Genomic DNA, 235,013 nt, shown 5'->3' with positions numbered 1-235,013 from the left:
GGAAAATGAGTAGAGCCAGGGGAGGGGACAGATTACGGCATGAAATAGGGCAGTCGGGATGGCCTCACTAGAAAAGACACGTCTAGCTAATCACCTAAAGGAGGTCAGAGGAAGGGAGTCCCTGGTGAGAGGCAGGGGCCTGCGGGTGAGAGTCACCCAGCGTGTTAAAGGGCAAGTGAGGGGGCCAGTGGCCGGAGCCGACTCAGTGAGGTCAGAGGAGTAGGCGAGGTCGGAAAGGTCACGAGAGGGGAGGGGCGAAGGTCATGGAGAAAGTGCTAGGCCACAGAAGGACTCTGGTTCTCGCTGTGAGTGAGATGGGGGCCCTGGGAGTTTGGAACAGAGGAGCGGCGTGCACTGACTCACATTTCTAAAGGAGTGCTTGGCTCCTGTGTTGAGAGCAGACTCCTGGGCAAGGGAGGGGCATGGAGGCTTGTTCAGGGGAGAGGTGGTGGGGGCAGCGTGGAGGCAGTGAGGATGTCCCAGACTCTGGATATGCTTCGAAGGTGGCGTGAATCAGGGCTGGTGATGGAAGGAAGAGCGAGGAGTCAGGATTAGTCCAGAGTTTCTGGCCTGAGCGGTGGAGGGGGAGTTGACTTTTGCTGTGAGACGGGACACCTGCAGGTGGGAGGGGGTTTGTGGGGAGGGACAGGCTTCAGGACTGGCCGTATTAATTCTGAGATGTCTGAGTGAAGGTGTGCAAGTAAGCAGCTGGACGTTTGAATCTGGAACTTAGAGGTCTGTATCAAAGATATACTTTAGAAAATCACTGGCGTGTAACAGTAGATGATATTTAAAGCCAGCACCAAGGGAGTGAGATGCTCTAGAGAAGGGATCTGAGCACTGAGCCCCGAGGTCCAGGAGATGTGAGTACTGGGTGAAGGCAAGTTCCACAGAGCCATGCACTGTAGACGCAAATCGGGCTTTCCTGGGGAAACTTAGAAGCGGAGGGCCAGCCGCTGAATGAAGCTTTGGGTCGTCCATCCCGTCTCCCATCGTCATTGTCATCGTGTGGAGAGAGGTGCAGGGGTCGGGGCATGGCCCGAAACATCCTGGGGTGTGCTCCAGAAGAGGGACTCACGACTCTCCTTTTCTAAAGGAAAATGTCAGGACACATAAGGCAAGTGTGAGGTCAGCCTTGCAAGGTAAGAAAAACTGGTCTGAGCTCAGGCACCGGGGAACTGCTTGCAGTGCTGAGGGCACCTGGAGACCCGGGAAGTGGAGACCATGTGCAATCATTTCTGCTTTGGGGAGGGGAGCCCGCTTTGGAGCCCACCTGCTGTCTCACGGCTAAAACCTGGACTGAGCCCCCAGGGTCATCCGATAGAATACAAATAGTTTTTCCAAGATACGTCCCCTGACCTAGGGGCTCATCAAACATCAACAGAGAGACAATAAACAATAGGGGTAGGAATCAACGGGGCTTATAGTGGGATTTCCAGTGGTTGTGGGCAATGCCAGAGGAGACACTGTAGAAGGAGGGAGGCCTGGAGTAATAGTACAAAGCCCATGATGGAGGCCCGAGCATCTGGCCATGGAGGCCATGCCCAGCCTGAGGAAAGAGCCTGAGGTTCAGACAGAGGAGTGGCCTGGAACCATGGGGCTTGCTCCTGCAGTAGCTGCGTGGGCTTCTGGACTCGGCCAAAGGTGTTAACCTGGAAGCAGCAGGGGATATTGTCCAGTGTGGCTACTCCCCTGGCTGGCCAGCAAGTAGTCCAAAGCTAAGTGGTTATCCAGCATAACCTGAGCTCGGGAGTCACGATAATCTTCTTGGCAGTGAGAACCCGGGCTGTCCCCATGGGAACTTCCTTCAGGATAGCTGAGCAGTTGTGGATCATGGTTCTACCATCTGTGGGAGGAAAACCTGCATAAAATGGTATTAAGTACAAGGAATGTCTTGTCAATGGCACCAGAGGCTGGGGCTGGGAATACTGCCCAATAGAACCCACACGTCCTGGGTTATTGTGAGGGCTCGTACGCAGGCAGCACTATGTCCAAGAAGAAAGCAAGGAAGGACCTACATCCAGAGCACAAAACAGCCGTGGGATGCAAAGGGCACTGCTCAATATTCTGCCAGCGGGCCTCAACGTCATCCATGCAGGGGCTGGGAACAAGCTTGTGGAGGTCCAAGATACAGCAGTTGGTGGCTGTGGCCAGCTAGGAGCAATGCCCTTGCCATTGTCAGAGAGTGAGTCACTGATAAGGTCTCCCGTAACCGGGTACAGTGGGCAGGGGTGGGGGTGATGGTACATTCAGTACTGTGATATGTTCCTGCCATGGGCCCTGGTTGGGCAACTGTTAGAGGCTGTTCTGCATTGCCTGTCCAGATCCAGAGGAGGAGGGGAGGGGTTCTTTACCCCTCCACCCCGGTCTGTTTCCTGAGATTACTTGCATATGTACTTGCTAGAGCAGCTGGGGCCTGTCATGCGCCTGGGGTGAGCCAGATGATCTGTCCTTTCTTAGAGCATCGACCTCCAGAGGAGCCCAGGAGTCACCATTCTCCTGACACACAGGTGTCCCCTCCCCCTCATAGGTGCCCGGAAGATGATGGGGGAGCGGCTGATGTAGCTGCTCCTTGACCCAGCCATACCAAGGCTTAATTGTAGGTGGCAAATGTGGAAGAACAAGCGAATTCCATGTTGACAGGGCCCACAGCTGGGGAACAACAGCTGTAAACAGAGCTCCATCGTCAGCTTGTATCATATCAGGAAATTCTAGCATGTGACAAAGGTGCTCATGAGAGCCCCGAGTCCAGGTGAAACCCTCTTGGTGGAAGAAAACAGCCACCCCACAGCCTAAACCAGGTCCACGGTGGTCAGAATCCACTGCAACCAATTTGCCAATTGTGAACCGGTCAGATCCCCAGGCCAACATTTCTGGCAAGTAATACGTATTCCCTGAGCACCAGTGACTTCCTAGGTCAAACGGATCTTCATTGGGCCACCTCAGATCTCCATGATGGCTTTGCTATTGCAGCAGGTCCAGGCATGGATCTAGGGCACCAGAGTGCATGTGACAGCCACAGGGTCTTGATCAGCTTTCTGCATCCTGATGCTCTCTTCAGGATGCAGTGCCTTATTGTGGGCTTGTTCATGTCACATGCGGATTGAGTTTGTGGCTGAATTGCTGTGTCTGTTTCCACAGCAGGGGTTACAATATGGGTATTCTCCTAATGGTCCAGTTCTAGGTGGTCCAAGGACCTCACCATTCAGCAAGACCATTAGCAATGGCCTGTGAAGCTGGGTAAAAGGGCCTATCTGTCAAGGTGTCAGCAGGATATAGGGAACCCACAAAGATAGTGCAGTACCCCTGGCTGGTAAGTGAGAGGATGCTACCAGCCCTGGGCCCAAAGGGAAACTGGAAGAAGAAAGTCTTGTAGAGAGAGGCTCCCTGGGAGCAAGAGTGACCTTCTGTGAAGGGACCCAGCCAGCCCTAAGCCAGCCTGAGGCAACCCCACAGAAGACAGCTGGGAGAATAAGTACCTCAACCTCCTCCTTCCCTCTGACCTCTGCCAGGGATCCCCATTGGCCAAACCCAACTGGAAGCCACAGGGCAAAGGAAGCTAACGATACAGCCCATGCAGGTTGGACCCATGGCAGAAAAGGCAGGAGAAGGATGGAAAGTGGACCTGGACGGGCAAAGAGCAGGTATCTAACACACAAGGAGGGTTGTGATTTTTAAATATGGAGGTCACGGGAGTCCTCACTAAGAAGAAACGTTTGAGCACAGACCTGAGGGCGTGTCGTACTTCATCTAACCCTCACAACAGTCGGGGAAGCTGGTGGTGTTATTCTCCCTGTTTTACAGTGGAGGAAACTGAGATGCAGCAAGAATAAACAACTTTGAGTTGTCCAAGTTCACACAGCTGGGAGTTCATCGACGTGGGGTTTAACCCCAGGCTGTTAGGCTCCAGAGATCCTACTCTTAAACGAGAGAGGATATAGGAGAGTCATCATAAAATGAGAAGGCCGAGAAAATGTCAGGACACATAAGGCTGTGATCAACAATCATCCATGTTATTTATTGAGCACCGACTGTATACCAGCCGCTGTGTTGGGTGCCATGGGGGATATACAGATGAAGATGAGGCTGTGCTTGACTTTAAAGAGCTTATAATCTAGTTAGAGGGTGGGGAGGAACATAGAAATGTGTACAAATCAAATCCAGCAGACTGTGATACATTCTACTGTAGAAATACAGAAAAAATGCTGGGAGAGCCCTAAGGAAAGAGATGCCTCACAGCTGGCTGGAGGGGAGCTTCCTGGAGGTGGTGACTTTGGACGAGGTGAGTCACCCGGGGTCCCACAGTGAGGTACCGATTTCCTTCCCACCGCTCCTGATGGGGGAAAGTCTCAGATTGGTGCTGGCAGATCTTTCAAACTCTAACACTTGCTAATCTCCTTTTTTAAGCCAAAATTCAGGCTCAGATCCTTCCGTGGGCAACCAAGCTCTAGCTGGAACTTAATAACATTGTTTTGTTTTCATTGTCTTTTTTTTTTGACAGTTATGATCTATTTCAGACAAGTGATACTTTTCTTAATTTACAGATAAATTATTTATTTTATTATTATTTTCCTTTACAGATAAATTTATTTAAGGAAAAAAATCATGGATTTAAAGGGAAAATATAGAGTTAAGCTTTCAGGTGGTTCATGGCTATGGCCAAAATTTACAAGGGTGGTGGTGCACCAATGACAGATGTTTAGGATACTCTGGCATAGGGTATAAAGCATGTGAGAGGGCAAAATCGGGGGGAAAGGCTGGAAAGGTGGTCAGATCATGGAAGGCCTGATCAACACAGTAAGGAGTGTGGCTTTTATTCTGTTAACCATGGCGAGGTGTTTGGTCAAGAACAGGCAGAGAGGATGCCCAGAGCCGTGCCGGGCTGGGCTTGCCCTGGCCTCTGAGTGCTGGGTGACGGGGAGTCTAGGGGCTGGGACAGCACTGGGGAGGTTGCTGTAAGAGTCAAGGTGAACAGGTATAGGGCCGTGGACCAGGGTCAAGGTGGCCCAACTGAAAGAGAGGGAGGGCTGGGTTCTAGAGCCCACCAGGTGTGTCATAGGGTGCCCATCTTCCTCTACTTTATATGTGGGATGCCTGCCACAGCATGGCTTGACGAGCAGCACATAGATCTGCGCCCGGGATCTGAACCGGTGAACCCCAGGCCGCCGAAGCAGAACGTGCAGACTTAACCACTGCACCACCGGGCCGGCCCCAGGACAGACTTCTTTTCCAGAGGCGACGGACCTTACAGCCTCCAATCCTCCTCTCCAGCGTCATTTACTAAGAAAATTCAATAGTCTCTGAGTGGGTTTTACTGAGTAAAGGTAACATCAGAAGAGGCCAACCCACGCCCGTCTCTCCGGCCTCGTTAGGGGGAATTGGAAGTGCAATCAGAGACGATGGAGAAAATGGACTTGTGCCTCTTTATCCTGTATTTCCCCATGGGAAAAGTCCGCTGTCGGCCTGATCTCTTGTGGTGATCCAGTTTATTCCATACAATGAACATCTGGTTTTCTAAGACCTTCAGCTTCATTTCACTGAACATAAGCCGTTCGAGGATCTTGTCCTGGAGGGCAAAGCATGCATGCAGTCTCTCCATTTCTTTTGTGTTCATGAAGTTGCTGTTGGGCTTGGCTTCGGGCATCTGTGACTTCTCTGCCTTTTCCTAAACTCCCCACCACCACGAAAAGAGGAAAAGTTGGTTAATAATGATAGTCCCTTCCCAGGCCAGGTGATTTATAAATGTCAACTTAAAAGAGTCTCACAACCAGCCTGCAAGGAGAGCATCTTTGCCACGTCTTGTGGACGAGACAACTGGGCCCACTGAGGGAGGGTCCCTTTCTCAGCATCACCCAGCCTTTGTGGGAGCCCCAAACCCCCAGGACCCACAGTTGCCTTTGGTTCATAGGAATAAATGAAATGGCCCGCTAATCTGTTGTCACGGAGGATACAAAACCCTCAACCCAAACATGCCTGTATGTGGAGCTTGCACTTTTCCCAGTGTGCCTCTCTGGGAGTTTGGTCAGGCCTCGTAAAATCTCCAAATGCCGTGTCTTGGTGGTCTCGTGACATGCTCTAATCTCCACAATCCTCAGCCACCTCTCACACATTTAATAGCAACACTTAATTTTTTTCTTTTTGGATTCAGTGGCAAAATCCTGGTCTTTAAAATCATCTAAATATTAAATATTTCAGACATCTGAAGAAGGTAAATATTGCAACAAATCTCCATGTTCCCACACCAGCTTAAGAAATAAAATATCACAAATGTAATTGAAGACTCCTGTGGATACCTCTCCTAGAGTGTTCCCCTGAAACAGAGAACTAAGGAGTTAAAAAATCTTCCCTAGGGGCCGGCCTGGTGGCACGGGCAGTTAAGTTTGCACGTTCCAGTAGCTGGAGGTTCGCTGGTTCAGATCCCGGGTGCGGACATACACACTGCTTGTCAAGCCATGCTGTGGCAGGCATCCCACATATAAAAAAAAGCAGAGGAAGATGGGCATGGATGTTAGCTCAGGGCCAGTCTTCCTCAGCAAAAAAAAGAGAAAAATCTTCCCAAGAGCAAAAACTTTGAGATAAGATTTGCTGGCTGCAGCTACACATACTCAACATAATCAACTGTTATTCAAAACTAACCAGGTCTTTCTGTCCCTCCTTAGTATATGAGTGAGCTGTCTTTCTCAGAAAGTCAAGGTCCAGACATCAAGATTCAGCCTTACAAGGCCAAATACAGGCTGAAGATGAAAACCAATCAGAACACTGGGGCCAGCCCAGTGGCATAGTGGTTAAGTTCTGCATACTCTGCTTTGGTGGCCCAGGTTCTTGGGTTCAGCTCTCTGGTGTGGAACTACACCACTTGTCAGCTATGCTGTGGCAGCATCCCACATACAAAATAGAGGAAGATTGGCACAGATGTTAGCTCAGGGTGAATCTTCCTCACCAAAAAGAAAAAAGAAAAGTCCAGATAACCAAGGACCCACACCTGCAGGTTCCCTTATTGCCCCCTCTCTCCACATAATCACATTCCTCACAACCTTTAAACCCCCTTGCCTCCCGTCTTTCGGGGAGACAAATTTGAGTGCTTCCTCTCATCTCCCAGCTGATGTCATCCAAGATAATAACCCCCTTTCCCTGCCACAAGCCTGGTGTTTCAGAGTTTTTCTCTTTATTGGCCTTCCTGTGCGATGGATAAGTGAACCTGTGTTTGTGTTCGGTAACACCCCACCCTCCCTGAACCTCCTCTCAACTGCAATCCCGAATTTCGTATTTATTTTTTCTAGGCATTTCTCTATACCAGTAGTTCTCAATGAGAGGCTATTTTGCCCTCCCCAGGGGACATTTGGCAATGTCGGGAGACATTTTGGTTGCCACAAAAGGGGTGAGGGGTGCTATTGGCATCTTGTGGGCAGAGGCCAGGGATGCTGCTAAACATCCTACAATGCACAGGACAGTCCCCACAATAAAGAATTATCTGACTCAAAATGTCAATCTTGTGGAGGTTGAGAAATCCTGCCTTAATCTGCTTTCACTATACATATGCATCCATAAACAAGGCAGGGCATTGTTTTGTATGTTTTTAAACTTTATATAAAAAAAGATGTCAAAATCTAGGTACATTTCTGCTATCTTGATCATTCTGTTTCACAGATGTATCTACGTCTATGTTCTACGTGTATCTTTAGTTCATCCATTTTAATGTTTTCCACTTTACAGTAGTTGTTAGTGTTGCCAAAGCATGTTGACATCAAACATGAAGCAGGAGGGAGAGTCCGAGATGGTCTCTGTTTGACAGCGGAGGCAACTGAAGCCATGTGAAATGCCCTTCATCATCCAAGAGGGGGCTGCAGGGCTGGGACTTAGACCAGAGTCATGGATTCCTCAGTCTTGCCCCATTATCCTGACCCCTACCCTGTCCCTCCACCCTCCCATCTAGCTGGAAATAGCCCATCCCCCTCAGCTGAAGCTAAGGCCCCTCTCGCTCACCTGCTGGGGCTCTGCGGGGGTAAGCTTGAGCTCATACTTGACCAGCCAGTTGCTGAGCAACAGCAGAAGGAATAGGAAGCCAAACAAGGCTGGCTTATAGCTGATCAGCCAAGCCACCAACGCTCCTATGGTGCCTGAAGAAGCAAGCATTCCGTGGAGAGTTCTGAAAAGAGACATCAGTTCCCCCAGCATTATGGCTTAGAGGCACCCAGGCCCCGAGACCCTGCCTCAGTGCCCCTTCTGGGACAGTTGCCCTCCATGACAAGAGTCACGGCCACCCCCTCCTCTGAGTTATAACCAGCTCGCCTCCCCCAGCTGCCGCATAACAATATTAGCCACTCCTATGTCTTAAGCGGCCACTATGTGCCAGACTTTGACAGTTTGCAAGCATCGCCTCATGACGTCCTCACAAGAGCCAGCTGATGTAGGCCTTAGTGACACTTCATTCATTCAACAGTACTGCTGGGCCTAGCCACTGGGAGTAAAACAGCCAGCAATACAAAGCCACTACTCTCATAGGGAGGGAGACTGCAAATAAAAATTATCCAAAATTTGAAAATAAGGCCAAAAGATTACTGCGAGCTCATTCACAGTCACACCAGAATGTTGTCGAACTGGCCCACCTGTTGGTCACCTGATGCTTTAGGGGAAGGGAACTTTGACTCACTCTTTAATATTGATTAGCATTCTGACTCTGTAAAGTCAGGTGTTAGCTTTTTAAAAACATAAGTTGCTGTAGCAATCCCAATTCTGGGTACACATCCAAAAGAATTGGATGCAGGGTTTTGAAGAGATATTTGCACTCCCATGTTCATAGCAGCATTATTCACGATAGCCAAAAGGCAGAAGGAACCCAAATGTCCATCAGTGGATGAATGGATAAACAGAACTTTGTACATACATACAATGGGAATTATTCAGCCTTTAAAAAGGAAGGGAATTCTGACACATGCTACAACATGGATGAACTTTGAGGAAAGCATGGTAAGTGAAATAAGCCAGAGACATAAAGACAAAAGCTGTTTGATTCCACTTACATGAGATATCTAGAGTGGTCAAATTCATGGAGACAGAAAGTAGGATGGTGGTTGCCAGGGGCTGGGGGCAGAGGGGAATGAGTTGTAGTTTCATGGGTGTAGTTTTATGAGATGAAAGAGTTCTGGAATTGTTTGTACAATCATATGAACGTACTTAACACTAATGAACTGCACATTTAAAAATAGTTAAGATGGTAAATTTTATGTTATGTGTATTTTACTGCAATTTAAAAAATTCAAATGAATTACTTATTTCTGGGGAAAAAATGGGTAAGTTGCAAATGATTTTTTTTTTTTTGGCAAATACATGCAAATAAGTTTTGTTGGATAGAAAAGATAACCCCCAAATTTACAGCTTTATGGACTTAGAGGACATTAACCGTTTTTTTCTTATTTAACTTTGCAATCTTATTCCAGCATTCTGTTTTCCACTGACTAGTGACTATACATGTTTCTCATATTTTCTTTTGAACCAGCTTTATCGCTTACGGGTTCTCTCAATAATGAGTTAAATAAATCTTTGATATAGGCTCACTATTTTGTATGGGAATTCTTTATGTTCAAATGTCAATTTCAGTGGCTATGATATTCTAATATATTCAATTAACTGCCACTTGTTGGGCCTTTAGGTTAGTTCTCCTTTATTGTTATTATATATAATCCGAGATAAATACCACTGAGGTTAAATCTTTGTACACGTACTTAAATATTTCCCTAGGATGTTTTCCTGAAGGGGAATTGCTGGGTCAAAGGATACATATATTTTAAAAATCTAATTTTAAATTTTATCAAATTATTAAGTGTGCAAACAAGTTAGATAGAACGACAGAGTTTAAAACAAACAAGCTTTGATCACCTGTGTCCCCCTGTCACTCCCTCACATTCTGCAACTCAGACAACCAATTCCAGCCCTTTTAGCTGTTTCTTCTGATACCTACCTTCCTACATCTAAATAGTATGCTTACACCGTTATTTCTGGATTTCTCAATTTTGACATTATCTATTATCTTTTTATGATGGAAGATGAGGATTTAGCTCCCAGGTGGAACCTCTCCCATTCCCACTTCATCCCCCCTCCCACAAACCCTCTCACCCCTCTCCTCCACATACTTTCTCTTTTTTCCATTCTCTCAATTTAATTCTATCATTTTGGTTAAAATAATATTCATTGCTTATGTTATTACAGCCACGTAGTTCACAGCCGAGCCATATGTTATACTATGATAACTCTTTCTTGCACAGCTTCTAGTTTTCCTGGACTTAATTGCCTCTTTTTTTCTGTTTGCCTAGATAAAAAAAAAATAATTCAACTTCATCAAAGTACAATTGACATAAAATATACTTATTTTACCTGTATAGTTCAAGAATTTTTTCACTAATGTATACACCACCCCAATCAAGATACGAAATATTTCCATCACCCCCAGCGCGTTCTCTCCTGCTCTCTCGCAGTCAACCCGGACCCTCATCCCAGCAACCACCGGTGGGATTCTATCACTAGAGAGTAGCTTTACCAGTTCTCGAACTTCATATAAATGGAATCATTTTTTGAAAATTATACTTTGAAGAGACAGACAAGTGAAAAAGCAATTATGGTCCTGTGACCTAAGTGGAAATAAGCTTGAAGAACACGGGCGAGTTCCAGCCTTGGGTCAGTGAAGGATTCGCGGAAGAATTAAAAGTATTCCACCACCACCATCAGAATCATTAGAAAGAATTAACCTGCAATAGAAAGAGAGGTTCTATATGTGGGGGTGGGGAGCACAGGGATTGGGAGGAGGTGCCAGCGAGGAAGTGAGAACGGGGAAGGGGTCCAGGCGGAAGGAAGAGCTTGAACAAGCCTTGGAGGCAACAGCAATCCCGTTGGACCCGTTTGGATTTCTTTGCTTCTGTCCATTTTATTACCACCAAACTCATTTGCTCTCCAAGGTTTCCCCAGTCCAAGCAGGACGATATGAATATAAGTAAGATGATCTACCAGGTCCAGATCAGTGTTTACCCCTCACGAGACTGTATAACTCTTCTTTAAAAATTTTTGAAATTTATTTATTTATTTATTTATTTTTTGCTGAGGAAGACTGGCTCTGAGTTAACATCCATGCCCATCTTCCTCTACTTTATATGTGGGAGGCCTACCACAGCATGGCTTTTGCCAAGCGGTGCCCACATGTCCGCACCCGGGATCCAGGTCGGCCAACCCCGGGCCGCTGAGAAGCGGACCGCGAGCACTTAACCGCTGGGCCACCGGCCCAGCCCCTGTAAGCTCTTTGAAAGCAAAAACTTCATAATTAAACGCTTGTCGCATGGTAAGCATTAAGAAGTTTTGGTTGAATTGACGGATGGGTAGGTGGATGAATGAAGGAATGAATGAAATTATGAATGCGTGGAAGTCCCTGGAGGAGACGGTGGCCCTCGGAGATGCGGTCCGGCCCAGAAGCCCTAGGATCCGGACACCGCTGGGGCAGTCTCGGAGGCCAAGGAGACGCTCTAGGAAAGCAGCGCGCTCTCTGCCGCGGCGCCGCTCTAGCCGCGAGGACGCCGCTCTATGGCGGCGGGGGAGGGCGGGCAGCGGGCGCCTCGGCCTTTTTGTCCCGACGCCGCGGGAGCGCGCTCGGCGCGTGCGTGCGCGGCGGCGGTTGGCGGCGCGCGGACTGCGTGAGGCGAGGCGACGCGGCCCCGGCCCCACGGACCGACGGACCGAGCGGCCCCTGCGGCCGTCGGCGGCCAGGCGGCCCGAGATGTTGTCTGGGAAGAAGGCGGCGGCGGCGGCGGCGGCGGCAGCGGCGGCGGCGGCGGCCGGGGCGGAGGCCGGCTCCGGGGCCGCGGGCGGCGCGGAGAACGGCTCGGAGGTGGCCGCGCCGCCCGCGGGCCTGTCGGGCCCTGCCGAGGGCGGGCCGGGGGCGGCCGGGGAGCGCACGCCCCGCAAGAAGGAGCCTCCGCGGGCCTCGCCGCCTGGGGGCCTGGCCGAGCCGCCGGGATCCGCCGGGCCGCAAGCCGGGCCTACCGTGGTGCCTGGATCTGCGACCCCCATGGAAACGGGCATCGCGGAGACTCCGGAGGGGCGGCGCACCAGCCGGCGCAAGCGGGCGAAGGTGAGCCCGACCCCCGCCCTCCAACCGCAGCCCCGGGGCCCCGCTTCCCCGGGTTGTCCAGCCCGGCCGGCCCCCGGGACCCCGCTCGTGGTCCCCCGCCCACCCGGACCTCCCATTGGCTGGCTGGGGGCGGGGTTGGGGTAGGGGGGGCTCTCCGCCTGCGGTCCCCGCAGCCTTTGTGCGGGGCCCGGGCCGCCCTGGGCAGGGGGACGGATGGGCGGGGCGTGTTATTCCTCTCGCCCTGTGCCCCTCTTCGTCGTCTTGTCTGGGAAAGATGGCTCCCCGACGTGGAGTCACGGCTGGCGTTGTCGGAGACAGCCCTTGTGCCGCCCCAGCTGTGTCTGGACGCGTTTCCGCTGGGAGCACCTCGGGGCTGCGGGGTGATGCTCAAGACGCGGCCTTAGCCGAGGACACCGGAAAGGAAGGGACGTTTTATCTTGCGCCCTTGCTGTGTACTAGGAGTTCTGCCCTTTTCCCCAGCGATCTTTGGGCGTAGGTTTTTACAGGTGAGGAAGCCGATTAAGAGGGCTCGTATTCATTAGTCAAGGTGCAAATATAAGGCGAGGAGAGGATTTATCACAGAACAGTGTGTGCAGACAGTAGCTGCCTCGCGTCTCTGGGCGCCAAATGCCGTGTTCACAGTGTCACCAACGTCTTATTTTTGCTAAACACGGACGGGCAGCTGTTGTTAGCCCCATTTTAGGGGTGAGTAAACTGAGGCACACAGTTTAAGCAGCTTCCCCAAAGTCACACAGCTAGGTAAGTGGTGGAACTGGAATGTAAGCCCTACAGTTAGGCTGGGATAGGTGGCACCAGCCTGTGAAACAAAGGACCACATGGGACACCAACAGTGCGGGGCGCCAGGGCAGCACGAGGGCACAGACCTTAGACTTGGGCCTTTTCTGGAGATTTCATGGTCCAGTTGAAAAAACTGGAAATATATATACATGTGATTTTTAAATAAGTATTTTAAATCGTGCAGTTTGTGTAATTTATGGATAGAATGAGTTTTCTACCTATATATAGTTTTTAAGTGGGGATGCCGAGTCAGTGTGTATGAGGAGCTTCTTGAGATGAGCATTACCCAGACTGAGCACCTTCAGATTGAGCTGCCCACTTGAGAGATTTCTCTCCGAGAATCAATACGCTGTGCTGAGTAAAAGGAGGAAAGGTTTGGGGGCCTTTTACGGAAGCATGGGTTAGAGCAGAGATTGGTGATTCCCCTACCCTCGGAAATGAAATAGAGGGCAGAAGCCCAGGAGGGTTTTTATTTTACTGTTTCAATAGAAGATGTGGCCAGAAGCCATGTGATAGTTTGTAAAAACAGGTTTATAAAGATAATTCACGTACTATAAAATTTATCATTTTTTAGTGTACAATTCAGTGGTTTTTAGCATATTCACATAGTTGTGGCAACCAGCACCACAGTTAATTTTAGGGCATTTTTCATCACTCCCAAAAGACTTGGCAGTCACTCCGCATTCCCCGTTACCCCCAGCCACTGGCAGCCACTAATTTACTTTGTGTCTCTGGATCTGCCTATTCTGGACATTTTATATAAATGGGATCATATACTATGTGGCCTTTGTGTCTGGCTTTAGCATGTTTTCAAGGTTCCTCCATGTTGTAGTACTTCCATTTACTACTTGATAACTATGGCCAAATGATATCCCATTCTATGGATATACCGCATTTTGTTTATCCATGCATCATTTGATGGACATGTGGGTTGTTTCTACTTTTTGGCTATTATGAAGAAAGCTGCTGTGAATATTTGTGTACAGTTTTTTGTGTGAACATATGCTTTCATTTCTCTTGGATATATACCTGGGAGTGGAATTGTTGGGTCGTATGGTATCTCTGTGTTTAACTTTTTGAGGAACTGCCAGTTTCCCACAGCAGCAACACCATTTTACATTCCCACCAGCAGTGTATGAGGATTCCAATTTCTCCCTGTCCTTATCGACACTTGATAATGTCTGTCTTTTTATTATAGCCATCCTAGTGGATGTGAAGTGGTATCATTGTGGCTTTGATGTGTATTACCCTAATGATGTTGAGCATCTTTTCTTGTGCTTATTTACCATTCGTATATCTTTGGTGAAATGTCTGTTCAAATCCTGGGCTCATTTTTAAATTGGGTTGTCTTTTTTATTATTGAGTAGAGTTCTTTATATATGTGATTACAGAAGTTTTAAATTTTGATGTCCAGTTTATGTGGTTTTTTTCTTTTGTCTGTTTCGCTTCTGGTATTATATCTAAGAAACCACTGCCTAAGCCAGTGTCATGGAGATTTACTCCTGTGTTTTCTACTAAGAGTTTTATAGGTTCAGGTCTATGATCATTTTGGAGTTAATTTTTGCATATGGTATGAGGTAGGGGGTCAGCTTCATTCTTTTGCGTGTTGATATCCACCTGTCCCAGCACAATTTGTTGAAAACTCTTCTCTTCCACTTTGAATGGTTGGTTCCCTGTTGATTGACCATAAATGTAAGGGTTTATTTTTGAACTCTTGGTTCTATCCCATTGACATATACTTCTGTCCTTATGTACCACACTGACCGGATTACTGTTGCTTTGCAGTTAAGTTTTGAAATCAGAAAGTGTGAGCTCTCCAACTTTGTTCTTTTTCAAGATTGTTTTGGCTATTTGGTGTCCCTTGCATTTCCATGTGAATTTTAGGATCAGTTTATCAGTTTCTGCAAAAAAGGTAGCTGAGATTCTGGTTGGGATTGTGTTGAATCTGTTGATCAATTTGGGGTATGCTATAAGATTTCTGTCTTTGTAATTCTCCTGTTTATTTTAATTCCTGTTATCCTGTTTTTCCATTGAGATTAGCTCTGAAACTCTCAAAAGAGAAATGGGTTATATGTTTATTTTGGGCAGCAACTGGAAAGTAAGGAACTAGAGAAACTGACCTATTCATGGCCGGTCTTAAGAGCCAGAGGAAACAGACCTCAAGGGAGTAAAAAGCAAGCTGAGTCCAGCATAGACAGGCCTTGCTTTAGGAAGTTCTGAGGTGTATACAGGGGATATATCTATATTTTATGGCCTGGGAGCTTATTCAGTTTTGGGACTCCTTTTTAAAAAATTGTATGTGGGGACTGGCCCCGTGGCCGAGTGGTTAAGTTTACACGCTCCGCTTCGGCGGCCCCAGGTTTTGCCAGTTCGGATGTTGGGCGGGGACATGGCACCGCTCGTCAGGCCATGCTGAGGCGGCGTCCCATATAGCACAACCAGAGGCACTCACAACTAGGACATGCATCTGTGTACTGGAGGGCTTTGGGGAGAAGAAGGAGGAAAAAAAGATTGGCAACAGATGTTAGCTCAAGTGCCAATCTTTAAAAAAAAAATTGTGTGTGTGTGTGTGTGTGTGTCTGATTACTTATGTAATCAAAATTAGGTTCAGGGTATTGGGAGTCAATGCACTTGAGGGTCCCTGAAGCTTAAGTTTCATTGGATTCAGAATAAATTCACCTCTCTGTGTGCTAACATGGCAGAATACTTAAGGTGTGAAATTGATAAATTGGGTTGGGACTTTAGGAATGCCACACAGCTTCAGGAATGGCAGCTTTGAGCTGGGCCTTGAAAAAGGGTAGAATTTAGAAAAGTTTTCTGGAAAACGATGGACTTTTGGAGTTATTCTTCCTGTGATTCGTTTTCCTCAGGAAAATAAACCCTACCTTGTAAGGTTATTAGGTTTAGATATAATGTAAACAAAATGCTTATTGCAGTGTCTGGCATATAGTAAGTAGGTGCCCAGTAATTAAGTACTACCGGTGGAGAAAAGGAAATGAAAAATGCTTGGACTATAATACAAAGTGGTTTGAGAAGCAACAGGGAGTCCAGAGTGGACAAGTGAACATTGAGCACAGTGAGCAAGTGAATTTAATTGGAAGTGAGGTTTTTCTAGGAGCATGATAAATTGGAGGGATCAGTAGTGTTCGGGTTGTAAAGCTGTATCTAGGTTGCAGAGAGCCGAACACTACGTCTGTGCTGTCCAGTGTGGTAGCCGCTAGCCACATAAGGCTTTAGAGCACTTACTGTGTGGCTAGTATGACTGAGGAAACTGAATTTTTTTTTTTTTAAAGATTTTATTTATTTCCTTTTTCTCCCCAAAGCCCCCCGGTACATAGTTATATATTTCAGCTGTGGGTCCTTCTAGTTGTGGCATGTGGGATGCCCCCTCAGCGTGGCTTGATGAGTGGTGCCATGTCCGTGCATAGGATCCGAACCGGCAAAACCCTGGGCCGCCGAAGCAGAGCGCGCAAAGTTAACCACTCGGCCACGGGGCTGGCCCCATAGCAAACGGAATTTTTAAGTTTAATTTAAACTTAAATAGCCACATGTAGCTAGGGCTACCTTGTTGGAAGCACAGATGCCGAACATTTCCATTATCACAGAAAATTCTGAGACAGCGCTGCACAAGACTATGAAGTGCAGACCGTGAGTGCACTGAGAATTCAGAGAAAGGAAAGATAGGTTTATGGATTTGGAATCGTCAGGGAATAATTTGTGGAGGAGGTGGGCCTTGACTTTTCGGCAGTGGATTACCGGAGAAAGCGGGGAGTAGCTTCTGGCGAGTTGAGGGATGGGGAGAACAGCAGCAGTGAGGAGTTTTGTTGTTGTTGTTGTTGTTTTTGCTTGCTTTTTTTAAAGATTTTGTTTTTCCTTTTTCTCCCAAAGCCCCTGGTACATAGTTCTGTATTTTAATTGTGGGTCCTTCTAGTTGTGGCATGTGGGACGCCGCCTCAGCGTGGCCTGACGAGCGGTGCCATGTCCGCGCCCAGGACTCGAACCGGCGAAACCCAAGTGGAGTGCGTGAACTTAACCACTCCACGGACCGGCCCCGCATTGAGGATTTTTTTTTTTTTTTTTTTAAAGATTTTATTTTTTCCTTTTTCTCCCCAAAGCCCCCCGGTACATAGTTGTGTATTTTTCGTTGTGGGTTCCTCTAGTTGTGGCATGTGGGACGCTGCCTCAGCGTGGTCTGACGAGCAGTGCCATGTCCGCGCCCAGGATTCGAACCGACGAAACACTGGGCCGCCTGCAGCGGAGAGCGCGAACTTAACCACTCGGCCACGGGGCCAGCCCCGCATTGAGGATTTTTTGACTAGCGTGTTAGAAAATGATTAGAGGTAAATTTGCGTAGTTAAAGCCAGAGAGTTTGTATGCTAGTTTGAAAGATTTGCATTCATCAGTTAAGCTATCTGAAAATACGTATTTAGAAAATGAATCTGGCATTTGTGCCCTAGGTGAATTAAAAGGAAGAAAGATTAAAACAAAAAAGACTGGAGCTTTAAGGTTTTTGGGAAGAGAATGAATCATTGTAGCAAGGGTGTGGGAGAGAAGGGAGAAGCTAGAGATGTAAGTTTGAGAGCCTCTGTAAAGGGAAGAGTGATGACCCTGCTGACTCAGCTCTGCCTGTTGGTACATCTCTTGTCCTTGATTGTAAGTGGTTGTAGAGCCTCTGAAGTCTTTGAGGATTTTACCGAGGAATGAGAGATTCCTAATCCTCTGTGTTCGAAGTATCTGTTCCTTTTCTTCGGGGAATAGTTTTTACTTTTTAGACTTTGTATGATTCTTTTAGATGTTTTTTTAACTTTTTTCTTAAGCGGAGGAACTTTTTTACAAAATAAAACTTTATGCAAAATCCCCAAATAAAATACTTGCCTGTTTCATATTAAGAAGCTTAAATTTATAACATTTATTTTAGTTCTCAGTCTTTGAGAAAATGAGATTATTTTGATAGAGCCAAATTTGAGAATGGAGATTAAGCAAAATAGTTGTGGTATTGTTTCAGCCTCAGAATCCTCTTTTATTTCTGTATTTTGTTTATGAAATATTGTGAAGATCCAGTACTGATTGATAAGCAATGCAAAAGGTTGGGGTTTTTTTTTTTGTTTGTTTTTGTCTTTTAGCTTGCCTTGTCATCTCAGGACACTCTCTCACTTGAGCAGAGATGGCAGAATAACTTTCATTCTTAGGTTTACCCAAAATTGAGTTACCCAAACAGTACAAGTTCATGTGTTGGTCGTCTCTAAAGGATTATGGTTTGATTTAACGCATACGCATGTGTATTTATTCCTTTTAAAAATACATTTAAAAATTAATAAATGAAATCCCAAAGAATCCTAGGGTTCTGTGGAACACAATTTTTTTGTTGTTGTTTTTAAATATTAGCTTTAGATATTCTTATTCCTACCTCTAGGTATTTTTCTAATTTTTTTTTTTCCTGAAAACTAAAAACACTCAGGACCAGCCTTTTCCAAGTGTATTCCTTGTTAGTAGTTATTACTTCATCAAAACATTGGATTAAACAATGTTAAAAAGATTGTTTTTGCTGCCAGACTTCCTCAGGACCTCTAATGTGCATTGTGACTCTCCTAGAGGGGGCCTGTAAAGAATGTGGTGTTTCCCAGATTTGATCTTGGATTCCTTTTTCCTCCAGAGAGCACAGTGTCTTATGGAACATCCTTTGGGAAAAGCTGAACTGCTGCAGTAGAAAGGGTCTTACTGTTTTCGCTGGTCTCAGAATTTGCACATTGCCCAGTTCCATAGTAGACACTTGTTAAGTCATTATTGATTGAAAGGATAAGGTTGATGAGCAGGGGATTAAAGTGCTGAATCTTTGGGGTAGGAAGGTGTCACGCACTGCTGAGGGGTAAAAAGAAAAGCAACTGCATACTATAAACATATGTTACATTTTCTGACCCTTCTCCCTCTTTGAAAATTTTTCCCTCCTAGCTGCTTTTTTACCAGCTGTCCTGAGGTCTATTCCTACAGTCTATCTCAGGCAAGTAGGGTGAGGTTTAGTATGTACATTTCTGGAGATTTTCTTGTGAAGTCTCTCTATGAGATGGTCACCTGATCTTTTGTTTGCAGCTGATGTTTCAGTTTACTGTGGGCAGGGAGCTTCATTCATAATCATTTTCTCCAGTGTCCCATATACTCAGTGTTCAGTATTTCATAGATGAATATAATTATTCACATGTTAAATGAGATTCTTAGAGCATGGGTCAGAACTGTTCCATTTATCCTTAATTTTTGTTTCCATTTTCTTTTTTTAAGATTGGCACCTGAGCTAACATCTGTTGCCAATCCTTCTTTTTTTTCCCCCTTTCTTCTTCTCCCCAAAGCCCCCCAGCACATAGTTAGATATTCTAGTTGTAGGTCCTTCTAGTTGTGCTGTGTGGGACGCCACCTCAACATGGCCTGAAGAGTGGTGCCATGTTCGCACCCAGGATCCAAACCGGTGAGACCCTGGGCCGCCAAAGCAGAGTGCTTGAACTTAACCACTCGGCCACGGGGTGGCCCCCTCTACTTTTTTTTTTTTGGTGTGAGGAAGATTGGCCCTGACTGTTGCCAGTCTTCCTCTTTTCGCTTGAGGAATGTTGTTGCTGAGCTCACGTCTGTGCCTATCTTCCTCTGTTTTTGCGGGCTGCTGCCACAGTGTGGCTTGATGAGCAGTGCTAGGTCTGCGCCAGGGATCTGAACCTGCGAACTGTGCGCTGCTGAAGCAGAGTGCACAGACTTAACCACGATGCCACCGGGCTGGCCCATTTCCATTTTCTAAGCGAATCCATGTTTGCAGTAAAACTCTTACCTCCCCTGGCCACTCATTCCCTGTCCCCCAAATCCTGTGGTCATGTCGTTTAAAAAAAAAGAAGTAGAAAAAGACAAATATAAAAGCAACTAGCAATCTGGAGCTATTTCAAAGATATTTCAAAAGTTACAGTAGATTACATTCATTGTAATCCACAGGACTACTCATTTCAGAAATCTAGTAAATCAGGTTTACGTGGAAGCCATGTTGTCTTTGCTCTCTCCCCACATCTAATAAATTGTTTTTATTTCTTTCATTTTATCTTTTCATTGAATCTGAAATAATCGGAGAGTTGTTTCTGTGGCTTCCTTGAATCTTTAGTAGGGTGGGAGTCACATTAACAATTTGACAGTGTTCCAAGCTTGATGACTATTTGTAATACCATATTACACGTTTGGCAAACCGGCCCACAGTAATCTTCCATATCTTAAGTTGCTTGCCCCCCCACCTCCCCGTGAAGCATTCGCTAAGACTGCTTCCTCTTTGTACTTATCACCTGGCTCTCTCCTTTCATAACTAGAGTGAATTAATTTTAAGTCTCGTAGCCTCCCTTTCCACGTCACTTACTCCTTAATATGTTGTAGTAAGGCTTCTTTGCTCTCATCATTCAGCTCTCTTAGATCACCGGTCATTGTATAAGCAAGTGTACCTTTTCATAACTTCAGTTTGACTTTTGCCATTCGCAGCTTTTATTCCCTGTCCCCACCGTCTCCCTGTTTGGTTTCTGGAATTCCTTTGCTGTTTTCCCATGGAGTAGTGATTAGAAGTACAGGCTTGGCACTGGACAGACTTGTTATTCTAGTTAACTGTCTTTTTGCCCAACTGAGGATTATTTTAGTCTTCTATTGAAACTTCCGGTATGTGGACAAGATGTATGCACACATACCTATATATACACACATACACATACATGTACACACACACATTTTTAAAAGAATTTAGAAGTTATAGAGAGCCTCAGAATCATTGATCTGAATGTCAGTACTATCATGTAAAAGTTACAGATTGGGCTAAATCTGAACTGACACAAGATTGTTTCATGAGAGATTTTGTTTTTAATTATTATTATAAACTAGCTTGTTCCGTGTTTTTTGCTTATTTCCCTTAAAATTTGAAGTTAAAAAGCAATTCACATTCACTGGTGGTTCCAAATTGAGCCCTTGATTTTCGATGTTCACTGTATTTAGCTTTCCCTGGTATAATCTCCATATAGGTAGAGTACAGAGAGATGGATGAAAGCTTGGCGAACCTCTCAGAAGATGAATATTATTCCGAAGAAGAGAGAAATGCTAAAGCAGAGAAGGAAAAGAAGCTTCCCCCACCACCCCCTCAAGCCCCACCTGAGGAAGAAAATGAAAGTGAGCCTGAAGAACCATCTGGTGAGTTGTAGTAACCAATCACAGTTCTGGATTTATTCCTATTATGTCTTTATCTGGTTTATATTCTGATACTGGCCATGTGTGTCTTAGTGTGTGTATGTAGGCATATGTACACACACACACATATACAAACATACATGCATAGTGGCACTGATAGTCTTTGTGTGTGTCTGTACATATATGGGAGGAGAGTAAAGAATGGGAGTGAAAGGATGGTAGCAGCATAAGGCAGTCGGAAAGTTGGAGAAAATAAACAATTAGAGAAAACACACAAAAAGACAAATCCAAAGAACCAAACGTCTCAGTGGTAACTTTGATTCAGAATTTAGAGATAGAATGGTTCAGAAATTATTCTGGCTAAATTTTGCATTTACCACATGGTTAGGTACTTTCTGGTAAAACCTTCACAGTGTGGGGTCAGTTTTGAGAAGGGTCTTTTCCTGGTGAACAAATACATTCTGAGGTCAAAGAGGAAAGGCCTAGGTGCCTCTTGTTTAGTTGTTGAACCCTCTGATCAAAGGAATGGTACAAGAAAAGGCTGTGAAGAGACTCTAAGCTCACACAGTCTTTCTTATGACGTGGAAGGATTATTGCAGTCTGTAGTCTTGGTTTCAGAGCTTCAAGCATCTTTAAAGAATTCTCCTTAACACCCCCCTGCCCGAGTCCTGCTGTGTTTACCTGACGAATCAGGGATGCCCTTCTGTTTTGGAGAGACCAAACAAAAGTAGAATCTTAGTTAATTTTTCATATCTTCTGTCCTTAATGGTATTTTACTAACTCTTCTTGGCTTTGAGTTTTTGCCAGGTTCGTCTCCTTAAAATGCTTTTTATATTTCCAATTGCTTCAGGCCTATTCACCTTACCAACTCTTTTAGTCATGCGCCTTTTAAAAACAAAATGCTTGTTTCAAACCCCGTTTGCTGTATCTTGCGTGACTATCATAGGTGCATATTTCATTTGAGAAGTTTTATCTTTTGTTTTAGCCTTTTTTTAAAGGTTTTTTCTCTTGTGTGATATTATAAAAATCAACAGAAGTTAATTTTATTTTTGAAAAAAGGATTATTACTGATGTATCACTTGAGAGGATTTCAAGTCAGGTGTTAATTTAAACTTAGATTTGGAACTTATGAAACATCTGGCTAAAACTCTCAAAAATAAAAATTTGTAATTTACAGTAATTGTAATAAAGTCTAATAAAAGACTACAGTTTGAGAACATTTGGAAAAGGTAGATTAGATTCCAGATTCAATTCATCTCAAGAATTGGGCTTTCTAAGAACGATTTTCCTAAAACTTTCTTAAAATGACTTCTTGGACGACTCCGTGTTGGTAGTAGTGTATCACCTTTGGGACTGATGTCCTTGAGGCCAGTGTGGCTTCTCTGTGCGTCAGCGACATCTCTCTGTTGGTGTTGGGTTTTGCCTCCTGTTTGTAGTCTTTTACGTTTGGTCTCTTTCCTTCTTTCTGTCCTCACCTCCAGCTCTTCCCTTGACTCTTCTGTGTATCTTCTCTGTGCCTTTCTCTTCTTCTGCCTTTGCTGTAGACTAGCTAATGAGATGCGTGGGAATAATCCTTTTGATAGTTGTCGTAGCTCAAGAGGCTGCTCCTGTCTTAGTTCAGGAGCTCCAGGTGTTATTCAGTAGATGATCTCGTATCTCACATGCTGCCTCTGCCTCTTTTTTGTGTGGTTGTCAGTGTTTCCAGTAAATAACTGATTTACCATAGATAGGTACCGAGCTGATACACACTTTCTTTGTCCTCTGAAAATTTTATTTAATTAATTAATTTTTTTAAAGATTGGCGTCTGAGCTAACATCTGTTGCCAATCTTTTTATTTTTCTTCTTCTCCCCTAGGCCCCCCAAGTACACAGTTGTGTATTCTAGTTGTAGGTCCTTCTGGTTGTGCTATGTGGGACACCTCCTCAGCGTGGCCTGATGAGCGGTGCCGTGTCTGAACCCAGGATCTGAACCTGGGCCGCCAAAGCGGAGCGTGCGAACTTAACCACTCGGCCATGGGGTCAGCTCCCTGTCCTCTGAAAATTTTAAACCAAATCTTAGTTTGTTTTCTTTCTCATGAAGAGGTTTTTAGTTTTTCTTTTTCTGTGAATGTCAGGCACTGTTAGCACAAAATGTACATATCTTAGCAAAGGGCCCTAGGATTTGGGGGAATGTCTTTATACTGTTACGTTCTAGTTAATTTTAATCCAGTGGTTTAATTTAAGTGTTATCTTAGTATTTTTGGAGAAAGTTAAAGTTTTGTTTCTTAAGTTTAGGATATATTCAATGCTCAGAGATGTGTTGATAACAGCCAAAACTTTCCAATATATTATTTGTACTTATGAAAATAAAGTTATTTTTCTTTTAAAGCAACTTAAAATTTTAAAAAATTCCAGGGCGAGTTAGGGAAGTACTTTTCCCAGAAAAGTAGTGGCAATTTATCGGCCTATGTAATTTAGAAATAGGTTGGGCCCTGATGGTGAATCATAAAATATTATCAGGTGAGTTCACATGTTTAGAAACTGTCCAGAGTTTCCAAATCTCTTGTCTTAAAACCAGTTCTTTGTTGTTTTTTTTTTTGAGAAAGATTAGCCCTGAGCTAACATCTGCTGCTAATCCTCCTCTTTTTTGCTGAGGAAGACTGGCCCTGAGGTAACATCCGTGCCTGTCTTCCTCTACTTTATATGTGAGACGCCTTCCACAGCATGGCTTGCCGAGCGGTGCCATGTCCACACCCGGGATCCCAAACCCTGGGCCGGCAAAGTGGAATGTGTGTGCTTCACAGCTATGCCACTGGGCTGGCCCCAGAACCAGTTCTTAGACTTGAGTTTTCACTTAAAAATTGAATGGAAGCATCGCCATGTGGATATCTTAAAATGCTGAGAGAAGATGTGGGTCTGGTTCTTTACCACATCTTTTCTTCATCTCAATCATTTCAGTTAATAACAAGAAATTAACTTAAAATATATTTCTATAAGAAATTAACTTAAAATATATATCTTAAAATATATTTGAATACATTTGGTTCTTACCAACTTTTAAATTTGTTAGAAAATTTTGCTTTGCTTTCGGCAGTGTAAACCTTAAGAAGAGTAAAATATTTTTGTTAATTATGAAAGCACAGGGTCTTCTGAAGTCAGTGGGTCAAACGATTTGACTGGCGAAGATTCCTCTGGGAGAGTTCTGGGAGGAGGCCAGAAAGGAAGGTGGGAGCCTTGGTTACCAGGCTAAGGAATTGGAACTCGATGTCCTTTGAGCACTGGGAGGGTGTGGTCATGGGTAGCACTGAGACTTTTTGAGTGAGGGACGTACCAAAATACATGTTTTGGAGAAATCAATCTGCTGTGCTGTGTGAGGGTGAGCTAGAGGGATGAGGAGACGGGGATGGGAGAGGGGACAGGCTGTTGGTAATCGAGTTTAGTGGATTTTGGTGAATGGAAAAATGTTCTCAAAACAAAGTTGAATTTTTATGGGAGTAAGAGTTTTGGGGGGGTTTTTTGGTTTGAATTTATTGGGAAGAAGTTCTCTGTTCTGGCTTAAACATTGTTTTTAGATTTGTCAGTTTTTGATGATAACAGTGTGACATGTAATCCTGTGGTAGTCACGTGGGTAAATAATGTTTTTTTCATACTAAGTATTGCTGCTTTTATTTAAAATCTAGCTAATTTGTTTTCTTAAGCATTTCCGTCTTTTTATATTTACTATACGCTTTGAATATATTCGTTTTAACAAATGATGGTTTTCTTTGGTTTCCTAGTACGTTTTTTATCAAGGCGAAAGTGTTCTTTAGGTCATGACGACTGAACCTGAACAGGTTGTCTCTGTAATTGAATGTTTGGTTATTAGTCGAGTCCCACGATAGTGGAGCGCCTGCAAAATACAGTAAAATCTCGGTTGGACTTGGCTGGTTTACAATAATTGCCCCTCTGTTAAAGTGTCCTTCTGCTGGGGGAAAAGGCATCTTTCCTTTCTTGGCTCAGCTGTTACCTCACGTACCTTAGATTATTCCTCAGAGAGATTTTCCTATATTAACTGATTTGCTAAGCACTTTGCTTTTTTATTTTCATACAAAAACACAATTTTTTTGCCTCCACTGCCTTTTAGCAGTTGAAATTTTCCATAAAAATCTTACTAGTAGTTCCTGGTTTTAAATTTTGTGTTGGATAACTGTTTAGGAACTCTAGTTTGGGAAGATATATTTCATTTGTGTTAGGAGTAACTTAGTGTTGTATAGCCTAAGACTTTTATGTAAACTTATCCTAAAATAAAATGAAGTTTGAAATGGGCTATTAAGATACCTTTCTCAAGATTTCTTCAAGTTAATGGATTTCCCAATGGAGACATCAAAAGTATGTTTAAATAAATAAATGTATATGTGTGTGTGTAAATACATATGCATGTATCTGTATGTATACCATTTTTTCCAGGCTCAGTGATGTGCTAATACTCTGTAATTAAGCTCAAAGGCATCTGTTAAACCATTGGTTAGCTCTTCAAATCAATTTTGTTAGATATAGTTATTAGATATGGTTAGCTGATCAGTGACAGCTCTGTATTATGATCTATTCTGTTGAATGACTGTGGGAAGAATCTCTTTATCTGCCTGTTTATATTCTTATAAGAATTCTTATAAGAATGTGAACAAAGGAAAATGCCTGCTGTCTTCCCTATTGTGCATGGTAATTTTGGATGTGTGTGTGGTGTGTGTTTGAAAGAGATATAGGCTGTTAAATTACAAAAATCATTGATGTGAGGAAGTGGTATGACAAAAAAATTGTGTGTGGTTTTAATAATTGGGGGCCCTGTTTATGTAGTAGTCATACTATAGGTTGAAAGTATTTTTAAAAAATCACATAAAAGGAGATGCAACCTCAATTATTAAAAAACTGAATTATAGAAAATATACAAAATATATGTGTATGAGTAGAAGAATTTAGCTTTAAATTCAATGAAATTTGATCACAAATACTATTATAATGAAAATACCCATATGACAAAAGATTGATGACCAAACATTTAATGAAGTGCTTATTCAATATAGGAAAAAATCTAAAAGACAGAATCTTTTGGACTATCATTTAGAACTTGGTATAATAGAATTTGAGCAGAGAAGAGTTGAAGATGGATTTCCTTACTTTAAAAGAAAGAATTAGGGGCCGGCCTGGTGGTGCACTGGTCAAGTTTGCACGTTCTGCTTCGGCGCCTCGGGAGTTCGCTGGTTCGGATCCTGGGTGCGGACCTATGCACCGCATGTTGAGCCATGCTGTGGCAGGGACATCCCACATATAAAGTAGAGGAAGATGAGCACACATGTTAGCTCAGGGCCAGTCTCCCTCAGCAAAAAGAGGAGGATTGACAGCAGATGTTAGCTCAAGGCCAGCTTTCCTCAGCAAAAGAAAGAAAGAAAGAAAGAAATAGTGGTCCTGATATTTGTATAGTGTTTTCATAGTTCTTTGTTTATAAGGTGCCTTGATCTTCCCTGTGAGGTGGTCGTACTGATTGCTGTAGCAAAAGGGCTGGGTTTGGCAGCATAGATAGTTATGGCCAGAGTCCAGGTGAATAATTTTGTTTCTTATGCTGTAACTATTCTCAAATGGCTTATCTCAGGCTTTTCTCTCTGATTTCTCTCTCTGTGCCTACAAGTGCAGTCAGAGAGCAGGAGTTGCTTTAAGGTTTGGTGAGGATTGACTCAGATTATAGAATTCTTTCACACAGGAAAGATCATAGAATTCTGTTGCACTCCTATACCCAGCAGGAGACCCTCTTTTGTAGATTTACTCGAAGTTGCTGGGAAATTCATTCTTGACAGAGTTGTTTATGTTACCCTTTTGGCCTGCTAGTGTCAAATAAGTGCCTGAAACCATTTGAGTTCTCATTATGTGAAGTATGATGCCTACATTTAGAAACAAACCTAGGATTAATTTCCTTGCCTTTTTTTTTTTTTTTTTGGTGTAGCATTGTTTCAGTATTCTGATTTGGAACTGTGCTCCAGAATAACTTACTGGAGGGCTGGGGAAAAAAGGTCACAGGCTGAAAGGGTAATCCAGATCAATTCAACAAAATTTTTATATTTTTGAGAGTTAACTAAAAATGGACCAAGGTACATATTACTGTACAGTACACGGTCCCCACTCTCAGATAATTTATAGCCTAGTATGAGACACAAATATATACATAAATGTGTAATAGAAAGCAAAATACTCTTAAATATTACATTTGATTATAAAAATTTGGAGACTTGGAGGCAGAAAGAGTGGGAGGGAAGTAAGTCTTCCCAAATCCTTCTTGGTTTACTGGAAGAATAAAAAAAGGTAGGATATTGGTAGTGTGGAAGGGAAAATTCTTTTTAAAATAAAACAGACATTTGTACACAAAATAAGATTTCCCCCAAATGTGACAGTTCCTTATTGACTTTATTCTATACACATTGATTGTAAAACTCCAGCGCTTTGTTGTGGGCATGGTGCTGGATTCTGAGGGTTCAAAGCTGAAAACTGGGTCCTCCCGCAAAGAATTCACAGACTCAGTTTAGGGTTACAGATATTAATAATTTGCTACAGTGAAGAAACAATACCAAAAAAGTGTATTCAATATATGGGAAGAACTCAGAAGTCGTTTTTAAATGTTTTTCCCAAAATTGGATTTTGGAAATTTTACATAGACATGAAGGAATGAAATTGGACTTTTAGGAAGCAGTCTGAGATCCTTGATTTTTGACTGTTCACTGCTTGTGGCTTATAAGAGTGCTTGGATCAGATGCTACCAGTTGAGTTGGTCTTTGAGAAATTGAGCTGCTTTTCTTAATGATTTCATTTCATTGATTATTTTGTTTTATTTTTTACTAAGACAATAGTAATTTGTAATAGTAATAGCAACTTTATTTTTATAGTTTCCCTGATTTGTCTTTGCCACCGTCCTTCATTTGGTCTGCTCATGGTGTAATAGCAGGACAGGATGCTTTGTCTGTGGAGCTTTTCTCCTCTGCAAAGTGGGGCTTGATATGAAGATCGAATGAGAGAATGAGAACTCCAGCTTTGTGTGCAGACATCTTGTGTTTATTAAACACAGAGTTGAACTAGGAATAAGGTGAATTGATGTTTTTTTCAGAAAATATCAGCTTAGGTTGTGGACTAGGTCGACATACATGTATACTCCATCACTTTTAAACTGGAAAAGGTTGGTAGTAGCCCATTTTTAATACCGTGTCACTTAAAAAATAGGTCATTCTTTAAGCTTTTATATGTTAAATCATAGGAGGAGTGGCAAATCTTGGTACTTCTAATATAGATTTTCTCTCCTCAGAGAATAACATAATCGAAATCCATTATCGACGTATTGAGATATAACAAATGTTAACATTTTGCCATATTTACTGATCACAGAAATTTTAAACATATGAGGATATGGTTGTGTTTTTGTTTTTTGCATCTTCGATTTGAAGATTAGAAGAGCACATATGGTTAATTAATGCCCAGGAAATTTTGTTTTCTTCATCGCAGGGCAGACTCAAATCCCATTTAAGATGGAAGAAGTCTCTAATCATGGTCCAGGAAGATGTAGATAGAGTTCTGAGAGACTGTTGCTTGAGCAGGAGAAGGAAAAGGATTCTCTCGTGGGGAAATTTACTCAAAGTTATCAGTTGTGAGATGTTATAGTGGTTCTTTTAATAGCAGGTCCAGAATAAAGTTCAGTTTGGGCCTTTTTAAAAACAGGTGAATAACTAGAAAATAAACTTTGTTGTTTACTCAGACACACGTTAAGTACTTGAGCAATGTAATATAGCATCTGAATGTTCTTTGGAACATTTTGAAAAGTGAGCTACAAACCAAGACTTTGCAACAAAATAAGTAAGGAAAATCCCTACTATGGAACGTGGAGGGAAACAGCATGTGAAAAAGTCTGTTCTTCCCATTGGCTTCTGAAAACTTTGCTTTCCTCCCTAACTTTTAGGATTTTTACTTTCTGTGGTATAGGATCCCTTCTGCTGAGCTGCTCGCTTCTGCCCCAGCCGCAAGCCTTCAGGCGCCATTCAGCAGTGCTGCTGCCCTTCCAGTGCTACACTGGGAAATTCCAGGCAGGCTCCTACCCCAAGCAGCACCATTTTCTTGCTTTCTAGACCTTAGTAAGGCTATCTGTTTTATTTTAGTATTTTAAATGACAGTGTAACCCTGGAATTGCTGCTCCACTTGGAACCCATAGATTTCATTTTGGATAATTTTGTTGGAGAGTATTGCTCAGTGTTAGCTGTGTTAAAATGCCTCTAATGTGCTCCAAAGGAACCCCTGAGGCTTTTCCTTCAGACTAATTTAGTCTACCTCTGTGAGCCTAATTTACTTTCCTTTACATTTCTTCGAACTGCTATAGATCATGTATTCTTCTGTCAAGAATCATAGTCAAAAGTTAGCAGGAAAGAGCTGCATCCACTGGTAGGCTTGAAGGTGTTTTTAAAGCTACTCTCAGTAGAGAGGATGGGGGCAGCACAAGGTGATGATGATCACCAATAACTCACTACCTTTCTCAATTTTTTTTTTAACTTTTCCCAGTCATTTATGATGATCAGTTCCTCTTTGAAACTGTGACTTTCCTTATGATATTAATCATACATGTACAACTGCTTCAAACTCTGAGCGTCTTACCTCCATGCTATTTTAAAAAGTCTTTTAGCCTCATTCTTACTTGTGAGTTCTAGTCTTTAATTTCCAACCATCTTTAGAGTATTTCCATTTAATTTTACTACCCTGCCTCCCAAATTTCCCATTTTGTCCGTTGCATTACCACTCTTTCTGAACTTAAAAAAAACAACTTGGAATCATCTTGAAAGTCTCTCATCCCTTTTATCAAGCATGTTGTAAAGTCACGTATCTTTCTGTGCACGGCCTCTTTGATTTGTTACACCTTACCCATTTTCACTGTCACCTTTTTATTCTAGTGGATTTCACTACATGTCTAAATTATTTCAGTAGCCTTTTGATTGGATCTCCTTGGTCTACGTTACCTTTTCCCTCTAATCCATCTGGTCCAAAGTGACCAGATTAGTTTAAATAAAGTGTCGCTTGTTTTACTGCTTTCCTGCTGGAGATCATTCACTTCCTTCTCATTACTCTTAAGGTCGGTTTAGGTCTTGACGCTGAAGGTCGCCCATTTTGTCTGTCCTGCTTTATCTCCCACTGCTCTTGGAGATCATCTCCTTCATTAAGCAGGGTTCTCTGTGGTTTTTCTGCACTTGCCGTGGCTGTGCTTTTCTCCTTGCTTTTGTAAATGTTCTGGACCATGCTGGTGGTTTCACTGCCTCCCATCTACCTGATCTCTCTGGATTTGCTCAGAAAAGCTTCCCTATTTCCCCAAGTCGCTGTTAGCTTGCTGTTTCCTAAAAAAAAAAAAAAAAAAAAATCTTTCTGTATACTTTTCATTTTTCCCCAGTTAGACTATAAGCCCTTTGAAAATAGGGACTCGCCCTATTCTACTTTTGTATTGGTGCTTGGCAGTTTTTGGATGGGTATTCAGAAAACATTTAGTTAGTGAGATTATTAAATAAGAAATTCAACTAGTGTGTTAATATAGTGGACGTTTCTGGTTCAAAGATGATTTTAGCTTTTGAGGTGTTTGTTTCCTCTGCCAGTTTGTTGAGTTTAATTGAAATCAGTAGCTTGATGGTGACTTTTTTTCTGTAAATTTGGTAAAATTTTGATAAGTTGATTTTCTGTCTAAAAATCCTTATTTCCTAGAAGATTAGGAGTTTCTCACAATATTTGCAAAAGTTATCAATTTGAATGTGATTCCAGGAAACTAAATAGTCAAAATATGAATCTATTGGTCAGTATGTTCCTGGGAACAACAAACCAAGATTCTCACCTGCATGCTTGCCTGATAGAAGTGTTTGAAAGTCTCCGTAGACGCCTTTTAAGATGTTGGAAGGGTGGTCTCTCGAGAATTTGAATCAAAATGAGAGAACATCCAGTAGTATGACTGTAACTAAAATACTGCAGTCATCTTAAGAATAATTTCACAGATCTGCAGACGGTTCATTAGAGGAGAAATGAAAGGCTCCTATATAAGATAAAACAAAAAGATTGTATTTTCAGTTTGGAGAAGATATGCACAAATAACCTGTATTAAGGGTCTCTACTTCAAACTTGAGGATTTTGTGTGGTGGTGCACATGAAAACAAAAGGAGGTCTCCTGCGCAGGGTGCCAAAATCAAGGTGATGTTAAAAAATTGCTTTTGTATATTTTCATTTTCTGTTTTGAATTTGAGCTCATGGAAGATAACAACCGTACTTGCCTGCTGTTCTGTCTTTGTGCCACTGTCAGAAGCAGGGGCCTAGGCCAGAATGACCCAAAGAGCAAATGAATATGGCATTTTGTGTGTTCTAATCAAGACACAACCTGGATGGAAAGTTAGCTGAAAACATTTGTTTGTGTGTTTTTAAGAAAATGATGAACAATTGGTCTAGAATACCACTAATAAAGATGATGCTGTTTTCAGCTGTCTTTGGAGACGTAGACATCTTCAGAATACTCATGAGTGTATTGTGGTTAGAGAGAAAATAGCAACCTCATCTTTACTTCCAAACATGGTATAAACCTTCACCTAGTCAAGAGATAAATATATTGTTCCTTTACTTAATCTTAAGCACTTTCTGTTTTGTTTTCCATCATTTCTTAAATGTTTATATCACCTTGCTTGGTTTTCTCCTCTTTCTCTGCTGAAATGATCCTTTGGAGTTTCATTTCTTTCTTGACTTTCTGCTGTTAGCAGGGAGCTCTTTGAAAAGTCTTCCCAGGGTACTGAATATTTTCCATATTTCCTGCATATTTTTATCGAAGAAGAGTACCTTTATGAGAGTTTTGTTAGTTCCTTTTTTCAAAAGCAGAAGACAAAAAAGACTGTCCTACTTTGTTGTACAGGAGCAACCTTGTTAACCTGTTGAGCACGTAAGTCATGGGTAGGAGAGCCATATTTCTGTTAAGTACTATTGACAGAAAAAAGTCAGTCAAGAGAGCTACCTGTAGTTTAAAATAAGCTAATTCATATATTGTGTATCATGTAGGGGGAGAAGGAAAATGATAGAAAGAGGAAGAATAAAATAATTCAGACTTAATAGCTAGCTTACAAGTGTTTTTTGTTTGTTCATTTTAGAAGTAGTGAAATGCCTTTATGACAAAAGACTGTTGCTTTCATTCTTTGCCAAGCCAGGAACGTAATTTGAGAGAGGAGCTATATTATTCCTAATGCCTAAATGTTATGCTTGGCAACTGTATTTATTTCATTGTTCTGAGCCCCTCTCCATGCCTTTTTAAATACAATTCAATCTTCTCATCTAGCTTGGTTCTATTTAGAATCAGACAAAACAATGACAACAATTTTTTTTAACTCTAAAAGATTTTTTATGATTAAATCTAGACGTTATTAAGAATGAACATTTTTGATTCAATCTTCAGAAGTAAAAATTAAAAGGTAAGGCCTGCGTTTTCAAGATAAGTTTGTAGATTGGGTTTCATAATTGGAGTCATCTCTTCATCATTCTCTGCCCTTTTCCAAAGGCTGTAAACAACAAGTCATATACTTTGTGCCTTGTCTGAGAAGCGTAACCTAGAACCTAAAGGTCCCTTTAGACAAGAGCGTAATAAAATAATTTTAGAATGAGATTCTATTCTACCTTGTAAGAAGAGGATATACCTTCTAGCAACAAATTCTAATATTGTCAAAAATCATTTATATCTAAACACTTTCGTGTACTGAAAGATGAGATGTCATCTTAAGTCTCACAGACCTGGGAGCATTCTTACAGTAAGGGGGCTGTGTTAGTTTCACTTTCCTGCTCTCTTTTAACTCAAATGGTGGAATAATCAGTCTGCTTTCTAGTCGAGAGTCTTTTGAAATAAACTGTTTAATGAAGCTTATGCAGTTTTAGATCATTGAGCAGTCGTGTCTTCATATCTTCTAGAGATCTCACTGTAGTTTTCCCATGGTATATGAGGTGGCTAGAAGCTTAAGAGGTTCGTAGCATCTGTCTTGGTGATAGATTTTGGAAGAGTCTGAAAGATGATCTGTCTTGACTTCCTCAGATTGAACTTTCAAGCTGATACTTGAAGTTGCTCTATACATTAATCAATGAATAAAATGTCTTAGCAAGCTTATTGTGTAGTGTGAGATAGACGCTCCCCCAAGATTTTGCCTGCACTAGCCCTCCCCCCGCCGTGTGTGTGTCTATCTACAGTGCTTGGCATGTGACTGCAGGTTGTCGTATGGTGTTTTAAAGTTTACTGAGGAAGCACTGGCATATTCAGATCTAGCACTGTCTAGTATGTATAGTAAATGAAACTTCTTTTGGAACTGAATCTTTTAGTTATAGTCCTTGCTTTAAAGTCAAGGGGAGAATTTTTCTTTAAAAATATGTGTTTTGCTTGTTGTCTTATATATTCTTTTTAGATAGAAAAGTAAAGCTAAAGAGATTAAGCAGACGCTGAATTGTTGCCACTCTAGATCCCAGCGCTGATGTCACACCCACTCTTAGTCTAGCAGTGAGTAGTGAGAGACATTTGGAATCCATTTTTCCCCCCATCCAACCTTGACTATTAAATAAGACTGACAGCAAAGATTTAGGGATTAGAAATACTGTGTACTTTGTTCTGCTACGTTTCAACAAGAATCAGCATGTAAAGTTGAAATTTCCTGACCAGAATTTGGAAGCCTATGATGTGATTCTCTGGGCCTTGATGCCAGAAGGAGCTCTCTGAATATGGGTTTTCTAGTTGGTGGTGAATTCGTGAGTCGCCAACTATTAGGCCTTTATGTCCAGATATTATCTCAATTTATGGAGTAAGGTCCCTGAGTTCTCCTCTTTCCTTCCACAGGGCAAGCAGGAGGACTTCAAGACGACAGTTCTGGAGGGTATGGAGACGGCCAAGCATCAGGTGAGGGTGGCATTAGATGCTTGCCACTTAGTAGCAAGAGCCGCCAAGTCAGGGATTGATGCTTGCAAGTGTTTTTGGCTGTGGTATCCACATTTTAGCCAGAAGCGCAGGGAAAATTGAGCCCACAGGACAGAGTAGTATGATAAGAGAGGTGTAGCGAGAACAAAGGCAAGCAAAACCTTTTGAAGTCCTCAGGCCGATCTCAGCCCTCCACTCTTCTTCGTGTTTTTGAGGAGATGGCGGGTACTTTTCTCCCCAGCAGCCTTTGTAGTTAACAGTAAACCTAATATAAAACATAGATTTAGGAATTGTGGGACCTTTAAAAAGAAATAGAGCTGTATACACAGAGTGGAGAAGCCGTAGGCTGAAAGCGTTCCCGAAAAATAGGCCTGAAAGGCATTGTAGGACTAGTTAGAGGAATTATGCAGGCAAGTACCTCTTTAGAAATGTGGTTACATGGTGACGGGTACGTTTATGTTCAGTTAACATTGCATAGTTAATCATTTTGAAGTTTAAGCAGTTTGTTTCTTACATGAATATTAATCTTTAAAAAAAAAAAACCTGCTCAGAATGCTCTTACTTTTCCAACCAAACTATGAGATTTTTTTACTTTTAGGAAAAGGTAAAGGGTTAAATGATTTATAGGGGTCCATCTGGAACAGTTAAAATTTGTTCCAGGAATCCAAAGTAGTATGTCTGGATTTCATCCATTGCCTCTTTTAAAGGATGTTTTTGTGTGTTCCAGTGCTCAAAGCTGGTTATGTATACATTTGGATAGAATTGGAATAGATATTACTTCACTTTTGTAGTTTGTCACTTTTCAACTGTTAGGTCTCCTTTAAAATTATTTATCTGTTGTTAGTGTATAGCAGGTCCAGGGTATATTTGTATTGTACTCTCTTGGATCAAAGATAGTTCATTGCTAACACAGAGGTTAGTATTTAGGGGATCCAGAAGGTTAGAAGTAGACTTCTGTAAATGCTGTGTCAAGGATTGGCGGTTGATAATCAGTGCATGGTCATTGTGGAGTGATAGTCCTCATCCAGAGTCTGTATCTGTCAGATAAACCTTCAAGAATGCTTTTCACTGAGTGATGCACAGCTGGGTCTTCCGTGGAACTGTTGAGGATCAGGAGCAGCCTTTAGAGCTTTAATCTTGAAGACGTGCATTTTCTTGTTGGTTTTTGTTTTGTTTTTACGTGAATAAATTTACTCTTTTGCTTAAGTAAACAATACGGTGTATTGCTGAAAGTAAAAGTGGACTTTCATGTAAAACTGTGGTGCTACTGACGTAATGTTAGCAGAACTTGAGTTGTGAGTGTTTCCAGGAGCGGTGGTGACTGTTCTGAACTCTTCAAGATCTCTCTTCAGACCTTTGGTCATGTTCAGAAGCATGCACTTGTGGGATGATCAATCAAAGGTAGCACCATGCTTATAAGTGATCAGAGTTCTTCTCTTGATAAAGCCAGATGACCCTCATGAGTATCTTGGGACCAGGATCATATCTTGACTTTTTAAAATCCACATCAAGTTGGCCTATACATCCTAAATCTTAAAAGTAAGAAGGGAACTTGAGGTCATGATGTCTAGCTTCCTGCCTTCAAACAAATAGTACTGTATAACCCCTATTTTATGGATTAGCACCTGAACACAAAGTCAATGACTGGACCAGGGGCACACCAGCAGTTGGAGTGAGAACCCAGAGGTCTTGTTTCTTACACATGGACTATTCCTTCCACTCTCCCTCATAGAATCATTTAATGTGTGTGTCAACCCTAAAAATAAAAAATCTAAAGCATAAGAAATCGTGATTTTCCTTTTTTTCTTTTTCTCTCCTCTCCCCCTATTCTTTATTCTTCTTAAACTATTATAGGACTGGATATGGTGCATCTCTAGTTTACTGATTTTAAGTAGTCCTTTATATGTAGATCCTATCAGGCTTTTGTTTTCACTCTTCAGCTAGAAATCTAGTTGTAGTTAATTTATCTACTTTATGAGAGAAAAAAGGCAGGTAACTCATGGAGACCTCCTTTTCTTTCCTGTAATTTTAATATCTCTGTTACCTTACTCCCTGTATCATATTAGAATCAGGGAGGAAATGATTTCATGGACTAGACGGCCTGTATCCTCCTCACGTCTCCCCTCCTCTTTTCTGCCTAATTGCTCTGTATGGAAAGGCCTAAATTATTCCCTTATTTAACTTCTTTTACTGTGTTTTCAAGTGTGAGTGAGTCAGACCATTAGAAAGGGCAGTTCTGCTTTAGCATGACTGCATTTTGAAAGATGATGCTGGAATTTCCGGTGTGAAGTGGTGAGAAAGAGGAGTTGAACAGAGGGCAGGATTGGTATGTAGGCAGCCTTGGGGCTTTTAGAAAATTAGGATGGCATCTTTGAAACGTTCTGAATTTCCAGAATACCAGATTCTGTTAAAGTGTAAAACAAACACCAGAGTATAAGACTGTGTTCCAGAGCCAAGTCTAAATTACTTCTGAGTTATATATACTACTGCTACTTCCTTTTAATAAGGGTGTTATTAGAGTCAGTTGTTGTATTCTTTAAGGTTTTTCCCTCTAAAGGAGATACTTATGAGTTAGATTATCCAGAGTGGTCTGTTAGTTCATTTTGGAAATATCCTATAAAAAGGATGTTTTGATTTAGCTTCTGAACGTTTTAGGTTCCAAATTAACATTTTTTGTTTCTTTGAAAAAAGGTTTAGATTTTTATCTTGCACACTTTTCACCTTGATTTTGATAATGGTCTTTCTTCCTTTTCACCTTGATTTTGGTGATGGTCTTTCTTCCTTGAGATAATTCTTCATCTGTAAAAACCAAAGGAAGGAAATAATTACTGAGAGTTTTTAGAGACCATTTTTCATTTTAAAAAATTGATAAAGTATTTAAGAATAACCAGGGTTTTTTAAATATCTTATGTACAAGATAGAGATGGAGAAGAATGTTATTTCACGCATACATTAATGTCACAACTTTTGGCTTCTTTAATTCCTTTTTTTAAACTTTTGATGTTTGATTTAAAGATGCTGTAAAACTGCCACATGACTTATATAAGTAAAATTTCTTAATTGTTACATATTTTCAAGATTCCCAAAGTTAGCCAACTATATTAGAATGATTTTTGATGATAAGAACACATGGAATGAGAAGCCAAGTGTAATATAAAATTTAGTGGGTTTTTCTACACGGTTTTCCTGACTGTCATTGACAGTAGTATTTTGCAGTAGGATTGATGTTCAGTGACCGCTTATTAAACATAGAAGATAATATAGCTAAGAAAGAAAACTATCCCTATTTTTGAGAGGGAGAAATAGAGTTTATAGAGTTCATTGGTTTTCATGTTAATACTATACACTCATGAAATATACCAAGAAGTAACCAATTAAGGGATATTTGGTCTCAATACTCTGGATTATTGTGTAGGTAATGCTCTTTACAATGTGACGTGTTTCGGGTCTTGGTTTTGTTTTTTGTTTGTTTAGTTTGCTGTGATTTGGGGATAGGGGACTGGGGACGTCAAAGCTGTGTAGTTTAGAAAATTTCACATTACCAAAATAACTTATACCCCTGATAGTCAGCATTTCTTTTTTTCTTAATTTCATGCTCCACCCTCAATAGTATGGCTTTTACTGATTATTATTTTTCCTTTAGGAATAATGAATTGTCCTGACAGTCTTTAATTTTAGGGTGAGGATCATTAAATGTGAGGATTGTTGATTTAGTAATGGGAACACAGTATTTGTACCCTTGTTATCTACTGTGGATGGATAGATTTTTCTCCTTGTCTCCGAGAACAGTGTTTCTTAATGTGCAGCCCTTATTAGCATTAGGCATTTTTGCTTGACCTCTTTTGAACCATTTTTTTTCCCTAGGTAGTGTGTGAATGTCTTTGTGGAAACAGTACCTTAATAGCTTAGCTATAATTTTCTGTTACTTCTTTACCTGCCTTGATCTTGTTATTTTCCTAGTCTTACTAATGCCTTTCCTTTAATTTAGCTTCCATTATCAGTGCTTCCAACTTCTTGTTTTAGTGCTTTAAAATGATTAAATATAGATATCTGGTACCTATTTTGTTACTCATATATAATTACTTCAATGATATTGAATTTTAAAACTCTTTAAATTGTGTCCTGATATTTTCATAAGCTGGTGGTTGGCTATATCTTTACAAGGTGATCTTAGAAGTACAAATAAAATATATGTAAAGTATTTCTGAGGACATCTCATAAAGATATACTTAACTACCAGCTTATAGAGTAATAATACCTAAGTTTAAGAGTTTCAAAATAACATATATTTTACTTGTAGTATATAGGGTATGTCTACACTATATGCATATGTACTATATGCAGTAGCATATTTTACTTATAATTTGTACTAAAGCATTTCTAATGTTTCCTCCAGAAAAGGTAACTGGCTTGCTCTCTTCCGTCTCCTTGTTGTAGTCTGCTTGCTCTCTCACTGTTTGCCAACCTTGAATTGTGAGAGCTGATGGGTGGTACCCTGGCGAGGCCGTGCATTTTGTACTGGTCCTTATGAAGCCTCAGAGTCCTCTCCTGTTCTACTGTAATCCTAAAAGAAGGCGTGGGACTGTGTTTTTCTCTCCATAGCCTCCTTTGCTTTCCTGTTGTGTTTTCCTTTATTCTGGTTCTCTAGTTTTAAAATTTATTGTACACTATCAATGATGCTAATTTTAATTAGAGTATCTAATATTAAGTTATTTTGAGGATAAAGAAAATATTCTAAATGTCTTGTTATGTCTTATAAGGTATATTGTTTCATTCATCAGTAAACTGCAATTTTTGGAATGTTAAGCTCAAAAGAGTGACTAAATTTTAAGGATGTTTTAGCTTTTGTGCAAATTGAAAGTTTTTTCTAAAAAAAGGAGGTGAGCTCAGTCTGAATGAGGCAAAGCTGTACAGAGGTTCTTCTGGCAAAAAGAGTTTGAAGGCATGATCGTTAGGCCTGGTTTTGTATTCACTTGCGCTTTTCCCAGAAGTCCTTTGCTTTCTTTGCTAGGTGTGGAGGGTGCAGCTTTCCAGAGTAGACTTCCTCACGACCGGATGACATCTCAGGAAGCAGCCTGTTTCCCAGACATCATCAGTGGCCCACAGCAGACCCAGAAGGTTTTTCTGTTCATTAGAAACCGCACAGTGAGTTTCTGTGTCAGCTTTTTTCCACCTGGATTATAAAGAGTGCATGTTACTTTTACAGAGAATATGGGGAAAAATAGAGAGGAAAGAATTTTAAAATTATCTATAATCTATTATCCAGAGATACCCATTGTTAACAATTAGTTGTTTCTTTTCCTTCAGATATTTTAAAAAACATATGTTTAATTTTTGTTTTCACAAAATTGAGATCCTACTTCCATGCCTTCTTTGGATCCTTTTCATTCCTCATAACCTCATAAACACACAGTAAGAATCTTTATTTAAACATTTCTTTAAAATATACTTTTAAAATAATCACTTTGGGGGCCAGCCCAGTGGCATAGTAGTTAAGTTCACATGCTCTGCTTCCGTGGCCCCTGGTTCACAGGTTCAGATCCTGGGCACCGACCTAGCGCCATGCGATGCTGCGGCAGCATACCACATAAAATAGAGCAGGATTGGCACAGATGTTAGCTTAGTGACAATCTTCCTCACAAAAAAAATAATTAAAAAATAATAATATTAATCAGTTTTCCTTCCCAGGATAAGAAAGACCTTTATTCTGTTCTTCTCGTCTGGTTCAACCTCCACCTCTGGCTAAATGATTGATTTTAATATCTGCATAATATTTTGTCCAACAGTCGGTCGCACATTAGCTGTTGGGCATTTAATTTATTAAATATTAATATTTAATCTATTATTAAATATTAAAATTTAATTTATTAAATGTTAATACATATTTTAAATTTTTTTGTTTTATTAAGCTCTGAACAGCTTTATACATTCTTGACTCTATCTCTGGTTATTATTTCGTATGATAGATTTCTAGGGGGAAAACAACCTTGTCAAAAAGTATGAACAGTTTTTAAGTTTTGATTCATGTTGTCAGATTGCTTCCCGGAAAGGCTGAACCAGTTGACAGCCCCCATTGCTCTGTTCCTGTTTTTGGTGTTAAAACAATGATAATTGGTGCTGCTATAATAATAGACCAAAACCATTTCATTATTTTCCATTTCTTTGATTACTTTGACTGCTTTTTCACATTTATTAGTCACTTGTATGTGTTCTGTGAATTTTTCTTGCGTGTCCTTTATTCATGAGAGATTCTGTAGCCGTAGAGTAGAGGAGGGCAAGCCTCTATCAGAACATACCCATTGTCCTCTAGGGTGACGCAGAGAAGAAGGAGTTTATGTTGTGCTTTCAGCTGTTCTGAATGTAGTTCAGAGGTGTCATTTCAGCATGTCTGCTTTGTGGTCACCACTAACTTCTTTATGTTGGCTAGTAGACTGCAAAGACGCTACTAAATTTGGATTGTTAAATGGCATTTAACTAGAGCGATTGGTAGGTCGTACTGGGTTTTTGTAGAACAGAATAAAGGTTCTCTTTTGTGAGGAGAAAACAGGGTGATTTTTTTAAAAAAAGAATGGAAAAATTCTTAATGTGTATTTCTGAGGCCAATCTGTCTTATAATTGAATCAGCTTCTGTGTATAGCATATCAACATTTGATCTAAGTGGATATTTTAGACAAAATCGTGATTTTTTTTTTTCATCTGAGGGGAGTTTTCGCTTTTTACTTGAATTCCAGTGGTGTAGTTACAGTGATCTCTGTTTTCGCTAATTCATTTCCTGTGATCAGAAGTCCAGATTTGGGGAAGGACTAGCTCAGGTTAGAGTTGTCATTTCTGGCTGTAAAACAGAACATGAGTCATTCTCTCCTGTAAGAATTCTATCAGTTCTCTCATCTTAAACTACGTCTTTTGCTTCCAGATCTTAAAAGCACAACTTTAGGATTATTAAACTAGAACTATGACCTGAGCTAGAACTATGACCTGAGCTTTATTTTGTAGGATGGAAGGAGGAAGAAGGCTTGTATTGAGGGGTGAGGACCTTGGGTCCAGTGTGTACTTCAGGAATTCCGCTTTCCCTTGCTAGTGGCCACAGAGAAAAGTAGAGGATGCATGTGGATTTGGTCATATCTCTTTGTAATTGGGTTTATTTACACATAACCAAATTAACTCCTTCATTGAAACTTGTCTATGGAGCAGTCTTTATTAATTTTTAGCTGACTTAAATATGATGGTATTTGGTTGGTCTTGCATTTTGCAGATGTATATTCAATTTCAAGAGAATTCACGTTAGAGTCCATTGTTTGTACCATAATATTTTAATTCCCCATCTTACTGCTTTTTCAACTGTATTTGAAGTAATTACCACTCCTTTCTTAAACATACAGCTCTCTTAGCTTAACACAGTATTCTGGCTTTTCTCCTGCCTCCCTGGTTATTGTCTTCTCTGACTGCTTTGTAGGGATATCCTTAACAACAGGCCATTATGTGAACTGGCATAAGTTCCTTAAGGCTGCTTAAGGTTCTCTCCTCTCTCCCCTGTTTTTCCCCCAGGAGTCCTCTTCTGCACATTTGGCTTGAATTATCACCTGGAAGCAAATGTCTCCAGATCTTAACTCTCCTCTGAGCCCCAGATCTTATATCTAGATGCCAATCTTATACCTCCTTCTGGTTGTCTTGAAACTAAACTCATTATCTCTTTTTTCAGTGACCCTTGTTTAGAGAGTGGCATACCAACTCACTTAGTTTTGCAAGCCAATAACTGAGGTGTTATCCTTGGCACTTCTTTCCCCCCTGCCTCTGCATATCTAATCACTCATTTGTTTTTGTGGATTTGATCTACTCACTGTCTCTGGAGTCATGCAACCCAGGTTTCAATCCTTGTTCCTCCCTCCCACCTGTGTGATCTCGGCAAATTACTAGGTATTTTTCTTTTTCAGGCTAAATATCTTCCAGCTTCTTTAATAATTCGCTCATTTGACGTGGTTTTGTGTTTTGTCAGTTCTTTGTCAAGAGTGTAACCCTCAATGTTTCAATGAATGGAAAGCCCATATTTAGGGCCTTAAAAAAGTATATTTTAAAGTGGTCAAGTGGTGTTTGTCTGTGTGTAATACAATTTCTATCATTTAAATACAGTTGCAGTTGTGGTTGGATAATCCAAAGATTCAGCTGACATTTGAGGCTACTCTCCAGCAATTAGAAGCACCTTATAACAGTAAGTAGTGTGTTGAGTAGGACTAGTTTTGGACTGGATTGTGAAAATTGGTATTTCCTTCCAGGAGGCTCATGGTTCCTTGATAATGAATTTTTTCATTCATATTTCCATCTTATCTCACCTTGTGTTATGCAAAAATGAGCCTTGGAGAAAAACTATTTTGCATTATTTGTAATTGTTTTTCTGGTTTTGAAATTGTGTTGACAGGTGAGTGGTTTCAAGAGATTCCTAATAATTTCCCCAGACCTATGTTCCAACTTTAATCCATGGAGTACTTGTGGACTGCAATTGGCTGGCTCTCTGAATTTCTCATTTCCCACTTGGTACCAACAAAGTCTTGTAAAGTTTTGCCAAAGTAAACGAGCATAATATCACTTTAAAAAAGGTTTGTTTTGTCCTTCATTTTATCTATAATGGAATGCCATTCTTAAAAATTCCAAATTATGTGATATGCATTTTGGACTACCTCACAGACTGGTTGTTCTGAGAATCACTTTTCTAAAGGAGTCACATGATCTGAAGCTCATGGAAAAGATGTATGGAATGACTGCGTGATGGAGAAGTAGAATGATTAAAGAGTTTCCTATTTAAACTGCTAAAAATATAAACATGTTTTTAAATTTATTTATTCTGTAGGTGATACTGTACTTGTCCACCGAGTTCACAGTTATTTAGAGCGTCATGGTCTTATCAACTTCGGCATCTATAAGAGGATAAAACCCCTCCCAAGTAAGGATGTGGCCAATGAATTTCCTGGTTTTAAGTTATGATTCTAGGAGTCTATTTTATCTTTTTTTTTTTAAAGATTGGCACCTGAGCTAACAACCATTGCCAACTTAACCACTCAGCCACGGGGCCAGCCCCTATTTTATCATTTTATTTCCAGGAGACTTCTGGTATTATATTTAGTATCTATATTTGGAGCCAAAATATTCCCAAGTTTATCTTATAAGTCAAATTTAAAGTAAAATCTTTTTATCCATGTGCATTACCTGTAATTTCTGGTTTAATAAGTACTTTGTAAAAGATACTGAATTTCCAATTTAAGAAAAATCAGTTTAAAAATTTTGTTAAAAATGAACCAAGTCAGTTATGAAAGCAGGAAGTTTGAGATTTTTCTCTCATTGACCTTCTTTATACTGCTCAAGGTTGCATTTCTTTTCTTTTCTTTTGCTGAGGAAGATTCACCCTGCCAGTCCTCTATTTTGTATGTGGGACACCACCACAACATGGCTTGATGAGTGGTGTGTAGGTACACCATCAAGCTGCCCCCACATTTCTAGTTTTTAAATACTACTTATTTTTAGAATTAATACATTTATTTGCTTATTTATAATACATTTATTTTTGATGCTTTAGTAATTCTTTATAAAGGAATACTAAAGACTACAGGAGTAGAGCTTAAAGAAAATAGTTTTAAGAACAAATAAGTTGACTGCTCAAATTATCCTAGTATAATTGTAAGGTAAATGAAGTAGATTATTCATAATAAGTTGACCAAGGGTCACAGATACTGAAGCATGTGACTGAGGTAAGATAATTTCAATTATTAATTTTCAACATTGAATTAAAGTTTATAAGTTTCAGCTATTTGCTACTTTGTATTCAGATAGTTTCCGTATTTTGAAAATAACTCTCTGAATTGTTTTCTTTGTAAGACATCATGACATGTTAAGAACCTAGAAGTTTTTATGATATAAAAAAATGATAAATACAAACTCTCAAACCTATAATAAAATATTCTAATTTTTGTTCATTTTTTATTTTTAGCTAAAAAGACAGGAAAGGTAATTATTATAGGCTCTGGTGTCTCAGGCTTGGCAGCAGCTCGTCAGTTACAGAGTTTTGGAATGGATGTCACACTTCTAGAAGCCAGGGTAAGAATTTTATTTCGGGTTTCGAAGCCTTAGCTAATGAAAATGTGGTAAAGAAATTATCTGTTGCAAATTAAGGAATCATACAACTTGAATTAAACCAAACTGATTTGTATAACACTCAAAGTATTTTGAATAGTGTTATTTATATTGGTTAAAGTGCTTTTGATAGTACAACTTTGAAAAGTGCTCAGTGAGTATTTAGACTTTGTAAATGATGTTTATAGCCTTTAGGTGGATATTTTCAGGTCCTTGTTTCTTGCAGTTAACTTTCAAATTTGGGGCCTTCATGGACATATCCTTTGCATGAGGCAGTTATTTTTAGTGGTGGAACAGAGTGAGTTGTAGTCCCTGTTTGCTAGTAAAGGAGAAGAAGTTGCTTCTCAGGCAGCAGCCATCTTTTAGGGCCTGCTGGAACCAAGATATTGCTTCCCTTGTCACTGGTCCTAGAGTGGGAAATGGAAACTGAAAGAGGAAAGGGGTGATGGCACAGAAAGGAAAAAGGAACATCACGTTAGGATGCTACTGTTTGAATTATTTTTGTGAGTTATTTTTGATATTTAATTATCTTCTAGTGGCTTGAAAGGCCTCCCTAGATTCCCAGAGTTAAAAAAAAAAAACCTCAGGTAACCAAAAAAATCTGAAATTCTATAAAAGCTTTCAGAATGTTTTGTGCAGTGCAATCCTAATTGTTTTTTATAAATTGCTAATTTTTTAAAATATTCTTTTCAAATAGAATATAGGGAAATAAATAATTCCTGTATAGTCCTACTAAAAATAGTACTTTATTCGTTAATTCAGATAACGTTTTTGTGCCCTCTGTGTCCTGGGTACTAAGAATACAGTAAAGAACAATGAGATCATTGTGATTCTTACCCACAGAGAGTCTTAATCTGGTTTACTGGGTTTTGTTTTGCTTTTTTGTTGGTTGGTTTAGAGTTTACAGAGTACTCCATGTTATCCATGATTGCAGTATCCCTACAGCTCAGTAAGGTTTCCCCAGACTGGAAAATCCCTAGTCAGCAGAGAGAAACCTGGGCCTATTTAGGAGCGAGAGACACTGTCAACAGTTCATGCTCAGAAGACACTCTGCCCCCAGGGGCTGTGGTGGAGAACCATTTGCCAGAGAAGTCATCTGCCACATCAGTCACAGCTGACTTTGGGGACTGCGGGGCAAGAGTTGGAACACGATGGTAGAAAAATGGCATTTAGTTTTGGAATTTGTGAGCAAGTATTTTCTGTGTCGGTGGCTCTTGCTCAGCCCGTACACTAAGTGGTATCAGAGACAGCTGGCTATAGAGATAATAGCACCTATAACTAGGTATGTCTTCTGGCTGTCAAATTGTTTCCTACATCACATCATTTAATTCTATATCTTTTGTATTGTCTACTACTCCCTCAAATAGTTAAACTTCATTTGCTTCCTGTGCCTGCATTGCACTCCATGTAAACTCTAAGCTACACCTTTCTTTACAGAGGCCTGGGATGGTACCATGCCAGGTCCTTATGGTAAAAATAGAATTGATGATTTTAGCCATTTAATTTCTGAAAAACAGGATCGTGTGGGTGGACGAGTTGCTACCTTTCGCAAAGGAAACTACGTAGCTGATCTTGGAGCCATGGTAGTAACAGGTCTTGGTAAGTAATTCTTAGTTTTGTACTGTAATACAAGATCTGAGACTCAAAAGATTGTTAAAGCTTGTATTTTAAAGCCATAGATGCAATTTTAAAATATATTGATTTAGGATACTATTATTAGTGTTAGTGAGAGGTAAATTGACCAAGTAGTCTTCCTAAAAAGATACATCAGTGTGTATAAAATCTAAATTGTACGTACATGTTGACCTAGCAGATTTAGTTCTAGGAAATTATACAAGTAAATAGATAAGTGGACTATGTTGTGTTTGGAATATTTTTTACCGTGGCATAGCAGAACATTAGAAACCACAGATTGGAAGATCAAGTTATTATACAATGAGAACTAACAGCCACTAAAAATTAAGCTCTGTAATAACATAAAGTGATGTCCACAATTTATTACTAAGTTGAAAAAAGATTATAAAACAAAATATATGTTATCCTTTTGCGTGTGTATGTCTGTAATTTTATGCACATGAAGTCTAGAAACGTTTGTAATAAAATGTTAACTTTGTGGGATTATAGGCAATTTGCTTTCTTCTTTATGCTTATTTTACATTTATTTTACTTTGGGCATTTTTTTGATTTATAATTCACATACTTTAAGCTTTGAGTAATTTAAATTTTGAGGAAAAATGTTTTTGCTTTAGAGTTTTTGTCATCTTATCATAGGTGTGTTGAATTTAATGGTTTGAGTTTTTTCTAGGAGGGAATCCCATGGCTGTGGTCAGCAAACAAGTAAATATGGAACTGGCCAAGATCAAGCAGAAATGCCCACTTTATGAAGCAAATGGACAAGCTGTAAGTGGAGGACTGGCAGAACTTTTCGAAATTTCTTTGGTTCAGTTGAAAACAATTTTGGGGAAATGTGTGGATGAGTATGCAGTCATATAAAAATGAACTGGGTGGAAATGGATGTGATGTTCTTCTGATTGTTCCTTAATTCTGAGCTATGTAGGAAGGAATTATTATTGCGTATATGCAAATCACATGCCTGTTTAGGCATTTATCATTAGACATTTAATGAAGGCTAGCTAGACAGTTAATCTTTTTACTTGGCTGTGGCCACCTACTCCAAGAGACCTGTGGAATTAACACCTAATTCTTCATTTCTCTGTATTGTGCCTCTCATCATGTGCTTTAGCTCCATGTGCTCTTTATGATTTCAGGTTTGTGTTTGTAGGCTCAAGTTTTTGATGGGCTAATAGCCAAATGCTGGTACTTACCCACATGCTAAGGGAGGTTAAAGTAGTTGTTGACCAGAGGCTAGGAGCTTTATGTACTTAGTCTGGCAGTGGCATGGAAGTGGCGTTCAGATGAGAGTAGTTTAACGACTGTGTGATAGGCTTAGACTATGTAAGTCAGTCCTGATTTTTAAGAGTGAGTGAAATTCACAAGTTTGTATTCAGTAGGAGTTTTACCAACTTCCCTGTCAGGATTGAGAGAGTCCACAAGTCTCAGGATATAAGCACATTATCATCTTTATATTTTGAGGAAGAGAAGATTTGCTATGTTTATGGCAGTTTAGCTATTGTTACTAAAAATGGTAAGATCTCGACTCTTGAATTTTGTGTGGTAGGTCCCAGGGGATATCCTCACCAATTTCTGTCTTCCTTTGGGCTTTATAGGGTTCGTATCAGAGAAAGATAGACTTTCAGGGAATGCTTTGGTTCCCATCCCCTCCATTCTTGATCCAGATTTCCTGCCAGGGCTCTTTTTGGAGCGAGGTTGGCCTTCTGGCAGAACAAACAAAATGGAAGAAGAGAGAGAAAAAGGACGAAGTAGAGATTAACTCAGCAATTCAATAAACTTGCATTCTGTTACTCTGCAAAGATCTGCCAAGGATACAGAGGTGAATAAGATAGTTCCTGTCATATAAGACCCCACAGTCTAGTGGGACTTGTACACAAATAATTATTTTTTCCCAACTTTTTATTATGGAATTTTTCAAACATATACAAAAGTAGAAAGAGTGTGATTATGGACTCTCACGTTTTTCGGAACTTGTTTCATCTATCTAGTCCTTTTTTTTTTTTTTTGTCTGGAGTGTTTTAAAGCAAATCAAAGTCAAGTCAACAAGTATTCATTGAACATTTGCCAAAATCTAGGCACTGTTCTAAGCTCTGAAGATATATTTTCTGCCCTTAAGGGGCTTAAATCCTAGTGACTCCAAGAACCTAAAAGCATCAAGAACAATAGGTGTCATTAAAATTTGTGTTTAAAAAAAAAAACAGCCACAAACATATTACTCACACATATACCAGTAACACAAAGTCAAGGCAGATTTGCCAAGGGTTAGATAGAAGAATAAATTACTATGGAAGAGCCAAGGGGGAGAGAAAGAGTATCTCTGGAGGTGGGAGGACAGACTTGGAGGGAAGGAGCACATTTATGAAGGTGGCTCAGGACTTCAACACGTGGTTGTGGAGGGAAGGGCATTAGAGGCAGAAGAAGGTTTGAGTCTAAGGAAGGTCTCTGAAGGAGGAGAGGATTATACTGGTGAGGGTGAGATGATACACAGCTGAAGTTGAGAGTGGAGGATGTTGCTGCTAGGCTGACTTATAGGTTGGAACTTTAGAGGGTCAAGAGCAGGGGAAGTGGCATGACCAGATGGGTATTTAGGTAGATAGGCAGTAATGTAGAGAATTGAATTGAGGAGGCAAGCCTCTGAAGTGAATATTACTTTAGTCCTCAAGAAGTAATGGAGTCCAAGGCAAAGATTATCATTGATCATTGAGACGCAGTCTTTTTCTTTAGATTTTCCTAAATGTAGAGCAGATTCATTTAGTCTAACAGTAAAAAGAGAGTTTTCTTTGTAGTAAAGATATCCAGAGAAATTGCTTTCTTGGTATTAGATGGACTTTAACACATTTTTTGAAAAACATTTGTTTCCACATAGTATACCAGTATTCCCCTCAAGGGTGGCCTGCAACCTGTGAACTAACTTGGTTACCAGTATGTGATGAGATAAATAGCTTGCACAGGAATGTAAATAAACGACATCATTAACCACACTCTTAGTTCAGATGATGACTTTTTTTGTGTGGTTTGTTGGTAGCAAGACTTTCTTAATGAAGGAAGTGGTGTGTTCCTTTGTGTTGTGGCACACGCTCTTGATCTCACCAGGACCAGCCCTTTGAGTAGCAGTGTAGTAAGAAGCTGTTACATTGGTATGTGGTTTTCAGCATTTTGTATGCAGGGATGTTTTTCCAAGTGAAATTTGTAGTTGTCATTCAAATCTGATCTTTATAGGGTTTTTCTGAGTTGATTTGTTTGTATTTGGTGCAATAGCCAAGTAGTAAGGAGGGTTCTTTAAGCTTTCTCAGATTTGGGGAAAAATTCTTTTTGCAGCTTAGAGTTCCACTTGCTGTAAATTAATCAAACACAAGAAGGCCTGCTAATGTTTCTGTATCTTGCTGTTCCCAGTAGTCCAGCTCAGAGTAGGAATAGACAGCTGTTGATCAGTAGACTGGCTTGTGGCTTACAGGACAAGTGCTAAGAGCCTATAACCCCATTGGTTTATGCTTATAATTACAAAATACGTTTCCTGGCTTTAGACATCTGGGGAGTGAGTAGGGCAGTTGCTCATTCCCTCATTTTGCAGAGGAAGAATCTAAAGCTCAGACATGTGTTTGTCTAAGGTGATTATAGTCAGTAAGTTGTAGAGCCAGGACCCGTTGCCTAGCGTTCCAGCTCAAATTCCCATACCTGTTCTGTTATGCCTGGCTGATATTTCAGGGAGGGTAGAGGTAAGGGGAAGTGTCAGCAACGTGACTACCTGTGTGACTGCCTCAGCTGAGTCTCCTCCTCAAAGAGCTTTCTTTTAATAAGTTACTCTAAGGAGGCAGCGAGGCCCACCTAGAGTGGACATTCACTCAGCCATCGATTTTTCTCTAGTAAACTGTCGAATGAATGAGATTGTGTTCCTCCATTCTTTGTGGACAGCCTCAGGGGAAAAGAGGGTGATTTGATGGTTCTGTTGTTAGTACACAGAAACTAATTCTCTCATCCTATACAAGGCCAGCAGTTAACTCAGAGTTGCAAATATCCCTTGTAACATTGTCTTAAGGACATATCGCCATACCCAGCCATTTTGCTGCTACAAGAAGAAACCACATAGGAAGTGGTTCTTGTTCTGTTCCCTTGTTCTTGTCTTAATCATCATCACAAGAATCCCTGGAAGAGCTTGCTTCTCTGTGCTCTCCGGTCCTACATGGGCAGCTAGAACGCTCAGGGGAGCTTATTGTATGGCTCTGGATAACTAGAACAAGGGCTGCCCTGTTTGGTTCTGATTCAAGAGGTCCCTGTCAATAGAAGTGTCTTCCACGCCTGTAGAAACAGTCAGCGCTAATATAGCAGCTGCCCTCAGACTGACTGGTGATGGAGCTCTGCCTGAACTGTGCTGTAATCAGCTTTAACTGGACTTGGAGAAGGTTGGGAAATAGAGGACTTCATGTGTCAGGAACATTTGGGGGAGGCACCAGTGAGGGGACTGAAAACATGGCTTGGTGGGGGACACAGGGGAAATGACTGAATGTTTCTGCATCTCCTGTACACCAGCTAGTAACTCGGGGCCTTTAGAGTCTAGCCTTGTCCTTGGCTTCTTTTGAGTAATGAAAAGGGATGTTAATCAGATTCCCGCAGTGCTGGAGCGTTCTGCTTTACAGGGTCCCTTGTCTTTTGAGAGAGAGAGAGTTTGTTGTTACCAAGTAAGATCCAAAGACTCAGTAAGTACATGGAGAAACAGATTTTAATTTTCTTCTTGAGAATGGCTCAGCAGTTATGAGGAAGAAAGAGAACACCTGAAAGGTAGCGGATGTGCCAGTTCGCTTACGAAGACCGTTAACTGGATATACTTAGTGCCCATCGTAACTGAGCAAGTTCCCACTTGTGTTCATAGAGAGGTGCTTAGGTTACTATACTTTGATATAGGCCTGTTGGCCTTTTCAGTTTTTATCTTCCTTTGCAGAAACATCTTTGGTATTTTTAAGGCAGTCTTTCTCTACCCTTTAAAATCATGGCTTTTTATAAATGTCATGCTTTTTATAAATGTAAAAATCTCATGCTTTCCTTTAATTTCCCTGAAGTTGCAAAATAGTTATTTTCCCCTCAAGTATAGTTATAATACTGACTTTGCTTTTCCAAATTATATTAATTTATCCATTTAACGAGAATTTACTGAGTGCCTCTACTGTGTGCTAGAACGTGCTAGAGTAAACTCCTTAGACGTGTGTGTGCCTTCTCCACACAGCTTAGTCGCTGCATTAAAGAAGTCAGTTATTCACATCCCCTGAAAGATTCCTTCCGAGGTAGAAGAGGGTGAGGAAGGCAGCAGTCTCCATTTATAGAACCACCTTGAATTTTATTTGGATTGAGGATATGCCTGTTGTCTTTATTCTCCCTCTGCGGATAATAGCTGTATCTCATTCCCCTGAGCTCCTTAGGAATCTGAATTAGAGACTCTTCAGATCTAAATTTCTGCTTCTAGGTTTTACCAAAGGAATTAATCTTAATCTTTTGTTTTATCACAATTCTAGAAGTACATGGGGAGGGGAGAGATGGAGATTGACTGTAGCCTGTGTTTGCCAGGTTTGGCCATTACAGCTTTTTTTTAACTTATTATTCTTCCTGAGGATTTCTGTGGCTAAATCTCAGAACTTTATGTACCCAGAACCTAGCATCACTTAACTCCATTCTGCTCTGCTGCTAGAGAACTTATGGAGACTGGAAGTAAGATAGGTGGATAGTGTTTTTGAAGACCTAAAGAGCTTATGATGATGGAGTGCAGCCAGAGGTAGAACTAAGGAGAGCTGTCCTTACTCCTTTGAGATGACTTCTTGCAGGATCAAGCACCTTGTCCAGAAAGTTGGTCGGCTTTCCCTCAATTTATTCTGCATAGGCTAGACCCACAAGCTGCCCCTCCCCAGCCATGTTCAGGGATGTTCCATATAATCTACAAGACCGAAATAATCAGGATTATACCCATTTAGAGTAGTAAGAGTCACCAAATTGTTAGTCTTAGAGGAAGTGTTTATTTGGAACATTTCATAGAGAAATAAATGGTTTTGGAAAGTCTTGAAATCTTTCAAGTGATGTCGTTTTTGTTTGAGCCTTTGCTAGAAAACTGTATCAAAGGTCCTTTCCCAAAAAACTGCTTCTTAGTTTGCTGTTATGTGTTCTTGCTCTATTGTAACGTAGAAATCCAGTTGCCATCAAACATGGTGCTTAACCCTTTGTGATCATTTGCTGAGTCCCTTTCTCAGGATGCAATTTAAGAACCTAGAGTAGAATGGTCAGGTAAAACTAAAATGATTGCTTCTTGTGTTTAGAGATTGCCAGCATTTCACCTCCTTTCCGTAATTAATTGTGGAACTAACAGAATCCAAGCATTCTCACCAAGGGCAAAGAAATGACTTGAAACAGGTATTTAGGGGTTACTTAGGGTAGTCAGTTGCTAAAGTTCTTTTCATTGTCTAAGTATGTCAAATAGAACATATTTAACTACCTTAATTAGAGAGACAGATTCAAGATTTAAATATATTAAAAACACATTTTCTTTTTCTCCCAGTCAGTGTTTGTTTCCTAATGGAAAGTAATTTATTTACTATTTTCCAAATACTCCTTTGTTTTCAAAGTGGAATTTGAAAGTTAATGGGAAAAAATCCAGGTTTCAAAGCCATCCCTGGTCTCACTCTGAACATTCCTGTAATTGCTGAACGAGGCAGAAAAGAGGTGGGGCCTGACTGCTGGCTGTTTCTCGTGGTCTCGTAAGTGGAGCCTCGAGTTAGAATGGTGTACCGGAGATGCAGTCCGTGTCATCCTGGTGTCAGTCACACGTGCAGTAGTCGTTTGGTTTGGGGTTTGTTTGTTGTTTTCCTTGTTACTGTTCTCTGTATTTCCTTTTCTCTTTTGTTAAACGTTTTGCTTTCTCACTGCTTTCTGACACCATCTCCCTTTACCACCACCACCACCCCCAAACTGCCTTTCTTTTGCCCATTTCTCTGCCTTGACTTTCCCGTTTTGGTCTCTGTACAGTTTGTTCCTTATTTCTCTGGTGGTTGCAGCTTCTGAGCTAACAGAATGCTTCTGTCATGCTGTGTGTTTAAAGCCTTAATTTAACTGCTGTCGTACAAAACTAAACTTGACGTGGCTGTTGGGCTGTTATTTACAGTTTATTTCTCTCTCTGCTGCACTGGTTAAAAGGACACTGTCAAGGTATTTTTTTTTTCATAATTTTTCAAATCATTTTCCTCACTGTTTATAACAACCCATTGAAAGCTTGAAACTTAAATCTTTCCCTTTCAAAGTTCCTCTCCATCATACATTCACACTGGTTTGTTGTTGTAGAGTTGCACCTGTATGTTGGGCTGGTGCCATTTGAGTTTTTGTCATTGAAAGCGCATGTAAAACGTCAGGTTTTTTGGGGGTGGTGGTGTGGGTGGACTCAAGGGGAAAGTGTAATGAATCAAGTGGGCTGCTTAGCAAATGGAAGAAACAAAAGGTCAAATTTGGTTCCTCTAACCTTGACAGTGTCCCTTTAAATACTTCTCTACCACACACCCTGGACCCCAGTTGCTGAGCCTGAGTGCTGCGTACTTTTTTAGTATGAACTTCCCTATGTGACTGTCACCCTAGCTGCAAAGATTAAAACTTGTCTGGAGCAAGCCATTCACTTGACACTGGACGAGCTTTAATCTGTACCATTTGCACACTTGTGTATTGGCACATTCTGCCCTATTGTAGAGGCACACGTGATCTGGTCCCTCCTGCTGGTATAGCGTCCTCTTGCTGGGCGTTTTAGAAGCCATGCATGGAAATACCACCATGTACTCTAGGAAAAGCAGTCATGCACATTGCATCTTTGATCAGTTAAGATCTCATAACTATGTAGATTTCATGTTGAAAATGTAATTGTTTCCTTTTTTTAAAGGAACACCAAATTTAGAGTTTCTGGAACCATCTTTTATAACATCATTGCAGAAATTACACCGAGCAGAATTTCAGCATTGCTTTGAGCTGCTCTGTATGTGACCATCACATCAGTGAGGGAAAACAACCGATGAGAAAGTAAAGGAAATTGCTGACAAGAGAGTCTCTTCCATCAGCTCTGAGAGCTGGGTAATCAGAACAAGTAGGGAGGTCACCAGGTGCTCCGTTCTTTGGCCGTGGAGTTGAACGGGTAGATCAGATGTGTTTGATCCACGAAGTCCTAGGTACCACCCTGATGTATAAATGACACCAGGGATCCAAAGCCTGACTCTCTGCCTTATTTCTCAACGTGAACCAGAAGATTCTCAGGGATTTATATTTCTTAGACTAAGGAAGATTCTCTAATTCATAAAGATTTCCTGATCTCTCCCATGTGTGGTCTTTTGGAACTTGATGCTTTAAAATCTGATTTTGATTGAATCAGTTCCGGTGTCTATCATATTTCTAGTTCCAAAGGAGAGTTGCAGTCCTTTTCCCTCCCTTTTTTTGGGGCACTTTGTACTTCTTGGCATATTCTTTTTGCCACAGCACAGCTCACCTCGTAGAGTCACTTGTGTGATACATCAGTGAAGGGGCAGAGGCTAAGGCTTCAAAATTGTCCATTTTATTGGGAAGGGCAAACACTAAGGCATTTCAAATGAGAGGGAGAGTCTTACTGTGCTGATCCTGTCCGCAGTCAGTTAACTCTGATTGTAAAGGATCACTCCTCCTTGGCCTTAGTGTTTATTAGAACTTACTTTAATGTTTTGTTTTCTTGTTACTAATTTTAGGTTGGCTGTAAAGTGAAATTCCATTATTTTGAATCCTATTTCCCAGCTGATGCTCGGTTTATTATGGCAAGAGATGCTTGCCTTAGACCTGCTTTTCCCTTCTCTCTGTTGCTGCCGTGACTTCAGTGATAGAATTGCAGATACGGTTCACTTTGGGGCTGAATTAAACAGTAGCAGGGGGATTTGTGTCGACTGATGAATGGTACCAGTGGGCAGGGACGCAGCCGGGATTCAGAGTGTGATCTTGCAGTGTGATGGTCTGCTGTGCAGTCTTCTCTGCCTCCACAAGTGTGAGCCAGTCCTGGGACCTGTCATTCAGAGTCTAAGAGCTTTGGACATTCAGCTCTGAAGTTAATTGGTGCCATAAAACACTACTAATCTGCAAAAGAACTAAGGTGCCATTGTGTTCTATTTAATAGCCATGAATTTCACTTCTCTCTTCCCTACTCCCACCTGAAGTTCTGTCATCTTTGAGGGGAAGCAGATAGCTTGGGCTTCTTGTTTTTCCCTCCTGCCTTTATTCTGGGAGGTCCTCAGGTGTGTTGACATAGTTTTTGTTCTCTGGGACTTTTCCGGTGTGTTGCTTGCATGTCAGCCCAGCTTATCTCAGTGCATGTCAGCTCCAGGGCACCTGTGCTCCACATAATTTCAGTTAGCACCAGTGTGAGTCCTGTGGCTGTTAATAGAGGCGGAGTCCCAGCTGTGAGAGGAAAACTGGGAGAATAGGAAGGTATCATGGCCAAAACATTTCATATCTCATTTAATGGAATTGACCACTTCATGGAAAACAGAGTTTGAATCATTGTCCTCAAAGGTTTCAAACCCCCTTTGAGATTTTGACCTTTTAAACTGTAGAGCATTTGTGTTTTCATGGATGGTTATGTTTAGTGTTATAAGGACCAATTCTGCTACACTTCGGATTTTCAGGTTCCTAAAGAGAAAGATGAAATGGTAGAGCAAGAGTTTAACCGGCTGCTAGAAGCTACATCTTACCTTAGCCATCAACTAGACTTCAATGTCCTCAATAATAAGCCTGTGTCCCTTGGCCAGGCATTAGAAGTCGTCATTCAGTAAGTACTTTGATACTGCTTATTATATAGTGAATTCCACGTACAGATTTGCTGTTTGTGTTTTAAGTTTTTCAGCACGTATTACTTGAGCTCATTTTTATGTGAAATAATTAAATGCAAAGTAAGACCAAGGACCAGCCCCATGGCATAGTGGTTAAGTTCCTGCACTCTGCTTTGGCAGCCAAGGGTTCGCCAGTTTGGGTCCTGGGTGTGGACCTACACACCACTCATCAAGGCATGCTGTGGTGGCCTTCCACATAGAAGAACTAGAAGGATTCACAACTAGGATGTACAACTAGGTACTGGGGCTTTGGGGAGAAGAAGAAAAAGAGGAAGATTGGCAACAGATGTTAGCTCAGGGCCAATCTTCCTCACCAAAAAGAGGAGAAAACTACAGGAAAAAAAGAAGAGGAAATTTCAGTGGGCCTGGATGCCCTTGAATGTTTTTGGTGGTCACCTGTCTTGTGCTGCAAAGCTGGCTCTGTGGCCAGGGCACACGTATTGTCTCTCTTAGGTTACAAGAAAAGCACGTCAAAGATGAGCAGATTGAACATTGGAAGAAGATAGTGAAAACTCAGGAGGAATTGAAAGAACTTCTTAATAAGGTGAAAGTCTGTATTTTCTTCAGAGCTGAAAATGCATCATTGGAGGAAAAAAGGCCTTTAATTTAGAAATCTTAGAAGCATTTCTGGTTTTTTCCCTCCACGGGAGAGACGGTCTGCGCATCTGGGACTCTTTATTCTTAAGAAAATAACGACTAGCAAAAGGCACTGTTTTATCTGTCAGTCTTGGGTGTGGCATTATTAGTAAACTGTTGCCAGAGGAAGCACATCTTTCCTGTGTCAGCTTCCCTTTGGCCGTTGCAAAGCTGGCCCAGTGTCCTCTGGTGATGAGAGGATGAGAAGGAGATCAGCTGTGCTGGGGTCGAGTTCCCACTGATGAGACAGCAGGTCAGCAGGCAGGACCGTAATCCATTACCATAGTTATTTCACTTGAAGTGTCAATATGGGGACATTCCCCAGTGGTATGTCTGTTGAAGACCCCTTCCAGAGCCTTGGCTCTAGACTGGGAAACCATCTATTTCTCCTCCTCCTGCCAGCTGCAAACATAACACCAGTTTAAGGAGAACACATGAAGTGGGACAGCCTCTCCCTGCCTCCCCGTGGAGGGCTTTATAATGCAAAATCTGGGTGTGTCTTGTGACTGGACTCTTGCCTCATTCTCTCACTGGGCCTCATTTCTTCATCCTATCAAATGAAGAGGTCTCTGGAGCACCTTCTTCATGGATGGTGGTTCAGATGAAATGAGAGGAGTGGCTGGGTAACAGCGAACTGCCAGGATAGCGCCCTGCCATAGACAGGGCCCCCAGTCTCAAGCTTTAACCGTCACCCTCGTCCTGTGTAGTACTATCAGAAACCTGAGAAAACTAACATGAGGAATGGTTCCTTAAGGTTCTTCGTGGGATGATTTGACCTTTATGTATTAAAAGCAAATCAGGACAGTTTGTTTCCTAAAACGATAAGTTTAAGTTAAATTGGTGGTAGTTTGTTTTTCCTAGAAATTAACTTCAATTTATATGTTTTTTTATTAATGGGACACTTGTAGTTCTCTCACATTTTAAAAGACAGAGCTAATCTTATTTATCTGATAGTGACGTGGTACCTCCTTGTTGAGCCATGTAGGATTTCTTTCTGTAGTAAAATGTCACGCTGTAGAACTGGTATTTAAGAATTCCAAGGACCTTGCGTTGTAAACTTGTTTTGGTGTAATAGCGGTTTAGAGGAGGAGCCAAAGCTCATGATTTAGAGATGAATTACCTCACTACCTGGAATGGTGAGTGTGTATTTTTCCCTCTTAGATGGTAAATTTGAAAGAGAAAATCAAAGAACTCCATCAGCAATACAAAGAAGCGTCTGAAGTCAAGCCACCCAGAGACATCACTGCTGAGTTCTTGGTGAAAAGCAAACACAGAGATCTGACCGCTCTCTGCAAGGTGCAGTATACAGACATGCCCAGTTGGTTTAACTTGGAATCCTAAGAAATAGTATAGATCTGGGAAACTTTGAAAAGAGAGAGCCCTGGAGTGGGAAGAAGAGAGTTTGGTACACAGGAGCCATGGGGCCTTAATGGGTTAGTTTGGTTTGAGATCTGCTTTTTCTGCAGAATTCTTACCTTGTTTTCACAACCTCATCCTTCAGCTTACTTACATCTCCGTTTAGTCCTCTGTCATAGTCTATCACTGACAGTTTTAGAATAATGATAATGAACAGAGACTTCAGAGTCATTTGGAGTCAGACTGGCTGATTGAAGTCCCTAACTTAGTATCTCCTAGTCATGTGACTTTGGACTCCTTAATCACCTCCTCGGTGACATGGTGTTAATACTGCGTCACCTGTAGGCATCCACAGTGCCTACCCCATGCTAGGGACGCGGTGAGTGCACAGGAGGTGGTCGTTGCTGTTCTTTTTCACCCTTACTTCGTAGCACACTAGCACAAGTCTCCCTTTCTTGCCTCCTGCGTGCCCCTCACCGCCATCTTAATTCCAGGCTCACGCTGTAGCTTGTCTCCAAGAACAGCTGTCCCTGCGCTCTGACTCACTTTTAAGTTGGGGCACACTTACAGATATAACCTAGACAGGGATGTGGTCTAGGCCTTACACTTTGTGGTATAGGTAACGAGGTGGCTCTCTGACCCATTAAGATGAACCCAGTTCTCTTTATTTTATCAGGAATATGATGAATTAGCTGAAACACAAGGAAAGCTAGAAGAAAAACTTCAAGAATTGGAAGCCAATCCCCCAAGGTGAGGAACACGCGCCATCAAAGAGAGAGAGTTTTTGCTGTTCTTTCTGTTACATTTAGAAAGAAATTATAAAGTACTGCGGGCTTTTATTTATGTTCAGTGAATGGATTGTAAATTGCATAATGAATAGAAGATAGCGTGCACATAAGACTGCTTGTCGGGTTCCTAAATCCCCTACTTTTATATTGTAATGTGTGAGGGTATCTTTTATATTTAATGTTTTTGAAAAGATACCCTTTCTCCGTAAGATCTGATATTTGAATGAAAATGTTGTCAATGGAAATTGTCTTCGCGTGGTATAGAATGTGCTGTTGCTTTAAATTCTCGTAATTCTGGGGACCAGGAAAGTATTATACTTTATAGCCATTAGATTTTTGATAGTGAATACTTTACGTGCTGAGACTGCGCCCATGTTGCATCTGGCCTCCACATGTATATACTCTGTTCTCTAGTCAGGGATGCTACCCATTCTTGCTTTTTAAAAATATAGTACAAAATGGTTTACAACGAATACGCTTTTATGATGCAAAGTAACAGTATGAAGAAGTCGTCCCCCCAGCCGACAAATGGAGCCTGATTGTAATTTGATTTATGTAGTGAGCTTGGCACTCCTCTAGGCACCAGGAATAAAGGGCTTAATAAGACAGGTAAGGTCTTCCTGTTGGACTCAGAATTTCTTCACATAAGGCACAGTCCTAGGTTTAGGTTCCCACAGTTAACTGAGATCATCCACAGCAGCCCATTGAGAACGATGGTAACGTCCTTGAATGACCTTGTGCCCCTTTGTTCTCATTTTGCAGTGATGTATACCTGTCGTCAAGAGACAGACAAATACTTGATTGGCATTTTGCGAATCTTGAATTTGCTAATGCTACACCTCTTTCTACGCTCTCCCTTAAACATTGGGATCAGGTAAAACTCCTGGATCATTTATTTTGTTGCAAGTGTCTTTGAAAGGGCTATTTAGAGAATCTGTTAATTTGTTCAATATGTGTTTTTAAGCAACTTTATTAAGAGAAATAATTTACATACAGTAAAACTTACCTATTTTAAGTAAACAGTTTGATGTTTTACCAAACTCCTGTAGTCATGAACCACCACCACAATCAAGATACAGAACAATTCTGTCGTCCTGGAAAGTTCTTTCCTGCCTTTTTGCAGCCCTCCTGCTCCTGGCCCTAGACAACCACTGCTTTGCTTTCTGTCACTATAGGTTTGCTTTTTCTAGAATTACATATAAATTGAACCATACAATATATAATCAGACAGTATATAGCCTTTTGTGTGTGACTTCTTTCACTTAGCAGAAGTTTTTGAGATTCGTTGTTGCGTATATCGGTAGTTTGTTCCTTTTCATTGTTTAGTGGTATTTCACTGTATGGATATGCCACAGCGTGTTTATCTGTTCACTGCTACATTGATGGACACTTGGGTTGTTTCCATTTTTTGGCTATCAGTGAAGCTGCTTTGAACCTTCATGTCTTTCTCTTGGGTAAATATCTAGGAGTGAAATTGCTAGGTCTTATGGGAAGTATATTTTTAACTTTCTTAGAAACTTCTAAACTGTTTTCTAGATTGCATTCCCATCAACAATGTATAAAAGTTATGCTTCCTACACATCCTCACCAATGCTTTGGTATTGCCAGTTTTTAAAATGTTAGGCATTCTAATGGGTATATAGTAGTATTCCATTGGGGTTTTAATTTTCGTTTCCCTGATGACTGGTGACGTGAAGCATCTTTTCGTATGCTTATTGGCCATTCTTATGTCAATTCTTTGGTGCAAAGTCTGTTCAGATCTTTTGCCCATTGAAAAAATTTGGTTGTCTGTCTTCTCACTGAATTCATTCATTCATAAGAGTTCTTTAAATTCTGGGTACAATTCCTTTGTCGGGTTTATGGTTTGCAAATATTTTCTTCCGATTTACAGCTTACCTTTTCAAAAGTTTTTAATTTTATGAAGTTCTCTTTATCAACTTTTCCTTTTAGGCTTTGTGCTTTTTATATCCCAGAAATCTTTGTCTAATTTCGAGGTTGCAAAGATTTTTCTCCTTTTTTCTTTCTGAAGTTTTATGGTCTTATCTCTTATGTTAGGTCTGTGATCCATTTTGAGTTCTTTTTTGTGTATAGTGAAAGGTGAGAGTAGGGTTCATATTTTTCCAGGTGATTAATTAATTATTCTAGCACCATCCTTTTGCTTCATGTCTTGGCACGTTTGCTGAAAATCAGTTGCCATGTGTGAGTCTATTTGTGGCAGTGCTTTCTGTCCATTTATCTGTCTGTCCGTGTGCCACTATCACACTGTTGTGATTGCTGTTGCTTTATTACGTCTTAAAATCAGGTAGTGTAAGTTGTCCAACTTTGTTCTTTTTTTGAAATTGTTTTGGCTATTTTATGTCTTCTTTATTTCTATAAAAAATTTAGAATCAGCTTATCAGTGTCTACAAAAAATACCCCTGGGATTTTAATTGGGATTGCATTGAATCTGCAGATCAATTTAGAGTGATTGTCATCTTAATATTGAATCTTCTAATCCTTGAACATAGTTTATCTCTCCATTTATTTAAGTTTACTTTATTTCAGCAATATTTTATAGTTCTCAATGTGCAGGTCTTACACATCTTTTCTTAAATTATTCTTAAATACTTTAAATGTGATTTTACTCTTGAACTCGTGAGAAATCACAGGGCTTGTTGCATATTGAATGGACCAATCTCTGAATCTGAGACTTTGGCCAGACTTAAAATGGTATACAAGTACATATTAAATTTTTACTTAACATATACGTATTTTCATTTTCATTATACATTTTCCTAGTAAAATTATTTTGACTTCTAATCTTTAGATTATACCCTCGTATTCTTTAGTATTTGAATTATAGTGAGGATTGGACTTCTTAGTGGTAAAAATTTTGCAGAATTCCTGTGATTTTTCATGTAAATGCTAAATTTGGCCCTTCCGAGTCACTGATTTATCCTTTGAAGTTTTAGGATGTATCCATTTGCAGTCATTTTAAGTTTTGAATGTAGGTGACTTGACCTGATCCCCTTGGGGAACAAGTGGGTCAGTCACTAAGTAATGAGAGTTTTGCTGCCAGCCTAGTATTTTTATCAAATTCCTAAGAATTGTGGTATTTTTTCCTCAGAAATTTCATGAAATTAGAAATACTGAATAGCCTTCAAAAGTTTCTCTATACAGAACATTTTTCAGTAAGTTCAAAGAAATATGATCATTTTGGGAATTCGTTCCAGCCAAATCTTGACTTTACTATATGGAGTATCTTGGGCCAGTCTTTATAATCCTAGATTGCTTCATCTATTTGACCTACTTTAATTTTGGAAGTCTTCCTCAACTTTAAAATCTGTGAGTTTAAGAAATAAAAACTGACTTTGCTCTTCGGTAATAGAAAATGTAATTAGGATGATGAATCAGATATCCCCCAAATCGGTAATACATCCAAAAGCCAAACAGACAAACTCTTATATCCAATCATGTGAATTGACTGAATCAGCTTCCTTCCGTCTCCCACCCCACATGGATAGTCTAGACTTGGTAGTGTAAGACTGTGATGACAAAAACTCTATCTAGGGAAAAAGAAACTGCCTTAATCTCACTGCCCAAAGGTAGCCATTAGGGACATTTTGGCATGTTTTCTTTTCCCTTCAGTTTCCCGGGGCAGCTGTAGCTGAATACTGAGTAATTGTTCTTTAATTAATGCCTTAGAAATTGACTGTTTCCACAGGCTGGGGGCTTTCAGTGTTATGTCTTACAGAACTCAATATAAATGGCATAGATTTAAGAAAATGTGAAAATACATCCATTTCCCTCGTCTCTAGGATGATGACTTTGAGTTTACTGGCAGCCACCTTACAGTGCGGAATGGCTACTCCTGTGTGCCTGTGGCTTTAGCAGAAGGCCTAGACATTAAACTGAACACGGCAGTTCGACAGGTTCGCTACACAGCTTCAGGTATGTCACTGCTTTACTGGGAAGACGCATCTCTTATCTGAAAGTTTGACCTACAGAAAAAATATGAGGTACATTTCCTGATAGAAGGTCTTGTAAACTCTGACTCCTCAGTTAACAACTTGGCATTTACAGAGGGATTGAGGCTGGAGAGCCTTCGGAGGTTCCAACCCCATTATTGCATAAACCAGAAAATGGAGACAGGTTTTAGTTTCCAGTTTGTGCATGAGTTAGTTTGGTATTATAATAATAGCCAGTAAGTTTGGATCTAATTTTGCTCAGTATATTCTTAAATACCAGGATTTTGGTCCCTATCCAGTAGGTCCTACTTGTTACATTTCACTGTGTGCATTTTGGTCTTTGGCTCCATTCTGGCTTTTCCTGTTCAGGTGGGCTGACTGTTCAGGCTGCTTTCTAGTTCCGGGAGCAGTCCTGCTGCTAAGTGACCGCAGAGGCGCCCTGCGCTGTGCTTCCTGCGCCCTGGGCACAGTGCTGCTTATTGCTGGTTTCAGGGTGCATTTAAGGTGGAGTGAGGGAACCTGTTGTCCAGCCACTTTTGGAATTAAGATAGCCAGTCACCACCCCCTCTCTGAGGGCCCTGATGACAGTGGAGATGTGGCCACCAATCTTGCCCTCCATGACCCCTTTTCTAGAGTTGCTGAGATCGCTACAAATATGTTTTTACAAGCACTTTTTCCATTTAATTTTCTCTTCAGAGGCAGCTTCTAGCTGACGGTATTGAGATCTGCAGCCTTTAAAGAGCCAGTTACAGGCAGGTGAAGAATAGTAAGGACAGCTTTTGTGGCACTGTGCCTGGCTCTGTGGCCACAGGAAATGGATATGCGCTGAGCTCTCACAACTTGCTTTGAGCTATATACATATATAATTTTTAATTATATAAATAGGCATTTATTGAAGGAAAAAACAAAAAACATAACATTAACCTATTTTCAGTGCCTTTTCTGTGGTCAACTTTGAGCCCATTCATATTTTGGCAAGCTGTGCATCACAGTGCGTTCTCAAGGACAGCACGCTCTATAGCTTTAGGCAGCATCCCTTACATCTGCAATATAGTCTTTTGGTATCATTCTCAGAGGACAAGCACTTTACTCTTTTTTTTTTCTTCTTCTCCCCAAAGCCCCCCAATACATAGTTTTATATTCTCCATGTAGGTCCGTCTAGTGCTATTATGCGGAACCCCGCCTCAGCGTGGCTTGATGAGCGGTACTAAATTGGCGCCCAGGATCCGAACCGGCAAAACCCTGCTCGGCCACGGGGCCGGCCCCAGGCATTTTACTCTTAATTTTGGTCTAAATTTACTTTGGTAAATGATAAGGTCCTTTTATTAGTCCGGAAGATCACCACTGTATCAGGAAGGTAGGATAGTATGGTGATGAAGATCAGGGATTCTAAAGTTGACTGTTAGGGTTTAAATCCTCAGACCTATGTGACCTTAAACAAGTTACTTCACCTCTGCCTCAGCTTTCTTCTATAAAAAATGAATAGAACCGACTTCATAGACTTGTAGTAAGAATTAACTGAGAAAGCCCGTAGATTGTACTGTGCACTCAATGTTTACTATTTCAATACCTTGTCAGTACCGTCCTTATCGCCAATAAAGTCTTTTCCCTCCACCCTCCAGGATGTGAAGTGATAGCTGTGAATACCCGCTCCACAAGCCAAACCTTTATTTATAAATGTGATGCAGTTCTCTGTACCCTTCCCTTGGGTGTGCTGAAGCAGCAGCCACCAGCTGTTCAGTTTGTGCCACCTCTTCCTGAATGGAAAACATCTGCAGTCCAAAGGATGGGGTTTGGCAACCTTAACAAGGTAACTTGGCCTGGGCACCTCTATACCCATTGTACAAAGACCAGTCTTACTACTCTCCGCTCAGAGAGAATAGGGGTCTGCATTTGTGTGCATTTTGCTGTGCTCTCATCTCTGATTACAGGGTGAGGCCCGTCAGTTCATTCACTTCACTGCCTGATTATATAGCCATGAAGATTTACTCTTTGGGGTCACTTTGCAATCCCAGGCCTACAAAAAGAGAGCTCTAAATGTTGTCCTAAGTAATACATTTGTAATAGGGATTTCTAGGCTTATGTTGAGAGTCGATTAGAGAAGACTTCAGTAAGGTCTGAGGAAGAAGAACTTGTGTTGAGGCACAGCTGTTCTTAAAGCCGTCTTCCCTGGACCCTGTCACCAGCTCACACGCTCCTTTTTACAATAGGTGGTGTTGTGTTTCGACCGGGTGTTCTGGGATCCAAGTGTCAATTTGTTTGGGCATGTTGGCAGTACCACTGCCAGCAGGGGTGAGCTCTTCCTCTTCTGGAACCTCTATAAAGGTAACTGCTTTCCAGTTCTGATCTTTTTCATATGTAAGGAGTAGAGAATTAGGAATATTCTGGTTTTTCTCAAATATATGTGTCTTGATTTTTCATTAACTCAACAAACAATTTCTGAAATCCCTTCTAGGTGGTGGGAATATGGGGAAAAACCCCTGCCTTCAAGGAGCTCACAGCCTAGCTGGGGGTACGGTGAGGAGCTAGGCAGTCTCAGAACAGGGCAGTAAGTAGAGTGGCAGGGAAAGCCCAGAGCCCTGCAAAGGAGAGCAAAGGAAGACCCGGCCCAGCCGGAGGGACAGCCGCAAGCTGCCTGGGAAGTCATCGCCAGACTTGTGTATCTGACTTGCCCCTGAGTCTTTGATCACTTTCCTTAGGATGTATTTATCAAACTCCTACCTCCTGTTTTGCTTTCTTCTGTAATTGGATTGCTCTTAATTCTATATAGAGCTAAAAAAAAAAGTATGTTTAGACCCAACCTCATTCCAAGAAAAGAATGTATGACATTCTGCTGTGAGCAGTGTGAAGAGGCATGGCTTTCCCTGAGCGCATTGCTTTCCGATGACAGTGGAGTGCTCTTTCCCTTTCCCCTCCAGGCCAGCAAGTCCTGTCAGTGCCAGCCTCACTCTCTCTCAGACCTATTTCCTTCTTTTCCACTGCCCACCTCGCAGTCAAAGCCACTCTCACCTCTTACCTGCTCAGTTGCCGGTAGTCACTAACTGCTTATCCCTGCTTCTGTCTTTTGACGGCTTTCCATTATCACGGCCATTAGGAAGGCCCGCACAATCTAGCCCTTCTCTTCTACTTCAGCTTCCTCGTTGTCTGTCTCCTCCCCACCCCTTCCTGGGCTCCAGGCACACTCCTCTGCACTCCTGGAATCCTGCAGTGCACATGTCCTGTGGCCTGGGCCTCGAGAGCCTTTATGTTGATTCTCTTCCTTCCCAACGTGGCGTACTCTACCTCCAGCCTTTAGGTCTTGACCTAAATGTCACTATTTCAGAGAGGACTTCCAGGACACACATACCCCTACTGCCTCAAATCTCAATTAAGTCCCTGTATTATTTTCTCTGTATCCTGTGTTTTTCTTCACAACTTTTATCACAGTTCAAAAATATTTTTATCTGTGTGATTATCTGTTGATCTATGGAGTATACAGTCTCTAGCTTTTATATCCCTAGGATCTAGTACTGTGCGTATCACATAAGCCTGTTGCATAAATACTCACCAAATGGGTGAGTCAAGGTGGTGATGGGCTTGGAGGGGCCTGGGGTAGCTGAAAGGATGTAGCCCTTGTCATGGAGCTCTCGAAGGGGGCAGGGCTAAGAATGCTGTGCCTAAATCTAGGGATACTTCTTAGTTTTCTTTTGTTAGCGAAGTCCGAAATTCTATCTTTAGGACATCTGTGTTCTGCAGAGCTATAAGTGGTGAAATACATGAGTCACACTTCACTCACTGTAGTTTACCTAGCATGAGTGGTGCATGTCTGTCTATTGATCATCAGATTTCAGAGTGCCGAGAATAATGTGGGCCCAATAAAGAGGTTCTTGAGAAAAGTCTTTAGGAAAACCCTGGAATTGTCCTTTCTGTTTCCCTAGCTCCAATACTGTTGGCACTAGTGGCAGGAGAAGCCGCCGGCATCATGGAAAACATAAGTGATGATGTGATTGTTGGCCGATGCCTGGCCATTCTCAAAGGGATTTTTGGTAGCAGTGCAGTGCCCCAGGTAAGTAAGTGGGTGGGGGCAGACGGGGATCTGGGGTTCAGATTGACACAGGATCTGACATTTTCTCTTAAGTTGCAGCATAGCTTCTTGGTCAAGACACTTTCAGCCCAAATGAGAGGTGTGTGCTGGGTTTACATGAATGCTAATGCTTGGCGTTCATGCCCTAAGTGTGGGATTCAGAAGAGCCCCCAGTACGTGAGCTGGGGGATTGAGAAGGCTGTCGGCTGCATTTCTCGGCTTGCCTTGTCCGTTGTCTCTGCTTGTGGGATTACACCTCCATCAGCACCCCACCTTTTGGACAGTGTCCAGACTCCCTTAGGGAAGTCTGAAAGGACTCTCTTGGTACTTTTTTCTGTCCTTTAGGCCCATTGAAACACTATTAGACCTTGCAGTTCCTTGGAAAGGAGGTATATTAATGCTTCATGTGAGTTTATGAAAGAGGTTAAAGGTCAAGTCCTGGGTAGATCTCTGGATTCACAGACTGGAAGGCAGCAAGGCAGCCTCCGTGCCGTCGCAAGGCATTCCGTACTGTTGAAAAGCAGCAGCGTTCCTCACTTGGCTAAGTGATTCATCTCATGCATGTGGCCTCTTTGTCTCTCTCACTTGTAGCCCCACCCACCACAGTTTTTCCATCTTTCAGGGATGACTGGTAGTTCTTCGTGTCCAGTTAATAACTTCTGCTCATGGTTTTTCCTTCAGCCCAAGGAAACTGTGGTGTCTCGCTGGCGCGCTGATCCCTGGGCCCGGGGCTCCTATTCCTATGTAGCTGCAGGATCATCTGGAAACGACTATGATTTAATGGCTCAGCCAATCACTCCCGGCCCCTCAATCCCAGGTGCCCCGCAGGTGAGAAGCCGGCAGACTGTACTTGGGCTTGTTAGGAGAGAGGCCAGGATCTCGGTGAAAATGATGCCACTGATTGTTTGACATTTTAGTTGTTCTGTCCTTGACCCTTTTAGACAACTAAGAGCAGAGGAAAAGGGAAGAGGAATAGTATTTGTGTCTGATTTCTCACATTTTGACTTCGTAATCTAGGTAGTCTATGCTGGGAATGGAAGAGTCCAGAGTATAAACCAAGTACTTTTTCCTTATTCAGATTTTTGTCCCTAAAAAACAAAACCCAAAACATTTTTAATTGAACCCCATTTTGAAATAGCTTATAGGATTGTTGCAGGGTCCCAATTCACTAGGGGCCTCCAGAGCATGCCCCTGAGAAATAACCTTGGGTCCTTATCTAGACAACGCCAGACCCTGCTTCAGAGTAGTAAGGGTCCCTTAGGACCCTGTGGTAAGGAATGCCTGCCCTGTACTGAGGCAGAGGTGTTCCTGACTAAGAACAGATGCTGTGTTCTCTATGGTTCCGTGTAGTCAGGAACCCCCTCCCCCCAGTAGGTACTGCATGAGGCAAAGGAAGCTCTAGAACTGAGTATCCCCAAGAGTTCAACCAAAAATTAAGAACAGATGCAGTTAAGCATCACCCTAGAACTAAGGCTGGGCTGGATTTTATTGTCTCACTTCTACTTCTGTCAGTTCTAGGAGATTGCATGCTCATGAGAGAGAGCCTTTTTTGGTAGAAAGACAGACAAGCAATGGGGTGGGGGGGGGGGGGGGCGGGGGCAGGTTAGCCTTTAAAGGCCAGCAGGAATTTGGCGGCTCAAACGCAACAAGAATAAAGGTCTGTTTGCAACCTGCTGATTTTCTTTTCATTTTTTTCCTGAACTAGCCAATTCCACGACTCTTCTTTGCTGGAGAACATACAATCCGTAACTACCCAGCTACAGTCCATGGTGCTCTGTTGAGTGGGCTGCGAGAAGCAGGAAGGATTGCAGACCAGTTCTTGGGGGCCATGTACACCCTGCCTCGCCAGGCCACACCAGGCGTCCCTGCACAGCAGTCCCCAAGCATGTGAGACAGACGCGCTCTAAGGGAGAGGCTGACATGCGTGTCTTTTGCTGCGTAAGGAAAGCTCTTCTGGCAATACTAGATTCCGCTGGGAAACTCACCTGGGTGTCTGGGCTCCCTAGCAGCTGCTGGTGCGCACGCTGCTCAGCTGGCCAAGGGGCTTGTCTGGTTTTGATGAAGGAGGGTGCCTCCTCTGAGTGACTTAGTGTCCGTTAGTGTGGAGGCCTGTGTTCTTCCTAAAGACTGAGGCGCGCAAGCGCTGTGGGAGAACGTTAGTCTCTTGGTGTAGGGTGGTTTTTTTTTAATATTTTGAGAATAAAACTTCATATAAAACTAGTCCTATCACTTTTTTGTTTTTCCTTAGGGTTAAAGTTGTATACAAGAACAGAGTGTTATTCCTTTGGAAATACCAGTTTTATGCATGTTTAAATAAGGGGGATGTTTATATAAAGGAGAAAAATAGTTGGGTCAGGTCAGAAGATAGGGCTGCAGGGGTGGGATTCTCACAGAAGCAATGGGCCTCCTGGTCTGGGCTGGACTTGCCCACTGGGTTGTGGGGTGAGTGTGTGCCAAAGATGTGAAACTGCAGGTCAAGCACGGGGACATTAGGAAACTGAATTTTCAAGCTAAAACACAAGACTGGTTTGGGTGGGTCTCTGGCAGACCATTCTGTCTTTATTCCCTAGATTCCCTCCGTGGGTACGTGCTAACTTTCCATTTCTCTACAAAGTATTGGTATTAAAGTTTTGGGAAGTGTTAAATAAGGAAAAGATCACAGATTTAGGGAACTTAGCTGATATATTAGTTTCCTGTTGGTGCTGTAACAAATTCCTGCTGCGTGCTGAGGGAGGATTCCATTTCCTTGCCTTTCGCAGCTTCTAGTGGCTGTATTCCTGGGCTCGTGGCCCCCTCCCTTCCGAAGTATGTTACTCCAGTCTTGCTTCCAGCGTCACCTCCTCTTGTTCTGGAGTCAGGTCTGCCTACGTGTCCCTCTTAGAAGGACACTTGTGATTTCATTGCAGAGCACCCAGATCACCTCCCCATCTGAGTCCTTAATCACATCTGCACAAGTCCCTTTCGCCATGGAAAGTGGAAACATTTTTACAAGGGACTAGTACCTGTTCCTTCCCAAGGGCTCCTAACAAACACATTGTTACTATGAATGCATGGACGTCATCTGCTTCTGCAAATTGGGTTTTACTTGTGTTAGTTCTTCCCTATAGTTAGTCTAAGTGAGGTTTCATTCTGGGTAATATTTAAGGGACATGACCTTGTGGGTCTGGTTGGATGAAAATGAAAAGGGTGTTTGTTTTTCTTTTAGTCTTAGAATGAATGACGGCAGTGGGGAAAATGTGCACACCAGGCTGCGGGGCAAGTGGTGACTGATGCATGGGGAGTACACGGACTGTGGGCTGCTGCCTGTATGTGAGCCCCAGCTCTGCCGTTAACGTGATTGCCTCGGGGGGTTGGGGTGTCTGGCCAGTGGTAGGTACTTTTTAAAGAGTTTTTGGTTTTTAAATAAATGGCATAGGCAGCTTGAGAAACAGACGATCGTTTGTTTTTTGGGTGTGAAACAAACAGGTAAGCCTAAAAATAAAATGTAGCAATGAGATAGCTACTAAATGATTCTAACTCCAGTCCAGTTATGTAGGTCCTAGGCATGTCCTTTTCCAAGCCTTAGCCGTTTCCAGTCCTTACAGCATCAGTAATTGGCTGAGAATTTTAAATAAAATACAGTGAAATATACTAGCTGCACGAATGCAAAGAAAACAGTTGTACGCAGAGATGACATCAACAGAAATGGCATCACTGACTCACACTCACACAGAGCACATGGGAACGAGGGAGCTTTATTGGTTACATATTGTGCTGCAGAGCCAACAGACAGCATTAGAGCCAGAGGACACATGCAGACAGGCAGCTTCAGCTCTACACATGCACCCAAGGAGTCCTGAGTCACCGCACATGGCTTTGCCCTGGTTCCAGGGACAGGGTCTGGCCTCCTTGGTCCCATGCTTGGAGCAGGAATGTAGAAGCTGCTGCACCTAGACTCCAAGGGGCAGGAGTGAGACCAGAGCACCTGCCTGAGCAAGTAGGTGTGGACCGGCAGATACTGATGTCCCCTAGCAAAGGGGCCTATAATGCAATAACAGTGTGAGGGCTACTTCCCTAGCCCTCCCAATCTTTAAAATACAAAAAAATAGACTTTATTCTCTTAAAAATACATTCCATTCAGTACATGTTCTGAGCTGTGAAGCAGCAGGAAAATAGGGCCCCTTTCCTATGATCTTGGTTGTGAGGCTATTCGGAGAACCCTGGTCCCCACTGGGGGTATTCAAAAGATAATGCCTAAAAGCAGCTCTTCCAAAGCAGTCTTGTCAGAGTAACAACAGAAAACCCCACACCAGCAAAGGCAGCTAGGGACCCAGACGCAGGGTCCCTGTTCCTTTACTGGGAAGTGGTAGCACTTGGCACTAACCCGCTAAATGTAAAGAACTAAAACTGCCCCAGGATGACAAGTCCAAGATCAACACCGACTCCTGCACTCCATGAGGGGGATGATTTATGTGCACGCTTGCCTGGGGCTGAGGCTGGAGTCCCTGGCCCCACTGCAAACCCTTTTAACCCACACTGCAACTGCTCCAGTGCCCCTCAAAAGCAGAAACAGCCACGGCTGCTTGGCCCACCATGGCTGCAGCTTTCTCTGGTTGGTTTCGGTATCCAAGTGGTGAGAGACAGGCGGCAGCAGGTGGGACAGACCAGCTCCTGGCACTTAGGCAGCTCTGCTTCCTCCGCCCAAGCAGCCCTGGAGAGCCAGGTTCCCCAGCCTCACTCAGAAGCCTCCTGCAGCTGGACGCCTGCCAGGAAAACTGAGTGAGAGCCGAGCTGCAGAAGAGGTCTGTCATGAAGTGGGTTTGCTGCCTGGGACAGTGGGGACATTTGGCTTGATTAGACAACTGTTCAAATACCAGGTCTCTCCTTTATTTGGACATTCCCTCCAGGACCCCTGATGGTGAGGCCTGGGTCCAGATGGTCACACCTAGGTTGCTTTTTAGAAATGTGCCTTCCAACTTTGGAATTTGAGAGCCAGCCTTGCCAGCCATTTGAAGGCCAGAGGAACTGAACCTCCAGCCTCCACTTGCTATTACAAATGGTATTTCCTGCAATGCTGAGGACATTTAAAAATAAAATCTATTTTACAGCGGTTCTAGAAAGTGTGCAGATTAACAAATAAAATATTTATCCTGAAACAATTGTTACAAGCAAACCCTATTGCACTCAGATTTTAAGATAGCAGCCCCAGCAAGAGGGTACTACAGCTGTCCTCTTCCACAGAGCATTTTGGGTAGTGGTAGATGGTGGTGGTGCTGAAATGTGGAAAGATCCAGACTTTGGCACCAGGAGCTACAGCACCAGAATCCAGGGCTCCAACGCCCGAGGGCGAGCATTATTGGCGAGATCTTTGTAGGCATGGCTTGGCACCCTTCTGTTTCCATCAGCAGAGATGAGCCACAGACGTAGTTTGCTGTACCCTCAGTTGACCACCACAGAGGTCGGTTTCCTTTGGACTCTCAGGGTTGCCAACCAGTGAAGAATGACAGGTAGGCTGCAGGTGAGCGCTTGCAGCCTTGAGCAAGCTAGATTTTGGCCAGTGACCCAGGAGAAGCAGCAGGAAGAGATTTTGAAAACAGCATCTTAGATTGAGTATCTGAGGCAGCGGTGTGGAGGAAAGGCAAGCCACATGACAATGCCCTTAGATTGGCAAGACTCTGGAAAGTGGAAGTGTGAGCAAAACATTCCTGTTCCTAAAAGTCACGCAGGTGCCCCCAAGCCTCCTCCAGGATCGCCACGTCTGATGCAGACGAGGACAAGACGACCGCTGGTTCCCACACTGAGTGGAGGCAGAGAAGACAACTCGGGAAGCGCAGGAACAGGAGACACACCAGCGTACGTTATGGAAAGCACCTGGCCTGAAAGCCAGGAGATGCTGTGTGGCATTGGGCAAGGCTGGTGCCAAAACGGGCTGCAGAGAACATTGCAACTAACTCTTCACTACACAGACTGGAGAAATGAGGCTGGGGAGGCTGCTCTGAGCTCATCCTCATGGCATTAGAGCATGGGGAAACTGGGAAGAATAAGGCCTAGAAAAACAAAGCCAGGGAGGAGGACGTGTTCCCCAAACCCATTTGGATGATACCTTCCAAAAGCAAGAATCACCCCCACAGGATGGTGGAAACAGAAGAATCGTACAAGGCCAGATTTAAGACCCTAAGAGACCATCTATTTCAAAGAAAACATTTTACAGATGGGGAAATCGAGACCCTGAGAGGACAACGACTTGCCCAAGGTCACACAGCAAAGAACGAAGCCATGGAGAAAACTTCGCTTTCCTGACTCCTAGCCCGATGCTCTGTGAGGGAAGAGGGTCTGCTGAAAGGGGATCCTTTGAACTGAGGGAAACTACAGACAAAGCAGCGCCAAGGACATACGGTTCTTTAACTTCCCCATGTGAATGGTATAAGGAAACGAATCGATTTTTATTTATGTGGCTTTCTAAAAGGTTTGCTACATTTTGAACTATATTAACCTGGGGCTCCCGGTGGGCATGTATTACCTTTTCCTCCAACGAAGTCATCATCATGAGAGTTGGTTTGCAGGCATCACGGGCCCACTTCCGTAGGAATGCATCAGCTTGGTAAAGTGCGACAGCTCCTCCGTGGGGCACGGAGGAGGAGGAACAAAGTCCATGCCTTTCGTGGAGCTATTGCTTTGTGGAGTGACTAAAGGGAAATCGCTTCCTCCTGTCCACTTTCCCCCTTGCTGGGCGCTTCCTAGAAGGCAGAGTATGCTGGGTCAGGCCCAGTTAAGTCTGGGAATATTCCAAAGCTGGAAATGACGAAGTCAGCCTGAAGTCTCCCGCCACAGGACAGGAGCAGGCAATGCCAGCAGCATTATTGGTGCCCAGGGAAGGAGATGCACGAGGCTTGGGCACTTCCAGGTGCCTTTGGAAGGTGAGCAGAGAGATGGGGGCTTGGGAGAGGGACGATGTCATTCCAATAGGTGGGTACCCGTGTGCTCTGCCCCCAGGAAACAATGGTCAGCCGGGGGGCCTGGTCAGAGAAGCTTTAACCTAAAGAGTAGTCCCATAATCCCTTAGAGGCAGCACAGGCCTCTTCTGCCATAAAAGTCTGAGGAACTCCAGAGGGAAAAAGAATGGAGGCCCCTAGAGGGAGCTGATGGCTGGTAAGTCTCAGTGGGTACTTAGGCCCCTAGGACACACGAGGAATGAAGTGGATGCTGTGAGGAGACTAAGAAATCAGAACATGAACCACACAGAGGGGCTGCCCTATGACACGGGAACAACCCACCAAGAAGCAGAGAAGAGCTTTTGCCTGCTGTCATGTGGTGGGGATACAAGGGCTTTCTATATCTTTCCCTGTTTGGGGGCCAGAATGACCCATCCTACCTGGGGGACAGGGACAAGGAGAGAGGACTCATGCGTCAGGGAAGGCTGGGCCCAGGTGACTATGTCCAGCTTGTAGTTTCTGATCCCCTCTGGCCAACTGGCAAAGAAGACCTGAGCCACAGCTGGCTCTCTGCTCCAGTCTCCCAGCCAAGACCTGGTGTCTGTCTAGCCCACGTAACACCTTGGATCCTTCATAGGGCGGGAAGGTGGAGGAGCTGAGGAGCAGGAGCAGAGGAGACAGCAGACCTCAGCCGGCTGGCTCAGTTCTCCTCAGCACAGGGCCTGGTTGGCCGTAACCGTTCCTCGGCCCGTCCTTGCCCAGGCTCTGGCAGCCCCTGCTTCGCAGGCAGTTCAGACCGTTCCAGAGAGTTGTGCAGTCGCCTACAGGCACTGAGTGTATAATCATCACCTTCCTCCTGTGCCAATAAATGACAAAAGTGAGCTGTGGAGGACAATCACAGTGAGTAGCAGGATGCCCTGACTCCCCCCACCCCAATGGTCCTCTCCAAGCTGGCAAAGGGAGATGAGCACACAGTTCATAGTATAACTGCAAAGATACGCTCTGGCCTGAGGACAGGCCAGGATAAAGGTCCTTGGAAATCAGGGTGGACTACGAGCTCCAAACTGCTGGGAGCTCCTGGAGTAGAGTGGGAGGCTCAACAGAACAGGAGCCCTAGAGAGGACAGGGCCTGGAATGGGGCACAGAGTGGCCCCCATACAGGTAGGGCCAGCAGTCCTTGAGTTCTGCACAGGCAGGCCGCATGCTTCTGGGGCGAGAACCATTCCCTTGGGGGCGGGGGGAAGTCCGCTGGAAAGGAAGCTGGCTGGCTCTTTCCCTCCTTCTCACCTATAAACCATCACCGAAGTTCACATGCTGCCCTTTTCTATCCCATCCTGCCCCTCGTCCTCTCTCTCAGATACCCAAAACTTCAGGGGCCCAACACCCGTCTTCGCGCTCCTCTTCTACAGAATTCTGCTTTTTTAATGTTCCCCTTGGTCCTCCCAAGCAAATGCAGATGGAGTATGAGTGAGCAGTCAGGTGGGCAGGGTGGAAAGGACGCTGCGTTTAGAGACAGGAATCCTGGATTTGAATCTTAACTCTTCCAGTCATTCACTTGGGTGGCCCTGCGGAAGGCACTTTGTGTTTCCAGCTCTGTTTCTACGTGTAAAAAATGGGACAGGACTGAGACTGAGCTGGTGAGCGGGGAGAGCGCGGTCCCGTGTTAAGTCCCCTGTAAAGGCTTACGGGGCTTTTCAAGTTAACACAGCCACCTCCTGTGGAAAGAAGGGAGCAGTGTCTAGGTCCAAAATGTCCTTCGTCATCACAGGCTCCACATCTAAAAGACACTCCCGGGGGGCTTCCCTGTCACATACTACTATGACCTTCAACTAAGGAGGTGGTTCCAGAGTTATCTGTCCTGTGATGAGCCAAACTGAACCAGTCCGGCTCTCACACTGAGGATATACTGGGCTAGACGGGTGTCTGAGGCAAAAGAAAGGGGCGCTCAGGAGTCAAGCTTATAAAGGAGGCCCAGTGGAAGCCCGGGCCCTCCTTGTCCCTTACATGCCAGCAGCTGACAAGGATCTGCTGCCTAAACTGAGGCGGGCAGGAACTCGCTTGCCTGGCCCCCTCTCCGTGCTCTACAGAAGAGCCCCCAGCTTCCTCCTCACCTCGAGCTGCGCAGCAGCTGCAGCTGGTTCCTGGGCTTCCAGGTGCTGCTCTGGGGGCCGTGAGGGGAGCTCCTGTGGCTGCTCTGGCAAACCCAGAGGATGGAGGCCGTCTCTCTCTCCTTTTTGTGTGGCCTTCATATATGAAGGCAAAATGGAGGAGATAAATTGGGATAAAGATTTTGGAAATGCCTGCCACTCTCAGCCCAATATCACCTTCAGGGTACTTTCTTCTTCCCGCCTTAGCTCTGAGCAACCCACTTGTACCCAGTGTTTCCCAACCCCATGGTCTCCATAAGACTGAGTCACACAGGCCAGGGCAGAATAAAGGAGAAAAGGGGGAAGTGAAAGGAGGGGGAAGGGAGAGAGAAGAGGCAGGGGAGAGGGAGAGAGGGAAACAAGTGCGACGTACCATGCCAGCTGAGTGGTTCCAGGCTGCGGCCGGGACGGCATCTCCTACCCGATTCCGGCGAGTGAGCACCTCGGACACGGTGAGGCTGCTTTGGGTCCTTCTGGAGGTGAGCTCAGGGGCTTCCCCCGAATTTCCCACCCTTCGAGCGCCCTGCTCAAAAAGGTGTGGCCTGGGCTGTTCAAGGTCTGAACAGTCTGTGGAAGACCTCTGGGTGTAGGCGTTGCTGGGCTCCACGTTTTTAACTGCTCGAGTTAGGGGGTCTTCTAAAGAGTTCAAGTCTCGCCTGCTCTTCCAGGCATTCCGCACAGTGACATGTCTGGCATCTGAGGGGCCCACTTCTGAAGGGGCACTATGGCTTTTCCACCTGATTGTCTCCACTGGGGGTGCATGGCTGTTCCTCTCCACAGGATCCGACGGCTTGATGATAATGCTGCTCCGCGAGACCACTGTTTCTGGCCTGTTCTTCAGGGACGCATCTCCTGCTCCTTCAGCTTCTGTAAACTGCAGGGTGATGTCATGTTTGTGAATGGAGAGCTCAAAGGGAGAGCTGACGTGGTTGCTAACTGACGTGAGCTCTGGTGGCCCAACCTGGATGTTGCTGGTGGAGGTGTGCCTCTCCCGCAGGCCCTCGCCTGGGTTGGCTCTGGGGCTGCCACTGTCAGAGGGGTAGATGGTAATGCTGCTTGTCACTTTGTTTGGCCCTGGCCAAACAGAGGTGGAGGTGGATTGCTGTTTCTCTAATGCGGCCTCAGTTCCAGATCCTCCCATAATTTTTTTCACATCCTTATCAACGATGATAGGTTTGATGACGGCCCTGGACCGCAAGGCCTCTCTGGGGCTGAAGGGGCGCTGGCTTTTTACCCCAGCACCATTGGCATCCGGGAACTCCACGGCATTGGTGGAGGCTCTCACTGGCTTCACAGATTCATTTTCTGCCCCAGCATCTTTATCATTCTCAAACAGGGCAGCTCTGAGTCCCCCGCGGGATCTGGCTTTTTCTCTCGAGTTGAGCTGTTGTCTGGGCTCTGGCTCCGGAGTGATGGTTGTGTTTACCAACTTGGCCGTAACAAGAGACACCACGTCCACATCATCATCTGAGTCTGGCTTCTCTCTGCCACTGGATTTGATGACTCGACACCTCAGGGCCTCATGCTGACTGCTGTCTTCCATCACAACTGCTATAGGTTGATCAACTCCTTTATTTGGGGTTGAAAAGCCCTGAAGGATGTTCTCTTGGCTTCTGGAGCTATAAGGATACTTTGATAAAAGTGCAGCCTTGGCATTTGCGGAAGTGGTATCAGCCTCCGGGCCACTGGCAGCCTTTCTGCCCTTAGAGAGTCCTTCTGAGGAAGATCTTCGAGATGAGGCCAGAGCTCCAATGGTCTTAGAACTGCCAGAGTCTGAGGCCTGAGTGACTTGGCTTCCACTGCCAGGCCCCTGCCCCCGCCTGCCAAAGAGGGCCTCAGCAGAAGCGTCCGAAGCCTTGTCAGCTCTACCCAGTGTGTCGTTGGGAACGGATCCGTGAGTGGTCTCACTAAACGTTCGTGTTGTCTTCTCTACCTTTCCCTTCAGCCCACTCTCAGTACCTGGCTTGGGAGTTCCCTTCCAAGCTTTACTGTGCTCCTGAGCCGCGGGCGGGTAGCGGCTGAGCACAGACGGCTGCTCCCTGCACTTCTTCCCTTCGCTCTGAGAAGAGCCAGATGCAAATCGGTCTTCAGCCCTCTTCGTGTCCTGGGCCCCGCCGTCCGCCCCCGCCCCAGGGTTGGAAGCTCTGGTGGTCCTCCTCGCGGTGAGACTGGGCGAGGAGGCCTGCCTGTTGCTCAGCGGGTAGTTCTCGTTGTTGACGGCGAGCTCCCTGTTCCGGTGCCTTTCCCGCCTCTGCTGGGGTGACAGCTCCCGGGGCGCGTGCCTGGACACAGGCACCTCGCTCCCGAGGCCCCTGGACTTAGTCCTCTCGTGCCTGCCCTTGCTGGACAGGAAGGCCTCCTCTCCCTCCACCTCCCCGTTCTCTAGCTCCTTCTGCTTCTTGATTTGTAGCTTTATCTCCTCCAGCTGGCTGGCTAAGAGTTTGTTTTTATTTTGTTCACTTAGGTAATTGTCCTGAAGGTCATTATTTTTGGCCTTCATTTTCTTAAGCTCTTCTTCCAAAGATTCAAAGTGTTTGATTTGTGTCTTAAGTTTCTCGATCTCTTGGTTAAGGTCTTTGACTTTATTGTCTTCCTGATTTCGGTTCTTCTCGTTTTCTGACTTGTTTCTTGTTTCATTCTCCACTTGCTTTAGATAGTCCAGACTGCCCTTCCTCCTCGACTCTTTGGACGGGAGTGTGGAGGAGATGCCGTCCTCGATCCGCAGGTCGTTCCTGTCTAGGAGATTCGAAGCATTCCTTGTGTAATCTCGGTTCATTTTTTTGTTCTGTTCCAGTTTTTGAGTGAGCTCTTTTATCAGTTTCTCATTTTCTTTCTCCTTCTCATTCAAGTATTTTCTCTCACTTACAAAGCTCAGAGTTAATGATTTCAGCTTTTCCAACTCTGACACTAAACTCTGCTCAGTTTTACCCAGGCGGTCCTCGGAAGATTCCAGTTCTTTCACTTTGACCCTGAGCATTTCCAGCTCCGAGGAGATTTTCTTTGTCAGGTTTCTCTCCTCGTTCAGGCTCAAACAGAGTTGGGTACAGTCATTCTTACTCCTGCTGAAGGCCTCCTCTAGCTTCTCCAGTTCAGCCATTCGTTTCTGAAGCTGCTCAATCTCGGCTTTCAGCTCCCGGGTAAGGTTTTCCTCCTCTTCAAGTTTCTCCTTCATCAGCTGGCACAAATCCTCCGCTCTCTTAATTTCCTCGTCTTTGCCCTCGATCCTCAGCACTCGCTGGCGCAGCACTTCGATCTCGGCCAACATGCTGGAGTTGCTGCCTTCGGCCTGTATCACCTTGTCCTGGAGGTCCAGGAGCTCATCCTCCGCTTTCTGGAGGTTTTTTGTGGCTTCCTCCAGCTCATCAAGGCGGCGGCTTAAACTCTGTAACTTAAACCGCAGGTGGCGGCTAGAGGCAGTATCTTTGTAGCTTGTAAATTCGGCCATGTCTACTGCCAGCCAATGTGGGCTCCTAGAGGCACCCAATTCCACTCGAGGGGATGAGAAATGGTTACCTTTCTCTTGGCATCCACGACCTTCTTTGGCAGCTGGAGATCATTATCAGTCTATGGGAGGAAAGCAGAAAGCATGTCAGGCCGCAAATCTATTTGATCTGGGATCTGGGATTCAGATCCCAGCTGTGAAAAGAGCTCCTGAATATAGTTCTGTACCTAGAACATAGCAGGCGCTCAGATTTGTTGAATGGATGAATTTGAATAAATCTGCAGGAAAACACAGCTTCTCTCTGGCTGATACTGAACTGGTAAGCAGTTTCCCCCTATGAAGAATGCCACCAGTGGCAGCAGGGCAAAAAGACACAGAAGAAACGCTTTGTTTCTCATGGCAGCTCCGAGAAAATCTTTACCGTTTGCCACCTGCATAATCTCAGGAGAGTCATTAACTTTTCTACAAATCATTAAATCAACAGCCTTGGTTTTACTTAGCTTTAAAATGGGGGCAATGATGCCTACCATACCCCTCCCCAGTACTGTCCTGAAATAATGCATGGACAGCTCTTGGTAACAAAGCAGTAAACAATCCCAACTACAGCTTCAGGGAAAGAAGTAAACCAGTTAACAAAAAGCACCTCCCTGACACAGGGAAATAACAAGACCCGGGCTCTGTCAGAGGAGAAAGGAAGGGCTGTGTCCCAGAGAATTTATAATCTTGGGTCTGCCCTCTCTTGAGTTCAGGATTCAAATGGACACCACCTTAGTGGTCTGGGATCAACCCGCCCTCACTGAGAATCTAACCTACAATGGTCTCCGCCTGCTAACAGCCCTGGGAAAGCCTGTTCACCTCCCAGAGGTAAACAAAAATACTCTGGGGAGAGAGACTCCCTACCGAGGTCACACAGGAGTCCCACAGACGAAGTCCTGCTGACGCCGAGTCTACAGTCCCAACTACACAACACATAAGGGCCAACCTGCACTATGGCTGACAAAGGAGGTCTGCACCAGTGAGCTCGAAGTCAGTGCGACGGCCTGGAGACCGTAATGAAGTGCTTTCCAGTGTTGCAAGTCATAAAAGAGGGAATCAAAAACAGGAGGCTATCCGCAAAGACAGGAAGATTGAAAGATCAACCAAATAGAATTGCTGGAAATGGAAAGAAAAATAGCAAATTAGATGCAAATGAAGAGAGCATAGTGGTTAGGAAGAGAGATGAGGAAATTACAAAAGGCAGCACAGAGTTAAAAAGACTGAAAAAGTGAAAGAGACGTCAACAGACATGGGGAATAAAACAAAGAGGTCCCAAAATGAGCAAGTTTAACAGGCAGTCCAAAAGGAAGGCACAGAGAGAGGGGAGAGGCAATACTTGAAGAGCTCCCAGAGTCGATGGAAGACACAGAGCCTCATATTCAGAAAGCAAACTGTCAAACAGGCAGGATAAAGATTAAATCTGAACCTAGATACATCATGAGGATACAGCAGAATACCACAAAGAGAAGATCCCATAAAAACAACAAGAAGGGGGGTAAAAAGACAAATATTCTATGAAGAAATAACAACTCAACTGGCTTCTCAGGAGAAATTTTTTCTTTTTTGGCTGAGGATGGTTCACCCTGAGCTAACACCTGTTGCCAGTCTTCCTCTCCTTTGTCTGTGGGCCGCCGCCAGAGCATGGCCACCAACAGAAGAGTCGTCTAAGTCCGTGCCCAGGAACCAAACCCAGGCTACCGCAGCGGAGCACACCGAACTTAACCACTAGGCCACTGGGGCCAGCCCTCAGCAGAAACTGGTAAGTAGATGTCAAGAAGAAGAAAAAAGACATGGTAGTATCTTCAAAGTTCTAGGAGAAAGTAAGTTTAACCCAGAAGTAAATACCCAGTGAAACTATGAAAGAAGGTACAATTAATTAGAAACACTTTCAGAATAAAAGGAAAATAAAAACCCAAGTGTTTATTATTCACAGACCCTCACTGAAAGAACTGTTTATGGACGTACTTCAGAATACAGAAAACTGATTACTTAAGGAAAGCATGAGATGCAAAAAGGAATGGTAGGCAAAGAAATTAACCCAAACAAGCACTGATTCAGTTAAACAATAACAAAAATTAATGGGAGGGTTGGGGGCAGGATAAAATCAAAGTGGAGCGAAAAAACTGGACAATAATAACATGCAAGTCATAGAGAGAGAAATCAGAACTCAACGTTCTTAAAACACAGTATTCCTTGGGAAGAGGACAGGTTATTATAACTAAGTTTAGACCTGAAGAGTAGCTATCAATCATATATCTGATAAGACATTAATAAACAATATATAAAGTATTCCTACAACTTAACAAAAAATAACCTGATTAAAAAATGGGCAAAGGACTTGAATAGACATTTCTCTAAAGATGATATCCAAATGCCACAAGTATAGTAAAAGATGCTCAATAATCACTAAGCATTAGGGAGTGCAAGTCAAAATCACAATGAGGAGGGCCAGCCCAGTGGTGTAGTGGTTAGGTTTGCACGCTCCACTTCAGCAGCCTGGGGTTTACAGGTTTGGATCCTGGGTGTGGACCTAGCACCGCTTGTCAAGCCATGCTGCTGTGGAGGCGTCCCACATAAAATAGAGGAAAACTGGCTCAGCAGCAATGATCCTCACCAAAAACAAAATCACAATGGGGGGGTCCAGCCCCAGTGGTTAAGTTCAGCACGGCCTGCTTTGCCGGCCCAGAGTTGGTTCCCGGGCTTGGACCTATAGTGCTCTGGTAGCAGCCATGCTGTGCTGGTGGCCCACATACTAAAAGGAAGATGGTTACTATCAAATAAACAAAAAATAAGTGTCAGTGAAGATGTGGAGAAACTGGAAACCCTTGTACACTGTTGGTGGGAAAATAAATGGTACAGTTACTAGGGAAAACAGTATGGTGCTTCCTCGAAAAATTAAAAGTAGAATTACCATGTGATCCAGCAGTTCCACTTCTGGGCACAGATCTAAAAAAACTGACAGCAGAGTCTCAAAAAGATATTCGCACACCTGTGCATAGCAGCATTACTCACAACAGGCAAAAGGTGGAAGCAACCCAGCAAGGGATGGATGGATACACAAAATGTGGTATATACATTAACATATTATTCAGTCTTAAAAAGGAAGGAAATTCTGTTGAGGAGGCACGGAGCAAAATGGCGGGGTGAGCTGACCCGGGATTCTCTCCCCTCCAAAATACAACAAAAGATTGGAAGAACTGAATTTCAGAGAATAAACATAATGCCAGCTCGTTAGAGACCTACAATACCAAGAAGGCGGAGATCATAAACCTTGCTTTACACCTTCGGAGGCCCTGGAACGGTAGGAGAGAACATCGCTCCCTCCCCTAGAGTCTGCGATCGCTGCGGCGCGGGTCGGGAAGGAGCGAGGGAGGGGCCACACGACTGGGGATCATCCAGGACTCCTGCCGCTGATTCAGTGGAGACCCGCTGACAGGGGGGAGAGCTTCCGTCCGCGAGGACCCTATAAATCAAGGGCCTTGGGAGACCAGAGAACAGAACTGATCTGAACCCAGACCGGCGCGTGTGAGTAACAGCCCCTCCCCCCCCCAGCAAAGCCAGTGGGCGCAGCCATCTTGCCCCAAGGTGGAGAGCTAACATGCCGCTCTCGACCCCCATCTAGTGGCGACAGGCTGTAACTGCAACTGAATTCTACCACCATGAGAAAAAACCGCTCCTCTACCATCCAGCAATTTATAAAAGCCCAGACCAGAAGGAAAACAATAAAAACATAGAATTAAGTCCTGAGGACTTGGAATTAGGTAAACTCAGTGATAATGAATTCAGAGCTGCTATAATCAAAAAACTCAATGAGGTAGAGAGAAAGATAGAGAAACAAGCCGAGTTCTGGAGTTACTTCACAAAAGAGATTGAAATCATAAAGAAGAATCAAACAGAATTACTTGAGATGAAAAACACAATGGACCAGATAAAACAGAATACGGATTCCCTGAATGCCCATGTAGACAACATAGAGGAGAAAATTAGCATAATCGAGGACAGACAGGCTGAATGGCACCAGACAGAGGAAGAAAGAGAACTAAGAATTAAAAAAAATGAGGAAAATCTCCGAGAGATAATGGATTCAATGAGGAGTAAGAACATAAGGATCATAGGAATTCCCGAGAATATGGAAAAGGAAAATGGAGCAGAAAGTGTGCTTAACGAAACTATTGAAGAGAACTTCCCAAATCTAGGGATCAACGGAGAAAATGTGTGTAGAGGAGGGTTTTAGATCTCCTAGATTTGTCAATGTAAAAAGACCTACCGCAAGGCACATAGTAGTAAAGTTGGCAAATAGGAATGATAAGGAGAGAATACTCAGGGAAGTAAGGAAAAAAAAGAGAATAACCTATAAAGGAGCCCCTATCAGACTGTCAGCGGATTTCTCTACAGAAACCCTACAAGCTAGGAGAGAATGGAGTGATATATTCAAAGCTTTAAAGGATAAAAACCTTTAGCCAAGAATACTCTATCCAGCAAGAATTTCCTTCAGATATGAGGGAGAAATTAAATCTTTTCCAGACAAACAAAAGTTAAGGGAATTTGTAACTAAAAGCCCTCCATTACAAGAAATCCTCAAGAAGGCTCTCATACTTGAAAAAAAGAAAAAAGGGAGAAAGGGGACACAAGCCACAGACTAGGGAGACCGATGGATAGAACCAGAACAGGATAGCAAATATTCAACTATAGCATTAGGGTAAAGGGAAGGAAACTACCAAAACAAGGATGAGCTTAGCACTCTAACTACAAATTAATAAGATGAGTTGGAATAAAAAATTAAAATAATTATTTAGGAGGGGAAGAGCAAAGGGTCTAAATCAGTATTGGTCAAGTAGGTAAGAGACCACCAGAGAACAGACTATATTATACACGAGATTCTAAATACAAATTTCAAGGTAGACACTAAAATAAAGTACAGAACAGAGTCACAAATCATAGATAAGGAAAAATCTAAGAAACCCAGCAAGACAAATTGCAGTATTAAATGGGTAATCTAAAGCACACAGGAAAAGAAACACAGGAAAACAAGATAATGAGCGACACATTGACAGCATTAAGTCCACATGCATCAATAATCACTCTCAATGTGAACGGATTGAACTCTCCAATAAAAAGACACAGAGTGGCAAAATGGATTAAAGAACAAGATCCAACAATTTGTTGCCTCCAGGAAACACACCTCAGCCCCAAGGACAAACACAGACTCAGGGTGAAGGGGTGGAGGACAATACTTCAAGCACATAGCAAGGAAAAAAAGGCAGGTGTTGCAATTCTCATATCAGACCAAGTGGATTTCAAAATAAGACAGGTAAAGAGAGACACAGAGGGACAATATATAATGATCAAAGGGACACTTCATCAAGAAGAAATAACGCTTATAAATATCTATGCACCCAACACAGGAGCACCAAGATTCATAAAGCAACTATTAACAGACCCAAAGGAAGATGTTAAAAACAGCACAATAATAGTAGGGGACCTCAACACCCCATTCACATCAATGGACAGATCATCCAGACAGAAAATCAACAAGGAAATAGTGGAGCTGAATGAAAAACTAAAACAATTGGACTTAATAGACATATATAGATCACTCCACCCTGAAGGAGCCGAATACACATTCTTCTCAAGTGCACATGGAACATTCTCTAGGATAGACCATATGTTGGGAAACAAGGCAAGCCTCTACAAATTTAAAAAAATTGAAATAATAACAAGCATCTTCTCAGATCATAGTACTATAAGGCTAGAAATTAATTACAAGAAAAAAGCTGAGAAAGGCACAAAGATGTGGAGACTAAACAACACACTACTGAACAAGCAATGGATCATTGAAGAAATTAAAGAAGAAATAAAAAAATACCTGGAAACAAATGAAAATGATAGCATGCCATACCAACTCATATGGGATACAACAAAAGCTGTATTAAGAGGAAAATTCATCGCAATACAGGCACATCTTAACAAACAAGAAAAATCCCAAATAAGCAACCTTAAAGCACTAACTGAACTAGAGAAAAAAGAACAAATGAAGCCCAAAGTCAGCAGGAGAGAAATAATAAAAATCAGAGCAGAAATAAATACTATTGAAACGAAAAAGGCAGTAGAAAGGATCAATGAGACAAAGAGCTGGTTTTTTGAGAAGATAAATAAAATTGACAAACCACTAGCCAGACTTACAAAGAAAAAAAGGGAGAAAGCTCAAATAAACAAAATCAGAAATGAGCGAGGAGAAATAACAACAGACTCTGCAGAAATACAAGGAATTATAAGAGAATACTACAAAAAACTATATGCCAGCAGAATGGATAACCTAGAGGAAATGGATAAATTCTTGGACTCCTACAATCTCCCAAAGCTCACTCAAGAAGAGGCAGACGATTTGAACAGACCAATCACAAGGAAAGAGATTGAAACAGCAATCAAAAACATCCCAAAGAATAAAACCCCAGAACCAGATGGCTTTCCTGGGGAATTCTACCAAACTTTCAGAGAGGATTTAATACCTATCCTTTTCAAGCTATTCCAAAAAATTAGGGAAAATGGAACACTTCCTAACACATTCTATGAGGCCAACATCACGCTGATACCAAAACCTGACAAGGACACCACGAAAAAGAGGACTACAGGCCAATATCACTGATGAACATAGATGCAAAAATTCTCAACAAAATTTTGGCAGCCAGAATTCAGCAATTCATCAAAAGAATCATACATCAGGATCAGGTGGGATTCATACCAGGGACACAGGGATGGTTCAACATCCGCACATCAATCAACGTGATACACCACATCAACAAACTGAGGAATAAAAACCACATGATCATCTCAATAGATGCAGAGAAGGCATTTGACAAGATCCAAAAGCCATTTATGATAAAAACTCTGAACAAAATGGGCATAGAAGGAAACTACCTCAACATAATAAAGGCCATATACGACAAACCCATAGCCAACATCATACTCAATGGGCAAAAACTGAACCCCATCCCCCTGAAAACAGGAACGAGACAAGGATGCCCTCTATCACCACTCTTATTTAACATAGTACTGGAGGTCCTGGCCAGAGCAATCAGGCAAGAAAAAGGAATAAAAGGAATCCAAATAGGGAGGGAAGAAGTGAAACTCTCGCTGTTTGCAGACGACATGATCTTATATATAGAAAACCCCAAAGAATCCATTGGAAAACTCTTAGAAGTAATCAACAACTACAGCAAAGTTGCAGGGTATAAAATCAATTTGCATACTGATGTCAAAGAGTGTACTGCCTACGTTTTCTTCCAGAAGCCTTATGGTTTCAGGTCTCACCTTTAGGTCTTTAATCCATTTTGAGTTTATTTTGGTGAATGGTGAAAAAGAATGGTCAATTTTCATTCTTTTACATGTGGCTTTCCAGTTTTCCCAGCACCATTTGTTGAAAAGACTTTCTTTTCTCCATTGTATGCCCTCAGCTCCTTTGTAAAAGATAAGCTGTCCATAGATGTGTGGTTTTATTTCTGGGCTTTCAATTTTGTTCCATTGATCTGTGCACCTGTTTTTGTACCAGTACCATGCTGTTTTGATTACTGTAGCTTTGTAGTATGTTTTGAAGTCAGGGATTGTGATGCCTCCCGTTTTGTTCTTTTTTCTCAGGATTGCTTTAGCAATTCGGGGTCTTTTGTTGCCCCATATGAATTTTAGGATTCTTTGTTCTAATTCTGTAAAGAATGTCATTGGGATTCTGATTGGGATGGCGTTGAATCTGTAGATTGCTTTAGGTAGAATGGACATTTTAACTATGTTTATTCTTCCAATCCATGTACATGGAATGTCTTTCCATCTCCTTATGTCGTCATCCAATTCTCTCAAAAAGGCCTTGTAATTTTCATTATATAGGTCCTTCACTTCCTTAGTTAAATTTACCCCAAGGTATTTTATTCTTTTTGTTGCGATTGTGAATGGTATTGTATTCTTGAGTTCTTTTTCTGTTGGTTCATTACTGGAGTATAGAAATGCTACTGATTGATGCATTAAAAGGATCTTTTCGGACACCATGCCTTCTCAGAGAAGGGAAACAACAGAAAGAATAAACAAATGGGACTTCATCAGATTAAAGAGCTTCTTCAAGGCAAATGAAAACAGGATTGAAACAAAAAAACAACCCACTAACTGGGAAAAAAATATTTGCAAGTCATATATCTGACAAAGGCTTAATATCCATAATATATAAAGAACACTCGCAACTCAACCACAAAACATCAAACAACCCAATCAAAAAAGGGGCTGGAGACATGAACAGACATTTCTCCAAAGAAGATATACCGATGGCCAATAGGCACATGAAAAGATGCTCATCATCGCTGATCATCAGGGAAATGCAAATCAAAACTACACTAAGATATCACCTTACACCCATTAGAATGACAAAAATATCTAAAACTAATAGCAACAAATGTTGGAGAGGTTGCGGAGAAAAAGGAACCCTCATACCCTGCTGGTGGGAATGCAAACTGGTGCAGCCACTATGGAAAACAGTATGGAGATTCCTCAAAAAGCTAAAAATAGAACTACCATAGGATCCAGCCATCCCACTACTGGGTATTTATCCAAAGAGCTTGAAGTCAGCAATCCCAAAAGTCCTGTGCACCCCAATGTTTATTGCAGCACTGTTTACAATAGCCAAGACGTGGAAGCAACCTAAGTGCCCATCAACAGACGAATGGATAAAGAAGATGTGGGTATATATACACAATGGAATACTACTCAGCTGCAAAACAGAACAAAATCATTCCATTTGCAATAACATGGATGGACCTTGAGAGAATTATGTTAAGTGAAATAAGCCAGTGAGAGAAAGATAATCTGTGTATGACTCCACTCATATGAGGAATTTAAAATTATGGACCAAGAACAGTTTAGTGGACACCAGGGGAAAGGTGGGGTGGGGGGTGGGCACAAAGGGTGAAGTGGTGCACCTACAACATGACTGACAAACATTAATGTACAACTGAAATTTCACAAGATTGTAACCTATCAATAACTCAATAAAAAAAAATTGAAAAAAAAAAAGGAAGGAAATTCTAACACATGCTACCACGTGGATGAGCCTTGAGGACACTGCTAAGTGAAGTAATCCACTCACAAAAGACAAATACTGTATGATTCCACTTTATGAGGTAGCTAAAGTAGATGCACAGAATCTACAGAATTCAGAGAAACAGCAGAACGGTGGCTGCCAGGGGTTGGGAGGAAGGGGAAATGGGGAGTTTTTGTTTAATGAGAGAAAGTTTCAGTTCTGCAATAAAAACCATTTCAGAGATAGGCTGCACAACAATGTGAATATAGACTCCACACGAAACTGAACTGTACACTTAACATGAGACACTTTGTTACGCATTTTTTACCACAATAAAACATCATTTTAAAGTTTTTAAAGCAGGAAAGAAGTAAAAAGCATAGAGAAGGCAGGGCAGGCTCCAGTTTCTGATCCAGCGTGTAAGGAGCTTAGAAGTCATGACTTTGTCCTAACAAGTAAAAAGCTGAACAAGCTAACAATCAACTCTGCTTAGATCCATCACAGAACTGAGGTCACAGAGAAACCACTTCCCCTCAAATTAGACAGACAGATAAGTGGAATACAGAGAATCACAATTTACCAGAGCAGAAACCTCCAGGGGAACCAGTACCAGGGTAGGGAAACCAAAACCGCAATTGACAAATCGCTGGAGGCTCAGTGTGAAAACCCCGAGAGTGAAAAACGACGGGGGCTCTCAGTCTGGGAGGGATGCGCCACTGTGTGAGCCACACTCCAAAAGCTGCCCCAGGTTCTCATGCGAAGCTGAGAGGAAACCCCCGTGTGCTTCCAGCAGGGGGAGGGTAAAAGAACCATCTGGAAACCAGAGCCTAACCTACTGGACTCTTACCCAAGCCTGACTGACCTGGAGGAAGGGAATACCCAACTCCAGCCCACTCCAGCCGTCCCATCCCCCCTAAGAGGCAGGGGGCAGGAGGCAGGGACACCAACTAGAAGCACTTGTGACGTTCACAGCCCAGGGGCACAGGCTCACTAAAAAACTGAGACCTAATCGTAGGACAACCCAACACTTCCCGTCCCCACACACCTGACCACCACATCACTAGAGGCCTCCTCACCTCCGTTCTTTCACCCAGGACATCACGTCCCATTTCCACACAAAATTACAGAGCATATTCAAAGGCAAAAAACACAATTTGAAGAAACAGAGCAAGCATCAGAACCAGACTCAGATATGGCAGAGAGGCTAGAATCATCAGACAGAAATTTAAAACTATAAAACTCTGATGAATCAAAGAAAAATTAAATAAATGAAGAGGTAGCCTATGTTCATGGATAGGAAGACTCAATACTGTCCAAATGTCAGTTTTTTCCAATTTGAACTATAGATTCAATGTCATCCTAATCAAAATCACGACAAGTTATTTTGTGGATACAGACAAACTGGTTCTAAAGTTTATACGGAGAGGCACAAGACCCAGAACTGATAACACAATATTGAAAGAAAGGAACAAAGTTGGAGGACTGACGCTACCCAACTTTAAGACTTTCTATAAAGCTTCAGTACTCAAGACAGTGTGTCATCGCGAGAAGATAGACAAATCAATGGAATAGAACACAGAGCCCAGAAACAGACCTACACAAATATAGTCAACTGATCTTTGACAAAGAGGTAAAGACAGCAATACAATGGAGCAAAGACAGTCTTTTCAACACATAGTGCTGGAACAAATGGACATCCAAATGCACAACAATCTGGACATTCATAAAGATTAACTCCAAATGTATCACAGACTTACATGTAAAACATAAGACTATAAAACGCATACAAGATAACATAGGGGAAAACCTAGATGACCTTGGGTATGGCAATGACTTTTTAGATACAATCAAAGGCACAATCCATAAAAGAAATAATTGATAAGCTGGACTTCATTAAAATTTAAAACTTTTGCTCTGCAAAAGACACATCTGATAAAGGACTGTTATCCATAAAATACAAAGAACTCTTAAAACTCAACAATAAGAAACCAAACAACCTAATTAAAAAATGGTCCAAAACCCATCACAGACACTTCACCAAAGAAGATATACAGATGGCAATTAAGCATATGAAAAGATGCTCCATATCATATGTCATCAGAGAAATGCAAATTAAAACAACAAGATAACCACTGCATTCCTATTAGAATGGCTAAAATCTGAAAACACTGACGACACCAGATGCTGGTGAGGACGTGGAGCAACAGGAACGCTCACACTTTCCTGGTGGGAACACAAAATGGTACAGACACTGTGGAAGACAGTTTGGTAGTTTCTTACAAAACTAAACATTCTCTTAGCAAACGATCCAGCAATAGCACTCGTTGGTATTTACCCAAAGGAGTAAAACCTGCACACAGATGGTTCTAGCTCTGTTCATACCTGTCAAAACTTGGAACCAAGCAAAATGTCCTTCAGTAGGTGAGTGAATAAACAGAGTGTGGGACATCCAGACAACAGAGTATTATTCAATGCTAAAAAGAAATGAGCTATCAAGCTGTGAAAAGACACAGAGGGGCCTTAAATGCATGTTATTAAGTAAAAGAAGCCAATCTGAAAAGGCTACATACTGTATGATCCCAACTATATGACCTTCTGGAAAAGGCAAAACTATGGAGACAATAAAAAGATCAGGGGTAAGGAAGGAGGGAGGGGTGAACAGGGGGAGCACAAAGGATTTTTAGGGCAGTGAAACTACTCTGTATGATACTATAATGGTGGATATATGTCCTTATAAATTTGTCCAAAACACCAAGAGTGAACCATAATGCAAACTACGGACTCTGGGTGATAATGATGCGTCAACACAGTTTCATCAATTGTAACAAATCTACCACTCTGGTGGGGGATGTCAATAATGGGGGAAGCTGTGCATGTGTGGGGGCAGGAGATACATGGGAAATCTATGCATCTTCTGCTCAATTTTGCTATGAACCTAAAAGTCTCTAAAAAAAACTGTCTGTTAAAAATAATAAATAAAACAGGGGCCAGCCCAGTGGCATAGTAGTTGAGTTCGCACGCTCTGCTTTGGCAGCCCAGGGTTTGTGAGTTTGGATCCCGGGCGCAGACCTGCACACCACTTGTCAGGCCATGCTGTGGAGGCGTCCCACATATAAAATGGAGGAAGGCTGGCACAGATGTCAGCTCAGGGACAATCTTCCTCAAGCAAAAAGAGGAGGACTGGCAACGGATGTTAGCTCTGGGCCGATCTTCCTCACACACAACGTATATACTACATAAGTAAATAAATAAACAAAAACAATCTATCTTAAAGGCGGGGAAGAAGTGAGTGGGGCTGTTGAGAGGACTGCAATTTTAAATAGGGGAGCTGGGGTGGGGCGCAATAAGAAGGTGGCACCTGCGGAGAGACTTGAAGGAAGCCACGAAGAATGTTTAGAGGAGAATGATCCAGGCAGAGAGAAGATGGAGGAGAAAGGCATAGAAAAAGGAGTGCGCTTAATGTAGTCAAGGAACACGGACGGTGCGGCCAGACCTGAGGAACAAAAAGGACAGAAGCAAGAGATGGAGTGGACGAAGTGGAGAGATCATCAAGGAAAGCTCGGTGGTCACTGGGAGGACTGGTTTCTCCTCTGAGAAACAGAACCATCAAAAGGTTCTGAGCAGAGGAATGAAATATTCCGACATGAATTTTAAAGGGATCAATTTGAACTATATGGTTCCATTTATCTATAGTTGAAAAACAAGCAAAACTAGTCCACGGTGACAGTGGTTACCTCTGGGGAGAGAGGGACTGGAAGGAGGCTGCTGGGCGTGCTCTGTGGACGGCAGAGTCCCGGCAGTTACATGTGAAGTCTCCAAGCGATAGAAGGTTTGTGCACTCTACTGTGTGTTGCATCTCAGTAACAGAAAATAGAGACAGATGACCTAAACAGAGAGAAAGACCGACATGACTGCTGTGCCAAAACAGACTACAAAGGGTGCGGGCGAGAGCAGGAAGGCCAAATAGGAGCGCACTGCAGTAATCCAGGCAACAGACAGTGTGGCCTGGCCCCGGATGGTGGCCACACGAGTGGGAAGAAGTGGCCAGGTGTTGGCCACTTGAAAGTAGAGTCACAGGATTTGCTCCTGGAGTAGGTGAGGCGGGAGACAGAGAGGAGGCAAGGATGACTCCAGGGGTTGCGGTCTGAACCTGTGGCAGGACGGAGCGGTGATCAGTCCAGACGGGGACAACAGCCCGTGATGCAGTCTGTGGACAGAGCAGCTGAGAAGGACGGTCAGGGGTTCAGTGTGGGACATGTTATTTATGAGACGTGTATTAGTCGTCCAGATGGAGAGTTAAAGAGGCTGTTGAACATATATATCTGGAATTCAGGAGAGAGAATGGGCTGAAGAATAAATCTGGGAGTCAACAACAAATAGATGGCTTATAAAGCCATGATCTGGACGAGACTGTCAAGGAACTGAGCGAATACAGGGAAACGAGAAGGCAAAGGTCTGAGCCCCAAGGTGACCACGCTCGTTTACTGGCAGAGACCTAGAATGACCAGCAGAGGAGACAAGCGCAAAGGCAGCGGGGCGGAAGGAAACGTGGTGGAGCGCAGAGTACTGTGGAAACCTAGCAAAGAACGTCTTTCAAGAAGAGCTCAGGGCCCAGACCGGTGGCGCAGCGGTTAAGTGCGCACGTTCTACTTCGGCGGCCCGGGGTTCACCAGTTTGGATCCCCGATGTGGACGTGGCATCACTTGGCAAGCCATGCTCTGGCAGGTGTCTCACATATAAAGTAGAGGAAGATGGGCACGGATGTTAGCTCAGGGCCAGTCTTCCTCAGCAAAAAGAGGAGGACTGGCAGCAAATGTTAGCTCAGGGCTGATCTTCCTCAAAAAAAAAAAAAAAGAAGAAGAGCTCAATTCTGTCAAGTGAAGCTGATGGTTCACGTAAGATGACTAAGAAGTGACCATTAAATTTAACAACGTGGACGTCACTCTGAAGAGCAGGTTTGGTAAAATGATGGAAGTGAATGAAAGCTTTATTAGAATGACTTTAAGAGAGAAAATAAGGAAATGAATTGGAGATAACAAATACCAGATGATTTTTTAATTCTGCTAAAAACCAGAGCAAAAAGTGGGAAGGCCGTTGACAGAAGTGGTATCAAAGGTTTTTCTTCTTAAGATGGAGAAAAAAGCATGTTGGTGTATTGATAGAATAGGATCCAGGAAAAAGGGAAAATGGGACAAGTTCTGAAAGAGAAGCAATGTTCTCGGGCAGAAGAGGGAAAGTGGGCTGTAGCAGCAGTGCTGAGAGAGCAGCGGTCACCCGTGGTGCCGGGCGGGAGGGCGGAGCACGTGGGCACGGGTGTCAGTGGGCAGGTGAAGGCAGGCACGGTGACAGGAGTCTGGTGAAGCTCTCTTCTGAGTGTTGTGGCTTCTTCACTGAAGCAGAGAGCAAGGTCATCTTAAAGTGACGCCGGGGCGAGAGTACTACAGGTCATCCAGGTGAGTGGAAAATACAGAATGACTGCCAGGCAACTTTCTGGCCCCCTGGAAATGCACGTTATGAGTTACAGTGAAACCAAGCAGCAGGTTGTGTTTTTACACCCAGTCTTGTTCAGCCGACCAGAAGAAGGCCCCGAGGAGACGGCCGGACTGAACCAGGGTTGGGGCTCTGTGAGTCTAACAAAGCAAGAGAAGGACGAGGGAATTGCAGGCGTGTGCGAGGGAACTTCAGCTCAGTCGGTAAAGAGGGACGAGAACATTAAGAACACGTGGAAAACACTGACACTGCAATAGGACCAATCAACGGAAGGTCCCAATGAGGGCTGAAGGATGTTGGAGCCAGGGTACTAGCGGGAGTGAGCCTGAACGACAGGAGACGGTAATCAGAGAGGGACTTCGGGGAACTGAAGTTACCGAGGGGCTGCAGGAAGTAGTGACGTCAAACACTAAGATGTGAGCAGGTGGCACAGCACTGGGATTTTTAGGGCAGTGAAACTACTCTGTGATACTCTAACGGTGGATACACATTACACACGTGTTCAAACCCTCGGAGTGTACAACGCCAAGAGCGAACCGGAATGTAAACCGGGGACTTTGGTGACCATGATGTGAACGTAGGCTCATAAGTTGTAACAAATGTACCCCTCAGGTGGGGGATGTGATAATGGGGGAGGCTGTGCGTGTGTGGGAGCAGGGAGTACATGGGAAATCTTGGTAGCTTCCCCTCAATTTTGCTGTGGAAACTGCCCTAAAAAAATAGTGTTAACAAAAAAATGAAAATAAAAAAGCTAAAGTATGATGGTGGGAATGCTGGGGGTGGGGAGGAGGGGAAAGGAAATCACTGGAGAGAGAAATGGCTGAGAGGAGAAGGTGCTGCAAGGGTCCGCACGCCGCACCTGACAGCAGCACAGACTGCCCCGGCCAGTGATGGGGACAGCGCGTTAACCAAGCTCAAGGCCCTGAGAAGTTAGGGGTGGTGACCCGAGCGCCAGCAGATGACAGCAGCAATAAGGGTACTAGATGACGTAGTCCGATAAGATTCGATTTAAAAAGAGGGGAAAGGAGAGAGGGAACACGGTCTGAGCCATAAGAGAGAAAAAGTGACACAACAACGATCCTTTAAGAAAACCCAGGGCAAAAGAGAAACATTAAGTGGGATTCAAGGAGATGCCAAATGCCCACTTCTCTGCAACCCGATCCCTTCCACTGATTGCACTGTGAGCCGGGAGCCACCAGGTGGAGCCCCTGCTCAGCCCATAACCACCACCAAGGCCTCGGAGGTGCTGGGAAGTCAGCCTCCCTCCAGACCCTGCCCTCTCCACCACTCTGCCTCCCTGGGTACATCTTTCTCTGTCCTCTCATCTTTGCTTCTTTTGGTCTCCCCTTCTTTTCCCAGCCTACATGCTTCCTCATTCTCAAAAAAATATATATATATATTTTTTTTTTTTTTTTGAGGAAGATTAGCCCTGAGCTAACATCGGCTGCCAATCCTCCTCTTTTTGCTGAGGAAGACTGGCCCTGAGCTAACATCCGTGCCCATCTTCCTCTACTTTATATGTGGAACACCTGCCACAGCATGGCCAGGATCCAAACCGCTGAACCCCGGGCCACTGAATCAGAAGGTGCGAACTTAACCGCTGCGCCATGCGGGCGGCACCTACATTTATATATTTTTATACGAAAGAAACCTTTTCCCTTATTCCCATCCACTTTTCCTACTTTGAGGGCCACACACAAAAACACGTGTTTTCGGCCTTTTGCCTAGTGGTACAGTAAACACCCTTACCAGTTCACACACAGGGTGGAGGGGATGAGGGAGTGAATTCAGCAGGGGCCACGGAACACTTTACATGAGTAGCTACAAAGGCTCGGTACTGGCAGAGCAGTTGTTGGAAGACAAACAGACGATGCTTCCACACAGGCTTTACAAGAGCTCAGCCTCGTAAACATGCCGGAAGGCCGTTCAACTGCACACTTGAAAGAGATGAACTTTACAATACATCAATCCTATCTCAATAGAGCTGTCTTAAAAACCCCTGCTCATCCAGACTGAAACATTCCCCTCAAGAAATCCCATGTAGACGAGTTTATATGCAGTTTTCCCTTTCAGAAGAGGGAAATGTTAAACTTGAGTACAGGCTCGTCTGTAAACTATAATTCTGAATTAGCGGAGTCCAGGAATTATATTGCTTTTTTATTCATTCATCTTTTAGTGCCTATTTTATATGTTCTGTTCAAGACTCTGAGATGAATCAACCCGTATGCCACAAGGAGCGAAAAAGCTAAACCTGGATAATCTACAGCGGACACTTGGAGGAAATATAAAGAGTTATCACCCTTCGCTACTCAAAACCCTTTGAAGATGCTCGCTGCTCTCGGGCTACAGTCCAAACTCCCCAGCGTGGCAGGGGAAGCCCTTCAGGACCCGCCTGCGAGCTCCTCGGCCTCAGCTGCGGACGCTGCCCGGGCTGTGCTCTCTTGCGGCCCCACCACCTTGCACCTTCTCCTCTCCTCCAGGCTGTTACTCGCTTCACTGGTAACTGCTTCTCGGTCCTTCACATCTCACCTTAGACAGTAGGCCCCCCACCCCCGGAAGCTCCTGGAGCGCCTCCTTCCTGAAACCCCAGGCCAGGTGGGCCTCTCTCTCTTGCTCTGACAGAGGCTGTATTGATCCCGTCACAGCACTTATCAGACTGCATTCAAGCCTTATTTATTCGTTTGTCTCTCCACCCTGTTTCTTATTCACTGCTGTGTTCTCGGTACCCAGCAGGAAGCCTAGCACATAATTAACGCTTAAAATTTGATGAATGAATGGCTGAATGAGCCCCCTAATTCTTAAATGGCTGGGCACCCTTTGGCACTAACCATTAACAGAAAATAGTCAAAATGATGTAAGCGAACTACTCACGGGTTACAAAGGAGAAAACAGCGGGCAAGCGCAGATCCAGCCGGCACAGACATCAGGTCCCGGGGCGAGGCCTGGATGACCTCATCTGGAGCCCCCAGCCGCCTGCACAGTGTCGTGTACCAGGGCTTTCCCTGCTAGACAATGCCACTTCTGGCTGTCAGGTCTACACCATGGAAACGGGACATAAAAACCGCAAATCACTCACAGGCTGTCTAGCTCTAGTTATTGGACCCAGCGTTGGAGAAGAAGCAGAAAATATTTCTGGATCTTCTTCCACTCCTCAGAACAGGATTTCAGAGCCAGAACGTAGTTAAAAGATCATTTAGTCCATTGGTTTTCAAACCGGGCTCAGCAAATCCCCTCAGGGGTCACGGAGGGGAAAGCGGGCGGGGAGAAGGCCCGAGCAGGCCGGACTCCGGGCTCCTTCTCTCCTTGGTCAACCAAAGCAACTGATTCCGGCTTCTTAACACACTGGGCGCCCCCACATGATGGTAAAGAAAGCTCTGCTGCTCTGGGTACAATAAAACCAGCTGGGACTGGCCCAGTCCCCTCACTTTAAAAATGAAGGAACTGTGATCAGAAGTAAATGTGATTTCTCCAGCAACTCAAAGCCAAGGACTTCAGTCTCCTGCCTCTGTACCCAGGACTCTTCCCGTCGTGCAAAATCACCTCCCTACGAACTCTGAAGAGTTTGTACAAAGGGAGGAGTTCTTATTATACACAGACCAATAACAACCAAAAAGTATCAAGGGAACAAATAAAGGACAACCACAAATCGAGCACTACTCTACCTACCACGGATAATACAGTCAGTACTTAATACACGTGCTTTCTCTGGGAATCCCAGATGCACTGTTTACTTTTCCCTAAATCACTTCCCTGAGGTTTTCTCATCCACACGCGGATGATATGGTGGTCCCGGCACGGAGAGCGCTGAGCAGAATGCCTTGCTCATAAGTCACAACAAACAGTAGCTGTTACTAATTCCATTCGACCTTCACAATAACCTTATGGGATGGGGACCCTCACACTTGCCCAAGGTCACAGCTAGTGAGAAGGATGGCCAGATGGCGAGCCCAAGTCTACGTCCAAAGTCCAGATTCTTTCAAGAATGCTACCCTGTTTGGCCAAGTCATTGATCTTCTCTATGCCTCAGCTTCTTCCTCTGAAAAAATAAAAGAATATCAACCTGACCTACCTCACAGCAAAAAATAAAGTCAGCAGAAGCACTCTGAAAAGTCCTGTGTGTATCTAAGGTAGGCTTCATGAGGCATCCTCCTGGAAGAGCGACTCGCTAAGACGAGCCTTCTGTCTCAAAGAAGGAAATGGAAGGAAAACGGCATGAGGGTGTCACTTACCTCTGACCTTTGGCCCTAAGCACAGTCAGAGAAAGAAATGGCTTGGTACCTCCAGGACCCTCCACGAAGGGAAGGGGTAATGCCTCTCTTCCCAGGACCTGCCCCGGGAAGCACGTTTACCAGGCGACATTCGTTCACTCAGCTGCCACCTGTGCAACATCTAAGATGCCTCCAGCATGTTGCCGAGTGATGAAAGAGATCAAGACCTGGCCCCTGCCTTTAAGGAACCAGGAAGAGAGAACCAATTATAAACAACAAGGACACCTTCCGGCCCACCCCGCTGAGTGCCCACCCTCTGCTCCGTCCTCCGCCCCCGTTCTCCTCGCTCAGCACGTTCTGCCATCTGACACATGTGAGCCCAGAAGCTCAGAAGGGCTTCATGGTGCCCGAGGGTGGGTCTGGGAAGGAAACTGTTTATGTTAAACCTCAGAAATCAGGGAAGTGAAGAGAGGGAAGGGTGGTCCCATCCTTTAATGCCAAGTTCCCCCTGTCACGTGTCTGGCTCAGTTCCAATTCCTACTAGAAAGATACAGCACCAACCGTCTCTCCTGCGGGCCCCTTTCTGCCAAAGTTCTAGAACCCAGTGCCAAGGGGCCCTGTCCAGCACCCTGAAGTCTGGCGCTTCCTCCTGTCCTAGTCTGAAGGTCTAAAGGTCGAACACAGACCATCAGCAAACTTGCCCTGCCCCCTCCCCAACACAGCAGCCAGGAGTCACTCCTGTTCCCAAGCGTCATGGAAAGCAGGGTCGGCAAACTTCTTTCAAGTTAGCATAGCACACATGTGAGGAGACAAGCTAGTTTGACAGCAAGTGTTCTAGGCTTTGTAGGACCTAAGGTCTCTGCCTTGACTACTCAACTCTGCCGCCGTGGCACGAAGCAGCACGCACACCACATAAGCGAATGACACGGCTGTTTCAATTAAACTTTATTTACAAAAACAGGCAGTGGGGCCTGAGGACCAGCTTGCCATCTCCTGATCTAAAGGAAAATGGGAAAACTCTTTTTAAGCAGCTTCCTTCTGACCAGCTATTTACCTTCTTAAAACCTTAGGCTGTCCACAGCTCACCACCACTTCTTGAGAGTTTCTGTTCTAATTACTGGGCTTAGATGATTTTTCCCAGAATCCAAATTCACGTATTTTAGATATGCAGACCTCAGAGTCAGCAGCCCAACTAGCATGCAGAGATTCTCGAGGTTGGAAAGGATTCAGACCATCTGATCCAGGCTCGCCCTCCACGCAGAAGCCATCCAGCTCCGGCTCAAACGTGTCCACCGAGCGCAAGGACACTCACTTCCTCCCAAGGCGACTCCTTCCACCTGCGGACAGCTCTGCGCTAAGACGTCCTACTTACCTCTCTCCTCAGCACATTTAACCACCTGATTACTGGCGAATTTGTTTACTGTCTGACTCCTTTTACCAGAATGTAAAATTAATGAGATCAGAGATGGGGTTTCTTGGGTTTGTAGCTGTTTTTACTGCTGTGTCTCCAGCACTTTGAATGGTGTTTGGGACATAAAGGGTATAAGAGAATTGTTGAGGGAGGGTATAAAAGGAGGGTAGGAGGGGAGGGGGGAAGGTGAGAAGGAGGGAGGGAGGGAGGGAGGGAGACAGAGGGAGACAGAGGGAGAGAGAGGGAGACAGAGGGAGAGAGGAAAGGGGCAGACAAAACAACGCTGCATTTGGGAAACTAAGTCAGCCAGTAGTACTGCCGTGAGAGGCACAAGGGGCCGAGCAGAGCAGCGAACTGACGAGGCTGGAGTGAGGACAGGGTGTGACATGGAAGCCCCTGAAATCTCAGCGCCAGTGCAGAGGCTGAGCCGGTATTGGAGGAACACTGTGGGGGGAATTTAGAATTCCCCTTTCTCCCTCCTCTGCCCCATCCTGACCGCGAACGTCTCCCTGGGGCCCCTGTTCTCCGGAGCCTTTGCAAACAGCCGCTCCCCCAACACAAGTGCACCACCCTCGACTTTGTAGATGCTTCTATCACTGTGCGCACGAGGCTGACCTGCTTCTCTATCCGTGGGCCTCTGCTGGGCCCTGAGCTCTGACAGCAGGGACTGTGTCATCCTTGTTTTTCTGTGCTGGGCACTGAATACTGTGATGGGACAATGTAGGACCCTTTTAAATGTTTGGTAAATAAATGAAGGTAACAGTCTTATTGTGTTTTGTACTGGCCAGACTACACCCAGGGAACTGGGGTCAGATCTGGACACTCTATTCGAGGAAAGATACTGAGCCTTTGTGCCAAAGCTGCGCAGGCATCGGTGAAGAGACCAGGTGAGTCGTGTAAACGAGGGGTGGGGCCCGGGAGGACGACGGCTAAGAGGGGAGAGCAGGCTCTGCTTTCATATGAAATGTCTCAAATGGAGTCAACTAATTTAAAGCTTTTTAAAAAGGAAATAAAAATAACACCGCTGGGTAGACCCACCGAAACACACCCTTCATGCCTGCGAACTCTGGACACGGAAAGCAGATCTGCAACCTGTTTTGGACAAAGGGATTTAAGCACGGAAGTAACATAATCAGAACTGCATTTTAAAAGAACATTCTGACAGCACAAACTAAGGTGCTATCGTACCAGTCCGGGCAGGAGGCAGGGTGAGGGCCTGAGCTCAGACAGGAGCAGCGGGGTAGAGAGGTGGGGGGATCTAAAGACGACCTGCTCAACCCGGTGTGAACGAAGCCAGGACGGCGGGCACTCATCTGGCGGCCGCATTACCAGTTTGTAGGTTCATACTGAATTTTTTTCAAATAAACTGCTATTAAATCTAACTAATTTTTGATAGTCTAAATACAGGACTCAATTTTTGTTTCTTTTGCAGGCATATGGTGCAAATCAGAATTTGATCCTGCCTTCAAAATACGTCCAGAAGCCATTACTCTCCGGCTACCCACCATCACCCCTCCCCTGCCCACTGACTGAAAAAGCTTCCACCGACCTGGTCTCCTGCTTCAGCCAGAGCCCAGCTCCCCCCACAGGCTATCCCCACAGCAACCAGAGTAAGCCTTTCAAACACAAGTCAGATCTGTCGCGCCTCTCTTCTCCACTCTGCAGAGGCTCCCATCTCGCCTAGAATAAAATGCCCTCCAGAGGCCTAGCCCAGGCTCTAAGGCCCCGCGCCCAGGGCCTCGCTGTGTGCTCCGGGCCTCCCGCACCACGCGCTCTGGGCTCTAAGGCCCAACATGCCCCGGGCCTCGCTGCTTCTCTGCTCTCGTCTCCTACTGCTCTTTCCCTGCCACACAGTCCAGCCACACTGGCCTCCGCGGGGCCTCGGACAGGACAAGTCACACTCACACCTCAGGGCTTTTACACTTGCTCTTGCCCCTGCCTGGGATGCTTTTCTCCCAGACGCATCTCCCTGGCTGGATCCCTCACTTCTTTCAGATCTTGGCTTAAAATATCACTTCATCAGGGGCCTTCCCTGATCACCTATAGAAAGTGGCAACCCCTCAGCCCCCATCTCTCTCTAGCACCACACCCTGCCTGTGTTTTGCTGAGCACCTATCATGAGCGGGTGTTACTTATCTATTTACCTATTTGTTTGTTTGTTTATATCTAGTTATTCATTTGTTTTTATCTGTTTCTACTCATTAGAATATCGTCCTTGAAAGCAGGACTTTCTGTTTCGTTTAATGCTATGTACTTAGCTGCGAGAACTGTGCTAGGCATGCAGTGAGTGGCCAATTTTATCATCAGAATCTAAGTCCCACCATCTAGCAAAATACTCTATGTATAATTGGTACATGTAATCAGTTTTGTGGATGAGAATTATTATTTTACCCCCAAAATTCATCAAGTATATTAAAAAAAAAAGTAGTGCTCCAATAAAAAGAGACTGAAGTATCATCAGAAAAACCAATGAACAAATGAATACTGAGCCACTCCATCCGACCAGAAATTAACTTCACAACCCAGTTCCCTAAGGTAGGAAAAACGCTCCCGGGAAAGGAACAGAACAAGAATCCGGAACCAATGAACATGGCAAGCGCTTGCCCCAAGTTTCCCGCTCCCTCGAGAAGAGTCGGCACCGTCCCTAAGGGCCTGCTTCCCGGGAAGGGCCACCCCAGGGAGTGCTCTGGCTAAGCCTGCTTTCCCGCGTCCAGCCGCTCCCATGCCTGGAACCCAGCTCCCAGACCACGCTGTGGCTGCCCTACTGCTCTGCCCTCCCAGAGAACCTTTCTCGAACAACCGTCAGCTGCAGCTGGTGACCAGGACCACGAGCTCCTCCGGCCACTCACTGCTCGGGCTTCTTCTGCTTCACTGTACTCTCCACTGCCCTGGTCAACACCAACCAAGAAGATGCTGGCACACAGACTCCCGAAAGGGCTAGAAAAAGGAGCTAGAGTTGATCAAAAGGTTTTTTTGTTTGTTTGTTTATTTTGCTTTGCTTTTTAAAGATTAAATCAGTCTCTGCTTCAACCAAAAAGTAACTTTCCCAAAAGAGAAACATCAAGCGCAATGAAAATAACCCGGGTTTGAATCTAGTCCTACCGCACGCTGCCTGCGCAAACTCGGAGAAGTTATTTGACCCCGCTAAGCTCACTTCCTCGGTAAAAACAGTGGCACTTACCTCACGGGGTTGATGTAAATATTAAGGGAGATAATGCACGTCAAACAGGACTGTGCCTGGCGCGGAGTAAGCATGCAGTAAACGGGAGGCAGGAGAAGGATGTCAACTCCACACTGACCCCTCCCTCTCTTGTAATGGTGGGCAAATCCTGGAGACTTCGAGAACCACCCAGCATCGGTGCGGCCCGGTTCGCCATACAACAGACTTACCATTTAGGTAATTTAAGCTTTCCGTCCACACTTCCAGCTGCTCCCCGACGTCGATGGCTAGGAAGCGGTCGCTGTCTTCCAGTGGCAGCTGCCCCTTGACCTGGACAGAACACACAGAAAGGAAGAGGCAGGTAGAACAGGACTCGCACCAAGACTGAGTGGACCCGAGGGCCTGTCCCCAAGACCCTCACACACAGTGGCCGTCAGACAGATGAGACGGGCTCCGGGCCCAGACGCTGCCTCGGAAGGAAGCAGGCGTTCTCTCTCTCAGGGAAGACAGGGTGTTTGGCTCCAGGAGCTGCCCCTTCCCCACCGGATCACACGGTCCTGGTGGACGACATTGTCTCTCCTTAGATTAACAGACCTATGCATTCCCCAATGACCTAAGGGTCCCTCCGACATCCTGGAACTGGGAGGGGCCTCAGAAATCAGCTAGTTAAATGCCCTCATTTCAGAGAAGGAAACTGAAGCTTGGAAAGGCTGAGTCACACAACTGCTTACGGCTAAAGCCGGGATTCTACTAAAAATAAGATGTTCTGGAAGGCGGGTAAGAAAAAGTGGAACATCTGTGGAGTATCTACCACACCCCAAGCAATGTGTTTTATGTTTTACATAAGACAACACAATAACGTTACCTCCTTATAAATAAAGAGTCTAAATTTCAAGAAGTCAAGTGACTTGCCCAAGGTCTCACGGCTTGCTAGTCAACAGCGGCCAGGATTTAACCCTAAGTCTGCCTGACCACAACAGCCACTTCCCCATGCTGCCTCTCACTGGGTTGCCTTCTAGACTAGGTCCCTAAAGGGGCCTAAACCACCCAGAATCAATTAGAACTAAAATAGGGCTTCTCTGTCACAAACTCACCCTTCGGCTTTGTAACAAGCCTTCTGCAGGAGAGCTGAGAAGCCTGCTAACCCATCGAAGCTTGCCCCTAACATCAGAGAGGAGTTCCTGGAAGCGGAAGATCTGGGTCAGACTCCTGTCTGTCTCAGTCTGGGGAAGAATGGAAAGACGGCTTCTAAGCTAGCAGTCCACTGAAGCTTTTATACACGGTCTCACACCCCAACAACTATCCCCTCTTTTCATCACAACCGCCACCCCCCCTCACGTGTCCCACAGACCACTGTGTGACCTCCTTCCAAGGCTGCGGGTCCCTTTAATCTGATTTCCACACCTCCGCCACCAACCCCACCACAGACGCACAATGGAATCCAGGGAGCTGGAAGGCTAGAATTAGGATGGAGAAATAATGAAATGGCCGTTTTTCACAATGACTTAAAAAAAAGATGAAGGCCTGAAGCCTCACATCAACAAGCCCTGAAGAGAAACGCATGAAAGGAGCCAGACAAGAAGTGGAGAAAAGGACCTGTAGCAGGGGCAGCACCCAGGGGTGGCTAGGTGGGTGTGGGAGAAGCTTCCCGGGCTCCCGCCCACCCCCCACAGACTGTAAAAAAGTCAGTCTAAGCAGAGGAAGTGAGGCTGCTATTGAAACAGCCTCAGGACTGGCCCTAGGCCTTCTGTCCTGCCCCCCCACCTGTCTCTCCCCCTCTCCACCCACCTTACACACACACACACACACACACACACACACACCCCTTCCTCTGCACAGCCCAGAACCTCCCTACCTAAAAGTTCTGCACTCCAAGAAGTGGCCACACGAACGTGACTCTCTCCACAAAGGCCTCTGCAGCCCCGACAGGGACCCAGCCGGCAGCTCCTGCCCCCAGCTCCTGCCAAGTGTGCCGCCCGTCCCTAAGGCCCAGGGGGCTATTCTCCAAAACAGGATAGAAGGCATTGCCAAAGCCCAAACAAACAGGAACTCCAGATCCTGAGCTGTGTTCAAGTGCCGACATTCTCCTCATTTCTAAGAGGTGGAACCAAGCGGCGAGTGATTTCTTTCCTTTGCTTCTGAGTGTCATTTACCTCTTGCACCCTCAGCGAACCGGCGCGGAGAGACGAGGATGACCGTGAACACCCTCACGCTCCACTGCTGCCCCTTCAAGAGCTCTGCACCCTAACCGAGCCCCCGACGCACACCCTCAGGCAGCTCTGCACCCTAACCGAGCCCCCGACGCACACCCTCAGGCAGCTCTGCACCCTAACCGAGCCCCCGACGCACACCCTCAGGCAGCTCTGCACCCTAACCGAGCCCCCGACGCACACCCTCAGGCAGCTCTGCACCCTAACCGAGCCCCCGACGCACACCCTCAGGCAGCTCTGCTGGGGCTTCCTGTTGTTACTACTGGGGCGATGGTGGTGGCAGTGTGTGTGTGTGTGTGTCTGTCTGTCTGTCTGTCTGTCTCTAAGCAGAGACGAGAGGACCCTTACAGATCACAGAGAGTCCAACCCCGTCATTTTCCAGAGGAGAAGGTGAGTCCCCAGGAGAAGAGACTCGCCCAGGGTTGCAAAGCAAGCTACAGTGAACACGGTTGAGTCCACGTGAGATCGCCAGCAGCCCCGTGGGGGGACGCGCCTGTCCACGCCGTCTGATTGCTAAGATCAAAGCTCTCCCAAACGGGCACCACCTTTGTTCCCAAAACGCTTGGACGATGGATAGAAACGCTCCAGGGAACTCTGCTTCCAGTACGATCCTCCCACAGAAAACAATTACAAACTCTGGATAAAATACAAAAACAACTATCTGAAGTGAACAAACACCGGCAGATTCTAGAGAGAAGCTGGAAACTGGAAGAAGGGACTGGTGTGGGACGACTTCCCCATTTTCAGATCTTTGACCAAGGGCTGTCCAGCTGAAGTTCCAGTTAAGAAACAAACCCTAGGCTTTCTGTCCAGAGGGAGCAGACGGAGAGCGGGAAGGAAGGAAGGAGAGCCCGAGCGGCGTCCCAGGTGCGTGAGCTCTGCCGCGACTTCTGCCTGCCCCGCACCCGCGTGCACAGGGCCAAGTCCAAGATCCTCAGCCAAGGACCAGGGCTCTGGACTGAGATCCCACTGCCACCCACTGCAGGCGACACAGTTCGCAGTTTTGAGTCTAACCAAGTTAATCACCTAGTAAAATTAAAACATCAACAGAAACCAGAGTCTCTACAACACAACATTCATAAGGTTCCGGATACAATCGCAAATTACCAAAAAAAAAAAAAAATTAAACCCCTTTGCAAGGAAAAACACAATCAGCAGGGGGCAACTCCAAGATGACCCAGGTGTTGGAATTACCAGACGAGCATATTAAAGCAGCCACGATAACTAAGCGGGAAAACTGGAAATTTTTTTTAAAAGAGGAAATTTTAGAACAGAAATGCAGTATCTGAAAATTTAAAAATTCCCTGAATGGGCTTAATAACATAATGGAGAGGACAGAGAAAAGAGTCAATGAAACTTGAAGATAGATCAAGGGAAATTAACCCAACTGAAGTCACTCTGGGTCACTGCAGCCTCTAGAAGCACCAGGCCAGGCCCTTCACCTGAGTGCGCACGGTGATAACTTTCCTTTCCATTCTCAGAAAAATCACATGCAAGAGAACTCGAATGACGGGGGACCACAGAGAAACCATCACCTGCAATTCCCCCAGGCCAGGCCCCCCTCACCTCCTCATCAACCTCGAGAGGCCTTCCAGACCCGAGCAGAGAAGAAGGGGTGACGGTGGGAACGAGAGGGCAGGAGAAAGATGTAAACGTGAGACGACCGTAACAGCCAAGCCCTGGGAGTCAGATCTGGGCCCACTGGGCGCACTGTGAGGCAGGCAGACAGTCGTTTCTCCCTATAACTGCTGAGGTGGCACTCTCAGCATTGCTCGGGGGAAAAAGCCAGGAGAGGTTTTAATGTTTTTTCTGCCCCATGCAGTCTCTTCACCAAAAAGCCAACCTGGTAAAGCGGGTGACAGCAGGATGAGGCGGGACCATCGGTGGGTCCGGGGCTGAAGAGGGCCAGCAGCTGGGTGAGGGCTAGCTAACCTAGACGCACAAAGACCGGGAGAGCGCGAACCCGAACGCCACTGAGCAGCTCCCGTGCTGTCACTTCACGTGGGGCTCCGGCCACTCCAGGTAAAAGCAGAGGGAAGAACAGACACTGCAGGAGACGCGTCCATTTCTGTAGGCCCTGCCTCCTTCTCATCGCCTCCTCCCACCTCGCAGCCCACCTGCCCACAGGGGAGGAGAACCCAGGGCGAGGGATCTTTTCTGACTCGGGTGAGAAACTGAGAAGATGACGTGCCCTCTAACCGTAAAGAACCTTGGACCGGGGGTTCTACCACCAACACCCTGTCGGAGCCCAGACACGTCTTTTATGCTCTCTGGGTCTCAGTTTCATCAACTGAACAAAAAAGTCGGACGAAATGCTATCTAAGATCCTTTCCAATAAGGACATGTATGACATCCTTATCCATGCTACCTCCATCTGCTCTTGAAGAAACTAGAAATAACAGGTCCCAAAAAGCACAAGTGGAGACATGCCAATTTATTTGATTCATTAGAGTATCAATATACAGTGTATCAGTATACAATTATTCACATTTTTTTTAAAGATTTTATTTTTTTTTCCTTCGAGCACTCTGGAAGCACTCATTAATAAGCAATTGATAAGACTAGCTTGTGATCAGGGTATCCCTCCAGGACCACACGTGGCTCTGTGGTTTCCTTTCCTAATAAGTCATCTCTAACGGAGACCAGGCTGCCTTGCCGTTAGCCCGTGTTTGCGGGGTTTAGCAACAGAACCCCATGTCTAAAATCGTTGCTTATTCACCTGCTTTAAGACGGTTGGCTGCATCAGAGACGACCCCGGGTCCCTTTAACCTCTAGGAGTCTCTGAGGGGGATACTGAGGGGCCACAAGGACTGCACAGGTAAAGGCAAGGGTGGGAAAACTGCAAGCCACAGCAATTACCCTAAAGAGGAAGAAACGAGAAGCACTTTTATTACCTAATTTAACCTTCTTCTAAGGTAACCGTGTCAGGTGTATACCATCATGTCCATTTTATACATGAGGAAGAAACAAACGTTCAAAGTCACACAGCCGATAAGTGGGAGCTGATAAGTGAATTCTCACCTAGGTACTTCTGCCCCGAATTTTACTTTCTCCTCTCCATTAGACCACCTCTCTAAGGAATTCTCTCTCAGATCTCAGTCTCGAGAAAGCCAGCCTGGCTATAATTAACAAGACGAGAAATAATAAGCACTGGAGAGGATGTGGAGAAAAGGGAACCCTCCTACACTGCTGGTGGGAGTGCAAACTGGTGCAGCCACTATGGAAAACAGTATGGAGATTTCTCAAAAAATTAAGAATAGAAATACCTTATGACCCAGCCATCCCACTACTGGGTATTTATCCAAAGAACATGAAATCAACAATACAAAGAGATCTATACACCCCTACATTCATCGCAGCATTATTCACAACAGCCAAGATATGGAAGCAACCCAACAACAGATCAATGGATAAAGTGGCCAAGCAATTAAGTTCATGCACTCCACGTTGGCGGGCCAGGGTTTCACCAGTTCAAATCCTGGGTGCGGACATGACACCGCTCGTCAGGCCATGCTGAGGAAGCACCCCATATGCCACAAGTAAAAGGACCCACGACTAAAAATACACAACTATGTACCGGGGGGATTTGGGACAAAAAGGAAAAATAAAATCTTTTAAAAAAAAAAAGAAAAGAAAGCCAGTCCTGATCCATAGCCCAAGCATCAGAACCCACATGAGGCTGATGGGGAGTGAGTCTGTTCGTTCTTTCATTTATTCAAATACCGCCTCCCACCTACAGTGCAGAGGGTCTGAGGAAAGCACTGGGGATAAACAGTGAGCAGACTCAGACAGACCCGTCTTTGTGGCATTTACTGCATCATGCAACAGAAAGACACTGATTGGGGCTGGCCCCGTGGCCAAGTGGTTAAGTTCTCATGCTCCACTGCAGGCGGCCCAGTGTTTCATTGGTTCGAGTCCTGGGCGTGGACATGACACTGCTCATCAAAGCACGCTGAGGCGGCGTCCCACATGCCACAACTAGAAGGACCCACAACCAAGAATATACAACTATGTACCAGGGGGCTTTGGGGAGAAACAGGAAAAAATAAAATCTTAAAAAAAAAAAAAAAAGAAAGAAAGACACTGATTGAAGAATCACACTATTGAATTTAAATTATATGAAATACTATTAATAGAAACTGAGCCACTCGGGGAGGTGTAGGAAGGCTCTTACGGAGCGAGAAGGCTCCAAGTAGAAGAGGCAGGCGAGCTTGTGAGCTAAAGCAGATCCATGTGACCAAAGAAGGGAGAACAAGGAGACGCACGAGGAGAGATGAGGCTGCAGAGGCATGGACAGAGCCACGCCATCCAGACCCATGGATGCCAAATTACGGATTCGGGTCTTGATCCAAAGACATACAGGAAGTCATGTAAGTATTAAATAAGGGTAAGATGTGCACATTTCAAAAAGATCCCCTTGGCTTCAGTAACGACACGGATGGAAAGAGGTAAGAATGGCACCAAGAGGTCAGGAGGGAGGCTGGTTCTGTGCTCCAGGAGAGATGCTGGAAATAACAGCTAACAATACCGGGCGCACACAGGGCCCCTACTCTGTCCCATGCCCTGCTCCAGGCACTTTAATCCTCACAGCAACTCTGTGAAATGGATACTATTATCCTCATCTCATAAAAGAGGAGAGAGGTTAAGTAATGTAATGGAATTACATGCCCCCCTTCACATCCTCACCTCCCTCAAAATCAGTGCCTTGCAAACACCTTTCCCTTCTTCATATTCAACTAGTAAAATTCCTTCATCAAACCAAACTACACCAAAGCAACTAAGTTATAAACTAACTTTTGTCTCTGAGGAAAATACAACTACACGGTATCATTTAAAATTTATCACTGCAAATTCCAAACAGCTCCCTTGATGCTGCCAGCAATCCTGCTACGTTTCCCCCAAGAGGCTCCCTTTCCTACTCTCTGTAATGACTCTTTCACCTCCTTCTCTCTCAATAAAACTCCAGCCCCATCAGCTAATGACTTTGTCACCAAGAAGCAACATTCAGACCATCATCTTCCTCACTCCAAATCTAACAACACACCAACATTCTGCTTCCCCCAGTGAGACAATGAAGAGCCCCTGTCGGTGTGTAAAGTACAAGCTTCCATATCTACCACAGATCAATTCCCTTTTATCTCCATGTGCAATCATCCCCACTCTCTCTTACAGCACTGTTTTGTCCTCTTTACAGACTCATGCCCATCAGCATACAAACATGCTCTAGAATGTGAGGTCTGCAAACCAACACTGGTTCACAAACTATTACCACTGTAAGGACAGAAATTGAGAGAAACCATTTAGACATTTGTGTAGCAAACTGACATGGCTGCAACATCCAAGCACATGGTCAGTGGATTTCTCAAACAGGGAAGAACCCAGAAAGGGTGTTGATGAACTCACATAGTGACCCACATGTGGAATGAGCTACATACAAATCGTATACACTAGTACCACAGGTAGGTGCGGGATAGGTCAGAAAGAAGTTCGCTGGTCCTGCATCACAGATAGCTTGAGAAGCTGCCCTCAAGAACAGTGCTTCTCAAAGGAATGCGCACGGATGAGCCGGGGATCTCATTAAAATGCAAATTCTGACTCAGTTAGGGCTGGGGCTTGAGATTCAGTATTTCCAACAGGTTGATCCAGGTTGAGAAGCAAGATTCTAGAATTTCCCATCTTAAAAAAACAAACAAGGGGCTGGCCTGGTGGCATAGTGGCTAAGTTTGCACTCTACTCCAGCAGCCCCGGGTTCGCAGGTTCGGATCCCGGGTGCAGACCTAGCACTGCTCATCAAGCCATGCTTTGGTGGTGTCTCACAGAAAAATACAGGAAGACGGGCACAGATGTTAGCTCAGGGCCAATCTTCCTCACACAAAAACAAATAAAACAGAAACAGTAAACTCCCCCTTGATCTGGCACGTCCTTCCACCCACTCCAGCCCCACTGACTCTGCTTCTATTCACAGAAGCACCTCCTGAAAGAGTTGTCTCTACTCCTCACTTCCTAACCTCTCCTCCTCTCCGTCTACTCCAATCGGCTTCTATCCTCAACGCTGCACTAAAACTGTTCATCAGGGTCAGACCTCCAGGTTGCCAAATGCTATGGTCACTTCTTGGACCTCTAAACAGCATCTAACACAAATAACCACTCTTTCTCCATCGAGACACTTTTTTCCTTGGTTCTGGGACATCATGCTTTCCTGACCTTCTTCCCACTCCACTGGCTCCTCTTTATTCTTCTTACTGGCTCCTTCTCTGCTGGACCGCAACCAGACCTGGGACTTCTCTGTACCCTCCCTTCTTTGAGTAATCTTATCCAGTCCCCTGACTTTTAATATCAATGCCTTCTAAATTGTTACCTCCAGGACTGACCTCCCTGAACTCCAGAAGCATACCCAACAGCCTCCCTGACACCTACCTGGAGGTCTAACTGACAGCACGTGCCCACAGTCTCGTGTTCTTGACAGCAGTCACCTTCCACCCTTCTCTCCAACCCAGCCCTCCCCCACTGTGCCCCCAACTCAGTTCACACACCGTCATTCATCCACGCCCAGGCCAAACACCGGGAATCACCCTGGATTTTTCTTTCCCTCACACCCTACAAGAAAATCCCTCGGCCCCCACATGCAAATCCAAACAAGTCCCACAGCTCTACTCCCAGATCTTCTTGAGTCTGTCCCCTGCTCTCTGCATCCCCTACCGGGCACCCTACTCCAACCTACTGGACCCGCACCCGACCTGCTACAACAGCCGCCGTGAGCCTCGCTGCTACCAACTGTGCCCCAGACACCACTCTCCAAATAATGGCAAATTCAATTTCTAAAAATTTAATCAGATCTAGACTCTAGCCTGCTTAAAAACAACAAAACAAAACACCTCTAATGGCTTTCCCATTCACTTAGAATAATCCAAAATCCTCACCATAGCCTCCCAGGCCCAACGTGATCTGGCCCCTCCCCACCTCTGTGACCTCGTCCCCTCCCAGGTCCCCTCCTCGCTTCCTGTCTCCTGCACACACCGTGTTCATTCTGGCCTTAAGGCCTCTGCACCAGCTCTTCCCTCTTCCCTTCATACAGCTGGCTCCTTTTGGTCAGCTTCAATTTTCCCACCTCTGTAAAGACCCAGCCAGCCAATACGAAGCAGTGCTCAACCTAACATGCCAGTCACCGGGCTTAATGCTCACCTTAGCACTTAACCCTCCTGATATTTTGTCTATTTCTTGTCTTCCTCCCCACGCCTACCCCCCTTTCTGTCCAGTTCATCACTGTATCCCCAGTGTTTGGAACAGTGCCTGACTGACAATAAATAGACGGGTCTACAGCACAGGGGAGCGAGGGGGCAGGAGACAGAAATTCATGAGTCATGTGCACGGAGGCAAGGCTACTAAAGCCAGTGGGCTGGGTGAGGTCACCAGGGAGAGCGTCTACCCTGAGAGAGGAGCGTCTGGGAGAGCAGAACACTAACAGCTGTAGAATGGAGGACGAGCCTGCAAAAACAACAGAGACGCGGGAGAATAGGACAGGGTGCTTCCGGAAGGGAGGAGCGGTCAACACTGTCAGCTCCACTGAGAACACTGAAGACTAAAGACGCCTGCTGACTTCAGCTACTTGGTGAACATTAGCAACCTCAGTGAGAGGTGTGACAGTGAAGAGGTAAGGGCAGAAGCCAGACCGGAGAAAGCAGTACACACAGACAGCTTTTGAGAAAAGTCTGGCTATTTAAAAACAAACATGATGGGTTACAGAGAATGTCCACGTCCGCTTCTGTTGACTGGGACATGATCCCAGCACTGCAGCACACACGGGCTGCAAGTCACCCCGTGGCTTCAAGCCTCCTTACCCTCATGGCAGCTTAGACTGCCACTTCCCCTGGACTGATTCCTAAGTTACTTGTTTATACACTCATCTCATCTCCCTTACCACATGGAAGATAAAAACGCCCATTAAGGGGCCAGCCCTGTGGGCCTAGTGGCTAAGTTTGGCATGTTCCGCTTCAGCAGCCCAGATTCGGTTCCCGAGTGTGGACCTACACTGCTCATCAGCAGCCACATTGTGGCAGCAATCCAGGTACAAAATAGAGTAAGACTAGCACAGATGTTAGCTCAGGGCCAATCTTTCTCAGCAAAATAAAATAATGCCCTTCTATACACTTTCCCTGGGTGTTGTCAGGAACAGAATACAGGGCTGTATATACTACAGGGCCTGAGTTTGAAAGGTTTCCTGCTGCCATTTTAATTTCAAGGCACATTTTGGGGAAAGTCATTATTTCTACCCCAGCAAGGAGTTTCTTTCCATTTTACAGCCTCTAGAGAACCTCCTTTTGTCTCTATTCCACACTCGCTCTCCACTCAGCCTGCTGCCCAGGCAACAGCCTATAACAGAAAGAGCACACATGGCCTCAGAAGTCAGGGAATCTGGGTTCCCACTATAATTCAGTCACATATCAGTTCAGGTGATTAATCTCCACGATCTCAGTTTCTTCAAGTGTACACAGAGATTACGATAAACTTCACAGGGCTGATGTAAGGATTCTGTGAAAATCTACATTAAGAGCCTAAGTACATAAGGCCTGGCATAAAATACGTTCTGTAAATGTTAATCCAATTTTCTTCTCATCGCCATCCTGATTAAGCCTACATCCCCTGCACATGTTGAGTGTCTCCTCCCCTCTAAGTGCACCAGGAAGCCCTTGGGAAAGGAAGCTTGAGAAATTAACTTGCCCAGTTCCAGCAGAAGTCATTTGAAAGCAGCCCTAACGCGAGATGGGGGAAGGTGGGGGCAGGCGTGTAACCAGGCAGCGGCCGAGAGGGCAGGGAGGACCCTGAGTGACAAGAAAGACTCGGGCTCCCCACCAGTTTGCTGCGCCTCCCCCGTCCCAGGTGCTTCTTGTAGCTATGGCTGCGTCTCTTTCCCTCGTTCCTTTCGTAAGTCGTGCTTGCCAGCAAGTCTCCAGTCAACGTCTTCAGTGCTAAAAACAAACAAAACAAAACAGCATTCACTCACACGCACACACGTCCTGGGCAGGACCACGGGCGGCAGAATCCTGAGTCCTGGTCTCGTCTCTCTGATTTACCAGTCCTGGGACCCTCGCAGAATTATCATAATTCTCTGGGTAGAAGTTCCCTCATCTGTAAAACAGAAACAATAATATGTCTTAACTACAAGAGCGTGAGGATCAAACACAATAACGTATGTGGACGTACTTTGTACGCTATAAAACACAGTTATTGCTCCATTATAGGTACGCACAGCAGTTCCAGAGTCTACCTTTGGCCAGGTTAGGTGCCAGTTTTACTGAGAAGGTCCTCGGTGCTGGAGAACTCGAGTCTAGGATCCAAGGCTACTAACTCCAACTCAAGTCTGCCTGTCCCCGGCAGTGGAAAAATTCATATTCTGTCTAATTTCACTTGATTCCCTTATCTTAGCAAAGAGGTTTCTTGAACCCCTCTGACTAAATGGCTCCGTGTCCCCAAAATGGTAAAGACCAGTAGTCCTGATGACCTCTAAGGGCCTTTTTTTGGCTCTGACATCCTAAGCCTCTCCATCCTGTGCTCCCAAAGTACTTTGTGTGTATCTCCACCTGAGCGATTTCCAGTCTACTTTGCATTATAGCTTTATCTTCCATCCTCCTAAGGAGGGAGCAGAAGCTTGTCTTACTGAGTCTTATCCTCCCCACAGCACTTAACACGGAGCTTTACACATAGAAAGTACTCAAAAGTATTGGTTGAAATGACTCAATGCTAATTTCTAATTTTTTGCACTTATTGTCCATACCACACAATAATTATAGACTATCTTCTTATTCCTTTCTACTCCTTTTGTACCTCCAGAGGCCTGGCACAGTAGGAAATACACAGTCAATATTTTCTTAAGGACTGGTGACTGGTTCATTTCTTGATCAAGATGAAAAAGCTCAGAGCAGTCAGCCTGGCCTACCTAGGATTCTTAACTGCGGGCTCTGGTTACTGACATATACAAACATGACATTTATCAGAGCGTCACAGAAGGAAATTACACAAGTGAATTACTACACAGATAGAGGCAAATGAAATGCAGGGGTTGGCCAGCCTTTTTCTCCCCAGTGGCATCAATAATGTGGTAAAAAGGCAAATAGACTGATAGCCAGAGGACCTGGTCTCTAGAGTTCATCTCTCCAAGGTGGGTAGTCTTCTAAAATGGTTCCCGTGATCCCCACCTCCTAGTGTCCAGGTTCCATGTGGGCTCCTCCCCTTGAGTGTGGGCTGGACCTAATAACTTGCTTCTGATGAAGAGATTATGCCAAAAGTTACAAGATGTCACTTCTGAGATTCTGATTAAAAAGACTGAGTTCTTTCCTGCTGGCATTCTCTCTTGCCGCGTCTTGCTTGCTTTGACAAAGCTAGCTGCCGTGCTGGAGAGGCCCACGTGGCAAGGAGCTGAGGGTGCCCTCCATCCACCAACCAACAAGGAACTGAGGCCCTCCGTCCACCTGCCCACGAGCACCTGAATCCCGCCAACAACCGCTGAGTGAACTCGGAAGCCGGTCCTTCCCCAGGCTCACCCTGAGAGGGCTGCAGCCCTGGCTGATGCCTTGCCTGAGACCCTGAGGCAGGGGACCCAGCCAAGCCATGTCCAGGTTCCGAACCAAGAGAAACTGTGCTGTAATAAGTGTAGATTGCTTTATGCTGCTAACTTTCGTTATGCGGCAACATGTGACTAAGATACCCTGTACACTAAAAAGGGGGGGGTGGAGAGAGAACCTATGGATGAAAAAATTCTTAAAAGACCTACTGACCAATCACAGCACATGGACCTTAATTAGACACTGATTCAAACAAACTGTAAAAAACAAAACAAAACAGCATCATTACATTGATGAGAAAAGTGAAATCTGGATGACTGGGTATTTGATGGTATTAAAGAATTCTTTTTTATTTTTGGATGTGATATTAAAATTGTGGGTGGTTTTTTTTATTTAATAAAGTCCTTAACTTTTAAAGACACATACTGAAATGTTTACAGGCGAAATGACATGGTGTCTTGAATTTCCTTCAGAATATTACAGGATAGGGTTAAGTGGATGAGCGTATAGATGAAACAAGATTGACCGTGACTTCATCACTGGTGAAACTGGGGGTGGGGGCCTGGAAGTTCATCATGAAGTTTCCTGTGTGGTGTAAGTTTGCAATTCTCTATAACAGAAAGCCTTGGAAAGGGGAGATGGGTAGGTAAAATCCTAGAGCCCAAGGGCCCTTCTAGTTCTGACAACTGTGCTCCCTCAGTACCCCAAAGCCAGGCGACAGCTGCCCTGACCTCCCCAGGTTTCCTGACCTGGATATACCACTTCAGTCCGTGCTGGTGACCAGCATTACCGCTTTCCCATAAATCTCTGTTGAGCACTTACACCTCATGAGTTACTGAAAATAAGATTATTGGGACAATTTGGCCCTAGCAGGTAAAGAGAAAGGAGTGATACGGTGGCTAGTTACTAGAAGGCGCTGGGCACAAACTAGGAGGCATCAGCCCCGGCTTCCTAGAGCAGAACACCATCACCTGTTGCGCTTTCTGGAGGCCTGCTCTAGGACACAGCAGCCTCCCGCCTGCAGGGGTGTGTCAGCACTTCCTCCCTGTGCCGTGTACAGACTTAACTTCTAACCCCTTTAAGTTTTCTTTCATTGAGCCTCAAGTATCTCAATTGCTATGAATGACCTATTTTCCAATTTCGCTCAGCAAATTTAAAAAAATCTCATGGTCTACCGTTCTCCAAGAAAAAAACTTCAGCAGGGAAGAAATCCTATCTGCTTTGTCGCGTCAGAGTCTCTGACTGTTGGGTTAGAGAACCAACCTCTGAAGTTCCTACTGAACAAGAAGAGTCACGCTAGTCCCCACACTCTCCCCTGGGCGTCCGCCGCTGCTAGAGCCACATCCCACTCCTACTGCACAAGACGTCCACGCTCTCACCTGTCACGACAGCTTCGACCACCCACCCAACATTTATACTCTATCCCCATCCTTCACCCTCTTCTAAGAATAGTCGGAAGACAGACACTCTATCTCAGGGGTTTTCAACCCTGGCGAAATACCAGAAAAACCTGGGGAGCTTTCAGGACTGTCACTACTATCTGACAACTGACCCAATTTCTATAATGAGTTAATGATGTGAAAAAGGGGCAGAGGGACTGTTCCAGATAGAAAGAAACAAGAAACATGACGACTTAATGTACTGTGTGGACTAGGGTCAGATTCTTATTCTAACTCACTGACTGCAAAGACATTTTTAAGACAGTCAAGGAAATTTGATTATGACCTAGGAATTAGACATTATTAAGGATTTGTTAATTTCATTAAATTTGATAATGGCATTACGGTTATGTGAGAAAATGTCCATATATAAAGACGCATGTGGAAGTATGTAGGGGTAAAATGACATAATATCTGGGGTTTGCTTTAAGATTCTTCAACAAACAAAAAAAAAGGAATGAAGCAAACGTAGCAAAATCTTGAAAATTACTGAATCTAGACATATGTAGGTTCGCTATATTAGACTCCTTACTTTTGTGAATGTTTGAAATTTTTAATAAAAACAATTTTTAATGCTAACATCTAGCACAACCACACAACTGTTTAGCAATGTATACCAAAGCGAGACACACGGCCCGGCAATCTTACTCCTAGGTACACACCCAAGAGAAACGAGTGCACACGCCCCCCAAAACAGACAAGATTAATAAGAAGGTGCATGGCAGCTTTGTCATATGGCTAAAACTGGTGAGACCCCAAAGGTCCATCAACAGTAGAATCAACAAATAATTGTGGTGCATCCAAACAATGAAATACTACATACCGCTGTAGGCAACATGGATGAATATCCAGATATGATGTTGAGCAAAAAAAAGGCAGACCCAAAATGGTGCACAGCGTGTGATTCCATTTGTATGAAACTCAAGAATAGACAAAACCCATCAGTGGAGAGAGAAGTCAGAAGAAGTGGTTACTTGGGCAGCCAGTACTGACGAGGAAGAAGCATGAGGGAGCCCTCTGGAGTTCTGTATCTTGATCTGATGCGTATCTTGCTGTGAGTAATCTGTACACAACTGTACACATATACAAACATTCACCGGGTATTTTACTTAAAAATTGGGGTAGTTTACTGCAGATATAACTCAATAACAAACAAATAAACATGGGAGTAAAAATCAGAATCTCAGCTATTAGTATTCTATAAAAGCTCTGTAAGCAATTCTAACGTGCAGCCAATGCTAAGAACCATTCTTCTCCCTCAACAAGCTCAAACCGCAGGCTCCCAGGTCTTCCTACTTCACTGCAACACTAACTGTGACAAGGCAATAAGAACGGAAGCTGGAAAAGATGGTGGAGCAGGGAGAGCACCTCTTTGAAAAGAGTAAGGATGCAGGGCAAGGCAGGAAAAGTCCAGGTCAGTGCTGGTGGAGGTAAGAGCACACGTGAAAGAGACGGCGAGCATGACAACTCAGATTTCAGTTCCAGCTTTACTGCTGACCAGCTATGGGTAAGACCTTAGGCAAACTGCTTCTTTTCTCCAGGCCTCACTAAGATCTCTTACAACTTTTAAACAGAGTCTGGAGGATAAGCTGAGAGGAAGCAAGTGAGAACAGGCCCTTTTGAAAGACCCTAGGTTTACCTCTGGCATAGCACTTATTCTGTAGCATAATTATCTACTTGTTTATCTCCCCCCATCAAACCCTGAGCTCTTAAAAGACCAGGATTATGCATCTCATCTCTGAATCCAAGCACATGCATAGCACTTGGCACATAATAACAGTTCAGTAAATGTCCAATGGCTCAACGGCTGAAACTCATGAGGAGTGCCCATGTTTACGTTCCCATAAGTATAGGTGTATTTATATAGACTTACAAGAAACGATAACTCATCTCCCATATGTATACCCCCTTCAAATAACATCAAATAATATTATTTTCCTTATAACCACCAACTAAAGGAAGTCCAGATTCTAGGAAGCCCAGAATCATCAGAAAGGCTCCCTAGAGATGTCCTGCCAGTGGCCTCCAAAGTCCATGTGTCCTCCTCCCCCCGAAATGATACATCTCCTAATAATAATGTCTAGTGCTCTCAGGTTATTTCCTGGTTCAAAGTGCTTTCTCTCTCGTACTCTCAATTAATCCTCACAGCAACTAGATGAGGAGGCATTATCGGACCCATTTCACACGTGCGGAAACTGAGGTTTCTATTTTAAATAATTTGCTGACCTAAGGAAAGCCGAGAGCAACTAAAGGAGGGCTTTCACGAGGAGCCTCTCTCTTCAGCGCCCCGAAGAAGGAGAAACAGGAACGGCCCCAGCGAGCCGGCTCAGTCCCCCAGCGGCTCTGCTTCACTCAGCTGACTGCCTCGAGTTTCCTAGTCCTCATGAGAATCAGCTATACAGATTATTTTTATGTTTTAAGCAAAAAATAAGGCCAGCCTATACATAGCAGTGGAGCATTGTCTGATGCAGCGCCAGAAGGTGAGAGGATGGCGCAAAAAGCCCGGGCAGGGTTCTGCCCTGCTGGACACGCAGTCACCAGGCGCAGAATCGAGTCCACAGCACTGACAAGGCCAGCCCGGGGAGGAAAACCCCAAGACTACAAACAGCCACACTCAAACCGCTGGCACACATCTTTGTGCATAAAGCTAAAGAAGAGCAAAACTTGCTGCAGCAGGGCGCCGTAACCCTACCGACCGAGGGCCCCGCAGCACGCAGAGCATTAGTTACGCACAGCTGACTTACTCTGCACTTGCTTCGATATTTTCTTCAACAATTTGTAGTCTATTGTTTTCCCCACACCACTGTAAACTCTTCAAGGGCAAAGGTCACAGCTTCCAGTTAGCAAGGTCCATCTCCTGTAAATGACCATACGGTACCCGAACCCAAACGGGACCACTTAACATGTTTTTCCGATCTAGCAATTTATACAAGCTGTCTTTCCCAAAATTAAAATATTTTACGTAATGAAGTTGATATTCTTCAACAGAATAGCATATAGAATCTAGAGTCTCTAAGAAACAAAGATCAAAGGACACTTAGTACCTACAAGGAGGCCAGGCACACGTCTGAGTGGGCACTTCATAAAAGTGTGCTGAATGAATAACTGGGAGCTTAAAATCCACTAAAAATCACTTAAGACAGAGAAATAACGAAGAACCAAGAGGGATGGGTAGAGAATGCCAGGTTTATTGGAAAAACAGCAAATCATTGAATCCTGTTGGAACTTTGGGTAGTTCCACCCAAAATCATGCTGGGGGTCCCGCAGGGGAGCACTCTGGACGTGAGCAGTGCACTGCCTCTACAGCAGAGGTCTACAGCCCGAGGGCCGGCATTAGGACAAGGGCCTCACAGGCAGCTCAGGATTCTTCCCCCAGCTACTGCCCCTCCAGGGCCCTGAACCCCGGCCACAGGACGGCAGGAGTTAAGCCAGGCCGCACTGAAAGTTAGGAGGAAATGAGCATGCCACCTGACACTTTTCTGGCACAGCCTAAGCTGATTAGTTTAGGTTACAAACACCACTGCAAGATTCCAACAAGCTGATGAAACTACTCTTTTTCTGCAAACTAAAAATAACCTATTTATCAAATTGGGAGCATTCCTCAAGTACTTCTGCCCTGTCAGCAACCCAAACGTCCATTTCCTCAAATCCTTCATCCCGTCCAGAGTGCTTTATCGGATCCAAGACTCCCCGCCTGCCCAGCTTCCCCATTCCTCTCCCTAATCCTGTGAACACGCAGCAGACCTAAACCCCTTCCTAACCTGGTGCTGCTAAGTTCCCTCCCAGTTACAGACAGTACAGACCTTCGTGGCTCCTGCCTTGGGTACAGCCACAACTGGAAGAGGGGCTGAGCAAAAAGTAATGAAAAGCAAGAAAAAAAAGGACAAGACAGGGCACGATCAGGAAGTCAACTAAATGCTTTTCATTCAGGCAGGAATGGAAGGAACCCCACCCACTCAGAAGAATAAAGCCTAAGGGTGAGTGGTTTCCAGTGTGAGCCACACTGCAGCGGGCTTTATCGCCTTACAACACGGCCATCAAGCCCGCTCTGGGGACAGACTCGGATCCAAAGAGCTCTGAGTACCCTGTGGGAATCACTAGGCCGTCCTGGGGTTGAAGTGACATTTTCAGGGATACAAACCCCCATATTTTAAGCCAAACAAGCCAGGCTTCAGTTGCAGATTTTCCAGTCATACAGAGCTGAGAGAGGGGCTCAGCTCATCCCACTGGGAGGTGGGAGTGCCGAGGAAGCTAGAAATCCTGCCCTCAGCAGCTCTCCCTCCTCTTAGGCCCCGGGGGAAGAAGCCAACCTTCCTTTTTCAAAGGTGGAAACTAACTATGGACTTTGAACTTCCTTAGAGTCCCTTGTCCTCTGCAACAGCGTCTGGAGAACGCCACATTCTGCGCCGCCCCATGAGACCTGACACGGCGTCTGCTATTCTAGACAGATACTCAGGACACATTCACATACTTCCCAGAGATCCAACTCGCAAGTCTTCTCTCACTCTGATTTTTAACCTTTTACTATCTCTTTAAAAGAAAAAAAACCAAAAAACAAACAAACTGGCTTATCTATAAAAGCCACACTCTCAGAAACATTCCTCTTGAAAAAAAATTCAGTCTGAGACCCCCGAGGTGCCCAGTGGTGAAGTTCCAACACAGCATCTATGCTGTGCGTCAGGGCAGACTGCAAGCTGTGGTCCCTCCAGGATTCACAACACCAAAGAAAACCAGAGCTGGGGCCGGCAGGGTGGCGGAGCAGTTAAGTTCACGTGCTCCACTTTGGCGGCAGAGGGTTCCCGGGTTCAGATCCCGGGCACAGACCTACACACCATTCATCAAGCCACGGTGTGGCGGCATCCCACGTACAAAATAGAGGAAGACTGGCACAGGTGTTAGCTTGGGGACAATCTTCCTCACCAATAAAAGAGAATATCAGAGCTGGAAAGATCCTGGGGCACCAATTATCCAGTCCAACCTTTCATTTTAAAGATTGGAGAAATAAGGCCCAAAGAGAGGAAATGGAGGTTTGGAGCAAAGTTGGACCTAAGACCTGGGTTCCAGACTTCCAACTCGGGCCTCTTATGCCGCACCATACCTCTTCAAGAGACTGAGTTTATGGGAGTGAAATGGCTAAGGAAAGGGAGGGAAAAGAAAGTCAATATACGGTACCAAGCAAAGAGACCAACTCTTTGTGAACTCTCCTCCTCCAGGGCTGCTTTGTGGCATGACTCAGGGCCGGTTTCTGCTTCTCCATATGCCTTAATTTCAAGAGCTTTTCTCTTAAATATGACATATTTTTACAAAGAAGCAAGATAGAAAGTGTCACCAATACCCTAATGAGGCCTCCCAATCACTGGACAGGCAAAGTCAAAAACAACCAACTACCAGGATGGAATGACCGCAAGATGCCTTAAACAGAAAGATAACATCCTTTGGGGGGAAGGGAACACATTTTAAAAAGATGACTCAGTTGGATGACCCCATTGAAGAAAACCACATTACCAATCTTCATATTCTAGTATCTAGTACCTAGGCCTTGGAGAAAATGTCACTTCTCTGAATCTTGATTTCTTTTTTGCTTTTCTTTTTTTGGTGAGGAAGATTGTCCCTGAGGTAGCATCTGTTGCCAATCTCCCTCTTAACCGCTAGGCCACCCTGCTGGCCCCAGCTCTGGTTTTCTTTGGTGTTGTGAATCCTGGAGGGACCACAGCTTGCAGTCTGCCCTGACGCACAGCATAGATGCTGTATTGGAACTTCACCACTGGGCACCTCGGGGGTCTGAGACTGAATTTTTTTTCAAGAGGAATGTTTCTGAGAGTGTGGCTTTTATAGATAAGCCAGTTTGTTTGTTTTTTGTATGTGGGTCACCGCCACAGCCTGACCACTGATGTGTGGTGTAGGTCTGTGCCCGGGAACTGAACCCAGGCCACAGAAGTGGAGCACACTCAACTTAACCACTAGGCCACAGGGCCAGCCCCTGAAATCTTGGTTTCTTTAACAGTAAAATGAAAAGTATAGACTTTCATTCATTCAAAGGCCCTTTCAAGTTCTAACAGGCTCAACCTCTTTCCAGGAGGTCCCTGGCTAAAGGAAGACAGTAGCCACAGCAGTACCCAAAAGGCAAGGTACCAAAGACTTAAGCTTGGCCACCAGCCTGGAAATGGGTCCTGGCAGACAGGCTTTCCAGTTACCCGTCTTCCCACAACCTGACAATGAACCTCAGTGCTAGCACTAAAATCAAACGTGGGGGCCACAGTGCACACGTTCTTACAGCAAGCCCACTAGAATGCTGACTGTGGCGCCTTTAAGGATCTGGTTTGACCATCCACAGACGGTTGAGATTTCCCATTGCTGATTGTTTCCATTCCCCTGGAAATCAAACTGAATATTTACTGAGCCTCTGCTACTAAATACATTAAATACTTTCTCAGTCTTCTCAGTCTCTGCTTTCTCTTTTACTTAGTGTTTTGCTTGTTAGAGATTTAAAGACCTATAAAAAAATTAAAAACTCTAATCACAAGTAAATAACTAGAATTTTCAACTAACGGAAATCAAAAAAACTATTGAGTGGAAGCAAGCTTTCTTCTAAAGCACACCAGTCAATACAGCCAATTCACCATTCTCCTTTCATTGGCTCCTCCTTCCCAGGGACGTGGCTGATGGAGAAAACGCAAAATAATATATGCAAAGAGGAGAAGAGTTTCATTTCTGCTGTCTCATTGACACATCTTAATATGGAGGTTACAGTGTACCAGAGATTAAAGCCAAGAACTAAGTCAATGCAAGAGGAAATGCAAGCTCCAGTGTAAATTATGAAAAGAAAAGGAATCTTAAATAAGCAGGTCCCTGCCTGCCTGCCCACCAAGCCTGGAATAAAGATGACTTCTATCAACAAGACTACAAACGGCCGTTTCCAAACCTCAGTCTGGATACGGAATTGCTCATTACAACTGCAGATTTCCAGGGACCATCCTCAAAAATGCGGATTAATTGGATCTGTTGTGGGGCCCACAGAGTTGCATTTGTATTCTGATACAGTTGGTCCAAAGACTATACTTTTAAAAATACTGTGAGGGGAACAAAACCATGAGGTTTCCTGGACACCTAAACATACATTTTCTGGAGCAGCGTAACCGACAGCATCTACCTCCAAAGATGCAGGCAGGCTGAGCCGGAACAGTGCCGGCCCGCTCCTCCTGCAGCAGACGTTTCTGAGAAGTAATACGGGCTGACTTCAGTCTCTTAACAAGGTGACCCCGCCTTCCACCTCCTAAAGCAACTTCTGACGTGAGCGCTGCCTCCACTCCTCAGACCACAGACCCTTCTAAAGGGCGGTGAAACACACTGCTGGGCTCCTTTTCTTACAGGTCACTCACCGGCTTCATTCTGGGCTCTGCTCCTCTAAGAGAGGTCATCCCTATCATCCTAGGCAAAGTGGGATCCTCCCCTCCCGCAAGGGAGCACCCCTTCTCTAACCCGCCACTTGCTTCTGCTGTTTCACTTCTCTTCGTGTACTGAGCATTACCGGAGACTGCTTATAATTTACAATTAGTTACACCCTCCCTCACTAGAACACCAGCTCCACAAAAAAGCAGGCTTCCCCACCAGCACCGCCGTGTTCTGACCCCACACAACAGCACCCAGCGGGAGAGTGGGTGCTGGATAAATATTCATCAACGAATAAAGCACCATTTCAGGAGACAAAATCAGTTCTTGGTCTTTCACCGATTCAGTTTACCTGCCACACCCACTGTCACCGCACTGGCACCCTGGGTGGCAATCCTTCTTCCTTCTGACGGCTACTTCATTCAGGAAACTGAATCTAGGCGCCAGCCCAGGGGCAGCCCGCCACCGCACTTTCGCTACTCTGGTAACGTGAGATGTTCTTTCCCCCAACTGAACTGCAACAGGGCTTTAAAGGTCCAGCCTACAGACGTTTCCAAAATGACTTACGCTCCATAGGAATGACTTGGCTTCTGCTACGTGAGAAGTCAAATGCAGTGTTGGCAAACACCAGTGTGAGCGCTGCAAGTTTCAACAAAAGCAGAACATAGTATGCTGGCAGCCAAAATTCCCTTCGCTCCACTCTGCACAAGGTCAGCCAAACACTGGCTGTCAAGACTCAGCTGCCTCGCACCACACACATTTGCCTAGTCGTTCGCTTATGGGCAGTAATGTCTTATAAAGCACATACTATACTAAGCACTTTCTATATATCACCCTAACTTCAAAATAATCCTGCAAGATACGTATCATTGTCCCCATTTTATAGATTAGGAAACTGAAGCTCCAAGAAGTTAAGTGACTTGCAACTAATAAATAAGTAGCAGGCTGGGATCTGAATTCAGGTCCACTAGACGTTAAATCCTTGCTTTCTTCATCTAACACTTTAACTCCCAAGGCTGCCCCCATCTCCCACCCCCTGCGCTAAGCCTGGCACGTAGAAGACGTTCGACAAATGTTTGCTGCATCCATGAGAGTTAAATGGAATATTTTAATTCAATCTCAAGAATCTGTCTAGGATCAAATTATTCAGTTTGACCTTTAGTTTTAAAAACGAAAAGTCAAGTTTATTCAACTCCCTTTGCATAATAAAAAGTAACGGAGGGGCCGGCCTGGTGGCATAGTGGTTAAGTTCTCGGACTTTGCTTTGGCGGCCCAGGGTTCACAGGTTCACATCCCCAGCACGGGCAAACCTACACACCACTCATCAGCCATGCTGTGGCAGCATCCCATATACAAAGTAGAGGAAGACTGGCATAGATGTTAGCTCAGGGACCATCTTCCTCACCAAAAAATTAAAAAAAAAAAAAAAGTAATGGAAAATATAGTTTTTTCAGTTAAAAAAAAGTACTAGATTTATTCCAAAGTGGAGCCTATCATAATTCCTTACTATGGAAATTTGGACATAAAGGAAGTGACGTCATAAAGGCAGTGGTATTTAGTGCAGTAAAAGGTGGACATGAAGTAAAAGCTGAGTTCAAGCTTCAGCTGTGTAAGCTATAAAAGTGATAAACGTACTTGCCTCTCCACCTAACAACGGTGCCCTGAAGTCCGAACATGATAATGCCTGTAAAATACTTCATAAACCGTAAAGTGTTATACAAAGAGAATTGTTAGAGTGATTTGAACCTTGACGACAGAATACAAGCCTGATAGAAGATGCTTAGCCTAAATGGCCAGCATTATTCAAAGCTCTACGGTGGCTGGAGCTTAGAAGAGGTGAACATCTTAAACTCCAACTAGTTTATCCTTAAGAAAGAGAGGATGTGGCTCCCCCATTATTGATCTCTTGAAGTCTAAGTCCCATGTCCCCAAGTACACTGTTGCGTCTCTCGACGGCAGAGAACTGGAACATCAATATACCGTTTTGAGAAGGATCAACAATGACCTCACCACAATGGATGGAGAAAGGGGGGATTGGGCACCTCTGCATCCATATAATAATCCCCTCCTTTCATGCCAAGGCTTATCCATTCGGAAGAGCAGTTGTCAGATCTATAAAATGGGGTGATAAAGTGTCCAGATGATTTCTTCCAGCTATAAAAGCTATGAGTCCTAGGGACAGCCAATAAACACTATCACAGAAGCCTATATATGGGCTTAGTCCTCCAGAAGCTACAGAAAATAAGCAGAGTATAGAAAAGGCTCGCAATAATCTTAAAGGAAAGACTATAGCATCGGTCCTGATTAATGCCATCAAGTGCACTTATCAACGACACCGCTGAGATTGGTAAGCGATGATAAAATGTTTTTATGGCCCAGTGGGGTCTGGCTGGGAGAGACTTAGTTCGTCATTAAAGGAGCTAGTGTGATCGTGTGTATGTGTATGCGGCTGTGTCCTAAATAGCAGTCAAGGTTAAAACATCTCACTAGGCTCACCGTTCTCTTACTTTCAGCCCTCAAACATAAATGGCCGCTGCCCCATCAAAACCCAGATTATCAAAACGGCAGTGAGATTCGGAATCTTGCAACACATTTTTACATCATCACGGCCCTCTCACAGCTTCAACACGTGCCCCATTCTCTCTCAACAACAAAACCCTCCGACAACTCTGCTCCTACTAGCGAAACAAATCGCATCCCATTAAACTTTCCTAAGGAAATAAGATCCCTTCAAAGAATTTTTTTTCCGAGTTCATTCATTTTCTGCATCTGTTTCTGCATCTATATAAAAACCATGTGCCAGAATCACAACTGGATTTTACATCTGCAAGTGATCAGGGACATTAAAATTCCAAAGAATACAAGTGCATACAGGAGATAACAAATAAATACTAGTTGAATAAACAGATTCAGAATACAAGATTTAACTCACAAATAAGATTTATGAGGAGTGCCCACTACAACTACAGATTGAAGTCTAAATTCCTTAGTCTGTCACTCGAGGCCCTGGTCTGCTGGCCGTTCGCTTTTTCCTCACCTGGACTCTGATCTACTCATTTCCTGGGGACAAATTCCTTCGTGTTATACCTTTGCCCAGACACTTCCTTCCCCTGCCTGGAATGACCTCCACCTCATCAAATCTATTCACGAAACAATTCAATGCCATCTCTTCTTCACACCCACCGCACTTAACTCCTCCCTTTCTGAGCACCTACCTGCCACTCAGCATATGAGCAAGCACCACGACAAGACCCGGACTGCTCTGTTCCACGGCACACTCACAGGCATTTTCTGGCTTTAGACCGCACTAGCCCAGCTATAGCGCAAACCCCTGGAGGTGCAGACCTGTCGTTTGTTTGTATTCCCACCAGTACAATGTTATGAATATTACAGTTATTCCATAAAGATCTGTTTAAGGAAAAAAGGAAAAGAGAGGGGAGTATCCTCAAGATACACCACTGTCATAGTTTAACCCAAACCCTTCTCCGTAACCAGAATCCCTCAGTTATCTTCAGAGGACAATGTGCATCCCTCAATGGTTTCCTACCACTTCAAATAATAGAAACCCTACACACTCTGGTCGTTGCCTGCCTCTCCCCGGCATCTCCTGTCATACTCTTCTGCCACTCTCCCTGACCCCGCGCTCTCTGCTCCACATGCGCTGGCCTCCTTGGGTCCCCACAGAGGCCAGCTCATCACCACTTGAGCATCTTCGTACTGTAGCTCCCTCTGCCTGCCTCCCCCCAGATCGTCGTATGGCTGCCGTCTCCTCGTAATTCAAGTCACAGTTCAAACGTCACTTCCTCAGAAAAGCCTTCCCTGACAATCGAGCTACTGCTGCACTCTCCTCTCGTGACTCCCGACTGTATCGAACTGTCTTATTCTCCCGTCTCAGCCTGAGGTTATTCTGTGGACGTGTTTCCTGCTTCTCTCTCCCCACTCCTGTACGCTCCATCGCGGCAAGAATTCTGCCAGTCTTGTTCAGCACTGTATCCCAGAGCCTAGAACACTAGCTGGCATGCAGAGGACGGTCAATAACCAGTAACCAAAAGGAGTGTGTTTCCTCTCAGCTTAAACCGCAGTTCTCAAGAACATGGACACTGTTTTCCACTTCATCTCCCACAGCGCCTAAGAGACTAAAGACACTGGAGTCACTCAATAAATCCTCAATTAATAAAGACAGACATATAGTCTTTTCTGGCACAGCCTTCCACTTACATTTTTAATTAAGTCAACAAATACTCATTAAGCTCCTTCCACGAGGCAGGCATGAGGCTAGGTGCCATTCTAGTTTCTTTTTCAACTTATCGTGTTCATCACTGAGATCCTGAAAAGTCCAACATTTGATCAGAAGCTAAAGCCCTGACACCCCTCCCAGTCTGGTGACCTCATTTTATTGGCCAATGAAATGCCACTCATTGCAGCTACTTGCAGGGTACATACAAACTTAGTCATTTTTATGTCAGAGACCACACAGAGCACTTCACTGTTCAATTATACATCAACCTCTCGTCTGGTATTGTTCCTCAAGAGAATATTTCTCAAAAACAACTATAAAAGACATTCTTGAGAAATTTGGAGATATCTGAATATGGACTGATATCATTATACATTAGATATTACATAATATATATATTAGATCTAATGTATAATATTACATATTAGAAACCACCTTTTTAGGTGTGCTGATGGTATGGTAGTTACTCAGTAGGGCGTCCTTCTTCTAGGGGGTTATACATGGGCAGCTTACCAAATGGTTACGAAAAAAACTGATACATATATACAGACATTTATAGCTACACAAGTATAATATAGCAGTTAACAATTACGAGTACAAGCAAAAGGTATCAAAAGGATTAATATGTGCATTTTTCTAAGCTGTAACTGCTTGGTTGGTTTTCAATATAAGCTTTAACATATGATTAGACCAAAATTGATCCAGAGAGTACTACAGGATCAGAAATTGAACCACTAAAACACAAGAAATATCAACAAAAGAGCTAAGGAACAGGAAAAACTACCCACGGCAACTTCCAGCCCAGCCCAGGCCAGGCCCCTTCTCATACAGCTGTGGGCTCAGAAGAGGAGAAACCATATTTTGGAGCCCTGCTTCCAGAAGGCAGCTGTTCAGCACAACACATGCAGGCCCAATCTGTCAGCCTCATCCTCCCGGGAAGACGGTCTATGATGGGAAACTAAGCCACAGCATCTCAGTGACAATATATTCGAACAGGGCTTTGTAAGCTCACAGGTATTGTAAAAATACAATTTGGTTTTTATTGCTCTTGTTTCTTAAGCAGATGTTAAGAACGATACTCACAACCACCAATGTAACAACTGATTCAGGCAGGGATCCCCGGTGGCTGCTAAAGCCATTCGGTAGGAGAAGAGGACATTCACATTGTCTCAAAGTCACCCCATAGATTACTTACAAAGGGCAGTAGGTGCCTTCACAATGAAAGATCAAATTTACCGTCAATAGTAATGGGACACACTAACACTATGTGCCTCCCAATATGATGCCAGGGGAGGCGCATGGCATGATCCATGTAATATCTCTTACCAAAACCATCTATGCTGCATCTAAGCATGAGAAAACAATCAGACAAATCCAATTTATGGGTCATTTTAACCGGCCTGGACTCCCCAAAAGTGTCATTGAAGACACATACACCAAAAATAGAGTGGGGCTGTTCCAGATGAGGGGTGCTCAAACTACAGTTTTATTGGAATATGGCATGCCCGTTGTCATATCAGTGTTGAACGCTGACATAATTGGGGTTATAGGCCATGATGTTTGCAACTTGCTCTCAAAGGTTTCAGAAAAAAAGTTAGATAATAGATAAAGCAAATGTGACAAAATATTAGCAACTATGAATCTGGTCACTGGTTCTCAAACTTTTTGATCTCAGGAGTCCTTTACATTCTTAAAAATACCGAAGACCCCAAAGGGCTTTTGTCTCTGTGAGCTATACCTATCTATTATTTGCCGTCTAAGAAATTAACACTGAGAAAATTTTTAAACATGTATTGATTTTAAAATGATAAGCTCATTATGTTAACATAAAATATTTTTATGAAAAAAAAATTTTCCAAAAACAAAAACTCTAACGAGAAGAGTGACATTCGTTTTACAATTTTTGCAAATCTCTTTAACGCTGCTGGTTGTATTCTGATCTGCTTCTGCATTCAAGCATTATAACATGGCATTTTGTTTGAAGTATATAAAGAAAATCCAACTTCACACAATCTGTACTTGAAAAAGAAGTATTTTAATAGCTTTCTAAGATGGCTAGAGATATCCCACTTTGATACTACACCAGAAGTTGTCAGGCGCTGGTTTCTTACAGGTTAGATGCAGTGAGGAGTCTGAAGCCACGTGCATGAACTTTTCATACTGTTACCTTCAAACGCACTGGTCTAACTTGCACTTTGGATCTTTTACTCAAGCACGATTTTATAAAATCATGCACTGAACACCGGAAAATACTGGTTCACTAAGTTGACACATAAACAGATCTTCTAAATGTTGACAGATTTCATTGTGCAATACCAAAAGAATCACTTTTGTTAATATCACCACCAATCTCATTTTTTTTAAAAAAGTCTTTTTAAGTATTGGGAAGCTGCCAAGAGCACAGTGGCAGATAAAAGTTGTGCAAAATTCTAATTTTTGCAGGAAAGTTCAAATTTCATCACTAGCAATAGATACTATCAATTGTTTTCCTTGAAATGACAAGCTTCATTTCATTCATTTTCAAGAAAATGTCTGATAAATACCAAGTCTAAAAAACCAATATGTCTGTCAATCATTCTTTCGAGTAAAAATGATGTTTCATGAAAAAAGAGGTTAGTTTAGCTTGCAGCTCAAACCATCACACTAGGGTTTTTCCTCAAATAACCACTGTCCCTTGATAGGCACAAGTGCTCCATAAGAACTTCCCGTTTCATCACACAGAATATTAAAAGGATGAGGCCGGCCCCGTGGCCGAGTGGTTGAGTTCATGTGCTCTGCTTCAGCGGCTCAAGGTTTTGCTGGTTCGAATCCTGGGCGCAGACATGGCACTGCTAATCAAGCCATGCTGAGGCAGCGTCCCACACACCACAACTGGAAGGACCCACAACTAAAAATACACAACTATGTACCAGGTAGCTGTGGGGAGAAATAGGGGAAAAAATTTTTTTTAAAAAAAAAGGATGCATACTCAAGGATCAAGATTTAATAAAATTAATAATTTTTACTGCTTTATCAAGGACATTCTTAAGTGAAACTGGCATTTTTGTTTCACTGCAAGTGTGCCACAAACAAAAGTGTCACTAATACAGTTTGATCCTGCTGCCTCGATTCGTGCCTGAGGCACCAGCAGCTTTATCCACCCCTGACCGATCGGTGACCATCAGCACAAACGTCACCAACCACAGTGAAAAAGGCAAATGACGTCTTAGTGTCACTATAACAACAGTTTTGACCTTGCAGATCCCCACGAAGGGTCTTGGGGACTCCCAAGGATCTGTGACTAACTCTGAGAACTACTGATGTGGGTAAAACGTATATGAGTGTTCTTTGTACTATTCATTCCTGTTTAGAAAGTTTAGAAATTTTCAAAAGGATAATGGAAGGGGGAAAAAATAAACCATAAAACATTCTCAACTATTTTAAAGAGCAAGAGAAAACGCCTTCCCCCACATTGATGAATGCATGGCACAGCAACGTTCTTTTGGAAATCGAAGGACAGCAGTGGAAATTAGCTGTCCAGGCTTTATTAACCAATGACGGCCCAAGACAAAAACTCAGCTGCCTGGGGTTTTTTTCAAGAGGAATCCATGTAACAGGGAAGGATCACCAACAAAATACAGATCCCCAGTGCCTTGTTTTGGACTAAATGTATTTTGGAATTCGGAATTTTTTTTAATTTTGGAAAGGGAATAGAGTAGCACCCCGTAGGCAGATATATTAATATTTCTACAGTTAAATATACGACTAATCATACTAAGTAGGATAAATAGAGATTAGAAATAGCCTCACTTTAGTTCAGGTCTGGCATAGCAGTTAAGTTCGCACGTTCCGCTTCGGCAGCCCGGGGTTCACCAGTTCGGATCCCAGGCACAGACCTATGCACCACTTATCAAGCCATGCTGTGGCAGGTGTCCCACATATAAAGTAGAGGAAGATGGGCACGGATGTTAGCTCAGGGCCAGTCTTCCTCAGCAAAATGAGCCTGTTGGCTCAGGGTGAATCTTCCTTAAAAAAAAAAGAACTGTGGACTCCTTGGGAATATGCTACACTCCAATTCAAATCATTTCATCAGCTACACTAGTTCCTATTTACAGGGTGGGGTTAGGTAGAGACTTTTGAGATTTTCAAGAGTTATATTTGTGATTCCAATGTCGTTGCATATCCCGCTGAAGATTTGGAAAAGCCACATTCATGGGAACAAGTGGTTAGGAACAGGCACAGTGCCAATATAAATCACTTTCATCAGGAGTCAAAGGGAACAGAGAGAACATGGTTTGGGACAGAGTAACACGAATGGTACTGAATTTGAATTGTTATAATAAATCATTTGTAACCAAGAGCCACATATAACTCTCTAAGGGTGAAAACAGGTCCTTGAAGGAAGGGAAGATGATTAAAAATGAAAACTATGGGGGCAAGCCCGATAGCATAGTGGTTAAGTTTGCATACTCTGCTTCAGCAGCCCAGGGTTCACTGGTTCAGATCCCAGACATGGATCTACACACCACTCATCAAGCCATGCTGTGATAGCATCCCACATATAAAATAGAGGAAGGCTGGCACAGATGTTAGCTCAGCAACAATCTTTCTTAAGCAAAAAGTGGGAGATTGGCAACAGATGTTAGCTCAGGGCCAATCTTCCTCACCAAAAAAAAGAAAGAAAAAAAGAAAACTATGCATCAATTAATACCTAAATTATGTCACAAATATAGATCAGTTTTACTTGATGCCACAAATTAATTGGGGATCAGAATTTGGAGGCAAATTATTGTAATCCTTAGTTGAAACACTGTTAAATTCCTGATACTATTCCTTAACCAGATTCTAATTTAGTAATCCACGGCAAAGTAGCATACTGGAAACAGTAGTGAATTGCGAGTCCAGGAGACCTCAGTTCTCAATTCTGCCACTAACTAGTTACACAGCCCAGCCAGGGACACAGTAGATACCCAGCAAACGCGATGTGAAATCAACAGACCTAGCTGCTTCGTGCCTCTAATTCATCATCTGTAATAGAGGACACTGGATTAACAGATCTTTAAAGGTTTCTTCTAGCTCTAAATTCTTTAAGCATGTGCCCTCAAGGACCTTATCAACTCAACTAACTTTAGTGTTATGACCTTAAGACTATCTGGTCCACACTGTTCACTTTACAGATGAGAAAACTGAGACCGTGAAAAATCACATGATATGTTCAAGGTCACACCCCGGCTACAGCAGTGCTAGGACTAAAACTCGAAAACCCCAGTTTCCAGGTCAAATGCTCACTACTTTGCTTGTAACCCAAGGCTTCTGCAACGGCATAAGTCCAGGGCTTTCAGTATATGCCATCACTCAGTCAACACACGCTCTTTCAGGACCCTGGTTCTACTATATCATATATATATAAGGTGGGAACGAATTCCAGGCAAAGAGACCCAAAAACTCACAGAGAAAATATTCACAAATCATTTCTCTGAGAAGAGTCTAGGATCTAAAACATACAGCGAATTCTTATAACTCAACAATGAAAAGACAAATAACCAATTAAAAAACAGGCAAAGGTGGGGCCAGACCCATGGCCGAGTGGTTAAGTTCACGCACCTTGCTTCAGTGGCCTGGGGTTACGGGTTAGGATCCTGGCTGCAGACCTAGCACCGCTCATCAAGCCATGCTGAAGCAGCATCCCACATCGAAGAACTAGAAGGACCTACAACTAGATATACAACTATGTACTGGGGGGCTTTGGGGAAGGAAAAAAAGAGGAAGATTCGCAACAGATGTTAGCTCAGGGCCAATCATCCTTACCAAAAAAACAAAAAATAAAAAACAGGCAAAGGATTTGCATAGGCATTTCTCCAAAGATATACAAACAGCCAATAAGCACATGAAAAGATGTTCCAACGTCATTAGTCATTAGGGAAATGCAGATCAAAACCACAGTGCGACACCACTTCACACCCACTGTGTGTGAGGTATGGCTCCAATCAAGAAGGACAATAACAAGTAACGTGAGGATGCAGAGAAACTGGTGCCCTCCAACACTGCTGGTGGAATGCAAGATGGTATAGATGCTGTGAAAAAAGTCTGATAATTCCTCAGAAAGCAAAACACGGAGTTACTATATGACCCAGCAATTACACTCTAGGTGTATACCCAATAGAAACGAAAGCTTAGGTCCACATGAAATTTGTACAGCAATCTTAATTCATAATAGCCAAAAAGTGGAAACAACCCAAATGTCTATCAACTGATGAATATATAAACAAAATGTGGTATATTCATACAATGGGATATTATTCAGCCCTAAAAGTGAGTGAAGTATTGACACCTGCTACCACATGGATGAGCCTTGAAAACACTGTGCTAACTGAAAGAAGCCAGACACAAAAATCTACAGACTGTATGATTCCATTCACATGAAATGCCCGGAACAGGCCAATCCATAGAGGCAGAAGGCCTATTATGGTGGTCAAGGGCTGAAGGTAGGAGAGAATGGAGTGACCTTTAATGGGTGTGGGGGTTTTTCTGGGGTGATGAATGTTCTGAAATTAGTGACGATTGGTTGCACACCCCTGTGAATATACTAACAAGACCACTGAAGTGTACACCTAACATGGCGAATTTTATAGTATGTGAATTATATCAAGATGTATTTTGTCTGTTTTGTTTTGTTTTAAAACACAGACACCAAAGTGCACTTCCACTCGTGCCCTCCCAGACTGGACAAAGAAAAATATCAACACAGGGTGAATGCTCCAAGGCCTCAACTCACTATTTACTGGGCAAGGCATGTGCTATAAAGTGGGAATACAAAGATAAATACTCTGTTCTTATGATACTCAGTTATTATAAATAGACAAAGGTGAGCAAATAACGATAACACAATGTGATAAGTGGGGGCCGGCCCAGCGGCGCAGCAGTTAAGTTCGCACGTTCTGCTTCAGTGGCCCGGGGTTCGCCAGTTCGGATCCTGGGCACGGACCTATGCACCGCTCATCAAGCCATGCTGTGGCAGGCATCCCACATATCAAAAAGTAGAGAGGGCCGACCCAGTGGCGCAGCGGTTAAGTTTGCACGTTCCACTTTTCGGCGGCCCGGGATTCGCCGGTTCGGACCCCCAGTGCGGACAAGGCACCGCTTGGCATGCCATGTTGCGGTAGGCGTCCCATGTATAAAGTAGAGGAAGATGGGCACAGATGTTAGCTCAGGGCCAGGCTTCCTCAGCAAAAAAGAGGACGACTGGCAGTAGTTAGCTCAGGGCTAATCTTCCTCAAAAAAAAAAAAAGAAAGTAGAGAAAGATGGGCATGGATGTTAGCTCAGGGCCAGTCTTCCTCAGCAAAAACAGAGGAGGATTGGCAGCAGATGTTAGCTCAGGGCTGATCTGCCTCAAAAAATAAAAGCTCTCTTCCTCTAGACATATCGCATCATCCACCTGCAATCATTACTCAGTCTAAGTCAATGCTTTCATTTTCACACCCTGCATCTCCAGCGACCAGCAGGAGCAGTCTCCTGCATGGACAGGCACAATGCATATTTGCTGAAGACACCGTTTCTATGCATGAGACCTAAGGGGAGGCTACAGTGGAGAAATCCTGGCCAAGAGAAACCCCAACACAAGATAATGTCTCAAAAACTCTTTCCAGGTTTTTCCAAGGGGTAGGGGAGAGCCCCCAAGGCTGTAGCAGACCAGCCTGAGGGAGAGATGCAAAGAAATCTTTTCACCAGAGATGGAGAGGGCAAGGCTATCATGGTCTGGCTACAGCAATGCGGAGATCATGCAGCCCGCACTGCAGTAAATCAGGCGCTCAGAGCTGAGAGATACCAGCTGCGTATGACTGCAAAAAAAAAAAAAAAAAGCTAGAGGCACTTAGACCCTAAACAACTGCAGGAAACTGACAGCGGACAAAAGAGTGGGATTCAGGGGAAGCAGTCAAGAGTTAAATCCGTGAAATGACTCACATGACAGCAACGGCTCGGACTGACGGCTCCCGGCTCCCTCTCATTCTACCTTTTTCCCACATAGAAGAGGTAAGCTGTTTTCTCAATCCCCAGCGAATCTGATACCCTTCAGATACCGTTTCTCAGCTTGCTGGACGACTAGACTAGGACACAGGAATGACGCAGCAACATCCTCCCCACCTCCCCCTTGACAGCAGGAAGAGAATCAAGGACCAGAAGAAACGAGTGGCTGAGAATGACCTTCCCTCTATCCAGACACCACAGGTTTGTCCTACTTACACAAGAGAGACGACTGCTATGACACTCATCCCAAACCATTTTCTTTTTCTGTCTCAGACTGGGTTAAAAAATCTTTTAAATTTTATTCCATTTAATTTTCTTCTGGTGTCCTTAGACAAGTTCCTTCATGGATTTCTCATCTGTAAAACGGAACTAAACACACTAGGCTCTGGACCCCAGCTCTCTCATGTTGTTTGAAGGAAAGGTTATCTAATGCACTTGGAAAAGTTAAAAGCACAATGTAATAATAGCTAACATTTATTGTATGTTTACTTCATGCCATTCTAAGGCCTTTGCACGAACTCGCTTATTTCTAAAAACAACGCTAAGAGGCAGCTACTACTAACCCCGTTTTTCAGAGGAGTACACTGAGGCACAAACAGGGAGAGTTCCTTTCCCAAGTTCACAGAAATATCACACAGTAAGGCTGGAATTCAAACCCAGGCCATATCACTCAATAAATCTGAGTGTATATTACTAATGTAAAGTGCAGTGAAAATTACAGCACACGGCTTAAAGGAAGCAAGCATAACAACCCAGGAAAACGTCCAACAAATGTTTGAATTCTGCTTTGTTCCCACCATCATATACCATCATGTGTATGCATTCTGAGATTAACATGTAGCAGACACATGTATGTGGAACAGAGGCTCTGGAATATGTCCAGCCCTAGTCACACAATACGTCACTTACTGGCAGTATGGGCAAGTTACTTAACTGTGTCTTAGTATCCTCATATGTCAAACGAGGCTAATACCTACCACGGAGAACTGTTTAAGCACTAAATGCATTCTAAACTCTCTTCCATCAAGAACCCTGGCTGGCACAGAATAAGTGCTGAGCAAATGTCATTAGCTGCTATTGTTAACATTATTATTTCACTTTGTCATTTTACCTATTTCTCATGTAAACAAACACCTAAAAGAATTTTGCCTCAAAGCTGTCACATAATCTTGAAATGGGCATATGTACTGGATTTCCCATTTCAGCATCCCCACACTTTGGGAGTATTTTCTAACAAATTTATAATCCATGTAACATTGTTGCTAATGTGAGCATCTATTATACCCTTCCAAGTTTATGCTACATTGTATTTCTTACATGTCAAATGATATACTGCAAACACTTCTCTCTTATACAAATTGTCACATTTCTGATTAACTGGTAGGCTGATTTTGAGAGTCACTGTGAATGGCTTTTTATCAAAACACCTCCAATTAAAATGCTAGTATCTTCTAGAAATTATTTATTCCACCTTCTCATCTGACAAAGCTGAAGCCCAAAGAAGACAGTGACTTGCTCAAGTTTATACAGCTAGATAACAACAAAGACTGAACCAGAAACTCCAGACAGTTCAAAGTTCTCCATCATTTCTCTAGGCTGAATAATTCCATTTCCTGTCAGGGAAGGTGATAAACATCTGAGGACAGAGAATGACTCAAATCTCTAAGGAGCAAAAAAATGTCAGGATGCAAGGCTTCAGTGATTACTTAACGCAGCAAAACAAAACAACACAACACAAGTGGCATTCCTCAGTACCATTTCCTTCTCAAAAACTCATGTCATCTCAAAAATGTGCTCTACTAACTTTTTATTAGCCTAACCCACACTGGCTCATGCTACTTGTTCCTAGCTATCTCTGCAACTTTCTCAAATTGTCTTGGCAAATTCAGGTCAAAATTCTAATAACAAACTCCAGGGAGCTGTCGCAGTGCAGTGGTGTGATAGCAAATACTCCTGAAAATAAGTGGGGCTTGGAAATTCTATTACACCTGAGATTCTCAGTGGAATTATTTTTGCTGTGACGGAATTTGATTTGTTTTTTCAGAAATAGCTTTCCACGAAAATCATACTAACATAAGAGAGAAGACGTGAAAACTTGCTCATTAAGGCCGCTAACTGATCATTTCATTAAACTTTGCCAAATTTTTTGGAGCATTTCAAATCTCACAGGAGTTTACCGAAGAACTCAATTCATGCCCCTCTTTCCAAAAGTCTGCTCTGAAACAGACATGGCTGCTTTCATACACACAGTATTGAACCAGAGTCCAGACCAGAAGTGGGCAATCTATTTCACACACAAGCCACAGCAGGATCAGGGAGAGAAGAAGAGAGAAAACAGGAAGACTGGCAAGTCAAATCAATTATTTACTCAAAAGTCCACAGGGCACAGAGCACTATAAGATGCACAGTGCCAATCGGCTCCACCCCTTCTCTGCCAGTCAGCACAGGCCACACGACAAACGCTGGAGCCCAACAACCAGCCAAGCTCCAGGCAAAGCGGCCTTACCAGGCTGGATGGGGCCAAATACATATTCTAACTCCTAGTCAAAGAAGAGCCGTTCGAGGAGGAGATAATCAATAGTTTAAAGACTGCAGAGAGATTAAGAAAGACAAAAGCAATGAAAACGCCTAAATACGTGGACTTTGGGTCTTTTGAAAGGGCACTGACAGTAAGGTATGGAGCAAAACAAGACAGGAAAGGTGCTCAAGTATGAGTGAGTGTATAAGAAAGGCTGCATACAGAACGCTTTTTTTTTTTTTTTAATGTTTGAGAGTAAAAGGAAAAAAGAGATGGCAATAACTCTAAGACACAGAAAGGAGGGGGATTCTATTTATTGGTTTTAGGTTAGAAAAGACTTCAGTGCATTCATAATCTGAAAGGAAGGACTCAATAAAGAGCGAAGCTAAAGATGCAAGAGAGAAAGATGATAATTGGTAAGAGTGAGGCACCAGACAAGTGGCTACTGGGCAACGGGAGGCAGAAGAAAAGTTATCCATGTGGATCCTGAAAGTCACCAGACAAACGCAATGAAAATGGAGAAAGCAGATGGTAGGGACCTTAAAAAATTAGAAGCCATGTAAAAATGGCAAAACAAGTCTGAAAGCAGCAGTGAAGGACTAGAAATACACCGATTGCTCTCTGCTACCCAAGGAGCTGCGAGGTATTTGACCAGTGAAAACAGAAATAATAGCATTCATTAGAGAAAAAGTCTTGTTTTCAGTTATGGGTTAGGAGATGGAGGAAATGTTTGGAAGAAAAGAATAAGAACTTAGGACTTGGCTCACATATGCGCACAGGTTCTACGAGACTCAGGAGAAGCAGCTGGTAGAGGAGCATCAGGAAAGGGGTGGAGAGGGGTGGGGCTGAGCTTTATAATATTGAGGCCACAGCAGTAGATAGAACTGTGAAGTAATCAACGGCAAACAGGAAGAAGAGTAAGCTCACGAATTTAATGGCTGCGGATGACGGGGGAACGCAGAGAGAAGGACACACCAACAAAGAGCTGGTACCACCGACAGCGCGTCTCCAGCACTCTCCACATTTTCAAGTGGAGTGATCTTCACACCCACTTTCCCAGAAGCTGGACCCTGAAACTTCCTTTCGTTTCCTTTGCCAAGACCAGCAATTTACTGAACTGTATCAACAGTTTGTTTGTTTGTTTTCTGAATCGGACCTTTGTTTTTAAGAAGGATTTGCTGAGAGCTCTAGAAAAGGATACGAGAGACATTATCCAAAAGCTAAGAGAACATCACTGACTAGAACTGGGGCCGCAGAGCAAACTTGGTCTTTTAAGCCCCCACACCTTGCACGTGCAGACAGGATGGAAAAGGATAGACAACACCAGTTAATATTTGGGTAGCGCTTCACTGATCTGAATTATTGCCTAATCAAATATCTCAACTAATTCATTCTTTATTCCTATTTTTATGACGTGTAATCCAAGGACAGAAAGACAGAAAGAACACAGGCTTTGTATCAGTGATCTAGAATTCTAACTCTGCTAGTCCCCCAGGGACATTTCTTAAACCCCTCTGAGCTTCAGTTTCCTCATCTGTAACATAGGAATAACAGTACCTATTTCATGAGGTCGTTGTAAAGGTTAAAGAATTAATACACAGCAGGTACCCACAGCAGATGCTAAAGAAATGGTAGCTAATATATTCTACTATAACATGCAGTAATGACAGGAAGACAAACATTTTAACTAATATCATTATAAATTAAACCATCCAAGGTGAACCAGTCTATCACTACACTGCTGTTAATATACAGAGAACAAATTCTGTTAACCAAAAAATCCTAAAGTAACAAATAAATTCCAAAAATTCCTCTGTACTTGATGATCCAACTAATGATGATGTTATTTATTAGGGTACAATTTCCATAACTAAGAACTTACACACTGTCTAGTGGTTTGAAATGTACTTTTTTTCCCCAAATGAGTAGTACTTCCAAAATAAGGCAAACTTTTTACCTTCCAGTTCAATCTCAGGGCAATTTTAGAGATTCTCACCATATCTCAAATAAATGGAGCTGCAGAAGCACATGGATGCAGAGTGAAGTAGTCAGCAGAGAACTGGAAGCAAAAGGCAATGTCTTGCCCCCTTTCCCAACTTCAAGTTAACTGATATCACAAATGCTCCTCAATTTTACTAATCTCCCAATCTTAGAGTGATCGTTACTTTCTTTCTTGCTCCACATCATCGAGCCCTATCTCTTCCTTCTTCAAAACTTCTCTCGAATATATTCTTTTTTTTTTTTTTAACTCCCCAAATTCAAGTCCCGATAGAGTTCACACCTGAATTTCTGCAAAAGTCCTTCACTGGCCTCCTTTCCAATAACCCACATAATAGCTCCTGATTCATCAGCCTGCAATTCCAAGTTTATCAAGCTACTGCCCTACTTACAAACCTTCAATGCTTCCCAGTGTTGGCAAGATCAAGTCCAAATTCCTCAGTGTAACGTTCAAGACTGTTCACAATCTAACTGAGCATTACCTCACTAACCTTATCTCCTCCTCGTCCCTAATCGAAACTCTATTATTGGATCAGCTGAGTATTCCCAGGTCCAATCAATAACATAAGTTTACTCCAATCTCAGTCTCTTTGCTCTTGCTTTGCCCCGGCCTGGAAAATCATCTCCTTCCTTTCTGCATATTCAAATCCCATCCATCCACGTTACTGTAAACCTCTAGTCTAACTGCCTCTGCGAAGCCCTCAGACCCCCTTCAACCTCGGTAACTATAACCTGTCAGTTTGACGGAAGTCAGTAGCATAACAACAGACCTCCTGGAGCAGTCACCACCATACTACAGATATACATTATAGAGATATAGATACAGATTCACCAAAGAACACTAAAGTAAATTTTTCATAAGGCTAAATTATTCCTTTCATCTGAGAGGATGCCCTTTTGCTTATCTCTTTTAAAATGTTCCATCTTTGTTGGCAAAAACATCCAAAACCAAGAGCAACAAATGTTGGAGAGGTTGTAGAGAAAAAGGAACCCTCATACACTGTTGGTGGGAATGCAAACTAGTGCAGCCACTATGGAAAACAGAATGGAGATTTCTCAAAAAGTTAAAAATAGAAATACCTTATGACCCAGCCATCCCAGTACTGGGTATCTATCCTAAGAACCTGAAATCAGAAATCCCAAGAGTCCCTTGCACCCCTATGTTCATTGCAGCATTACTTACAATAGCCAAGACGTGGAACCAACCTAAATGCCCAGAAATTGATGATTGGATAAAGAAGATATGGTATATATACACAATGGAATACTACTCAGCCATTAAAAAGGACAAAATTGGTCCATTTGCAGCAACATGGATGGACCTCGAGGGTATTATGTTAAGCGAAATAAGCCAGACAGAGAAAGACGAACTTTCTATGACTCCACTCATAGGTGGAAGCTAACATATAGACAAGGAGAACTGATCGGTGGTTACCAGGGAAAAGGTGGGATGGGGGGAGGGCACAAAGGGAGAAGTGGTGTACCCACAACATGACTAACAATAATGTACAAGTGAAATCTCACAAGGTTGTAGTCTATCATAATCTTAATAAAAAAAAATGTTCCATCTTTGATAAAATAGTGATATTAGATGAGAAGGTTGTTTTTCATTTTAAAGTCCTTACTTGGAAAACAAAAAGCTCTTCTGAAATATGACTGGTCCAGGAAGCCCGAGCTCTAGAAGCACTGGTCTATATCCTCCATTCTGGCATTTACAGATGGTCAAACATTGTTACAGAACTGTTTCAAAAACTAGATACTGTCCACCCAATCAGAATTTGTAATTCCTTAAGAACAAGGACTATATACTGCATTTCTTTTGTCTTTTGTTTTCTCCACATTAATTAGCCCTGGGTTAAATATAAAACAAGTACTGTAAACTGAATAAAATTAAAATTCTTGGCTTTTAAATTTGATGTGAAACTGACCAAAAATGTAATTGAAGCCCGTGTTCCTTCACTCCTCTCCTCTTCCCTAAAGAGTATCTGCAGCCTTGTGGACTGCACCCACTCAATGAATAGCCCCCTACCTCCCAGTATTTCTGCTGGAATCCCACTGCTCTCGCCTCTCTTTATGATCGGAAACTTTATCCCCGCTCTATCCTTTATTATCTCTCCCCGCTCCATTAACGGCCTCACTATCCACCCGCCTATTTCTCCTTCATACTTCAAGATCCTGACAGTCTCTTTCAAACTGCCTTGGGATCTAGTCTTAAAAGTCTAACATAGGGGCCGGCCCCACGGCTAAGTGGTTAAGTTCCTGTGCTCTGCTTCGGTGGCCCAGGGTTTTGCCAGTTCGGATCCTGGGTGTGGACCTAACACCGCTCATCAAGCCATGCTGAGGCGGCATCCCACATGCCACAACTAGAAGGACTCACAACTAAAATATACAGCTATGTACTGGGGGATTTGGGGAGAAGAAGAAAAAATAAAAAATAAATAAAATCTTTAAAAAAAAAAAGTCTAACATAATCATCAGTCCTCAAATTACTACAAAAAAATACCTTAGCATATGTTGGAAAGTATATAATTTACCAAATTATACTAAGAATATCTCATATTGCACTCCAGTACAGCTGTGGCAGAAAACATAAAAACTGGTATTCCTGATATAAACCTACCAGGAACCTTTGTTCCACAAACAGCCTGACTACATTTGTAATAACTTCTGTAGTCAACCAGCTTCTGTATTCTCTGTAATAGTCTTCCACTTTAAAGACATTTAATACATCTTTATCAAGATCTAAAAACGTTATTCTTCCTATCCTAAGGAACATAAGCCAATGGTGACGTCCTGTACTTAGGGAATAATGATCTTAAATGCACGTGTTCATAAAATCACTGTGTGTTCTGGTTTAGACAGCGTCATGTTCAAGAGCAAGTCCAGGAGTCAAATCCTAGCTGGCATTCACCAGTTGTGTTGACTGTGGGCAAACCGATCTCATTTCGTAAGGATTTTTCACCTATTAGATGGGGATAATAATAGCATCTACCCCAAAGGGTTGTTGAAAGGTAGATTAAATAAAGATATAAACAGCGTTTAAGTACAGTAGCTGGCACATGGTCAATAAATGTTAGGTTTTATTATTAGTCCTCAATGACTAAGAATCCTTAGAAAAATTTCAATTATAAGACTTCTATAAGCTGCTTATTCACAGACATTAGATACAAATCACAAAGATGGCCTAAATCAGATAAATACCCCAGGTAATTAGGAAGACAGCACATTGTGATAAGCTGTTCCAAGGTTTAAAGAGCCAAAAACTAACTTCGTTTATCTTGCTCAGCATTTAACTTTTCCAGGTAATTTGAAACTGGATAAAACCAGAGATTTCTTTACGTTTAGAAATAGGAAAATGCTGTCAGACCAAGGTGGATGGTACCGTTTTTCTATTTGAACTCTTGAAGCTCTGCAGAAAGCCTACACAAATAATGCCTTGGTAAGAAGGTCAGGAAAACACATTTCAGTTCTTAATTATAATTAAGTTCAAATCTGTTCCTCAACAGATTTGCCTCTCAGTAAACTAAAAATGTTATATTTTCCCTTTTTTTAAAACTTTATTTTTTAGACCAAAAAAAGCAAAACATTTTACAAGGCTATAAATAAAATCCTGTTGATACTAACACAAGATAATGCTCTCATTAGAGAGAATTTTGATTCAATCATAACACAACTTAAACAAGTTATATTCAAACAATAATTTTTATTTATAGAGGTTCAAAATGAGCACTATTACTCAAGTTATCTTAGGAAGCAGATGCTCTTCCAATAATGCCGCCGAGGCTCAAAATCTTTTTCAAACTTCATTTGTAGGATTCTCAAAGAGAAGCCTTATACACACAAAAAAATCCTAGTCTCCCCCTTTTAGAATTATATCTCATTTATAACCAAAAACAACGTTGATTACCCACTTCTTTCACCAGACTTACGTCTAAAAGCTAAACATAACTCCTCCAAAATGCAAACTTATCAGGATTAAGAATGTACAATATGCTCTAAAGACAAATTCAAAAGAAGCAGATCAAATATTTCAGTTTATAAATCTCATTAAAATAAATATATAACTACTTCCCATTTTGGAAATTTCTGATATTTGTTTTAAAAAAGTCATATTATCTTACAAATACCCCTCAGAGACGACCAAAAAACTACATGGTAACAAAACTGGAAATCTGAAATATCATACCAGATCTATAGAAAGCAGCAAAATGATACTGTGGATAATAACTGAAATTGTTTAATTTGAACATTTAAACTATCGTGCTTCCATAACATTTGCTCCCAGAGTGCCTCTGAAGGAGCAGTGATTAATATGGTTATTTACATACATCCATTCCTCTTGGCAACCTACCTTTGGTTCACACTAGTTTGAGTAAACTGGAATTCTCCAAAAGAAGGAACTCCACATTAGTTGTTTGTTCTTTTGTTATTGTTCAAAAAAAAAGACGGATTTGGAGCAAGAGAGGAAGTGATCCCAGCTTAGCTTATCTAACCCAGCACATCCTGCTCTAATCACCTAGACTATAACCTGTTTACCAGAGATTCCAAAATTTAACTAATGTCCCCCTCCCAAAGATAAACATCTGGCATGCCAAGATCTCAGCAACTGGCAGCCTAAAAAAATCCCAAATCTGACCCTCGACAGCTCTGTGACACCGGACAAGATACTCAGCTTCTCTGTGCCCCAGGCCCTCACCTGTGAAATGGGGCTAAAATAATAATCGATATACCTACTTCACGGGTATGGATAAGGATTAAATGAGACCGTGTGCCTGACACAGAGTAGGTACTCAAAACACATTCGTTGAAAAATTAGTAAATGAATTCATGCATAGAAAATGCTTAGGAGAGTGCCTGACAAATAGCTATTATAACTAATAATCACTTGAGATCTGTACCTGGAATAAGCAAAAGTAAATGGCTAACAATATTAATATCATTATCCCAAAACTCCATAACCAGACTTAACATTGTTAAATAATTTTCAAAAATACTAATGGTTTGCAATATTCTATTATCTTACCAATAGTCTCAGTTTCCAGTTGCAGGGTCTCTCTTTAAATGATGAAGAAGGGGTGGCTAGAACATCCAGAAATTCTCTTTCTCTTGTGCCAATTATAACAGTATAACCAACATTCAGGCTCAGGATGAGCCATTCAAGAAAAAACAGATTTACTACAAATACAGAGGAAATCAAACTAGCCACTGAGAAAGTTGCTTCGCTTCATCAGAAATTAGTAAAGTTAAAATTAAGCTTTTAAAAATTCTTGATTTTCTTCTAGTTTGCCAGTATATAAAGATGTTATCTGACTTTAGACTAAATCACATTAATTTTAAAAATAAGAAGAAGAGGGAATTTTTCTTCTATTCTTTGGATAAACAAAAATGCAAGGGTAGACCTGAAACCATAAGGCTTCTAAAAGAAAATGTAGGCAGTACACTCTTTGACACCAGTATTAAAAGGATCTGTTTGGACACCATGTCTTCTCAGACAAGGGAAACAAGAGAAAGAATAAACAAATGGGACTTCATCAGACTAAAGAGCTTCTTCAAGGCAAAGGAAAACAGGATTGAAACAAAAAAACAACCCACTTACTGGGAAAAAATATTTGCAAGTCATACATCCGACAAAGGCTTAATATCCATAATATATAAAGAACTCACACAACTCAACAACAAAAAATCAAACAACCCGATCAAAAATGGGCAGGAGACATGAACAGACATTTCTCCAAAGAAGATATACGGATGGCCAATAGGCACAGGAAAAGATGTTCATCGTCGCTGATCATCAGGGAAATGCCAATCAAAACTACACTAAGATATCACCTTACACCCATTAGAATGACAAAAATAACTAAAACAAATGGTAATAAATGTTGGACAGGTTGTGGAGAAAAAGGAACCCTCATACACTGCTGGTGGGAATGCAAACTGGTGCAGCCACTATGGAAAACAGTATAGAGATTCCTCAAAAAATTAAAAATAGAACTACCATACGACCCAGCTATCCCACTACTGGGTACTTGGAATTGCTTGAAGTCAGCAATTCCAAAAGTCCCATGCACCCCAATGTTCATTGCAGCATTATTTACAATAGCCAAGATGTGGAAGCCACCTTAGTGCCCATCAACAGATGATTGGATAAAGAAGATGTGGTATATATATACAATGGAATACTACTCAGCCATAAAAAAGAACAAAATTGTCCTATTTGCAACAACATGGATAGACCTTGAGGGAACTATGTTAAGTGAAATAAGCCAGATAGAGAAGGACAATCTCTGTATGACTCCACTCATATGAGGAATTTAAAAATGCAGACAAAGAGAACAGATTAGTGGCTACTGGAGGAAAGGTGAGATGGGGGGTGGGCACAAAGGGTGAAAGGGTGCACCTACAACACGACTGACAAACAAAAATGTACAACTGAAATTTCACAAGATTGTAACCTATCATTAACTCAATAAAAATTAAATTTAAAAAAAATGCAAGGGTAAAACTGAAATAATGACTAATATTTACTACGTACCAGCATCATGACCTAAGTGCTTTTGTACGTGAAATTATCTAACCCTCACAACCACTCTCACCATCTTCAAGATGGAGAAACTGAGGCTTTCGGAGGCTACAGAACTGGACCTCCATAGCTGCACATAACCTTATAAGGTAAAGTGCCATTTAACCAAAATGGTCAAAGAATGAAAACGAGACACAAATAGATAACCAACTGTCAAAGAACCAAATCGAATAAACCACATTTAACAAAGCTTCAGTTGAATAAAATTTAATGATTCAGAAGTGTCCTCCACGATCTCACGATGCCCAGAAGTCAGTGTTATGAACAATTCTGCTGTGAATATGGAAAGTGGAGGAGATGGGGTTGAATACGCACTAACTTTGTAAACCATTCCGAAAATTACTTTTTGTAACGAATTCCTCAGAGTTCAGCATTTGTCTCCTCACATTTCAAAAGAAAATTTCTAGCCACTGACATTTATTGGCGGTTTGAAGTCTGGATAAATGTAAATACGTTCTACCTACACCTGTAATCTGACCTAGCTGGAGTCAAAAAGTGAAAAAGCAAACGGGCTGGTTTCATAAACTATTTCTAAGTTGTTAAAGAAAAAGGTAACAGTGAGAAGATCGTGACAGTTAACAAAATTACTCCAGTGTCTCTCAGAAACTTCCTAAGTGCCTCTGCTCCAGTGTCTCCATAAGAATAACCACCACATTACCCCACAATCTTCTGATATAGCTCCACAGCAAGTCAAATGACTGATGTTTTAAAATGCATAGTAGGGAACTCTTAAAAAATAGATTTACATCCATCGCTCGATTGTGCCAAGATGTCTATTAAGTTAAATCATCCCAGTTACTAATTTAAATTTGCATTTAAATTGGCTTAAAGTACATACAAAATAAGTACATATAAAATTAGAACATACATCCTTCTGCCTTTAACAAAAGAGGATAAATATGTAGTGAGAGAGCTTGCTGGCAAGTCAGAGGAGGTGGCTTTAAACAGATTTAATTGGCTTAAAATTTTTCATTGTTGACATCAAAACAAAACGTTATTCAACAGAATAATTCAAATGAGGTCCTATCTCGTGTCTCATTTCAGTCCCTAACTCCAATGCGAGAGCATCAGACAAGCACTGATGAAGCATCTTTCCCAGGAGGAACTGTGCATAGTCAGTCCTCTGCCAGTGACAGATTCCAAAGGAGGATTTGCCGTGTGGCACCAGGACTGGACTCCTGGACCTTCACACCCTCACAGTTGCTCTCTCACCCGAAGCAGCTGGGGCGCTCCCAGCCTTTGGATTCGAGAAAACACGGAACAGAATTCTAATAAAAAGAATCCCTGTTAATAAGCCTGAGACCTTAAAAGGGCTACCTACACATAAGCATCATTACGATCAATCGTCAAAAACTCTACTGAGGGCCTACTATGTGCAAAACTCAGTGAAAGGAAGTGAGGGGAGTACTGGCTAAGACAAAATTAGCTTCTGATCCAACTAGGTAATTGAGATACAATCTGGTCAAGTTAACCAAGAATATGAGGGGTACTGGCATTACAAGCTGCAAGATTTTAGAGAAAGTAAGAAGCTTCTGATCCAACGAGGTAGATAAGATACATGCTAGTGTGACTTACCAAGAACATGAGGGGGTATCAGCAATAACTGTCACAAAATTTTAGAGAAGAAAGATTTACTGTTGCAAAGTCAGGACAGACTTTAAAGAGGGGGAATTGAGCTGAGCCATGAAGGATGGAAAAGATCGAATAGTTAAACAGCATAAAAGAGGAAAAGGACAAAAAGATAATGGGAACAAAGGTGCTGAATTGGGAATGTGGTCATTAAACATTTATGAAATACCTACTACATGCCAGTTACTGTGTAAGGCACTAGGTACACATGGTGAACAAAACAGATGAGTTCTGTACTCTTGTGAAGTCTAGTGGGGAGACAGTAACCACGCAAGTAGATCTATCATTATAATCAGAATAGGGGCTATGAAGGGAGGCAAGAGACACCAGTAATAGGGAATAACGGGACAGGACCAGCAAGATAAGATGATGAGGGAAACATCTCTGATATAGAAGCTGAGGTTTGAAGGAGGCAGCCAGACAAAGAGCAGGGGAAAGAGTGTTCGAGGAAGAGAGAGCCGCACATACAAAGGCCCTGAGGCAGGAAAGAACTTGCTGAGTTTTAAAATAAGGAAATAAGAAGCTAGCGTGACTGAAGCATAATGGAAAATGAGAGGCATAAGAGGCAGTGAGGAGACAGGCAGGGCCAGGTTCTACAGGGCATTATAGGCCAGGATACAGTTTGAATCTGGATTTTATTCCAAGCCCCAAAGAAAACCACTGTTTTTACACACTCACAAACATACTGTTGAATAAAAGGAGCCAGACCCAAAAGAATATAGGCTGTATGATTCCATTTTTACGAAAGTACCAAAACAGGCAAAACTAATCTATTCTATTACAAGTCAGGTTGGAGATGCGGGTGGGCGGGGCACGGGGGGCCGGAAAGGAACTCCAATGCTGTTTCTTCATCTGGGTGCTAGTTATATGGGTATATTCAGTTTATGAAAAAAATCAAATTGTACTCTTATGTGTACTTTTCCATATATATTATTTTCAATAGAAAGTAATAATTTTTTAAATTTTTATGCAAGTCTTTAATAACATAATAAACATTTAAAAAATATTATTACTCTGTCCAGATAAAATTGGAATAGAGGAGCACATGCAAATAGGGAAGGTCTTGATTGACAGACTAACCTGATGGAAGTTTCCAGACACATACAAAATAGGGGAAGGGGTAAGTCGAACAGCCAGTGAAGACAAAGTACCACATTTATAAAGAATAAATGCTGGGTCTGGGAAGCGAGTTGTGCAATAAAAGATGAGCTAGAAATTTCTTAGAATGTAAGGAGGTATCTCTAGAAATTAAAATAGATGAAAACAGCGATGCCTAGTAAGGTTAGTCATGTTTGTTATGTTTTGGCTTTTATTTTAATATGGTATTTTCAAGCTCTTCCCTTACCCACCCCCCAACCCCAAACATGAGAGAGTGTAAAGAAATGGAAAGATCCCAATCGTGAGCATCAACCACACCTGAGCTCAAGTCGGTGGTCTGCCCCTCAGGGCTCCAGCAGCAGTTGCTCTGAGCTCAGCTCCCTCAGGTGTAAAATGAGGATAACTCTACCTGGGAAAGTTACTATTTTCTCCCCGTCATCACCCAAAACGCTGAGTTGGGAGACTGGCATTTTAATTTAATTCTTTCCTAATGGTATATGGGGGACAATGGTTGACGAGCCTCCATTCCCAAGATTCATGGGTGGGAAAGAAGGATTATAAAACAGACAACATACAGAAACAGAATGGAGAAAGAGAAACGAGGAGGAGCAAGAGGTGAAAATGGGGCTGCTTCTAGAAGCTCAGTAACAGAGGTTTCAAGCTTTTTCTAAGACAGAGACTTGAGCTAAAGAAGACTGGGACAGGTTCCGTGACCTCAGAAACTATGAGCAGGAAAAAATAACCTTATGTCTTCCCAGCAAGACACCATGCCTACCTAACGTATTCCTTTTGTGGAATATTAAACAAGGTAGCGATAAACAGTAAAGACATTCCATCACAGGTGAAAGGGCAAGGCTTCGCCAACCATTTTATAGCATCCCCACCCTCAAGAATTATTTGAACAACCACAATGTGTAAAGCACTTCTTAAGTATAGCCAAAGATAGTAAGTTTCACGTTTCAGGAGCTATCATTTCAAAAAGGAAAGGGAAATAAAACTTCGAACAACTCCTTAACAGATCTCTGGGTAATTTTTTCCCCTACAATGTATCCCCTTTCCTAAAAGTAATGAAAACCTGGTTTCTCAAAAACTTAGCTTTCCCCTGATCTGACAAGTATCCCCCTTTCTACCTCTCTCATTCTTCACATGCACCATGAATTACCTAAAGTTCCCCTATTTCCTACAAAGTTGGCACATGGACTCTCTAGTCCTCATTCACTCTGATCTCACCAGTATTGCATCTGGACATAGAAACTTCACAAGATTCCCAGGAATCGCTCCACTCACCAAAAACTAAACGATACCACACAGTTCATACAAATGAAGGTGGTCAGAGTAATTACACAACTGTATACATTTGGCAAAGCTCATCAAACTGTACACTTAAAAATTGGTGAATGTTAACTGTATGCGAATTATACCTCAATAAAGCTGATTTTTTAAAAAGAACGCAGGTATTCATTCATTCAGCAAATATTTAATGAGCATCTATTATGTGCATCAATGTTTACACCAAATCTTTAATCCTGGCAATTTGGGTCCTACCTGTATGTAATGTGCTTTATTTACTCTTAAGGTGTCCCAGGAGCCACATTACATGAAAAGTGGTGGAGTTTCTGATCATGAACGTCACTTAATGATGGCCTCTACAGTGGAAGGGCCATTAGCTACCCATCATCTTCCATTGCATAAAGGACATCTCTGATCATCCAGGTACTCTATATTTGAATACGAACCTTTCCGCCATAAGAAAAAAATTATTAAGCCTCTACTGCCTACAGGACATATCACTACCTCAGCCTTATAGGTCTGTCTTTCTACCAAAAAACTAGAACATCTCAAAAGCATACTGACAACGTTGCTAGAAGAAAAGAAGGCAACATGACTGAGGAATGGACTGAATTGACTTATGCCAAGATCCACAGTGACCCAGTGGATGAGTGAAAGGTCTAGAAATGAGGCCTCCTGATTCCCAACACAGTGCGCACGCTGGAGACAACCACGGACCTCAGAGACAGACTTGGGCTTGAACTCCAGCTCCACTTCTTGCTAGCTGTATGCATCAGCTTGGGAAAGTCACTCCACCTTCCCAGCCTCAGTTTCCTCACCTGTGAAACCTCACAGCACTGTTCTGAAGACTATATGAGATATATACCACTTCCCACAATTACCCGGCACAGAGGAGGCCACTCAACAATATTAGCTCCCTTTCCTGGTCTTCAATTATTTAAGAGGAAGAAAATACCTATTAATCAAGGCTAACTCATAATCCCCATTAGTAATGCAGGACAACAATGAACCTATGTTTGCTGCCTTGTTCATATTCTAATCAATTCCCTTCGCATCCCACTATTTTCAGTTTTTCAAACTTCAGTTACTATGTTTAGAAAAGGGATTTAATTTTAGAAACCTGGAAAATTCTTCTGAGTAAATTGAGCAAAACCTTAATCTGCCCCAAGGGGAATTCTGAGCAAAATAATTATTTCTGACGAGAAGAAATTTCTATGGGGGTTATTCAGTTTAACCACACGAACGCCAGCAAAGCCGCACACGAAGTGACAGGAAGCAATCTGGAACATACTGTACAGATTCTCCAACGGGAAATACCCTCCTGAAACCCAAACCCCCTTCCTCCCCAATCTGAGGTTGTAAAATCTTGCTAGATGATCCGAATTCCCAGGCTCTGACACCAGTCTAGCGCCTTCGGCCAGCACTGCAGCAGTTCCTAAAGGGCCCTGAACAAACCCCACCTCTCAAAACATCCCCAAAAGGCAGGGAGGTCCAGAGAGCAGAGCCTCAATCCACAGATAAGGCCCCAGGAGCTCAGAAGCACAATTCCTTCCCCAAGGTCATTCGAGTCAGTGAAGCTGCGACGGAGAATCTGCAAGCCGTCTCCGGCGATCACACTGCAGCGTTTGGGGGGGGCGCCAGGTCTCTGCCCCTCTCCCACCCTCCAGGGTGAGCACTGGTCTCGGCATTTCCGAAACAAGCCGCAACAAGCTCTGCAGTGTTAGCAAAGGGGCTGACGCGATGGAGAAACAGATGCTCCAGAGCGAGCCGCTCCTCCTCGGCTCGCAGAGCCTCCTCCAAGGTTATCACCCGACACCGCAGACGCCTCACGGAGCGCCCCCCCACCCCCACCCGGGCTCCGAACTCCCAGCCCGGCCGCCCGGGGACGCCGGCCTCCCCGCAGGCAGCCCGGGCCGCCGAGGCCACCGGCCCCGGGCCCCGCGCCCGCCTCCTGCGCTCCGGGCGGCCATGGCTCCCTCCCGGCCGGGCGGGGCGGGCGCGCTGCGGAAAGTTCACCGCGGCGGCGGGGGGCGCCCCCGGGCCGGCCCGCCCGCGTCCCCCTGCAGATTCCACCATTAATTAGTCCTGAGGACTGTCTACTGGCAACTTAAACAAAGCGAATGCCTCAAATTCCTTCCCGGCCCGGCGGTCTGGCGGCGAGACCAGCAGCGGCCGGGACGCGGGGACGGCGCGCGAGCCCACAGCTGCGGCGGCGGGACCCCTCCCCGGCCGCCCGCGCCCCCGCAGCCCGGCCCGCACGTCGGCCGGCAGCCCCGCTCCCTCCGCCGCCTCCTCCTCCTCCTCCTCCTCGGGGCTCCGGGCTCTTCCTGTAAGATCACTTCCTTCCTCCCCGGGTGCCCGCGGGCCCCGCGCAGCCCCCTCCCCGGCGCCCCGGCCCCCAGCCCGCCGCGCCGCTCCCTGCCCCCACCGCGCCCCGCGCACCCCGCCCGGGTCCCCAGCTCGACCCCGAAACTCTCCGCCGCCCCCCAAGACGCCCCTGCTCCCCGCCCCGACACTTCTCCCCCGGTTCTCGCTCCCACCAAGAAGTCTCTGCGAGCCTCCCCCCCTCAAGACAAATCTCCAACTCCGAAACAGCTCTCAAGGTCTCGCCCCTCCAGGTCTCCCCTTCCGCGCTCTCCCCCACAGCACTCAGCTCAAACTCTCCCACCCCGACCCCACACCCCCAGCCCTCCCCGCGCCGCGCCCGCCCCGCTGCCCCGACGCCCCCGCCGCCCCGACCCCGCGGCCCGGCAGGCCGCCCCCTCCTGCCGCCCGCCTCTCCCCGCGCCCGCCCGCCCCGGCCTCCCGCGCCGCGCCCCCGCCGCCTCCCCGCGGACCCCTCACCTCCGCGGCTCCGGCCCGCGCTCCCGCCTGCGGACCGCCCGGCGCTCGGCTCCCGGCGCCGGCGCCTCCTCGGGTCCCCGGGACTGACAATGAGGGGCGGGGCCAGGTGACGTCAGCGCCCTGGAGGCGGGGTCTGCGAGAGGGGCGGGGCTGGCCGGCGGCCCCGCCCCCTAGGTCCCTTGCCCGTTCCCAGGGCTGGGACTCCGCCAAGGTCCCTTGCTAGGTGCCCAGGGCCTGTGCGAGGCGAGGTGGGAGATCGCGGTGGAAGGCAAGACGTCCTGCTTTCAAGAGGGGCACTGTCAGAAAGGTCGCGAGGATTAAATGAGATAATCGGTGTAAGGGTGTTTTAGCCCAGGGCCTGGTATGAAGCAATCATTCAACAAATACTATTGCTATTACTCAGCAAACGCGGAAAAGGAACTCGGCGTGGACTCAGGAGGCGTGGGTCCCAGCCTCCAGCTCTGCTGTTAATTCACTGTGTGATCCTAGACGAGTCCTTTCCCATCCATGTTCCTCACCTTCACCTTCTTCAAATTGGGAGGAGGCGATGACCAGATGACCTCAGAAGTCCCCCCAATAATTCTATGACATATTTCCTGTGGACCTATTATGTGCGAGGTACCTAGGGCCCAGAGAAGTGGGAGGGGGACCTGTGAAAGGAGCCTAAGACCCACACCCAGCATGGTACAGGACACAACCAGAGACACTCTCCCCACGGGTGCCCTCCCACGTTCTGGCACAGGCTGCATTCACAAGCCAGGACACAGATGTGCTGAGGGCTGCTTCCTCCCCGACTGCAGCGGCAGAGCTGGCCTCTTGAGACATGTCTTGTATAAGCTCCTCATTGCCTATGGAATAAAGGCCAAAGCCAGGGCCTGGTCCGATCTCTTCCTACCTTTACACACACACACATACACATACGCACTGTAAAGTTTATCCAAACTTCCCCCAGCACACCCACTGCTTTCCCACATCTGCCCCTTTGCTCACGCTCTTCTCTTGCTGTCTCATCTCAGCTTACAACTCCTCCTAGTTTCCCCCAGCCGAAAGCCGGCTCTCCCTGCCCTGAAGACCCATGGCATTGTGTGTAACTCTCATGTGGCATGAACACATTTTGACTCGTGTCAACTGTCCTCTCCTTTGTCTCTTAGCACCTCCTCGAGGTCAGAACCCACACATGTTTGTGGATGCCAGAAAACCCTGGAATCACATGCCCATGTTCTGGCCCAGACTAGCTCTCTTTCAGACTCATTCTCCTCATCTGTAAAATGGGGACGTTAATATAGTCCTTGGAGTGTTTGTTTTAATATTACAAAAGACACTACAGAGAAAGCACCAGGCACAGTGTTCCACAATGTAGTTGTCATTCTGATTTTCATTATTATTATTATCATCAATATTATTAGCTCCTAACACCACACAGCACCCCTCGTGATGATCCACCCAATCGTCTCACGGTGGAAGACTCTGAGGTCCTGAGAGAGGAAATGGCTTGCTGACAGTGGCCCGGCAGAGCAGTGCCCTTGGAACAGGAACCAACACTCCAGTCTCGAGACCCCAGGTGGATTCTGCAGAGTCACATCTGATGCCCCAGGGTGTCTCTCCCTCGGCAAGCCTCCCAGTTGGGGACGGCTGTGAGTTCTCTTTGCAGGAGGGCTGACCGTCCCTCCCTGTGCCTTTCTCCTCTCTCTTTCCTCACAGAGAGGCGGATCTGTGTTAAACTGCCCTTGGCGTCTCCGCAGGCCTCTGGGAGAGCTGCAGCCAGGCCCTGGGCGTTTCCAGCGCGCTAGCCTGTGGGAAGAGGGAAAAGGCTTTGGGGTTCTGATTAATTTCCTGTGCTGCAGACAGACAAATGGCTGTCCTGAAATGCCTGGGCTGGTCCTCCAGGGCCCCTAACAAATTGCGGCTTATTTTTAGAATAGGAGATTCAAAAATGCCACTTCCCATGAAAAGCAGGCCTGGCCACAGGATTGCTGCAGGAAAAGAAAAGGGCTTTTACAGAGTCCGTCCTATGTACTGATGCTGATTCCGAGCACTGCAAACCCTTGGAAGAGAGAACCCAGGACAGACAGTGGAAGTTCTTTTTTTTCTTTTCTTTTCTTTCTTTTCTTTTTTTTTTTTTTTTTTTGCTGAGGAAGATTGGCGCTGAGCTAACATCTGTGCCAATCTTCCTCTATTTTGCACGTGGGATGCCACCACAGCATGGCTGATAAGTGGTGTAGGTCCGTGCCTGGGATCCGAACCCACAAACCCAGGCTGCCGAAGCAAAGCACACAAACTTAACCATTACGCCACTGGGCTGGTCCCCATACAGTGGAAGTTCTGAAGGCAGAACTTTCTACCCAGGATCCAGGACCCCATCCACCACTTATTCATTCATTCACAGCAAAAGCTTTGACACAGGACGGATCAGGATTCAAATTTCAGCTCCACCGCTTACCAGTTGTGTGACCTCTGGCTTTGAAGTCTGCATCTCAGTTTCTCATCTGAAAAAACGAGCGTAATAATGGTCCTGATCTCCTGCAGTGGCTGTGAGGATTCAATGAAATAACGTGTGAAAGAGCTCAGTGCAGAGCCTGGCACCCAGTTCATGCCAGGATATGGTGGCAGCTGTTACTATTTCCACATGTCCCCTGGGTAAGGTCTCTCCTGTGCTGGCGTCTGGGCTGGAAGCAGGGCTAGAATCTCAGCTGGTAAAAGGAAAGGGGTAGGTTTCCGTGAACAGGCAGGAAAAGGTGTGTGCTGGGGACTGTGACATGAAACGAGTAAGTGTGAGTTGCAGAATGACAGGTGTGGTAGGATCCCGTGGTTAGAACTTAGAATATATGTTTAGTGGATGCATAAAAAATATGGAGACTACAGAGAACTAAATAGAAGACTTTCCCCTTTTTTCCTTTCTTTTTGCTTTGCTTTTCTGTGTGTGTGTGTGTGTGTGTAGCAGAAACGTTCAAAAAAGACTCTACTAAATGCTAAGAGGGAAGAAAGGGGATGAAAACACAGCTGCAAGACACATCGGCAGTGGGCATCTGAACCGACTGTGCATATAACCATAGAAAGTTCCGCGGGTCCCATCTCACTCCTCACGGTGCAGAGAAAGCCCCTGCACAGACAATTCTCACCTTCTCCCCCCTCCCCAGCCTTTACCTTGAACTTTCAATGGTACAGCCGGAGGCGAGATTCCTAACAGGACTCCCGGGAACCACGCAAGGTCAGCAAGAGAGATTTTTAAGCAGGAAGAGTTTTTCTTGCTCCCTGTCCTGTGCCCCTCCCCCACCTCTCAAAGAATAACTGTCAGCATCTGTGCCGACTGGGCCTAAACTTGCACTTTCAGTTTTCCCCATTATATCTTTCTGCAATTTAATTTTTTTACAAGGAGGATATATTACTTGGTCATCAGAAAAAAGGCAATAAAGATATACAGAAAGAGAAAGCTAACTGACCTAGGGTTGGTTCCCTTTTGTCGGTTTGCAAACAATAAATTACAGTAATGCGGTTGAGGCCAGGGCTAAGTCTCACACAAATCATAGAAAGTGAGAGTGGTAAGGGCAAAAAATCACCCTCAACTTCTCCTATCATCCTCCAAATGGCATGATTTTAAATCCCCTCACAATTCAGGCCGCCCACCAGTGCATATATTTCATTCAGTCAGTCAACAAACACTTTACTATAAAGCAGACATCATCCTGGGCACTTTCCTGATACTGTCTCATACAGGGTATGGGGGTCATTATTCCTAACTTGCAGATTAGGAGAACAAGGGTCAAGGAGGTGAAGGAACTTGCCCGAAGGCTCACGTGTAGTGGGGTCTGAACCAAGACCTTCACAACATCCAAGTCCGCTTTCTGAGAGATGTGGGCTGGATTCTGAAGCGAGTGAGCTCTGAACTCAGGCAGCTGTGATCGCCGGGGCGGCCTCGGGCAAGTCCCTGAACTCTTCGGTGCTGCAGATTGCCATCTCTGCGGGATAAGGGCCTACCTGATGCTTGACGTAAGTGAAGCGTTTCGTACGTTGTAACTCATCCTACGGAGGGAAGTCGTTATGCCAGCTTTTCTGGGACTGCGTCTCACTCATCTCTGGGCCCCTTGGGTGCTTTCCTCATTTTACCCCATTGATGCCTATCCCCCATGAAGGCATTTAGGCCAGTCTTCGTGGCACAAACTCACATCACCCCCCCCCCGCCCCCGACTAGCACTGGACCTGCCTTGAGGACGAGAACGACGCTCATTCATTTCTGATCCCTTTCTGCCCCCAGTGCAGAGCCTGGCACGCATCCCGCCATTCCTTCGCTTTTTTATTTATTTCATACCGAATGGCTGAGAGCCTGACAGGGGCCAGGCACGGCACAGACTGGGGGACAGCAAAGGTCCCTACCTTCTCGGAGCTGATGACTGCTGGGGAAGACAGACAACACTAAATACGGTTAATTCCTTCACAGCAACTGCACTAAGTGCCACAAAGCATCAGGCCACGCACTATGAGGGCTTGAGGGATGTGGAGCGGGGATCTGGCTGAATTCAGGACAAGGGAAGGCTTCCTAGAGGAGGTGGCCTTAAGGCTCAGAGAGGTCAAGAAACTTGCTCAAGGTCACAAAGCTGGTAAGTGGAAAGACCGGGATTTTAACCCAGATGCCTGACTCCAAAGCCCACACTCCATCTGCTACACAACGCTGCCTTTTATCTCCTCCATCTCATTCCTCCCTGGCTCTTCTTGGTGAGAAGGGAGCAAGGTCTGTCTAAGACTGGACGCTCTAAAGCAATGTTTTCCCAGCTTTGGGGATCAGGGACCCCTTTCAGAATCTGGTGAAATCCATGCGACCTCTCCCAGGAACTACACGTCTACAGACAGACCCACAAAATCTTGCCTGCAATTTCAGGGGCTCACAGGCATCCTGAGGCCCAGGTTTAGAACTCACACCATGGAGGACCCGAGGACTCTACGGTGAGATTCTCAGAGTCTCAGAAAGAGATACCAGGGTCCCCTGGGGACCTCAAATACCCAGATGGACCCCAGGACTCTATAGCAAGATTCTCAAGATGCAGGAGAATGATCCTGGGATCCTGTAGAGACGGCCAGTCCCTCCAGGGGACCAGCAAGGCCTGGAGGAGAGAGTCTCAAGATGCCATAGACTGCAGAGGAGCCTCAGGCCCTCGCACAGTCAGAGCCCCCACAGAGGAACGGGCACCTGGGAAAGCCCTGGTTCTTACCCCTTTTTGGGTCACTGACACCTACGAAATTCTCAAGAAAAATGCAACACACAGCATGTGACACACAAAATCACGGGGTTCGCAGACTTCTGGGAGGCCATCCGCAGCCCCCAGATTCAGACCTCCTGCTCTTGAGTTTCCACGAGAGCCTGAACCCCGCTGCACCCCTCCCGAGCTGGACCAGGACCACGGCCTCAAGGCACAAGCTTTGGAGTCACACAGACCACGGGCCCTGCCGGTTACCAGCCGTGACCTTGGACCGCTCCCCTACGCACCCTCAGGCCTCAGCATCTCACCTCCCAAAAGAGAGGCTCGGACGCCCTCCCTCCCCCGCCCAGCCCCCGCGGCGGGCTCCGTGCCGGGCGGGCCGCAGCGTCGCCTGCAGGACCGCGGGGCCGCCCGCGCCGGGATGCGGGCGCCGGGATGCGCGCGGCCGCCGCGGTGACAGCTCGCGCCGCGGCCCGTGGAGCTGGGGGCCCCGCGCGCCCGGCCGTTCCCACCCCCGCCCGGGCAGGGCGTTCCCGCCGGCCGGCTTCCTGCCACCCGGGGCACGGAGGAGGGCAGGGAGGAGGGCGGGCGCGGGGCCGCGGGGCCTGGCAGGCCTGGTTCCTGGCTTTCTCTCCGCGTTTCCTGAGCGGGACCGGCCGGGGGATGGGACCCAGCGCAAACCCCCTTCCCCGGGAGCGCAGCCAGGAAACCGCGTCCTGGTTCCCGCCGGGCCCTCCTCCTGCTCCTCCTCGCTGATGGCCGGCCACGGTCGTTTCGTCCTTCAGCTGGGTACGATGCGACCCGCCGGCCCCGTGAGCAAGCCGAGAGATGAGAGGGCAGACCCCGGACCGCACACACAGCGAGATTCCGACCCCTCGATGCCAGCTTACTAACGCCGTCCTACGGATGAGAAAAGCGAGGCGTAAAACACGAAGTGACTTACCCAAGGTCGTCATAAAAATATCACTCGGAATAAAATAAAGCGCTTCCTACAGACCAGGCGCTGTGCTACAAATGCTCTAAATGTAAGTGTCATTGAGTCCTCAGAATCTTTGAGGATAACTATTGCCCCTATTTTATAAATGAAGAAAGTGAGAACCAGAGAGGCCAAGTGGCTTCTCCAGTGTCACACAGCTACAAAGCAACAGAGAGAGGAACTAAACTGCAGTCTCCTGTTTGCAGAGCTCAGACCACTCCGGCTTCCCACAGGTCCTGCTTCAGCTCATTCCAGTTGAGCAACCTGAGGGCCAGAACCTTGTCTTATTTTTTTTGGTTTTTCGGTCCCCAAAACGCCACCCGGAACTTAGCACAAAATAGGTGCTCAGAAATGACTGTGGAGCCTAGGGCAGAAGCTCAAAGTTGGAAGGACTGGTAGCTTAACTCCTTCTAGAACCTTCAGCAGAGTGAAAATTCATCCTCTGAATATTTCCTACCGTGATGAACTCCCTCTCCCATAATAGCCGCTCCCCTGCTGGATAAATGAAATGTTGGGTCTAAAATGTCTATACTCCTTTTTGCTCATGGTTCCTTGTCAAAAAAAGCAAGACCATTTCCCGCCTCCTGGCCACGATACATATTTCGTGATATCCTTAGCCGTTTTACGAGGATAGAAGGTTCAATAACTTTAAGTTCCCTGTGAACTGGACCCTTGTCAGCGGTTCCCCTTCCCTGTGTACCGTTGTTTCAGAGAAAAGCAGAGAAGAATTCAGTCTCACTCGGTCGGTTGACTGAATAGGGCACACGTTGAACTGACTTCTATCGCATTTAGGCGTTGAGATGTCGGGATTTCTCTGTTACAGCAGTTTGCATAACTTGAGTAACACTGGGAGTGACTTGGTTCCATTGTTACGTCCTCCACATCTTGGTCACACAGAAGATGCTCAGAAGACAACCATCCGGCACCGACTGTGTCCAGGTGGCTCAGCTGGTCGGAAACAGTCTCTGTTCATCTCGTCCATGCATTATGCCCTGCCTGTTCCAAAAAGGGTTTTGAGGTGGTTTCCATCGCAGCCTCAAGCCTATTTGGTGGATAGTTAAAGAGCAAGAGTCAGGGAGTAATGAAAGCCTGGACCAAAGGCCAGTGAAGAAGGAGGGAAGAAAGATGAAAAATTGACTAATTAGAGCAGAAATGCTAGGCTAAGTTTTCTAAGGATAGCAACTATAACAGAGCAAAACCCATGGCTCTGAGGTTCCTGGCAGTCAAAGCAAAGAGGGAAATAGGATGAGTTACAAATTATATGGGAAGTAGTAAACATGTGATTAAGCGCAGACCCTGTTGTTTTGAGGCCCATTTCTACCGGTTACTAGTCACGTGACCTTAGGCAGTTACTTAACTTCTCTGTGCTTCCGTTTCTTCACAGGGATGACATAATGATAAAACCCCTCTCTTAGGGTCATCGGGAAGATGAAATGAGTTAGGACATATTCAGTTCATAGAACAGGCCTGTCACGTGGTGAATTCCGTGCAAGAATTAGCTGTTGCTGTAGTCTGATTGGAAGAACCACGTCAGTAACTTGGGACACAAATTTTTCCCTGCACTAAACTCTCAGAGGAACGTATTATTAAAGGACCCCAACGAGTGCAAGGGACCATGCCTAAAAGTGCTAGACTTTTAGGACACTGCTGGGCCCTGTGTCACATTCTCTCATTGGCTTTTGGCTCAGACAAGCCTCGGCATTCTGCTCACTGGGTAATTCTGCAGGCAGGCGGCTGGGGGCCCGGGGGCCTTTCCGATGACCTGTCCACGCGGCAGGTAAGTGTGGAGGGGAGGAGCAGAGGGGGTGGTGTCAGACAGACCCATGTGCATTTGTTAACCTCTTTAAGCCTCGGTTTCTTCATCCACGGTGAGGACGATAACAAATAGACCCCCCTCCAAGGGAGCTGCTCTGAAGAGAACGTGAAAAAATAAATACAGAACACCTGCCACAGTCACTGGTTCATAGGAGGCCTGCAGCACACTCACCCACAGAATAAGGAAGAAACCGACAGAATAAAATGGGAAGCTCACCTGAGACCCTGGAGTACGGAGGATAATTTTTAATACTCTCCAAAGTGGAACAGAAGTGGTACATTTCCCCCAGAAGGCGGCCCGGGCTGACCAAGGCATCATGGCTTTGCTTCTACCTGGAATTCGCTTGGCCTGACTCAGTGCGATGTGGAGGCCGGGCTGGCCCGTTTGGGGAGCCACCCTGGCCTGGAGAGGCGCCGCAGAGCAAGAATGGCCAGTGGGCCTCGGAAACTGACTCTGTCTTTGATGGGGATTGAGAACCGCAAGTTCCCCCCGGGGCTTCCATGTGTTGGCTGCCTCCTAGGTACCCAGTGCTCTGCTGAGCTTTACACACATGACCATGTCCAGCCCCCACGACAGCTTCCAGGGGTGAGCCCTCTTCAGAGTCACATTTTACAGATGAGGAAACTGAGGATCAGAGAAGGAAAGTGACCTATCTCTGGTCACACAGCTAAGAAGCAGCAGAGCTGGGACATGAAAGCCGGGACATGACGCTAGTATGTGTTCCTAACCATTAGACTACACTGCCTCTCCCCTCCAACCTGACCCGGGATCTCGTCTGTCTCATTAGCCAACCTCTCTCTTCCAAGGCTGACTTTTTTCATGAAGAATCTTCTAGGAAACACCTGCTGCCTGGCCCCAGGGCAGCCCCCTGCCCTGTGGAAATTAGCTCATGGGCAGGACAGACAAGTTTCACCGGGGTGCCTCAAGCTCATCAGAAGCTCCGAGTGGATGGAAAATCAGCCGCCATCGCCTGCGTCCAGCCTGCAGCTCCGATCTGCTCAGCTTCCTGGTTGGTCTCTCTGCCTCTGGGCTCCCCCGCCTCCATTCCTCCCTTCACACACAGCCAAATGGAGTAATTGCTCTTCACACTTATCTAACCAAGTCATGCCGCTGCTGAATAATCTTCAATAGCTCCCTGTTGCTCCCAGGACCAAGTTCAAAGTCAACAGCTCAGTTTAGCCCCCAAGGCCCAGCCTACTTCTCCAACCCTCTCTTTCCTCTCAGGCATCCTCGGCCCCCACAGCCCCAGACATTCACCATTCCCAGCCCCAGAGCCTTTGCACATGTAGTTCCCCCGTGTGATGCAAGATAAATAAACATGTGAACGAGCTGCCAGGCCTCAGCTGGGCTGTGAGGCTGTCAGATCCCATTAGCTCACCTTCTCCAGGTGGTGGCTGGGCCCTCCTGCCCTCTGATGGAGACTTCTCTGCTGGGGGAGTTGCCCATCGTCCACCTGGAAAAGGGACCAGACAGGAACAGAGCACCAGCAACTCCAGCTTTCTGTAGAGCCCTGGGAAGTGAGGGCCTTACCTTGCACCCACTCCATGTGTGAGAGGCCAGGTGTCGGGGGGTGACACGATAAAGCCACCAACGGGGTCCAGATTTCCTACCGGGTCTGTTTGGTGCCTGTGTCCAAGCTGTTAACAGCTACCCCACGCTCTCTCCTCGGTGGAGGCAGAATCCTCCTCTCTCTCTGTGTACCGTGTACACAGTTGCCAGGCGCCGACCCGGAGCAGGCACAGCGTGCCCACCTCCCCCTCCCCACTTGCTAAGGAAAATTGCGCTGGAGGAAGGTGCCCACCCCGCTGCGAGTTCCGCGACTGTCTCTGGTGCCCCTGCGCCGCCTGGCGGGCATACCTGGAATAGACCAGGATTTTTGCCGACAGCTCCGCTTAGCGCAATTCTCCAGGGTGGCATCTTGGTCTCATTCCACATCCGCCCTAAGGCCCTGGGGCTCCCCTGAGCCTGAGGCTCTGAGAAAGGCAGAAGCTGATTCTGTCTCACCGTGGAATCTTGGGTCTGTGACTGGCCTTCTCTGGGCTCAAGTTCCTCATCTATAAAAAAAAGTGCAGGAGGACACTGAACCCTATCGCCTCTGATGTTCTAGGATCTATGATTAAAGTCCACTAAAGGATCTGGGACTCTGCCTCCTTCCTTTTCTCAGTGGGCAGAATGTAAATTCCAGAAGGCCTGGGAAGTTGTTGGCTTGTTTGCTCCCTGTCCCAAGTGTGTAGGGCAATGCTTCATACACAGAAGATGCTTTATTGGGCTTGGAGTTGCATTAATAGAAGCACTGTATGTACAATGAAGGAGGTGATAGTCTCTCTGCCCATGTCTGGAGTCTTGTGTTCCATTGGGATCAGAACTTTGAATGGGACATGGAGAAAGTATAACTCATCCATAATAGGATGAACAAAATGATGGCTGAGGGGGACCATAAAACCAGATTTTATGGGGAACAGTTGAAGGAGCTAGAATATTGACTCTGGCCTAAAAAAGACTCGAGGGGTACGTGTTCTGCCTTCAGACATCTGAAGAGGGCAAGAGGGCATCTAGGGAAGACAGCTGGGAGAATTAGGAATTCGGGCTGCTACTTCAAGGGGACAGATTTTCACCCCCCAAAACCAAAAGAAGCAGGGCCGGCCCAGTGGTGCAGTGGTTAAGTGCACACATTCAGCTTTGGCGGCCCAGGGTTCGCCGGTTCGGATCCTGGGTGCGGACATGGCACTGCTTGTCAAGCCATGCTGTGGTAGGCATCCCACATATAAAGTAGAGGAAGATGGACACAGATGTTAGCTCAGGGCCAGTCTTCCTCAGCAAAAAGAGGAGGACTAGCAGCAGATGTTGGCTCAGGGCTAATCTTCCTCAAGCAAAAAAAAAAAAAAAAGAAGCTTTCAGTCTGAGCTAGATAAAGAACAGACCTGCATTTGAATCTCAGTCTGTCCCTGACCAATTTTGTAACCTTGGGCCAGTTCCTTTATCATGTTAAGCCTTGGTTTTCTCACGTATAAATGGGTATAATAAGGAGCCAGCAGGGCGGCTGTGTGGATGGAATGATATAAAGCATTTTTAAAGTCCCTAGTGCCTGGTTAGCGGTGGGTGAGCATAGCTATGGTTAAAAAAATAGAAAGGTTGTGAGCACCCTGTCACTGGACGGATGAGCAGAGGCTCGAAGATGCTTTGTAGGAATGCTGAGGAGGCAAGCCACTAGTGGGAGTGTGGCTCAGGGAGGTGGCGCAGGCTGGCGGCTGGCAGTGCGGGCTCTCGGTCACATCGACTAGACGTGACTCTTGCCTTTGCTATTTACTTGCTGAGATGCCTCGTACAAATTACTTAACCTTTCTGAGCCTGTCTCCCCATCTGCAAAATGGGGATAATAGTAGTTCCCACTTCACCAAGTTGTTGGGGGGGGTGGTCCAGGAGGTGAAGCAATCAAAATGCGTGAGCGGCTGCTCTGATGTTAGCGATCTGATAGGGCTTGTCCTGGATGACCTCGAAGGTACCCTCCTATCTCACAGCCTCCAGGTCTGGAATCCCTGCTCCTGCTCTTGGGCACAAGGCAGGGGGCCCTGGTGACGCAGGTGTGTGCACCGTCCTAAGACCCCAAGATGCAGAGGATTGCTTGCACCTGGCCCTCAGCAGCGGCAGGGTAAATGGAGCACTGTCCCTTCCCCTCCCGCACAAGCCAGCCCTTCCTGTGACAGGAAGGTGGCTGCCATGGCACCCAAGGGGCAGAGGGGTGGGGCACGGGATGGGGTCCAGGGCAGGCACCTCAGAGGACAGGCCGCCTGGCTTTCTAATCTGCTTGCGCCCTTTGGTCTCCTGATAAACTGTGAGCTCTGCGCGGGATCCGACTGCTGTCCAGGGGACAGAAATTAGCCAATAGCATGGGAGGGCCAGAGGCGGCCAACGGGTGGGCCAGGGGCCAGATCTGGCTCACCGGCTTGTTTTGTTGTTTGCATACTTGTACACTGTTGCTTTTTAAAAATTTAGTTGTCGATATTTAAAAAATAAGGGGATTGCACAGAAAACCCAGATTCCTTTCTCTCTCAAAAATCAGCAGAGTGGGCCCATGTCAGCCTGGCACGAGTCAGTTGGAGATGAGTAGTGGCTGCCACCTCTAGCTAGGGCACGGGAGCTCCAATCACCAGAGTCCCCATACCGCCCTGTGGCATTGCACCCCGTCTGCTTCACTCATTTGTAAATGGCCCTGCAGTCCCTTGATTTGTGATCCCAGGGACACAGCACTGGCCCTGCAATACCTAGGGACAAGAGGACAACTCTCAGCCCGGTTATGTGACTCGTCAGTGCTCCAAGCTCCATTTCCCCATCTGTGAGAGGGCGACAAGGCCTTGGACTCCTCCCACGGCTGACGGGAGGATTCCGTAAGAAAACGTCTGGACAGCACCTGGACCACAGTAGGTCCTCAGCAAAGATTCCCCATGAGTAAACCGTGGCCTGGTGTCACTCAGTAACGTCCCCTGGTTTTGGATGCTACAGTTGGGCAGAGGGCAGGCCCCAACCACCTACGAGGCTGGCATTAATGTCACCCACACTGTTCAGAAGAGCGAGCCGAGGCACAGAGACATGAAGCAAGTAAGTGGAGGAAACGGGGTAGCTAGCCCAGTCCGTCTGATCCCCAAACCCATGCCTTTTCCACTGGCTTGTGCTGCCCCTCACAGCCACATGCCATGCTGGCCCTGACCACATCCACTGGGGTGAGGAGCATGGATTCCGGGGTATAACTGCATGGCTCTCGTCCTGGCTCCACCACTTACTAGCAGTGTGACACTGGCAAACTACCTAATTTCTTGTGCATTCCGTTCTTTATCTGGAGGACAATAAAAGGACCAACTTTATGCAGATTAGAAGAGTTAATGCTAGTAAATGCTTAGGGCAGCACCTGAGTACAGAGTAGGAGCTCAATAAATGCTGGTATTATCATTAATTGAGCACTGGCTGTGTGCCATACTGAGAGTACAAAGGTCAGTGAGAATTGCTGTGGGGTTCACAGTCTGGCAAGAGGTCAGAGGTCAGAGGGCCAGGTGCTGTGAGGGAGCCTGGCTGTGAAAGCAAGATGGGGGTGATGGTGAATTTTACATGTCAACTTGTCTGGGCCACAGCGTCCAGATATGTGGTCAGACATTATTCTGGATGTTTCTGTGAGGGTGTTGTTGGATGAGATGTACATTCAAGCCGGTGGACTTTGAGGAAACCAGACTGCCCTCCATAAGGTGGGTGGGCCCCAACCAATCAGTTGAAGGCCTGAATAGCAAAGGGCTGACCTCCCCTAAGCTAGAGGGAATTCTCCAGAAGACGGCCTTTGGCCTTCATCAGCAACATTGGCCCTTCCTGGTGTGGAACCAGAAGACTGCTTTTGGACTCCGAATGCAACCCTTTTGTCTGAATCGCCAGCCTGTCAGCCTCCCCATCAGATTTTGGACTCACCGAGCCTCCACAATTGTGTGAGCCGATCCCTTGAAACAGATCTCTTTCTCTGTCTGCACATGCACGTCCTTTTGGTTCTGTCTCTCTGAAGAACCCTGACTAATATGGGGGTGGGGGCAGTACCTGTACCTCTGCCAGAGGAGCTCCCTTAGGCTGTCTGGCAATGCTGGCCTGGAGAAGGTCGACCAAGGGCTGTGACCCTGTCCCCAACGGATGTGACAGTTCTTTAGTGATTGGGACGCATTTACTCGCAGGATCCCCCAGAGCTGGGAGGGACAGCACGTCTAGAGCCGACAGAACCAGGATCTGAGAACAGCTTCACCTGCACAACGACATACAGGAAACTCCAAGAAGTGTGACACGGGTCCATGAAACGTCCTCCCCTTGGGTTCAGCTGTGCAGAGAGAGAACAGGGGTCAGGGCGGGAGAGCGCAGCCAGCTTACAAGCACTAGGTGTGCGAGAGATTTAGCGCTTTGAGTGTGACACCAAGTGCCAAGGGCCCAATTCCTTTCTGAGCTGCTGAAGACGGGGCAGGAGGCTGCTCAGCTGAGAGGCACAGCCCGGCCTCCGGTTCCCGAAGGGCAGGATCGGGACAGCCAGGGGGGCAGTTACTGGAAATCAGCTTTGGGCCCAGCAGGAAGGACAGTCAGTGCGACCAAAGATGGGCTGGGTGTCTCGTGGGCACTGATCCCCCGTCACCAAGAATGTTCTAGGCGTCATCCCTTCTTCGTGACGGAACTGAGAGAAAGAGCAGGCACTTTGGACGGGACAGACCCAGATCCAAACTAGTGAGTGTCTGCGTGACCTCCTGCTGAGTCGCTGTTGCTGACCCTGCGTTTTCTCTCCCGCCCACGGGCCTGCAGACCTCAGGGAGCGCTCATGCTGCGTTGGAAAGCCCTGGCCGCCTCTCAAAGCAGCCTATGAACAGAAGCCGCTCATTGCACTTGCTGGCTCGCCCTGAAACACCCTCTGGCTGTCTTCACCTCCCCGTCTAAGACCCCAAGCCTGTGCCAACCCGAGAGCGCTTGCTGCTGCCCACCCTTGCTGCCCGCCAACCTACGGGAGGCAAGGTGGCAGGAGAGAGGCGCGTCCTCCTGCTGTCTGTTAGGATGCATCCAGCAGCAAGTAACGGAAAAATCCAGCTAACAGTGTCTACACCATGAGGATGGCTACTGCTCACTCAACAAGAAATCGGAGACAGGCGGTCCAGGGATGCCTCAGCGCCTCAACGATGCAGTCAGGGAACTGAGCTCGCTCTTCCCCTCTGCCACCCTCAGGCCGTCTGCAATGGTCACCTGCAGGATCACAGGACGGCTGCCCAAGCCCCCATCCTCACAAACAAGGAAGAACTTATTTTCCTTGCATGTCTCTCTTTTCCTGCAAGGAGGGTCTTTCCCAAAATCCCCAGCCGACTTCCTCTTACATCTTGCATGACCAACTTGTCCCTGTTTGCCTGGTACCTTTTCGATTTGGACCAAAGTTTGCAGGTCCTGGGAACCCCCTTAGTCCCTTGCAATTCTGACTGGTTGGTCTCCCTGCTTACATGCCATTGGCCGGGACAAGGTCATCTGTCCATCCTTTGACCAATCCGTAGCAAAGGGAATGGAAGTATCCCAACTGGTTTAAACCAATCAGGATTCATCTCCTGGGGGATTGGGCATGTTGCCATTTGAACTGCTCTGGACTTCTGTGAGCAAGGAAGGAGGACTGGAGGCAAGGTGGGCACCCCGCAGTGTCTGTCACACTTGCATATATCAGAAATTAGCAGAGTGGGGCTGGCCCAGTGGCGCAGCGGTTAAGTTCGCACATTCGGCTTCAGTGGCAGAGGGTTCGCCAGTTCAGATCGCAGGTGTGGACATGGCACCACTTGGCAAGCCATACTGTGGTAGGCGTCTCACATATAAAGTAGAGAAAGATGGGCACGGATGTTAGCTCAGGGCCAGTCTTCCTCAGCAAAAAGAGGAGGATTGGCAGTAGTTAGCTCAGGGCTAATCTTCCTCAAAAAAAAAAAAAAAAAGGAAATTAGCAGAGTCCTATCCTAGACCAGGCTCGGCTCTCCCCCATTGCCTGCATGTCACCACCAAGCTGTGTGTGTGTCTATGACTAAGTGTGAAAGAATGAGGAGCATGACAAGGATGGTGGGGGAGCGGGAAAGGGTGGAGGATAAAAGCCCCAAATACAGACTTCCTCTGTGGTCCTGGAAACAAGTTCATTATTAATTTGACCTTCAGGTGGCCTAATTAAGGTGCAGTTCTCCAGGCACCATAAGCAAACGGGCAGCTTTCAGGCAACTGTAACAAAGGCCAGAAAACAGCTGGTCTGTCCCTTAGGCTGGCCTATCTTTTGAGTGTCACTGTGGAGAGACTGCGGAGGAGGGGGCATCTGGGCAGAAGGACGGGGGGCTGGGCTGAGTACAGGCTAAGGGGTCAGCCCCAGCCTTGGCTCCTTGGGGACACGGGGGTCGCCCAGCCTCGTCCCTCACCTCCTGCCTCGGCTACACACAGGTCAGAAGTGCTCCGAGTCTGACCTAGGTCTGCCTGACACCAAATCTCAAGATCCGTGCCGTTCCAGCCCCAGGGCCCGTCCCCTTCTCCTAAAACTTTAAAGACACAGACATTGAGAATAAGGCATCTATAAACTTGGAAATGGTGCTCCATTCATTCATTCAGTCAGTCATTCGTTCAAACAAATATTTATTGAGCATTTTCTCCGTGCCGGGCACCGTGCTGTCCCGGGGATCAAGATCCCCACCCTCCAGAAGCTGACACTCTAGAGGTGGCAGACAGACAACAAGCAAGAACTAATACATATATATTGGCATCAGTAATAAGTGTAAAAAAAAATAAAGCCGGAGAAGGGCATAGAGCAAAGGCCGATGCTCTTCCAGATCAGGGGTCTGCAAACTACAGACTACAGCTGCCACCTATTTTGTAAATAAAATTTTATTGGAATACAGCCAAGCTCGTTTACTTACATATCGTCTAAGGCTGCTTTCACGCTACAACGGCAGAGTTGAATAATTACAACAGAGATGATATGACTGGCAAGGCTGAAAATATTTCCTATCTAGCCCTTAAAAAAAAAAAGCTTGCCATGACAACCAGATACCGTTTTGCACCCACTAGAATGGCTGTAATCGAAAAGACAGATAATAACAAGTACCAGGGAGGATGCGGACAAACTGGAAGCCTCGCGCACTGCTAAGGGAAATGTGAAAGGGTGCAGCCACTCTGGGAAACAGTTTGGGAGATCCTCAAAAGGGTAAATACAGAGTTACCCCATGACCCAGCAATTCTGCTCCTAGGTATTACCCAAGAGAAATAGAGCATTTGTCCACCCAAAAACTTGTACAAGAATGTTCATAGCAGCATTATTGACAATAGCCAAAAAGTGGAAACAACCCAAATGTCCATCAAGGGATGATGGATAAATAAAACATAGTCTAGTCATACAGTGAAATATTATCTGGCAATTTAAAAGAAATGGAATAGTGATACATGTTACAATACGAACTGTGAAAACTTTATGCTCAATGAAAGAAGCCAGCCTCAAAGGACCACGTACCGTATGAGTCCATTTGTGTGAACATCCAGAACAGACGATCTATAGCGACGGAAAGGAGATTAGGGGCTGCCTAGGACTACAGAGGCTGGGCTTGATGGCTACAGGGAGCAGGTCTTCTTTTTGGGGTGATGAGAATTGATTGTGGTGATGGTTATACAATTCTGTGAACATCCTAAAAGGCAGTGTATACTTTAAATGAGTGAATTGTATGGAGTATGAATTATATCTCAATAAAGTTGTTTTCAAAAGGTTTACCAAGGGCCGGTCCCGTGGCTGAGTGGTTAAGTTCGTGTGCTGCGCTGGGGTAGCCCAAGGTTTCGTGGGTTCGGATCCTGGGCATGGACATGGCACCGCTCATCAGGCCATGCTGAGGCGGCATGCCACATGCCACAACTAGCAGGACCCACAACTAGAATATATAACTATGTGCTGGGGGGGCTTTGGGGAGAAGAAGAAAAAAGAAGAAGATTGGCAACAGACGTTAGCTCAGGTGCCAGTCTTAAAAAAAAAAGTTTCCCAACCTTTGTTCTAGTCAGGGAGGGCCTCTGAGGAGGCGGCATTTGAGCTTCTTTTGTAATCGGCTCAAAGCTCTCACGTAGTGTTCACGGATGGCATTGTACTCAGCACTTATGGGCCAGGCTCTGTGCCAAGCATTTTACAATCACTACTTCATTTAATCCTCACAAGGCTCTATGGCTTAGATACTGACAACCTCATTTAATGGTTGAAGAAACTGGAGCACAGAGAGGTTGGGTGACTTGTCCCAGGTCACACAGCTAATAAATGGTAGAACTGGGATTCAATTCTGGGTGTTTCTGACTTCAAAGCCTGTGCCCTTAACCACTGAGCAACACTGTAATTCCCTGTCCAGTCTCTGAATTCTTGATCTTTCCCAAATCAGGACGATGGCCCAAAGGAAGATGGAGGAAACGGGGGAGAGCACAGCCTCAAAGGAAGGTAGGAAAGGGCATAGCAGGGGAGAGGGGAGCAGTGAACGTGCTGGGAGGCGTCTCCAGGCTCGGGGAGGAGCCTCACAGTGTGAGCAAGACACTCAGTGGTCCCCAAACTTTAGAGACATAGAAATCTCCTAGTGCAAGAAGTGGGAGAAAGGCTTAGATAAAACACAGTCTCCTGGACCTCACTGCCAGAGATTCTGATCCGTGGATCTGAGTCGGGGACCAGGAATCCAGCGTCAACAAGCTCCCTAGCAGACTCGAATGCAGATGGCCAGGGACCATACTGCGAGATGTCCAGCAGAAGCTTTAAGGTCAGCACAAGACTTCTCTGGGTACCCCGCCCTTCCTGATAGCCCATATTCCTGGCTCTCATTCTTCTCCCCATGCCCAGAGACTCCGCCGAGCATCACAGGCCTCCCAGGCTCTGTTCCTGCTCTTCCCTCCGACTGGCGTGACCTCCCCTACCTTCCTTTGCTGTGCCCCATCTCCTCCAAGAGGCCTCATCACACCTCCTCTTCCTTGGCCTCTCAGCCCACAAGGGCTCCTCTTTTGGGAGTCGGCTGAAGTGTGGCCTCTTTCTGAAAGCTTCCCTAACCACAGGCAAGTTTCTTTACTGCATCTATAAACTGAGGACGAAGAGCAAATGAGAAACTGTATGTAAGGAGCATTATAGGCACTCAATAAATAGTGGCTGTTGTTTTTATACAATGACATACCTATTATCCCCATTTCACAGGTGAGGAAAGTGAGGCAAAGGATTAAGAAACTTGTCCACGCTCAGCCAGCTGGAAATTGGTAGCACTTGGATTCGAACTAAGGCATCAGGTCCTCAGCTTTAATCATCCAATTACACTGACTCTCACTGTGATGAGGCTCCAGGCAGATAACAGACAGCAGTGGCTGGCACCGGGCCTGGCTTGTGGTAAGTGCTCAATAAATGCTGGAGACAACTGAACTGGAAGGTTTCTACATCCAAGGAGAGGGGGAAAAATTACCCGAAGACTGCACTTATCATGATGTCTTATGCTTTTTATTTGACAAGACTTAACATCTTAAGATCTCTGATGAGAATAGGATGTAAAAAAATAATTCAGAAAAAAATTCACAATGGTGTTCCATTCAAAGCTTGGTGGGTCCGAAGCCTGTCAAGCTACCTTGATGCGGGTGACGGTGCGGTTTAACGTCAGAACGTTAAGATGGTGCAGAGATACTGGGGAACGAGGAAGGGTACAGGATGGTCGATCTGGTTCCAACCATCCTGCTTTCCTGCCCAAGCTTCTGAATCTTTCTCCATCACTCCATAACGCTGCACCTTGAATAATGAATCTCTACCCATGAATAACTGGGAGAGAGTCAACCTAAGCAGGACTCAGTGGAAGAAATCCCTGGGTGCTATTTTCCCATCAAGGTGCCACATGGAATGGAGACCCCTCCATCCTGACTCCAAATTCTTTTTCAACTCAGGTCATTAATCTCACCTACCCTCTTTGAGCTCCATACAAAGCTTAGGTAGACCAGAAAGCCCTCCCTTTGAGCCTGGGATCTTTCTACAGAGTCAGACAGCTTTCCGCCTGAATTGCATCAACGGGGAATCCTGTGGGTCATGTTACTTCCAACACGGATGAACTATGAAAAATTATGCTAAGTGGAATTTTCAGTCTTGTCCCCTTTCCCACAGCTGCCCAGCTTTTGGTGGCTCAGAAGTCAAGAAGACAACAGGAAAAAAGAATGCTGAACAATTCTCTAGATGGAACCAAAACTCAAGATATCAGGATTAACCCAAATCTCAGGAAAAATAAAAAGACACCCCCACTCGGGTTACAAGATACAAAAGATAACAAGAATCACCACCAAATAAGACTAGCAGGCTTTCCGGAAATGGACAATTTTCTGAAATGCTTGCCGAAACTCTTCGTTAAACACAGTATAGATTATTGGATTGATGAGGGAGTTTAAATAGCCTAGCCAGGTGAAAAAGTCAAAGAGGGCTGGGTGGATCCAGCAGGAGTCCCGGCAGAGGGGGAGGACCAGAGATGCAACAAAGAAGGGCAGCCAGCAGATGATAAAGGCCCCCAGTATGATCCCCAGGGTCTTAGTGGCTTTCCTTTCTCGAGCAGCGGAAATCCTCTTGCGTTCCAGGACGCTATCAGCAAGCTTGATTTTCACGTGGTTGAAAAAGAGAGGGGAGCCCGAATGAGACTGCCCCTCATGAAAGTTGGGGTTGAGAGAGCAGAGCGAGGACCCGGCAGAACCTGCAATGAGATGGGCTGTGGTGAAGCGCTTCCCGTACAGCGATGGCGGATTCAGGATACGGTTCCGGGCCGCCACGTAGATCCGGCTATAGAGGATGATGAGCAACACGGACGGGATGTAGAAGGCCCCACAGGTGGAGTAGATGGTGTAGGAGATCTGAGAGGTGTTCACCAGGCAGTCTGACATCTCTTCGTGAGCTTTGGCCTGTCGCCAGAAGAGTGGTGGGATGGAGATGCAGATGGAGATGGCCCAGACAATGGCAATCATGGTGGCCGCATGGCCTGCTGTCCGGCGTTTACTGTACTCCAGCGCATCAGTGATGGCCCAATACCTGTCCAGAGCAATGACACAGAGGTGCAGGATGGAGGCTGTGCAGCACGTGACGTCAGAAGACAGCCAGATGTCACATAGGATTTGGCCAAAGCTCCAGGTACCGGTGGTGGTATATGCAATGCTGATGGGCATGACCAAGATGGAAACTAAGAGGTCAGTCGTGGCCAGGGAGCCAATGAGATAGTTGGCTGGGGTATGGAGCTTCCTGGTGAGAAAGATGGTGGTAAGCACAAAGGCGTTGGAAAGGACTGTGGCCAATGTGATGGTGGAAAGGCCCACAGCAAGAGAAATCTTGAGGGCCTGGAGGGTCCCTGGATCCCAAGCCTCTGGGGTTTCTGTCGCATTCAGGGATCTGTTGGAGCCTTCCTGGAGAAGGCCTTCCACTGACTGGTTTGGTGGGGACATTCTAGATGGCTCCCTCTTCCCACAGACTTCCACACACACAGCTCCTTCTTTCACTATCGTCCTGCTCACAGAACAAGGTCATCCTTCTGTTTCACTCGGTGGGGAGCCATCCATCAGAACAGACCACAGAGCAAAGGCCTCAAGACTTGACTATTTACAGAACACTTGAGGTGACTCCCAGCTGGTAGTTAAAAGTCTTTCCTAAACCAGATGAATTCCAAGATGTCTCACTGTTCTGGAACTCTGCCCAGCAAATGGTCAAGCCCCGTAGACACATACCGAATTTGTTAGACATTTATCAGGGTAACAGACCAGTGTAGGCAATGCTCTGGAATTCTTGCTTTTGGCCTTTTGGCTCCCTCCAAAGTTTGAGAGATGAATGTGTTTAATGAGAACTGTAGAATGACCGCCATCCTATTCTGACAAGATTCCGGGTTTCGGGTGACCTCTGGGGAACTTTTAAAACTAGAGACAAAAAGATGTACCAGAGGATTCAGAGAAGCAGTCCAGGCAACGGCTGCCAGTTTCCCAGGTTCATCTTGACACAGCAAGAGGTACTTCACTTTGGTTCCTATCCCACTGACTGTTTGGAGCCTGAACAGACAAAACATTCCGGTTACAAGCCTCGAAGAATGCGTGAGCTGAGAGAAGGCAAACAAACAGAGCACTGTGGGTTCACCGAGAAGGGCACGTGTTCGGAAGCCCTAGGGTTTAAAGAAGAAGAAAAGTCAAGAGTTAGGTTCTAGAATGACAGTCTGGACACTTGAAATTAACTGTAAGATTGAACGGATGTTGCCTGTGGCTGGCAGAGGTGTAGTGAAACTGGCAAGTGTCTCACAAGTGTCAGGAGGATGCAGAGGAAGGCAGAGTGCCCCACCCCACAGTTCCCAGAGCGGGCAAAGTTTCAGAGCTGTTGGGAGCATCCCAGGCTTTCACAAGTACACGAAATCAGCTCTGTAAATTGTGCATCAGAAATCATCTATGCATTCAGCAAGAATGGAAACGAAACAAAATAACTCTGTGCACAGAAAAAAAAAAAAAGGTCACCACGAAAGATAACCAAATGTTACAAAGAATTTCTCTAGGAATTGGGAATGGGGAGGTGACCTTTCTTCCATTCATATGAATTTTCCCAATTTCCTAAAGTGAGCATGCACGACTCTCGAAATAAAATAAAAAAAGAAAGAAAAAGAAAAACCTCCATTGTTTTGTTACACAAAGAAATTAACTGCAAAAATAAAAGCCCTGAGCACTTTTTTTAAGATTTTATTTTTCCTTTTTCTCCCCAAAGCTCCCCAGTACAAAGTTGTACATATTTTAAGTTGTGGGTCCTTCTAGTTGTGGCATGTGGGATGCCACCTCAGCATGGCCTGATGAGCAGTGCTATGTCCGTGCCCAGGATCCGAACCAGCGAAACCCTGGGCTGCTGAAGCCGAGCATGCAAACTTAACCACTCAGCCATGGGGCCAGCCCCTGAGGACCCATTTTCTTTTCTCCCTCCCATTCCCCAAAATTGTGGGTGCTTCATCTTTCAAAAATACCTGCCAGAAGAGGGGAAACAGCCTCACTTTAAGAACACCAACCTTAAACCACCTGCTCCAAAACTTTCCCAACGTTTGAAGGATATTTTCCCAACATCTTCCATAAAGTTCTTGCTACATTCCAGGCACTGAGTTATTTAGCCCTGGGGCTGAGTCACCCAGCCTGTGAAGTGGGAAGAATGGCCCCAACTTACAAACGAGCCAGCGATGCTCAGACAGGTGATGTCACCTGCCCAAGGTCACCCAGCGAGAAGCGAAAGAACTGGGTCCAGGGCCAGTTTTCTCTCGAAATCTCCCTTCTCCACACTGCTCCAGTCCAGGAAGAAAAGGCTCGAGGCACAAGCGCTCCCAGGAGTGAACCGGTTTGGGATGTCAAGGTGAGAGGCGGTGAGAGGCGGTGAGAGGCGGTGAGAGGCGAGAACAATGATCCACCCTGCCCCGCCCTCGCCCCAGGCTGCACCCCAAAAGCCTCTGGCTGAAGTTTTCCTCCCACTTTGGTTCACACGGAAAATGTGAAGTCGGGTTGGACTGTTTGGAATTTTCTTCCTTCCAGACAGTCTGGGTGAGCGAGGTGCCATCATTTCTCACGGAAGGCTGTGTGCTCGCTCCATAAACCCATGCGGTCACTCCTGGGTTCCAGGCATTCCGATGACCTCATTCAGTGAAAGGCGTGGGCTCGGAATGGCCTGAGAGGCTGGTGGGTGATATCTTGGGAGGAAGGACACGGTGGATTGCCTCGGTCAGAAACGCTGGGCTGGAGCTTTGCAGGAAGCTACATGATTCCGAGGCCCGTCTCCCTGTCCTTACCCATCCTGGACAAAGTTGGGGGAACTTCCCACAATCCAGCTGCCTTTGGAGATACAGACCGCAGCCCCATAAGCAACTACCTCTCTCCCATCACACTTCAAATCAAAATAATAATGAGATATCATTTTCACCCAGCAGAGGGTAAAAAATTCTAAATCTCATCATGTCACATGATCGGGTGAGGGTGTGGAGCAACAGGAATTGTCACCCACCGCTAGTAGAGTACACACTGGAGGAACCTCGTTAGCAAACAATTTGGTATTATCTCATAAAGCTAAAGATGTAATGACTACCTCACGACCCAGTAATTTCCCTTCCAGGGATACACGGCACAGAAACTCTCCTATGTATTCACCAGCAGACAGGAACAAGGACGGCCACTGCAGCAGTGACTGCAACAGCAAACAGCTGGAAACCACCCTCACGCTTGTCAGCACGAGAACGGTAGGACGTGGCCTATGGTGACAATGCAGTGCCACAGGGAAGCAAGACCGAGTAAACCAAGGCCGCGTGCATCCAAGTGGGTGGTTCTCACAAACCCAACACTTAGTGCCGAAGCCAGAAACGTGTGGGAAGAAACAAACTGTTTAGGGACATAAATACAGCGGCAAAGCCATAAGGAAAAGCAAGGAAACGTTAAATATAAAATTCAGGATAGTGGTTACCTTACCCCTGAGGGGAAAGGATGCAGGAATGGAATGGTGGAGGGGTTTTAAAGATATCAGTGATGTTCTATTCTTTAAGGAGGTGGTGGGTATAAGGATATTTATCGTTCTTCTTCAAACCGTACGTATGTTATATATATATACATATATATATATATTCTTTTGTAGGGAGTGATATATTTGTAATTTTTCCTAAACAATCAATTTCGTACATTATAAAAAAAAAAAGAACCACTCTACCAGCAATAACATTGATACATTTTGATACATTAGTACCTATTGTTATGTTTTAATCCTGAGGATGTGGGTTGTGGTCCCGGCTCTGCCACTGACCAGCGGGGTAACCATGGGCAAGCACAACTTCTCTGTGACCCCCAGTTTCTTTCTTGGTAAAACAGGAACATAAGCATAGCTGTGCTGCCCCAAAGGGGTGTTTAGTAGTTCCAATAAGATCACGTATGTGATGTGCTGTAAATTGAAGAGTCCTGAACAGATGTAAGGATGGTGACAAAGATGGAGGGCAGTGGCTAAAAGCATCCATTTTAAGTCAGGCAGGCTCAGGTCCCAACTCCCGCTGCTCCACTTTCTCGCTATGGCCATTGGGCAAGTCACTTACGCTCTCCCAGCCTGCACAGACTCAGTGATGAAGACGATAATCCATATCTCACAGGAGTTTGAGGAGAACTAGTAAGATCATGGATCCAAATGCCCGACACAGTAACTGATGACTTCTCTGCTTTCTCTATGATGTGTCCCACCAAATTCAGGTCTCCAGGCAACAAGCTCTCTTTTCACACCAGAAACGAGGTGTCACTGTCCATTTTGGTGAGTGATGTCTGCCACTGTCAGAACTACTAGCCATCCAGGAGCTTCTCCCCTGCCCACCACACTCCTGGGAGCCACCACAGCAGTAGTGTCTCCCCTGGAGTCCAGATCACATGGACTCCAGCCAGACCATGCACCCCCAGTTCCAGCATCTCCACAGAGGGGCGGAGGGGAAAAAGCAGGCAGACAAATCTGGGTACCCATCCCAACTTGTGCCATGGACCACCTCTCACCACAGCTGATTGGACCGGGGTGGACATGTGACCCCAAATGAGCCAATCAGATTCTCTCTTGGGAATTTAGAATGGAGACTGTGAGCAGCTAGGCAGATGGACGATGGAGGGGGAGCAACCTGAAAGCTAAGGATCTTGAGGCTGGAGTTGGGTCACAGTCATGACCAAAGCCAGGGTGAGTTTGGGGGGAGCAGAAAAGCCATAAGGAAACAAAGAAAACAGGTCCGCAGAGAGAGGCAGGAGAATGGAGCAGACAGAGAAAGCAGAGAGCGAGGGGAACCACCTGCCTTCCTGTCCTTAGATGTCCACAAGCGACCTCCATCCCCAGGAAACCTCATTTGTACCAACTCATACTTTTCCTAGTTGAGCCGATTCAAATGGACAGAGCAGGCCCGGAGATACAGTAAAAAACAGAGGATTTTCAGTTCCTTCCCACCAAACAATTGTTACCGTGGGACGTAAGGCCATTTCTCCTCCTGGGCTTTCCTTCCTGCTCTGTAAAGTGGGGCAAGAGCACCTTTCTCCTGAACGGCTATGTGGATTAGGTGATGGAGGGATGACAGGCCGGCACAGGGGCTGCCACCCAGCAGGTGTTCTTTTAATCATTCTTTACTAAAACTTCCCACCCAGGGCACATTCCGTTTGCAGGAAGATCAGTCACCTCCCCTTTCTGAAGGATCTTTATTCTGACTAAGTGAGTCATAAAACCTTGCCAGAAACAAAGAAGATGTATGGGTTTAATGCATCCTCAGAAGCCAGGCTCATCCTTTTAGAGGAAAAAAACCCAAGGCTCTGTGATAAAGATTTGCGGCAGGAGAATAAATCCCCCACAGAGGAATTCGTGTCTGTTCTTTCTCTAGAAGCTGTGTGGTACGCTTGAGTGAGCCCTGGATGGGAAATCATTCTCCACAGATCTGAAGAGTGCGTTACATTTTACAAAGTGCCTCCCCAGCTGTTACTTCATCTCGTCCTCTCTACTGCATGGCACCTCCCACAGCCTCGGGTTTCTCCTCTGTAAAACCAGGGTATCAAGTCTATCTCCCAGGGTTTTCATGAGGGCAAAATAAAATATGTGGGGGAGACTGAAAAGTTTTAACATGGAGGTGTGTGTATGTATCTATCTATCCATCCATCCATCTAACTCTAAGTGCAAGTTTTGAAATCTAATCAGTTTCTTTTTTTTGTGAGGACTAGCCCTGAGCTAACATCTATTGCCAGTCTTCCTCTTTTTGCTTGAGGAAGATTGTCCCTGAGCTAACATCTGTGCCAATCTTCCTCTATTTTGTATGTGGGACACCGCCACAGCATGACCTGTTAAACGATGTGTAGGTCTGCACCCGGGATCCGAACCCACGAACCCCAGGCTGCCAAAGCGGAGCACGTGAACTCAACCACCATGCCACTGGGCCAGCCCCTCTAATCAGTTTCTTGAGCAAGTCAATCTTTCACCTCAGTTTCTCTAATTATAGAATCTGGAAAATGTAGAAAATAAAAAGTAGCCAAACCTCTGACCCAGAACTTCCACTCCCAGTGATACGCCCAACAGAAACATGTACCCATGTCCGCCAAAAGATGTGTGGATAAATTGTTCATAACGGCACTACTTAACAACCCCAAACCGGAAACTACACAAACATCAAGAGTAGAATGGATAGGGGCCAGCTCCGTGGCCGAGTGGTTAAGTGCACACACTCCACTTCGGCGGCCCAGGGTTTCACCAGTTCGAATCCTGGGCGTGGACATGGCACCGCTTGTCAAGCCACGCTGAGGCGGCGTCCCACATGCCACAACTAGAAGGACCCACAACTAAAAATATACAACTATGTACTGGGGGGCTTTGGGAGAAAAAGGAAAAATAAAATCTTTAAAAAAGAAAAAAAGAGTAGAATGGATAAAGAAATTGTGGCACATTCATACAGTAGAATATTGTACAACAGTGAGAATGAACCCCAGCTCCCAGCTACACACGACCACACGGACGACTCCCCCAGACACAACTCAGAGCAGAGGAAACTCAACATTATGATGCCACGTGTCATTCAAACTTCATAAAGTTCAAGAACAGGCAAAAGTGACCCCCACTGCCGGCAGTCCTGCTGGTGTGCTGCCCTGGAGGGGAGGATGCAATGACTGGGAAGGAGAACGAGGGACTTCCGGGTGCCGGTCACGTGCTGTTTCTTGAGCTGGGTGTGCTCACTTTGTGAAAATTCATCAGGCTATATCCTTGTGTGTGGGGCACTTTTGTTTTTGTAAAAAGTTTACCCCCAAAAATAGGGTTAAGTGCCTAGGAATCTTAGGTCCCAGTTCTCCTGGTCAAAGGGAGACCTGGGGCTCGTCATTGAACCTCTTGGAGCTCAGTTTCTTCATGTGGAAAATGGGGACGATACAGTACCAATGTCATATGGCTGTTACGTTTGAGAGAGCTGAGCAGCAAGCACTGGCCATACAGGAAATGCTCCATAAATTATAGCGAGTTATAATTAACAGTCTTTCTGTGGCAAACAAGATTTAGAAGGAACTTTTTATTTTTGGCGGAAAAGCAGCCCTGAGCTAACATCTGCCAATCCTCCTCTTTTTGCTGAGGAAGACTGGCCCTGAGCTGACATCCATGCCCATCTTCCTCCTACTTTCTATGTGGGATGCCTACCACAGCATGGCTTGATGAGCACTGCCATGTCCACACCCGGGATCCGAACCGGCGATCCCCAGATCGCCTACATGGAACGTGTGCACCTAACCGCTGCACCACTGGGCCGGCCCCTGGAAGGAACTTTTTAAGTGACGTAATCCAGTCTAATCAGCCGAGATGGCTGATGCCCAGAGAGGTGGGTGCCTCGCCCAAGATCACATAACCAAGTTCAGCGTCCCCCCCAGCTCAGCTCAGCGCTCCTACCACCCCAACTGCCCCCACCCTCCTCTATCCAAAGGAGTATATTTCCTTGTCCCTCAATTCGGGGTTCAGTATGGACTAGCCATAGCCAAGAGAATGAGGCACAAGTGACAGGGAGCCAGTTCCAAATTTAGACCTCGAGAGGCTGTGCATGTTTCTGCCTGCACTCCGCCTTCTCTGTCAGAAGAACACATGTGGGCTAGCCCACTGGGCCTGAGGGGCGAGACGAAGACGCAGGGGGCAGAGCTGCCCCAGCCAAACCCAACCTAGAACAGAGATCCTCGGCGGACTGGCAGGCGCAGGTGTGAGCCCAGCGAGGATCAGCAGAAACGCCCGGCCAATTTCAGATTGAATCAGCCAGTCTCCAGATGCACAAGTTGTAGTAACAAATGTTGCTGTTTTAACCCACTGAGTCTGGGGGTGGCTTGTTACACAGCAACAGCTGACTGATACAGTCCTCTCATTCCCCGAATTACTAGATTCTGTCAATTCTATTGGCTAAACCTAACTCTGCCACAGCTCTTTTCTCCCTTCTCTACCCCTGCCGCCACCATCCTTTTCAGGCCACCATCTTCTCTGGCATAAATGGTCTCCCTGCCTCCACTCCTGCCCCTTCTCTATTCGCTCATCAATCACACCCAGAATCTTCCTTTTAAGTAAAAGTCTGAGCATGTCACTCCCCTAATATCCTTGGTGGCTCCCACTGCACCTGGGATTCAGTCCCAGCTCCACAGCTTGCTTTAAGAGACCCTTCACAAACTGGCCTTTACTCACACTGCCGGTGTCATCTCCTGACCTGGCTGGCCGTGACCCTCACATTCTAGCCACACCGATCTGCTTGTTGTTCTGCCAGCCCCCTGCTGCCAAATCTGTGCCCGTGCTGCTTCCCGCTCTGAACCTTTGTCCCTGCTGCGTCCTCTGCCTGGAAAGGATCCTCTCCTCAGCCCTCTGGCTGCCTGAGTCCAAGTGGCCCTGCAGGAGAAACTCTGGCATCTCCCAGGAAGCCTTCCCCAACCTCCCCAGCCCGGCGTGGTTAGGGCCCCCTCTCCTGGACGCCCACCACCCCAGCTCTCACCACACTGGCCTGTCTCCATTGCTGGCCCTTAGTGCAGGGACCACATCTTATTTAACCCCACGGCCCTGACACCTGGCCCAGAGCAAGAGATCAATAAATGCCTATGAAGGGCTGGGTGAAGTGGTGAGGAAGGGCCCTGAGAATGGAGCACTGGACTGGGAAGGGAGCCCTGGGCTTCAGCTTGGTGCTGCCACCAACTCTCTGTGACCTCAGATAAGTCAGTTCCTCCTCTGGGCCTCAGTTTCTCCATCTTGCAAATGAGAGGGTGGGACCAGACCAGAGATTCTCCTGCTGTGCATCAGACTCACCTGGGGGAGCCTTAAAAAAATCCAAATATTGTTAAAAAAAATACCAACGTCCAGGCCTCACCCCCTGAGGCGTAGAGCCCAGGCATGGCAATTTTTCAAAGCTCCCCAAGTGTTTGTAAGGTGCAGCCAGGATTGAAAACCGCTCGCCGGGATGATCGCTGGTTAGCTTCATCATGACAATCTGGTTATCTTAAAAAATCAAAGACAGGCAAAGCCTGTCATCAAGGCCTCCACAACAGGGAAGTGCGAGGACGCAAGCCCTTCCTGCTGGTAGCCTTGCACCGGCTCACGACCCGCCTTCAGCAGGAAGGGACCACCTTGAGCAACTAAACGCGCCATCCGAAGCCTCCTGCCTTTGTGGTGACCGAGTCACTGGATCCTTCTGTGCTTGTGGGAAAGTGGGCGAAGGGGTTGTCACCTCTCACCACCGGCCCCTAATACTGCCCCTTGGGGCAGAGACAGTATCACCATTTTACAGATGGAGAAACTGAGGTGCAGAGAGGTAACAGGCCTAGCCCCTCTCCGCACAGGTACCACGTGGCGCAGCTGGGATTGACAGCCGGCGCTGAGAAACTCCAACAGCCACTACTGGCCACCTGTGACCACCGAGCGCTTGAAACTTGGCCACTGAGATGTGCTGGGAGTGTCAAACACTGGGCTTCCAAGACTTAGCTCAAAAAAAAGAATGTAAGATATCTCACTAATAATTTTTTAAATTGGTTACGTGATGTTTTGGATATACTGGGTAAATAAAATATCTAATTGAAATTAACTTCATTTTTTTTTCCTTTTTTCACATGGCTACCTCTCAATGTTCTAAACCTAAAATTGCATTTGTGGTTGGCGCTATATTTCTACTGGATAAGCGGCTTCAGAACCAGCGGTTCTCGACAGGGGAGATGGCGCCCCCTAGGGGTCCTCTTGGGACTCTGTCCTCAGGGAACTCAAGGCCGTCCACCGGAGGGGCTGGAAACAGCGCTGGGCGCTGCGTGGGCAGGGGCTGGAATATTAGCAGCAGTAAAGTAACGGCCAACAGTATTAAGAGCGTACTATTTCCCAGGCGCTGCTTTCAGCACTTCCCCCAAATCCAATCATTTAAGTCTGACCACAACCCTCTGAAGTCTGTCCTATTATTATTATTCCCACATCCCAGGAGAGGGAACTGAGGCTCAGAGAAATGGCCTGCCTAAGGTCCCGGAGCTAGGACACTGTAGATCTAGGATTGGAACCGGGGCTTGCTCGACTCCACGCTCCACCTCGCATAACAGGTGCCGAGCGAAGGCAGGTCCACCGCCTTCTTCACTCCACACTGGCCTGCACACATTCAGAACGTCTTTACTGGGTACCTGTTCTCTGCCAGGCTCCATCACGCTCCCACACGGGCTCTCCCTGCTGCTGCACTCAGCTCGCCATCCTCAGCCGCCTTCTCAGCAGAGAACAGAGAGAAGCGGGGAGCGTGGCTGCCGCCGTGCGTCCCACACCTGAACGTGCACACGCACGACCTAGGGCTCTCACGAAAAATGCAGGTTCTGATCCTTGGGGCTGGAGCAGGACCCGAGATTCTGCATTTCCAACCAGCTCCCAGGTGATGCTGCTGCTCCACGGACCACACTGAGCTGTGCAAGTGATAATAGTAATGTCAGTCCTTGGAGTTAAGAAGGATCTCAGAGTGTCAGAGAGGGAAGGACTCTTAGGAATCATCTAGTCCAACTCCCTCATGGTCCTGACAGGGAGAGGGGCTCAGAGAGGCTAAGACACTTGCCCGAGGTCACACAGTGAGTTACAGGCAGAGACCAAATCTTCAGACTGCCATCAGTGCTCCTTCCACTGCCTCCCACTTGCAGCAGGAATTTGAGACTGAGGACAGAAGTATCCAGAGGTTCCACGCCCATTTCACACCGTATGCCTTCGGCATTTTCAAATCCTCTCCCCAGCTCCCCTCTGAGTTTCCACACTAGGGGAGTAATCCTGGGAGCAGACTGGCGGGGCAGACCACTCTGCAAGAAGCTGGAGGGCTGCACCCCCGGCCCTGGAGCTCAAGCCACTCCTCCCCTCCAGATGCTGCGCATCTGGGTCCCCAGAGGGCACTTGAGCTGACGGAGTGAAACCATCTTCAGGACAGAGGAGGGGCTGTCTTCTGCAGACTGGGTAAACAAGGTACTAACAATAGGAATTCATTTCCTAGAAATTAAACACTGAATTTGTTAGTGTTTACAACATCCAAACCTGCTATTCACCATCTGTTCTCCCCGTCGGGAGGCACAACACAGCCGTGATTACCGGCACCAGCTTTGGAGTCAGGTAGACTGAATTTACTTCCCAGCTCTGCTACTTACTAGCTCTGTGACCTTGGGCAAGTTTCCCAACCTCTCTGAGCCTGTTTCCTCAAGCATGCAATAGCTATTGACTTAAAGCCTACCATGTGCTGGCATGAGCAACACAGATGCAGACCCTGCTCTGAGGAAGACTTATAGGGGCCCTGGCCCTGGAACCTGGGACTACAGACGTGAGCAAGGATGACAGCGGAGAACGCAGGGAGCCAGGGGAAAGTGGGAGGGACAAGTACCCTGCGGCACCCTGCGATCCCCCTCTGAAGTGGCTTTGAGGCTGAGCCCTGGATGATGGATAGAATCAGCGTGTGAAAGGGCACCTAGTCCACGGGACTGAAGCTTGGAGAACCCTGCCTCCACGCATCCATGTCCTATTGCTTACCTGTCCAGAGGTGGCTCAGCCCAGCCCCTTCCTCTCATCCTCCCACTCACCTGTGCTCAGCAAAAGGTGCGCCGGCCAGCTGGGCTGAGACCTCCTCCGGCAAAAACACTGTGGTTCACTCACTCCTCTGAGCCTTTGCACAGGCTATTCCCTCTACCTGGAACGCCCTTCCTCTCATCTCCTCCACCCTTTCTGGAGGTTTCTCTGGACCCTAGGGATGGAACTGATCACTCTCTCCTCCCCGCCCCATTGGTCTTATTACCCGTCACACTGGACTCCCTCGACGGGGCTCACTTGCCGATGGCCTGTCTCCCTGTCGGACTTGAGTTCCTGAAGGGCGGGGAGACACGTACGCCATGGAGCCCAGCGCCCTCTGTGTGGGGTACCCGTCCCCGTCATCCACCCCTCCAACTCCAACTTCACCCTCGGGACCGAATTCAATGGTCTCCACCCCTTCCACCCAAGTGGGGCCAGCCTCTGCTCCAGGCCGGCCGTGCCTCCCGTTTTTGCTCCACATGGTGCCTCTCTCATCCCCCTGCAGCCCGGTGCCTGGGCTCGCTCTCCCGGCGAGATGGCACAGGGACCTGGTCTTGTTCACACGTACGTTTCGGCTTGATACTTCCAGCGGTTCAGTAACGAGTCAGTCAGAGAACGAATGAGGGGCCAGCCCCGTGGCTGAGTGGTTAAGTTCACGCACTCTACTTCAGCGGTCCAGGGTTTCGCCGGTTCGATCCTGGGTGTGGACATGGCACCGCTCATCAGGCCATGCTGAGGCAGCATCCCACATGCCACAACTAGAAGGACCCACAACTAAAAAAAAAAATATATATATGTATATATATACAACTATGTACCAGGGGGCTTTGGGGAGAAAAAAAAGAAAAGAAAAAAAAAGAATGAATGAAAGAACACTGACAGTTTTACCTTTGACGTCCCTCTCTGTACCTCTGGCCCCAAATGTCCTTTGGTCATCCCTCCTGGATGTCCCACAGGGGCCCCAAACTCAACGGAGCCACCCTCCTCCTCATCCGCACCAGCCCCTCCCGTTTCCTCTTGGGGAGGCCTTATCCTGTTCTTCTTCACCCATCCTCAACCCTTACAATCCCCCCTCCCTCCCTCTCCTCCCCAGCATTTAACCACTTACTCCTCTTTTATGAATGAGGAAGCTGAGGCTCAGAAGGGTAATGCAACGGGCTCAAGGTCACACAGCAAGTAAGCGGCCAGGTCCAGGGCCTTGCTCTGAACACCGCAGACTCCCTCCCTAGCCTGACCTCTCACTCCCCTACAGGTTCTGTCTCCTCTCCCCTGACATCTCCACCCACATTTGGGGCATTCGTGTCTTGGTTCAGACCAACAGACTGCCCTCTGCCTGGAAGAGCAATCTTTCCCTTTATATGTATCTAGCATAATCTGCTCTCTGTTCTCTGAGGCCCTTCTCAAAAGCCACTACCTCCAGGAAGCCTTCCCTGGTCAACCAGATGCAAAACCTCCTCCTTTAAACCGTCTCCTGACTCGAGGTTTGTCTATGTCTCTTAATACTGGAAGCTCCTTGAAGAACTTCCTATTCCCTCCCCACTCCAGAGCCCGGTGGGCTCCAGTCAATATAGAACAACTCGTCTAGTAAGGTTCGAACGAGCCCTGGAGAAATAACAGCCTTCCTTATCCCCTGTTTGAAGCTCTGCAATGGCTCCCCTATCAGAATGAAATCCAAACTCCCCACCATGGCCGACCAGGCCCTACGTTACCTGGCCCCGCCCCCCAGCCACCTCTCTGACCCCATCTCTTACCAGCTGCCCCCCCTAAATTTCACCTCTTCCGCAAGGCTTTGACCAGCCAACACACAGCAGCTCTCATCCTCCACCAGAACCTCCTGCTCTGTGCCCATTCGAGCACTTAACTCTCTGATATTTTCTGCTTGTTTGTTTACTGCTTGTCCCCCCACCCCAACACACGCCTTCTGTCTAGAATCCCCAGGGCCTGGAACAGTGCCTGATAATTAGCAGATGGGTCTCCAGCCTGAGGAGCCATCCGGGCTGGAGACACATTTATGAGTCACGTGCACAGAGGTGGTAACTAAAGCCAGTGGGGTGGACGGGATCACCCGGGAAGAGCGTCTACTACGAGGAGAGGAGCGCTCGGGAGAGCAGAGCAGCTCCCGGCTGCAGAAAGGAGGACTGCGAAAACAAGAGACGACGAAGGAGGGAAAACATGACGCGGTTAAGCCACAGGGGCCAGGAGAGGAGTTTCCAGAGGGAAGGAGTGGTCAGCAATGTCAACTGCTGCTGAGAGAGCAAGGTAAGAGCTGAACAGTGAATTCAGCTTCCTGAGGACACTGGTGACCCTGGCAGGCCCCTGCCCCTCAGGCGGGAGCCATCTGTGCAGTGAGGGACCTCTCAGGTCCTGGGAACTCCCAGCTCTGAGAGTCTGTATTTCTGCTCATATTCACATCACTCTCACCAAAAAGTAGTCATCCATGTGTGGCCTAGGAGGGACGGGATGACCGGTGTCCCCACCCTCATTATTTATCCATCGGGTAACTAACTCTGAGGAAGCCCCTCTGTATTTCTGGCCCATCCGAGGCACCATGGGGAGAGGAGGCCCCAGGCCATGTCAGGCCCGTCCAGCTGGCCAGCCCCCTCCCTCTTATGCCATCCACTAGGTCCTGGCTTCCCAGATGCCTCCACAGCAAACCACCCACTTCCCCCATCAGCTGGACAGGACCAAAGGCTGGAGAAGGCCCAGCTGTCCAAGTGGCCTTGCTGGCTATTGTTGGTAAAGGGTCCCTCGATGTCCTTGAGAGGAAGGCTGAGACCTGGCCTGGTGGCTGTGCCGTCCAGAGGAGAGCACAGACCCACAACGTGTGCTGGGTTAGAAAACACTGGAGGCCGATTCCAGGAAGGAGATGGAGAGGTGGCTCCTCCTAACCAGAGCGATGATGGCCACTAAAGACCAAGCTGTTGTGCAGGGCAGGTCCTGTGCTGGGCTATGGCCCCATTTGACTTGCACAGAGAGCCTGTGAGGCCAGCATTCTTATCCCCATTTCACCTGGGAGGAAACCAAGGCTCAGAGAGGTTAAATTCGCTTTCCCAAGGTCACACAGCCAGGAAATAGCCAAGTCCTCTTTGCTAACAGAGTCAGTCCACCTGAGAGCCCCTGCTCCTGATCCTTGAACTTCCCCAGAGGTAGAGAGGCAAGGGACCTCAGTCATATTCTCTTACAAGCAGGGTGACCTTGGGCAAGGTTTATTCCCCACCACTCTCCCCATCTGCAATAAAGCAGATTTCTTAGTGCCCTTCCAGTTCGGATGTTATGTGATTAGCTAGGATTTGCACAGAATCTTACAGTTTATAAAAAGGCATCCATAAGGCATCTCACTTATTCCCATGGATCCGCGGGGTGGGGGAAGTATGCCCTCCATTCGATAGAGGTGCAAACTGAGGTTCGAAGAGCGGCAGTGACCTGCCCAAGATCACAGAGCAAGTCAGGGCTCCGGGTCTGGAAGCCGAGGCTCCGCACTGAACGCTGCTTCAACTCCCTTTAGAGGGGGGCGGCCCCCCGCGGACGGCGCGCGGACCTGGCCTGCAGGGGGCACGCCCGGCTTCCCGCAGCCACCTGGGGCCACATGGGGGCGTCGCAGCCCCCTGCCCGGGGGCGCACCTCCCGCGCCTCCAGCTCTCGCCCTGGCGCGGGGCACCCGGCACGCGCGCCCGGGACCCCGCAGACGCCTCCGGGCGCCGCCTCGCCCACCCTCCATCCGGGGGCTCCGGACTGGGCTCCCCTCGGGCTGGGCCGGTGCTCCAGGCCCCCCGCCCCGCGCGCACCCCCCGTGCAGGGCGTCGAGAGGAGGAACGCCCCTGCCCTGCCCCGTGCGCCCTTGCCCTGCCGGGCGGCACTGGGCTCCGAGCGCTTACCTGCTGCGCCGCACGCAGGTGCTGCCCCTGGCGCGCCCTCCCCGCTCCGGCTCCGGCTTCCTCGCGCCGCGGCCGCCGCCTCTCCGCCGCCCGCGCCGGGCTCCGCGCACCGCCCGCCCCGGGCGCTCCCGCCCCTCCCGCGGCCCCTCCCTGCGCCCTGCGGCTCGGTCACCGCGGCCCCTTCCCGCGCGCGCCGCGCCTCCGCGGCCCCTCCCGCGGCTCCTCCCCGCCAGGCTCCCTCCCCGCTCGGCCCCCGCCCGCCCAGAGGGAGGCTCGGCCCCTTCCAGTCCCGGCCTGTGGGCAGCTCCGAGCCCCAGCCCCAGGGGTGGGTGGGCGCCCAGGAAAGGAGGTGGCAAAGGTCCCAGCCCAGGGCTCCCTCGTCCCCACCTGTTGGAGAGCGGGTGGGCTGGGTCTGGAGCAGGGGTGGTGAGAGGGGGCGGTGAGAGGGGGCCCAGCCCTAGAGACCCTTGCTTTCAGCCTAGCCTCCCCCGGCCATCCCTACCTGTGCTCATCCCTAGTTGGGTTTTTTTTCTTCATTTAACAAACGTTTGCAGATCTTCTGTGTGTCAGGCTTGTTGTAGGCCCTGGGATCTGGCAGTGAGCAAACAGATGTGGACCCAGTGGAGCTCCCGGGCATGCCGTCAGTGGAACACAGGAAATGTGTACAGAGGTAAGTGGGGTGAAGGACGACAAGGCAGGAAGGCAGAGAGAGAGAGAGGTGGAGGCTTCCCTGGGAAAGTGCCATCTGAGCAGAGACAGGGAGCGAGGAGTGGGCCCTCAGAAATGCGGGGACACGGCAGCCATTCCAAGCTTGGGACAGCCAGGCTAAGACCCTGGGGGGCAGTGACCAGTGGGTTCTGGGGCGGAGTCAATAGAAGGAGTTGAGATCAGAGAGGCAGAGGACTCTCCCTCATTCACACAGCAGATTCTAAGCGCAGGCCCCAACCCCCCAGTTCCAGCAGGTGTTGGGGGTGCTGAGATGAATCTGCCCGGTTCCAGAGAACCAGGGTTGAGAGAAGACTGGAGCACAAAGAGGAGGACGGAGGAGCGTCCACCGAAGAGCCACAGCCCCGGGCGAGTCTCGTGTCCACGTTCCCCGCAGCTGGGGTGGAGCTGGCCGTCTACACCTCAGGGGCATTTGTCTTGTTCTTCGCGTATTTCGAAGCCTTCTTATTAAGTGCATCCACCCTTAGGACTGTTCTGTCTTCCTGATGAGTTGAGCCTTTGTCATTCTGAAGTGACCCTCTGTCCCCTGGCAGCAGTTCTGTGAAGTCTCCTTAGCCGGGTGTAGGGAGAGGCCAGAAGCACCCACTGCCGCTGGTTTATTTACAGCCCACGCAGCTGGTTCACATCTGGCTCCCCAAACTCAGCAGCTCCTCCTTGGTTTCTTGTTAGTGTCCTTCTGTGTCCTCTGCACCACAGATTCCCTACCCACCTGGCGCCCCTCCTTTCTCCACGCCTCCCCCTCCCTGCTCACCATCTGATGATTGGTCTGGAGCCTTCATCTCTCTCAATCTCTCTTTTTTGGAAGGCTGTGATCAATGGTCATTAATAATGCAAAACTTCTTTCTGTCTTGGTGAGAATCCCAGGCAAATAGATGGGGAGTTATCCGCAGCCACACCTCGGCCTTCTCCCCTCTGCTCAGGCCCTGGGCTCTTGTCTGAAATAGGAAATCGGGAAATTGAGCAATGCCAAATGGAGGCATCTCCCAAACTGGGTGCTGCCGCTGATACCCCAAGTTGAACAGTCGTAGAGGAGGAAGGGGTCCGGTCCACACGGCCAAAGCATCTGCAGCTGCCGCCAGGGGCCCAGCCTGAGATCCTGCTGTTGGGGAATTCACCCGGCAGAGTGAATATAGACACACCCCGGGTGTGTGTCCTCCCTGAAAAGACCCCACAGCCCAGCAGCTGCCCTGACCAGGGTGAGGAACAGAGGGGGAGGAGAGAGTGCAGTCCTGGGGCAGCATCTCAGCACGCTTTGGTGAAGCTTACCTCGTTCAACAACAAAAGCAGCTGGAGACGCAAATGCCCTTGGAGGGCTGGTCCGAGGAAGAGGCTAGGTCTGCTGGAGCGCGCTCACCTCAGCCTCCAGCCCTCCCCCTGCCCGGCGGATGTGTGAGCGCAGTCCCCGCTCTCAGGAAGCTCACAATCCAGGAGAGAAAACCCACACGCGGTTAAGTACAGCACCGGGTGGGGGCAGGGGGACCAAGGGGCTGAGAGGAGAGCACGCCCCAGCTGGGGGCTGGGCGAGGGCAGCTCCTGCTGAACCTTGAAGGTGAGTAGGAGGCACTCCAGCACGGCGGGACTGGAAGGCGAGAGGTTCCCGGTGGAAGGAACAGTATATGCAAAACACGGAGGCTAAAGGGAGAATTTGGTTGGGGGAACCACAAGTCTGTAGATATTGCTAGAGCGGGGGAAGCGGTCAAGATGAGGCTGGAGGAGCAGGAAGGGGCCAGCTCATGAAGAGCCTTGAATGACAGGTGAAGGAGCCCGGGCTTTCTCCCGAGAGCCACGGGGGAGGCAGGGAAGGGCTTTGAGGGAGGCAGCGGCATGACTGGAGAGGGCGGTTGCTGTCCCTGGTCCCCTGGACTCTGAACCCCACGTGGGCATCATCTGCAGTTCCATCACCATCCCCATCGCAGCTGACACGACGAAAAAGCCTGGAGCAATTCCCTGGTCAGCTTCCTGCCCCGTCCACACCATCCTCTGCTTCACTGAGCAGGCTCCCCAAAACGCGGGGACCCCCTGCCCGGATGTCGCCAGGCCCTCCCCTCTCCCTTCTGAGGAGCTCCCCACTGCCTTGTCCTGTCATTCCAGGCGCTTCCCAGTCTGTTCCCATTCTCTAGGTCCTGCCTTCTCAAACCCGGCTCGCACTTTTCCTTCCATCTGGAAAGCTCTGATCCCTGTTTCCATTGGTCAGAATCCCCCTCCTTTCCAGAATCTTTCATACCTCCTTGGTGTGGCACAACTCATCCCTCAGGCCCAGCTCCCACTCTCCTTCTCTGTGGGTCCCTCCCCTTCCTCCAGAGCGGAAGTCATGGCTCCCTGCTTGGAGGTCCGATGCAGAGTGTGGGTTAAAAATGATGGTGACCAATAAAAACTAGACTATTGGTGGTGAACACGATGCAGTCTATACAGAAACTGATATATAATAATGTACACCTAAGTTACATGATGTTATAAGCCAATATGACCTCAATAAAATAATTTTTTAAAAAAAGAGATGGGGCTAGCCCGGTGGCACAGTGGTTAAGTGCGCATGTTCCACTTCGTTGGCCCGAGGTTCACTGGTTCGGATCCCGGGTGTGGACCTGGCACCGTTTGGCAAGCCATGCTGTGGTAGGCATCCCACGTATAAAGTAGAGGAAGATGGGTACGGATGTTAGCTCAGGGCCAGTCTTCCTCAGCAAAAAGAGGAGGATCGGCAGCAGTTAGCTCAGGGCTAATCTTCCTCAAAAAAATGTAGGCCCAGTGATCAGACTGGGTTTGAACCCAGATTTCACCACTCGGTAGCTGTGCAACCCTGGACAGGTTATCTAAATTCTGTGAGCCTCAGTTTGCTCATGTGTAAAATGGTCACAATAACAGTACCTGCTTCATGGGGTTAGGATGAGGGCCACCTTGAAACCATGCATCCACAGTACATAGTGCGTGCCTGGCACACGGTAAGCTTCCATGAGTGCCCCCATCCCTGTGATTGTAGTTGGGATGCCCCACTTTTCTCAACTATTTGTGTCCATCTCCCCCAACATTATGAGTTTCAGAGGGTAGGGGTTATTCACCCAGGTATGCCCCATGCCCAGCCGTGGGTCTGGCACCTTGTAGGCATTTAATCCAAGATTGATGAATGGCTGGCTGGCTGGCTGGCCAAAGGAATGAAAGAAGCAGCCCCCAGCCCCTCCAGCTCCTATAGAGGCCCCCTTCACTTGGGAGGTGGGAGCCAGACTTGCCCTTTTCTGAACAGGGTTGAAGGAATCATGTGTCAGGGGACTAGTGTCTGGGGCAAGCTTTATCAACAGACAGTCTGTGGTTTGCAGTTTCTTCAGGGGAGAGCTGTCTAGACGGAGGGGACATCTGTGCAGGGGAGGGGCGGGGACTGCCTGGGAGTCAGAGCCCTGCGAGGGGCTCTCAGGGAACCGGAAGCCCAGCGTCTCCCTGTTTTCTTCCTTCCTCCCAGCTCAGGATCCGGCTGAACAAGTTTGCTGCCTGCCCCCAGCGGTGGAAATTAGTTCACAGCTTTGACCTGGGGCTAGCAAAGGGGGGCACAGCCTGGCCCCTGGGAGGAAAGGACCATTGTGTATTTCCACTAGATGAAGCAACAGAGAAGTTAAGTGACTTTCTGTTGCAAGGGTAGTGACAGGGTGGGACCTCAGTTCCATCTGGCCCCAGGCCTGTGCTCCTCTCTGTGAATCACACGTCTAGTCAACAAATATTTTGAGCGCCTTCTCTTTGCACAAGGCTGTGATAAGTGGTGCAGGGCCAGCAAGGATAATTAAGATGTGATTTCCAGGGCCAGCCCGGTGGCACAGCAGTTAAGGGCGCACATTCCTCTTTGGTGGCCCAGGGTTCACTGGTTCGGATCCTGGGCACCGCTTGGCAAGCCATGCTGTGGTAGGCGTCCCACATATAAAGTAGAGGAAGATGGGCACAGATGTTAACTCAGGGCCAGTCTTCCTCAGCAAAAAGAGGAGGATTGGCAGCAGATGTTAGCTCAGCGCTAATCTTCCAAAAAAAAAAAAAAAGATGTGATTTCTGTCTCAAGGAGTTTATAACATGAGGTCAGAGGTGAAGCCTTACTTATCTTTGTATTCCCAGCCCAGGGCCTGGTGGTCCCCTGAGTGTTGAACGAAGCACAGACTGTGAGAGCTGGAAGGATCTTTGGAGTTCAAGTATCCCAATCCTGTTAATTTACAGATGGAGAAACTGAGACCTAAAAGGAGGGGCTAACTGGAGAGTCTGGTTGGGAGCTTCAGCTCTGGAGCCAGACTGCTTGGTTTGAATATCATCTCTACCACTTACCAGCTGTGTGACTTTGGGTTGGTCACTTAACCTCTCTGAGCCTCTTTCTTTGAAAAAAAGAGAGAATGTTTGAGAATTAAGTCAGATCATCCATATGTGGGATTTAGCATAACACCTCACATGGAGTCACACAACACGTTTTGCTCCGATTACGGTTAAGCAGTCACACGGGGAGTTAGGCACAACTCTGGACTAGACCCCAGGCTTCTCCACTCACAGTCCAGTGCTCTTGCCAGCTCCCTCATGGTTCTTTGTGTCCATTAGAGTGTGGTCAGGGGAGAATGGGAGTCACTTATAGAGGGGGTGGTGCATATGGTCAGGTATCTGTTGTCCTTGGGGACAAGTGCCGAGATGGTCCTGAGCCCATATCTCAGTGCCTCCCGCCACCCCTCCTTCCCGTCTTTGATGCCTCCCCGCCCCCAACTTCCCTCCTTGACTGGAATCCAGAGACTTAGTCCTCGCTGGAACACGCACCAGGCTCCTGATAACGTCCCCCTGCCTCCTCCGCAATTTCCTCTGGGCCAGACGGGGTGTGGCCGCGCCGCGGAAGGAGCCAACAGGAAATTCCCCGGGAGCAGCGAGGGATGGATGTCCGAGGGCGGCCAGCGATGCTATCGCGGCATCAACCTCGGAGCCGGGAAGAGACGGGTCCCGCAGGAGAGGTTTCTCTGTTTGTTTTCCTCGGGCCCGACTTCTGACAAGAGAATTTAATTAAGAGCTTGATTGCTTCCCCCGGGGACTAGAAATCCGAGGGGACAGCAGGGCTGAAGCTGGAGGCCGCCAGGAAGGGAGGGAGGGGCCTCTCTGCACTCAGAGCGACCTGTGATGGGTTTAAGCTGTAGCAGGGAAGTTCGGCTCCCAGGGGACATTTGGTCTGACCCCAAGACAAGAATCTCTCCCTACAGGAACTTGGGAAATCTTAGATTCTGCAGCACAAATTTAAAGTTTAAACAATCCAAGAAAATAGGCAAAGTTTGATGTTCCTAATTGTCCCCACTCATACCACTCCGACTGTCTTCCCTGGGGCTGCTGGGGTGTCGTGGAAAGCCAGGGGCCCTGAGTTCAAGTTCTGATACTTGACCGCCCTGAGCCTCAGTATCCTCATCTGTAAAATGAGGACAACTCCACCAACCCATTTACGTGATCCACCTATAAAATGAAGACAATAGCATCTTTCTTGCAGAGTTGAGGGGAGGAAATAAACAAGACAGGACTTGGAAAATAGAAGGGAGATAATGTGTCCGAGAGAAAGAGCACAGGCTGGGAGGGAGGCAGCCTGGGAGAGGATTCTGGCTCTGCTGCTCACCAGCTGTGTGGACTTGGGCAAGTACAGCACTTCTCTGAGCCACAGTTTTCTCAGCTATAAAATGGGGATGTTAGGGGCTGGCCCCATGGTCTAGTGGTTAAATTCGGCCTGCTCCACTTTGGCGGCCAGCTTCAGTTCCCGGGTGTGGACCTACACTGCTCATCAGCAGCCGTGCTGTGGCAGTGACCCACAAATAGAGGAAGATTGGCACAGATGTAAGCTCAGGGTAAATCTTCCTCAGCAAAAAAAAAAAAAAAAAAGGCAGGGGGGATGGTAGGCACTCATCAAATGTTAAATTTGAACACCCCTCACCCCTCCACCACCTCCAGGCTGCCGGGGCTTTCATTCATGGAGGGAAGCAGTTTCAGAGGAGGGCCTGTCTGTGGCCTGTGCTTCCTCCCTGTGCTCTCCTAGATGTCTCGGGGCTGCACTGGAGAGTGAGTCGTCTGCAAAGGGGAGGACACATTTTGCAGCAGTGCAGACGAAGACTGGGGCTGGGGCCAGGTTAGTTATTTTAACGAAATCCGCTGATCAGTTCTGTTGAAGAAAAATGTGTGTGTGGATCAGTCTAACCGATCATTTCACGCAAAGGGCTGAAGTGCTTGCGGCATGGAGGTTGGTCCCCCCAGAGGAGCTGAGTTCCTGGTGTCCTGGTTTAACCCGTGACAAAGCCGTTTGAGAAGCGCTTTGATGTTCTGTCCCCAGATGGCCAGGAGGGAGCCTCTGACTCCACGTCCCTGCTCCGGCCGGTCTTAGGAAGAGCCGAGGCAGCGAGAACAGAGGAAAGAACATGGACCTGGGTCTGAGTCCCGTTTCATCAGCTGTTAGTTTTTGCCAGGTGGCCTCGGCCAGGCCCCACCATGTCTCCGAGCCCCGTTTCCTCGCTCCCTCACTCCGTTCAGTTCCTCTCCGCTGTCTCCTCCTCCAGGAGGCCCTCCCCAGCACCCTGCTCTCAGGTACCTCTCTCTCCTGACCCTGTTTCAGGATGTTTGTGCTTAGCACTTACCTGACGGTATATTTTTATTCCATTTACCATCCTTCTGCTGCACTCCTGTCTACTCCATCCACACCAGGGCCTAGATCGATGCCTGCACGTGCCAGATGCACAGTAGGTATTTCTTGAATAAATAAAATAATATAAAACAGGGCTATTTTGCTAGCTGCAGTCTTGTGGTGAGGATTTTCATGTGTTTACACCCTCCACTTACCAGCTCTGCGACCTCAGCTGAGTTACCCTCTCTCTTCTGTAAAATGCGTATAATAAAGTGTCTACCTGTGTTGTGAGGAGCATGAGAAGCGATGCCTGTGTTTAGCATAGTGGCAGGTACACAGTCAGTTCTCAATAAAAATCAGGTGTTTGAACAGACAGTCGTTGAGTTGAAAGGCTTACTCCGCACTTGGTATGTGATGTGGAGAAAACTCCAGAACTAGGGTGCAGGATGGATGAAGATGGCAGGAAGCTGCTGCAAGAAGCAGGGGGCCTGGCTCCAGGCAGCAGCCGTGGGGAAGATGAGGGGAGAAAAATTAGGACTATTTCTGAGAAGCTGCTAGGTTCTCGTTGGACCATCCTAGACTCAGGGAGAGACGCAGAGAGCATCCTCAGTTAACGCAGCTGCCCTCCACAATCTTGTCAGTCCCGTTGTCGATGTTGGGCTAACAGAGCATTGGGACCACACTCCGCTGAACATTTCAATCCATGAGAGCAGGGGCTGAGGCCAGAGCAACAGATGAGGCCAGCAGGTGACAAGGCACCAGCCCAGCATTAAATATTCCTTCATTAATCTTCTCAGGGGCCTTCGACGAAGGGAGTATCATCCCCATTTTATGCATGAACAGTTTGATGCTCGGAGGGCTGAAATCACTCCCCAGGTCTCCCTGGGGACAGCGGAGAAGAAACAAGAGCCACCAGCTAATGAGGGCTTCCTGATGCCTTCCATACCGAGCTCCTAACCAGCCCAGGAGGTCTGTGCTCTCTTAGCCCTGTTTTACAGGAGAGGAAACAGCATGGAGAGGGTAGGAAACACAGCTAATGAATGGCAGGGCGGGGATTCCAATGTAGGCAGCCGGCTCTGGGGCCCAGGCCACTTGGTCTAAGTCTATTTCTCCAACTGTGAGATAGGACTCGTAACATCTACTCTGCTGGGACGGAAGGGAACAAACGAGATCATAATTCATAGGGAAGCACGACAAAGAGTATAAAGTATGAAGGGAGGGATTGCTGTTTCCGAACGGAGATTAAAGGAGATTGGAGAGGGGCCGGCCCAGTGGCTCAGGGGTTAAGTGTGCACCTCCTGCTTCCGGGGCCTGGGGTTCGCTGGTTCGGATCCCGGGGGCGGACACGGCACTGCTTGGCACACCATGCTGTGGCAGGCATCCCACATCTAAAGTAGAGGAAGATGGGCACGGATGTTAGCTCAGGGCTAGTCTTCCTCAGCAAAAAGAGGAGGATTGGCGGCAGATGTTAGCTCAGGGCTAATCTTCCTCACACACACACGCAAAAGAGATTGGAGAGAGTAGCCAGCAGTGTGCCCAGCCCCCACGGACAGCTCTGCCAAGTTGCTTCCCTGCCTTCCTGCCGCTTGTCCCTGAAGCTCACGAGCCCTTGTTGCCGGTGGTTCTTCCGCTGTGCACGTGCATGGAAGTCTCCTTGCAGAGAGGAACCTGGTAAGTAGCGGGTTCTTTCTCAATGCCGAATTGAGCAGAAGTAGAGCTGATGCTGTAAACCCACACACATGCCAGCCTCATCACTTTACAGTCCCGTCGTACCACCCCACTGGGACCCAGCTAAGCTAAAAGGCAGGGTTTAAGTTCTAAAAAATGGCTTGGAAAAAAATAATAATAAGACATGAATGCTACTTCCAAATTTAACCTTCAGGTATTGTGGGAAGAGCAGCTCTCATCTCGCCGAAGACGAGACAGGCCGACAGTCTGTGAAATTCAAGGGAACTTTCTGGCACAGATAATTAATTGACAGACATATTTGCGATTCCTAAACATTCTTTTAAAATCTCAGATGTTCCCTTCAAGACATGAGGAACTTCTGAATTCCGTGTAGAAATAAACATTCATTTGAAAGATACTTTTGAAAAATTAGAGCTGATTTTCACCCATCAGACTGGAGAAATTTCAAAAGATTGGTGATATCCAGAAACTTAAAAAAGATTGGCTAGGGTGCGAGGAAATGGGACCCTCCTCTCTACTGGGAGAAGTGCATGTCGGGACAGTATTTTTTGGAGGACAATTTGGCAGTGACTCATTAAATAAGCTCTTTGACACTTCTATTGCTAAGCCTCATCTTACGAATATTCTCTCACACATCCACACAGATGTAGGTGTATCATTGTGGAAAAAAAATGACGATGACCTAAATGCCTTTGCATTCTTTTTGGCTAAATATCCACATTATGAGCTACCATAAAGCAATTAATAATCACTCAGTAGGGGCCAGCCACGTGGCCGAGTGGTTAAGTTCGCATGCTCTGCTTCTGTGGCCCAGGGTTTCACCAGTTCGTATCCTGGGCGTGGACATGGCACCGCTCATCAGGCCATGCTGAGGTAGCGTCCCACATTCCACAACTGGAAGGACCCACAACTAAAAATATGCAGCTATGTACCCGGGAACTTTGGGGAGAAAAAGGAAAAAATAATAATAATAAATAAAATTTAAAAAAATCACTCGGTGGATCTCTGTGTATTGATATGATAAGCTCTCAGGGTAAAAAACCAGCTTAAGCGAGAAAAGGAGATTATAGAACAGTTGGTTTGGTGTGAGCCATTCATGTACCCAAAACTGCATTTGTGCATGTGTACAGCTACAAAAATGCAGTAAACGCTAGAAAAGTAACCTGGAAGGAATTACCCCCGCAGTGGTCAGCTGGAGGAGAGGAGAATGGGGAGGGAGGAGGAGAATGGGGGACAAGAATATCCCGTCGGTAAGGACGGATGAAACTGGACTTTGCTGAGGGCCGAATCTCAAGCCAGTCTAAGGACAAACCCAGCCTCCCCTCGTCGAGCTCCAATGGACTCTTCTTGAAGACACTCCTTCGTCCTCCTCCCTTCTTCCCATAAGAACCCTGAGCCCCTCTCCTGTAATCGGGACACTATTTGGGTTTCTACCTGAATCTGTGCTCCCTGAGTTGCAATTCTTTGATCCCAAATAAACACTTTGCCTCTTAAACTGGTTTCTCTTTTTGAAGGTTGACACAGTTATTGCTTTATTTTATCTTTTTTTTTTTTTTTAAACAAACGTGTAACTGAGGCTCAGAAAGGGAAAGAGGGGACCGGCCCCGTGGCCGCGTGGTTGGGTTCTCGCATTCTGCTTTGGCGGCCCAGGGTTTCACCAGTTCAAATCCTGGGCGTGGACACGGCACCACTCATCAGGCCGTGTTGAGGCGGCGTCCCACATTCCACAGCTAGAAGGACCCACAGCTAAAAATATACAACTATGTACTGGAGGGATTTGGGAGAAAAAGGAAAAATAAAAGAATCTTTAAAAAAAAAAAAAGAAAGGCAAAGAGACCTCAAAATCCCAAAGCAAGTCCCCCGCCCCCAGCCCAGCTGTGGTCCTCCCCTCCTGCCCCAGGCGCTAGGCAAAAAATGTCCCCTTTCTCCCCCAGCGCCCCACACTGGACCAGCTGCGAGCACCGCAGCATTGGACCACAAACATTCCAAAGCAGGTCCAAGACATTTCCTCCCGAACGGAGGAAGAGAGTCCTTTGAGGAAAAGGCTAAATTGCCCTAATTATGTTTCTTTCGAAGGCACAACGTGCCCATCTGCTTGCGTGGTGGAGGGTGTGGGCGCAAGCTGAGCACAAATCCGAGTGAGCCCAAGTACAAGCACAATGAGCAGGTCCACGCAACCCTGTCATCCAGAGAAAGAGGGACAGCGTGCCCGGGGCGGGCTGCAGGCCAGCTCAGCTCCACAGCTCCCCTTGAACCCGGGTTCCATGGGAGCGTGCCAGGGGCCGCAGCTGGCACAGACTCTCAACAATGGGGGTGGAGGTGGAGGGCACAGTGCGTTTCTAGGAGAGGCTACAGTAGTGGGGTCCTCTACTGGGGCAGTGTGGACCCCAGGCAACTGCAAGACTGTGAAGTCACAGTGTCGTTGGAATTTGATAAACATGAGAAACAGAAGGGGCTGTGGGATGCTGTCGTAGAAAGAGCACATGTGCTGGATCAGACAGCTCTGGAGTCAGACCCTGGCCCTGCCACTTACCACCTGTGCGACCTTGGAGAGATATGTGCCCCTTTCTGGGGTTTCCTCTTCTGTCGGATGGGGATAGTGACACCCGCTTCACGAGGTGAAGTGAGGAGGAGCGAGGTGCCGTGTGTACAGCTATTCACATCAGGCGGGACGAGAGTAAGTGCTTGGGGGCTAGCTCATACACTATTGCCCGTTATTATTCACCCGCCCGTCCCTGAGATGCCTGGGGCTGACGCCCTCATTCTCCTTCTCAGGCAGGAAGGATGCAGAGAAGAGATGAAACAATTTCTAGAGAGGACAGCAACTCACTCCGTGTCCCTGAAGGAAATCTACACAACCTTGAGTAAGTCCATTCACCCCCTTGGGACTCAGTTTCCCCACGTACAACACAAAGTCTAGAGGACGTTTTGGCTCTGGCCATCTGGTGTTTTCTGTATGCTGATGGTGCCAGGCTGCCTCCTGAGCTCATCCTGAGGGGGTGACTCGGGGAAGCTGGATCGGGGAGGAGAAGGCCAGACAGCAGCTCGCCACTTAGGAGAACGTGCCTGGGACCATTCATGGGTGGGCTGAGGATGAGGGTGGTTCTCTGGCAAAGAAGGGACGACTTGCCCTTGTGCTAGGCAGTGTCCAGCTTTTTTTCGTACGGGAACTGATGGCACTGTTGATGGCGATAGCAGCTTCTATTTTTTGAACCTACTCTGCGCCAGGCACTATGTGGGGCATTTTATATACATAAAATCTTTCACCCTTGTAACACTGCTAGAAAGAAATGACCCCACTTTAAAGACGAGGAAGCAGATTTAGAGAGCCAAGATCACACAGCTAAGAAAACGGCAGAAGTGGGATTTGAACCCAGGGAGCTCTTGGCATCCAATCCGAACACTTCCTGATGGACCACAGCTCATAACAGCCTGAGATGGAGGAAGGGAAAGAAACACATGCAGCCTTCCTTCTATGTGGTAAGCAGCGGCCTAGACACCAGGCTTATTTCATTTAAACCTTACAATAACCTTACGATATAGGTGTTAGCGTTCCTCTTATATAGACGGGCAGAGTGGGAGTCCCTGAGGCTAAGAACTGGATTGAGGGTATAACAACACGAAATGGCCAGCTCAGGCTTTCCCAGCCTGTGTCTTTGTGCTGTGGGCTCCTTTGGCAATCTGGTGAAGCCTATGGACTCCTCCTCAGAGCATGATTTGAAATGCATAAAATAAAATACATAGAGTTGCAAAGGAAACAAATTATAATGAAATACAGTTGTCAAAATATTTTTTTTTAAAATCCATGATATAATAATAAAAGTGCTTTTTTATTAACACATTAAATAAGATCTGGAGGCTGGTTTAATAACTACTGTAATTTCAAAGTCTTGATGATCATAATATTTCAAGACATCTGCAATAACCATAATGTGATTCAAAACATCTATGATTTTTATTGGAACCCAAGTCACAGGGATTGCCAATAATGTGTGGGTTATTGCCTTCATTCGTAACGGAAGCGATGCTAACTCTCAGATAAAAGAGAGTGAATACACAGATGTGATTTTCCCCTATCCTAGTCCGTAACCTGCCTGAATTCTGTCCGTGGAGCTCTTGGAAGTCCGTGGACCCGGGTTAACACTCTCTGCCCGGACCGTAACTGTGGTACTAGATTGAGCTGCACTAGAAATCAGACACGGTGGCGCTCTGCTAACCTAGCAATGGCTTGTTTCCTTGAAGACCAAATGTTTGACCGAGTGTGTGATGCTCTCTGACTCCATTATTCATACCTGGGGATAAAAGCCTTTTGTTTGGATGACCCAATCCAGGGACCAGGACCACCGAGAGATGTGTGACATTGACACAGGGAGGTTCTACCCAGGCAGACCAATCCTTTCTGGTTCTTGGTGGCTTCAGTGGGTGGCTTGAGTACATGAAAATGTGCAGCCTCAAATTTTTCACGATCTTAGACTTCTTACCCTGGTGCTGGCTGCGTTTCTTGCAGATAAAATTTCTCCTCTCTAAAATGGAGGATTTCACTCAATAAAGATTGATTAAGACCTACGGTCTACCAAGGAGTGTAGCAAGCACTGAGAATGCATTTATTCATTCAATTTACATCAAGTGAGTGTATTTTTAGTCAAGACTCTTTTGGGCTAAGCAAAAAAAAGAGAGGGTACTTATTGGTTCACATAACGGAAAATGTCTAGGAATAGCACCACTTCAGGTATAGCTGGATCCAGACTCTGTTTTCCACTATAACAGCTTCATTCTCAGAAAGTAACAAAGCAGGAATGTGACAAAGCAGCCACCAGTAACTTCAAGTGACTGTCTTACCTGCTTAACTACTCCATCAGGAAAAAAGTGCCTCTCTCTCAGTTCTAGAAAAAGTCCTGGAATTGACTCTCAGTGGATCAAGCTGGGTCATGCGCCTGTCTCTGAAGCAATCACTGTGGCAAAGTGGAGGGAATATGCTAATTAGCCAGGCCTGAGTTATGGCTGGAGCCAGTCCTACCTGAACCACAATGTCTGAGTCGGGGGAGAGGGTCCCGAAGGGAAAATCAGGTCCCTGACAGCAGAAAAACGGATGCTGGGAAAGAGATGCCCTCTGTTCTGATCCCCTCCTGTTCACCGGGTCGGTGAGAGAGGGACCCCGCCCTAAGTAGAACAAGGTGGCCGAACACACGACACCTGAGTGATGAACTCAAACAGAAAGTTATTAATCAAACATGCAGCCCCAATGGAGGACACGGCCTGTCACACAGGGCCACAGGGGGTGGCATCGTGGACAGAGTGAGCCAGCAGCGGCTGTGGGAGGCAGGCTTCGCAGTAAACCAGAGGGTCGGGTGAGCCCTGGCTCCCTCAGGAGGACGTGATTGGCATGTTTGGATCACTTTGCACGCTGGCAGCGAGTCGAAACTGGTTAGGCTGAGGCCGGGGAGGGGTGCAGCTGGCCCAGCTGATAAGGGAACTGGCAGGCTGGAGGGCCTTTCCCGCTGGGGTGGGGATGTACAGATGGAGCAGAGGAACTGGCCTCTGGGGCCCGTGAGGCTCAGAGATGCCAGGGCAGCACATGAGTCTTTAGACCTCACAATGCGCACTCTAAAGGGCCTGCTAGATGCCAGGTGTGCTCTTCAACGCCGGCTCGCTGAGATGGAAAATGGTGCACACGTCTGTGCTTTGGGCTCTGACCCAGAGTCTCTGACTCCATCAGGTTTGGACCCAGCCCTTTAAGAGTGTTTCTAGGGGCCGCCCGGTGACGCAGCGGTTGAGTTCGCACGTTCTGCTAAGCGACCCAGGGTTCGCTGGTTCGGATCCCGGGTGTGGACATTGCACTGCTTGGCAAGCCATGCTGTGGTAGGCGTCCCACATATAAAGTAGAGGAAGATGGGCACGGATGTGAGCTCAGGGCCAGTCTTCCTCAGCAAGAAGAGGAGGATTGCAGCAGTTAGCTCAGGGCTAATCTTCCTCAAAAAAAAAGTAAATAAATAGTGTTTCTACTTGCCTGCCCTCTGTTGGAATACCTCCCCAGAATCCTGACCCACTTTTGGACATTTAGAAATTCCTTCCTCATATGAAGTTGTCCTTGTTTCACCCTAAATGTAACTAAAGAACACTTACCCATTGAATGAGTCACAAAGTCTAAAATATTTACCATCTGGCTCTTTGCAGAAAAAGTTTGCTGACCAATGGTCTAGAATAGTGGATGTCAGGAGGATGCCATCCCAGGCGATGGGGCTTACGTTCCCATCCAGACCCAGCTGTGTGGTCTCAGCCAGGTGACATCGCCTCCCTGAGCCTCAGTTTCCTCATCTGTAAAATGGAGCTGAGAACACTACCTACCACGGGGTTTCTTTTTGGGGTGATAAAAATGTTCTGGATTTAGGGAGCAGTGATGGTTACACATCTTTGCGAATATACTAAACATCACTGAATTGCACACTTTAAAAGGGTGAATTTTATGACTTGTGAATTATATTTCAAGGGAAAAAAACCTACCTCCGAAAGTTGTTGTAAGGATCAAATGAGATAATGTAGAGGAGAGCATAAGGAAGAGGGCAGCATAGCACCTGACACAGAACAGGGGTTTTTGTCGTCATCATCACCATCACTGTCATCGTCGTCATCATCATCTGGAGGTGGGGAGTCATTTGAAATAAAGCAGTGTAAAAAGGCTTGACGAGGGACTGACCTCTGTTGTTTTCTCTTTCACGTTAACTAGAAGAGCAGAGCATCTGGCTAGCAAGCAAAATTGGCATCCACGTTGAAATTACACTATCTAAATTCAAAACGTTTCTCTTTTAAGATAAAAATAAACTTCTTTTTCTTAAAATATTATTCTGACTGACAGATTCGACTACACAAAAAATAAACTTGGCAGATGACACTATAAACAAAGTCAAAATAAAAAATTAGGGGAAAACATTTCCACATAAAAACAAAGGGTTAATACAAAAAATGGTCCTAAGAGGTAAATAGGAAGAAAAGAACCCACCAGAAAAATGGGCTAAGGACACAGACAGGTCATAGAAGTTGACTGCAAATGACCAAAACGCTTATAAAAAGATGCTCAACCTCAGAGGGAAGTCCAGGAAATGCTGTTTTAGAACCAGGAGATGCTATTTTTCTCTTATCAGATTGGCAAAAATGTAAGCAATTAACAAAATATCGGGAAGTGTGGGTGAGCCCACAAATTGCTACACCCTTTGGGAAAATAATCTGGCACATGTATTAAAATTTAAAGCACGCATACTTTCTGACCCAGCAATTCCACTTCTAGGACTCTGTCCAACGGAAATAAAAGCACAAATACATAGAGAAAGGAGTACAAGGAGATTCACTGCAGCACTCTTTATGACAGCAAAAAACAAAGCACTGGAAGCAGGGCTGGCCCCGTGGCCTAGTGGTTAAGTTTGGTGCACTCTGCTTCAGTGGCCCAGGTTTGGGTCCCAGGTGCCCAGACCTACACACCACTCATCTGTGGTCATGCTGTGGCAGTGACCCACACACAAAATAGAGGAAGACTGGCACAGATGTTACCTCAGGGTGAATCTTCCTCAAGCAAAAAGAGGAAGATTGGCATCAGATGTTAGCTCAGGGCCAATCTTCCTCTGCAAAAAAAGAAAAAGAAAAAAACTGGAAGCAACCTCAAAGTCTGTTAGTGGCAGAAGGGAGAAGACAGTCTACGTACCTACATAGAATGTCTTTAGCTACTAAAAGAATGAAATGTCGCATATGGACATGAATGACCTGTAGACATGGTATTAAGTGAAAAAGCTAGGTGCAGAATAGTATATAAAAATGGGAAGGACAATGTATATCATATTTGCTTATCCACACTTACATAGTTCTGGAAGCGTACTCAAAGAGGCAACACCGGCTGCTTCTGGGGAGATAACCAGGTGCCTAGAAGAGAGGGGTGGGGGGAGCTCATCTTTGGGTACTCTGGTGTACCTTTGGAATTTTGAACCATGTAAATGTACTACTTATTAACATTTTAGATTAATTAAAAGAATAAACAGATCTAAATATATTGGAAATGTGTCCACAATATATCCCATAATATATTGTTAAGTGAAAAAAGGATGTTTCAAAACAATAATGATTTTTTTGTAGAAAAAGAGAGAAAGAAAACAAAAGAAATAAAAACCCCTAACACTATACACACATCCACACACATATATTTATTAGGTGTTAAAAGAAGAAATTTTTTCGTTACACACGACCATGCATCAATTTTCTAATTAAAAAAATAAATTACCATTTCTTTGATTTGTTTTTTGTCCCAAAGCTTAATTAATTTTGAGCCGAGGACTCTGGTCTGGAAGATTGTCGCGTAAACCCTTGGTGTCTCCGACGTGGCTGGAAGGGCTTCTCTTGGTTTCCTGAGACCCCTCCCTGGCCGGTCGGCCGCTGTTCTCCGTGCCCTCAGAAGTTTCAGTTTCCGTGTTTTTAACCCCACAGGCTTGGCCCTCCAGGGGCCTCCTTTGTCCGGCAGCAGAGAAACATGCAGCCTCCCCAGCTCCTTAAAGGGCTTTGGGGGGGCGTGTTTCAGGAGGCAGAACAGGGGACCCACAGGCAGGGTGAGGAGCAGAGGCTCCAGGACCCAGTGCCAGCCCCTGTCCTCAAGGAGGCTGGCTGGGCAGAGGCTGGTCCAGGGCCGCCCAGGCGTGTGGTCCCTAGAAAGCTGCTCAGGCCCCTGAGAGTGGCATTTTCATTGGTTTCGAAGGATACTTTGAGATGGTGAGCGGCTTTTCTCCCCAGCGACATCCGCGGGAGGCTTCGCCCTCACATGTGAAGGGCTGGGCTGGGTCGCAAATGGGTGGGAGTCCAGCTGGCTTGGTTTCCCCTGACCTGCTGGCTTTCCAGAATTAATTTCCTGGATAACAGCCCCAGGGCCCAACAGACCTGGTCTTCAAATCCGCCTCTGTGCATACTACCTGTGGGATTCTAAGCCTCAGTGTCCCCATCTGGGAAATGGGGGTGAGGGTGATAAATTTCCTCTCCAGGAAGATGTTGTGAGCAGAAATGATGCTACCAGCGCACCTGGCACATGGTAGATGTGACATCTAAGCCAGTGGCCTTAGGCACAGTGGGGTGATTCAAGGGGGAGGCGACACTGTAGGGCTGCACGTACCTCTGGCTCTAACCATCCTGTGACCCTCAGCGTGGCCTCGTGGGTGTGAGCTGGCAGGGACAGTTCACCCGGACTTTCGTGTGGGAAGGCGCGGCCTGGGGTGGAGAGCTGCCTCTTGAGGGGGCAACACGACGGGCCAGTTGGGCCAGTTGGGCCAGGGCAGCAGCGAGGCTGTCTGCCGTGGTGGAGCCTGCACAGCAGGAAGGCAGGGGCTGTCTCAGGGGAGGCTCTGAGCCCAGTTGATAAAAATAACCCTCCAGGCCCCTGGAGGGGCAGAGGCAGCGACCCCCTCCCCCGCTGCTCACACCTCCGGTGAGATTAGACAGGCACAGTCATTAATTATTTCAGAAATAACCGAGGCAGCACTTGCCACCCCAACAGCTGAGGCTGCAAACGCCCAGCTGGTATTAATTATTTTTCAGGGAAATGGTTGCATCCGTCAACCACAGATCCACTCCGCTGGGTGCTCAGTGGTGGGCTGGGCTGGGGGAGGGGTTGGTACCTAGTTCTGGCCCTCAGGGAGCTCCCCGGGTGCTGTGTGATGGGACTAATTGGGGAAACCATCTGAGAGCAAGCTGGTCCTCTGCTCTGGGGCGCCCACTCGATGCGGGAGCTGGGCCTTTGAGCGTGGGAAGGACTGTGACAGGTGGGGAGGAGGGCCTGGGTTGCATCCAGGCTCCTTATCTCTTAGCTGTGTGACCTTGAACAAGGTCATGCACTTGGCCTCCAGCTCCTCATCCTAAGCTATTGGTCAAGAACTTGGAAAGATCATACCGTGGAAGCAGTGGGAATAGCGGGAGGAGAAACTGAGGCCCAGGGAGGTACAATGGCCGCCTGAGGCCACACAGTGGTCACTGGCAAGTGGGACCCTCAAGGGTCTCAACACAAGATTGTCACCTCCATATCCTCTTTCCCAAGACCTCCTTTTCCAGGCCCATTTCCAGGGGCCACACGTGCTTGGTGGCTGCTCTCTTCTGCCATCCCGGAAATAGCCCAGCACACGCCCAGCTGACCCCGGCGGCCCTGGGGCCTCCTCCTGCTGCAGCTTTTCAGGCTCACTAACTACTCTCTGCTCTTGAGCATCCTCGGACCAGGCCCACATGGTGACTGAAGAACGAGGAGGGGGACGAGATGAACGCCAACCCCGGGGAGTGGAAGGGAATCTCTTTTGACCCGGGAGCTCTCTGCCTCCTGGACTTCTATTCTGGATTCTGGCTCCTCCTGCCACTCCCAGAGCGTGACATTTCCAAACTCCTGACCGACGACCTCTGTCCAAAGCAGGCTGATACAGGTGTTCGCACAGCCGATTGGCAGCAGGCCCTGCAACCTCACCGCCTGGGTTCAAATCCCCACTCCACCACTTACTAGTGTGTGACCTTGAGCAAGTTGCTTCATCAGTCTGTGACTCAGTTTCCCCATATGAAAAATGGGGACAATGATGGTACCGACATGATGGGATTGTTGTGGCATTTAAATGAGATGACACGTGTAAGTGCTTCGCCGGGTGCCAGGCCCGTGCTAAGGGTTCGATGCCTGGGAGCTGATGCCAGACCTGCAGTCGGGCTCTCCACCTCTCTGCCCCCCCACCGGAGCACGAGCTTGCGGAGGGTAAGCGTCGGGGCTGCTTTAGACCTTGCACATAACGGATACTCAAAAAATTTCATTTGCTGAATTCAGAAAGCACATGAGTAGGATTCTCGTTGTTGATGTCCCTGCTTTGGAGTTCCGGGGCTCATGTTCTGAATGAGGGATATTTTAGCGCTTGACTTGGGCTTCTACTTCTCATATGCTGCTTGCACGAAATTGCACGTCTCTGGGCTTGTCCTTCTTAGCACTTACCACAGCTCTAACACAATTAGGTAACATTTCCGTGAACATCATCTCCCTTCCTAGACTATGAAATCCGTGGGGAAGGGACCCGCCCGCTCCGATTACCTCTGGCTGCACCCACAGACCCAGCACCCGGCCTGGCAACCCCTGGACCCTCAATAAATAGTTGTCAATTGGCTGATGACTTGAAAGCTTAGCAGAAAAGTGTGATTAGTGAATAGGTTTCTCTAAACCTTACTTTTTAAAAAGACCAATGAAACACAGCAAAATGTTAATGTTTTGTATGCTAATATGTTATGTTAAAATATATGCGGTTGGGGCAAGAATTAGTTTAATGCAAGTAGCCAGGTATCCCTCATTGTTAGCTATTATTTATTCCTGCTAGGCGTAACCTTGACTTAGGGCTCTGGCTAGAATGGAAAATAGCTTGACCTCAGTCTTCAGCTCTTAGTAGTCTGCAGCTTCCTGGGGTGTATATTTAAATCTCTCTGTAAGGCTTGAAAACACCTTAACTCCAGAAACCCTTATACGTGGCTTTCCTTACCGGCAGGTGATGTCCTTCTAGCCATAAAGACCATATAGTTTTAGTTGGAAGTGCTAGTTAGCTTCCCTGTTTTCCCTTCTTTCTCTACTCCTATTTTCCCCTCTATCTCAATCCATAGACAGAAGAAAAAAACGAGAAGAGAAAGCAAGCTCCAAGTCTTGCAGTCTCTGCCCTCACCAGAAGCAAGAACCTTTTAATGGTCTTTTCCCTGAGCCAAAAAAGATTTCTCTTCCTCTGTCAGCCTTTCCCCGGTAATATTTTCTCTTCTTTTTGGAGGAAATTGCTTCTAGCTTCCCCCTTCCTTCCTGACCAATTACTTAGTGGGCGTGCTGTAAAATAAAGTGTACATTATATTGTTTCCACGGCAACCTCGCACACCGGCTCTCTGGTTCTAAAGCAATCATGCTCCTTTTCCAGTCACAAATTCAGGCTTGCCCAAAAGTAAGTTTTCTTTCAAGTACCCAGACAGGAACTAACAAGGTTTGTGAAGAGAGATGAAGTGGTTGCATGAGATGGGGTCCCTTGATAGGGAGCCTCAGGTGGATTCCTGAAGAAACCTGTGGTAAATCACAGCGATTTACATTGCGCCAAAGCTATTTGAAGTCCGCATAAGAAAGCTGGTTGAGTGACAATAGCGGGAGAGCTCTCATTTTTGGAGCACTATCCACTACGTGCTGGACACTGGGCTGGGCTCTCTGCAGACGTGAATTGCCTCGTGTAATTTCATCCTTGTTGCATCCTGCAGAGATGGTTGCCCACAGATTGTCATTAGAGCCACTGGGCAGCTGCTCCCACAGATGCCCCAAATTGCTAGCTGGGATTGAAGTGTTCACACCCGTACCTCCTGATGAGAATGCCAGCTGCCATCTACCGCGGCCTGTCCAGGGTCAGGAGCCTCGGCCACATCCACTTAGGCATCATGAGCACAAGCTTAGGAGGTGGCATTATCTCCCTAAGACAGATGGGGAAACTGACGCTCAGGGAGGGGAAAGCACTTTGCCCACACAGCCAGGAAGTTACAAAGCTGGGATCTGAACCAGATCGGTTTAGTCCCAAAGCCTGTGCTCTTGCCACTCTGCGTCCCAGAAATGCTTCCGGCCAGAGAGGCAGGAAAGAGAGCAACATCCCTCTTGGAAGACCCAGGCTTCCAGGTCGGTCTGCACATCCCAACAGATTCTGCGCAGGGCGGGTAGCGCTGGGGCACGGGAGGCAGGAAGAGGATGCCCTCACTCCTCCCCATTCCTTCAAATGCTGAGCTTTATTTGGTCCCCACCAACTGGAACGCTGTCTTCCTCCCTTCTCCGCCCCAACCTTTTCCGCCTGGCCATCTCCTACTCACCCTCCAAGTTTCCATTTAAAAGCTGCCTCTTCAGTGAAACCTCCCGGACTTCTCAGGCAGATCAGCCTGACAGATCCAGCTCAGCCACCTATGAGCTGTGGGGCCCTGCAGATCGCTTTACCTCTCTGAGCCTCAATTTGTGCATCTGTAAAATGGGGGCCTCACAGGGTCATCGTGAGGTTTCACTGTGATGACATATAATTACAGCACACAGCTGAGCTCCTGCTTGGATATTTGTCACTAGGTATGACTATAGGGTTGTCAGGAGCTCCACGTGAGACAAGGCACAAAAGCAATGAGTGCGGTGCCCGGGCAGAGTACATATCCTATAAATGGCACGGGTTGTCTCTGCTGTCACTTCTTGCTGAGGGGCCCTGGAGGATGGGGCTGCCATTCCCAGATCCCACAGATTCCCTGGCCGGGTTGACATCCTCCACGCCACCGAGAGGCCCCTGGCTTCGTTCCCTGACAGCCCGACTCTCTGGAGCAGCGTCTGCTGCCCATTATAGATTTGGTTCTTCTAACTCGCTCCAAACGCACTCACCAGTTGTCAGCCGCCTATCAGCAATTAAGCTTCCATTTTAGATGTCAAGACAGAAATACATTCGCCGCTGAGTGGGGAGGTGTTCAGATGGGCTGTCAGCCTCGAGTTCTTAATGTTCCCTCTGGTTTGGCAAAGACTGTCATAGACTTAGATACGCTGGTAACACCAGAAGGGACCCCAGAGAGGGTCATTTTACACGAGTGGAAACTGAGGCCCAGAGATGGCAGCAAACCAGGGGCAGAGGCACGGGAGAGCCGCACTGGTTGTATTTATTTTTCAAGCTTAAAAAACTTGCAAAACAACATAGGTGTGGTGACGGATAAACTAGACTGTTGGTGGTGAGCATGAGGCAGACGGTACAGAAACTGAAATATAATAATGTACGCCTGACATTACACAGTGTTATAAGCCAATATGACCGCAACAAAATAATTACATTAAAAAGATTGCAAAACACAGTTATACATAAAGGAAGTGAATATATCTTACTGATGAAATCCCCGAAGCTGCCATCCAGTTTCAGAAACAGAATTAATAGTGGTCCCTGGAAGCCTCTCGTGCAGCATCTGTTCAAACAGGAGGCATCAGCTGACCGTGGAACTCTGCGGGGAGCTGTCCGCAGAGGGGCTCCCCCTAGTAAGACGCCCACGAAGGCAATCCTGGCTCCTCCGTTCTCTGTGGTGGAGCCCGAATTATCAGCTTGAATACCCCGCCACTTTTTTCAAAACCAGACATTTTCCTTGGTGGCGGTTCTAGCCAAATGTTTGAGCCCCTCGACGTCGTCTTGGTCTCCCACCTGTGGGAAGCTGGTAGTGTTCCCCTCAACTCAAGCGGTCACCACGTCTGATGTCCACCAATAGGAAGAGAAAACATCGCCACCTTTGTAATCGTTACCATTTATTGAGTGTTCAGGTGTTCCGGGCGGGGGGCTAAGCAATTTACATGTATTTTCTCACGGTTTTCACAGGAATCCTAAGAGGAGTCACCATTAACCCATTTTTCTTTTCTTTTCGTTTTTTTTTTTGGAGGAAGATTAGCCCTGAGCTAACATCTGCCACCAATCCTCCTCTTTTTGCTTAGGAAGACTGGCCCTGAGCTAACATCCATGCCCATCTTCCTCTACTTTATATGTGGGACGCCTACCACAGCATGGTGTGCCAAGCGGTGCCAGTCCACACCCGGGATCCGAACCCTCGAACCCTGGGGGCCACCAAAGTGGAACGTGCGCACTTAACCACTGCGCCACCAGGCCGGCCCTAAACCCATTTTCCAAATGAGGAAACTGAGGCTCAAAGAGATTTAACTATCTTGAATAAGTTAGGATGGGGTAGAGCCAAGATTTAAACCCAATGTTGTCTGACTCCAGGGTCAGATTTGGGTTTTGTGGGGCCTGAAGCTTAGGCTCTTTTGGGGGGAGTTTTCCTCGGCCCCATTAGAGTCCCCAGCTGGGTCTAAAAATTAGACTGACAAAGACATTAACAGAAGAAAAGCATACAAGTTTAATATGAAGATTTACATGACATGGGAACCTTCATAAGGAAAGAAAGAGCTCGGTTTGATGAAGCGCGGGCAGCGGTGTAGAAATACAACGGGTTAAGGAGCACGAGGTAAGCGTAGCGTACCTGGGGTACAGCAAGGCAGTGGGTTCGGATTCTTTGTGGCGTCCCTTCGTCTTCAGAGACAGGATACCCCATTCCTCCAGGGACAGGGAGGGCTCCACTCACGTGAGGGTTTGTGACCCGTTTCAGGGAAGAAGGGTGAGGGGAGGAAGAGGGCAAAATGACCTTCCTCCCTCTGCCATTTTCTCTAATTTCTTCAGTTTAAAATATTCAATATGCCATAGTTGGGGGTAGTCTGTCCCGAACCCCAACAGGGGACCATCTTCAAGAAAAGGATAAAAAATTAAAAACACAGATTTTGGGATGAAAGTGTTGGAGTAAAAGGAGACAGTGAGTGGTCTTAACCAATTGCAGTGAAAAGATCTTGGTTTTGCAAATTTGACACAAATGTCTACTCTGTGAACGTGTTGTCAGGGCCTCTCCTGGGTCTGTGGAAGGAGGTGGAGCAAGGGAGGGGCTCTGAGGCCACAGCTTCATTATCGACTCAATAAAACATCTCGGGGCCGGCCCCGCGGCCGAGTGGTTAAGTTCTTGCGCTCCGCTTCACTGGCCCAGGGTTTCGCCAGTTCATTCCTGGGCGTGGACATGGCACCGCTCATCAGGCCACGCTGAGGGGGCGTCCCGCATGCCACAACTAGAAGGACCCACAACTAGGTTGTACAACTATGTACTGGGGGGATTTGGGGAGAAAAAGCAAAAAAAATACAAAGTAAAGTAAATCCACCTGTGCCTCTGCTAGAGCAGTGGTTTTCAAGAAACAATTATTCAGCCCAAAATGTCAATGGTGCCTCAGCTGAGAACTCCTGTGCTCAAATGAGGACGCTGAAGTGAGAGTTTGGCAAACTTCTTGGGTGGTCACTGAAAGCCCCCAAAGACCATTTTCTACTGCCTTTCACGTCCATTCTCTCTCGGCCCTGGGAAGACGGCAGGGAAGTAGGGAACGGGTTGTTCAGCTTTTAGCATCACAAATGGAACCCAGGTGGCAAAGAGGGCGTGTCCTGCCAGACCCTCCGTGCTCCCTAGCGCTCTTCCTTCTCTCTTCTCTCATCTTCTCATCGTCAACTCCCTTTAGGCCCTCCCTCCCCGTCCAGTGCAGAGTGAGCCCTGGTTCCATGGAGGGGGAAGAGAGTGGTGGGTGCTTCCACTCCAGGCTGAAGCTCTAATCTGATAAATATCTGAGAATTGATTTCCCCCTGGAAATCATGCCTTTCGAGTCTGCTGGAGAAATGGCTACTCTTCTGTCACCCTGGTTTTCATCCTATTTGCTGAGAACCAATAACTCCACTCTTACTCTTATTATGCCAAACATATCTTTGCCCCTCCTTGCCCTGAATTGCATCACAAAGCTTCTTAGAATTAGGAAACATTAAGCGACGCCCTGTCCCAAGCTTCTCCCCTCCCCTCAGAGGCAGAAAATGGACACGTTTCAGTTCACCTCAAGACTGCTTTCTTATTCCTTGCCTTGTCTCCCAAGCACACTGTGACAGGGCTTTTTCTTTAGTCTTTGTTGTACTTAGGATGTGTACAGAGGGAACAACACTTTCTCTCCTTCCCTTCTAGGTTCTTTGGCTGGTCTAATAATTAAATTGACTTGAGACAGATTAACAGGAGAAAAACAAATTTAATTTTGCATGTAGGAGAGCCTCAAAGATATGAGACTCAAAGAAGTGACCAAAGCAGACAACTTTTATATCTTTTAGACAAGGAAACAAGAAATTTGTGAAGAATCGACAAGACAAAGCGTTTGGGCTTGGGGTAGCAAATTAGTGAAGAAGTAACAAGGTTTGTTTATGCAGCCTTCTCGGCCCTGAACGCCCATCTCTCCGGTGATGAGGATGCCTTCTGTCCTCCTGGTACAGGGAGGGGACCTTTCATGTGGGAGATTTATTTTCTGCTTTCAAGGGAACAGAGGAGTTCAGAATGTCCTTCTTGCTCTGGCTGTTTCTCAAGTAACTTTAATTCAGAACAATCAATATGCCAAAGTAGCATATTTTGGGATGACATATTCTGCTCCCCTTCAGATAAATGAAGCATGGAACCCAGAAAGACTGATTTGGGGAAAACCTACACTAGAGTTCAGGGTGGCATCCTGCCCCTAACCCACGTCCTTCTGCAGGAGGTGGTGGAGGAATGCCGGAAGCTCGGAAAGCCATACTCCCCTCTCCTTCCAGGGAAGCTTACAGGTGGATTAGGGAAAGGAAACAGGCGAAAGATTTGGTAACACCCCTCAGACTTCTACCAACAGGTGAAAATTAAACTAATTCCCAAGCCACTGACAAAGCCACCATTAAGGTGGAAATGACGTACTTGGCATAGTTAAGTGGCAAGGGTGATACTTCCCTGATCCACATGTTTGGAGCTGTCCAGATGGGCAGTTATCCAGATGACTTAATCTTTTCTTCCCCTTAGATTTAAAAAATTATGGTAAAAGGGCTGGCCCCGTGGCCGAGTGGTTAAGTTCGCGCGCTCCGCTGCAGGTGGCCCAGTGTTTCGTTGGTTCTAGTCCTGGGCGCGGACATGACGCTGCTCATCAAACCACGCTGAGGCGGCGTCCCACATGCCACAACTAGAAGGACCCACAACCAAGAATATACAACTATGTACCGGGGGGCTTTGGGGAGAAAAAGGAAAAAAAATAAATAAAATAAAATGTTAAAAAAAAAAAATTATGGTAAAATACTGGGGCTGGCTCCATGGCCAAGTGGTTAAGTTCCCGCACTCCACTGCAGCGGCCCAGGGTTCGGATCCTGGGCGCGGACATGGCACCCCTCGTCAGGCCACGTTGAGGTGGCCTCCCACATCCCACAACTAGAAGGACATGCAACTAAGATATGCAACTGTGTACAGGGGGGTGTTGGGGAGATAAAGCAGAAAAAAAAAAAAAGATTGGCAACAGTTGTTAGCCCAGGTGCCAATCTTAAAAAAAAAAAATTATGGTAAAATACATATAACATGAAATTTACTATCTTAATGATTTTTTAGTGCACGGTGCGGTGGTGTTAAACACAGTCACAATGCCGTGCAACCGTCACCACCATCCATCGCCATAACCCTTTTCATCTTGTAAAACTGAAACTCTGTACCCATCAGACACTCTCTCCCCATTTCCCCCTCCCTCCAGCTCTTGCAGCCACCATTTTACTTTCTGTCTGTGTGATGTTGACTACTCCAAGTACTTCATGTAAGTGGAATCATATAGGCTTCATGTTTTTGTGACTGGCTTAGTTCGCTTATCATAATGTCCTCAAGTTTCCACCATGTTGTAGCATGTGTCAGAATTTCCTTCCTCTTTAAGGCTGAATAATATTCCACTGTATGTGTGCAGCACATTTTGCTTTGTGGACACTTGGGTTGCTTCCATGCAGATAACTTTAAATTAAATTCTTTAAAACAATTTCCACTTTAGATAGAAATCTTATAAGGTTCACATGCCTTAGCATTGCTGAAAGAGGAAGCAGCTGGGTATGGAGTAGAAAGCTCTAGACATTTAGGCTTTGAGCTAAGAATCAGAAGTCCTAAATTCAAGTCCTAGTTTTGTTATTAAGACAAGGCAATTTTAATCTTCCTAGGTCTCTATTTCCTCATTTGCAAAGTGAGTGAGATTGAAAGAAATTATATCTTAATTCGTGTGTTCATATTTCATTCCATCCACCCTCCCCCACACCCATCATGTGCTGGGCACCATCATAATTCCAAAATTCTGATTCGGAATTAAGTCCTATCCTCATCACTTACTTGACACCCCCCCCACCCCAACCTACTCCTCTGAATCTGTTTCCTCATCTGCAAAATGGGCTCAAAGAACCAAAAGGAGGTAATGGGTGGGAGCACGACGTATAAACAGAAGGATGTCCAAATGTAAGCAATTATCATGAGCACACCGAGCAGAATGCAGTGTGTGCTTTGCTGCCATGGAGCTCTGTTTGCTAAGAGGAGAGGATGGCCTGAGGCAAGGAGGCCAGGAAGCCACGCTGTGCAGTGACACAGGAAAGAGGTGACGAGGCGTGGGACAAAGATGGTGGGTGTGGGAAGAACAGATGGAATTTAATTAAGACTTTTCAGGGAAAGGAACTGAGTTGGAGGCAGGTCAGATGTTGAGGGAACCTAGTGTAAGGGAAAGATGCGTTAAGCGAGGGGCCTTGCTGGTGAGGCGGTCTTGGTGGGTTGAGCTCTTGTGGCTGGGACGGAAGGGGAAGGCCCTCTCCTTCTTCCCTGCTCCTCCCCGGGGCCCGCCCCCACCCTGCACCCCCACCCCCGGCTCTGGACTTCTCACACAGTCTCAGTGGGGAGTGAGAACTGCTGTGTCCTGGTTTTCACATGTCAGTGTGTATGCCCTGTGTATGGCATATCCTCACGTAGGGGAGGCCCTCCCCAGGATGTCCCAATACAGGATGTCTACTTACATTCCAGAACCATGAGACGATAGCTCCAGTCCTACCAGGGACTATTTTCCCCTCTTTTCAACACTCAAGCCTCAAATGAGATCGCGATCTTTGATCATTTTGGGACACATTCAAAAGGAACACACTCACAAAGCTGGATGGCTCGCTCTGGTTCACTCATCAACAAACACTCACCAAGCCCCTTTCCGGGGCCAGATATTGCACTCGGCCAGGGTTTCTGCACTATGCACATTTTGGGCAGGATAATTCTTTGTTGTGGGGCTGTCCTATGCATCCTAGGATGTTGAGCAGTATTCCCGGCCTCAGAAGCCAGTAACATCCCCCAGTCTTGACAACCAAGAATGTCCCCAGACATTGCCAATGTCCCCTGAGCACAAAACTGGCTCCTCATTGAAAGCCACTGAGCCAGGCATTAAAGCTGTGAAGATGAGCAGAAGCAGACCAGTCCCGGCCCTCGTGGAGCTTGCAGTCTAATTGGGAAAGAAATATCAAGTATGCAATCGCAGAGACTGATGCCAAGTCATAATGGTGATGAGTGCGGTATAGGAGAGGTACATGGCATAACCAGGGAGTGTATCACAGGGTAATTGATCTCTTCAGGCTCAGAGATGTCAGGGAAGAGCTAACGCCTGCAGGAGAAGTAGGAAGGATGAAGTAAGGAACCAGGGGACTTTCACGGGAGTGAGGCAAAGCATTTCAGGCAGGAAGAACAGTATATGCAAATGCCCCGTGGTTTGGGGAGCATGAGCTTGAGAGAAGGCCAGAGTGGCTGGAGTGCAGAAGGCAAGAAGAACGCGGAACAAGGGGAGGTAGGGACCAGGCCAGGCAGGTCTTTGTAAGTCAAAGTAAGAATTTTTACCTTTTTGATCTAAGCAGCAACGGGAAGCCACGGATGGGTTTTAAGCAGGATATATGGTTTTAGTGATATGCCCAGCATCAAAGACTTTCCCCCGATTGTCAGTGATCTAGGAGCACTCCATTTTGGCTACGGTGGCAGAGGTGCAGAGTTTCAGCTGTGCGATTCAAAAGGGATCTTCGAGCCCATCTAAAACAACTGCCTTTCACATCTTTGGAAACAAAGGCCCAGACAGGAGGCCTAGGTATATTGGGATCCGTGAGTCTTGAAGCATATACTATTTGGAGGGCCTCACTTAAGTAAAGAATGCAAAATTACAAATACAGAATTAGGTACAGGACCGTGAGCAGCCTGTGCAAATGAGGGCCCTGGAGCTGGACCTTCATGAACTTTCGGGACTCTGCCGCTCGGATGGGCACTGGCTTGCCTAAATCTACGCGGCCAGTAGGCACAGAATCTGGAACAGAATTTGGGTTCGTATCACGTTAATCAGCCTGTGGGATCCTGACTGCCGTAGAGATCGCCTTTGACAGAAACCCTGCAATGTCCTATCTTTGGTTCGTTCGTTCCTTCCTTCCTTCCTGCTCCTGACAACTCTGACCACGGCACAGGGGCAGGTGTTGAGAGCCTGGGTGGGACTGCTGCATTTGGGATCAACCCCTGCTCTCCAGTAAAGGTCCTTGCTCCGCTTAGGCTTTTCTGGTCAGGCAAATCGAGTTAGACACCCCGGGCAGAGCAAGGATGTGGAGGTGCGGACCGTAGACCCCCACAGTGCTTTGGGAGAGGATAGTTGTAATGTAAATTAGACTTCAGATATGCTAATGCCAGTTGCTTCTTTGGTTGGTGTGCTAAAGGGTGAGCTCACTGACAGAACTCTTGGTTGCAAGTAACCCAATTAGCTTAAGCTAAAAACAGAAATGCTGGGGTCACTTGAGCCAGCCATGGAAACAGAAAGGGTACGTGGGCTGGCTCTAAGCCACAAACACCAGCAGGACGCTTGTATTTCTGCCTTTCTTGTGATTGTTTAACATTTTGGCTTTATCCTATCCTACCCGATAATGACTTTCTCCACGTGTTCGGGAATGCGGCCACCAAGTCTATCCTTCCACTTAGCACCCAGGAAAAAAGAAAACTCTTCTTCCAAGCTTCAGCTTGAAGAAATCTGGGAAGGGATACTGATGGACCCGGACTGGTCCACTATGGCTAGGGGTGCGTGATGAGTGGCCTAGCTTGGGTTACAAGCTCCCCCTTATGGTGCGGGAGGGAATGAGAGCTGTTTTGGAAAGAAGAGGGCATTGCTGGCATGGGTGTGTCATCAGTGCATTGCACCAGTGCATTCTGGTTGTTGCCCAGGAGAGAAATCAAGAGAGACAACAAACAGGAGTAGAAAAGTAGAAGTTTATTAGTTTGCGCACAAGGGAGGCACAAGGGAGCCGGTGCGGCAAGGAAAGGGACAGATGACCAGCGCATTAGGGAGCCGGATGTGGGGCTTTTTATTAGGCAAAGGCTGGGGAGGAGGGCCTTGTCATGGCATGCAGAGGTGGGGCTGTTCTTGCGCTTGCGCTGTTATTCACCATGCCACCACACGTGCTGCATGTACCATTAGCATGCTAGCTCTCCACCCCTGGGTGTGATTTTTACTATGGTAATGGTGCTACGGTCACCTTCAGACCACTCCTAGGTGCTATGGTGCATGTGTAAGCCCTGGAAAGTCCTGAAGCTGTGGAATGTGGATCTTGGTGGTCTCTATCTGATTCTCTTAGCTTGCTGCTTGGTTAGGGGCCTTATCTCATTAGGCCAGAGGCCCTGGGGACAAATCTATCTTGTTACGCTGGTTCCTATCTGAGCTGCAGGGGGACATGTGAAAAGGGGTTGCCCCTCCTCCAATTTGCACCCACTATAAGAGAGAACAAACTCAGAATATAAAACTGGGGCACTTTTTAGAGACCAAATGGACTAGAAAGCTTCTGAGTGGTAAAGAAGGATTCAGATTACAGGACAGTGTAGGGGCTGAGGGCATCATGCCAAAGTAGGAAAGCAACAGTGACCTAGGATTTGAGCAGAAAGGAACTAGAGGTCATCTAGTCCAAACTCCTATATAACACAGAAATCCCATCTTGGGTATTATCCAAAACTTGCACAGTCTCTGCTTGAACACTGTGTATGCAGAGAATTCATGACCTCACATCAATCCTTTCCAACACACAACAGCTGCAGATGTTAAAAAGTCTTTCCCAGGCCCGCCTCGTGGCATAATGGTTAAGGTTCTCACGCTCTGCTTCAGCAGCCCAAGGTTCGTGGGTTTGGATCCCAGGCACAGACCTACACACCACTCATCAAGCCATGTTGTGGCAGCAACCCACATGCAATTTCCTGACTTTGATAACTGTACTGTCATTATGCAAGTGAATGTCTTTGCTCTTAAAAGATAAACAAGAAACATTTATGGGTATAGGGACATAGTATTTCCAATTCACTCCTAAGTTTCAGAAACACGAAAAAACACACAGAGGGAATGATGAAGCAAATGGGGCAAAATGTAAACAATTAATGAATCTGGATAGAAATTATAGGAAGTTTCTTGTACTATTCTTGCAACTTTTCTGTAAGTTTGAAGTCACATGAAAATAAATTATAACAAAAATAGTTGGCTAGAAACCTTTTATTTCACCCTAATAGGGTTAAAAATATTCCTAAAATATAAGTCCACTTTCCTGGCTTGCTAAACATCTTTAAGGAACATAACTGAACCTCTCTGAAATAATTCCGTTTTTTTCAAGATCCTAAATCTTCCACAACTATTTGCTCATCATTTAGTTCATTTTCCATATAATGAGAACTTACTCCTTTAAATCATTCTTTCAGCAAATATGTGAGAACCTTCTATGTGCCAGACAGATTCTAGGTGTTTGGTGACCCAAAGAAACAAACCTCCGGGTCCCGTGGAGCTCATATGCTAGCAGAGGGAGACAGACAATAACAGACAGAATTAGGAAGTAAGTGACATATTCTTGGTTAAAAGAGTAGAGCAGAGCAGGGTAACGGGGTCAGAAGCCCAAGGGCAGGGGAAGTCAGGCCAGGCTGGCCCTGTGGATAGGGGAGTCAGGAAAGGCCTCACTGTGAAGCTCACACATGCAAGGGGTGAGGGGTGAGCTCCACAGACACCTGTGGAAAGAGCTATCCAGGCAGAAAGAACAGCCAGTGTAAAGGCCCTGAGGCAGAAGCTGCCCAGTTTCAAGGAGCAGCAAGGAAGCCACTGCAGCTGCAGTGGAGTGAGAAAGCCGTTTTTCTGCTCAAAATCCTCCACTGACTTCCTGTTTCTCTTAAAAATCCTTGCAGCAGCCTCAAAGGTCGTATAGACCTCATCCTTGTTACCCTTCTGACTTCATCTCCTACTCCCTTAAGTTCATAAACATTTTTAACTATACTAGAACAAAAACATCTTTTAAAAAATGCATTATTGGGCCAGCCCTGGTGGCCTAGTGGTTAAGTTCAGCACACTCCACTTCAGTGGCCTGGGTTCCATTCCCGGGCGTGGACCTATACTGCTCTGTTGGCTACCATGCGGTGCTGGTGGCCCACATGCTAAAAAATAGAAGATTGGCACAGATGTTAGCTCAGGGCAAATCTTCCTCAGGAAAAAAAAAAGTACATTATTATCTTCTCAAATGCAAGCATCATTTTTTTGACTGCAAGTTAATAATTATGCTGTACCGCTATATATAATATATATACATAATATATATATAATATATAATATAATATATATATGTAATATATATAATGCCGCTAGTCACAGGCTATCCTGAGTACCGTACATAGATTAAAATGTTAACTGTCAAAGTAAAATGTGTGAATGTGTGAGTTACATGAAAGACACAGGGAAGCCTAGGACTGTGTGTACAGTCTTTTGCTCTCACTGTTGGTTTCTCATTTACAAGGTTTTCCCCAACAAAATGCGCAGACGTTGTCAGTTTCAGAGAATCACACAACTTCAGATTATCTCCAAGATGCCTTTCAGCTCTAGATTGGCACCCCATTTTCCAGGAGAGAAAACTGCATCTCAGAAAGAATAAATGATTTGCCTAAGGAACACATCCCAGGAAAAACTAGGAGTCTATCTTAGTCACCAGAAGCCATCTTCTCCTAACCCCCAGCTTTCTCACTCAGCAGCTCGTTGCTGTCTCCCGGAAGCTCCCCAGAGGACAAAAGCACATAAGTTCCTTCATCTAAGAATAAAACATTTCACCCTGCTATTCTCTGGGGACAATTATGGAGTGTTTCAGGTCATGTCACTGATTGCTCGCTATCATTTTGCAACTCCAAATAACTTTAGGTTCCCATAGCAACACACTCTGCTCTGGAAACTGACATTGTTCCCTAACCCATGTGGGAAGAAAAAGAGCTTCTCCCAGAAAATTCACAGCAGGTGGGAGAAGCCATGTCATGGAGCGTGGGGGGTGGAGATGGTTTTTGGACTTTGTCCAGCCAAAGACAATGAACCTAATACCATCACCACTGAATATCCAACCAATTCTTGACCATCCTGGATGGGGCCCAAGGAGGGAAGTAGGCCAAGAAATAGTCTTCATATTGTAAGAAGCATTCTGATGCTTGGCAGGACCACGGCAAGAAATTAAGACCCTAAGGTCCATCAAGTGAATCTTCCACTAAACTTCGCTGAAAGTACATGGTATTTTTCACAGCAAAGATGGCACAAACCCAAAAGGTTTATGTTGGTAGATAAACTAAAAGGCCTATCACGTGCTGAATTATTTGGGAGGCTGTGTACAGACGCCTGCAACTTACTGTGAAAGGATCACAGAACTAAGATGATTGATCGAGGGAGGGATGGATAGACACGTACTATAAGGCAAGAACAGTAAAATCATCGCAGAATCCAGGTGGTTGGTCTGGGGATAGTCACTGTGAATTCTTTCAACTTTCCCCTAAGTTTGAAATTTTCATAATAAAATGTTGGAATAAACTTCAAGGCGTATCACATTGAGAACAGGGAAGAGAAAAAAGAAAAGTTGGAAGAAAGAGGTGGTAGGGAAAGGAAAAGAGGTAAAAAGGGAAAAGAGAGACAGAAGACGAGTATATCTTCAGTGTCCTCCCTAAGTTGATTCCCTTTCTTTCTTACCTGTCCTTGAGAGCTGCTTAAAAGTGGCAGCTTTATGACTGAATTGGGTTGAAATTACTGAAATATACCTTGGTGTCAAAAGGAACCCAAAGGAATTTTTAAAAAAATGCTGAATCTCTAATGCCACCGGATGTTTTGGAATCGGCTATTGTTAACCTAATAGATGTTTATGTAAAATAAAATAAGCATCTGTAAGGGCAGGATAGAATTAAACAAAAAAGTGTCTTTTGGCCAGGAAGTCCAATATGCCAAAAATGGAAGCTAAAGCTGACAGCTTTTGAATGTTAGAGCCTATCACTGAAGTCCTGGGGCTGGAGGAATAGTTGGAAATCTTTGCTCATTCCTTTATGCACAGAGTTCAAAACAGTGAGTGTCAAGATAAAATGAAAACTTTAAAAAAATCTTTGAAATTTGAAGACAAAAATTTTCCGTGAGCTACTGAGTTTTATAAACATACTTCCACATCCATGGATGCAGCTCTGTTCTAGAAAGCAACCAAGACCTATCACCTGTGAAAATAGTGCCACCTGGTGGTCAGAGCAGGGGATAGTTTAACTTAATGTCTTTCCTACCAACTTTTTTCTTCTCTTTCGGGGCAGATTGTCTGCTAGTTCCTTATTTTTTCCATTGTTCTTAATTACTCAGCAAACATTTACAAGGAAACTCTGGAATCTAGAAAGAGTGCAGGACTTGGAGCCAGAACTTGTTGCCATACTTCTTTATATCTCTTGTGTTCCTAGCGTTAAACGTAAATTCTCACAAGGACTTGCTCCTTATCAAAAGGCTCACGAAATGGTAATTACGTGACGTGACGGAAAAGTCAGCTGACGCTATAGTGGCAGCCATTTTGAAACATCTACGTGCATCAGATCAACACTTGCACACCTCAAACTTACACAAGACCTATAAGTTACAATCACATCCCGAGTCTCCCAACTATAACACAGCGATTCCCGTAGCTTGACAACCACATCTCAATAAAGGAGGGGGAGGGAGAGGCAGGCCCAGAAACCAAGCTGCCTTCCATTCATGCCTTCCCATATCTGAGACGATTATAATCATCTTGGTCATGTCATGGGAAATCCCACCTTTAAATAATTCCTTCCTTATCGTCTGGAAGATTCTCCGTTCTCACAGTTTTCTAATTAAAATAGGAATACCCATGGGACGAGTGATACTTTAAATAAAAAGGCCTGGGTTCTGATATCTTCTGTCAGTTTACTAAGTGGGTGATTTTGGGAAATCACCGCCTTTGAGTCCGCTTTATTGAGATGTCATCTTCCCACCCTACTTGATAGCGTTGCTGTTGGACCTTACGTCTTCCTACGTCTTCAAGTGTAACACATCTCTGGAATCAGCAGCCCTTCTTCTCTGGGCAAAGAGCACTCTCTGCTTTAACTCCCTTCAGGGTATAATCGCAAGGAGTTTAGTGCAGCAACAAATGGAACATACCTTAAAAAGCTGATTGAAGACAGAATGAAAGCTGGTCAAAGCTATTAAAACTGTCAAATTCAATACAAGTCATTAAAAGCTACACAGGTAAAGAAGTAAAGGTAAATTTGGTAAGTAAGCCATTAAGCAAATAGGCCTGTTTCCCGACACAACCTCCTGGGGTCTTTGATTTTTTTAAATAAAAAAATGGAAAAATAATAGCATTAATCTCATAGGGAAGTTATATAAGGATTAAATTAGATCATTTCCTTCAAGTGCTTAGCACAATGCCTGGTACATGGAAAGATACTGCTATCATATTTGTAGCACCATTAGGCACTATGATAGGTTGCCCCAACAACCCTTACAGTACTGCCAGTATGTTAATTATTTTGCTCAAGATCACAAAGTTACTAAGTTTAGACAAAGATTTGGCTCCAAAGCCTGCATGTTTTTTTTTTTAAAAAAAACCTTTTCAATTGTGAAACATAACACCAAGACAGACAAGTGCATTAAACATAGAGATGAATGAGTAATTATAAAGGAAATGCCCGCAAAATCACTACACAGACCTAGAACCCTCCAAGTTGCTGTCTCTTCCGTAACATTGTCTATGTATCCTGATGGACACACGCACGAGTTTCTCTAGGGTACAACTTTGAGGAGTGGCTATACTGTATCATGGGGTAACGTATTTCCAAATTTACTGGTAAGGACAAACTGTTTTATAAAGCGGTTGTTCTAATTTCCGCTGCCATCAGCAGTATTTGAGAGTTCCCATCGCTCCATGTAGTCATCAACACTTGCCATCGCCAGACACTTCCCTGATTACTAATGAGGCTGAACACTTCTTCACACGTCATTACTGGAATCTCTTCTTTTATGGTGTGCTGATTCATGATTCAAGTGTTTTGCCCAGTTCTCTGAGTTATTCCATGCTTTTCTTTCCACTCATGAGGGGTTCTAGATATGGCCCAGACAGCACAGGGCAAAGGGAGAACAGGTATCAAGGCTTCTTCTCTGCTTTTAATACCATAGTGCCAGACAGAGCCAACCACAAAGTAGGGCTCAATAAACACATGCTGACAGATTAGTGCAGGTCCAGAATCTTTATCGGCAACCCCCAAACCCGAAGTTATGAAAACAAAAAGAACTTTTCTAAGTCTGGTACAAAGTTCATTTGGAGGCAAAACCTGAACTGATTCGAGGCTACTTGTAATTTTTATTTATCATGTTTCCTGAGGAAATATTAATGTTTGACTATGGATGCTGCCCCAGACCCTGCTGGGGATAACATAATATCCAACATAATTATCTACGCCCCAGAATAGCTTCCTAAAATCTGAGAATTTCCGAATTCTTGAACACATCTGGCTACAAAGATGTATACTGAAAGCAGGATTCTGGATCTACGATTTACTGAATTCTTGCAGCGTTTCTAGCACCGTGAATAAGTGTTTTATATACATAATAGACCTGTTATGAAGATTAAATAAGGTGGGTATTACCCCTTTCGCATTTTACATAGGAGACACCAGAGGTTCAGACAGGTTAAGTAATTTGCCTAGTCACACAGCAGAGCTGAGATTCATGTTTACTGAAATTAGTATATCTTGAAAAATGCACACATGGCATATTAGAGCATACCCGATACTACAGAGGAATTTACAGTATCATTGAAACATAATTAAAAGTCATTAGTGAGCCAAATTGAATGCCTGCAGCGTATTAAGAAATGTGATTTAGGCAGAAAAGCAGCAGAAATGCAGAGCTAGAAGGAACCTTAAACAGCACCTAGAGCACGCTGTCTTTAGAGACGAGAACAGAGGTCCAGAGAGATCAAAGTGTGCGCCTAAGGGCCTCACAGCTCGTCAGTCTGAAGAGGATGAAGACATTAATGTTAGTCTGCTGAACTACAACAGGGCTTCCTGACACGATACTCCAACAATCAATATGGTACTCTCTTCTTGTGGACCTTCCAGACAAAGTGAAACCGTTATTCCTGAAAAATTCAGTATTTAAATCAAACAAGTTTTAATATGATAAACTCTCAAATCTCCCCTTCTCACCTTGCAAACTCATGTATTCTCACCTCCGGTCTCAGAAGACGAGATGTCTTCTTGTCCAAGGTCCACTGCTTCATCAGACCTTCCGCTCCATTCACTCTCACCTCATCCGGGGCCTTGGTGTAGTAGTCATCATCCCCTCTTAAATTTCTAACCTTCCTGTTTGCAAATTGGCCGTTCCAATTTTAACAAAGTCTCCTCCCTCCATTCCCTTCCAGCTATCCTTCTCTTCTCTTCTTCCTTTTTCAGCAAGCTTAAGGGTAGTCTACACTACTCAGCGTTCTCACCTCCCACTTATTTCTCAACGCACTAGCAATTTGCCTTTCTCCCACTGTTCCTCTGACACCATTCTGCCAATTTCTGTGGACATGTCTCAACCATCTTTCTCACACTCTCTGCTTGAAATTCCTCTCCCTTGAGTTTGGTGTTGCCTGTTTCCCAATTCTCCTGGAGCTTTAGCTACAGCCTTGACCACGCACTTGAGCTTCAGACTACATGTAAACAGACTGGTTCCCAAATTCAAGTTTCTGGCATCTCCAGAGACACATCAATCCAATTGTGTTTAAACTCCTTAGTCATTACTCTTGAGCCCAGGCCTGCTCCTGCATTCCTTCTCTCAGTAAATAGCTACCACCTACCAGATAATCTAACTAGAAACCTAGTGGTCATGCCAGACCTTCCTCCCCCTGCCTCCAAATCAATCCCTAATTCCTACCTTCGCCTTATCAAATAAACTCAAGAGGAAGAAGAGAATTCACTCTCTTCTTGTCAGCTCCGTTAAGCAAATATTTATTTATTTACTTACTTAAGGATTTTTTAAAAAGATTTTTCCTTTTTCTCCCAAAGCCCCCTGGTACACAGTTGTGTATTTTTAGTTGTGGGTCCTTCGTAGTTGTGGCACATGGCATGCCGCCTTAGCATGACGTGATGAGCAGTGCGATGTCTGCGCCCAGGATTCGAACCGGTGAAACCCTGGACCACCGAAGCAGAGCACGTGAACTTAACCACTCAGCCACAGGGCCAGCCCTGCAAATATTTATTGAGCTCCTTACACACACTTAAAACATGTCAGAACTTACTTCAATGAAGATATTAAACAGTCTATGAATCTTAGAAAACTGCCAACCCAATCGTTGTTCAAAAATGCTGTATGCATACTAAACAATTTATTTACATTAAGGTCAAAATATTTTTGAACAAATCACTCCGGAGTACTAAAATGTACCGGGAATCATAAATAGGCATTTGTAAGTCTCCACGTCAAGGACTAGCTTTATAAACCTAGTTTAACAGGAAAGCAAAGAACCTCAAATTCATCCCAAGTTGTGGCACCTAGCCCCCAAGATGGTCCCAATGATTCCCACCGTCTGGTATTATTGCTCTTGTGCAGTTCCTTCCTACACTGACTGGGGTTGACCTGTGTGATCAATGGGATACTGTGGAAATGATGGAGGTCTGCTACATTCTCTCTCGGGGTGAAGCTAGCTGTGTAACTCTCAATCAGGCCAATGAAGAGGTCCACTTGGCTAGAAACTGAAGTTTCCTGCCAACAACCAGCACTAATTGCTAAGCATGAGTGAGCCACACTGGAAGCAAATCCTTCCACCTCGGTCAAGCCTCCTGAGACCCTGAGCCGGATCACTCAGCTAAGCCACTGCTGGATTCTTGACCCGGTGAAACTGTACGTGATGATAAATGTTTGTTTCAAAGTGCTAGGTTTTGGCACTCACATAAAGAATGCAGAAAACCCTGCAGCACAAGCGTTTACATTACTGAGCGAATGATGATGAGATACTTTGAATGTAATGACTATGGGAAAGTCTTAAATGTTCTCTCAATTTTTAAGAGACATGAGAATTTTCCAGAAAGTCCTTTGAATGTTGTCAGTATTGCAAAGTCTCCCATTTTTCCATATTCCTTAGGAAATTTGTGAGAACTCACACTGCAAAGAAACTTGTGAATATAAAGAATGTGGGAAAGCCTTTAATGATGCCTCTTACATTAAGAAAATATGAAAATACTCCCTGGATGCAAAACCTATCAATGTACTAATTCTGGAAAATCTCTCAGTGATTCCTATCCTCACTGAGATGTAAGAACTCATACTGGAGGGGAACCTAGGAATGTAACCAATAGGACGATTCTTCAGCCTCAGCTCTGCACTGAGTAGCCACCAAATAATTTACACTGGGAACAAAAAGTATAAACGATATAAGTACGAGATTACCTTTATCACTATTTCATCCTTAGGTTGTGCCACTAGCTCGTTAAATTTTAGTCTTTTTATTTTAGTGTAAACATTGATTTCTATAGCTATCCTTTAAAATAAATCTTAAATTACACCCCTCTCCCCCCAAACCTAAAAGAATAAAACAGTAACCTTTGTGGGTAATTTGTTATGCTGCAAGAGATAATACACAAAAATTCCCAAGACATGTGAAAACCTGTTCAATGTAACTCACAAATCTTGTCCTGCAATTTTATTTATTGAATTGGGGAAAGCAGTTAAAGACTCTTGAGTGTGAACAGCCAAGAAATGTTCGAAAATAACTGCCTGAAGTTATTTTGAAGACTACTCCACAAATCAATCTTTGCAGGACAGTTGACAATTTTCACCTACAGGCTGTAGGCCCTGGAGTATATTAGGTTATTCTTTTTTTTTAAACTGAGGACCAGACCAAGTACCCTGCACCTCCACTAAAGGCATAAATTTCTCACCATAGGTGAGTCACACAAGCACCAAAGGAAGAAGAGAACCCCCAACTCCTCTTGACTACTAAGCCACACGCTTAGGTTTTTACACCATTTCTGCTTAAGCAAAGGCAGCAAATAACATCTCAATTTATCTTTACATCCCTATGTCCTACTCCTCTCATTTCAGGCACCATTGAACAAAACCAACGGCCAGTCTAGAGAATTATGCCTTCCTAAAACTACTTCTACACCTCTTAACACACTCCTATTTACACAGATTACATTGTATTACACTTAAAATCTCTTACTTGATTGCTACTTATGAGACAGAGGTCCTGTTCCTTTTTTGCATACCCAAGGCTTAGCGCAGCACCTGAGCACAGGCTAGCTATTCAGAATAGCTGGTGTATTTATATATGCTGCCATTTATGACCTCAACATTTTAGTTCCTTCGGCTCCACCATCTTCAAATACACCCTTCTCATACACCTGTATTTCTAAAATCCTGGCTTACTTCAAGTGTCATCTCCAAGAAATCCTTTCTAATTTCTACCACCTTCTACCCTCAACTGTCGCCCCACCTGAAGTTCTCGACCTCATCTGAAACGTCAGATCTTTAAGCTGTAGTTCTCTCCTCTCCCTTTCCTTTTGTCCATCTAGTGCTCCCTATTAAACTGTGAACCAAAACCCAGAATCTGAATTTCCCACAAGTCAAATCTTAGCTAAATCAATAAAGGGATCGAGTTTATGAGTCCCAGTCTCCTGAGAGTTTTCCTTGATCTGCCCTCCTTTGGTCTATCCTAATGTTCATTACAGTGTATGAAATCATTTATGTGTATGCTTCCACCACTATACTCTTCGTTCTCTGAAGGCATCTAGAAAGGACCAAAATGTTTGTTAAACTTATCTGGAAGGGAATGGACACATCCTCTCATTCTACTGTTCACTCATTCATCTGTTTTCCCCCAAATGCTATCATCAGCATATTGAAAAGCCACCCAGAAATTCTGTAGAACACTACCAAAGATCTTTACTAATATTCTGCCAACTATATAGGCATTCTCAATTTACAGTTGCCTCTTTCAACTAAAAATGAAAATTCTTCCTTTAGATATCAGATGTATCAATTTACATGGAGTTCAAAGGCTGGATGAATAAGCCCAGGAGCAGTAAGACTAACGTTAGAAGAAATGAGGCACCAAGACCTTGTGAAAGCCAAAATACCCTCTTCGCTGCTGCTCAGACATTCCCAACTGAACTAAGTTAAAGATCATGTTCCTAATTGTTTACTTTATAGCTGCCCAGACATAAGCTAGAGCCTGCTATTCCGCATTGCCTGGGAGCTTATCGGAAATGCAGACTCTCAAATGGTACAGCCACTTTACAAAACAGTTTAGCAATTCCTCAAAAGATTTTTTTTTTTTTAAGATTGGCCCCTGGGCTAACAACTGTTGCCAATTTTTTTTTTTTTTCTGCTTTATCTCCCCAAACCCCCCCTGTACACAGTTGTCTATCTTCTTAGTTGCAGGTCCTTCTAGCTGTGAAAATGTTAAAGTTAACATATGACCAAGGTCTGCAATACAACATGGTGCCGATAGTTAGCAATATCATATTGTGCACTTGAAAATTTAAGACGGTAGATCTCAGTTTAAGTGTCCTTAACCACAATTTAAAAAAAAGTTACCATATGACCCAACAATTCCACCCCTACATATATTCCTAACAGAAACAAACACATGTCCACACAAAATCTTGCACATGAATGTTCACAGCAGTATTATTCATGATAGCCAGGAGGTAGAAACAAACCCAATTCCATCAACTGATAAACAAAATGTGGTATGTCCATGCAATGGGATATTGTTTGGCCATAAAAAGGAAGGAAGTACCTGATACGTGTTACAACATGGAAGAAGCCTAAAAACCTTATACTAGGAAGGCAATTACAGAAGTCCACAAAATGCATGATTTCATTTACATGAAATGTCCAGAATAGGTAAATCAATAACGACAGAAAGTAGATTAGTGGTTGCCACAGACTTGGAGATGGTGGCAGTGAATGGGGGTGGGGGGGGAAGGCTGCTAATGGGTCTAGGGTTTCTTTTTTGTCACAATGAAAATGTCCTGAATGAAATTAAGACAGTGGTGATAGTTACACAACTCTGCATGCTAAAAAACAAACAAAAAACCCAACAAATTATACACTTTTAAAGAGTGAATTTTACATAAATTGTATTTCAATAAAACTGTTATTTTTTAAAAAAGAGAAATGTAGATCCTGAGGGTGACTCCACATCTACTGAATTAAAACCTGCATTTTAACAAGATCTCCAGGTGACTCACATACATGTTAGTTTGAGAAGCACTGATCTAGAAAAAACACAGTCAACATTGTCTCTCCAATTAATTTCACTCTTCATGGAATAGTTAACTGGATTTCACCAGGGCAGATTTTTCTTGTCACAATTGCTTGAGATATACAATCAACCACCGTTCACATTGTGTTTATAACATCTTATTTCTCCTTAAGAAACCTGCCGAGTCTTAGTTCTGGGTGGCACCTGCACTGAGCTCAGAACAGAGCCTGGGCATATGGATGCTTTAACCCTCACCAGTACCAGGTGCTCTTACTCCAATTAAACCATCAGTTTTGAAGGGGGTGGCAACAACATAAAGGGACCAAAGGAGATACACAATCAAATGGGAAATGAGACCAAAGAAACCATCACTTCAGAAAACAGTTTATTAAAGGTCAATCAGATTTACAAAAATATAAAACAGAGAATAGAAGAGCAGAGGCTTTGAATAAATTATGCATACAATAGGGAGTAAATTACCTACCTGGGGTTCTCAGAGCAGTTTTTCTTTACTTCTGCACAGAGTCTAACCTATTCTTTTAAGAATACTAGGGAACGTCTCAGCAGTCATATTTTCTCATGATTTAGCAGCTAAAGCAATACCCACATTTCAAAAAGAAAGAGGGGTGGACTGAAGGGGCAACAGGTACTGAATATAAAATAGAACCGTGATAAGCTCTGCCTCTCTGTTCCAGCACTTTGAACTGTGTGTCTAGGCATGCACACCACTGGGGGCCAGAGGAGGTCATCATGCAAAAGGACTGTCTTGGAGCCACGAGTTGGAAAAAGGCAATTTTTAGTTTTCTAAAAGGTTTGACTACTATTATATCTATAATCTTTCTATGTTATTGGAACTTTCCTTTTTTAAAACTAGGCAAATTTTATTAACATTTTGGAATGTTTTATGGGTACTCACAGCCAGGTACTACATATAAATATCACACCCAAATTAAGAGCACAGGCTCTATAAGGAGCCTGTCTGGGTTAAAATATTGGTCCAGGATCATAGTTGTGCAAACTTGGGCAAGTTAATTAACCTGTCTTCCTTAATGACTTAGAAAATGTGCTACTAATAGCACCTATTTTATAGAATAGTAATGAGGATTTAAAAAATACATATATGTAAAGAGCTTACAACAGTACCTGGCACATAGAAGTGCTTAGTAAATGTCTCTCTCGCACACACTCACACACACGTGCATGCACACATGCGCAGGATCTTTCAAATAGAATCTGTCACATTCAGATTAACATGTTAGAGTGGATTTTTGATGAGGGAGTGGAATTAGCCTCCATTTTATTAGATTGAGTCCCTAAGCTAGAATTCTCTCTCTACTGTATCAATAAAAATGAACTCCTTGAGGACATGAACTGTGTGCTAGTCCATCTGTGTGTTCCAGGGCCTGGCACAATGTGTATTACGTAGGTGTGTAATAAATGTGGAATAATTTAATCCTAATAATTTAAAAATTATCTAAAAAACCACTATGTGTGGACATTAACAGAAACCTCTAAAAACGCAGTTTTATTTGACTACATATAATGCAAATATAACTTAAGAAAGGATTTGAGCACAAAACAACAAAAATTGGCATTTTGTACACTTCAATGCAAATTCCAGCTTAACTGCTGAGAAGCAGAGGAAGACTCCATATTGGCTGCAACAACTCCACCTTCTCCAAAATACTGAGAACCACTCCAAATGGGGGCGAGCCTTTCTGAAGCTCAGAATAAAGCTGTCCATCTTTACTAATATGGAATATTTGGCTTTAAAATATCTAATAGTCTTTTTTCAAAACAGACATCTCACTTACCTTTTCAGTGTATTTCCTAAAACATTAAATACAGATGTAAGGCTTAGCTGGTAATTTCCATGAACTCAGTTCTTTTCCTCTGACTGCAGTGGAGTTGACACGACAAAAGCAGGTTTTGGGAATGCTAGAAATGAATTCCTACTTCCCCTTGCTTTCTTCAGATTCATTTTCCCCCAAATTTCTGCACTGGTTGGCTTCCATTTCAGCATCAGTCACGAGATCTTGAAGGTC

General features: G+C 45.7%; 4 protein-coding genes and 2 long non-coding RNA genes across 48 annotated transcripts; 2 read left to right on the top strand and 4 right to left on the bottom strand.

The window, feature by feature from the left end:
* Window positions 1-5,294: 5,294 nt before the first annotated feature.
* On the bottom strand, window positions 5,295-8,320 carry TEX46 (testis expressed 46). The gene is made up of 2 exons (XM_008520739.2): window positions 7,984-8,320; window positions 5,295-5,665 (listed from the first exon to the last, which is right to left on the bottom strand). The coding sequence occupies exons 1-2, from the start codon at window positions 8,173-8,175 to the stop codon at window positions 5,369-5,371; spliced, it is 489 nt and encodes a 162-aa protein (XP_008518961.1). The 5' UTR covers window positions 8,176-8,320; the 3' UTR covers window positions 5,295-5,368.
* A 3,323-nt stretch (window positions 8,321-11,643) lies between these two features.
* On the top strand, window positions 11,644-68,646 carry KDM1A (lysine demethylase 1A). Of its 2 annotated transcripts, XM_070598593.1 has the most exons (20): window positions 11,644-12,112; window positions 20,932-21,097; window positions 33,951-34,010; window positions 39,040-39,173; window positions 42,156-42,234; window positions 42,871-42,963; window positions 44,005-44,111; window positions 45,665-45,746; window positions 46,453-46,547; window positions 55,433-55,575; window positions 56,090-56,180; window positions 57,434-57,568; window positions 58,305-58,378; window positions 59,179-59,290; window positions 62,214-62,346; window positions 63,986-64,173; window positions 64,574-64,688; window positions 66,281-66,408; window positions 67,108-67,254; window positions 68,132-68,646. In XM_070598593.1, exons 1-20 carry the CDS (start codon window positions 11,759-11,761, stop codon window positions 68,315-68,317), a joined length of 2,622 nt encoding a protein of 873 aa, XP_070454694.1. In that variant the 5' UTR covers window positions 11,644-11,758; the 3' UTR covers window positions 68,318-68,646. The 2 variants fall into 2 exon arrangements, with proteins under 2 accessions (XP_070454694.1, XP_070454702.1); XM_070598601.1 differs by lacking the exon at window positions 33,951-34,010.
* On the bottom strand, window positions 36,755-154,472 carry LUZP1 (leucine zipper protein 1). Of its 35 annotated transcripts, none has more exons than XM_070598430.1 (8): window positions 154,086-154,197; window positions 113,501-113,625; window positions 103,384-103,512; window positions 102,520-102,619; window positions 91,755-91,905; window positions 75,858-79,048; window positions 75,449-75,580; window positions 70,145-74,193 (listed from the first exon to the last, which is right to left on the bottom strand). In XM_070598430.1, exons 6-8 carry the CDS (start codon window positions 78,927-78,929, stop codon window positions 74,038-74,040), a joined length of 3,360 nt encoding a protein of 1,119 aa, XP_070454531.1. In that variant the 5' UTR covers window positions 78,930-79,048; window positions 91,755-91,905; window positions 102,520-102,619; window positions 103,384-103,512; window positions 113,501-113,625; window positions 154,086-154,197; the 3' UTR covers window positions 70,145-74,037. The 35 variants fall into 35 exon arrangements, 33 of the variants coding, with proteins under 33 accessions (XP_070454531.1, XP_070454539.1, XP_070454671.1 ...); XM_070598438.1 differs by lacking the exon at window positions 91,755-91,905 and adding an exon at window positions 79,154-79,260; XM_070598570.1 differs by lacking the exon at window positions 75,449-75,580.
* Window positions 154,473-155,368: 896 nt separating this feature from the next.
* LOC139080062 (uncharacterized) lies at window positions 155,369-164,258 on the bottom strand. 5 transcript variants are annotated; one of them, XR_011534196.1, is made up of 5 exons: window positions 163,600-164,257; window positions 163,448-163,522; window positions 157,868-161,295; window positions 156,526-156,775; window positions 155,369-155,876 (listed from the first exon to the last, which is right to left on the bottom strand). It is a non-coding gene; the product is annotated as an uncharacterized lncRNA (long non-coding RNA). The 5 variants fall into 5 exon arrangements; XR_011534207.1 differs by having other exon boundaries at window positions 156,526-156,614; XR_011534193.1 differs by having other exon boundaries at window positions 156,526-160,177; window positions 160,954-161,295; window positions 163,600-164,253.
* A 6,186-nt stretch (window positions 164,259-170,444) lies between these two features.
* Window positions 170,445-190,950, bottom strand: HTR1D (5-hydroxytryptamine receptor 1D). Of its 3 annotated transcripts, none has more exons than XM_070598320.1 (2): window positions 190,499-190,950; window positions 170,445-175,733 (listed from the first exon to the last, which is right to left on the bottom strand). In XM_070598320.1, exon 2 carries the CDS (start codon window positions 175,027-175,029, stop codon window positions 173,899-173,901), a length of 1,131 nt encoding a protein of 376 aa, XP_070454421.1. In that variant the 5' UTR covers window positions 175,030-175,733; window positions 190,499-190,950; the 3' UTR covers window positions 170,445-173,898. The 3 variants fall into 3 exon arrangements, with proteins under 3 accessions (XP_070454421.1, XP_070454400.1, XP_070454409.1); XM_070598299.1 differs by lacking the exon at window positions 190,499-190,950 and adding an exon at window positions 189,997-190,132; XM_070598308.1 differs by lacking the exon at window positions 190,499-190,950 and adding an exon at window positions 176,765-180,825.
* Window positions 188,164-191,083, top strand: LOC103551291 (uncharacterized). 2 transcript variants are annotated; one of them, XR_544974.2, is made up of 3 exons: window positions 188,164-188,380; window positions 190,567-190,666; window positions 190,950-191,083. It is a non-coding gene; the product is annotated as an uncharacterized lncRNA (long non-coding RNA). The 2 variants fall into 2 exon arrangements; XR_011534184.1 differs by lacking the exon at window positions 188,164-188,380 and adding an exon at window positions 190,248-190,321.
* Window positions 191,084-235,013: the final 43,930 nt, after the last annotated feature.

Source organism: Equus przewalskii, chromosome 2, assembly GCF_037783145.1.
Source record: "Equus przewalskii isolate Varuska chromosome 2, EquPr2, whole genome shotgun sequence".
Taxonomy (NCBI): domain Eukaryota; kingdom Metazoa; phylum Chordata; class Mammalia; order Perissodactyla; family Equidae; genus Equus; species Equus przewalskii.
The sequence above is the reverse complement of the archived record's forward strand: the minus strand, read 5'-3'. Positions and strand labels throughout refer to the sequence as shown.

Coding starts and splice junctions, on each gene's coding strand:
- HTR1D (XM_070598320.1), bottom strand. CDS start 175,029: ATGTCCCCACCAAACCAGTCAGTGGAAGGCCTTCTCCAGGAAGGCTCC.
- KDM1A (XM_070598593.1), top strand. CDS start 11,759: ATGTTGTCTGGGAAGAAGGCGGCGGCGGCGGCGGCGGCGGCAGCGGCG. Junction 57,569..58,304: donor ATCTGACCGCTCTCTGCAAG/GTGCAGTATACA, acceptor TTATTTTATCAG/GAATATGATGAATTAGCTGA. Junction 64,174..64,573: donor GGTTTGGCAACCTTAACAAG/GTAACTTGGCCT, acceptor TTTTTACAATAG/GTGGTGTTGTGTTTCGACCG.
- LUZP1 (XM_070598430.1), bottom strand. CDS start 78,929: ATGGCCGAATTTACAAGCTACAAAGATACTGCCTCTAGCCGCCACCTG. Junction 75,581..75,857: donor GGAACCACTCAGCTGGCATG/GTACGTCGCACT, acceptor TCATATATGAAG/GCCACACAAAAAGGAGAGAG. Junction 74,194..75,448: donor CAGCTGCTGCGCAGCTCGAG/GTGAGGAGGAAG, acceptor TTATTGGCACAG/GAGGAAGGTGATGATTATAC.
- TEX46 (XM_008520739.2), bottom strand. CDS start 8,175: ATGCTGGGGGAACTGATGTCTCTTTTCAGAACTCTCCACGGAATGCTT. Junction 5,666..7,983: donor CCCCCGCAGAGCCCCAGCAG/GTGAGCGAGAGG, acceptor TGGGGAGTTTAG/GAAAAGGCAGAGAAGTCACA.